General features: G+C 39.5%; 1 protein-coding gene and 4 long non-coding RNA genes across 11 annotated transcripts; 3 read left to right on the plus strand and 2 right to left on the minus strand.

Moving 5' to 3' along the window:
* Nucleotides 1–5846: 5846 nt before the first annotated feature.
* LPAR1 (lysophosphatidic acid receptor 1) lies at nt 5847–137862 on the minus strand. Of its 5 annotated transcripts, none has more exons than XM_038553091.1 (4): nt 136852–136999; nt 82902–83061; nt 61235–61982; nt 5847–8314 (listed from the first exon to the last, which is right to left on the minus strand). In XM_038553091.1, exons 2-4 carry the CDS (start codon nt 82944–82946, stop codon nt 8013–8015), a joined length of 1095 nt encoding a protein of 364 aa, XP_038409019.1. In that variant the 5' UTR covers nt 82947–83061; nt 136852–136999; the 3' UTR covers nt 5847–8012. The 5 variants fall into 5 exon arrangements, with proteins under 5 accessions (XP_038409019.1, XP_038409015.1, XP_038409016.1 ...); XM_038553087.1 differs by lacking the exon at nt 136852–136999 and adding an exon at nt 137703–137862 and having other exon boundaries at nt 8013–8314; XM_038553088.1 differs by having other exon boundaries at nt 8013–8314; nt 136916–137048.
* Nucleotides 33920–37857, plus strand: LOC111097879. Of its 2 annotated transcripts, none has more exons than XR_005367152.1 (3): nt 33920–34056; nt 35936–36879; nt 37351–37857. It is a non-coding gene; the product is annotated as an uncharacterized LOC111097879 (long non-coding RNA). The 2 variants fall into 2 exon arrangements; XR_005367151.1 differs by lacking the exon at nt 37351–37857 and adding an exon at nt 35378–35435 and having other exon boundaries at nt 35936–37344.
* Nucleotides 137863–141580: 3718 nt separating the features above from the next.
* Nucleotides 141581–208290, minus strand: LOC111097880. Its single transcript, XR_005367155.1, has 9 exons — nt 208152–208290; nt 187165–187241; nt 186236–186506; nt 185108–185276; nt 169101–169155; nt 162135–162260; nt 143597–143645; nt 143414–143512; nt 141581–142915 (listed from the first exon to the last, which is right to left on the minus strand). It is a non-coding gene; the product is annotated as an uncharacterized LOC111097880 (long non-coding RNA).
* Nucleotides 190914–196515, plus strand: LOC111097959. Of its 2 annotated transcripts, none has more exons than XR_005367154.1 (4): nt 190914–191262; nt 191487–191540; nt 193864–193975; nt 194937–196515. It is a non-coding gene; the product is annotated as an uncharacterized LOC111097959 (long non-coding RNA). The 2 variants fall into 2 exon arrangements; XR_005367153.1 differs by having other exon boundaries at nt 193656–193975; nt 194937–196514.
* A 36729-nt stretch (nt 208291–245019) lies between the features above and the next one.
* On the plus strand, nt 245020–271450 carry LOC111097960. The gene is made up of 3 exons (XR_005366440.1): nt 245020–245133; nt 261543–261680; nt 271141–271450. It is a non-coding gene; the product is annotated as an uncharacterized LOC111097960 (long non-coding RNA).
* Nucleotides 271451–288358: the final 16908 nt, after the last annotated feature.

Consider the following 288358-nt stretch of genomic DNA (forward strand, 5'->3'; position numbering starts at 1 on the left):
TATATATATATATATATATATATATATATAATCTGTTACCAAGTAAAAACCCCAAATATGTTATAGATAGCTAACCTTATTTCGTTTACAAGAAACCTCTCCACTTATTCCTGGATAATATTTTCAGATATCAAGTTCTGCCCTTTTATTTCTCCCTATTTCCTTCCTTTTCTTTCTTTCTCTTAAACATATCAAAGACTCTGTGCTTCCTGGCTTGAGGAGGAATGTGGCTGGACGACAGCAGAAGACATCGGACTCTAAATCTGGATCTTCAGGCCAGAGGGGTACCCTGGGCTTCGTGTATCACATGGCCACTTTGCTACTGCATCGTTCTCCTTGGGCAGCTCATGGCTACCTCAAATTTTACTCATTATCGCTTTCCTGTAAACTTGCTCCTCATCTGTGTTCCTTACCTCACCACATCACATCCCCATCCATCTGGGGGCCAAGGTCATCGCTTAGGACCTTATCCGCACAATCTCTGGGGTCCAAGCCCTCACAAATCCAGCCACCTCCTCCTCTGCACCTCCATTACCACCTTCATCTTTCATCCCAGCAAGTGAGACAGCCATTGATCTTGTCTTTTGCCTCTGGGCTTCCTTGTCTTCAATTTATTCTGAAATGTAAACCGGACTGTGCCACTCCTTAAATCCTTTAACCCATTCCCCATAATTATCAGGACACAATGACTCTCTAAATCGCTCAAGACATCATGGCTGCCTCCTGCCTTTCAAGCCTCAATCTCACAGTCTATACTTGCTCTTCTTTCCAAAATGCTATGCAATCTCCTACCAAGCATTTGTGCATCTTGCTGGGAATTCCTATCTACCTATGCTAGGTGGGTGCCCTTTTACTAATGGGTGGTTTGGGTGTGCACAATTTCCCAGAGTGGATTCAGGTTCAGGAGCTTCACAGAGTCACACCTTTGTGCAACTCAGGCCCAAGGTGAGGATTTTGAGGGGACAGTTCCTATACTAAGATGGAGCCTTTCTAGACTATTCTTTAAAAAGCAGTCTCTCTCCCTGCCGTCTTTATTCCTTTTATTTTCCTTTCATTTTTGTCATGCCAGAGTTTCCTTCACAACTCAATACAATTTGTAATTTTATTTTTAACTTGTGTCTCTCCATTTTCTGCTGCATTCCTAAATTCTAAGCTCCTTTTAAAGATCTTGCCTATCTCATTCACAGCAGTACCATACGTGCCTGGTATAGGGAGGGCTCTCAAAGAGGCCTTGTGAACAAGAAAAGAATGAGATCATATCAACTATCACGTCTAATTATGGTTTTATAGTTCTCAATAAAGAACCATTAAGTAAATGGCACCATCTTTGTAGTTTTGTTCCAGTAATTTGCATCATAAAAAGGCATAAAGTACAAGATGATCTCATTCTCAAAGAATTTATAATCAAGTTTGGGATACAGTCATACCTGAATGCCTATACAAGTCTAAGCACCGCACAAAACGAATCATGCACCTGTTTATGACCTGTTACCTTCTATTGCTTTTACTGTGCCAAGTTCTTTAAAAGATAAAAATAATGCAATACATCTTACCCCTCAAGGAACTCAAAATTTGTTTGGGGACCCAGGATAAGGACGTACGAGGAATTATGGATTGCCACATAGAATAGATGCAATTATGTTGAAATAATTCTATAGACAACAAATATTAGGTCCCTGATTTTTCCTCTGAGATCCAGTTTCTTCATGTGGAAGAGGGGTTTTACAAAGACCAAATTACAAATTATGTGTCTTCTGTAAGCTGCAGATCACATTACAAATCCAACGTATACTAATATTAAAAATCTTCCCAAAGCATGTCAAGGTAAGCTAAACAAGACACACTCAGAAAGCACAAACTAATATTGATAAAACATTAATTTGAAAGCCCGGACCTTGGTACTTCATTGTTCCTACTTAATTTTAACTGCAGCATTCTTAAATGGCAGGGAAAACCTTTATCAGGTTGTGGAAGGGGACACCTGGGTGGCTCAGGGGTTGAGCGTCTGCCTTTGGCCCAGGGCGTGATCCAGGAGACCTGGGATCAAGTCCCGCGTCCGGCTCCCTGCATGGAACCTGCTTCTCCCTCTTCCTGTGTCTCTGCCTCTCTCTCTGTGTGTGTGTGTGTGTGTGTGTCTCTCATGAATAAATAAAATCTTTTTTAAAAAGAAAAAAAGATTCTTTTCCCGAAAGTTTCAAGAAATAAGATGCAAACCAGTTATAAACAATATTATATCAAAGCAAAATGAACTCTGGCTTCCCTGATGTCAATGCGAAGATACTGAAAGTTGTATAAAATGAAATATAAGATCCCTTTGTAAGGGTCTCTTTTTCTTAGGTAATGCAACAGAGATCTGTGGTCTCGCTTCCACCTGTGAGGAGAGATTTTTACTTTCTACTTGATCCATTTCTGTATTCCTTGAAATAGTTATGTCTGTGCAATTTTTATAATCACAAAACTCGGTCTCTGAACAAGTACACACACAAGCTGTAGGGAAGTATCAGGCCCTCCAAGTTGCAACCATTGTTTTAAAAAAGTACTAGAAGTTTCAGTGTGAAAATGTTAAAATGTATTTGATGAATTGGAGAACAGATTAGCGGTTGCTAGGGGTCAGGATGGGGGTCACGGAAAGGACTGTGGCTATAAAAGTGTAACAGGAGGGATCTTTGTGGTAAGGGAACCACTCTATACATCGTATCAATGTCAATATCCTGGTTGTGATTTACATTGGTTTGGCAAGATAGTACTATTGGTGGAAACTGGGTAAAGGATAAAAGGAATCTCTCCAGATTATTTCTTACCACTGCATGTGAATCTACAGTTACCTCAAAAAGAAAGCTTAATTTTAAAATGTTAGCAACATTATAACTACTTGAATAAAATTGGAATTATGAGCCCATATTGATATAAGTAAATAGGAGAGGACGAAACTTTTTCTTACAGTAGAAAGCTAACCTGAAATTCAGAGGAAAAAAAGAATTAGAAATTCATCATTTAGGGGGGCACCTGGGTGGCTCATAGTTGAGCCCTGCCTTCGGCTCAGGGGGTGACCCCAGGGTCCTGGGATCGAGTCCTGCATCGGGACTTCTCCCTCTGCCTCTCTCTCTGTGTCTCTCATGCGTAAGTAAAATCTTTAAAAAAAAAAAATCATTTGGCAAACATCGCAGTAATGATTCATTCATCTAAGGAATACTGATGGATGCTAAGACTAGACATTAAAATTCCATGAGGAATAGAATATTTCTTACAAAATGCTATTATTACAAAGAATTTTAAAAGCAAAACAATTAAAAAGTAAAAAAGTAAAAAGAATGGTTTTCTTCACAGTGGAGAAATCTGGCAGGCAACACCTGAATCAAGTAACCAAAGTTGATATCACCCGTAATGGAACAAATCAATGTCATGGGCTACTTGATAGGATGCAGTGAGAAGAACCACAGCAACACGTCTGTGTTATTTTTATCAAAGTAACATGAACCTAATCATAAAGAAATATTAAACCCAAATTCAGGGACATTCTACAAAATGACCAGTGATCTTGGGTCATGAAGGTCAAGGAAAGACTTGGGGATTTTTCAAGATTGAAGAAGCCTCAAGAGTTGTGGTAATTAAATACAACCAGTGATCCTAGACTCGATTCTTCTGCTGCAAGGAACATTGGTGGAAAAATTGGTGAAACTTAAACAGGGCTGTGAATTAAATGGTAGTTTATCAGTGTGAATTTCCTGATTTTGATGGCTGTATTCGAACTGTGAAAGAAAACGTCTGCAGGACTGACACAGCTTTTGAGGATGATGGGGCATCATGTCAGCAACTTCCAAATGGTTCAAGAAAATGTTCTGTAAATTTGGCAAACTTTGAGATTGTTTCAAAATAAAAATTATGTTTAGTATAAAAAATGCAATTGATAATCGTTTCTGCAGTCAAGAGCTCAAGAGATCATAGCATGCCCCACTTCTCCCTCCCCCTTCCAGTAAACAATACACTGTCAAATGAGGAGGGCAGCATGGGTGAAAATGAAATATCTAAATCAGGGGTTGGCACAGTTTTTCTGTAAAGGGTCAGAGAGTAACTATTTTAGACTTCAAGGGATGATCTCTGTTGCAACTATTCAGTTCTGCTATTGCAGTACAAAAAATAGCCAGAAACGATATACTGACGAGGGTGGCTGTATTCCAATATAACTATTTGACACTGAAGTTTGAATTTCACATAATCTCCATGTGTTACAAGATAGTCCTCCCCTGTTCCCCAATCATTTAAGAATGTAAAGCTCATCCTTAGTTCATACAAAAACTGGTAGTCTGGTCAATGGGTCTTAGTTTGCCAATCTCTGCTTTAGATTTTAAGATGGCCTTTAGATGTCACACCATTAAACAGATTCGTAAATAGTCTGTAAGTATTTACAAGAAGAACTAGAGAATTTTATGGGGGAGACTATCAAGGTACAGGTGAATGAATGTTACAGAATGAACACACCATGTTGGAAGATCGCTGACCCATTTTGGCTCTTAGTTATACACATTTCTTCTCTCAGGTGATGCCTACATCCAAGCCCGCCCCAACACACATACAAACCCCCATCCTTTGGAGGGTTTGGGGTCAGGTGAAGCTCACTTGATGTTAAAAGTAAGTAATTTGTTTCAAAAGTCTTGCCATAAAAATGTTCTTACCTTGGTGTAATGAAGGAACCTGATACAGATGTGCTTCTACAGTTTTAATCTAGCAAGAATCACCAGTTGGGTTTTTAAAAGAGGGCTAGAGGAGCTCAGTTAGTTAAGCATGTCCTTTTGGTTCAGATCATGGTCTCGGGGTCCTGGAATCAAGTTCTGCATCAGGCTCTCTGCTCAGCAGGGCGTCTGCTTCTCTCTCTCCCTCTACTCCTGGCTCATGCTCTATCTCAAATAAATAAAATCTTTAAAAGAAAAAGGGCTAGAAACAATATCACAATATTACATTTCAAAAGTTTAGGGACTAGTAGAATAAATTAGGAGGAAGACAGAGTGGAACCTAATAGTTAATTGGAAAAGAAAATGAAAAAACAAGTAAGACTCATTAATTATATATCAGCTGAGGTTCTGAGTCTAGAAAATGATGGCTTTGCTAATTTAAAAAAGGCAATATGTGAGGGGTGGTTAATTCGTGAAGAAGAGTTCTAAGATACCTGATTTCTAACAATCTTAAAACCACCTAAATTTAAAGATTCAGAACTCTTCCAAATACTCATTGGGACATTTGAATAAATGTTTTATCTTCTCCAACATCTTAGCAATATATTTCAAAGAATATAATTGGCATATAATTGGAAAATACCTATGACTTTTGTTAGTAATTAAAATCAACAAGCATGAAGGGGTGCCTGGGTGGCTCAGTCAGTTAAGTGTCCGACTCTTGGTTTCGGCTCAGGTCATGATCTCATGGGTCGTGAGGTCATGCCCCGCATGGGACTCTCCACTCAGCCAGGAGTCTGCTTGAGATTGTCTCCCTTCTGCCCCTCCCCACCTCTCTAAAATAAATAAATACATCTTAAAAAAAAAAAAGAAAAAATCAATAAGCATGAAGATCACTGTGACTTTATAAACTCCTAGTGAGCGTTTTTCATGAAGTCACCATAAGGTTTTCATAAAAATCACTTTTTCCAAAAGAAACTCACACAAAGAATGAGACTTATTACTGACATTGGAAAGCAGCAGTTCTGAGGTGGGGAAGGACATGGTGGCTTCCCCTCAAGAGTTCAGAAGCCCTGGTGGCAGGGAAATAAAGTCGTTCACAGAAGAAAGGCACCATGCAACACAAACTGGAAGACTTTTTGAGCAAGAGAAACACCACTGACCACAACCACGCACTGCCAAACTCTGAAAATGAATTTATTAAGGTCCAATTAGTAAGTTTTTAATTTCAAAAAGTCCAGAATATACTCACATGAAAGTCCAAGTTCACTTCATTCACTTCCCACATAAAATGCTTTGTATTTTGTAAAAAGAATGTGCAAACACCTTTCTAACTGGCTCCCCATGTTCTTTTCACTGTGGGCACCTTACAAGTCTGCCCTCTGCTCAAATGCTGACTGAACGCACTTCTTCCTTCCTAGACAAAACAATTCTACTGGACATCTTTCTCTTAAACATACTCCCAACGTTCCCATACCTGCTTCATGACTGGGACTTTACTGGTTACTTATTATAACAAATTGGTGCAATAACTAGTTCATCTGGACAATCCATTGAACAGATATCACCTACGATGGTGGCAGTCTATTGGAGGTGATTCCGAAGGAATACACAGTATCCAGTCACATACCAACACACTCAACCCATTTGCTACAGGAGGGTCTCGAGCCATTTAAATGAAGATCCTTTATTCACTTGGTATGTTTCATTTCTTTGCATTGTCTTCACCTCTACATTACAGTTGTGGCTACCAAGAGCTGGAAATTGGCTCCTTGGACAAAATTTGGGATTGCTAGACATATTAATTAGGGCGTCCTGGTTATTTGTGACAACTGTTTCCAGTCCATCTGTGATATAAAAAGAAGTCACTCTCAACTCAAGTGACCACTGCATTTCTTATGTAAAACGGCAACTTAAGTAGCTTTCCTCTCAACTGCCACTCCTGTGGTGCAAAGCAGGAAATCCCTTTTTAGAAAAGGTAAGAGCATAAAAAGACATTTCACATTTAAAAAAGAAAATCCTTCATGGGAATATGTCCTAAGTAAATAATCAATTACATGGACAAAGTTTTATGTACACAGAATTTCTGCAATGTTATTTATAACAGCGAAAATTAGAAATGACCTAAGTAGCCAACAATGTGGGAACGGTTAAATAAACGGAGTTGCATCCATTAAGTGGAATATTGTATAGCCATTAAAATTATGTTTTTATAAAATTTTTAATGCCATAGGAAATTGTGACAACTCTGCAGTGGAAGAAAAACACTGGTTATAAAATTGTTTACGTATGATGCCAATTACATAAAAAGGTATATAATATACATAGAGGCATACACAAGGGGAAAAGCTGTTAACGGTGGTTACTTCTGGGTTGTGATATTACCAGTAATTATTTTTTTCTCTTTTATACATTTCTGTATTTTTCAAGTTTTCTACAATGACTATGTATTATTTTATAATACAGAAAAACACAGGCTATTAAAACATTCCTCTGATGTACTGATAATTAGAATGCACTTGGAGATTATAAATATGTGGGAACAATAGTACTGCATTTCATCTCCAGTAACTTTTTTTTAGAGTACATATTCTTTTGGTAATAAATTTACATTCCCGGTTTTAGATGTGTTATAACACTTTGATAAAAAGGTAATATTAGAGCACTGTTTCATAGCCTAAACAAATACTGGCTTTGACATCTAGGTTCTTCTATGTCCTAGAAGATTTAAAATTTTTAATACCCTTTTTATCTTTTTAAGTAAGGCATACTGCATACATACATTACATGCATGCTTTCTAAAAAATAATTCTAATTTACAGTTTCCCTACATAAGGAAAAAAAATGGAGTTAATGAAAGTTTAAAAACAGCCTATAGTCTTATCCATCACAAGCATGCTGACAGGCATAAACATGTTTATTAAATGAAATGTATCATTTAGAAATAAAAAAAAAGGGAAGCCTGTATGTAGAAGAAGTTGTGGATTCAATTAGTCAGAATTTATTCTGACTTGCACCAAACCACACAAAATCTTTTGAAGTCTAGTTAGTGTAGTCTAAATGGACACTCCAGAGTCTGTTTATGAATTCCATTGCAAGATCTTCACTTTCTACTTTCAAAAGGAAGGGGGATCAGGATGAGGGTGGTCACATAAGCTAATTTGCAACATCTCTCAAGTCTTGTTGGGTCTAGGAACAAATACTGCCATTGGTTAGTGTTTAAGTACACGAGTTTATTTTTCCTCTCTCTCTCACACCCCACACCTTGCCCTGGCATCTGGGTAGGGGGAGGCTGTTCATCCCTCAATCAAGGATGGCTGGCTTCTCATCTTAGTTGCCTTTCTAAACCACAGAGTGGTCATTGCTGTGAACTCCGGCCAAGATGGTGTGGTTGAGGGAGGAAGCTGAGCGGTCAGAGCCTTCCGTGGGGCCGCTGGTGCTGTCACTGCGCTGGCAGCAGAGGATCTGTCTGAAGGTGGCGCTCATCTCCTTGTCGCGGTAGGAGTAGATGATGGGGTTCATGGCGGAGTTGAACTCAGCGAGCAGAAGGAAAAACTTCTCGTAGGCCAGGACATCACACTGAGGACAGCACACATCGAGAAGTAACAGGACCAACCCAGGAGTCCAGCAGATGATAAAGGCACCTACAAAGACAGGGATCAAGAAGATTTTCAAAAAGAAGAACAGAAAAAAATACATAATTATGAAGCAAGCAACCGTAATGTGAAATGACTTCAGTTCAATGTAAAAATGCTGAGATTCAAAGCCACCGGATCATCATCTGAAATGAAATGCTAATTTTCGGAGTGGGGGGGGGGGGGAAGAACAGAAGAAAGTTTTAATGTTAAAATAATTTATAGAATCTCACTGATTCAGACCCTACTAAAATTTGAGTATTTACAAGACAATGATGATCATTACTTTGAGCAAAGCTTAGCAACTGAGATATGAATGACTGCATTGGGTATACACACCTCAACACCTACAAGGGGGGGGGGGGGAGTTTCAGCAGTATAATGTTGTTTTAGGGCAAAAAGTAAGTCTGTGACAAATGCCCCTTAATGTTTAATTAAGGAATATTTTCTGAATTCAGGTTGAATGGACCCAAATCCTTGCTTTGTTATTTAAAAAACTGGGTGATGGGGCACCTGGGTGGCTCAGTGGTTGAGCGTCTGCCTTTGGCTCAGGTCATGATCCTGGGTCCTGGGATCCAGTCCCGCATTAGGCTCCCTAGAGGGAGCCTGCTTCTCCCTCTGCCTATGTCTCTGCCTCTCTATGTCTCTCATGAATAAATAAAATCTTTAAAAAAAAATAAAAATAAAAATAAAAAAATAACTGGGTGAATTTAGGCAATTATTTTCTTCCGTTTTCTGACGTGGAAAAAGAGAACTTATATTTAGCTCATCAGGTTTGGTGTAAGGAGTAAATGAGTGCTAAGAAAATAATTGTTAAGTATGTATTTTAGCAATGACAACAATAATACTGTTTTTATCTGCTCAGCATCATATTTCCAGCGATATGACGGATGTTTACTTTTTATTCAACCATCCCTGAAAAGATGCTGTTCTGTATGCTTTAAAAAATACTAACTCACTGAATCTGCACAACACCATATGAGAGAGAAACCATTATCCCTTCAAATGAAGGGACTGAGAAAACACTATGTTGTATTTCTGCTCCCTGGACTTCATAAAACCTTATTTATTTATTTATTTATTTATTTATTTATTTATTTATTTATTTATTTATTTATTTTTAATAATAAATTTATTTTTTATTGGTGTTCAATTTGCCAACATACAGAATAAGACCCAGTGCTCATCCCATCAAGTGCCCCCCTCAGTGCCCGTCACCCATTGACCCCCACCCCCCACCCTCCTCCCCTTCCACCACCCCTAGTTCCTTTCCCAGAGTTAGGAGTCTTTATGTTCTGTCTCCCTTTCTGATATTTCCTACCAATTTCTTCTCCCTTCCCTTCTATTCCTTTTCACTATTATTTATATTCCCCAAATGAATGAGAACATATAATGTTTGTCCTTCTCCGATTGACTCATTTCAAACCTAAATAATTTAAACCAAATTTTATGCTTTAGCTGTTTCATTACTTTAGATCAACTTTTCCTTTCCTCCGAACCATACTGAATTGTTAAGATCTTACTAGAACTGTCCAAAAGCATGGAAATACAGACTATATTCTTAATTTCAGTTGACTTTGTTCCTAAAATCACTCATTTGGCTCCCAGGGAAAATGGAAATTGTGAAACAGCACTAAAATCTACCTTGTTATTCCAGGATCTGCTGTCGGCCAAGAGGACACGGGTCAGCAGAACCGGTGGGCACCATCACCTCCCCTTACAGCTTCACCCCATATATATAACCAGGCTCCACGGGAAACACACGGTGAACACGGATGACCACTGAAGTGCAACTGCATCTTCAGACTGCAATGGCATTGGCCTCAGTAGATTCAGGCTTGGACTGGGGTCGTGGATTTGGACTAGCCTCAAGGAGTGAGTTTTGTAAAATGTAAACACATGAGATTTAGTCTCCAAAAACAGCCCCGTTTTAAATGCGAGCTTTCTTCCTTGAACCTATTCCGCAGGGAAATGAAAATAAAGGAGGAAAGTACCCTCCTCAAGCTCTTTGTTCGAAAACACAAATGTGTATTGGTTTTCAACTGCTGTTCACTTTGAAGACTGTCCAAGGTACTTCATTTTCTATTAAATACAATACCTTAGACTTGCCTTAGATAGAAAGAAAAAAATATTTCAAATATCAGGAGATAATAGCCAAGGACCTATTTGAACTTCAAGTAAAAATGTTAATAAAGCATTCATTCCAAGTCCTTGAATTTCCTTGCTTGAAAATCACTCAGAAAGCTAAACATAAAGGGAAGTCAAAGGAATGCCTCTTGGGTTTCAGAAATAATGCATTATTCATTGAGAAGCCAGGAAGGGAATGATTCTCAGGGTGGAAAATGCTTGGATGGAAAATGCATGGTCCCATTATTCCATTTACTTGGAAACTAAAAACACGCAGGCCCTTCATGAATGGGAGAGCATTCTTGCAAGTTTCCTTTCCCTTTCTTTTATCAAAGCTCTAATTGAACTCAAAATCAGAGCTTGATTAGATACCAGCAACATGCATCTCAACAGATTTATTTTAAATAAAATGATCTTTTTCTCCTCCCGGGCAGCAGAAGGGAACATCCTTATTCTCATAGACTTTAAGTGACTGCATTCAGCTATGGGTCATTTGTTGTTTAAGAATTTCTTCCATTTTTTAAATTAAAAAAGAGCAAGATCTTTTCAATAAAAGCCAGAGTCTCAGAAACTAACCCTTGGGTCTTACTTTTAGACCAAAAAAAAAAAAGGAGGCAAGAAGATTTGTTTGATCAGAGACAGGAAGTGGGAAACACCAGGCTGATACAGGAGCTAATACATGCGGACACTTCATTGAGGAACTTGGAATCATCTCCCTTCTTCACTGAAAGCAACTGTTTTTAGTACTGTGATCAAGCCCAACCCACAGTCCCAATACTCTGGTTCTTCAAGACTCGATTGAGTCATTTGAGGCTACTCACAGTACAGGCCTCAAAAATCAACATCTAAAACCAATCACACAGTTTTCCAGTATTTTCTCTTCCCTTCTCTTTCACGGAGGTGCCAACGACCAAACTGACCAAAAATGAAGATGGACTACGGATATGGAACAAAGGTGCTGAGGCTTCTAAACAACAGTGAGTGGGGGTGCCTAGCTGGCTCGGTCAGTAGAGCGTGCAACTCTTGATCTTGGGATTGTAAATTTGGGCCCCACATTGGATGCAGAGATTATTTAAAAATAAAATCTTTTAAAAAATAAACAGTGAGTGTGAATGTTACGAAATCAAGTTTGCTCAAAGTATGGGTTTACCCCCAGGCTTCTAAAACCAAAAACTACATAAACCCAGGCCCCTATAAGTAATAAGTAGCCAACCATAATTCAATTGGGTGATAGGACTTGAGACATGGATTATGGACCCTATCAACTTAATCTGTAGAGACTCAAGTGCATACCTGTAGCAGGTTAGTAAGAGTAAAAAGGATTTCCATCTCCCTGTCAGTAAAGTAGAAAAGTGACAGCACCCTGTCTACTCCACAGGGTGTGGTGAGAATCACATTAAGGCAAGACATGTAAAAGCTCTCTATACACTGTGCATCTACTTGACTCTACTACCTATAGCCATTGTGGGTAGCACGAGAGAAGGCTGATGGAGAGCACACTACCAGAGCAGATTTCCTCTAAGGGCAGAATGTGGAAACACATTTTGGACTGTAGAAAACCTGGCATTTCAAAAAGTTCTAATGACACCACCTCGACTCTAAGAGATTCCAAGGACTTGCTGTTGAGTATAAGGAGGATAAGAAGAAGAAAAAGAGAGGGAATGCAGAGAAGCATGGGAGCCCTAAATCACCTTGGAGGTTCTCATGTGTCAACTCAATGCCTATACCAAGATGGCAAATGAAATGATGTGATGCTCAGTGGGGACACTGCTTTCCAGAACATTTCTGATGGACATAGTCCCATAGACCAAGGCCTAAAACCAAGGTATCATATGCAACAGTAGGAAAGTAAGAGGAAGTATAAGTAGTTTATAGTTATTGTAACGTCTGTCATGAAGGCCTGTGTATCTGGCTAAGACATTTGAAATTTCTCCAGGGTGGCACACTAGTTCTCAGACCCGGCCACATTTTGCAACAACCCATGGGAGATTATAAGAACCATCTCACCTACTTCCCCCATAAGATTTTAATGTCATTGGCCTCACTGCAGAACACAATAATAGAATGGAAGAAGAAAATAAACTGGATTAGAATCAAGACAGAAACACTGGATGTTTCCAAATTCGAGAAGGGAAATGATGAAAGTCTGAATCATGGCAATGGCAACGTGGATGAATAGGAAAGGATCAGTAGAGTATTTAGGAGATGGAGTGCATGAAATGGGTAAGGTACAAAGAGTCCCAATTTCCAGGGGGGTGAAGGAAAAACAATGCTATCTTTCACTGAAGGAGGAACCACAGGAAAAAGGGCTGATCGGGGTTTCTGGGGGAAGATGAGGAGACTAGGGATGATGAGTGCGAGTTTCCCCATCTGTGGTCTTGAGGCACCTGCCAGACTTCAGATGCAGATGTCTTAAGGGCATGGTAGGCTCATGGCAAGTAGAGTCCTGGAAAACTGTCTCCCAGAATGCTGAACAAGAGTGGTTACCTTCTGCACTATTTGTCCATGTTACAAGTAACTCAGGTAGCTGGATACTGAAAAAATATCCCTGGGTTAGAATAAAATAGCTGAAGTTACTCTCCTCTTAGAACAAGCTTCATTCCTTTCTTACGCATCTGTCAAATCAATCTGTGAGGGCTCCGATGCCCACAAAGATGGAAGAAGAGGTGCTGGAATGTAGACGTGAAAGTCAGGGGGGAAGGAGGCTGTTTTGGAACAACAGGTCACAGCTGCAGAACCAGATCACATTACCACACCTTCCCTCAAATCTACACAACCTCACCGGCTGAATAATGCTTACCATCTGGTCCCACAATTAGAGTCTTTTTTTCCTAGAGTGACTTTTCCCTAACGAGCTGAACTTTGCTTACATATGGAACATAAGAATCAACGTAAAAGAGAGAAAACCTTTGACAGAGAAGGCGGCTAGGGAAAGAGCCCAAGTTTTTGACAAAGGAAAACCAGAAAACATTTCCAGTCTGGCTGGCAAATTTTGTGTTTTTACCCCAAAACCAGACAGCCCACAGATCTAAAACAAGTCAAGGTTAACCCAGTTCCATACCAGGGTTGTGTTCAAGTCAACCTCTTCGTCGGCCTCTCTCTTCTTGTTTCTCCAAGGATCTAAGAAACAGTCTAATCTCAGAGGCTTGTGGTAGAGGCTGAAGGGGAAAATAAATGTTCAAATACATGCACTCCTTCCATTGCCACTAAATTGTGCATGGGTATCTTGGGATCCCCAAATTCCGTCCAATTTCTGTAGTTATATTATGATTTCTGCTATTAAGGAACACATAAACAATATGGCTAAGAAATCCTTCTAAACTATGTATCATCTTAAAAGAGGCTGTTAGATAACAGACCACAGATAAAAAAGCTTTTTCTTAGGTCTAGCAGTCGAGGGGTCACTGCAATTGAGATGTAAACGACTTTCTGAAATTAAAGTTTTTTTCTGAAAGAATAAACTCGACCCTTTATAAAATCCATTTCCTAGAACACCGAGAAGATAAAATTAATACACTTCTGCTTCTTCATGGTCAAAGCAAATGCTTCATACATTGAAAGTTGCATGATTTCATTCATCGTGCGAGGTACTCCAATGTTTCCTTCACTCCCGAGAGCAACATTTATCCTTTAAGGAAGGATATGAGCAATATACAGATCTTGGGGTGCCTGGCTGGCTCAGTGCGTGGAGCTTGCAACTCTTGATCTCTGGGTTATGAGTTCGAGCCCCACTCTGGGTGTAGAGGTTACACAAAAATAAAATCTTAAAAATAACAACAGCAACATATAGACCTCAGAGCAGAATGTATTATTCATTACGTTTTCTTTTGAATAAAAGTTTTAGCTAAACTGTCTTTAGCAACACAACAACTGGCTCTCCCACACACAGAGAATGCCAACACTGCTTCGCTTGGAGTATTTTACACTCTCCTTCACGCTAAACTACTGAGTACATACACATACCTACGCCCCCCCATCCTACAACAGACTGTCAATCTCATCCTGCAACTGGACATGGGAAAGCATATGCTGCAGCAGCTTGCATGCCAGTGTCACCTCTTACAGAAGAACATCTGTGCTTGACAACAGTGAGTAGAAACCACTTCTCCACGGCTACAACCCTAGCCAAGTAAGCAATACCTTTCATCTGCCTATTGCAACAGGCTCCTAACCAATTCCTCTTCCTCCATGCCTCTTCCCTAAAGCTTGCACAGAAGAGCCAAAATGATCTTTCATAAGTGTAAGTCAATTCATATTACATCACTTTCCTGCTTAAAATCCTACGAAAGCTTTCTTCTTGAACCCCTTACCGTGATCCGTAATGCCCCATAGGACTGGCCGCTCATCCCTCATTGCCTAGATTCTAATCACACATGCCAAGCTCATTCTGGTCTCAGGGCCTCTGCGTTGACGCCTTCTTTACCTAGGAACACTCCTTCTGTAGATCCTCACGTCTACTTACTTACTATTAAATATTGCTTCCTCAAAAGCTACCCCTGGTTATTCTAATGCTGCACACCTTCCCCACTACACTCTTTCCTATCTTGTCATCTCTGTACTGCTTATCTATAGACCCAAAAATCTCTTATTGATTTAACATGTTTATTTTCTATCTTCCTTCAATGAGAATGTCAGCCTTGTAAAGGAAGTAAATGTCGTCTCCGTCACGTCTGGATCTCTTGCACCTAGAACAGTAGCTGCCTACGGTGGACAATCAATGTGTCTGTCACACAAAAGTCACATGTAACTGCCCAATATACCTATCCAAAACAAGGAAAATTAATTAGCAATAAGGTCACTGAGTAAGGTTTGGAAAATAAACACTGATGCCAACAGGATGCAAGGTCTTTCTCTGACTGGGTTCTACAGTGCATTCAAGAGGGAATGAGGTGGACCCTGGAGGCAAAAGTCTTACCACATATGCATTTGTTACTGTAGCATAAAACTAGTCTACTGCTAACAATCCTGATGGATACCAGATTATCTATGGAATCTTCTGAGTTCTGGAGAAACATGTTGGGTTTATGCATTGGGTTAATGCATTACCCATGTTGCTGCCCTGGATCCTGCAGGAGCTACCTAGAAAAAATCACTAATCAACCTGGCCCAGCTTTGTGTTAATCCCTCAGGATTCAAAGTTCCATGTAGGGGCATAAGAGAGGCCATGATTAAGTCTCATACCCACACCCTAGCTATCAGGGAATAGGGAGAGAGAATATATTCTATCCCTTGGCATATAATTTCTTACTATCCTTCTTATACTTCTAATCACTTATCATCATAATCAGCATTCATGCATAATACTCAATGTGAATATTCACAACACTTTTCCAAGTGTCATACCTGTATTGGTGTGTTGTTTTCATATGTTTGTGTCCTGATAATTTATAACAGGCTGCTTACCTCAAAGAAGATCCATAATTTATGAGAGGATAAGGATAATTCTCATTAACCTAATTTTTCTTCCCAGCGTAGTATATCAGCTGCTTTCCTTTCAGCGATTGATGTCTAAAGAATGGTCTGAAGCTAAGTTCTTGAATTATTACATCTTTTTTTCCCTTTATGGAAAGTTTGAAAAATGTAGAAAAATATAAATAGGAAATTTTAAAAATTACTTAGAGTCCTGCAGTCTAGAGATACTTTAGTATGTGATCTTGTACTTTTATTAAAGTGTTGCTTCTTTTAAATTCTAAATGTGTGCCTTCTTTTCTGATTGCATAGGAAATTAACATGGAATGACTGTTTATTAGTGATGGGGAAGCGAATTAGATCTTTTATCTTTAGGAACATTATTTTGTTATCTGATTGGTGTTTATATATAGGGATGTGCCCTAATTTGGTCAATACAATGTCCTCTTGAATCTGTGAGAACATTAACTATAATTTATTTGAAGCTGCTTTTTGTTTCCTGGAATACATCTGTTTCAGTGTAAGATACTGCAATAAATGCAAAATCCACTGCAGGGACACCACACTTCAGGGAATGTGTATTTATGATGCAGAAGACTTTCCTGAATAGGGGACTCCCTTGGGAAGTAAATTGCCATCAAAGCCAGCTTTGTCCTAACCCTAAAATACCCAGTGATGCCATCTAATGGGTAGGCTAAATACGTGTTAAACAATCACATGGGGAGAAGCGTGCTTCTCTGAACGTTCTTATCTATGAACAGTGAATACGAGGTTGCAATAATGTTTAAATAAAACAGAAATAGCATGGCCATCTCGTTAGCTCCAAATTCGAAGAAATCAAGAGACAGCTAGCAAACTAAAAATGCACTGAGTTATATGTCCTTACACATCCAAGGCCATAGCCATAGCCATACCCCACTTCCAGCTATAGCTAATACTCTCTGAGAGTAGTATACGACCCATCAGCACACAAAACAGGAAATGGTTAAATTTACTTTTAATAAAACCAATACATATTAAACTATGTTAAAATGGATCACCATCTCTCCCTTTCCTCCCTAAACATGTTTTCTGATTTCTACCCAGCTCTTTTCTGGAGTGAACAAGCCGAGGATAAGACTGGCTCACCAGAGCATTACCATAAACAGTGCTCCTCCAAACGCCTACCAAAGCATTTTCTTGTGAGTGCTTACTATTCTCAAATGACAGATTTTAAGCTTATACAAATATAATTTATAAATATGCACACATGTATACTATGAATGCATACATAACACATGTGTGTATATACTTGTGTGTGTGTGTGTGTGTGTGTATATATATATATATATATATATATATATATATATATATATATATTCATACCCACATCCAGAACAGTCATTGCATTTTAGTGTCTTTAAAAAAAAGAGAGAGATTTATTTTCTTTTACACACAGTAAACTTGAGACCCAAACAAAGAAGGATGCCACTTAACATATTCTTTACATTGAAAATAATTCACCATTCTCAGAACAGTGAAATCTGTTTTGCCTTCTGAACCTAATGGTTGCAAATTTTTTTAAAAAGCAAACTTCACCCCTTATTTTAAAAATAATAAATCTTAAATCTCACTGAAAATCAATGTTGTCAACTCCAGACCAACATCAACTAACTCAGAAAGTGATACTAAACATATCGCATGACTGTGGTCCAGCTGTTTCCAAGGTAATTTGAATAATATTTATTCCTTTAAAAAGATAAATAAAATCCACCCCCCAGAATCTTTCCCTAGCAAAAGTTCAACATAAACAAGGAATTTATAATTGGTTTTACAACATAAACAGGGATTTATAATTGGTTTTGCAACGTATTTAATTTTTAGCTATGAGTTAAGATTCTCCCAAAATGACGCAAGTCTGAAAAATGAGTACTAAAATCTGGTTGAAAATATTCACAGAATGTAGCTGATGATAGTATCCTATGGATTTCATTTCTTTACAGTTCATGAACTACTGGCACGGATCAGCAAGATATGTATTACTCAAGAGACAAACTCCGAGGACAAAGAAATGTGATAACAATTTCATTTATAATTCACTTCCTTACAAACAAAATGGGGGAAAATATTTAACCTAAAAGCAAATTCAGAAAATTTTGTGAAATATTCTTGCAACCCAAAATGTTTCAAAGTTATACGTATATATGGACAGCCCGGGTGGCTCAGCAGTTTAGCACCACCTTCGGCCCAGGGCGTGACCCTGGGGTCCCAGGATCGAGTCCCACGTCAGGCTCCCTGTATGGGGCCTGCTTCTCCCTCTGCCTGTGTCTCTGCCTCTCTCTGTCTCTCATGAATAAATAGATAAAATCTTTTAAAAAAATTATACATGTATAAATATATATTGTATATATACTTTTTTTTAAAAAAAGTCAAACAACATGAAAAGAAGAACAGCAGAGACAGTAAATATAATTGTTCTTTTTAATATTGGCTAGCCCTCCTACAGTGGCTGAATGTTCTGGATTGATATTTACGAAGCACAGATTCTTGGCAGAAGAGGAGGGAGACACAGTCTGTTCTGCTAGAATATGATAGCTGTGTGCCTATGATACCTCTCATTATCAAAAACTTTTAAGTCTGAAAAACAAGCTGTAAAAGCAATCACTCAATTGGGAAGCGGGTATTTAGGTTAAAGAGCTCCAGATTTAAAATCATAAGCATATTTTCCTACATGAATTTCAATTATTTTAACTACAAATTCAGAGCAAAACATTGGTTGCTTGAAACTAACAAAACTAAGATTAAATATCACAAAGCAAATTCTAAGACATAAATCCCAAACAAAAGTCTATCAGTTCTAAAGCATTCAAAATAAACTACAACAGGGATCCCTGGGTGGCGCAGCGGTTTGGCGCCTGCCTTTGGGCCCAGGGCGCGATCCTGGAGACCCGGGATCGAATCCCACGTCGAGCTCCCGGTGTATGGAGCCTGCTTCTCCTTCTGCCTATGTCTCTGCCTCTCTCTCTCTCTCTCTCTCTCTCTCTCTCTGTGTGACTATCATAAATAAATAAAAATTTAAAAAAAAAGAAAATTTAAAAAATTCAAAATAAACTACAATAATATCACTTCTGGGAATTTGTCGCACAGACTTACACACAATTGCGCATGTGCAAGGAATTATTTGGAGCATTATTTTCCAGTTTAATTCCAGTATAGTTTGATTCCAATATAACATACAGTGTTATATTAGTTTCAGGTGTACATTATAGTGATTAAAAAATTCTATACATGACCCAGTGCTCATCGTGGTAAGTGTCCTCTTAATTCCCATCATCTATTTCATCCATCCACACCCCTACACCCCCTCTGGTAATCATCAGTTTGTTCCCTGTAATTAAGACTATTTCTTGGTTTGTCTTTTTTTTTTTTTATTCGTTCGTTTTTTAATTTCACCTACAGATAAAATCATATGGTATTTGTCTTTCTCTGACTGACTTCACTTAGCATTATACCCTCCACCTCCATCCATGTTGTTACAAATGGCAAGATTTCATTCTCTTTCATGGCTGAGTAATAGTCTATTGTATATATACACACCACATCTTCTTCATCCATCAATAAACCGATGGTCATTTGGGCTGCTTCCAAAATTTGGCTACTGTAAATAATGTTACAATAAACATAAGGGGGCATTCTCTTTTCAAATTAGTGTTTTCATATTCTTTGGGTTAATACCCAGTAGTGGAATTACTGGATTATGTGGTATTTTTAGTTTTTTGAGGAACCTCCATACTGTTTTCTGCAGTGGCCATATCAGTTTGCATTCCCACCAACAGTGCATGGGGGTTTCTTTTTCCCCAAATCATCACCAACACTTGTTGTTTTTCAGTGTTGTTTATTTTTATTTTTAAAAATAAGAAATAGTCTAGGTCATCACAAGTAGAAAAGTAAATTATATTGTATTCATAAAGTGGAATCCTTTTCAACTTTTTAAAGTTATTAAGATATTCTATCCTGTCTGATACCAAATGATCTCCAAGATATGTTGTCAAGTAAAAAAAAAAAAAAGATAAAGAAAAATACGTATAATATGCCATCAATTGTGCTTTAACAGCAACCAAAAAAGCATGTGCAAGCTCAAACACAGATACCCTATAATAAGACCCAATTAAAGCTACCAATAAATTTAAAAAGCATTTAGAACATGAAATTATAAAAATGATGCTTAAATGTTTTATTTGAACTCAAAATACCAATATGTATTCATTTGCCAATCCTTTAATATAGAGCCAAGACTTTATATGTGAATTTGGGTCTGCTAATTGGAGCTCTGTAACATCTTCCACACAAAGCCACACCAATAAAAGCATCACACATTACTTCCAAATTGGCTCCTTCAAAGTGGAGTCAGAACTTTAAAATTCTTGTAAAGCAGTTTGAGTACAAAAATCTTGCAGATTTTTTATGGTTTCTCCAAACTTCGAGTTGTTCTCATCAGCAAATCTAAAGCAATTTCTTTTTGCAACTTGCTGTCATTAAATATTAACAAAATATCCACCTCAGTTTTCCCAGAAACATCTTGTTGTATTCATTTTTATTCAATACTGTAATACTTAATTAGTTACACTATTATTAGAATTACTTGGCATAAACAGCATCAGGAGCAAAAATGAATTGGAGCTGAATTACTTGGTTTTGAGGCTACAGTCTACTGGCTTTTTTATTCATCTAAGTATATGTGTGCGTACTATATGCCAGGTACCATCCTTGGTACTGGGATGCCACAGTGAATCCGGAAGAAAGAAATCTCTCCTCTCATTGAGCTTAGGTTCTAGAAGGGATGTGAAAGACAACAAAATACACAAAATCGCTTACAGAGGGGGATGGCATTTGTAGACTGGGGGAGCAGGTGTGGAAGCAAGGAGTGCAGCTGGAGGCTCATATAGAAATCTAGACAAGAGACAATGATGGCTTTGAACATGGGAAGGTGATCACGGATGTACGCTGATGGTAACACTTATCTATGTTGCTAAGAGAATGGATGCTGGAGAGAGAGAGAGAGAGAGAGAGAGAGAGAGAGAGAGAGGAGTCAGGAAGCCTGCAAGCAACTGAAATAAAGGACTGAGTGCCAAGGAGGTCACTGATAATAGGTCAGTGGGTCTTGAGAATGGAAGACCGACTGGAGAAGATTTGAGAGCAAACAGGAGAAATTGGATATGGCAGGCTTAGACAATACTTTTACACAGTTTTGTTGTGAATAGGAGAAAAGGGACTGTTGGCATTAATATGTTTTAGAAAGTTTTTGTTAACTATCATGTTGGTTAAGATGGAGTTACTGGGTCTATACTGTGTGTGTATATACATATGTGCATACCCACCCATACATATACATATATATACTCATATATATAAGCTCATATATGTACAGAGTATTTTTAGAATGCTACATCAAGCATTGATTACTATCAATTATATATAAAGAGTATGTGCTTTAAATACGTGCAGTTTGTTATATGCTAATTAGCCTTCAGTAAGGGTAGAAAAATGGCTGGGAAGGAGGAGGAAAAGTGATTGAGATTGAGAAAGAGATTGACCAAGACTAGTACTGGCCATCTTTAGTTTCTTTTTCCCATCCACTGGCAGGAAGCCTATGTCTGGCCTGCTCAAGACCATGCAGTCACCTTCGTGGCACAGGCTTCATCCCAGGGTGGCCCCTGGTGATCCAGCACTGCCTGTGGCTCGGTGGGTGAGCTTTCTGATCCAGAAATGAAATGTTAGCAAGCCCTTCTGACTTCAGAATGAAAGCACATCAGTGTTAAATATGATGTTCTTATCTTAAAAAGAGTAGCTAGCAGACTGGGGGAAGATTTAAAACCCTATTAAAGACAGGATGAGTAATAAATAAATGGGCACACCCATGCACTGTTGACAGGAAAGTCACTTGACAATCTTTTTGAAGGGCAATTTGGCAATGCCTAAATTTAAAATGTCCTCTTCTCTCTAACAAGTCCAAACTGTATCAACCAGAAATACTTGAAGCAGCAAATAAAACTGTGAATATTTGTGATGGTATAAAACCAGCAATTTCGACCTCCATCAATAGTATACATAAGTGGAGTAGTAAACAGCCATCACACAGGCATTGCTGCGTGTAGGTATTTATCCACATAGGAAGACAGGCCAACCATACACCCATGAAGTTCTAGAACACTCTGTTCCATTTAGCATAAAGTTCCAAGGGGTACTTACGTGCATTCATACTCTACACACATTACAAAAGGTCTAGAAAGACACACGTCAAATTGTTAACAGCGGTTCCCTCGAAGGCTCAGGGTGGTGGTAGTACAGATTTTAAATTTTAACGGAAATATTTTTGCAATTTTCAGGTTTTTTATAAGGAGCATATTTAATAATTTTTTAAAAAGATCTTATTTATTGATTCATGAGAGACACAGAGAAAGAGGCAGAGACACAGAGGGAGAAGCAGGCTCCCTGCAGGGAGCCCAACGTGGGACTTGATCCCGAGACCCCAGGATCATGACCTGAGCGGAAGGCAGACACTCAACTGCTGAGCCACGCACGCATCCTGCATATTTAATAATTAAGGGAAGAGGCGCCAATATTCAGGCTTATTCCCCTGGCACTCAAGAAGTTAGCTCTTGGGCAGGAACACAGATTGAAGTTTCTTTGGGATAAAACTTTTTTCAACCTCCCAGGCTGTGTGACTTGGAGGACCTGAAGGGTAGACAGGTCCATATTTCAGTGGACAAAAGAGATAGGCCTGAGGTCGCACAGGGTTTCTTTCCCTGACTAGTGGTGTGATGTTGGGACAGCTTCTCCAATTTTGCAGAGTCTTAATTTCCTTCTGTGTCAAATGGGGAAAACTACTTTCAGGAGAACTGTGAGATCTGAAGGAGCCTGCCCGCCTCCCCACTCTTCCTCCCTCCTGCAGGAAAAACCCAAGAAATAAATCTACAAGAAATAGAGATATTTGCAGTGAACTATTATTGGTTCTCCAGGCCTGAAGTAGCAAAGTGGGGAGCTGCATCCCCTGTTACGTCTTCGCTGTAGCCAGAGAATGACCACCAGACCAGAAGACCGTCACCCCCGTCCTCCTCCTCCTGTTTGAGAAATTTCTGAAGGCACCACACCAGCATTTTTAAAAAATATTCTATTTATTTATAAAATAAATAAATAGTGTTCTCTCTCCCAAGAGCACAATTTCTTGAGAGAACACAAGCAGGGAGAGCAGCAGCAGACAGAAAGGGAGAAGCAGGCTCCCCATCGAGCAAGGAACCCAACTTGGGGCTCGATCCCAGGACCCTGAGATCATGACCTGAGCTGAAGCCGCCGACTGAGCTACCCAGGTTCCCCCCACCAGCATTTCTTGATAGGCTCTCATATTTTAGGGCCAGTCCTCCTTCTACTTTAGGTTGAAAGTATTTTCTTTTAGTTTCTTACTTTTAGACCCTATCTCATTTGAAAAAGAATCTGAGCTAAGAGACAAATGACTACAAATTAAAGGATTTTTGCTTTTACTGGGCTTCAGACAGAGAACAATGGCCATACAGTAAAAACAAAAAACAAAACAAAACAAAAAATCACCTCAGCCTGCTATGCTGTTCTAGGGTTCTGGAAAAAAGATGAAATCCTGGCTCTGGAAAGCCTGAGAAGACAGTAAAAAAAAAGTGCTGTTCTGCTCCGAGCATGCTCAGAGCTCTGGTGCAGGGGCAACTGCCTACAGCCCAGCCAGTGGAGCTTCTGAGCAGCTTGCTCCAAGTTTCTCTGGGGCAGACACTGGGGCCAGGTTACTTGACAGTGTGGGCCCACAGTCAAGACAAGCTGGACTGAGATGACCCCCTTTGTCACCCCCTCCACCCCCCACCCGCCCAGTCAAAGCCTAAGACAGAGGCCAGATTCCTAGCTGGGAAACTGGAGGAGACTGTTTTTTAATGACAGGGTCTGACCCAGCTGAGCGGTTTGAGGAAAACAGATAAGGCAGGGAGAGAACTTCTTTAGGGAGTGGACATAGGCCTCACATTTCTGTTTTCTCTCAGGTTACAGTTTGGGAGGGCATGGTGGGGACTTATTAGGCAGTATAAGCCAGGAGTGTGCTGCTTGGTGTAGGAGGTGCTCCAGCCTCCTCTGTGGGCTTGAACCCCACCCTCCTGAAACAGTTGGGGCGGCTGGCAGCGGGTGAGTGCCGAGGGAATTCTAGCCCAGGCTAGTTTTGGCTAAGGGGGGGAGGGAACAGATAAAAAATAATTTTCCTAAGAGAGCAGCAGCAGCATCCAACCAAATGAGGCTGAGAGGGGGTTCATGTTCACTTTGTTGGGAATGGAAGGGAACCTTTGAACCACCCTGGTGGACCCTCCTCTTGCTCTTCCCACATTTACCCACCTACTTCATAGACATTTCTCAAAGATCCTAATCAGATAGTCACAGAGAGAATAATGCCATCAGAGAAGATACAAGCTGTGTCGATTCATTTGCCTACCTATAGCTCCAAAGAGTTATTAGTCATATGTCTGCTCCAGTTTACCCTGGAGAGAGCAATGGGCTTTTCCAATTTAATTCAGGGACAGGATGCTAATGAGGAGCCTCAAGTCCAATTTGTAATTCGTCTTGTTACCACTTAAGATTTAAAACTCTGCAGATACCTTCTAGGGCTCTCCTTTTTCATAAATATTACCAATCGCTTCCTGTTAATAAACCTTTATTTTTCAGACACCTGCTATATTTTCCGGTCTTTTGTGGTCTTCTGAACTTAACTACATAAAATGTTTGAGGTGCAATTATACCTTTTAAATGTATTTTTACACCGGATCTTTTATAATGCCTGATTGAACTTATAAGGAGCAACCCATGCATGGAACATTATAAAGGTATCTCAGAATGTGAAATTAAGTATTTGATTTTTTTTTAATTCCCCATCGTGTACCATGGTACAATGTGGAAAGTAACTACATTTAGGCAGGGAAGAAAAACAAAGCAAAGTATCTGCAAGAATTGCACAGTAAGAAGGAATACAAGACTAGAAAGTTCCAAATAGATGAAACTATAATAGTAAAACAAGAGTGAGGTTGGCAGATTGAAGGCTTCTAGAGTCTACATGAATATTTAACAAAGACATAATATTTAAACATGGCTTAGAAGTTGGGGGTTGGGTTCAGTAACTTGTATATCAACATGCAACTTTTTAATCAGGAAGAAACATTTTTCCCTACATCCCACCTTCCCATCCTATAACACTCTTAGCATGTTTACAAAGCACCGATGGATCAGAATTGCAAACAGGTCACAGAGGGAGAAAACTCTGCATTAGTGCCATCTGTTTGAGAACGGAAGGTCATTTAGTTCTCTCTTCCATGTTATGGGCACCTGTGTTCTTCAATGGAGAGCATTTCCATCACACTTTGAGAATCAGAAGACATAGGTAGAAGCAAAAAGACAACTAGAGAATTAATTCTAGCAAGACAGAGACATTGAGGATACCTAGAAAGAAAAAGAACTTGGTATTCACTAAAATCAGCTTTTTTTCTTCTTCTTCTTTAAGCAGATACCCACACTACGCTCACCAATGAGGCAATTTCTTTTTTTTTTTTTTTAAGATTTTATTTATTTATTCATGAGAGACACAGGGGGGAGGGCAGAGACACAGGCAGAGGGAGAAACAGGTTCCATGCAGGAAGCCCAATGTGGGACTCGATCCTGGGTCTCCAGGATCATGCCCTAGGATGAAGGTGGTGCTAAACCGCTGAGCCACCCAGACTGCCCAGTGATGCAATTTCTATACCACAATTGTTGAATTTGACAACTTTAGAATTTTTTCATAAAGATAATATAGAATCTTCAATCACAAATTTTTTGAAGGGTGATTTAATGGGAAGAAACAAGAGATTCAAGAAATCCTAATCAGACTTGTAGTCTGAGACAAGCCGTATCTCCCTGGCCTCACACATACATTTCAGAAGCTGAAATAACTGATAACTGATAACTCTTAATCACTTCTGTGACATCAACTCCTCAAGAGTCCAGTCAAAGCCATGGCCCCTATCCTCAGCAGGAATAATGTCCTAAAACAACATTTTGCTTATAAGTCTAGGCAATCCATACAAAAATCTCTGGATCAAATTATTTTTCCCAGTGCTAGTTACACTTTCAGGGATTAAAAAAAGTTCAGTTTTGTCTAGTAGCTGTCAATTGCAGAACTATGACATCGAAGAATTAATATAATTTGGCCCCTGTATTCATCTACATGGAAAGTAAAAATTCTTTAAGTTGATATGTGCAAAGAGACATTAACTTAAATCTAACTTCAATACTAGTATTGTAGTAAGGGCTTCCACCTCTCCACCTATTTACTCCTTGCTTCCCTCATCCCACCCCGCCACAGACAGAAAGAGTCCACAAGAGAGGCAGTATAAAGCTATAAAAAGAATATTACATTTAAAATGAAAATAGCTGGATTTAAGAGGTTTTAAGAGTTATGAGGCACTCAAGGATCACCGCACACTTATGAGATAAAGATAATGAAGTCTCCAAGAGAGGTCTTCAGTGTTGCCCTTTCCATAAAATACAAGCCAAAGCCCCTCCTTCGTCTTACTCTTAACTTCTCTGAGTCTCCGTTTCCTTATTTGCAAAAGGAAGATCACTTACAGCCTGAATAGTCTAAGGCTAATTAAACTCAAAGTTTAATTTTCTCCTTTTCTATAGAATTCTTATTTATGCTATAAGCTACAATACTCAAAATATCAGGTCTTCCATGTGGTGTATGTGACCTTAACTCCAAAACAACCTACGAATGTTTTCATCGCATTAGTGCAAAGAAAGAACAATTCCTTGTAGTCTCAACTGTCATAGAAAGTAACAGATTTTGATTTATACCAAAAAACCTGATAACCCTCAGGTGACTCAGACAAACATTAGGCAATTTTTTTTAATGCAACACAAATTATTCCATCACAACAAATGATGATTCTGGAGATGTTTGCAATTAATATTAAGAATGGAGAAGGCTGGGGGGTACCTGGGCAGCTCAGTTCGTTGGGCATCTGGCTCTTGATTTTGACCTAGGTGATGATCTCAGAGTGTTGAGATCAAGCCCTGTGTCTGGCTTTGCACTGAGTGTGGTGCCTGCTTGAGATTCTCTCTCCCTCTTCTCTTTCTTCCCAACCCCTTCATGCACACTCTCTCTTAAAACGAAAAAAAAAAAAAAAAAAAAAAAGGAAAACCAGACACCTGAGTAGCTCAGTGGCTGAGCATTTGCCTTTGGCTCAGGGCATGATCCCAGGGTCCAGGATCAAGTCCCACATCAGATCAGGCTCCCTGCGAGAAGCCTGCTTCTCCCTCTGCCTGTGTCTCTCATGAATAAATAACATCTTAAAAAAAAAAAGAGGAAAAAAAGAATGAAAAGGTTTGCTACATTTCATTACAGAGAAAAATCTGAATATGGGATACATACATACATATGCATTCTCTTCTTCACATCATGAAATCACTAGCAACCTTCAATTCACTATGAAATTTTCAGTGGTTTGAAAAGGCTATATTTTTTCATAGTTGAAACTCTAGGAAATGCCCAAATTAAATTATAAAGTAAAAGATGAAAATAGCCATTCTTCGGGTTGAAAGGAAAACAACCTACACTATTTGGAAATTAGTTCAACAAAATTCAAGCCAGAAACAATAATACCAAGCAGCTATTTTGTGCAGGACGATGTGTTAAGTGTCTTTGCAGTTGGAATGCAGAGATGAAATAAGACATAGTTCTGGCTTAAAGAGCTTAAAGAGCTTAGAAACAGAGGTTGGAAAGAAGTCTCAAAAGAGAAGCAGCAGAGGGAGGAACATAGAAGGAGAAGAGAGATGAAACAAGGAAGCAAGAGAAAGTCATGTAGCAGGGCACTTTTCAAACTTACACATGCATATGAAATCACCTGAGAATCTTATTAAAATACAGATTCTAATTATAGGTCTGGGAGTCTGCATTTCTAACACCTCCCAGATATTGTTAATTTTATTTGTCCACATATAATTCCTTGGGTAGCAAGGGTCTAGAAGACCCTGGCACCCAACAGAACTTTCTGTGATAGATAAGTTCTACATCAGAGCTATCCAATATGGCAGCCACGAGGCAGTGTGACTAGTGAGCGCTTGAAATATGACAAATATGACAGAGAAGCTATTTAAAATTTTATTTCAATGAATTTAAATAATCACATGCCTTAACAGACACCCTATTGGACAGTGCAGGTCTAGACTTGGCAGTTAATTTAGAGCAAACTGCATGGTGCAGCCTGCTTTGAGTAGGTAAATCAACCTAATTCAGGATTTCTCAACCTGAGCTAATGATATTTTGGATGGATAATGCTTTCCTGGGCAGGGGGGCAGGGGAGTGTGGAGGTGGTCTTTCCATTGTAAGATGTTTAGCAGCATCTCTGGACTCTACCCACTAGGTGCCAGTAGCATTCCCCAGTCATGAAAATAAAAAATCTTCAGACACTGTCAAATGTCCTCAGGGGGACAAAATCAGCGGTCTAGATAATGCTTTTATACAGAAATTTATAGAAGATGAACAGCAACATCCTTAAAAGTAACCCAGTATTTCTAATAATTTTTCTATTGCTGCCATGACAAATTACTGCAAACTCAGCGGTGCAAAATAACACAAATTTATTATATTATAGGTCTAGAGGTCAGAAGTCTGAGATGGGCTAAAATCAAATGGTTGGCAGGGCTGGCTATCTTTCTGGGGCTCTAGGGGAGAAACGGTTTCCTTGACTCTTCCACCTTTCAGAGGCCGCCTGTGTTCCTTGGCTCATAGACCCTTTCTCCATATCCAAACCAACAAACAATCTAGCATGATTGCTTCCTTTTAAGGTCCTTAACTTAATCACAACTGCAAAATCCCTTTTGCCATGCAAGGGGGACATGTTTACAGATTCTGTGAAGAAGGGTATGGATATCCTTGGTGGGACACTTTTCTTACTACTATAGAACTAAAATGAAAGCTGAGAACAGTAAAAAAATCTCATACCTAAAATAATTTAAGATAAAGTCTTCCTCTAATGTCCTACAAAACTGTGACTGTATTCTGTGCTGAAAACACTTTCCTATCTAGAAATAGCATTTTCTATTCACATAAAGATTTATCGAAGTATCAAAATTTTCCAATTTTGATGTTACAGTTCTCACATACTGTTTCATGCCTCCCTGACCCTGTTGAGATCATTAGTATAAAATTACATTTTTAATAACCAAATAAGTATCATTCACTTCTAAATCTTTGCATTATGTCTAGAACTTGGGAATTCTATTTGTGTATGTATATAGTTAGGTCTTAGTCCATTTGTGCTACTGTGACAAAATACCACAAGCTAGGTAGGTTATAAACAACAAAAAATTATTTCTCATGGTTTTGGAGGCTGAAACTTCAAGATCAGGGTGCCAGCATGATTAAGTTTTGGTGAGAACCTTTTTCCAGGATGCAGATTGCCAACTTCTCAATTGTATTCTCATGTGGTAAGGGAGACTAGAGAGCTCAGTGGAGTCTCTTTTATAAGGGCACTAATCTCACCCATGGATGGAGGCTCCATCCTTATGGCCCAAGCACCTCCCAAAGACCCCACACCTCCTACTACCATCACCTTGAGGTGGGGTGGATTTCAACACATCACTTTGAGAAGGGCACATTCAAATTATAGCAGTTATATTTCCTACCTTTTTAAATACCCCTAAACTTGTCATTTCTCTTAAAAGTAAAAGGAATATTTGGTTATGTGAACCCTTATCCAAAATGTCCATCAGCAACTTTTTTTTGTATGTTTTAGACTTTTGCTTATATGTGCCAAGGGCTGGGGCATCTTCACTTATAGAACAACTAGTGACTAAGGTAATTAGTTATCATTCATAAAAATTGTTAAACAAATCCTTTCTTCAATCTGTTCTTACAAATTGCTCTTCAGAGGAAAAGCCTACATCCGCTCAACTGTTTCTGAAATAGAGGAGTGGTGAGGAATAAACAAAGCCAGATGGCATTTACACTTAAAGTTTCTTTCCCTTCTTGAGTTTGATGTACAAGATTCAAGGAATTGTCTTTAAAAGCCCATTTTCCCAGGCTTGAGAAGTTAAGCATGGTGAGGTCAACAAGAGGCGATTAGGAGGAAGGTAGAGGGAGAAGTGGTGGCCTAAGGATAGAGCATCTGCTGACTCACTTTCCCACCACAAAGAGTGGCCAAATGAAACTGAGGCTTCGATTTAACTGTTCTTCCACACTCTCAAAAGTATGAGAACTTCCATTCACAGAAGCCTATGATGGCAGCATGATTATAGAAGTGGAGGGGGGTGGGGAGAGGATAGATTGTGTTGTTTCATTTACAGGGAACCACGAGAGGCAGAAATGTAAAGAAATAAAGTACTTTGGCAGAAATGAAGCCACTGACCAAATTCATTTTTTTCTATTACAAGTAGTCTCTTAAGGGGTTCCTCCCAACCCCACAATGTCCCCTAGTAAGACTTCTGGTCCAGACAAGGTGGCATACACAATTTTCTCCCTGTGGTTTCCAGCTAAGTATAAACACAAACCCTGGGGGGAAAACCCTAAGAGGCAATAATTAAAAAAAAAAAAACTAACAACAACAACAATAAAAAAACACCTCTGAAATGCAGGAAAAGGAAAGTGAACTGGTTAGAGACCCTAAGATTGAATGGTCTTGCAACCTCCCACCTAACAGGAGAAAGCCAACCAAGTCCAGGTTTTCCACAGTCCCAACCTAGCAACAGAAGGCAGCCCAGCAAGGATTGAACAGTCCCAAGGCCACCAAGCTAACCAGTGGCCCTGGCGAGGGGATGAATCAGAAGCTCCATGGACAATATGGCCAAAATGTCCATATACAATGAAAAAAAATCACCCATCATACCAAAAACTAGGAAAATCACTACATGATTGAGAAAAGAATCAATGGATACCAACAGAGATGAATCAGATGTTAGAATTATTGGCATCCTTGTCAAAGCATTCATCAAAAAATGCTTCGATATACAGCTACAAATTCTTTAGAACTCTAAAAATAGAAACATCACAGCAAAGAACTAGAAGTTATAAGAAAGGACTGAATTGAAATTATAAATATGTGATAACAAGAATAAACTTAGTGGGTTCAATGGTAGAGATGACAGAGAACAGATATCAATGAGCCTGATAATCAATAGACTCTGTTGAATTTGAACAACAGAGAGAAAATAGACTAAACCAAATAAAACCAATGGCAGGAACTGGGATAATAAGACGCAACATTCTTCTATATCATGAGTCCCAGAAGGACAGGACAAAGAGAGTTTAAAAGACTATTAGAGGGATCCCTGGGTGGCGCAGCGGTTTGGCGCCTGCCTTTGGCCCAGGGCGCAATCCTGGAGACCTGGGATTGAATCCCACATCGGGCTCCCAGTGCATGGAGCCTGCTTCTCCCTCTGCCTATGTCTCTGCCTCTCTCTTTCTCTCTCTCTCTCTCTCTGTGACTATCATAAATAAATAAAAATTAAAAATAAATAAATAAAAGACTATTAGAAGAATCAGTGAGGATGCCTGGGTGGCTCAGTGGTTGAGCACCTGCCCCTGGCTCAGGGCGTGATCCACGGTCTCAGGATCGAGTCCCACGTCAGACTCCCTGCCTGGAGCCTGCTTCTCCCTCTGCCTTTCTCTCTCTGTGTCTTTCATGAATAAATAAAATCTTAAAAAAAGAAGAAGAAGAAGAAGAACCAATGGTTTAAACTTTCCAAACTGCATGAAACTAAGAGAGAATAAACCCAAAGAAATACACCAAGACATTTCATCACTAAATTTTGAGAACTGAAAAAACAAAACAAAACAAAAAATTGTTGACAATATCCAGAGATAAGTGACATATTATCAGTAAGGCAACACCAATTCACGTTACAGTAAATTTCCCATCTAAAACTATGGAGGCCAGGAAAAGCCACACATTTTCCAACTCCTAGAAAAAAAAATCATCTTCAAATTCCGTATCCAGCAGAACTATCCTCTCGAATGAAGAGAAAATAGAGACATCTTCAGATGCAGGAAAAGGAAAAGAATTTGTTGCTAGCAGACCTACCCTTAAAGAATGGCTGAACAACAATTTTCAAACAGAATGGAAATGGCAAAAGAAGGAATCTTGGAACAGAAGAAGGAAGAAAAACAAAAGGAAGAGAAATACGGTCGCATAAAGTAGACAATCCTCCTCCTGAGTTTTATGAAGCATATTAGGTATTTGGAACATCAGCACACCATGTTAAGTCACACATGTATACTATAATAGCCAGACCAACCATTAAAAAACAACAACAAAAACCCAAAAAAACAGACACATTCAAAAACACCACAAATAAATCAAGATGCAATCCTAAAGGCCCCGAATTTCTACTTGGGATTCTTTCTGCACATCAGATAAGTACATGTATATCAAAGTATAGAGTCATTCAGGGAAAAGTCCTGGGATAGATGGATCTATATCTGAATCTAACTGAGAATGTAGATCACCGGAACTTACTGGGCCTCATTTTCCACACCCCTGAAAGGGAAGTGGCTGGAGAGGTACGTCTATTAAGACACATTGGGCCATTTCCACTGATAAAATTTGATTACTCTATAAATTATGAATTCCCATTCTTCTCATTTACTCTGTGTTATTCCTTATGATTCAGATGTCTCTAAAAGTGCTCTGAAAACCAAAACAAACAAAAGGTATTTGTGTGGAAAATATTCTTAAAACATGAGAGGAAAAAATGGGAAAACCCCATTAGTCTGTTATTGGTTATTTCCCAAAAACAAATAAGCAAGGGACCACTGATGGGAGACTGAATTATTCAGAATAGAAAAAAAAGTTTAGCCTTTATCCACTGTAGTATAACTGTCTTAAAAGTCCATTTTAGCTTTTCCCTGCAATCAGAAAAGTGGTGTGTGTGTGTGTGTAAGGATAAGCCTTTCCCTTTTTTGATATGAAAATTTTAGAACAATTAAAGAGATGCATGTAAATCAGAAATCTCAAATATTCTTTGAAGAGCAAGTCATTCTTCTACTCTCTGTATGAGTCCTGTTCTGCTTTAATCTCTGAATTATTATAATGTTGATTCCCTCCATTGTAAAGGAAATATATAATCAGCACCAATAACACAAATAATGCAGCTATTTGGCATGGATGGCCCAGGAGCCAGTGGTGGTCTGGGGTGAACACTTCCCTTCTCTCCTCTCCAGAGTCAGCCTTCTGGAGGTAGTCAGCATCTGCTCTCTGGGGTGATTAAGGGTTTAATCACTGCTTAGGATTCTCTCCCGCTCTCTAAAAAACAAAAAAAATCATCTCCATAATTTTAGCCTGTAGTAGAGATGCAAGCTTATCTTCTCTTTTTCTAATACCAACCCTGTACACACTAAAATGGTCACCTCAAAAATATTATCTAATAAGAGCACAAATTCCAATCATTCTGTGGTAAAAATTTTTTTTCATATTTAAATATTTTTCTTGGATTTGACTTTTATAGCCTTTAGAGTTGTTAACCTATTATCAAGTACTTTAAAAAGTTTTCTTCTAAAAAAAAAGTTTTCTTCTAGGACAACAGTTTTCAAATTATAATGCTTTTCTATGTATAATGTATAAATATATTCAACAAATAAAAAACATAACAGATATGATATATCAATTATATAAGTAAGATCAAAGTTTCTGTAGTGGTATTGGAATCACTTTTAAGGCCAACTCAAGAATAAAGGGAGTTTCTAAAAATCATGATATGACGAAATCTTTCACTGATGCAAAATAGATTTAGTTTTTTATAATTTTTTTAATTCAAGAAAAGTAGTAAAACTTCTGTAAATATCTATACAGTGTCTGTTACTACAATACAGGTACCTAGTCACAACAGCTAATATGTGTTTGAAAATATTAAAAATGCACTGAACATATCCCTTTCACAAAGGAGAGAAAAGGAGAATACTAATCTAATAACTCTTATAATCTAAGAGATTATGATATCATTTAAGAATTTGGTGGCAATGATGTCACAGACAACAAATGTTCTTGATAATACACTATCCAGGGAGTAACATCACAGAACTATCCAGGGAGGGGTATAGAGAAACTAAGAGTAACAGACATGGGTGGAGAACCACCCAGAATGATTCACTGGAGACCTGGCAGGCATCAAGGCACTGACGGTTCTAACTCCCTTCACACTGAAAAAAGGTGAGGGGTGAAGGTCCAGGCTTCCAATGGAAAAGGCTCTCAGTTGGAAGAGAGTACAGAGAAAGGAGCATAAAGATAAAGAAAGACTCACACAACCACTAAGGCCAACAAAATAAATAGATTATCCATAAAGGGAGAATAATCCGGTTGACCTTAGACTCTTCTAAATCAGGGTTCTTGTAAGGTAACATCTGTAAGCATTTGCAGGAAATATCTTGATCTCTTCTTTATTCTCTCCTGTCATTCACATGCCAGGACAACAAAGTCCTTCTCAGATAGAGAACATGATTGTCTGCATGATGGGACTGTAGATGACTATTTTATTTCTTTTTCAGTATTTCCGAATTTATCTTACAATGTTATAATAATTCAGAGATTAGAGCAGAACAGGACCTACAGAAAACAGAATGGCTTGCTATTCAAAGAATATCTGAGATTTCCTATTTCTGTGTATCTGTGTAATTGTTTTAAAATTTTCATACGAGAAAAAAAAGAATCATCCTTAAAATACACACACACACACCACTTTTCTGATTTCAGGAAAAGCTAAAACGGATTTTTAAGGAAGTTATATTACAGTGGATAAAGACTAAACTCTTTTCTATTTGAGTAATTCAGCCTCCCATCAATAGTCCCTGATTTCTTTTTAGGGAAATAACAGATCTGTGTTTTTTTTTTTTTCCCATTTTTTCCTCCCTAAGCGTATTTTAAGAACATTTCCCATTTAAACTAGGAATTAAAGTACTACTTATTTAAAATATCTACCATTTAAATATTTAAGAAATACTTATTAAGCTATTTTTAAATCTTTTTATTATTATTTTAAAATATTTTAAGGCATTAAATAATTTCAGAGCGAAAGCTATTTTTACTATTACACTTTACTATTAAAATCCCTTAATAGATTAATTTAAATTATTAAAGCTTTGAGTTAGAATCCTCCTAGATAAATTAATGCTTTGTTACATAATATCTTTGAAATAAACCCAGAGGGAACTATAAAGCAGAATAATAAATAACCTAAGTGGATAAATACGTTTTAAGCAACTGCATTGAATAGAACATTCTAGTCTGTCACAGAGAGACTCATTGGGTAGTCAGGTTAACCAGACACTCTATCAGTCTAAGGAAAACCTCGAAGGCCTAAGAAAGCCCAGAGTGGGAGATGTAGATGGACGGATGAAAAGCAACAGGGTCCCTGTGGACTATGGAAGGAAGAGAGGAAAGCACAGAAGCAAGGCAGAAATGAAATTGTTAAGTCACGGGTTTTAAATACTTAAAAGACGGTGGAAGGAAAAACTCAACTTCTTTCCAAACACAGCCTGCTCTTGGCCACCCACAAGGCTGGGCTGCTCCCCTGTGCTCCTCTCCTCCTGAAGGTGAGTACAAGTCCCCATCCCAGAACCAGCAGCTTGGAAGCTGGGACATTGCCAAGAAGCTCCCTCCTTCCAAGGCGATTCTTGACTTCCTCACAGATGCAAATGTCTGATCCTAACCCCAGAGAAAGAATATAAAACCCTGAAAAAGGAAAACTCTTGTCTTTTAACGATAGGTTACCAAAAAAAGGGGGGGGGGGAATTAATAGAGGTCGAAGGCTTTTTTTTTGCTGCCAGCAGAGTTCTCCTTTGTTTTCATTTCTAAAAGCAAAGATAGAAGAGGCAAAATTAAATGAGCTTCTCCTTTCACAATGAAACTGTTTTCAGATATTTCTCATTCAGAGAGCCCTGAAGTCTTATTAATGGAGCTAATGCTTAGATGCTCAGGTTTTCATCAACTACAGGAACTGGAATCGTCCAAATGTGAACCAACTATTGCCATACAGTCGTAATGTCTCTCATGAGGACAGTGTCTCAACATCACAGTTGTTTTCATTATGCAGGCACCGTCCAGAGGAAAGGGCTGGAGATTCCATCCTAAATGCACCTGGATATTCCATCCTTCTTCACCCTCCCCATGAGAGAGGGCTGCTTTCAATGCACAGGGCGCTAGGATTAGCACCCTCCTGGGGGTTGCCTCGACAAGTGAAACCAGACTGAGCAACTGGTCAAACTTGGCATCATCAGATTTTCAGCCTCCAGGAGTTCTGGCACAGAAACGAGGCAAAGGAGTTAACAAGCACTGGATGAGGCCTTCACAGCAGACAGCTTGCCTTTACCCTTCAACACGGTGTGGGAAGTAGGATCCATTTTCCTGTTTCCCAGATGAGGAACCTCAAGTTGATGTCAATGAACTTGTCAAGCCACCGCTCACACTGAAGTCTGTGTTCAAGTCCAGGTATACCTTTATATTCCCAGACCCAGGAATTCATCTAGCATACAACAGGTGCTACCTGTCTTTTTATCTATCTGTATGGAAGTAATGAGGTAAACTACCTGACTCAAAGGTAGACCATGGTATATGGAAAATACAGAGCAGCCACTACATTAAGCATAAGTTTGTACAAGTAGCCTTTACCACTATTCCACGTCAGTCCTAGAGCCAAATCAGAAAAGTCCATCCTAAGAAAGTCAGCACCAACTTGTCATCACACACACACACACACCCACACCCACACACACTTGATTCTGTAAGTCTTTAAGTCCAAGTTTTTGCAAAAGTAGTGATGAAAGGTTTTTGTTAATATATTTTAAGCAAGTACATCCACTTTTAGCTTTAGCTATTACAAGCCCATGGAATCAGCAGACTGGAACAGCAGATAACAGCATGATCTGCCCAAGGATCAATAGCCCATTTTGGATGGAACACAGCAAGGAAAGGGAAATTATGGGGCCTGAGTCTCCAGAAGAGGCTGCAATGTGATTCTGGAAGGATGAATATGTTAGGGTAAGGGATTTCAGCTTTCCTTCTTAGGCAGTGTGGATCCACATGAATTACTGACTAGAAAGGTCACTGTGACTATCTTGCAGGACAGAGAGGAAAGGTAAGATGCTACAAGTGGAAGGAGTGGCTCTGCGTTCAGCTGGGCGCCTGCTATACTCCTCCCCGGGGAAGGCAGGCTGTTACTAGATTGTCTTAATGAGACGTGTCCAAACTTGACGAGTATTAAGTCCTTTATCTTTGGCAGGAGATAAAGGACTAAAAGAAGTTCCCTGTTGCTTTTTCCTCTTGTTCCTGCCCACAGAAAATGCCATCATCTCACAAGTTGCCTCTTCCCAGGAGAAAGCAAGCGCCACACCCAATAACTTACAAAGCTCTAGCCTTTTCTATCGCCACACCCAAGAACTCACAAAGTTCTAGTTCTAGCCTTTTAGAATTAGCCATTCTAATCACTTTTTCCTTTATTTTCTTATGCAGGTATCTCCCTAACTTTTCAACTGTTTTATCATTACATATAGAGCGTCTTTAACAACTGTGCTTCTACTGAGCTTCAAGAACAATCTTGTTTGTGAGATGGTTTCCTTCTTCTGAGAATAGCACTCCCACTGTGTGCTTTACAAAGGAGAAAATTGAGGTTGAGAGAGCTCGAGAAACCTCTTTGAGCAATTCAGCTAACAAATGGTGGGGCAGAGGCCCTCACTCTGAGTCACAAAGCTAATGCTGCCATAGAAAAAAAACACACAGGATAGAAATATGTCAAAATGGTGGTGGTCCAATTCAGGAGTTTTGTGTTCTTACTCAAACATTTCCATATGTTATAAAACATCCACACTAGAAGGGGTTTGTTTTGATAATCAGGGATAAATTAGGGATCCCTGGGTGGCTCAGAGGTTTGGTGCCTGCCTTCGGCACAGGGTGTGATTCTGGAGTCCCAGGATCGAGTCCCGCATTGGGCTCCCTGCATGGAACCTGCTTCTCTGCCTGTATCCCTGCCTGTGTGTGTGTGTGTGTGTGTGTGTGTGTGTGTCTCATGAATAAATGAATAAAAAATTAAAAAGGAATAAACTAGTGGTTAATAAATAAATATAATACACAGTCCTTAGTCCCTTGTGCTACAAGACATCCTTCATTGTTATCCAGAGATCCTTGCCTTGGCCATGGGTTCTCCCTTTCCTTTCTTTGAAACTGAGTTGGAGCAGTTTCCAAAGGAGGCAGATGTCTCTTGAAGCTCCGCAGGTTTCTCTAGAGAATGTTAATTACCATCCTCGCCCACAATGCACACACATACACACACACACAAAAAAATCCACCGACTTCAACCAATCTATACTTAACTAGAGAAAAAAAAGTGTCATATTATGGAGAAATATAATCTGAAAAAAAGACTTTAAAGGGGCTATGAAATAATATGCATGGTGAACTATGTCATTCAGTCTTCCACATAAGCTAAGATTAAAGATTCTTAATGGCTGCTGGGAAAAAAATCTAGACCATGTAGGGCTATGTGTTCATTCTCAAGAGTGTAATGACTTTACAGTTGGAAGATAAACCAAACTCACTTCAAAACATAATCCAAGGGATGGAAAGCAAAATTTTAAAGATTTCTTAAACTTTTGGGTGCTGGGCAGTTAAGTGTTGAAGAGACTAAGACGTACTGTGCTACATTTCATTCCAAATTGAGTCAACCGGTATTTTAGAAAGTCAAGCACCCCACAGCAAGGCTTTCACTGAATTGCACTTTGGCAGCAGGCCACCAGCCTTCGTGGACAAATGTTATAAGAAATGGCCTATGGGCCATGGCACTCCACGTGAACACCATAAATTGTCCGGCACATCACACCATGGCCAACATGTCCATCTCATATAATGACCCACAGGAGGAATGTCTCTTTGGGCTCATTATTCAGATGCACCATTTCTCCCGATTTTCCCTTACCACCACCAAATCCTGAAGCTTTTGTGTTTACGTCTGCATTAACTGCTAGAAAGTTCGTCCTTACCCGACTCCACGTCACTTTCTGACACTGATTCGTCCCTATTTCTCCTTCTTGCTTATTTTAGGTTCAACTCTGTCCTCTGAACTGTATGCATCTTTTTAAGCTGCCTTAAATCCTTTTTCCCCCCACAAAATATAAACAAACACAGGCAGCGACTCTGCACACGTCTCTAAGACTGTTTATATAATACCGCTATTAGAACATTAAAACCACCCAGCATGAATGAAACCAGCATGTCTCCTACAGACCAAAAAGGAGAAAATAAATTTTCATTTCTATTTTAATAGTGTGATCTAAACAAGCCTAAGGTCCAACCCCCACCCCCACCCCCAAACCACCCCACCAGGCCTTTCGGCAGACACTCAGATTGCAACCTGACCCCAATGGAGCTGCTGGTTTAGCAGCAAGGTCACAATTACACTGTGATTATGTGTTTCTGCGCCGCTGCGCAAAGGAAGTGGTCAGGGTGTAAGACTCCCAGCCATCCTCGAGGTGGGCGGACAAAGGCAACTGTCAGGTTAGAGGTGTGACATTGAAGGAACAGAGTGCAAGGAAGAAGTACAAGGGAAGGACTGCACCAGGAGGCAAGAGAACCAGTGAGGAGTAATTTCTCAGCCACCAAGGGGAAAGAAAAATTCAGTTCATTGATGCGCTCTGTAAGGATGTGTCCCTAACACTGATTCCTTCTAAAATGGTGCTTTTCAAAAGTCAGTTTTTCTTCCAACTCTAATCCTATAAAAACACATGGCACATCTCTGGTGGATGCCCTCCCGAAGGGGTGCCCCAGTGCCCTCTCCTTATGTGTCAGAAGAGCCTGTGACTTGCTTCTGACAAACAGAATATGGCCACGGTTATAGGAGTCACTCTTTTGATTAGGTTCTATCATATGGCAAAGGTGAAGGGATTTTCCAGACATGATTAAGGTGACTTTAAGTTGATCGAAGGAGATTATCCTGGGTCAACTGCACCTGATCACGTAAGCTCTTTTAAAAAGAATCTAGAGAGACACCTGGGTGGCTCAGTGGTTGAGCGTCTGGCCTCAGCTCAGGTCATGATCCCAGTGTCCTGGGATCGAGGACCACATGGGGCTCCTCGCAGGGAGCCTGTTTCTCCCTCTGCCTATGTCTCTGCCTCTCTTTGTGTGTCTCTCATGAATAACTAAATAAGATCTTAACAAAATAATAAAAAATAATCTAGAGGCCAGAGATTGGAATGGAAGCAGCAGGGACTCCCTCTCTTCCTTGCTGATTTTGAAGAAGCTGCCGAGCACTCTAAAGACACAGAGAGATGAGCTCTACTCAGAAGTAGACCCTCCCCTAGTCCAGCCTCCTGTGCAGAACAGAGCCCAGCCAACACGTTCATTTCAGCCTGGTGAGACCCTGAGCAGAGAACCCACAGAGGAGTGCCTGGAATTCTGATCGGCAGGAACTGTGAGTTAAGAAATGGGTGTTTTACCATCCAGTTTGTGGCAAGATGTTGCAAAGCATGGAAAACAGATCCATCATCTCAAGAGAGTCAGTTTGCATGACAATTGCTTATAGTATCAGCCAAACCAAAAAACAAGTGGAATGGAGACTTTAGACTCTTCTTCTCTCAAGAGTTTCTAGGTATATATCACTTATATTTTTTTGTAGCTTTAATGTCTTTTAAACCACTTTATTGAGGCACGACTGCCATCAGACTTAACTGTTCACACCATGTTCAGTCGAGCTCTTTCACATCAAATGCCGCTGATACTTAAACTAAAGCTGCTACCACCATGTCCATGACACTCGTCTGAAGACCACCACAGGGTGTCCCCCAAGAAACCTGCCACCAGCAGGCCAGGAAATGGTTAGCCTGGCCGACCTGCGACTTCCACAGTTTCCTAGGCAGCGACGCAGAGAATCAAGCTATGTTTTTTATCTTACCATGATTCAGCACATTCAAGCCAATGCCTTCAAGCCTGAAGCTAGAAGACCATTTTTCCCTCCCTCATCTGCCATTTGGATGTGAAAACCATCAAACAAGCACGGAACCAGCAAACTTCTTACAGACCTGAGAGAGGGAGCCTGGGTTTTACTTCCACTTTAACACTGAAATCAAAACACAGCCTACCACCAAGCTGTCCAGGGGAGACTTGGTTCCATAATAGCATGTTCTCTCTGCTCTGTGCAAAATTATACGCTGATGATGTATTTCCATGCCACTGTGCCCAACAAGCGGTTAGGCAGCAATGGCTCTAGCATGGGTGAATGGGTTAGGCATGTGAACATTTGGGAAAAAAAGAAAGATAGGGAGAGGGCAAAGTTGGTCTCTTTCTGAGGCATTTTTCTGTTGATCAGAAACTGAACTTAAATTTTTATAAAGATTTCATTTATTTATTTGAGAGAGAGAGAGCCCAAGCAGGCGGAGGACAGAGAGAGAAGATGACTCCCCACCGAGCAGGGAGCCCGATGTGGGGCTTGACCCCATGACCTTGAGATCATGACCTGAGCTGAAGACAGGTGCTTAACCGAATGACCTACCCAGGCACCCCCTATATTATATATTTGTGTGTGTGTGGGGGGGGTGCGAATACACTGTTTTTGGTATGCAGTTCAAAGGCCAAGCATTTTCTCTTCTGAAATTATTTCTAGCATCAAAGTATTGGTGATTCCCTCAAACTATTGTGATTCCTTTGCATTAATTAAAACCACTATCAGGGATCCCTGGGTGGCGCAGCGGTTTGGCGCCTGCCTTTGGCCCAGGGCGCGATCCTGGAGACCCGGGATCGAATCCCACATCGGGCTCCCAGTGCATGGAGCCTGCTTCTCCCTCTGCCTGAGTCTCTGCCTCTCTCTCTCTCTCTCTCTCTCTGTGACTATCATAAATAAATAAAAATTTAAAAAAAAAAGAAAAAAATAAAAAAAATAAATAAAAAAAATAAAGCCACTATCACCCAGAGATGTACTGGACACAGCAAAAATGGCAAATTTTCATTGCTTACAAAAATCATGAGTAACTATCACCTTTTCTTTTTCTTTCTTTCTTTCCCTCTTCCTTCTTTTTCCATTTTTAAGTTTTGAAATATTATAAAGAAGCAACAGGGGCACCTGCATGGCTTGGTCAGTGAGGTGTCTGCCTTCGACTCAGGTCGTGATCCCAGGGTCCTAGGATCAAGCCCCGTGTTGCATTGGGCTCCCTGCTCAGTGGGAACATGCTACTCCTTCTCATCCCTGCTCATGCTCTGTCTCTCTGACTCAAATAAATAACCTTAAAAAAAAAAAAAGGCAATATAACAAGTATAGGCCACTAGTTCTGAAACTACAAATCCTGAGTGAGGGTGTGGACTCCAGCAAACAGTGAATTACCTTCAGCAATAATGAATGAATGATCTCTTAAGACTCCGTTTTATCACCTCTACAATGGGAACAATAATATTTGCACTGTCAAACCTATGACATATGTATGTATAATGTCATGAGAATTTTTTTTAAAGATTTATTTGAGAGAGAGAGAGAGAGAGAGAGAGAGGGAGGGAGAGAAGCAGACTCTATGCTGAGTGGGGAGCCAGAGAGGGAGCTCAATCCCCCAACCCTGAGATCATGACCTGAGCTGAAACAGAGTTGGACATTCTTTTTTTTTTTTTTTCTATAACACCTAGGCTTTTTTGTTTGTTTATTTTTTTTAATGGGAGTTCAATTTGCCAACAGGACACTTTTGAGACTCTTAAAAGCTTATACAGGTTTATGAAGATATTTTACAACATAAAAACCAAACGTTACAAGAATGCAAAGTGCTTCTTTTTAATGACTGATGCTTTCTCTCAGAAAGTGGCAAAAAAGACAGTCACTAAATTTAAAAAAATGAGTGGTTACTTCACCCCTAACAAAATCTGAAATATTTGGAAGTAAATTTCATAGTTACTGTTGGAAAAAAATATCAGTACTGGTTAACATTTATTAAGAATCTTACTAACATTTATGAAATGTCAGGCATTGCAGTAAAAGCACCACACATTTTCTCACTTGATTCTCATATGAATTAAGACCTATTATCATCTTCATTTTATAGAGGAGGAATATGGAGTTTCGGGAAATGGAGCAGTAAGTAAACCTAGGACACAAAAGCAAGCAGTGTAATCCAGAGCCCACAAGTAACCACAAGCAACTGTTTCAAATACATTTTCTGGGTTGACAGGCCAAGAACAGCAGCAGCGAGATGTGGTCTGGGCAGTTCTTTGTTGCTATAGAGCAAAGACTGGCCCTGAGGAGCTGGGAGGTCTGGTGCGGAGGGCATGTCCACCCACACCAAGGGACAGTGCCACAGATGGACCCTGAATGATAAGCCACATCACTGGCCTGCATTTAGGCAGCCTAAAGCGGAAAGGACGCTCCCCCGGGTTGCAAACTGAAACAGTTCTCTAAGGTTTAGAGCCCCATGACTGACCTCAGCCAGCGACCAAACCGATCAGGACCTCCAGGGCTGCATCTAGGGCCGCGCAGGGCCAGGAGCGACCACACAGACCCCTGCTGCCTGATGGGACACTAGACAGAGGATGGCCCTGTGCAAAGGGGAAGGAAATGAGGCAGCCAGAACCAAGAAATAAATAAAAACAGGAACTGGAGAACAAGAGGAGGCAACTAGCCAGAAACAAAACCGAAGTAAAAACCAGAAAACAGAAATACGGTATGGCCCTGGTTCCCAAACTGCACCCCCAAGGCACCTTAGGGTTCCACGGTTAATTTAAAAAGAGCACTGCCGGGGATTTTAAGTTTGAGAAAATCAGTGACACTCAACATCTGTCAGAAACCGTGTGAAAACTGCCAGCTTGAAGCAGTTCACAGTTTCAACATTAGATGGCATTAAATTGCTTTCTGTGACATTTTTGCACTATTGTCTGCTAGAATAAAAATCCAATATTGCCTAAAATTCACTGTGGAACTGGAAATGAGGATGGCAGTATTAGATCCGAGTCCAGGTTTTGAGAAGTCGCACGGTGCCCAAAAGGCGCACACCACCCTTAGTGGTTGCTGTTAAGAATTAGATAAAAATGATCTTTTTCTTTCAATTTATTCTTGTTGTTGTTGCTGTTTTACAAAATGGCTGCTAGTTTATTGGGAACTGTGCACTTTAAAAAAAAGATTTATTTATTTGAGGGTCACCTGGGTGGCTCAGTGGTTGAGCATCTGCCCTTGGCTCAGGTCATGATCCCACAGTCGGGATCGAGTCCTGCATTCCCACAGGGAGCCTGCCTCTCCCTCTGCCTATGTGTCTCACGTGAATAAATAAAATAAAAAAAAAAAGATTTATTTATTTGAAAGAGAGAGAGCACATACACACACGCAGGGGGAGGGGGCAGAGGAGAGGGAAAGAATCCTCAAGCAGACCCCCTGCTAAGCATGGAGCCCGACACAGGGCTCAATCTCAGAACCTGGAGACCACAACCCAAGCCGAAATCAAGAGTCAGCCAGTTAACCGATAGTGCCACCCAGGCAATGTACACTTATTAAATTGACTTCACTGCTTAATAAATTAAGCATATTTATTTGGCACTGAAAAAATAGGAATAAGGACACTGAGAAATTATGGGAACCTCTGCATTAGGGACTAAAGTCATTGAGGGATCTCAGAGCTGAGCTGTTTCCAGAGACTTTCAGGATCCCAGTCCAAGGGAAACCTATCCCACTGAGTCCCCAAAGCACAATGGGTCCTGATCCTTCTGCTCTGCTGCTTCTTCTCACAACATAATGAATAAAGATCCACCACAATAAGGATTAATCCAGGGACTTTAGGGTTCAACACAGCAGTATGATAATTCTATACAAACACCAAGTTATGTATTTTGTAAGAGTATCTACCACGTACATTCCTGGCATCTTATATAATCATCTTACTTAATCTTTTGAGCCTTTTTCATTTTTGCCCTACCTCCCATTATACAGACAAGGAAATGAAAGCATGGGGCACTGGATCCATGACCCAAGTTGACACTGCTGTGTAGTAGGGTCAGGATGAGAATCCAGGCAGTAGGCACTTTACAGGTAACTTCATTATCCCTATGTTATACTGTTCAGTTATGCCTTCAGGTTTCTAGAGAAATATACATTACACTTTTATGGGGAACAAGGTACTTCAAAGTGGTACAGATACCTAAATGGGACTAAATGCATTCCTATTTTTGTTTATTCTTAGTTTCTCAATCCTGGAAAGGCTTCCATTTCTTTTCCAGGCCTGCTAATGTCTGTGCTTGTGAATAAAAATAACATAAATGGTTCCAAGATGGCACCATTAAGAGGGAAAAAAAAGTCGTCCAGATACTGGCACGAATGTAACAAAACAGTCTCACTCCTTTGTGTAAGAATGAAAATTGGTGCACCCTTTATGGAGAACACTAGTAATCAAGATTCATAAAGTCCCAGTGAGGAGAGTAAAGATTCACATTAGAATATATTTATCTCAACGTTATTTATCATAGCAAAGAGAGACAGATAAAACCTCAATGCCCACTGATCCATCATGGGATGTCTGAAGTCCATGGAGAAAACTCAGGTTGTCGTACAGATGGCCCAAACACACGTGAAAAGATGCTCAACATCATTCATCATCAGGGAAACGCAAATCAAAACCACAATGAGATATTATGACCTCACATCTGTCAGAATGGCTAAAATGAAACACACAAGAAATAACAAGTGTTGGTGAGGATGTGAGGAAAAGGAACCCTTGTCTACTTTCGGTGGGTGGGAATGCACACTAGGGCAGCCACTGTGGGAGGCAGTATGGAGGTTCTTCAAAAAAATTAAAAACACAACTCCCATATGATCCAGGAATTCCAATACTGGGTATTTACCCAAAGAAAGCAACAACACTAATTTGAAAAACATATATAGACCCCCATGTTTACTGCAGCATTATTCACAATAGCCAAATTATGGAAGCTACTCGAGTGTCCATGAATGAATGATGAATGGATAAAAGAGATGTGGTTTATGTGTACGCGCACACACACATACACGCACCCTCAAGTATTACTGAGCCATAAAAAAAAAAAAAGAATGAATCTTGCCATTTGTGACAACATGGATGGACCTAGAGGGTATGATGCTAAATGAAATAAGGTAGAAAGGCAAATACCATATGATTTTACTCATACATGGAACTTAAGAAACAAAACAAAGAAAAAAAAGAAGACCAAGAAACAAAACCAAGACACAAAACAAAACAAAACAAAAAACAGACTCTTAACTACAGAGAACCAACTAAACTGGTGGTTGCCAGAGGGGAAGTAGGTGTAGGGGTGGTTGAGATAGATAAAGGGGATTAAGGGTATACTTCTCTTGATGAGTGCTGAATAATAAATAGAACAGTTGAATCACTATATTGTATACCTAAAAATAATAGAACACTGCATGTTAATTATACTTCAAATAGTAAGAAAAAGAAAACTCATGTTTTCAAAGATTACTTAATGGCATTAACAAGCACAGGGTAGTTTTTTCAATTGTGCAACAAAACTGTACCATATAATCACAATTGTAAAGTACTCATTAAAACAAAGAACTGGAAAGAAACTGTATTCATTTTAGTATTTTGGTTTTCCTCTAAATGGTTTCGAATTCTAAATTTTCCTAATTTTGATTTTTTAATTTTCTTAATCTTTCCTTCTTTCCCTCCTGATGAGTGTGTTACTTCGGTAATCAAGAAAAAAGTCATAAATTTTAAAAAGGGATTCAGGATCTAAAGAGGCAAATGCAGTCCAACAAATACCTCAGTCCTCCACCATCACCTACACTGGAACACACTCAAAAAGCTCATTTACGTAAAGTTCTCCTGATTATACTACTGATTGGATTTTCTCCTTTTGCTCAATTTTTAGATAGCTTTATCTGTACTCCTTTTTTGGTATTTTTGTCACTTCCTGCCTTTTACAATTATCACCTATATACACATGGAATTTTTCCTATTGACTGTGGACTTTAGGATGGCAGGGCCATATTCGCTTCATAACTGCATTTGTCATCAACTTTACTGCCACCCTGTAGTTGGGTCATACTGGTAAATGAGTAGGGATTATACATCTTGGTATTTGTTATTCCAACACACAAAAGGCAACACAGGTCATTTGAACTGAATTGGTTTATACCGAATTAGTTCGTAGTGTTCTTTATAGCACTAAGGGGAAATAACTAGATCCAGTGAGAGGTACCCCAGAAAACAGTTCCATCCCAGAGTGTGAACTAAATATCTGTAAGTCCATCTATATCTGAGGACAGACTGGTCTCTATAGGGACAAAAGCCTTCTGTGCGTCTATGATGTTTGAGCAGAGGCTGAAAGACCACGTGTCCTTCCAGCTTTGGAAGAGGATGTAAATACCATGATCCTGTAGGTCTCATTCCACACCAAGATTTTAGGATTCCATATTCATTGGTTGAATGAATAATTAAGGGATGCCTGGGTAGATGAATGAACTGAAGGGCTGAATCCCTATGTAAGGCTCTCAGCTCCATTTCTTTTTTTTTTTTTTTTCTTTTTTTTTTTCATTTTTTTTTTTTTCAGCTCCATTTCTATGGGTAGACAGTAGGAAAATGATAATATAGGCCTATAAAAGCAGCTAAGTGGCTCCAAGGAATGACCATGATGGGAAAACAGTTCAAAAGATTAACTGCTGCCACCTGTGGCACTTTCATGACTGCAGAACAATAGGTAGAGCATGCTCTCTCGCAGAAGTGCCAGACAGCATTTCTAAGCACTTCATGTATCTCACTTTATTCTCAAAATAACCTCCCCATTTGAGGAGCGACAAATAATTCTCTCCCCCCAATAGTGAACAGAAGCTGTGAAAGGTAAAAAATATATTGCCCAGGGTCAAAGTTTTTATGTCAGCTGAACTGGGATTTGTAACCCGTGGACAAATCAATCCTAATCCCACGCTCTTTATGCCATGCTGCCTCCAGAAGAAAATGAAGGAACAGCGGGCACAGAATATTCTTTACGTAGCCCATGAACAACTAAAATGATCAATCTGTCCTTCTCTATAAAGGTCTCCATGTAGACACACACAAAACTGCATCAGGTTAACGGCCCAAAAAAGAATATGGCTGCCCTATTGCTTCTCTTGGGGGGATAAAAAGTTTCTCCTTGGAACAGAAAATTGCACGCCTACCTGAAAAAAACATCTTAGACATGCCATGATTTCTCAAGGGACCTTTATAATAAGTCAGTTGCATTTTCAGCCATAAATTAAAGGTGACAAATTTTCCTTGGGTGATAACAGTTAACTAGTGTGGATATTTCAAATATTTTGAGAGTAAAGTCTATTTAGTGCAAAAATACCAATCTTCTTTAGAGTGAGCTTTTCAAGAGCCAAGAGTCTTGTCTTGGGAATACCATTTTCTCCCTAACTCCAACTTCTATTACATTTCTCTCCTCATTCTATTGCTCGCTTTGCAATAGAGACAAACACATAATGTGGGGGCAATCACCAGTCTTAACCCACTGTGTAAGTGGTACCCATAATGTGTCTGTTTTATGCAGGAAAGGTAAAAAATAGATTTTAGAAATGAGCAAGGACAGGTTTAAGGCCAGGTCTATGTGACTCAACTATGGGTGACTGGATGCCACACAGAGATTCCTGCTTCGATAGGTCTGGGCGGGGACCCAGCCATCAGCCTGTTCAATAAGCAGCCCAAGTGATTTACATGCTGGTGGTCCTTGAGACACTGACACAGTGAGGCCCTTCATGGTACAGAGGACGAAACGATCATAACGGTTAAGTGGCTTGCCCGAAGTAAGTGGCAAATTGGAGGTCAGAATATAGTTAATGCCTTTGCAACCACACTACATCACATTTCTTGCTTAGCATTCCAAACTTTTTTTTTTTTTGGTCACTGCTCTATATAAGCAGCAGCTGCAAAAACATTCATAACTTACATTTATGTGACACTTCCTATAAAAAGAGCTTTCACAATCATTATCACATATGATCTTCACAAAAATGTATTATACATATTTGCCAGATGAAGGAATTGAAATTCAGAGAGATTAAGATTATTGCTTGAGATTTTTATATCATATATATTTGGGGCAAAGTAGTAAGATTTCATGAGTCTTGATCTAGAAAGCCCTCAAATGTTAACCATTATTATCATTGTGGGGTTTTTCTGTTTTACGGGCTTTTTTTTTTTTTTTTTTTTAAGAAACAAAACCATAAATATTGACTCAGGAAAAGTTAAGATTGGTAAAAAAAAAAAAAAATTAAAAATAAAATTAACAGCCAAGTGTAATTACTTATTACTAATTAACCCCCTCCAAATATTTTTTTTTTTACAAAATTTAGCTATAAAGTAAGGCTGAGGATAAATCAATGTAAGAGCAAAAATGAAAACTTGAAATGGTAGACATTTTGTTACAATCTGATATGTTCAAAAAAACTGATAAATTAAGTTGTTTTATAATCTATACAAAACAATCGGTTGTCCTAAGAATTGAAGTTTTAATTAATTAATTAATTTATTTATTTATTTATTTATTTATGATAGAGAGAGAGAGAGAGAGGCAGAGACATAGGCAGAGGAAGAAGCAGGCTCCATGCACCAGGAGCCCAACGTGGGATTCGATCCCGGGTCTCCAGGATCACACCCTGGGCCAAAGGCAAGTGCTAAACCACTGCACCACCCAGGGATCCCAGAATTGAAGATTTTGAGGGATGCCTGGGTGGTTAGCGGTTTAGCGCCTGCCTTCTGCCCAGGGCATGATCCTGGAGACCAGGGATCGAGTCCATATCAGGCTCTCTGCATGGAGCCTGCTTCTTCCTCTGCCTATGGTCTCTGCCTCTCTCTCTCTCTTTCTCTCTCTCTCTCTCTCTCTGTGTCTCTCATGAATAAGTAAATAAATTAACTTTTAAAATTTTTTTTAAAATTGCAGATTTTTAAATCCGAAAAAAATGTAGCAAACTAGAAATGCTTTCTTTAACTGTGCTATACATTCAATTGTTGAAGGAATTAAAATGGACTAGGTATATACAATCCAGAACATACCTTCTCAACAAAAATGTTACTCAGATTTAAATATCTCTATTTTTAAAGACAGTACAAAAATGTCTTTGAGGTCTACACAAAATGATGGGTCAAAATATCCCATAATCTCAATAAGTTATGGAGTAATAAAGCCACCTCCAATGCTATTATAAAAGCTGTTAAGTCTGAATGCTGAGGGACATGCAATGTATTACACTGTAATAGTTAGATCACTTATTATGTGATATATTACAGACAGATCAACATATAAACGAATGTACTTTCTAATTCTGTTTTTAATGTTTTCTGTTCCTGCTTCTAAATTTACGTAAGGCATTAGTCTTAAAAGAACCAAATCAGACTGAACTACGATATTAAGAAATTCCATTATAGAATTACAATCAGTCTTATTATCTTAGACTTACCACTCAAATTTAGTTTCCACAGAATTCTCTTGTGTTTTAAGTAAACTGTTGTGATGTATTGGTACTTGCAAATAATGCTAGAGTACAAGCATGGTACTTCGGAAATGATGTGTTGTTGCTGTTTTTTTGTTTTTTTTTAATGAAAACATCTTAGCTTGTCCCCCCCCCAACTAAGACATTACAATTTGCCAAATTAAATAAAGCTAGCGCTTCTAATCTCTACAACTTTTGTGTATTTGATCGTTACATGTGTACTCTGTAGAATGTCCAAACACAGACTCCTGTTTTTGTTCCAAAACTCACTAATTCCAGCTCCTCAATTTATAGCGCAGCTTTTCCTTTGGGGCTGGGGTAACACAGAAAGGAGCATTCCAGGGCACCACGTGCTCAGCAAGGTCACAAATCCCTGCAGCATAACACGGTGAATCACTTGCTGGCTGCAGCAAAGGCTTGTCAACTTTTCACTTCATTCAGTTTCCTGGGCAGGTCCTGCAAGGCTGGGCCCCTAAGTGTATCTTCCCTCTCCTAAAAGAAAGGAAAATAACTCGAGCAAATGAATCCATGCCGGGCCCATGAAGAGAAGCTTTTTGAAGTGCAGAAAAACCCATTCAGAATGAACTCATGGAAAACCCTGCTTAAAATGCAGTGTTCTTTGTGTCAACAAAGGTCTGCTTGGGCGGGATAAATAGGAGAAGCCATGAATTTCCAGTCTCCTGATGCCAGATTAAATCCCACTGCTTCAAAAAAGACCCTGTTATTGCTGTGTCACCCTAATAGAACTTCTTATTTGCTTTGGATCATCACAATAACTTCTCTATTGGCGGAGGAGACCTGCCAAGGTTTAAGTAAAGCCATGACCACACTCAGTCTAGACACTATCATCTTCACTAAAATACATGAATAAAATGTAGCTTCTCAGAGGCATAAGGCAGGCTGTAATTTAAACCTCAAAGAAAAAATACCAAAGGTACAAACACTAGAAAAAAAAATCCTTTGTTTATATGGGAAAACAAACTTTGTTAAAATACTTTTTTCAAAGAGCGTGATGAAGAATGTGTAAAAAGAGAATAATTCGGTTTAGAACTGGATGTATGTAGTATGCAGTATGTTCATAAACCTACGTAACTTCTGAGGCACAAATATAAGATTCTATAAACCAGACATGTCCCTTTATTTGAGACAACTCAAAATAAAACTCAGGAAAATTAAGTAAGTGAAACCCTTTATGTACTTAAATTGATCTCAGGATAATATGGAAACCCTTAAGACAGAGGAAGAAAATCTACACAGAGAGAGCTGATTGCCATCTAAAATGCTTTACTTCCCATCCACCACTGTGTGCCAGAAAAAATAGATCGTGCCCAGTTGAATTTAACTTTCAGATGAACAATGAGTACTTTTATTAGTACATCCCATAAAAATTATTTTTATTTGCTAAATCTGGCAATTCCCATGCACGTATGTGTGTTTATTGTAAGTGTAGGTGTCAATATTTCCTGGCAAGAATCTTTCAGGTCCTGAAACATACATGTCACTACAGAGCCTTTCTTATTTCTCCTGCAAGATGTTAATTTGCATATGTAGAATTTTTTTCTTTTTTGCATATGTAGAAATTCATCCGTTTCCTTATAGGTCAGTAACAAGTCAAACTCATTTACTTCACAAACAATTTGATGTGAAACTGCTAATTGTGGCCAATTTAAAAAAGTGTATTTTATCAGTGCAAAAATGATGGCAAAAAAAAATTATAAGCACAATATTGTCTTAAAATTATGCAAGCCTTCTCTCCCACCTCCAGATTTGCAAGCCTAATGGGAGTTATTGTCATATCTAAGTGACATGTTAATTGCAAAACATGGAGGTGTTTTGAAGGGACTGAATATTTAATTCAGAGTGCCAAGACTTACTGAAATTATCTCTTTGCCAAGGTTCACATGGCAACTCCTACAAATCATCTAAGATGTAATTCCTTATCATCATCGTGAAGCCTTTCCTGATACTGCCCAATCAGAAGACAGCATCTTGCATATTTTATCATACTATATTGCATTTATTTAATCTATCTTGATCCACTAAAATGAGAGTTTCTTGAGAACAGGATCCATACTTTCACTGATCTTTGCATCCCTACTTCTTAACAAAGGGCCTATGAGACATTCAATACATATTTGTTGAAAAAATAAACTATTATTAACAAGCTCACACTGGAACTCAGCCTAAAAAAATGTCCTTGACAGGCAGGATGTGGAACTGCCTTATTATAACCACCTTATAACAAATACTCCTTTGAATGAGGCTCATTATTAAACTACGTTGAATTTCAAGCTCTACAGGTATATTTCTATTGTTACTAGAGAGCCTGTAAAATTCTATCCAGAACATTCATTCAACAAATATCTAGAGTTTGCTAAATGCTAGGCCCTATTCTAGGTGCTGGGAAAGAAGACAAAGACCTGCCGTTGTGGAATTCCTATAATGATATTCCAAGGAGACTGATGGAAGTAGTAGGGAGAGATTAGAAGAGGACCTAAATATCCTTTATCCTTTTCTTTCCAGGTGAAGAGTGATGAGGCCTCAACCAAAGTAAGCATAGTTGGTCACACTGTAAAGCTGGGACCAAACAGGGAGCAGCAATAAGGTGTCATGACCCCATCCTCTAGCTATTTTTCCATTTATGACAAACATGGTCCTTCATTGTAGGTCAAAAGCAAACAGAATGGTGCCCTAAAAGGTGGTTGGGATGCCAGCTGTGCCCTAGAACAGCAGGTCCATTTGAAGGACCTGAGAAGCCCTCTGTAAGATTTGAGAGAGAGAGAGAGAGAACACACAAAAGCGTGCAAGCGGGGGGGGGGGGGGGGGGGGGCAGAGGGGGAAGGAGAGGGGAGGGGGAGAGATTCTTAAGTAGACTTTGCACTGATCTTGGAGCCTGACACGGGGCTCAATCTCACCACCCTGAGATCATGACCTGAGCTGAAACCAAGAGTCAGATGCTTAACCGAGCCATTCAGGCACCCCCTGATGACTCTTTCTAATAGATATCAGCAGAGTCACCTGTTCCATTTCAAAATTCATTTTTTTCTAAGTTCATTTTAATGGTTAATGCCATTTAATCTTCAGAGAGTTACCAGGTCAGAACTGCCATTACTGGGATGCCTGAATGGCTCAGCGGTTGGGCATCTGCCTTTGGCTCGGGGCGTGATCCCAGGGTCCTAGGATGGAGTCCCACATCAGGCTCCATGGAGAGAGCCTGCTTCTCTCTCTGCCTGTGTCTCTCCCTCTCTCTCTCTCTCTCATGAATAAATAAATCTTTAAAAAAAACTGCCATTATTTTTGATGCTAATGGGACTTTCAATACATAGAGCTGAGGCTCAAGAAGGCAGACGCAGGCCACTGTGCAGTACAGATGTATCTTTGGAAGAGCAAGGGCCACCCCGAATAGAAGGTACAGCCCCTTAATGGAGGAACCAAAGCTGCTAAAACACAGTAGGAATTTTACACCACATCATAAAAAGGAATCACTACCTCAACCACTAAATCCACTGTTGTACGTATGCTCGTCACGTCACGAGAGAAAGGAGGCAAGTGCACCTGCGTACAAGACCTAATAGTAACGGAAATTTGCTACCACGTAGCATTTTACATTAGCCAGACCCTATGCTACCTTTGCTTCAACTGAGTCAGCTCAGCAAGTGCTGCTGATCATTCGAGAAAGATCTTAACAGGAGATCCTTAATAGGATCCTTAATAGGATCCTATTAACTATTAACTATTAACTCTGAAACTGAGGGGCTCCTGGGTGGCTCAGTGGTTGAGCATCTGCCTTGGGCTCAGGGCATGATCCCAGGGGTCCTGGGATCGAGTCCCGCATCGGGCTCCCCTTGAGGAGCCTGCTTCTCCCTCTGCCTGTGTCTCTGCCTCTGTGTCTCTCATAAATAAATAGAATCTTTAAAAAAAATTCTGAAACTGAGGCTCAAAGAGATTAAATCATCCACCCCTAGTTATGAAAGCAGTGAGAGTGGAGTCAGAACTTGAATTCTAAACTCTGGTCTATTGCATTCCAAATCTAAGCTCTCAGGCCCTAAGCAACAGTGATTCCCAGTGGTCACCACACACCATTCAAGGAATCTTTGCGATCTTTTAGGACCTTCAATGATAAGGACAAATGTCTGTGCAGCATTCACATGGGGTCCGACAGGAGCGTCAGGAATACAGTCTGAAGCAGACCTAAAATAAGAAAGAGCTTCATGTTCTGACTGTTCTGTTCACACCTCACAAGAAACTCTGTGAGGTTAATGTGGTATTTTTGTGTGTTTTTTTGTTTGTTTGTTTCTGTTTAAAAGTCTCTTCTGAGTAAAAATATTTGAATGAAGTTGGGCAACAAAAGGGCATAAAGAACTGGTATTTGAAAGTTGTTTTTGCTTTCGACCAGGGCCCCGGATTCGGAGTCTGGGCAGCACTGTGGGGTTCCTGTCGAGTGTCTCTCTTGACCACACCCATGGTGCCAAGCCAACCTCATGGCTGGCCAGACAATCAGGGCTCTCATGAATATTCTCTTAGGTTCCACCTCAAAGAGGTCTTAACAGGGATGCCACAGGGACCTTAGGAGACTTGGGGTGGCTCTGGTTCCTCCACAGAGCAACAGGATGTGCAACTGGTCACCAGTGGCCAGGGAATAAGAGCCTCTTGTATCCACTCCTTTTTTTTCCAACAGTGGGGAAGCCTTCTCTTCCTGTCACTGAGCTCTCTATGGGAAAATAAAGCAAAACAATTTATTTGAGATTATCTTCTATAAATGTGCCACTCCCTTTAGTGGGGAATATATATCTAAAGCTAGTCATTAAAGAAGCTGATAGGGAAAGAGCTCATAAGCCCTTGCTATTATTCCATTTCTATTTCTGTGTTTTCTACTAGAAAATTCTACATGGTTGACCCACGATGGTTATGTCCTTATCATTTTATTTAAACAGAGTAATCAGCAGAACTGTAATCTTGGAAATCATATTAGCCAACTTCCTCCTACAGATGAAAGTACAGAGAAATGAATGCATAGAGAAAGTAACTTGCCTAGAATCACCCAGATGGTTAATGGCTGAGTCAGAATAGATCCCAGAGGCATTTACCTTGATGAATATTAATTGAGAAAACACATACACACACACACACACACACACACACACACCCTATGGGTAAAATTAACTTGATAAAAACATGAAGACAAATGAGAAATTAATACAATTGCTGATAAGAAAGCTGACAGGATGCTAATATGTGTAAAAATTATATACTATGGGGAAAAAAACTACATACTGTGCAAGTAATTCGGTTTCCAATGACTTTTGTCAAAGTTCATGACAGAGGTTACCAGGTGGTTATAGTTGAGGCCAAATTCAAGGTGACCCCTTCTGTGGGTGCCAAGGTACCTTTACAGCCACAATGTTTACACCTATCCAGGCTAACCACATAAATACATGCTGATGTTCAAAAGGAAGAAAATGGTGGAAATTTTGGATGAGAATGAACAGGATGGAGACATATACAGGAAGAACAGACCCTTTCTGGAAGTCAGCAAATGTGACTTGGGCCACCAGATAACTCAGATCTAAATTTCTCAATGAGTGTGGGAGTTTCAGTCTCTTTCTTTGTAAGGAGAATGTTGAATGGTGTAATTTTTTTGGTACTAGTCGTCATGTACAAGGACTCTTTTGGCTCTAAAATTCTAATCCTGGACAGACCCTTGCTTTAAAACAAAACAAAAACAAAAAAAAAAGAAGTTATCATCTATATAATGGATCAAATCCCATGTTGAAATGTGCTTTTAGAAAGCCAAAAGAAAATGTAAAAAGAATATAAAAAAACCAACAAAAAGCAGAATCTAGAAGTAGATGACCACACATCCTGCACTGACCAGACTTGGTTGCTGCCTGTTGCTCCTGTGTCCCAAGCAACCAGTGCCTGTTTTCACTACCAAAGCATCTTATTTTGAATGATAAATTATAGGGTAACTCCTATAAGGAGTTGGTGTTCTTTATCTGGGGGGAATCCCTCACCACCTTTGATCACCTACAGGCAGAAGCCTAAGTGCCTTGGTATATTAGGAAGGCTTTGACCCTCCAGTCAAAACTCTCCAGCATCGCCACCATATGCTAATCACACCTGCGTATTCCAGTTCCCCAAAGGTGAGGCGCATTGCTCCCGCTATTGCTTAGCTTCTCCACCCCCATCCTACAGAATGGCGAGCTCCTCCACATGTATCAAGACGTCAGCTCAGTATTGCCTTCTCTGGGAGGCCTCCCTGCCCTCCACCTGGGATCACTCTGCCCATATCTCTCCTGGCACATGGACCCAACTGTTTCCATAGCTCTTTATCTCCTCTACAACACCCTGAGCTCTGTAAAGATGGAGTTTACCATCTTTGTCTTTTTATCCCTTAGCATATATAATTAGTGCCATATAAGTATTTGATGTGTTTGTTGAACTAAATTGAGAAGTATATAAAGATTTGCTAATGGGATATTAGCTGAACTATCTTCCATCGGAGTGAAAAACAATGGGGCTTCTACTCATCTGGCCACCATCACTATTATTATCACCAGAAACAGTTTCTTGTATGGTATGTGAAGAGCCAGCGTCCTATGATGGTAGGTCATGGTCTGCAGCCGCCTTACAGCTCAGTTCCACCTCTGCCACTTATAAAATGAGTGATCTTGAACAAGTTCCTTGCCCCACCTTAACCCTGTTCTCTCAGTATAAAACAGGGGAAATACAACTTTCCTTGGTGTAATACGGTGCATGAAGAGTGGTGTCAAGTATTGACCCTGGCACAGGGGACACAGGTAATAAGTAGAAATTTGGCTTCAGTGGTGATCACTTCCAACCAGAGCAGATGGAATTAGAAAAACCATGACTCCTCCTTGTTCCCCAAAGAGATAAGCCCCATCTGGATTTATTTTGCTTTCTGTCCCTTACTTTCTCCCAGGACTAAGATGCAAAAGCCTCCACACAGTAAATATTATTCACTTTGCTTTTCTAATTGTCCCCAACACAAGTGTCAACACGAGGCATACAGCATGAAAGGCGTAGACTTAAAACTCAAGATAGACTGTGGTCAAATAAGGAAGAACTTCTTGACCGCCACTGATTCAACTATGGGACGCACTCAAAAGGAATTCTTGGCAAAATGTCAAGTAAGGAGAGCTCAAGCCCGGGGAAGGATGACAGGGCTTCTTGTTGGAACCTCTAACTCTCAAGTTAACTACACCTTAAGCAAAGCACTCCCTCAATCAGAAGCGCTCGGTGACTGGTACTCCCAACACCGAGCAGTGGAAAGGGGCTAGTGAAATGAAGGAAAAGGAGGAAAAGAATGTTCCCTTGGAGATTTCTTCATCACAGGAAACAAGGCACAGGCAGCTAGGCTGTATCAGTGGCAACAAATGGGATCACAATGTTTCAATTAAATACCAGAACTGTTGGAACTTTTTAACAAAATACAGTTTATGCTGGTAGTTGTTTTTCTTATGGAGAGGCAGGATTGTACCCGAGGTAACAGAACAAAACAAAAACAACCCCAGAAAACCACCAAAACACATGGGCTCTGGAACCAGAGGGCCTGAAATGTATTTTCTAGCTCCTGTCTTTAACTAGCTGTGTGACCTTGGGCAAGTTACCTAATCTCTCTGTTCCTCAGGTTTCACCTCTGGAAAATGAAGATAAATTGATAATTAGGTACCATTACTAGGTAATGAGTAGATACCTACTCTGTAGGGTATTGGTAATAGTATTTACAAATACTGATTTTTCAGGTAGAGTAGTGCTGGGGACATGATTACTGCCATATAAGTATTTGACAAATAAAAATATTAAGATCCAGGATTCAACTCAAAAGTAGCTTATAGACAACCTTGTGCTGAGAAATGGCTATGGGTATTGCCATGAGAAATCTCAAAGATGTCTTTACGTTGGCTCTTAGGAGTCTGACTTGTTGACCAGCACATCGTTTGCTGATCATGGGAACTGAACAGGTCTGAAGCACAGAGGTCATTCTGACATGGCAAAATGGAAACTGGAGGTTTTTTAACAAAATTAATTAAACCTTAATCACCCCCACAGTAAATGAAAGTTAAACAAACATATTATTGAGGCATTTCCCAAAAGCTGTTGTATTTGATCGGAAGGCCCATAACGTGATAGGAGTGTAGGTAGGTGTGGCTTCTGCCACAGAGCTCAACACAGTGGCATTAACTTAGTGAATTCACTGTGGCTCTCTCTGCTCCCCAGTTTTGAAGGCTCAATGGCTTGGTTTGGTATCACTCATTCACTCAACAGTTACTCAATCAGCACCTACTTTGTGCCAGATACCAGGACAGGTAATGTGGACCAAACAGACAACAAGTTGCTACAGCCCCTGCCTGCCTCCACAAAGTCTGGCAGAAAAGGCCAATGTTAAAAACCAGATGTGCATCCACAAAACTTGACTGTCAATAAACTAATTTACAGCAAGAAGAGCTTCAAGTAGACTGCATTTGCTTCTCTAAGACCAAGCCACGGCTTTCATGCAATAGTTATGACTACCCAAGATTCCAGCAGAGGAAAACATGGATGGTATCAGGCATCGTCTTGACAAACACTGAGCCATTCAGGATTGTGAATTCCCTATTCTAAGCTTTCCAACCACCCATGCCCTCACCTCACCCATTCTCCCATTCTTGCTGCTTTTCTCAAGAAGACTACAATCCATTTATTTTATTTCTCCTTCCCCTATTCCAATCACACACACACACACACACACACACACACACACACACATATCTTGCTTCACCAAATTTCTTCACCTATTATTCTGATTGCAGTTTTCCAAGTTCTAAAAGTTCTTCCATCACACACATAGAGAAATAATGTTACTTATTCCAGAGATGGTTACACATATACAATCTTTACAGAGGCTACTAGTTTAAACCTCAGAGAGCAACATTATTTCTGTTATTTTCACATTTGGGGTTGGCATGGTGGGGTGGAAAGGGCTCTGAAGGGCAGATCTACCCTGAAACTGTTGCCCCATAAACCCTCAAAATAATTTCATTTAACCTGTAAAATAATCTAATGAGGCACAAAAGTTAATTTTATAAAAATTATTAAAGCTTATTAGATACCAGAATGTGCTAGGCATTATACAAAGGGCAAAATTAAAACAAGAACTTGTCAGGTTCATAGTCCAAAGTCAGCAGTCATTCTTTACTGGTGTTTCTATGAACTGTAAGCAGCACTTAATAATAGAAAAAGCACAGCCATAAGACAAGTTTTAACCAACATTCAAAACATCACTAAATAAGCGAATATTTCAGTCAATGCAGAAGTAAAATAACTCACGTTATTTAATTTCACACAAACATAACATTCATGGTAAAGTAAGACAGGGCTTCCGTTGTGCAGCAATTTCAAGGTTTTGTTTTTACTCTTACAGGCCTACCACAGGGTCACAAGCAGGGTACTCAGGTATGATCTCTTTGATGCATTCAATCTAGCCAAAATGGATGAGACTGATGTATCAACCAGAATGTTAGCTTATTTAGCCATAATTAGGGCTCTTTTTCCAGTGACTCAGATTAATCTAAGTCCCAGAGTTTCTGAGGAACAACACAATCCAGGTTACATTCATTCAACACTACTCTACAAACTGATGCAAGGAGCATTAGAGGAACTTTCCACTGAATTTCCCTGAGAAAAAGGTGAAATGCTAAAGATTCTTAAAAATATTTTTAAATTGTGATCAAACACTAGCCCGAATGTAGTCTACGGAGAAAATGTAATTAAATACAGTAATTATTTTAACAAATTTTCACTGGGTGAACTTTTATTTTTTTTAAAAGATTATTTATTATTTGGGATACAAAGAGAGAGTGAGAGAGACCATGAGTGCGCGGGGGTGGCAGAGTGGGATGGGGGGAGGGACAGAGAGAGTCCCAAGCAGACTCCACACTAAGCATGGAACCCAACACGGGGCTCGACCTAATGCCCCCCAAAATCACACCCAAGCTGAAACCAAGAGTCAGATGCTTAACCAACTACACTATCCAGGTACCCACCCTGGGTGAACTTTTAAAACAGGAACTCTAAGCTCAAAAAGAAATGTTCTGTGCCTGTCCTCTTCTTGGGTACCTCACCAGGAGTCAGCAGAAGGCCTGGAATGTATTAGATGCTCAGGACTATCTTCTGGGTACATAAATAAATAAATATCTTCCCCTGATTATTACCATGGGTTCACCTCTAAGAAAAATAACAAAGGCAAAAGTTATCTGAGTGTATATAAAATAAAATCTTGCTCTTCACCTTAAAATATGAATTTCCACCACTAAAAACATAAAATTAATGAAAATATAAGTTTCCATAAAGATATTCATAGAATGCTATTAATTCCAATCCATTTTGCACAGCAAATCTATATGAAAGCATGGTACTAAAAACAAAAACAAAAACAAAAACAAAAACAAAAAAACATGGTACTATTACCTCCATGTATGTAGTAACAACTACAGAATGTGAAAGATAACTTATTTAGAAACAGTCTCATAAAAATAACTATATATGAAAACATTCATATTATATCAAAGCACTTACTATCTGAAAAGCTGTAATGAAGATTTATAAGGCAAAAGTAACACAATTTGGGCTGTAAGGAAACCTTTTGAAAGCTGGTATTTTCGATACTTGATAGCTAAATTCATTAATGACCTCTTTCACATCATCATCCTTTATAGTACATCACTGAGACATTTCTCCAAAACCAATCTATGATGGTAGGAAGACTTGCATGCTGACTTCTTCACAGACATTTGCTATGAAGTGCCTCATGCCCTTGTAATTTCTGCATGCTCATCGGTTGTCTACCACTATCATAAATGAATATGGTTTATATGAAGACACTGATAACTCATAAAGTAAGTTAACAGTCAAGACAAAACTTACCAAGCACAATGACCACAGTCTTCAGAAGACTCATCATGGTATCCCGATTCCGCCGGGGTCCAGAACTATGCCGAGACATCCTCATAGTCCTCTGGCGAACATAGCCAAAAATATGAGCATAGAGAACCACCATTACGACAAAGGTCACCAAGTTGAAAATGGCCCAGAAGACTAAGTAAGAGTCACTGTAGAGGGGTGCCATGTTGGAACAATTTTCAATATCACAGATGCAGTTCCAGCCCACACTGGGTATAGCACCCATAACGATGGCCATAGTCCAGATGACCACAATCACCACCACCACCCGCCGGTTGCTCATCCGTGTGTGGAGCTGCATGCGGAAAACTGTAATGTGCCTCTCGATTGCAATAGCCAGTAAGTTGGCCACAGATGCCGTCAAGCTGGTGTCAATGAGGCCCTGGCGGAGGAGCCACGTGCTGACAGTCAGCCTCCGAGTGTTGGGTCCTGTGTTGAACATTAGGTAGAAGTAAGCCAACCCAGCAAAGAAGTCTGCAGCAGCCAGATTAGCCATTAAGTAATAAATAGGAAAATGGAAGCGGCGGTTGACATAGATTGCTACCATGACCAGTAGGTTGGCCAACATGATGAAGATACAGACAGTGATTCCAAGTCCCATCACCAGCTTGCTCACTGTGTTCCATTCTGTGGCAAGATACTTTCCACTCCGGTTATAAAAGAAGGCAATGGACTCATTGTAGAAGCACTGTGGTTCATTCATGGCTGTGAACTAAAAGAGAAAGGAAGAAAGATGAAAAAGAAAGAAAAGAAACCCACAGATCCAAATTTAAAGACGTATAGTATGGTAAATGTGGCAAAAAAAAAAAAAAAAAAAAAAAAAAGCAAAGAATCTGAAAATCTGATCCTGCATAATATTCTATTATTATGTTGAAACCCCAAGGCTTTACACTGTATTACTGTCCTCAAGATTAAAGACAGCTGGAGTTAAACAAATGACAAGGTCTGTGCTTGGTGGTTGCATGTCACTGAGGTCTACGAGAAAAGCCACATGACCCAGAAATCTTGCTTAAAATACATGAGACAGATGAAAATTTTGCAGAGAATTGCAATTGGAATATTTACCATAGTGATACCTATTTTGACCTGTTATTTAGGGAATCCGTAAACATAGTTGGTTTATGGATGGGGTATTATTGCTCCATTATTCTGCATTTCTGTTCTCACATAGTATGTTCGATCTGTGACAGTTTGTAGTGCAAATCCCCACAAGGACCATCAGTACCAACATTTCAAAGAGGTCACTATGCATCAAAGCTTCTTTGCCCAAAGCCAGCATTTGCTGTTCGACATTCCTGTGGTCAGCACTGTCTACCCCCATGACTCCTTATCCCCAGAATAGCATTTGTTAACCCATCTATGACGTTTGAGAACTTTTTTCTCTTTGGAGGACATAAGAAATACGTTACCTAATGTAACCTCCGAAGAGCAGTTGACACTTTGGCACCGCTCTACAAAAAAAGTGAAGTGTACTTCAAGTTTTGCTAGAATGTGAAGTGATAATGTTTTATTATGTGTTTTCTTATTTTTCAGCATCAATTAGGATATACTCATTTATTAATTATACTCACTTGAGTCCAAAAAGGACTGAGCAGGTTTACAACAGAATATAGGTGCTCAATAAAACTGTTTAAAATAAAATGAGGAAATAAAAATATATAGAAGAAATGAGAAAATTTCACATCGGAGAGAATAAAATCACTTTTCCCAAAGCCCTGAGTGTGTCTGAGAGACTCCTAAATCAGGAATTTAAGACTGCTCATATCCTTTTTCTTTTTATCTTGTATGTTTAATCGATGACTTAGCAAATCTGAGTTTTGTTTTTTTTTTTTTTTTTTATGATAGTCTCACACACACACACACACACACATAGAGAGAGAGAGACATAGGCAGAGGGAGAAGCAGGCTCCATGCACCGGGAGCCCGACGTGGGATTCGATCCCGGGTCTCCAGGATCGCGCCCCGGGGCCAAAGGCAGGCGCCAAACCGCTGCGCCACCCAGGGATCCCCAAATCTGAGTTTTAATCACTATTTTTGATCAAATGTTCTATCGAATATCCATAGGTTGTATGTAAATGTTTATCAAACACTGAACCTTCCCAAACAGTGTGAAATGTTTATTAAATGGTTAGTCTTCTGACTTGTCCAGACATCTAGTCTCTCCTCATTTAGACTCTAAGAGCTTTTAGATTATGTTTCTATCATTACACTTACCATGAGCATCATTATTTATCAGCTGTCTGTTCCTTAAGGAGATCATGGCCCAAGAAAAGAGTGAAGACCTTGTCTTACACATCTGGGTATCTTTTGTACCTTCCAAAAAGTCTCATTCTTTGGAGATCTGAGAACCTGGGTTGTTGCATCCCATTCCACCCCAAATCTTGCCAGTCATCTAATTTTCTTGCCTCTCAGTTTCTTGACCTCATTTCTAATGACCTTCTATTCCATTATAACTCAGCTGCCCACTCCCATGGTCACACCCTGAACTTCGTAACCACTCAGAACTGTCATCCTTGGAAATAAGTGAGACATTTTAATTACTCACCACACTTCCCAATTCTCCAATTTTCTCATTTGATCCCCAGTACATCAGTTCTTTGAAATCACCTATTTCCTTAAGCATCCCACTTTTCCCCCACTGGAGTGCTCTCCCCATCTTCTCCTTTTTCCTTATATAGCTTAGATTTCCTAGTTTTTGGTTCAACCTCTTTCTAATACAGGAACACATTCTCGAAGATTCTGAGGTCAGATCCTTCAGAATTCAATTTTTTTCTGGCCTTAAGAACAGTTACACAGTAGATAATCCTTGGAAAATGTAATATCTCCATCAAAATTTGGAGCCTTGTTCTATAATCATACACATTATTTTCTTTAGCAAAATATATTCATATATACACTAAATTTCATAAATTCATTCTGCACTGGTTTTGCCACTAAGTGAAATATGAAAAAATCTTCAGTTTTCAGACCTTGAATTTTTTAACTTCAGGTAAGGAAGAGGGCACCTTCCTCTTTTCGTCTACTTGTCCCAGTGTACTTCCATTACAGTTTCTTAGAATAAAGAATAACACCAGTTTTGGATGAATGCAGTTTGTTGCCAATTCCATACCGACACCAAGGCTAAATTCATGATGTCTAACCTCAACTTCAGGACTTCTGGAGCACAAGGGGTCTGGTTTTCCCATACTCTCCCTGTTAAGCGTCTACTCAACTGGTCTACTTTATTCCACCTTCGTGACCACCAGCATTATTACTATGGTGGTTTCCTAAGTGTTCTTTCTACCCAGCACCAAGCTCCTCTCTCCAGTGATCTTTCCAAAAGACAAAGTTGACCAAGCTATTCTACTGAAAATGCTTCAATGGCTTACAAGTGCACTTAAGATAAAAATCTATACTTTTCAACCACCTTATCAGGCCTCACCTGCCCTCCAGCCTCACCTCAAACTATTAATGACTTCCAACTCTCCGCTTCAGCCCTACACAACATGTTGTGCTCTCCCTCATCTCTGGTTCTCAGAACAGTGGTTTCCTCTACCAGGATCACTTGAAGGGTTTCTAAAACAGATTTCTGGCCACATCCTGAAAGCTTCTGGTTCAGGAGATGTAAAATGGGGATCCACGTGACACTGATGCTGCTGGTCCAAAGACCACACTTTGAGTCCCACTGGCCTAGAACAACCTTCCCTCAATTTTCACCTGGCTCCCCTGTTCTCATTCTTCATGCAGTTGAAAGGTTATTCTTCATAGTCAGTTTCATAGACATTCTCAAGTCTAAGCAAGGTGTCTTCTACTACAATTATGCCACAACAACACTTAGCACACTGTATAATAATTGCTCAATTAACACTTCCTATGAGAACAGAGAGTCTGACTTTCTTGTTTGTTGTTGTATAGCATCCAATGGTTAGATTAGATGCCCACTATATATTGGCTACATTAATAAATTAATTTCCAGAAATGTTTAGACTTCACAAGTTTCCTTTCTCCAAAGGATATACATACAATATACCAAAAAAATGTATTACCTATAAATGTAAAACTCTCTTCTTTCTTTTAGTCCCTATAGCCATTTACTTTCTCTGAGCAAGTAGATCTTTAAATCAAATACCAACCACATAGTTTTTCACAGCATTCCAACTTCCAAACATCAACTGCTACAAAGTTAAGAGATGGCATGTGCAGCTTCTTCACTTTTACCAACACAGAAAAACTAACCAGTCAAGGGTGAAAACATAAAAGGGTAAATGGTCTTTTGAAGCCACAATATACCAAAAGAAGAAAACTGATGGATATTCCCTGGTGGTATCCCATATATTGCATCAGCAAGTGGCAGGTGTCCAAGCCCTCTGCCATCTCTTATCTCTCAAAAACTTGAATAGTAAACACCATGCCACATTTAATGACCTAACTTACATGATTGTCTGAACTCCAGTTTTGTCATCTGTGAAATGAGAAAATTGAGCTAAATTGTACATAAGGGTAATCTCAATTAAAATTCTAAACTAAGAGAATTCTGGGTAAGGACGTTATACTTCATAAAAATTGCCAGCGCAATACTGAGACAGCACGAAATATGACCCGAATGAAAACAGTAAGGGTAGGATATGCCTGAGAAAAAGTCAGAGGGATGTCAGCTAGATTGAGCGTTAACAGGACTGAACTGAAAGAAGAATAAAATCTCCTCTCTTTTTTATCTGCTAAAAGCAGCAGGCCTGGAATATAAGTGAAGGAGACCCAGGCAGAGCTGCCAACTACCCTTTCCTCACTTCTTCAGGCCCCAAGGGCCTTAGGCAGAAACCCCAATCAAGCTCTGGGAGACTCTAACTCAACTCTGATGGACTATAACACATTCAGACAGTCTTGCCTATAAGGATACAGCAACAGAAAAAAAAAAAAAAAAAAAGATCGAATACAGTAAGACAAACATGCAACCTCAAAAGGAGAGGACCATTCCGAAGAACAAGAAAACACCTCCCCTTGAGCAGATTTATTGGGGGGGTGGGGGATAGAGGGGAATAAGGTAAAAAGAAAAAGATTAAATTATAGGATATTTCTGATTTGTATTTTCAAATGTACATTGTTAGGGTACTAGCAGTGAAAATAGAAAAAGCCATCATAAACAAACAAACAAAAATAGCCAGTAAAAGCTACATGGAGATTGTAATAGTTTCCTAACGCTACTGTAGCAAATTACTACACAGCTTAAACATAAGTTTATTAATTTTTTTTTTGTCCTGGAGGTGAGAAGTCCACAAGGGGTCTCTCACTGAGCTAAAATCAAGGTGTTAGCAGAGCTGTGTTCCTTTCCAAAGGTTCTAGGGTGAGTTTTTCTTGTGTTTTTCAATTTCTAGAGACTGTCCACATTCCTTGGTTCTCGGGCCCCTTCCATCCTTAAAGCTGGCAATAGCCAATCAAGTCTTCTTCATATTGCATCATTCTAATACTGACCCTTCCTGCCTACTGCCTCCATTTCCACATTTAGGGACACTTGTGATTACACCTGAGCCCACCTGGATAACACAGGATAATCTCCTCACGTCAAAATCCTTAACTGACTCACACCTTACCCAGTAGAGCAGCATATTCATAGGTCCTAGAGGTTAAGTAATGAACATCTTTGAAAAACCACTCTTGTGCCCACCAAAGAGATAAAAATACAACTTCTGACTTAAACATAGCAATTTAAGCAATGAAATAAAGTGTAAAAATTCCAGAAAGTTGAAATGGCAAGTCTAAGACATATTGAAGAAATTCACTCAGCACTCAGAAGAGGTCAGAGATGAGAAAGATAAAAGGAAAGGATGCACAGAGATGGAAACATCTAGGAAACCAAGAAAGATTAGGACAAAGCTTCAGCAAGATAGCTTGAAACGTAAGTTACTGCTTAAGAAGAAGGATCTCAGATTACTGGCTTGCATTTATATAAATTACAAAACAGAGTTAATTAAAATTAAAATTTTACCTAAATTTTAGGTATATAGCTTGGTTAGATATTAATTTTACCTAAAATTTAGGCATATAGCTTGGTTAGATTTTGGAATCTCAAGGGTGAAGATAAAAATTCTTTACGTATTAAAAGAAACAAACAAACAAACAAACAAAAAGCAAACAAATGAAATATCTAGGAAAGAGAGACAACAACACAGGATATCACCAAGCCCCTGCTATAGAATTCCAAAGGACAGAACACAAGCAATCAAAATCTCCATTAAAGGGACGCCTGGGTGGCTCAGTGGTTGAGCATCTGCCTTCAGCTCAGGGTGTGATCCCGGGGTCCCAGGATCCAATCCCGCATCAGGCTCCTTGTATGGAGCCTGCTTCTCCCACTGCCTGTGTCTCTGCCTCTGTGTGTGTGTGTGTGTGTGTGTGTGTGTGTGTCTCATGAATAAATAAAATCTTTAAAACAAAACAATAGAGCAAAAACAGTGGCAACAAACATCAAAACCCCCAAAATACAGACATCTAAGTAACTGTTCTTCATATGGTTCTAAAACTTAAAGCAAATATCAAAAATTATTGACAGTATACTTATAAAAATAACTCAATGGAATTAAAATCACCTTATCAACAAGATCTTGAAATGAGAAGTATGTAGTAAATGTTCATTTTCTCTTATTACTCAAGAATCAAGACATATTACTTCAGTTATAACAATACTTCTCAAAAAATTTTAAAAACCACCTCATCGAATAATTATCATATTCATCATAAGAAATCTGGGGAAAACAAACATGTAATCAGACAAAACTCAACACTTTTTAGAGGTTTGTTATGCTTAAAATCCAAATCACTGTATTTTGAAATTTCTCTGTAATAAAAGAAGTTCCAGAATTCCGCACTGCCCGAGGAACAAAGATGTAAATAAAACAGGATTATTCCAAAAATATTGTCCTGGATGCTAAAAAGAGAGGTCCACACGCATGCCCTTTTCACATCCACCAATTACATCTCAGGATGATGGGGCGGAGGGAGGAGGCCTCTTGGCTGCTCTGCAGAGCAGATGTTCCCAATCTGCGAAGTTTACCTCACCCATCATGTGATCTCAGGAGAAGTCATAACAATTCCGCCAAACCTGAACTCTAAAGAGGCACATACGGTGTTCATCTTCACTATGCACTTCATTTATTTGTGCATTCACAATTTACGGAATGCCAGGTAGGGGAGGGCATCGCACTACACCACATCTCGGAGGGCTCCCAAAATGATACCCCTGGTGCCTGCTGCAGATCCTCTCACAGTCAACCTGCTGTGAGTTTTGATCTCCTGAAAGACAATAATATAATTCACTGGCCAGGTGGAAAAGAGAACACTTGGCAAAAGCTCACAGCCTGGTAATTAAAGCTTTGTGATTTAGTAACTAGATTTAAAAAAAAAAAAAAAGTAAATGTGTATGCAGCTGACATTCTAAAAGAGAGATTTTACTCTCTGCTGGATAAAGGACCAGTAATACGATATAAATCAAGTGTAGTTATCCACTTCTGCTAAAGTCCAACAATGGAGTGAATGCGTCTTCCTGATTCTGGTGCTGGGGACAGCTAATTGGTCTTCAGGTAAGGCCCGTAACTGCTCGGGATGGTGATTTTCTTATTTGCGAGGTAAGGTATGAATGCTAAGGCCCCTGCAAATCAAGCTCCTCAACTTAAATAATCAGACCTTCTACACATTTCTTCCCCCTTCCCCCCCCAAAAAAAAAGAAAAGAAAAAAAAGAGCACAGAATTCAATGCCATAAGTCTCTATTGAGAAAAAAATAGTTCTCATCCCATTCAGAGCCTTAAATGAGAAACAAAAAAACTGAAATGATCTGCTGCTAGAACTAGTAAATGGGTCACAATGCTGATAGAAACTACAAATGTTTGAAAGTTAGTATTCTTTTTGTGGGGAGAGGGGAAGGGGCCTCCTTCCAGGGGCAGAGAGGGAGGGAGGAAGGGACAGAGAGTGAGAGAGAAAGAATCTTCAACAGGTTCCATGCTCAGAGCAGAACCTGACACAGAGCTCCATCTCCCGACCCTGAGATCATGACCTGAGCCAAAATCAAGAGACAGATGCTTAACCGACTGAGCCACCAACATGCCCCTAAAAGCTAAACATCTAACCATACGTGGAGAATAGGCAACTACAATATTTTCGGAAGTTCACCTGAAAAGGTACACAAGATGCTACTTCTTATACAGTAACAATGTATGTGAATAGGATGTAGACACATGTAAAGAGAAACTATGAAAAGCAAATTGGACACCCGTGAAAATACTTTGTAGCTGCTACAGCCCCTGGCAAGGAGCAGAGATAAACTGGGCAACGTTATACTTATCAAATTTCCAAAGAGAAAATTTTGAGTTGGTCCTAAGAGGAAGGAATGAAAAAGAAAAAAAGTCACTAAAAGGATGAAGAGGTTATGAGAAAATGTAATCCTCAATGCATTCTTGAGTTAAAAGGGAACCCCAAGCCAATGCAATGGGCTGCCCTGGAGGCACACTGTTAGATTATGGAGACAGGGCATTAAATATTACTGGAAAGAAGAGGAGCTCTGAGCCTTGATGGGGGCTGTGGGCTAGAACTGAGAACAATCACTAAGCTAAAAGTCTTGAAGATCTCCTTATTAGTAAAAGAGGAGACAAAGAGAAAAAAAAAAAAATCTATCCAGTTGCCCTGGGGAAAACAAGGAAGTCTGTCTCAGCTGAGGCTCCAGGCTAGGAAACAGATAAAAGTCTCCCTTCAGAGTCATGACCCCAAGCCTATAAATCATATACAGTTGCAACCTGAAGTTCAACTACCTGTCAAGTGTGTGAAGCCACAGAAGGGGAATGACCACAAACCATGGTCCTGAGCATGTGATATCTGCATCCATTTCCTGCTCCACGTTGCCTAGCACTAAGGAGCAGCAGACCTCTCCAGAGAGCTGGACCTCTGTGCAGCCCCAACCAAACACAAACTCACCGCCTGAAAGAATAAGGGCACACCGAATACCGCAGGTGGGAACCAGCAGAACAGTCGGCAGCAGGAGCAGCCCCAGGGATATCAAAGATTACCAGAATGTGAGATTTAACATGCATACTTGATGTGAAGCCTCAAGGTAACTCTCTTTCCTTGATGCAAGCTTTCACTCCAATGTCTCCGCTCTCCTCTTAAATGCTACTGATCTTCAGCACTGTACCTTCCATTTGTTTCCAAACCTCCCTAAAATTACTTGATATTACTGTTTTGTTTTTCAGAAACTTGAGAGGGAGAGAGAATATGTGTACCTGCAGGCAGGAGAGACAGAGGGAGAGAAAGAATCTCGAGCAGACTCGGTGCTGAGCATGGCATCAGATGCAGGGCTCGATCTCATGACCCCAAGATCATGACCTGAGCAGAAACCAAGGGGTGGATGCTTAACCAAATGAGCCAGGTAGGCACCCCCTACTCCTTTGGTTTTATATTTTCAAAGTTTATTTGGTTATCTTTGTTTGAAGGCAACATAATTATATTACAAGAACAAACAAGGAAATTAAGAACAAAAGAAATTGATAGCCAATTTTTTTTAGGAATATAAACAAGAGCTCCTGAATATATTACATATCCATAATATATTATACATTTATATATTTACATATTATAATTATATTGGAACACTTATGTAATCTACAAATATAATTTTATATAGTAAGACTAGGGTTTAATTCAGAATGCAAAGATGATCTAACACTTAAATATCTATTAATATAATTCACCACACAAACAAATTCAAGGAAAGAAAAAAGGCCAATGATCATCTCAACAGACATGAAAACTGTTTGGCAAATTGTAGTGTCCTTTCACGTTGATTTGGCAATCTAGATTTTGAAGAGAGCTTCTTTAACTTAATAAAAGATTGAACTAGCAAGTGTCATTGTTGATGGAAGTATTCCCTTTTAAAACAGAAATGAAACAAATTGCCAATTTTTTGGCATGCACTGGTGGTGATGGCCAAACAGTAAGAAAAACAAAAACACAAAAACAAAAAACAAAAAGAATTGGAAAAGAAAAAACGTATTGTTTTTCACAAATGAGATAATCAGTTACATAGAAAATACAAAGATGACTGTATGAATAGAGTTTAGCAAGTCTGCTCGATGAAATATCAAGTCACATGAATCAACTGTGTTCCTACAGAAATGCCAAAAAAAAAAAAATTTAGGTCATTATTTTAAGAACAATTCATTTACAAGAACAATATCTCTAATGTTCCTAAGTCTAAATAGTCAAAGCTTACAAGAAAACCCAGACAGAGAAAATATTTTAGGGGTAGAGAAAGATATTAAGATGCCAATATTCCCGATATTAATATATTAATTCATTGCAATAAAATAAAAAAGCCCAAAGGGTTCATCATAGCGTTTTGACAGGTTCCCTGAACATTGATATGGAGGTATAAATGAGTCAGAATAACTTGAAGAACAAAGAACCAGATGCCCTATAGAATGCCACATTTTATTTTAAAATCATAGTAGTTAAGACATTGTGATATTGTCACAGAAATACTTGAGTGGCCCAAAGGAATAGAGAGCCAGAAACATGATGCGAGACATGCTTTACCCAGCAACGGGGAAAATGGCTTAACTGTTCGTCTATATGAAAAAATAAATTATCTATGCCACATACACAGAAATCAACTTTAGGTAATATAAAGACATGTGAAAAATAAATCTCTAAAACTTTTAGAAGAAAATATAGCATATATTTATAACCCATAGATTTTTTTTTTCCAAACAAGGCCAAAACAATGACTAATTAGAAATTTGAGACTTTTGTGCTGCAGAGAACTTAGTGAAAAGAAAAGCTGAAGACTAGGAGAAGTTTTGGCAATGCACACATAAAAAGGCTTACAGCGAAACGCAAAAAACTTACTACAAGTCAAAAAAGGAAAAGCCAAACAATCCAACAGGCAAAGATAAGGATGGGTAATTCACAGAAGAGGAAACCTGAATGGCCAATAATCACATGAAAAGATAATTATCCTTAGAAGGAATCGGAGAGAGTTAAATATCAACTGCAGTCAGATACAACTTATCTCTACCAGGTTGGCAAAAATTAACACATCTGAAAACATCAAGAGTTTGTGAGGATGGTCATTTGGTGTTTGGTGGGAGGAGAATTGAGTACAGCTGCTTTGAAGAACAGTTTGGCCCAAACCACTAAAGTCAGACACGTCCATACATGGGATGGAGAGATTCTAACCCTAGAAAAACTCACACGTGTGCCCAAGGAGGCACGAGCAAGACTTTTCATTGCTACTCTTCTACGACACTGAAATGTCAGAAGCAACATCATGATGATATTCACCAAGTAGAGAAAGGGAAAACTGCAACATAAACAGGAAGGCACAGCAGTTAGAAGGAACAAGGGAGAGCCTTCTGTGGGCTGATGGCTAAAGCAGTTTGTGCAGTGTGACACAGTACACCAATCTCCGGAATGTTAAAAACTTGCAGAAATACTAAATATTGTTTCTATATTCCCACGTATGTGTACATATCCACCAACACATGCAGGGACATGACAAATATCAACTTACAACCTGAGCCAAGAGGGAGGTGTCCAACACTGGCTAAGACTACAAGGGATGTCGGCTTTACCTGTAATTATTTGTTTCACTGATTAAAGGCCCAATGATTTTGAAATGATTACATCAAAATGGTCAAATTTTACAAAGCTGGGTAATAGATATTTCACTGTTTTATAACACTCTCTACACTTTTCTGTATGCTTGACATATTAACACACACACACACACACACAGAGCTAATTGAGTCCAAGTCCCGGCCAATGGGTTGTGTTATCAATAAAAGAGGGAGTGGAAGGAGGGAGGGGGAAGGGTAGCAACAAACACTATTGCTAGACTTCACCAGGCCCAAGAAATGAATAAAGAATAAAATCTTTTTTTATGATAGTCACACAGAGAAAGAGAGAGAGGCAGAGACACAGGCAGAGGGAGAAGCAGGCCCCATGCACCGGGAGCCCAACGTGGGATTCGATCCCGGGTCTCCAGGATCGCGCCCTGGGCCAAAGGCAGGTGCCAAACCGCTGCGCCACCCAGGGATCCCAACAGGGATCTGGGGGACGCCTGCCTGGGTGGCTCAGTAGTTGGACATCTGCCTTGGGCTCAGGGCATGATCCTGGAGTCCTGGGATCAAGTCCCACATTGGGCTCCCTGCAGGGAGCCTGCTTCTCCCTCTGCCTGTGTCTCTGCCTCTCTCTCTCTCTGTGTCTCTCATGAATAAATAAAAAAATAAAATCTTAAAAAAAACAACCCTGGGTATGGATGGACTGATACTTCATTTGCAATTTCCTATTTTCTGGGAGACAGGGAGGGTATGGAAGGTGCCATCATAGATAAGTAGCAGCCACTGAGCTTATGAGGCCTTAGAAGTGGTGAGATCTGAGTTCAAATGCCAATTATTTAACACTCCCCTCTCAAGGCCTTGGTTTCCTCATCTATAAAATGGAGACAAAAATGTCACCCACTTTTAAGGATGGAGTGCTTATTACTCAGTCTCTGTAACATCTGTTCTCTTGAAACTTTTAAATTCAATAACCCAGAGAGCTTGACCTTCATAAACCAACGAGCACCTTCCAAACACAAGTTTCTTGAACTCACAGATGAAAATAGGAAGTCATTCATCCATGAAAAAAATGAAAAATTCTTTTCCATTAGCCCCTTTTTTTGTAGTCTAACAGCAGAATGTTTCCATTCTTATCTTATTCCAATTAAATTTGTTTTTCTTCTTACAGTGATATGGGTGTGGATTGGTATCTCTTTCTTCTGATGCTTTATCTGTCCCTACACAAATTCCCTACTGCTTTAATTCAGTATAACTTTATAATAAATTGTGATGTCTGGAAGAACAGCTTTTCCTACCTTGTTCTTCTTTAAGATGAAATCATTTATTTTTGACCTTTCATTTTTTTATATAAGTGTTAGAACTAACTTGTGAGGTTCCCCCCCCCAAAAAAATTAGGATTTTTATTGTGATCACATTCAATCTAGAAAATGTGTTTGCAGGGAACTGACATCAAATCAATGGATCTTACAACACATTGACACGATATCTATGTAAGTCTTCTCTAATATCTACTAAAGTTTGATAAATAATCTCAAAAAACTCTTACACCTATTTTATTATTATTCTTAGATGCTTGATACCTTTCATATACTTACACATTGCTCTTCTGGATAATTCTTTCATCTAACAGTCGTTTCTTTTTTATTACTGAGATATAATTGATAATATTAGTTTCAGGTGTTCAGTTTTTAAAACTAGAATTATTTACCTATTTAAGTCTGCTATTTTCCACTACCTACACTTACATACTTCCATTCTTACAAAAAGTTTGCTCTTCTGTGTCTAGTTTTGAGAAAGCAATAAAATGTGCAACCAAAAAGCAGTATTTAATACTTTATTTTTAATAATTTTAAGGAAAATATGCAAAAAATTTCTAAGAATAGATATTCCTGATACATCATCTGAAAAGCTCCAACTATCATCCTCTGTTTAGCTCCAACTATCATCCTCACAGATTCCCCATCATACCACCTTGTTTCTTCCACCTTTTTGTGTTCTGCTGTCACAGAATTGAATCCCCATCTGCAAGTGCAGTGCTGCCCTAGTTTTCCAAGCTAATCCCAAATGAGACAATGGGTTGATGAGCAGCTGAGTCTCCTCCACCTTCATGTGTCCCACAGAGGTAATAGGATCTTTGCTTGACCATGACTGCCGAATCCTGAGTTCCCACGGGTCACGCACATATAATCAAGAATGTCAGAGATAAGTCCAGAACACAAGCCACAGGGCTGGGATTCTTCTGGGTCCTCCCCTGCACTGTTTTTGCCAGATTTCTTTGGTCACCAGATCAAATACAATTAGGGTCATGCTAAATAGAGTTCCGGAGTGTGCAAAGCCCTTAAAGTTGGAGCTCAAAGCTGAATCCAGATGAATGGATCTTCTTCCAGGCCTCCACTAAGGCTCCCAAACCTCCCCATGCTGACTGGTAGGCATTCCAACTAAGTGCAAATATTCTGACATCAGGCAGCTATCTAGTTCAACCAAATCTCTATCCCTCTTCCTGCAAGACTGGAGGGTTCTTGCTCCCAAAGGGGGTCTGAATCTTTGAAAGTTACTTTATTGCGAACCCAGTCTTTCAAGATCTCATCTTCTTGATGACCCTTTCATTAACATCTTATCTAACGCTAAGAAACAGGCAACAGTCCACTATCACTTCTCTCCCAGCCTGTGCCTGCCTAGGAATGCCATTTACGAAATGGGCTAAGTTTAACTGAGGGGCAGTTCTTAAGGGATGCCATGCAATTATGAAATAGCAGCATCATCACACGCAGCAGATGAAGGGCAGATTTTTTTTTTTTGAAGGGCAGATTTTTAAATGACGGTCTTCTTATATATAGCAAGGTGTAGTTCTCAAAAGACAGAATTCTCCTGGACTCTGTGATTATGCTCTCTTCCCACTGGGAAACACACTGGGCACCACCCCACCATAGTGTTTATTCCAGAAAAGCTGCAATGAAGGTTCAAAGAAAAATAGCTGGAGAAGCTAGGCATAGAAAAAGGAAAACAGGCAAATGGCATGAAAATGTGAGGAAAAGGGAGAAAATCACATCCCCTCTGAAGGATAAATAAGTAGCTACATTAATTACTAAAGACTAAGCTAATTAGAAGGAAAATATTGGAAAGAAAAAGAAGCAAATGTGAAAGGTCTGATGTCTTTGTACAATTTTGTTTTATGAACAGAAAATCCAAAAGGTGTCCTCATGTAAGTGAGTGTGTAAAGAAGATGTACAAATCTACGATGGAATATTACTCAGCCATAAAAAAGGAATGAAATCTTGTTATTTGCAACAACGTGGACAGATGTAGAGGGTATGATGCTGAGGTCAGTCAGTCCAAGAAAGACAAATACTATATGATCTTGCTCATGTGTGGCATTCAAGAAACAAAACAAATGAGCAGAAGAAAAAGGAGAAAGAGACAAACCAAGAAATAGACTCTTAACCCTAGAGAACACACTGATGGTCACCAGAGAGGAGGCATGAAATAGGTGATGGGGACCAAGGAGGGCACTTGTCATGATGAGCACTGAGTCAAGTACCGAACTGCTGAATCACTGTTATCGTACACCTGAAACTAATATAACACCACATGCTAACTATAATGGAATTAAAATTAAAAACGTAATGAGTATGTTGTTAAACATTTCCCAACCACCACTGCCTGGACCCGTTCTAAATAAAATCACATGGCCTCGGGGTGCCTGGCTGGCTTAGTCAGTACAGCACGGGACTCTTGATCTCCAGGTTGTGAGTCTGAGCCCACACTGGATGTGGAGATCACTTAAAAAAAAAAAAAAAAAAAAATCTTTAAAAAAAAATCACATGACCTCTTATCATGTGAGCTAATTAACTCCCTTATCCCTCCTCCCTCATCTTTATCTTTCTTAAGTTAGTTTGGGGGGAAAAAATGTGCCCTCATATTCTGAAATAAAATATCCTCTCAAGATTTATCTGAGCGTATAAACAAAGGGAGAACAGATGAATTTAAATTGCAATATGAGAACAAATTTTACCTCTAATAGAAACATGGTTCAAGATAGAGTAAGTCAGAAATCTCAGTGTTTATCTATGCATGCATTTATTCCTGGCAATACACTAGAGTTTTCCATAGACTGTTTATCTAACTTGGCTTTCCTCTGATGGATCTTCTGGCATCCTCCATAAGCACATCATATACACAGACCATATGCAGAGGTAACCACCTTCTCCCTGTAAAGAATGCTCAGAATAATGATGGCGGGAAAAGTAATAAACGTCACATATCTAACCGATAGAGTCCTTAACAGATATTTTGCCATTTAAGCAGATAAAGGACTTCACAGATATGTTGACCTTTAAACTTGGGAGTGCAGTGTATATTATGTGAATTCTAGAGATTGAAAGAAATAAAACTGAAAGAGATGACTATATTGAAACATGCCCTAGGTATGGGACTTGAAGCAAAATTCACTTACGATCTAAGCCCAGGAATTCTCTTTTCTCGATTCCATGTTAGATGAAGCCAGACCACATTGTGTCTTCACTGCGTGGCACTGGAAACGTACTTCATATTCCAACTATTCACACTTTGGTCTAAAAGCACTCTCCAGCTATCTGTGATCCTTCACTTTAGAGACTGACAATTTAATAATTACAATAATTCTTTTACTTTGGAGCCTTCCGTGTAGGTCTCATTTTTTTTTTTAATTCTTCAGTGATGAAATATTCTAGCTAATATGTCAATCTACCTCCCCCTTAAAGGGAGGAAATGGAACTGGCTTTTAATCCTTAAAAACTCATCGAATAGTCTTATAGAGAAGAGTAAACTGATCTGATCAATGTGTCTAAAGGAAAACATAACTGCAAAACGACTTTTTGGAAAATTGGGAAATCAAATATGGATGAGTATAAAATGATATTAAGGGATTGTTTTTAATTTTGTCAAGTGTGATCATAGTATTGTGGTTATTGAAGCAAGTTATTTTTAGAGATGCATATTGATGTACAAGGGTCGAGGTGAGGGGCCATGATGCCAAGCATTTGCTTTATAATGTTTCATCTCCCAAAATGGGAGGAAATGAAACAAGTAAGACGAAATACGAATACCTGTTGAATCTGGGTGATGGCTATACTGGGATTCATTACATTATTTCTTTTTATTTTTATTAATGTTTGAAAACTCATAAAAAGTTCTTTAAAAAACAAGTCTTTCAATCTCAAAATACACAACCCATTTAATACAGAATTCAACTCCTTTCATCCAACAGTATCCAGTCTCTAATATCAGAAATAAAACAACTAAAACACACATTTTGGAAATACGGTAGATTTAGTTAGAGGAATCTAATGGTAATGATGTTCAAAAATGCCTGTCTTCCAGCAGACAAATAGAGATCTACTTGTATTACGTCAGAGCAGTGGATAAGAACCAGAGGAGCAATCTGTTAAGACACTGAGTACTTACCTACCCCAATTCATATCTTTAATGAAAGCTACAGGAAATCACTTGGCGAGATCAAAATCTTTGTTTCCTGGGCTTAAAACCAAGATAGCCGCTTCACAAAAGACAGAATGAAACCTTGTCAAATACTGAGAGAACAGAGTCCTCTCTTGCTGGAATCCCAGGTGTGAGGCTCTGAATACCTTTGAAAGTCTCAACACCAGTCCTGCGTTTGAGAGAGGCCAAACCATTCATGCATGTAGTGAACTACTGACCCTTCCATTCAAAAGGAAAATGAAACTTGTAATCTACCGTCATTGGATGCAACATAATTCAAGAAATGCTAAACAGAGTTCTGGAAACAGAAAATTGGCCATGAAGAGTGGCGAGACTTTGATTTTTCTATCCCACCCTCCACCCCACCACTCTGTGCCCGTATCTGCGGGATATGAACACACAAATTTAACCTAATGGTGAACATGTTCCTGTCTGCAGACACATCCCTGAAGCTTCCCTTGGGCAAGGAACTTTCTATCCATGCCTGGATGAACAGGGCGGTAAATGAGCTGCATATGGTCGTCCTGCTGCTGCTTGTACAGTTTCACCTTGGTCTTCATCTAGCTTCGTGAGAACAAGGTGCTTTCTCAACATGAGAAAACAAAATCCACCCCACTGTCTGGTCAGGAGTAAAGCGGGGAATACAAACGTGTCCCACTTCAAAGCACAAGGCCTATCTTTCACTAACTAAGCAGCAACCCCAGCCAGGGTGACAATGGAAGCTTTCGTCCCTATTATTGTTTGAAACAATCGTAGGCTATTTGTTCATATTAATTAGCTTCTATCTAGTATTAGGCAGCCTTGATTAGAAAAGTGCTCTTTGTCACCAAATGAATAGAGGAAAGCAAAACCAAAAAGCTTTTTTTTTTTTAAGTTGTTGTTTTTGCCTTAGAAAAGGATGGTCAGGCTTCTCACACTCGAATGTGGGTTTATCTCTATGCAGGTCCCTGAATTCACTCTAAAAGAATGTGAGTAGACGTGCCAGAGCCAGGCTGAGGCTGATGGAGTGAACTGCTTAGTTCGCCTTGCCTGCGAGATGGTGGATTTAAACTATTTTTACCTTCTCTGAACCCGGAGAAACCTTGATAATAGGAGAGTAGACATCAATACAGTGTCGGAGGCAAGGCAAGGGCAAGTCAGCCTTGGGCTAAAATCTGACACCACAAATTACATGTGAAGAACTGACCTACAGATAATCAGGAGGCCCATCACCGAGCAGATATAGGGACCTAAGTGACCCAGGGGTCTGCACCTCTGCAGGAGAATCAGCTCCCTCTCCCTGGGGCCCAATGCCCTAGTTTACAGCTGACTCCTTCCTTCCAGGTGGGCTTGGGTTCCTCCCACAATCGGAGGCCACTGTTCCTCAGCGTATGTGAATAATGGGACTTGCCACCCTTGTTGAGATGGATTAATGAACTAGTTCAACAAAACGGCCCAAAGTCAGGTTTGGAACCCAGCCCCCAGACTCCAAAGCTACGCGGGCTTCACGATTAATGTTAAATTCCTCAACGTAGTTGGAAAGGCACTGCGAGAACCTTCTCCAACCTTGTAACCTAACCCATCTAACCTCCTCTACAACCTGAAGCATGCTGATAAATATCTAACAATGGGCCCTTTCGGAGTAAGGGACTGTGTTTGCCCAATTCCATGGTTAAATACTCCACCCTGGCTGACTGCAGGCTACAAACATGATGTCCACTGGCTCACACAATTCCTGGAAATTTAACAATCAGATCTTGTGGCCTGGCAGGGCTGGCTCTAGCGCGTCTCTGCTTACGACCCCAGCCCCCAGTGGACTACAGCTCTCCTGAATGAACATCCGAATGTTATGGTCTCGCTCTCCCCTTGGGACATTCAACATTCACACATGCTGTTTCTCTTCCCTTGCCAAAGGAAGGATACATCAGCTCCCAGCCTGGTGGTCTTCCTTCTAGCAGCCTTCTCGGATCCTCCAAGTCTTTTCCTGGGTGCCCCACTTGACTCCTAAGGTCCCCATATTACTGTCCTAACAGGTGTGACACAGCTCTCAAATTTTGTTTCCTCATCTGTATGTTTCCCACTACATTTCTAAACCCTGCAGGCCAAAAGCCTTGTTGATCTTATTTATCCTCAGGATGCTTGCTGAACAATGTACTGAGCAGTACATGCCAGATTTTGTTCTAAGGTTTATACATATTATCTCATTTCATCCTTAAAATGATCCCATGGAGTTGGCTCTATCATTTTTATGTTCATCTGGCAGATGAGGAAACTGAGGCCCTGATGGGGTGGGTACCTTTCTCCCCAGGGCAGAGTAACTACAGAGCCCTTGTACATCCCGTCCAGTGTTTGACTTCTCTTCTTTCCATTGGCGATTCTCAATGAGAAAATTTTACTTACGTTTCAATTCTCCCTAATGAGAAAAATTAAATTATTAAGGAATAAGATGTCATCAGGTAGGGTTAAACTTTAGAGGGACTTTTTTTTTTTTAATCTCCCAAGATCCAATTTTTGGCCTCTTGGGGAAATCATCATTCCCACTGACAATGTATTTTCTAGACCTTTCACTATGTGCTTACATTAATGTACCATATGTTCATCCCTAAAAACTTATGGTCTTGTTTTACAGTTTGAATGACATCCTCCTGAATTAGTCTGCATTTTACTTTTTCCTCTACCAGGTATCTTAGGGAGAGCTGTGTTGAGAAATGTATTTCTTTTTTTTTAACCTGCTGCATGGTACTTAAATGATATCAACATGCCTGAATTTACTGTCATTCCACTATTGCATATCCTGGCCTCCAACTAATGCTTCAGTGAATATCTTTATGCATGTCTCTTGGGGCTCATGTACAAGTGTTTTTCTAATGTAGTTACCGAGCTAGGAAGAGGGTATATGCAAAGGGATATAATTTCAATAGATATTATCAAATTACCCTCCAGAGTGACTGTACCAATTTACCTTCCCACAGAGGATTTACAAGAGAACATACTTGCCCCAAGTGTTTATATTAAATACAATCTCTTTCTACCTTGGGCAGTGTTAAACATTTTAACTAAATGAGTCATTGAGAAATATTCCTCTTGCTTGCCAGCTGATAGTAGCTTATTTAAGAGGAAAGAAGCACACAGATAAAATGCTCCTACTGGAGATGCTGACAAATGTCAGCATTGTCAGGTGCTGAAATCCTTGCCCAGAAAACCTCTGCTAAGGCCTACCTCACTTCGCCAAAGGCTCAGAATGGCAGTCACATGGGGACAACTGCAGAGGACTCTGACGTGGTGACCTCAGTAATGGGCACTAAATCTCATTACCCACTTAAGAAGTCTCTGCAGCACCAAAAACCCTGTTGAGGGGAATGGAAACCAAAGAGCCAAAATCAATGAAATACTGAAAAAGCAAGATCCATTTACCAGAAAGAGAAATACACATGATGGCGGTAACACTAAACTTTCTGGAAAATATCAAATGCTTTAAAATGTTGGATAATAGGAGGACTTGATCTATATGATCAAATTCCAAGGTCTTTTTTAGAAGAGACAAAAAAGCATTTAGATATACATGAAGTAAAAACGCTCTGTTCTCCCTCCCGCTCTTTCTCCCCCTGCCTCACATACCCCTAACTTGAAATACATACAGCATCTAGTAGCCTGAAAATTGATACAGGACCAAAAAATGTGTGCAAAAACATTCTGCATCATCAATATTTAAATTTCAAACAATATGGCCCTTTTTCAAAGGTATACTTTTTTCTTGAACCTTGACTTAAAAATTATCATGAATGAGATGGGGGAGGTCACACTCTAAAAGGAGGGAGAGAAAATGAGGGAAGAGCAGATAGAAAGCTGTAATTTTTGTGCACCTACTATGTGCTCTGCATATTTCCTATCATCTACTCCATACAACCATCCCACGAAGTGTGGTGACATGAGGAGACACTGAAGCTGAGTGAGGTTAGCATGACTAAGGGCCATCCAACAATCAGGATGTGATTTCAGGCCTAATGACTGCAAAGGCTGTTACCACACCATCTGCTAAAACTGAAAGAATCCAGTTAATACTCTAATAGATCAGACTGTAAAATAATCTGAAGGCAACATTCTTGCCACGTAACTGCTCTTCACTGGACAGAAAAAGCAACTTATGACTATTGTTCACAAGTTTCTGGAGTTGCATCTTCTGTTCAAAGCTCCTAAAACAGGTCCAGGCAAAATAGTAATTATAGGAAGCAGACAATGAGACTACATTCAGAAAACGTGTAAGATTAGATCTGTTCTGAGATATTTCATTAAAACCCTAAAAAAGCCAAGAGAGGGAAAGCACAGGATTTACTTTTGTCTTGACTGGTAGTAACAGCCAGACATTCTAAGCACTGAAAACCAAGACCCCTATGCACAGAGGCTGCTCCACTATCATTACTTTCTCATTGTTCCAGCTGCTTCTTGAACTAAATAAATAGCACCTGCCTCACAAAAGCACTGTTATCCAAACGCCCACCAAATGATAACTACAAGTTTACATATGCACCTTCTGAAACTCAATGTAAATATCTGACAAAACTAAGATTACCCCAAACTTATACCAGGTTGAATCACTTACCTGGGGTTGTGAATTTACAGGGGTGGAAGTGGGGGCAGCAACCATGGCAGCTCTGTAGTTGTGGGCAGTGACCAGGCCCCAGCACAACAGCGCCAGACACAGGAGTCAAGTTACGTTAGCTATTGATCAGATCACGGTCATGCTAGGAGGAACTGTGTACCTGGAAAAGGATGAGAAAATACACATTTAGCCTGAAAGGACTAGTGTATGAGAGTGAAGTACCACTGGCCAAAGAAAGCAAAAATCGCTGTACAACATATCAACTAGAAGTTTAAAGAAAAGAAGAACCCAGAAGGGAGCATCTCGCATTTCTGAGCCAGGATTCCCGTACCACTCACCCAAATCATGTTAGGTTGATGTATTTTCAGAAGTCTGAATCCAGTTATTCTTGCTAAGTTAGGTGTTTTGAGGAGGCATTTTCAAACTGTAAGGTTGGGGACAGTGGGCCCAGGGGAGACCCCATTCTATCATTCAACAATAAATGAATTAAATGACCCACAATCGATAACTGCCAGTTTAAATCCAAAGGGCAAAGAGAATAATACCAAAACATCAAGTGTCTTAAAGATCAGCCAGTTCAAGCGTATCCAGTTGCAGATGGATAACTAAGGTGTGGAGAAGAGAAGAAACTATAGTCACACATTTTGTTAATGACAGAACCAGAAGGAGAGCCACAGTCAATTCCCAGTCTAGTATGGAACACAAGAAAGTGAGAATGTTCCATGTTTACATTTCTTCAGGAAACTTAGTCACCACAAAGATTAAAGAAAGGCAAGGCAACCCATAGTTAGAGGAGTCAGTTACAAGAATGAATCAAGTACTCCAACGGGTGTGGGGCAGAAGGAGGGTAGTTTCATTAGCCAGTCTTGCCTATGAGTGGGGAAGAGTGCGCTTCTACAGTCTTTTTCACATCCTCGGAGAGAGGATGCTGGATAGGCACAAAATATAAACGCATCTTCTGTTACTAACATGTTCATTAAGAAAATTCGAAAAGATGAATTCTCTGCAGTAAAGTGTGGCCCAACTTCTGTCCAAAGACTGATGTGATTGTTTCCACACATTTGATCCACAGGGAAATTTTTTCATTTTAAGAATTTATGAAAATTCTTCCCTTTTAAGAAAGTTCTCATTTTTAGGTTGTTTTCAGACCACCTAATAATATCCTTTCATTTATTCAAAAGATATTTATTGAACATCTACAGTGAACCCAGGAGCATAATGGATAAAACTGGGCCAGCCCCTGACCTCAGGAAGCTTTTGTCTGGAAATATAATTTCAAGTTTCACCAGCAATGCAAGATGATATCTGAACACTTTTTAACTACTGGAAAAAAAATACTTTTCATTATAGTAGCAATAAAGATTTAAGTCTTGAGCTGGACATTTTATCCAAGCCTTCTGAGCCCCGAATCCTCTGGCACTACTCTGCACTGGCTGGATGATGCCAGGCAAATCACAAAACCTCACAACTGTTTCCTAAGAAATAATCTAGGTTTAGCAGCCACTTCTATGAACTTAAAGTTTTGATTTTTATCCTGTTTTTGCATATTCTCCTTCATACTATAGTTTCAATCACTTTAAGTTTTGTTTAGAATGATGGCTTCTTCTTACCTTCTTCCTTCCTACCTTCTTCCCTCTGTTAGAGTGATTCTAGTTATTAACAGCTAAGGAGTAAAGCTGTCAAACTATTTTGGCATAACATTCAACACTAAATTCCTTAGGTGCCCTGATGTTCTCATTAATCCTCACTTTGGGGAGGGGAGGGAAGATTGGTTGTTTATCAATACCACAAATTTAAGTGAACAGCCTGGGAGAAAGGTATATTCATATGGGAGTGCCTTTTTGCCTGAATGCCAAGCCTACACTGAGAAAATTATAAGATCCTCTTGCTGTACTGCTTTATACTGAATGTATTCCTAGCATCATTTTGTGCCCGCCCCTTTTTTATTTTTCCTTTTTCCTTCTCATGTATTTATAATTCACACTGTCTTACTCTATCATATGTAGGGTGGACAGATGAATATGTAAATAGCATGATAACCAAAAAACAAAACAAGCAGGCAAGTGAGATTCTATTCTTAGACTCACACTATGTGCTAGGATCCAATAACTAAGCTAAGTCATTAGGCAATATAACCTTAAGAGATTTTCAATATTCAGAGGACACAGAATTGCCTGAAAGGTGAATAGAGAGCAGCTAGCCTGTGAAGTAGATGTGACAAATATTCCAGATGGTATCACTGCTAACAAGCAAAGGGGGACGCTAGGAGACTGGGATTTAATAAAAGCCTACGAGATGCTGAGCAACTCATTTTGCATACAGTTTGAGGTGGATACTGTTAATTCATTTCATGGACAAAAGCCCTGAGGCTTTAAAAATTTGTGGAGCGTACACAACCAAAGACACACAGCCCAAAAATTAGGGCGCTGACACCTGAACCAGGCCCCACTCCAAGGCTGTGCTCTTTCCACAGACTAGCCCCCTATGTGAACACAAACTAAGGATAGAAAATGCTTAGGGTTTGAGAAAAAATTTCAGATCGTCCCGAAAAGAAAGCAGGATGGCAGTCAGAGGTCCTGCAGGATAACTAATTTCCTCAAACTCTGAAACAAGAGAATCCTGTGCTGCTGCTCTCATCTGTAGAAAACTGTTATGTGTTCCCAGTTTTGATTTATGTCACACATCCTTGAGACACATAAGTGATAGCCCAGATTGTTAGTTTCCTATCTTCAAGAAGCAAGCAAGAAAATAAGGCAGGAAATAAACTGCCTTCTCCTAAAGCATTTCAGACTTACCTAATTAGGAGGCCTTTGTTGAATCTATTCTTACATTACAGGAGCCCTTTATGAAACGGCATATGGTTTCTTAACTCTAAAAATACAAGGGCTAAGCAATACCACCACAAAGGGTATAAATCAGCTCTCTTGTGGGAGTGAAGTCCTAAAATTACATTTATAAAACCAATTACATACATAAGTACATATGTACTTCCCAGCGTCTTTAACAAACTGCACAGATCATGGGGGAAGTAAACAAGATGACATCCTAAATATTGCCATTCAGTCCCTAACCAAGTAAGCCAGCTCACTGTGACATACCAGTCCCCTGCTTTCCCAGAGCCTCGTAATGTCAACCACAGGACTGCACCACATTTCTAAAGAAATGCATCCCTCTTCAAACTCTTCCAAGTATCTGGATGCCTGTCCCATAGTTCTTCCAACCCGCCATCAATCCAGCTCTCCGTTTCCTTCGCTTGAGCTGGAAGACTGTGCTCCAGCTACAGGAGCCACGGGTCAGCTGACCCCGCTGACCCCAGCCACCCTTGGGTCATTACTGTTGCCCCTCCTCTCTCTCTGTACTTCTCTTCATTCTCCATTGTAGGCATCTCTTCTGATCTGTACATTCTTCCCCAAACCACAAACCACCTCTCATGCCCCGCACTTGCAAAAGATCAGCCATCACTTATTTATTTACTGGCCCATTCATCTATTCCTCCATAGTCATTGGGTATGAATTAATTCATTATTCCCCCTACAATTCAAAACAGATGTACAAAATACAATCCACAAGTAAGAAAGCCACATAGACTCATTCCTCTGTGCCAGATTACTAGAGAAATAACCAATTGAATATAAGAATAAGAAATACCCTGAATCAGCCCTAGAGCCACAGATGGAATCCAGCTATTTCTAGTATACTTTTCTGAAAATTCAAACAAGAATCGATAAGGGAAAGATTGATAGAAGGACTAAGGTACAACATCCCCTTCATGTGAAACTGCACTACATGGGCAGAAAATAAGCAAATGAGACCCTAATAGATTCCTGATAATACTCCTAGTTCAAAGGCATGAGGGGTGGACAATGAAGCCAAGAAGCACTGGAGTATAGTTAAAATACACTCACTCCTTAAAACGGCTTCCTGGCTTCAACTAAGTAAGTCATTTCTGTCTGTATTTACTTCTGATTTACATGTGGCCGTGATGACTGCCCCAGAAAACATGTGGGGGAAAACTCTACCAGCTGGCTTCTGACATGGGCAACCTTGCCAAGTGACAATGACCTTACTAATTACTGAGGACCACACCAAATACCTAAAAGAAAGTCTCTGGTTTTGAGGCAAACTCCCCTTCATTTACTTCTCCAGCTGATGCTGGCTCCTTCCCTAGGTCGCAAACAAAGATGAATTTCTAATTGGCAAATTAGTCTACTATTAATATAACCATTTTCCTCTATCTGGACTTGAATCAAACAGTGACTCATTTTCAGTCTCTTGAAAGAACACAGGGCAATACTCGATACTGAATATGCATAGACTTCCCTCTCCACGGATAACAGAGAAAAATCCAAATCCACCAGGCAAATGAGAAATATTATAGCTCAAGAGAAGATTCTAGGATCAAAGCAAATATTTACATAAGAAATAGGTGTATTACATTAAAAAAAAAACTTTAAAAATTATGAGGTCAGAATGAGTCTGCATTAACCAAAAAAAAAAAAAACAGAATCTGAATTATGAACTTGAATGTAGTCGATAAAGCAGAAAACATAATAAAAAATAAAGCAAAAGATAGTTATCATAGGGGATCCCTGGGTGGCGCAGCGGTTTAGCGCCTGCCTTTGGCCCAGGGTGCGATCCTGGAGACCCGGGATCGAATCCCACATCGGGCTCCCGGTGCATGGAGCCTGCTTCTCCCTCCGCCTATGTCTCTGCCTCTCTCTCTCTGTGACTATCATAAATAAATAAAAATTTTTAAAAAAATTAAAAAAAAGATTGTTATCATAAAACAGTAGGAAAACTACAGCTTGGTGGGGGAGGGGCTTACATAGGTAAAGATTTCAAAGCTGCATCCCCAAAATATAACAGATGAATGAACAGTACTAAAGGGGGAAAGAAGTCATCAATGCTAAAATGAGGAAAGAATAAATGTATCCTCAAAGCTTTAGAAAAGTATCACATATAGAGCCTTTTCAATGAAGTGGGAAAAAATTCAGACCTGAAATCTGTGTATCCTTCTGCAGAGCTCTACAGTCTGGCAGAAACCAAGTAGAAAAAAAAAAAAAAAAAAAAAAAACCTCTGAACCTCAAACCTGGAGGAACAAGAAGATGTGATATAGGAAAATCAGAGCTATGGCTTATTTCTTGTTTCTTAGTATTTATTCCCCCTACCAGTGCTGAACAGCATCTGAAGCCAGCCTGTATCATCTAAGGACTAAGAGGCTTCTCTTGAATCTAAGCAGATGAAAGCACTTAACCAATAATGACACCAGAAAGATAACACTGCATCCCTTGAAACAGAAACAAAATACTTTGCAATGCTAATTCAAATGTCAAGTGAAAAAACTTGCCCCAAATGTAGAGGAAAGAAAAAAAGGAAAACAGAACAGTAAGGAGAAAGGTAAGGCCTAGTCCAGGAGATCCAATGGTTCAAGAAAAGCAATTCCAGAAAGAAAGAATAAAGGAAATAGGGGATAGGGGGTCCATTTCCTAAAATGGAAAAGTCATAAATTTGTTGGCTATTAGAGTCCACTGGGTGCCTACCTGCCCACATCAAGCACATCATCATGAAAATTTTTTAAATGGTAGGCATGGACAAAAAATTCCGTAACCAATCAGAAATTGGGGGCAGTTGGGGGGGGTGTGTGCGCATAAATAAAGAATTCATGATCAGAAAGTCTTTGGACTTCTCAACAAAAACCAGGAAGCCAGAAGATAATGAGGCAATAAAGCAAGTGATTTATAACCTATAATTCTATTGGAGGATGTTCTTCAGCAAAACAGGGAGGAAAGTAAGAAAAAAGGCATATAATACAGGAATAGTTCAAAACAGGAGAAAAACACAAGGAATTTCTGGCATAATTAGAAAAGAGATCCCTAGATGATGGGTAATGGGACTCAAAAAGTAGCCTTGATAGAATAATTCTGCATCTGGATCCATACATGGAGAGCAGACTTTTAGAACTGACAAGAGTTTGGGTTTGAGTGAGTACACAGAAAACAAACATTAAAAAAATGATTAAAATTTCCTTTTTAAAGAATCTGCAGAAGAGCAAAAGGAGTCATGGAATTTTCGATAACTCCACTATTAACCACATTAACAAGGTCATGATGGCATGAACACTGAATAACAAATGGCCTAATCGAAATCATGACCTAACCATATAAGGATGAAGAGATACAGGATGGGAGTGTGTGTGTGGCGCATCTTTCCCCTTGGACATCTAGAAATATTTCAAACTGATATATCAAAAAGTATGAGTAAAGATCTCAAAGAGGCAATGAAAATACTGAACAAAGCAACTAAAACAACTGAAAATCTTGGCCATGGTGAGGGTAAAACGGTAGGGAGAGAAGAGCTCCTTTTCTTAAGAGAGCCACATACAGCTACTTGACACTATTTTTTTTTTTAACTTACTTACTTACTTATTTATTTATGAGAGAGTAAGTGAGGGGCTGAAGGAGAGGGAGAAGCAGACTCCCCACTCAGCAGGGAGCCTAACTTGGGACCCCAGGATCATGACCCGTGTCGAAGGCAAGATACTTACCCAACTGAGCCACCCAAGTGCCCCTACTTGACACTTTAAATTACAAACATGTATAACTTAAAAAAATAAAAGCAAAAAAGAAAAAGAAAGAAAAAATAGTATCACCACTGATATAAAAATTTTAAACTACAGCAGGCAGGAGTGCCACTACAGAAAACCAAGTTGATGCCATGGAAGATGAGCTTGAGCAAATCCACACATACTTATACTAATGGAATTTACTAGACTGACTAGACATTATGGGTACAGAGCACAGAAAGTAGAGAGTCAGTATAAGAATAATTGGTATGTTTGAGGACTAATGGCACAATAGTTAACAAAAGTTAACTTTTCTTAAAAGACATTAAAGAAGACTGAAAGAGCTCACCACAACACAAACAACAACAAAAAACAGATAAGATGCACTAAATCAAAATTAAGAACTTCCATGCAAAGGACACACAATCAAAAGTGAAAATACAGTCCATGGAATGGGAGAAAATATGTGCAAATCCTAAATCTAAAAAGGACTCTATAAAGGAATATATAAAGAACTCCTACAACTGAACCATGAAATCAAACAATCCAATTTAAAAATGAACAAACATCTCTCCATATACAAATGGCCAAAAGCACATGACACAATAATGCAAGTCAAAACCACAATGAGATACTATCTCACGTCCATTAGAATAATTGCCATCAATGGGACACCCGGGTGGCTCAGCAGTTGAGTGTCTGCCTTTGGCTCAGGGCGTGATCCCAGGTCTGGGGATCGAGTCCCACGTTGGGCTCCCTGCATTGAGCCTGCTTCTCCCTCTGCCTGTGTCTCTGCCTCTCTCTCTCTCTGTCTCTCGTGAATAAATAAACAAAATCTTTAAAAATAATAAAAAAGAATAATTGCCATCAAAAAGGCAGAAAAATGAGTATTGGCAGGGATGCGAAGAAACCGGAACCTTTATTTTACTGCTGGTGGTACTTTATGTACTACTGGTAAAATGGCTCAGTTGCTATAGAAAACAGGATGGGGGTTCCTCAAAAAGTTAAGAATGGAATCATCATAGGACTCAGCAATTCCACTGCTGGATGTATAACCAAAAGAATTGAAAGTGGGGCCTAAGAAGACATATTTGTACACCCATGTTCACAGCAGCATTATTCATAATCACCAAAAAGTGGAAGCAACTCAAGTGCCCATCAACAAGTGAATGGATGAACAACGTGGTATATATAACTACAGTGGAATATTATTCAGCCTTAAAAAAGGAAGAAAATTCTGACACATATTACAACATGGATAAACCTTGGGGGCATTATGCTAAGTAAAATAAGTAACAAAAATATAAATACTTAGTGACTCCACTCATATGAGGCACCTAGAGTAGTCAAATTCACAGGAACAGAGACTAGAAGGGTGGTTGCCAGGGTCTGGGGGGAGGAGGACAGGGGGAGCTGTTGTTTCATGGGTACGTTTCAGTTTTATAAGATGAAGAGTTCCAGAGATCTGCTTACCAGCCATGCGAAGATATTTACTACTGCTTAAACCTGAAGATGGTTAAGACAGTAAATTTTATGTTACATATATGTTACCACAATTAAAAGGGGGGAGAGACCTCGCCCCATTCCAGGGAAAATATGAAGTACTTGACCTGCAACCGAAACACAGGTCTGTTAAGTTGCTAACCCGCAAGAGTTAAAACAATCCCCATTAAATAAAAATCAAGTCAGGGGAAAAATAAGTCAAATCACAAGGGGAAAAAATCGGGCTGGACATAGTCGCCATCCTGACCACAACAGATGAGAAGATAGGAGAAACTTTCATGATTTCATCAGAAATATGCAATGATTCAAAAAGTATACATTCATCCCAGCTGTCCTTTACGAGCAATAGCAAGAACAAAGAGCTTTTATTAGATATTATCAGGGTATATCTCACCCTCAAAAATCTACTCGATGGCATAATGCAACTGATTCTACGTTAAATAAAAATGAGGTGCTCAGGAGAGTGTCGGCATGAGTAGCCTGTCAATGCAAACAATACCTATGATCATCACAGGACCAAAAATGCAGTTATTCTAACTACTAAGAGAAAAACAACATAGCTGAAGTGCATATAGCTGTCATGAACTAAGATAAAAACTCCAGAAAATCAGGGCACCTGAGTGGTTCAGTTGGTTAAGCATTCAACACTTGGCGACTCAGGTCATGATCTCGGAGGTCATGAGATCGAGCCCTGAGTCGGGCTCTGCGAGAGTCTACTTACCTCCTTCCCTTTGCGCCCCCTCCTCAACTCTCTCTAAAATAAATAAATCTTTAAAAAAAAAAACCCTCCAGAAAATCACAAGAAAAACATTCACCTTTTGAGACTCAATCAATACTGTTCTATTTCTAAAGTCAATAAGAAGAGAATTTCAGGCTCAAAGAGCCTGAAAAGGAAAAGTAAGGGGGGGAAAACGGGTGACTACAGACACATGCTACATTTTTTATCTTAATTTCCTATGCTTACCACTGCTTCCCATAAAACCGGTGAGGCAAATGGTCCAGCTGGGATGAAGAAAGCTGTGATCACTCTCAGGGTCCATTTGCTCCACATGCAGAGTTGGAACAAAGAAATCAGAAAAGCACTTAAGAAACCAAATCATTTCCTCATGTTTTGTTATAAAATACCAGCTCTACCTGCGGCAGCAGAAACTTTCCTCTCTTCTTCAAAGCATCAGGCCCAAGATCTTGCTTCAATATATTCACTGAAGACAATATATTTCGTGTTCTTAAATCTTTTCTTTTCCTACATATAGGATCAGTTTTTCCATTTGCTTCTCCAGCTTTTCAATCAGATCTTTCATTCTACATTTGGCCTAAAAGTCTATCATTCTTTCCATATGGCACTCAGCTGACGCATTCCAAGGAAAGGAATACACGCTGCCTGCCCAGGGAGAAACAAAAGCACCACCATAGCCCTATTTAACACGTCCCTTATCTGTTCAGAGTCCAGTATTCTACAGGACTGAAGAAACTGGCCCCAAAATTATTTAAATAAACTCACTGTTCTGATTTAAAAGACTGCGTTGACAAGCATACAGTTTTCACTTTTGAACGGTGCTCTTGACCAGGAGATACACTATCCTGAAATGTGGCAAAATTACCAGGAATTGTTAGAACACAATTGGCAGAAAAATCTCAGAACAGTTGTCATTACTAAAGGCAAAAGATATGTTGGCCATACTCTGTAGTCTCAAACTCAAGCTAGTTTGTGTTATACTGCTAAGAAAACGGGGGAGAGGGGTTGTGGTTTAGTAATAGTGGCTCAGGAATGGGCTAGAATTACAGATTTCAGAGTTAAAGAATGATGAACAAGGGAGTGTACTCAATCGTGATGGGAGAGAGCAGGGGTGAAGGGATGGGAATGAAGGAAGAAAAGTCAAGTCAACTAAAAGGATTGAGAAAATCCTCCTGAAAGGTAGGACGAAGTTCTCTTTGGATAAAAGACAGATTTACTACTACCCTGTTTCTTTCCATGGCCCACGTCCACATTGTCCAAGCTCTTGGGTGTTCTTGGTGTCTAACGCCATGACCCTAAGCTCTCTGCATAGGGACCCAGAGCAGTGCAAAGACTAATGGGACTTAGGATTTGCACCTAAGTGAAGAGGTACCCTGAAGCATAACATGGGTAAGTTTTACTGAGGGATGTTTAGGGAGGGAACCTCTGAGCCATGCTGGAGTATTTGCAGTCCCTCAGTTCCAAGACGAGGAGAATTACTACAACCTCTGTAACCAAGCGACGGGCTAAGCTAGACTCTGCCAATCACAGTCAATGGAGGAGATGGAAGATGGTTCCTTCTAAGAGCAAGTGCATGTTTCCAAAGCCAGAATTCCCAAAAGGCCTACAACTGAAGGAATATGAACATGCATATTCATCCTAGTGGAGGTGAGGGAAGGGACAAGGAGAAGGAGAGAGAGTAAATGGGAGTGGGAGCAAAGTATCCAAATAGATGGCCAGAATACAGAAGTCTATAACTGTGATAAGAAAATGATTCAGCCCAGTGTCCCATTAACAGAGGCATCTAGGAATTTAGGTAAAGAACTAATACTAAGGGCAACGATTTTGCTACAAGGATGCTTAATGCATTATCACACATGACTGGCAAATTTTAGAAACATTCTTAACATGTGATAATACAATACTTGCCAATTGAGTTATTAAAACTATGTTTACATACAATTGAATTTTATATAATAAAAACTTACACACTTTTTATACAATAAAATTGTATTGAAATCGTGTATCTCTATGTCCCCCCCACACACACTTTGGAGAAACATACAAAGACAATCCATACATATTTATTAAGCCCTGAGGTGGAACATAGTATCACTCAGAAAATCTTATTTTGCCAGAAAGACAGCACTCAAAGAATTATGGGGCCATGTTAAAAGAACAGGGAAATTAGCTGAAAGGCACCCCCTTGGCCAAGAATAAAAAGTTTTGAGTTTCAAAATAAATGACAGTAACAGCTTTATAATCCTTTAAATAAAACAGGAATCCAGGAGTTCGTTTTGAAATAAATAAATTAATAAAAGTTTGGCAAGAAATGGGATAGTTATATAAACCCAAATATTTTCCCACAAAATCCATATTCATTATAAAGGGAAAACAGTAACTTTACAGTGGAGAAGTCTGGAAGACACCACCTTAACTCAAGTCATCCAAGTAAACATCACAGGAAATTTGAACAAATTGATGTTGTGTGCCACCTGACAGGATGCAATGATAAGAACACAGCATCACTTCAGTGATATTCCTGTCAAGGTTCAAAACCTGAATTTAATCAAAAGGGACATGGGTTCAACTCAAATTGAAGGTCATTCTGCAAGACAACTTTCCTATAATCTTTAATTTTTTAAAGTTTCATTTATGTAAGTAATCTCTGTACCCAACATGGGCTCAAACTCATGACCTTGAGATCAAGAGTCACGTGCTCTTCCAACGGAGCCCCCCAGGTGCCCATCCTATATATAACCTTTAAAAGATCAGGTCATACGAGGGGAAAAATACTGAGAAACTGTTCCATGTGAAAGGAGACAAGAGACATGACAAATTAATACAATGCAAGATTCTGGACTGGATCCTTTATAAGGAGATTATTGCAACAACTTGGGGAAAGTTCAGTAGGATCTGCGAATCAGACACAATAATGATGCTCATCTCCTAATTCTGATGGTGGTTTTGTGGCCATGTGAAGAACGTCCTTGTATATAGGAAAGATACTCTAAACTATTTAAGGGTGTCAACATCATGTCAACAAGTCACTCCTAATTGGCTTGGTGAGATTAAAAAGTCCCTTCACACTTTTGTACTCTACTTACAACTTTTAAGTTCGAAAGGGGAGGGAGAGTAGGAGATGAGGAGGGAGGACGCAGGGGCGGCAGGAGCCCCACCATCTAAAGGAAAACACGTTTAGTTGGAAGGGAGTATTCGTGTGTCACCATTTAACATACGAATACACATGCCCGAGAATAAATTGAATTTTACAAAATTTAATCTGGTTAGGAGTTACTGTTACAAATTACATGACTACCCCAGACACACATGCGCCTGATTTTAGAGAAGACAGGAAAAGATGTCTCAGACAAATGGCTGAGTGTAAGAGGCATGTTGCCAAGAGTCAAATAGGTCTTTTGAAAAAGAAGAAGTCTGGACCACAGCACACAGTGCAGGCAGCCTCATACCACCAAGTTGTGCTTTATTTTCAAAGCTCAAGAAGCATTATAGTGCCAGAAACATATATTTGCATGCGACACAAAACAAAGGAAAAGGCAGATGTCCCAGCAATGTGGCCTTAAGACGTCTTCTGTTTCCAGGAGATGGGGGAAATGGGACAAGGTACCACGTTCTTTGAAGATGGTGGATTATGAAATTTCTTCTGCCTACCAGTGAGAATAATTTCTTCCAGATGTTGTTTGGCCCACAATGTGCTATTCAAAAATATGAGCGTTTTATTTTTGCAGTTCAAGAGCCAAATAAGAAACCTGGTTTCCTTCACTAATCTCTAATTAAACTGGAGATAAGTTACCTTCCAAAAAAAAAAAAAAAATCTTGTACCTCCTAAGTCTAGACGCAGGCATCTTAGCCAATGTTTTGAGGAGGGAAAAAAATAATAATAATACCTGTTGAATACAATTCTGGTAACCTTCCTTGCCATGGGAAAAATGGGGCGCTTAATTTAATTTCTTTCCCTGCTCTCAACATCCACCACTTTTCCTCGGTGAAGTCCCTCCTGGCAATAAAACCTCTTTAAAACAGACTTCTTTAGAACTGTAAGTAGGGAGAGAAATCTAAAGAACACAGTATTGTGCTACAGCATGAATTATTCCCAGCTGGGCGGAGGATATGTAAATACCATCGTTTCCTGAGAATTCACATACATGCTTTTGCCAACTTGAAAGGTCAGTAAGGAAAGGCTGGCCTCCTCGTTCATTAATATAACAATTTCATGAGTAACATTTCAAACATTATCATCCCTGTTGAAGAAATTAGGAATGTGGAGCAAAGGGAATTAAATGACTCTCCTCGTTCACAGTGATTTAGTAACTATGAAAACAAACAAACAAAAGAAGGGCCCCTCCCTAACTTACTTGAATGGTATTCTAAGTCTTGTATTTCTTTTATGAAAGGATTTTAAATGTGACAGTGGATATCTTTTTAAATGATTGTTGAAGCTGTTTATCAGGAAAGCAGCAGAAAATGGAAAGGCGGAGAAGCCTTTTTGCAAACTGCAAAGAGATAATAAAACCACAAAGTAGCCACAAAACCCCTAAGCTTGAGACAGGACCTAAAAACCAGCTGGAGACCTAAAAGCAGCTGTGAGACAACACTTTAAAGACTTCTGACCATCTAATCATCAGTCTGAAAAATGCTGTCCTACTTGTCCAGAAAAATCACAGGGGGAAATCCAAGTATGTAAAGAATGGAGAGTGTCCTACAGGAAAAACAGCTCACTAGTGTGAAAAGATATGTGACTAAGCCAAAGAGGAGAGAAAGCATTATAAAATTAAAAAGGGAATTCTGGTATAGAAGGGAACCCGAAAAAGAAAAAAGAAAAAAAAAAAAAAGTCTTGCTAAACCGATGTTACCTGAAAAATCTGGAAGGAGGAAAAACCACCGAACAGACTCAGTGGCAGCAGTTTCTACCTGACCAAGAATTTCCTGGGGCTTTAAAGGAAGGAGTGTGCTGTAGGGCTGGGGTTAGTGTGGTTGTCATTTTAAGCCAAGTCATGCAGATAAAATAAGCAGGCAACAGATCTATAAATCCTTTGTGTTCCAAGATTTCTTCATTTTACACTACTACGGTTCTGGGTTCCAAGAAACTGAAGGTGGTGTGCTCAGTCCACTGCAGAGAAGTGGATCCAGAGGGAAGAGGAAACAGTCACCTCCCTGAAGAGCCATCCCAGCTTGAGTGGTGGCTGTGGAGGTGACCAGGATGACAAGCAAGGACTCTTCTCCTGCTGGGGCCTGATGGTTTCATTTTGGAGCCTGATCTCAGATCCATGTTACATGAACTCCTCTCAGCTGGAGTTCATAGCACCACACTGATTTCTTTTGGCCCTAATCCTGCATTGCAGCTGTTTGTACTTATTTGAGGTATGGTGTATTTTGAAACAAAATGAACCAGATTTCCCCTACTGCCTATGTCAGTGCCTGGTAATGGAAAACATTAACTCTTTCACAACCAGGATACTGACAGTTGTAGTACGTCCATTATATACAGGAAGACACAAAGGAGACGGGGATCCAGAGCTGGGAGAGGTTCTCCAAATGAGCTTATTTCAAAGTAAAGGGCAGATATTTCACCTTCTACATAGTTTCTAGACTCTGTCCATCTCCAAACAAGTTTCAGCCAGCTTACAGAAGGTTTTACAAGAACAAGATATCATGAGTTTGATATGCCAACAAACTGGACAATCTAAAAGAAATGAATAAATTCCTAGAAGCATACAACCTACCAAGACTGAATCATAAAGAAATAGAAAATCTGAGCGACAGCCATTAGAAATGACAAATACCCACCATTTGCTTCAACGTGGATGGAACTGGAGGGTATTATGCTGAGTGAAGGAAGTCAATTGGAGAAGGACAAACATTGTATGTTCTCATTCATTTGGGGAATAGAAATAATAGTGAAAGGGAATAGAAGGGAAGGGAGAAGAAATGGGTAGGAAATATCAGAAAGGGAGACAGAACATAAAGACTCCTAACTCTGGGAAATGAACTAGGGGTGGTGGAAGGGGAGGAAGGCGGGGGGGTGGGGGTGACTGGGTGGTGGGCACTGAGGGGGGCACTTGACGGGATGAGCACTGGGTGTTATTCTGTATGTTGGAAAATTGAACACCAATAAAAAATAAATTTATTATAAAAAAAAAAGAAAATCTGAGCAATCAAACACAAGTAAGGAGACAGAAACAAGTAATCAAAAACCTCCCAATAAAGAAAAGGCCAGGACTAGATAGTTTTGCTGGTGGATGTATCAAACATTTAGAGAATTAATGCCAATCCTTATCAAATGCTTCCCCAAAAAACTGATGAGAAAGGAATACTCCCAAAACCATTTGTAACCTGATACAAAATCCAGATAAAGATACTACAAGAAAACATAAGCCAATATCCCTGATAAACACATGTGCTAAGGGCCCAGGGTGGATGGGTTGGTTAAGCATCTACCTTCAGCTCAGGTCATAATCTTGAGGCCCTGGAATTGAGACCCACGTCAGGCTCCCTGCTCCGTGGGGAGTCTGCTTCTCTCTCTCCCTCTGCCCTTCCCCCCTGCTTGTGCTATCTCTGTCAAATAAATAAATAAAATATTAAAAAAAAAAACAAGCACAAAAATTCTCAAAATTTTAGCAAACCAAATTCAATAGGACATGAAAAGGATAATAAACCATGATCAGGTGGGATTTAACACTGGGATGCAAGGATGGTTCAACACATACAAATCAGTAAGCAAGATACAACCACATTAATAAAGGATAAAAATCTTATTATTCTCTCCACAGATGTGGGAAAAGCATTTCACAACATTTGACATCTGTCATAATAAACACTTTCAACAAATTGGGAATAGAAGGAACATACCTCAAAATAATAAAGGCCACACATGACAAACTCAAAACTAACATGCTCAATACTGAGAGGTTGAAAGCTTTCCCACTAAGATCAGGAATGAGGTAAGGATGCCCACTCTCACCACTCCTACATACAGTATTTGAAGTTCTAACTAAAGCAATTAGGCAAAATAAATAAATAAAAGGCATTTAAACCAGAAAGGAAGAAAAGTTGTCTGTTTGCAGATGATATGATCTTATTGATAGAAAATCTCAAAGACTCCACCAAAAAAACTGTTAGAATAAATTTAATGAAGTTATAAGATATAAAATCAAAATACAAAAATCATTTGTTTCTATATACTACCAACTATCTGAAAAAGAAATAAAACAATCCCATTTATAATGGCATCAAAAACAATAAAATACTTAAGAATAATTACTTGATGAAGGCAGTAAAGACAGATATGCTGAAAACTAGAAGACTGATGAAAAAAAACTGAAAGTCACAAATGGAAGATACCTTGTGTTCATGCATAAGAATATTGTTAAAATGTCCATACTACCAATTCAGTGCATTCCCTATCAATATTCCAATGGCATTTTTCATAGCAACAGAAAAAAAATCCTAAAATTCATATGGCACCACAAAAGACCCCAAAGAGCCATTGTTCCTGAGAAAGAACAATAAACCTAGAAGCACCACAATTCCTGATTTCAAACTTTATTACAAGCTATAGTAATCAAAACTATATGGTATAAACTTTATTACAAGCTATAGTAATCAAAACTATATGGTATTGACATAAAAACAAACACTTGAACAACTAAAACGGAATTGAGGCTTGAGAATTAATATCAACATATATGACCAATATTTGACAAAGGAGCTAAGAATACTCAGTGCGGGAAAGGACAGTCTTTTCACTAATGGTGCTGAGAAAACTGGATCTCCATGTGCAAAAAAGAATGAAACTGTATCCCATCTTCCACTACTCACAAAAATTAACTCAAAATGAATTAAAGACTTAAATACAAGACCAAAACTATAACACCACTGGAAGAAAACATGACAATGTCCTTGACAACAATTTTTTGACTATGACACTAAAAGTGCAAACAACAAAAGCAAAAAAAAAAAAAAAAAAAAAAAAGGTGGGACTGTATCATGCTAAAAGTCTCTGCACAGCAAAATAATCAAGAAAATGAAAAGGCACCTACAGGAGAAAAACCATCTATCTGACAAGGGAATTATATCTGAAAATATATAAGGAACTCATACAACTCAACAGCAAAAAAAAAAAAAAAAAAAAGTGATTTTTAAAAATGGGCAAAGGTCTTGAAGACATTTTTCCAAAGACATACATATGGCCAATGGATACGTGAAAAGATGCTCAACATCACTAATCATCAGGAAAATGCAAATCAAAACCACAATGAGATGTCACCTCACACCTGTTGGAATGGCTATTATCAAAAAGACAAGAGATAACAAGTGTGTTGGTGAGGTGATGAAAAGGGGACCCTTGTATACTCTTGGTGGGAATGTAAATTAGTGCAGCTACTGTAGAAAACAACATAGAAAAAAAAAAAGAAAACAACATGGAGGTTCCTCAAACAAAAACAGAAATACCCTATGATCTAGCAATCCCACATCTGGGCTTATATCTGAAGGAAATAAAGTCATTATCTCAAAGAAATATCTGCACTATTTTTATTGCAACATTAACAATAGAAAAGACATGGAAACAACCTAACTGTCCGTGGGCAGATGAACGGCTAAAGGAAATACACACACACACACACAGGAATATTACTCAGCCATAAAAAGGGGAAATCCTGCCTTTTGTAACACTGATAGACCCTGAGGGCATGCTAAGTGAAGTAAGTCAGACAAAGAAAGACAAATATTGTATGTCCTCACTTGTATGTGAAATCTAAAAGCGCGAATTCATAGAAATAGTGAGTAGAACAGTGTTGCCAGGGGCTAGGGAGTGGGGGAAATGGGGGAGATGTTGGTCAAAGGGTACAAAGTTCCAGCAATAAAATGAGTAAGTTCTGGGGATCTGTATAGCATGGTGACTATAACTAACATTCTGTATTCCACACTTCAAAGTTAAGAGATTAGATCTTAAATGTCATGATCATCAAAAAAAGAAAAAAAAGGTAATTATATGAGATAATGGTTATGTTAATAAACCTTATTGTGATCATTTTGCAATATATACTGCAACTCTGCATGTTGCACATCTTAAACTTAGACAATGGTATAGATCAGTAATATCTCAATAAAGCTGCGGTAAAAAGACTCATGGATTAAAGTGGACAAGGGAAATAGGGATTTCTAAGTTGAGTGAAAAATTTTACCAAGCTCTCTGGTAACTAAAGCAACAGAGAAAGTGAAGCGTTGCATATTAACTATCAGGAGAGAGAGAAACTATGTTCTTCTACTAAATGTAAGAGTCAACATGTAGTACAAACAGAAAGAAATGTTAATATGGCCATTTCTTCTCTACCAACCCTCAATGAAAGTAGAGGACAAAACGCCATAGTTCTTAAGAGATTTGCAAATGACGTATCTAATACAGGGTTAGTGCCCAAAACATAAAAAAACACACAATTCAACACCAAAACCCCCAAATAATCCAATTTAAAAATGGGCAGAAGACACAAACAGACATTTCTCCAAAGAAGATATACAGATGGCCAACAGACGCATGAAATGATGCTCAACATCTCTCCTCGGGGAAATGAGATATCACCTCACACCTATCAGAATGGCTAAAATCAAAAACATAAGAAACAGTGTTGACAAGGATGTGGAGATAAAGGAACACTCTTGCACTGTTAGTAGGAATGCAAACTGGTACAGCCACTGTGGAAGACAGTTTGGAGGTTTCTCACAAAGTTAAAAATAGAACTACCCAGCAATCCAGCATCACACTACTGGGGGTTTACCCAAAAAATACAAAAACACTAATTCAAAGAGATACACGCACCCCTATGTTTATAGCAGCATTAATCCTAATAGCCAAATTATGGAAGCAACCCAAATGTCCATTAATAAAGAAGATGTGGTGGGGGGAGATGTATGTGTGTAGATATACACATTAAAGAGTACACTTGTCATGAGCATCACCAAGTATATACAGAACTGTCCAGTCAATCAGTATATTGTATACCTGAAACTAATATAACACCATATGTTAACCATACTGGAATTAAAATTAACAACTTAATAAAAACAAAATTGTTTAAAAAAAAATCCATGGCTCCCAGAGGGCTGAGAATCTTAAACCCAGAACATACACAAAAATGAATACCACTCCTCACCCCTAACCAGAGCTTTTGATTTAGTAGAATCCAGTCACCTGTATTTTTAAAGTCTTCTTAAGTAAACCTCTGATTCTAAGCCACTGTCTTAAATCAGAGTTCTATAAAGACACCTGTGTAGGGATAAATGCATTATATTCCACATGTATACTATTGAGTGACCTAACAGCACACAAGGTGAGAGCAGAGGTTCCCAAAGCAAGTTTTGCCAACAGAATATAAAAACATTGATTCCTAAAAAAAAAAACAAAAAAAAAAAAACCATTGATTCCTGGGCCCTACCTGAGGCCCACTGAGTCAGATTCTGTATGGATGTGAACCAAGAATCTGTATTTTTTTTTAAGATTTTATTTATTTATTCATGAGACACACATGGAGAGAGGCAGAGACATAGGCAAAGGGAGAAGCATGCTCCCTGCAAGGGGTCTGATACAGGACTCGATCCCAGGACCCCAGGATCACGACCTGAGCCAAAGGCAGATGCTCAACCACTGAACCACCAAGATGCCCCAAGAATCTGTATTTTAATGAGTGCCCCAAGTGAACCGAGGTTGAAAGCCAGATGTGTTAACTAGTGCATTGAACTAGTGGTTCTCAAACTACAGCCTACAATACCCAGATGTCATTGGAGGGTTTGTTCAAACACCAGAAGGCTGACTGCTACCTATGGAGATTCTGATTCAGTAGGTCTGCAATGGGCTGACATTTTGCCCTTAGTAACAAGTTCTCAAGTGATACTGGAGGGGCTGCACCAGGGACTACACTTTGAGAACCGCTCACTAGACTGTTCTTTTAATCCATCAATTACCTCAAATGGCCTTCGATACAACTAGAAAGTAGGTAACTCAGGACTGCAGCCCCTGGTAAGTGTCTAAGTGTTAATTGTGCAAGACTACTGAATAAAAACCAGTCTCATGTGCTTTTTTGATAATGGCACATAAAAAGCAATTTTAGTCTTTTCTTTAAAAAACAGAAATATATTACATTATAATCCAAATTGAAGGCAATCTTACCTATTCAATTATAAGGATTTCCAGAATTTTTCTTAGGAAGGATGGTTAGAATTAGTCAATAAGGACCAATTGAAACTCACGGATGAGTGATGAAAAGATTTGAGGGCAGGTGCTGCCATTTATAAGTCCTGGACATGAACAAAAACCTACTTAGTAAGACTGCCAAGAGCGTTATTTTTGAATAGGACTCAAACGCAGTGTGCGTCCACAAGAATAAGAGAGCTGAGAAATGTACCCGCCACACCATTATATGAATTGACCTATGGAATGAAGAGATTTAATGCTGTCCATCTGAATGGTGAAACGTGTCTGCCAAAAGCAACAGCTTTCATACAGATAAAGAGCAAGCTCTCCTTTAAGAAAAGGATCAGCCAACAGGTCTGAGGCTTCTTAAATTCATTTCCTGGTCATGAGGATAAGATCATATCACTGTAAAGGAAATAGCTGGTTCATATAAAGGTTTAGGCTATTAATCATAAATTTAAAAGAAGGCAGAGGGATAGGCTTTAGACCACTTGGAAATGGAATTTGATTCATCTATCGATAATTCCTATTTACTACAGATTCTCAGGGAGGCTGTATCCACCCTCTTAAATACTAAAGTCCGAAATCTTTGAGATCAGTCAGTTCAACTGAAGAACCATTTCATTAGGATCAAAAGCTTTGGTTTAAATCAATAAATCATGCAAATGGTCATAACCTGACTTCTGAATAAAGATGACATCAGCCCCAATTCCTTGATACGTCTCCACCCAATTTCCTGTTAAAACACACATAAAGACAAGCAAAAACCTCAACATGGCTTGAAACCAAGAATAACAGCCTGCCATTAATAACTTTAAAAAAAAACCTGCCAGTGATATGTATTAAGTACAGTAGATTGTCTATGAAGTACAGTGAAGGTGGAGCAGAGTTAAAAGCAATGTCTCATGAATGCTTTGCTGAAAAAGAACAACTAAAACGGAGCAGGTTCAGACTTCCTCCACTCTACCTCCTTTTCCAGAATAAAAGTGGGTGCCAAAGAGAACAGCAGGGAATAGCCCTGTACTGCACAGCTCTGCCTCCTGAAACAACCAGGTAGCAATCCACTATTCAGCCCCTTTTTCCCATCACTCTCGGAAATTCTGTGCAAGGAACTTTTTTTCATGAGTCAGTAAGCATGATAAAGAAAACACTGGCGGGCTCGGCCTCCTGAACATGAAGGAACACAAGACAAGTCTATTCTAAAGAGATCTGGGTACAGAAAGAATTCTAACACTTGTCTATCACTACACCTGAGTCTCTTAGTATTGATTTGTGACTCGCGATACAATAGGCCCCACTTTGAGTGGGGAGACTTCTTTGAAGCACAGGGCCAGGGTTTAATCCCATGTCAGCAGTCAGTGGTGCTGGGGGGAATCATCCTTGCCAATGGCGCCATTTGCTCACCACACAAGAACACGTGCTAAAGTGGGAGAGGTAAGGCTGGAATCCCAACAAGCACTGTACCACTCACTGTGGAGCTGGGCCTGCCCAAAAGAAAAAGCCTGCTGAAACCAGTGGAGCCATACAGCTAGTAACAGGGGATGGTTTTAAGTCCAAAGTCAGGACCTGAGCTGTCCAAGATGATAGTCATAGTCATATGTGGATAGTGCAAAAACAGAACATCTCCATCACTGCAAAAATTTCTATTGGACAGCGCTGGGACGCTGTCCACCAAAACTGTGAAGTAGAGAAAAGTAACTTTGTCACTTTTTAATTAAAAGTGAAGTAGGATGGGATGCCTGGGTGGCTCAGCGGTTGAGCGTCTGCCTTTGGCTCAGGTCGTGATCCTGGTCCTGGGATTGAGTCCCATATCGGGCTCCCTGCATGGAGCCTGCTTCTCCCTCTGCCTGTGTCTCTGCTTCTCTATATGTCTCTCATGAATAAATAAATAAAATCTTTTAAAAAAAAGTGAAATAGGATTATTCCCTTTTACAAAAATGTAGTGTCCAGAGAGTTCTCTCATTTTGCAGTCAGAATGAAATCTAGCTAGAACAAAGTACACGTTAAAGACAGTTAGTGATAGGCTCATAATTAACTATTTCTGTTGTGTTTCCTAATTTTTCCTGCATTAAAGTCAAATAGGTGGAAACACTGAGCTGCCCTAGGTAAATCCCTTAAAAGGAATGGGATTCAAATTACATATTCATTCATATTCCTCTATTATTCTGTCCTTGTAAAATTCCCTTGAGAAATCAATTTTCGAACTTACTTCTAAGCCACCTCACTCTGCACACGAAACAGTAAACCATTGTAATACTAGAGTGTGTATTGTAGCTATTTTTAGGCAAAATAAATAAGCTTAATTTATCAGGCAGTATTCATTGTGTGTCAAAGTTAATCAAACAAAACCAGAACATATTTCAGAAAGAACTTATCTTCTAAAATGGAGAAAAGTGTCACACAATGTCAACTAACAATGAGAGAAGAGTGAGGATAAATGCAAATCAATATCCATCAGCTTTTGAGAGCCAACTAAATGGGCATTCTCTTAACCCTAATTAAAGTTAAATAAACCAGAGGATCTAAAGACATAAATACAGATAGGATTTTTCCTGCCAAGGCTAACTGAACAAACTACACAACTCAAACAGGCAGGAAAGAGGAATATGTGGGCCAGGCTCTAGAAAGGTGCCTCCACCCAAAGTCTAAAGTATGAGGAATGGCTGAGTTCTCTTTAAAATATTGGAGTGTTGGTTACACTGATTTGCACACCTAGATCAGAAACTCCGGAAATCCGAGGAGGTCACTGGGAGCCCATTTGTAAGTAGAATCCCTAGGTCTCATGGAATCAATAGAAAAGTATTTAAACCACAGAGATTCATTCTTTTTTTTTTCTTTTGTTTTTCATGTCTATAATTTTTTTGTGTATTTTTTATTGGAGTTCGATTTGCCAACATATAGTATAACACCCAGTGCTCATCCCGTCGTGCCCCCCTCAGCACCTGTCACCAGTCACCCCATCCCCCCGCCCACCTCCCCTTCCACTACCCCTTGTTTGTTTCCCAGAGTTAGGAATCTCTCATGTTCTGTCATCCTCTGATATTTCCCACTCATTTTCTCTCCTTTCCCCTTTAATCCCTTTCACTATTTTTTATATTCCCCGTATGAGTGAAACCATATGATGTTTGTCCTTCTCCGATTGACTTACTTCACTCGGCATAATACCCTCCAGTTCCATCCACATTGAAGCAAATAGTGGGTATTCGTTGATTCTAATGGCTGAGTAATATTCCATTGTGTACATAGACCACATCATCTTTATCCATTCATCTTTCGATGGACACCGAGGCTCCTTCCACAGTTTGGCTATTGTGGACATTGCTGCTAGAGACATCAGGGCGCAGGTGTCCCGGTGTTTCATTGCATCTGTATCTTTGGGGTAAATCCCCATTAGTGCAATTGCTAGGTCGTAGGGTAGTTCTATTTTTAACTCTTTGAGGAACCTCCACAAAATTTTCCAAAGTGGCTGTACCAGTTCACATTCCCACCAACAGTGCAAGAGGGTTCCCCTTTCTCCACATCCTCTCCAACATTTGTTGTTTCCGGTCTTGTTAATTTTCACCAAACTCTCCCTCTTCACAGATGACATGATACTGTACATAGAAAACCCAAAAGACTCCACCCCAAGATTGCTAGAACTCCTACAGCAATTCAGCAGTGTAGCAGGATACAAAATCAATGCCCATAAATCAGTGGCACTTCTAGACACTAACAATGAGACTGAAGAAAGAAATTAAGGAGTCAATCCCATTTACAATTGCACCCAAAAAGCATAAGATACCTAGGAATAAACCTAACCAAAGAGATAAAGAGATAAACCTATACCATAAAAACTACAGAACACTTCTAAAAGAAATTGAGGAAGACACAAAGAGTGGAAAAATATTCCATGCTCCTGGATTGGAATAATTAGTATTGTGAAAATGACAATGCTACCCAGGGCAATTTACACATTCAATGCAATCCCTATCAAAATACCATGGACTTTCTTCAGAGAGTTGGAACAAATCATCTTAAGATTTGTGTGGAATCAGGAAAGACCCCGAATAGCCAGGGGAATATTGAAAAAGAAAACCAGAGCCAGGGGCATCACAATGCCGGATTTCAAGTTGTACTACAAAGCTGTGATCATCAAGACAGTGTACTACTGGCACAAAAACAGACACACAGATCAATGGAACAGAACAGAGAACCCAGAAATGGGTCTCTATGGTCAACTAATATTTGACAAAGCAGGAAAGACTATCCACTGGAAAAGGACAGTCTCTTCAATAAATGGTGCTGGGAAAATTGGACAGCCACATGCAGAAGAATGAAACTGGACCATTCTCTTACACCATACACAAAGGTAAACTCAAAATGGATGAAAGACCTAAATGTGAGACAAGATTCCATCAAAATCCTAGAGGGGAACACAGGTAACACCCTTTTTGAACTTGGCCACAGCAACTTCTTGCAAGATACATCTATGAAAGCAAGGGAAACAAAAGCAAAAATGAACTATTGGGACTTCATCAAGATAAAAAGCTTCTACACAGCAAAATAAACAGTCAACAAAACTAAAAGACAACCTACAGAATGGGAGAAGATATTTGCAAATGACCTATCAGATAAAGGGCTGGTATCCAAGATCTATAAAGAACTTATTAAATTCAACAGTAAAGAAACAAACAATCCAATCATGAAACGGGCAAAAGACTTGAACAGAAATTTCACCAAAGAAGACACAGACATGGCCAACAAGCACATGAGAAAATGCTCTGCATCACTTGCCCTCAGGGAGATTCATTCTCAAACAGAGAAGGATAGACTATGGCTGCCCCAATCTCTAGAGCTTAGTGGGCAAGCCAGATTACTCCAAAGTAGAAGAGAGTTCACAGGTACACGTTCACATCTCAAGTACTTCAGAGAAAGGCTGGCCTAAGTGCAAAAAGGAGGATGGCACACAAATCATTCTAGAACTCATCCTCTGGGGAAACCTAATATAAAATTTGCTTAGAGGATGCCTGAATGGCTCAGTTGTTGAGCACCTGACTCAACAGAGCGTGATCCTGGGGTCCTGGGATCGAGTTCCACATCGGGCTCCCTGCACGGAGCCTGCTTCTCCCTCTGCCTGTGTCTCTGCCTCTCGATCTGTGTCTCTCAGGAATAAATAAAATCTTTTAAAAAAAAATAAGCAAAATAAAATTTGCTTAGTGGTAAGTGCCTTTGAATGTGCAGGCACTTCTGAGAATGCCTCAAAGAGTTTTCCCACTGGGAAGAAAAAGTTCCTTCTGTTTCGGGGGGATGGAGTAAGGTGAACTATTATTTGGGATTCAGAGACTCAAAACTGGTGACAGCAATCATGGAATGAGCAGAGTTGCCCAGGTGTCCATGCAGCGTGGTAGGATCAGGAGCTTCCTTCCTTCCCAAGAGTACCAACCAGCTGAAGGCATCCATCTGTGAGATGGAGTATGAAAACTAAACCAGTCTTTATGGGAGTGAAGGCAGGATGCTGGAGCCACATATCTTCACTATCCCCCAACACCTCTAACTGTACTTCAGGTTCTCCTGGCTCACGGAAATAAGAATGTAACGAAAACCAGCATTAGGCTAAGCAATAATTCAAAAGTACCAATCTATTTACATGTACCTTTGAACACTGTGCCAACTGTTGGTTTTATACAGCGTTCTTATATCATTAGCAGCGTCAAAGTCCCATTAATGACTCCAGTAAAGTTTGTCCCAACAAGTCAGACCTAGGAGGAAACGGCCAACTCATCGTTCCATGAAGACATCATCAAGGCTCTGTCATACACCCAGTAGATGTAGCTCTTCGTGCCCATAAACATTTGTAAAGCCTATGCCTTGAAAACCTCCACCTTCCCATGATAGAAAGAGTCACCAACTTTGGCCAACGCTGATTTTGCAAGACATTTCCCCCCATCCATCCTAGTCCTCAACTGGCCATATCTAGTTTTGAACTAAAGTTTGTTTCATTCTTTTCTCTCTTCTGTACCTTCAGCTTTGTTCTCTTCACCATCCCCAGCCCTCAGAGTAAAAACATCCTATAATTCCTATTTTTAAAAGAAAACAGAGCAATACTCCCTTAATCCTAATGACTACTTCTTCCTTTCCCCCCACCCTGTCCCCTCCACCACCCTAAGGCCAAGAATATTGAAGTAACTGTGTGTTCATCGCTTTTGCATCCTTATATGATGCACCATGGCTTCTGTTCTCAAAATTATGAGAAAAGACCACTTTCCTCTAAGTAAGGACACTCTTCTGTCCTTATCTTACTTGACCCTTCAGTGGCGTTTTACATTGTTAATCACTGTCCTTCTAAATTAGCCCTACTCGCGACATCATGCTCCCTTGATTCTTAACCAACTTTCTGACAGCTCTTTCTCACGCATCTTGGCAAGACCCTCTTCCTCTACTCATCTGGAAATATTGGTGTACCCTACCCCTGAGTTCTTTGTTCAGTCCTTTTCTGTTCTCCTTTTGCTCACTCTTCCTAGGCCAGCTTATTCATACTGAATGGATCCCACAGACATCTGCAGATGATGCTTCTTCAATATGCATCCCACTCCAGAATATTCTCCCACACTCCAACTGACCCATCAATAATTTAAAGACCTCCAATTTTAAAAATCCCAAATCCAACTTATTATTTTCCTACCTTAAGCATGCCACTAAATCCTGTTAGCAATATTTTCCAATAGATCCTAATCCATTCTCTCTCCTCTAGCGTCAGTCACTACTTAGTTCAGGTCATCTCCCCAGGACAATTGTAAGAATCTCTATCACTAATCTTATTGCACTTCTCTATCCCTCTCCAACTTAACCTGCCATAGTGATCTATCTGCGAAAAAAAAAAAAACTGTTGAAATCTTTTCACTTGTTAAGAATTGGGAGGGAGGAAACAAAAGTTTCATCTACATACTGCACAAGACCTCCCATAATCTGGCCTCTTCCTCATGCATGACCAAGTCTTCCATTACTTATCAACCAAATTACTTGGTTCCTAAAACATTAAACCATATTATTTTAAGCCTTTTCTTGTCTATTTTCATGGCTTAAAATACCTTCTTTCACAACCTTTCCACAAAGTAAACTCCTCTTTATCTTTCATTACCAAGTCTCAGGAGTCTCCTTCTTAGTCACAAGCACACACACCACCACCACCACCAAGTTCGTGTGCCCTCATATATGCCATCATCTCTGCACCTTGCACACAAGAGATAACATTCATCACAGTAAACTCTATTTATGACACAGCTGCTGGACTTTGTGCTGCCTGAGGACAAAGTCAGCACCATAATTATCTTTTTATACTAATGCCCAGTGTTCCTGACAGATAGTCCCCAATAAAGCCTTGTTGAGTAACAAGGGGAAAAATGAATGAGGACATGGCCACGAGAAATGAAGAATAAAGAACTGATCTACCCCAAAGTGCAAAGTATTTAAACACAACTATATTTCCTAACCAGGAATCTCCCTTATTCATTCATTCATGCAACAAATGTTTATTGAGCACCCACAACACACAAAAGGCCGTACCACACAAGAAACAAAGTGCTGGTAACAGAATCTTCTCAGCTTTTTCAAATGACTGCAAACCCTTGACAATACAAGAGTCTTCCTGGTCAATCCCACACATTCCCAGTGGTCACTAGGAAGATAAAGAAAAAATATATATACAAATTGGTAGAAAGATGACCCTATGATGGTTGAGCATGATACTTAACCTTCTTCAACACATCCCTTAGCTCATTCCTTCTTCCTTAACACACTCACCTGCTTTTTTCATCATGAATTTGGAGTTACCACTGTCTGTATAAACATCTACACTACCAATTCCACATTATGCCAATTCTATTTCCAATTCTATTTCCGACTGGGTGGCTGGAGTCGGTTAAGCATCTGCCTTAGGGCTCAGGTCATGGTCTCGGGGTCCTGGGATCACAAGTTTCAATATGGAACAAGGACTCCATGCTCTGTAAAGAGTCTGCTTCTCCCTCTCCCTCTGCCCCTGCCCCTTGCCCATGTGCTTGCTTGCTTTTTCAAACAAATAAAGTTTTTAAAAAATGTTTGATATGTTCCTAAGTGAAAAAAAAAAGGCAGTATATTATGCTCCATTTTTATTTCCTAAGAAGTGTGGATTTACAGACGTGTACATACTTGAAAAAAACTGGTTTTTAAAATGGTTAGTATATGCTTATTTTTAAGTGGAAAAAATTCTGTCAATTTTTGATTTATGCTTTTTAATCTTTTCCAGTGATTCTGAATTGGATATGTATCACTTTTAAAATAAGAAAAGTTACTAAAACTTTTTAAAATAATGCTGAACATATCTGAGTATATGAAGACACATACCAAAATGTTAACAGCTAATAACAGCTAATATTTCTAGTTTGTAAGCATTTGAAGGATTTTTATCTATAGTTTCTAACCCATGATCAAACAAATTGTATGAATACAGAATGAAAGAGTTCGTATTTTAAAACATTAACAGTGGCTTTACTATATATCCTAAGTTACTACATGATCTATAATTTTTATATTTTACAAGTTTTCATTTGTTATTTATTGTTAATATTGTTCACATTTTCATTTGTTTCAAAAATCAGAAAAGATTAACATATTCATATGGATACATAGGTCAGTTGGTCTTAGAATTATGGGTAGAACTTTGTGCAAGAAAATCTCATTCTAAAGTCATCAAAATTCAGAACAAATACAGGACATACCCACTATCTACATACAATGTTTTCAGAGACTCATGATGTTATGAGAAAGCGTTGCCTTTAAATGTTAAAATTTTAAAGCACACAACAAAAATAAATGCAGATCTCATAAGCAATCTGCAGGAGGATAGCAGGCAGAAATAAGAGAATGCTAGCAGTGGCCGTCCCTGGTGGTGCAGTTTCCTTCTTGCATTAATATCAGGGGAGGGAGAGAACAAGAGGGCTAGTCAGGGTTTCTCAATGTTGACACACATCTGGCCCCAATTTTGAGTCTTGGGAATCAGAGCAGTGGAAACAAGAGAACCAGGAAAATAAGACAGGAACTAAAACCACCTATCTTAAAACACATTAAAATTTAGAATTATTGGCACTTAGAGGGGGAAAGTCAACATTTACTAGGGCCTTTCAACAGAAAGAGAAAAGACCAATGAAACCAAGAAAAGAGGCAAAGCTAATAATGCGTGGCGGCTGCCATTTCCCTTTAATGACATCAAAATCCACATCAGATATATGATTCGTGTGTTGGTATCTAGTATCCTCGAACTAGAAACCAGATTTTAATCTCTAATTTATTCAAGAATAAAAATTCAGGCCACAGGCAACATACTTTCATGAGACTCTAAATACGCATTATTATTAGCTAATGACAGGAAAACCTTGCATTGTCTAGTTGAGTTCACACAAAATTTCATGACTCCCCTCTCTTTCTACAAGCAGATCCCTAGCCAAAGAACAAGAATACAAAGTCTCAGAACAAAACCTTTAACTTATTCTAGTCTTCCTCTGATCTCTAAAGGAGTGATTCTGCAGTGCTTTCCAAATTCACAGCAGACCTGATGTATAAACATCAAATCATCAAAGACAGTTCAAGAGAGCACTTTGCTTCCAGAAACATTACAAGCGAAAACTAAGAGCTTCTACACCTGCAAATAATAAACTTCAAAGGCAACCCCAAACTAGCCTGGCATTTATCATCAGTGCACATAAGTGTGTGTGTGTATACTCAGTTGACCAACTATAGTTTACCTAGCCTTTAGCTTGGATTCTTGTATAGGGTCCTAAAACTTAACGGTGCTGTTCATAAAATTAATAGCATCTCCCAAATGGAAGGAAATTTTTAGTCTAGTTCTACCTCTTAACCAATGCTTTAATCTTGTCTACATTAGCCAGTAGCTGCTTGAAAACTTCCAATGATGGGAAGCTCACCGCCTCCCAAGGCCAGCCATGAAGTCCTCAAGCAGATTACTCACTAGAAATTCTCAGATGTAGTTCAAGTCATACTGACTGAGAAGCCCATCCATGGGGCCCAACTGCTCTTCTGTAATTCAATAGAATCGCATCCTTCAAACACTTGAAGGTATTGTAGGCAGATGAAGGTAGCAGTCAGGCCATCCATTTCTTTCTTCATTTCTCACATCCTTCAGAGAACTTTCCACCCTCCACTCAGAACACAGCTACTATTCTCGAAGGGTGGCACCTAAAACAACCGACAGTAGAGTATCCTTGCCAGATGGTTCTGCCCAAGCCAAAATACTGTGGAACCAACCTCTCATTTGCATGCATGTTAATTTTCACATATAAGGTGTGTAGAGAACATCCTGCAATGAAAGAGTTTACGATTCGGTGTAACAGCCATTTCAAACAGGACCAGCTTCAGAACATACTACGACAATGAAACAGAATTACAAAAATTCAAGTTCTGAAATCCACGGTTTCTCAAAGAGATGCTTAAAAATGCCAAGCCCTGGATCCTTCCCAAATTGCATCAGAACCTGGGACCTTGCATTTTAAATATGCTCTCCGGGGACTGTGATGCAAAGTAACAGGTGAGCACCAGTGCCTCACCTCTTGATGGCTAAATTGTTGTTCCTTTACCACACACAAATCTCCCTTGCCCTCTCCCTCCATCTCCTGGCAGTCCACCAAGGCAGAAATGCGATGACCAGTACCATCGAACTTGGGTTTCAACTGATGGCTCAACTGGGATTAGAACCAATAATAGTAATCACATCTTTTGGCTCCTGTCCAAGCTTGTCCCTAAAAAGGAGAACAGTATCTGGGATGTAGCAGGAGGAGGAGAGGGATCGAGTATTAGAGGGAGCTAAAGTTGGGGAAATAGCCTAAAGCAATTATTCACGCCGGCTCCTTGGAGGTAAGTGGTAAAAAGCTGAGAAACTGTTCATCGTGGAGGAATCTGCCAAAAAGAGGAGAGAAGGAAGGAAATCCCAGGCGACAGAGGAGAATTCCTACAGCTGAACAGGACCCACCTGCTGGATTCAGCCCGTCGCTTTGTGAAGGTTCTGCTGTTTCACTCATAGAACTTCATCAAGTTCTCTTGTATTCAAACTAAGTTTTATGGGTTTTAGAACACATTCTTCCCCAGGTAAGCAAACTCAGGATCAGAGTCTATATTTGCTACAACAAGAACAAAAACCCAAGAGTCACTCTTTTATATGCAGGGATGAGCATCAGAGTGATTTCCTCAAATATCAAGAAGAAATCCTAACACTGAACACAAACTGGGCCCATACAATTCCCTGTTGCTTTGGATCCTAGTTTTTAAAACGACACTTCGTTCTCTTGCCAAATACAGATGCAAACTGCAGACAAAACATCCTACCACAAAACTAAATCTGAGAATGCCCAGGACCAACAAATCCACAAGAAAGGGGGCTAAATTCCAAACCCAAAATGGTAAATGTAGTAACGATGACCCTTACCCTGTGGTCAAAGATGAATCCAATTAATGTTACCTTAAAAAGAATTTCAGTAACTCCTCTCTTCCTGTTGTAATTGCCCATGATAGGCCTCCAAAGCCAGCAGTTTGGTGGAGACACTTTCCGACCAGCGTACTCCTTCACCCTGTGTGAACTCTACGAACCAAGCATTAATGGATCCCATAATCTGTCAAACATTTACAATTACAAGGGGATCAATAAAAGATGGAATTGTCATACAGTTACCGTCTAGATTGCTCTGATTCCAAAGTGACAAAGAAAAAAAAAAAAAACAGACGGTGACTCAAAAAACGACATCTGTTAAATCACGAGGGCTGGAAGGGACCTTAAAGGTTACTCTAGTAAATCCCTCTAACCTCTAGTCCCTCCTCCAGACAACCCAGTCATCAAGTAAATCATTATCAGGGCAAGTGCAACGTATTCAAAAGTCTGACCTCTCTGCTTAGCCCCCTCATTAACCAGAATCGCCCTGTGCCACTTCAAAATCCCCCTTTCCAACTGGAACTGGAATCCATACGGCTGTTGTCACCCACATACAACATATCTGCCCCTGGATATCAGGTCGCCCGGCTCCCCATGCCTCCATCTTCTTGGCCTTGGCCAATCAAAATGCCACACAGTCCACTCCTGAGCTCTCCACACCCACCTGTTCCCACCCAGGCTCCTTTTTCACCATAACACACCAATTCTGAGCAAACTCCAAACTGCCTGTTCTGCTCCCATTCACACAGCCTCCGGGGGTCCCATGGAGAAAACTCAAGGACAAGATGAAGAGGTCACTCTCATCCTTGTATCCTCATCTCAGCAGAGCCCACAATGGCAGCCCTTAATGCCATCACTGCTCTCTTCCATTGCTCGGGGCATTTTTTCTAAGCGTATAATCCTTTCAAGGAAGCTCCATAACTTTCACATCCATCAAGGAAACATCAGTAGGCATGGGGCAAGAACCTCTAGGTGCCGTGCTACCCCTCCTGCTCACCCCTACTGTCCATCATTTGAATAATCTGGGCCATTTTTTTTCACCTGTCTTCTCTGGCTCACCTACCACACACAGCCTAGAACACTCCTTTCAAGCCTGGATGCTCACTAGAGTCCCCAGGTAGCTGTCCTGTTATGGGCTGAACTATGTCCCCCAAAGATTCATACATTGAAGTCCCAACCCCTGGGCCTTCAAAATCTGCCTTCTTTGGGCATACAGTCCTTTAAAGAGCTAATGAAGTCAAAATGAGGTCCTCAGGGTGGGCCCTCATGCGATATGACCAGTGTCCTTACAAGAAAAAGAAATTTGGACACAGACCTGCACACACAGAGGAAAGATGTGAAGATACAGGGAGAGGACCAGCTACAGGCCAAGGAGGGGGGCCTCAGAAGAAACCAACCCTCCAACACCTTGATCTTGGACTTCTAGCCTCCACAATTATGAGAAAAATTTCCATTGTTCAAGCCGCCCAGGCTGTGGTATTTTGTTATGGCAGCCTTGGCAAACTCATACACCTCCCCCTGCCCACCTTATTCTCTCCAACTTCTCCATCTTGGTGAATGTTTGGTGATTCCATTATTACTCCTCATCCTCCTAAATATCTTTCACCTCTGCCTCCTTCCCTCTAAATCCACAGCTACTGCCTTATTTCAGGGCCTCATTATCCCCCCTTTGGATATTCCAGTCACTTCCACTTACCATTTCTCTTTGCTGTGTGGAGAATCATCTTCCTGATGAGAATGTTACCATGACAATTCTGTTTTTCAAGCCTTCCCACAGTTCTCTATTCCCTCCAGTCTGACCTCCTGGACAACAGCATACAGAGTGCCTTCCAGTTACTTCCTGCTTTCGCCATAACCTGTCTTGTTCCTTGAGCTCTCTCACTTTGGATCCACCTGGAACTTCCCTAACACATAATGCTGATCCATGCAACTAAGTGTCTGTACACATTCATTTGGCTCAAGGAGAAGAATAGCCTCTCTATGCCTAGCGAACACCTATGCCATCCTTCCAGTCTTAGCCTCAGAATCACTCAGTGAAAACTTTTATGAACCTCTTCCCCACCCAGGTTAATTACTCCCTGTTCTGTGCTGCCTCTGATATCAGACTTACTTCACATTACACTGTGACCATACTTCGGCAGGTGTCACTGTCACAAATACCCACAGGACTGACCAGGCATCATAAATCAATGAAGTATCTAGTGGAAACACATCTTAAATTCGCATGATACAGAAAAACCATGCTTGTGCTAGAACCAACCATACTGCCATGGCTGTCTTATCGTTTAAAACCCTGCACTTAAATAAAATGCATATGGAGCCAAGTTCATCTAGCCAGAGGCACACAATGGCAGGGCCTTCATTGCTCTTCCCTCTACTTCTTGAGGTGAAAAAGCTAGAGAACACGCCTGTGGGTATTCTCATAGCCTGACTAGCTGTAGTTCACAGACTGACTCATGTTTGCACTACCCTCAATGGGACTGACACTGAAGGCACATGGATACACACTTCACGGTTACAAGGAAAGGACTCAGTGTTGAGTTGAGCTCACTTGGCTCAATTTTTACCAAAAAGACTTTGTGAGAAGTAACATCCACAGGCAGTATCTCGGAAGGTACCACGCCCTTCATTCCACAAGCAATGTGGAAAGTCTATCCTTGGACAGAGCCATGCCAGCAAAGAGCTACTTGTCTGAACGATCTTTCTTTGATGCCCATAGAATTGCTTTCCTGAGATAAGCTTTGGCATTTTGCCCTTGACCCATACTGAGTAACATTATTTTTTTTTTAACCCCACGGTTCTATTCATTATAAAAATTGTGCTTGGAGACACTGTTAATTATACTAACATATCTAATGTTTCAAGAACCACAGATGAAATCTTTTCTCCTCCCAGTGCCATGAAGAGCTCTTTAGTCCTTGTCCCCACAGCCATCTGGCTCATAGAGTGAATTGTGTCCCCTCTTGGTGTCAATTACTGGGAAGAACAGCGGAATGTGTGGTCCTTTCCATAATACACGCACGGGATCCTCAGGTGGATGTCCTGTCTTGGTCTTTGGTTAAATTCACACTCTCTTTTTCTCTCCACATTTCCTTCTTGTGCTTATTACATTTCTTTTTCTTCAGGAGGAAAATGCACAAGTAACCAATGCACTATTTTCAGTGAGTCCCCACCTCTACAGTTTGTCAGTTTCTTAAAGACAAGACCTCCCTCTTAGACTCATTTTGTATCTCCAGAGTCAAATAAGCAATCATTTATTGTCAAATGTAGTTACATCATATGTGATTACTTCTAATTATGGATGAAATGGTAAACCACTCTCTTCTTAAGGAAGGTCATTTCTTTTCCCCAGAAGAATAAAGGTGACACCCCCCGCCCCCCATCCTTAATACCAATAGCATCTAGAAGGCATTATGGAGACCAGTTTCGGGAAATCACAGTTAGTATGTATGGTTATAAATATTACATAATTTTTCATTATTTGCTACCCATTTTTAGAATATTTGTTCCATCTGCTAGTAGTTAACCAATTCTTTTGTAGAAGCCTACTAACCAGGAATATTCCACAATCAGTTTATAGAATGAATGGAGTTAAAACCAAAATATTTTATGGCATACTAAAATCTGTGCGTTCAAAGAGTCCAGGACAAAGGAAAACCTCAGGAAGATGTTCTCTGTTAGAATACAAAACTGTGAGGCAGTGAAAAAATACTACCACAAAGGAGAGAAACATATCCACTAGTGAGGTCAGATCAGTTCCACTCAGCATCATCCAGGACCGATTAGTAAAGCTCATTGCTCTAATCATTTTCCAAGTTCTAGAAATGCACATCTATACAAAGTTCAATCTTCCAAATTTTTTTGAAATTCAGCTGGTTAGTAGTGTGAGGTGTTATCATTGTTTTGGAAATCGATTTAATAATTTCTCATCACTAGTCATAAAAATCATCCCTACTTTTTGAGGCAGCAAATTCTGTAAGTAGGAACCTAAAGAAATCATCTGAGGGGTGGCCGGGTGTCACAGTCAGTCAAGCCTCCGACTCTTGGTTTATGCTCAGGTCTGATCTCAAGGTCTTAAGATCAACCCCCCTGTGGGGCTCTGCACTCAGCAAGGAGCCTACTTCTTTCCCTCTTCCTGTGCCCCTCTCCCCTGTGCATGCGCTTGATCTCTCTCTGAAAATAGAAATAAATCTCCAAAAAAAATCTGAAATGCAGAAAGAGCCGTGCACACAAAGGTGTTCACTGAAGTGAGAGGTAGAGCTACTGCTGGAATTAAGGTCACTTCTAATTATGATATACTATTATGACAAAGGACAGGATATTCATTATACCCAATAAGATTTTGACCCTATAAAATATGTGAAGACATTAGAAGGTAATATCTCATAAAAAGTTGACAATTGGATCTCCAGGTGGTAACTGTAGCTAGTTTTTTCCTGTATACTTTTGATTTCTACAATAAACACATATTACTTGTGTAATTTTAAAAGTTTTTTTTTAGAAAACCATTTTTAATATACTTGGAAGTCATATAATATTACTCTCTGATCCTGCTCTTTATTAGTCTCAGAAAATTAACTAAGAAGCTATTGGGAGCAGTGTTCTTTTAAAATAGCAAAGAAATGAGAAAACTAAATGTCCAAAAATAGGACAATGGTCAAATGAACAGCAGCTTAACAACTTAATCCAAATGGACTACTATGGCTATTAAAAATATAATGACGCAGACTATATTGCCACATCTAACAGTAAATAGAAAACCATCAGTAGAGGCACACTAGTAGACACATAGATCAAAATAACAAAACAGAGAGCCCAGAAATCAACCTATGCTCAAATGTCAATGAATTTATGACAAAGGAGACAAGAATGTACATTGGGGAAAAGATGGTCTCATCGACAAATGGTATTGGGAAAACTGGACAGCTACATGCAAAAGAAGGCAATTGGATCACTTTTTTTTTTTTTTACAGCATATATAAAATAAACTCAAAATAAAGACCTAAATTGAAACCTGAAACCATGAAATTCCTAGAAGGAAACATGGGCAGTAAGCTCTTCAACATCAGTCATAGAAACATTTTTCTAGAGAGGTCTCTTGAGGCAAGGGAAACAAAAGCAAAGTTAAACTATTGGGACTTCATCAAAATACAAAAGCTTCTGCACAGCAAAGCAAATAATCAACAAAACAAAAACAGTCTATTGAATGAGGAAGATATTCACAAATGACATATCTGATAAAGGGTTAGTTTCCAAACTATATAAAGAACTTATACAACTCAACACCAAAAAAAAAACAAGTAATTCAACTTAAAAATAGGCAGAAGATATGATTAGATATTTTCCCAAAGAATAAAGATGGCCAACAGACACATGAAAGATGCGTAATGTCACTCTTCATCCAGGGAAATGCAAATCAAAAGTATAATGAAATAATCACCTCACATCTGTCTAAATAGCTAAAATTAAGAACACAAGAAATAACTGTTGGAAGACTCTGGAGAAAAAGGAACCCCCCATGCACTGTTGCTGGGGATGCAAATTTGTACAGCCACTGTGGAAAACAATTTGACGTTCCTCAAAAAATTAAAAATAGAACTACCATATGATCTAGCAATTATACTGGATATTTACCCAAAGGAAACAAAAATACAAATTCAAAAAGATATATGCATCCCTATGTTTATTGCATTTTTTTTACAACAGTCACAATATGGAAGCAACCCATGTGTCCATACATAGATGAATAAAGATGTGGTGTATATATACACACATACACACACATAGAATATCACTCAGTTACAAAAAAATTTTAAAAAAGAATGAAATCTTGGTGTTTTCAACATGCATCGATCTAGAGGGTATAATGCTAAGTGAAATAAGTCAGTTAGAGACAAATACCACATGATTCCACTCATATATGGAATTTTAAATACAAAAAGAAAAAGACAAAACCAGACTCTTAAATATAGAGAACTGGTGGTTGCCTGAGTTGGGGGGCTGGGGGGGGGTTGCAATGGGTGAAACAGGTGAGGGGGATTAAGAGTCCACTTATTGTGATAAGCACTGAGTCATGCAGAAAAAGGTTGAATCATTATATCGTACACCTGAAACTAATATAACACTGTATGTTTACTTGAATTTTAAAAATTAATTTTTTTAAAAAAGAAAATGGTCAGTAGAAACAAAAACACGTTTGTTAACTCTAGGTAGAAGTAGACCATAAAATAGACCACAGTGGAAATAGGCCATAAAATTAACATGATTAAATGAAAAATATACTACATTAGGGAACTGCAAACATGAGTGGGTTTGTTTATTTAAATATTGCCATAATGCAATGGTTTCATAATGTCTGGTTTCAGAAAATTTTTAAGCATTTTAAAGAATATTCAAATCAGTGTTTTTACATTAAAAACATTTTTTAAAGGAGTTGAAAAGTTGTAAATACTTTAAGATATGTTCATTGAAAGATTTTTATTAGCTGAGTTATTCCACCATTAAAATGGGACGGTTGAGCGTCGCCTTCGGCTCAGGTCGTGATCCTGGGGATCTGGGATCGAGTCCCACATCAGGCTCCAAACAGGGAGCCTGCTTCTTGCTCTGCCTGTGTCTCTGCCTCTCTCTCTGGGTCTCTCAGAATAAATAAATAAAATCTTAAAAAAAGAAAAAACATAAATACTAAAAAAAAAAAAAAAAAAGACCATAAATCTAAAAAATAAAAAAAAATTTTTTTAAATGGGATGAAAAAGGAAAGGACCTTGGTAAGTAAACGATTAGGTCGGTGCATTCTCCCTCAATCAGAATCAGCCCCAAATAGTCCACTAACCTCTGTCATCATAGCAATGGACACGCTTAAAACTTTTTTCCCCAAAATTAATGGAATGTTAAGTATGTCTTACAGTAACTGTTACAGGAATAATATATTTAGACACGAAACCTGAGCTAATTCTTGCTCCTAGAGAAGGTATTCAATGATGTCCCTAATCCCTGAATCAGATAAGAATTTGTGGTTTGTGGTACTCCACTTTGAGGTGGCCAAATGCTTGAAGAGTTGCCAAGACTGCATTTCCCAAGGTCATGGTGACAAAGCCCTGCTTGAGGGTTGGCATTCCCTCAAACAAGCAGAGATGTTCAAGTGATGCTCCTAACTCTGAAGATAAAATTCCTCCAGGGAGCTTTAGCTCTTTGTCTACACAACCTCTCTCCTAGAGCTATCCAGAATGCCTCTCCTTAGAACATTAGGCAGTACATGAGAACACCCTGTGCCTCTTCCTGGCTTTGTCTGCCTTGAACTTAATCTAATCCCATGACTCCCACCCTTCTGATTCACTTATGTCTAGTACTAGCCTGAAGCAATACCTGTGTCTCTGACCTGTCTGAACTTAGGCCCAACCTGGATCCCAAACACCAACTGTACGACCTGCCTCTGCCTTGTCCCAGATCAGGAGCCCTGAGGTCCTAGCCAGGTTTCCATACGGTATCGGCTTAAGGAGAAGATAATTCAACAGCAAATAAAGGAATATGAGCTGATGAGTCAGCATCAAAACACACAAAGTAAAATACCCACAGCTACCTGAATGTCCTGAATAAATATTTATTATGAGAAATCAGAGAAAGCTCCAACAGAAAAAGCATGCATCTTTTTTTCCCTTAAGTATATCTTACTCAAAAATAAGAACAAGTGAAATAAAGCACTCCTAAGTGAAATAGCGACTTAAAATTATTTTGAAATCACCAAAATAAAAAAAGTCCTTTAATCAACTGATTTAATACTCATGTAAGAAAAATGGAGTTGTCAAGTCCTTTCCATCTGTTCCACATAAGACCCATTCTTTATCAAATATTCCTTAAACTTGGAACAGTCATTAAAACTGAATTAGTCCTCCATGTGATTCCTTAGTCCTTTAAATCTCTTTGAAATAACATCGCTCACTGTTCAATGGGTTTTTATAAAATGTGGATTATATATAACTTAGATACTGTACATTTCCCCCAAAGCAAATACTCAGAAAATACAAAGGTAATGATTTTTTCATCTTCATGGACTCTCACAGGTTAAAAAAAAAAAAAAAAACAAATTTAATTTCAAGGCTGGGCAAACTGCAAGCCAGGATGGTAAAGCTGTAAGGATCTGCTCAGGAAAGTCCCTGTTACCAAGAGAAGCATTAGCTGTGTCAACCACAGAGCCTTACAATACACACGAGGACGTAAATACCTGGAGTCTCCTGCATTTGGCTGGAGCCTGTCAGACAAAATTGTCTCAATGGCATGGGGTCATCATTTCTTTGAACATTCAACAGCCAGAGCAAAGTTGAAAATAAAAACTGTAGAGTCAATGAATACAGTAATGATTAGTGCAAACTGATTCCAAGTCCTTGATTTTTAATTTTTTTTTTTTACTCCAGTACAGCAGACAAAGCTACATCAGTTTCAGTACAACAGAGTGATTCAATTTCTCTCTAGGTGACACTTTGCTTGCCAGGGTCACTACCACCTGGCACCATACAGTGTTATCACAGTATCATTGACTGTATTCCCTCAGCTGTGCCTTTTATTCCCGTGACATCTTCATTTCATAACTGGAAGCCTTTACTCAGTTTACCCATCCCTCCACCTCCTTCTCTCTGGCAACCATCAGATCCTTCTCTGTGTTTATAGGTCCAATTCCGCTTTTGTCTGTTCCTTTGTTATTTAGACTCTGCTTCTGAGTGAAATCAGATGGTATGTGTCTTTCTCAGTCTGACCAAGCCCTCTATTTTAAAACAAGGACCTGAAGGCCTGGAAAGTGTGGGTAGGCTGACAGGTCCCCACGGGCAGCAGTGGTAAAACTGGCACTTGACTCCTGATCTCCCATCTGTCTCATTTAGTTACAAACTTATTTTATGAATTTACAATTTAAAATATTTTTTTAAAAATTCTTCACACAGCTTTAAAAAAAAAAAAGGCGAGGGGAGAACCCTAACATCTTAGTATGGCAAAATAAGTTTAAAAAAAAAAAAAAAAAACACTGAGAAGCTATGAAACACTCACCCACTCACCTGGTCTTCACTTACCAAGACTTAATTTCAGTTTTTCCTTTCTTCCGAATTATGCATAGTTAATAACTTAGTAAAACACTATATGAGTATTTTTTTTAATCCAACCGAAACTATATCTAGCTATCCATGCAGAATTTTGTACAGTTCCTAACACAGAGCAAGCCTTTAGTAAGTACTAGTTATTTTTAGCAATGCACAAAAATTGCTATAATGAACTGCTTCAACATATACCTACATCTATTTCCCAAAAATATCCTTTCTATTCCTACTTGAATTTCGTCAAGTGGGAGAAAAAAAAAGTCACAAATAGGAAGGCCCACTAAGTACCACAAAAAAAAATTGCCAACTCATCAGACCAAAAGGCTCACCTTCCACCCGCCATTCATTTCTAGTTCTCTATTTTGCGTGTTACTCAATTCTTCCGTGACTCTATAGTCCCATGTGTGCACAACCCACCTCAGCCCTACAGAGTTAACCCCGTCTCATTCTGCAGATCTAGTCAAATGTCACTTTCCCAGGGAAATCCTGATTCACTCCTAAGTCAGATAAGGCTCCCCATTTAACCTCTTTTGAAACTCCCTGGGTTTTTTTTTTTTTCCCCTTCTAGTACTCATCATATTTTACAAGTATATGTTTGAGTGATCATTCGGTCAATATCCCACTTTCCACTAGATTCCATGTTTCATGCCTCCGGTGATAACAACTGCTTTATGCACTAGTCTATTCCCAGCTACCAGGATGTGGTATTGCACATAATAAAGACACGTTGAATAGTGAATGGCCCTAACTCCACACACAACAGCAAGAGACTAAATTACTGTTTTCAAAATTTCTGAGTTATGATGAGCACTTTTTAATGAAAATGAACAGATAATAGAAAATATAGGAACAATATAGGAACAAATGTATTTTCCTATAGGAAAATATAGGAATATAGGAACAAAATATAGGAACAAAATACAAAAAGTATTATAGTTTACTATTTATAATTAAGCTACATGAAACTTGTTTTCTTCACGTATACAACCATTGCTAACTTTGGGGCATGGTCAAAGAAAAAAAAGGTTGAAAGTCACTAAGGCAGACGTCCGAATACACCTCCTCCCAACTTTCCATTAAAATGCTCAAGAAGGCATACAAAATGGCAAAAATCAGCAACAGTACTAGAGAGGAAAAAGCCAAAATCAAGCCGTCATTTCCACCACACTCTTTGAAAGATGGATAAGCAGTACATTCTTGGACCACATAAATCTGAAAGATGCACACTGCACCTTTTGAACCTCAACAAGACACATGCTCTGATGAATGTAGGAAAAATCCTGAGTCTAACTCAGGAATGCAGAAGATGCCATTGTCCGGATAAATATGACCCGACTACACGGGAGACCTCTTCCAAGCCCGCTAAAGCAAGGGGCCTCTATGGCCCCCAGAGCTAATTAGGGTCAAAACAGACACATACAAAATATACTGGCAGATTTTATTGCAAATAGAAGACAAAAATCTGACGTCTATGCTTTGACAATTTAGGAGGTAAAACATATAAATCTATGTATTAAATGTATAACGGAAATTGAGGGGGGGAAGAGGGCAAGAATAATTAAGGCATAGTAAATTCCTGGATGTGCAGAGGAGTAGGATCAAAAGTAATTTAGTTCTTTGATTCTGAGAACCAAAGAAATCCAGGATTTTGCCTCTGGAAAACAGAGGCCATCACTTGTAAAACTGAAAACTAGACTTGGTCTAGTTTTATTATTTTCAAAATACTAGTATACTGAAACAAATCATACACAGAAAGCAAAAAGAAAGGCAGGAAGAATATTAGATTGGAAGCATACAAAACCTGCCACTTTTGTAGGTCAAGAGCAGTCAACTACCAACGATTTCACACGACTGAACCTAACAATGAAAATAGTAAAAGCTAACACATTCGGAGCAACAAGCATTTTTATAGTGTGTGTGTGTGTGCGTGTGTGTATTGTTCTTTTACAAATAGAAATCTGTAGGCGTGGAATGCCTGGGTGGCTCAGTGGTTGAGCCTCTGCCTTAGGCTCATGGCAGTGATCCCGGGGCCCTGGGATCAAGTCCCACATCGGGCTCCCCATGGGGAGCCTGCTTCTCCCTCTGCCTATGTCTCTGCCTCTCTCTGTGTGCTTCTCATGAATAAATAAAACCTTTAAAAAAAAAAAAAAAGGAAATCTGTAGGCTTAAAGACATTATGTAATTTATATAAGCCCACGTGGCTAAATATTGGCGAAAAAAGGCAAGCTAGTACGTTTTATTCAAGGCTATGGCACCTTTGATAACAAAGAGAAAACTTAAGGGTAAGAATGAAGTTCAAACGTGTTGGTTATAACAATAAATGTAAAAGCCATACGTTTCCTGTGAGAGGTATGTTAAAACAAAATCCAATTAAATGTCATTTACAGTCAAAAACATATTAAACAAAATGACACCAAAAGTTTAAAAATCAGAAGGATGAGGGCAGTCCGGGTGGCTCAGCAGTTTAGCGCCGCCTTCAGCCCAGGGTGTGATCCTGGGGTCCCAGGATCGAGTCCCACGTCGGGCTCCCTGCATGGAGCCTGCTTCTCCCTCTGCCTGTGTCTCTGCCTCTCTCTCTCTCCTCTCTGTGTATTCTCATGAATAAATAAATAAAATCTTTTAAAAAAATAATTAAAAAAATAAAAATTGATTTTAAAAAAGTAAAAATTCAGAAGGATGAGCGAAGTCTTTTCAGACAAGACAAAAAAAGATCGGCAACACTAATCTCAGGAAAACAGTAGGATGTGGTTCCAAATGCACAGAGGATTATTTTACATTAATAAATACATAATAGAGGCCCAATAGGAATCTTTAATATTTTGCTAACACAGAGAAAGTGCTATAACCAAACTGACAAAAGCCCATTTGTAGACAGAGACTAAAAGACCATTATCAGGCTATGACAGCTCCAGTACAGAATCAGGGCACAGAAAATGTGAATCAGATTATAGTGGCTGACTTAATAAACATATCATCTGTACGTGTCACGGGGAGAAAATCCTGCCCCTCTCAAGCAGCACAACACACAACCCTCAATTGACCAGAAAGAGAAACTGTACAAATCTCACTTAGTTACCATGATAGATAAAACGAAGTTTATGCAAAAGTTTAAGTGTGTACCCACCAGTAGCATTCCCAACAAAGTCAGGTATTCACAAGAATGTTTACTTTGCCTGGATTGACATTTTCACAACCTTTTTATTAGCACAAAACAGAATTTAAGCTAGTTCCGTTTAAAACGTTGCTACTTTCAGGGCAGCCCGGGTGGCTCAGCGGTTTAGCGCCTGCCTTCGGCCCAAGGCATGATCCTGGGGACCTGGGTTCGAGTCCCACGTCGGGCTCCCCACATGGAGCCTGCTTCTCCCTCTGCCTGAGTCTCTGCCTCTCTCTGTGTGTGTCTCTCATGAATAAATAAATAAAATCTTTTAAAAAATAAAAAATAATAAAATGTTGCTACTTTCAGACTGAATATTCCTCCTCCCTTAATGACTGGCAAAATTAGCAACAAAATACTGTTTGATAATTCAGAATTATTGAAAATGAAGTACTATATATCAAAAAGGCCAAACAAAGCTGATCGATCTCCATCCTTACACAATTCCATCGTTCAAAAAAAATGACCTAATTTCAACCAAAGAAGACTCTGACTTTTGCTTATTTTCCTAATTTTTTTTTCTAATCACATCAGCCCTTCCTTTTCTTTATCAATGTTTTTTTCTCCTTCTCTCCTCACCTTTCAGTTTCACTGATTCAGCTCATCCTTCCAGCCTCAGTAAAAAAACCACTTTCTCAGAGAAACATTCCCCACCTGCCCCGCCCCAAAGCTACCCTCCCTCTTATTCTCTTCCGGGACACTCTGCTTTTCTCAATAATTCCAATCACATGTTGAGCTACCTGTTCAAGGCTCCCTCCTTCCCTCAGTTGTAAATCCCGAGCACTCAATGCTACGTACTACAACATGCTCAGTATATTAATTTTTTTTCATTCAAAAAAAGTCTGTTCAAAGAACTTTTTTATTCAGAAAATCGGAGTTCTACTATGTGCAAGGTACTGTACTAAGCACTGGGAATGTTAACAGCAGTAACTAGAACGAAAATTTTTAGACCACTTTCCCTCATTTCAGAAGTCAAAAGAAAATACAGCATAGGAAAAAAAAAATCAGGCAAGCTGGATAAATGGGAAAAGTCATATGATTTTAAATGTCGAAGTTAGGGAAGGCTGCATGAAGGTGGTGGTGACATTTGAGTTGAGACCTGAAAATGGAAAGAGAGTCAGCATACAGGTACCAAGGGAACAGAGAACTCCAGGCAGCAGGGACAGTCCAGGCAAAGGCCTGGAAATCACAGTCCACTGTGTAGATAAACTCATCCATGGAGACTGTTGGCAGAAGGCTGGAGCTCTGGAAACACCAGCACCTAAAGATGGCAGAGAAGCACACATCCTTTAAAAAAGAGAGAGAGAGAGAGAGAGAGAGAGAGAGAGACAGAGAGAGAGAGAAAAGCAGCAAGCAGAGACCAGAAATAATGAAACATGATCCATATGAAACATTGTGACTATCCTGTTGTCACTGGAAATTAAGAACCAAAGATTTTAAGGGCACCTGTACTTCTGAAGGACACAGAATGCTACCGAATATTCGGTGAGACCATTTAGTTTTTAAAACTGCGAGAAATTATCCCAAAATGGAATGAGGAAGTTATTCTTGAATGGCAGCACTATGGCTAAGTCTCCTGTACTTTCCAACTTCTAAAATGAGCGTGTACTGTTTTTACCACCAGATGGGAAAGAGTGTAATTTTAAAGAATCACAATGGCCTTGAGAGAAAATGACTAGGGATAGGTTTATCTTTGTTCTAGCTCATATGCAAGAAGCCATGCCAACATAATTATACAAAATGGAAATACACTGTTAATCAGAAAAGGGGTTTTGTTTTGTTTTAACCAAGTAAACAGCAAAGTGACACCGTATCCTACTTTTACCTTAATCAGGCAGTGGCAACTTCCATGTCCTGGACCAGATTTTATAAATCCCCATGACAAACCTGTTGGAGTTTCTGCATCTGGTCTTTAGGCAAGTGGGCCTTCCAGAGTTTTGCTGAGTGTCTCAGCTTGTCTTTTACTGTAGCAACAATAGCAATGGGACTTTCACTGCCGTGGGCCCTGCAGTGAATTAAAACTGTATTTTGCAATTCTTCTCAGCCCCCAAACCACCACCAGTCTTCTAATTAGTTTCAGAACTGTCTTTTCCTTCGCCGGGATGGACGGTTTCAGGAGCTTTTATGCACCCCAAGGAACACTGAGCTGGAACTCCATCCTCTTTGTGGCATCCCAGGGCCAGCTCATCAAGAGAAGCCATCATGGGTGCTCAGTGAATGTCTGACAGCCTCGAAGACTATTTCAATCATCTGCCAGGAAGAGAAGTAGCCCACAGAATCAAAATACGCTTTGTCCCTGTTAAAACACCAAGTATGCTGGAGGTGGGGGGTCCCTTTTACAATATATATGTACATCAAATCATCATATTATACATTTCAAATATCTTACCATTTTATATGTCAAGTATACCTCAATGAGGCTTGGGGGGGTATATTTTTTTAAAAAGCACCAAGTATATGCCATGCCATGAACTCTGAAAGTTCTCTTCAGCCAATCCCATAAATTTCACTAGTATTTACTCTGACATACAGCACTTACTCCCCAATACTGCCAAGCTCTGACCTCTCGGCTAAGCTTCAAACTCAAATTCCAGCTACTAGCTGAAAACCTCTGCCTAAAGCCAACATGCCTCATTGGAAGAATTCTTATACTGTCATGTCCCATCTGTTAATGGCATCAACGTGCCCTTTTCTTTTCTCCTTTTGGTCCTCAGTGGCTTTGCACCCTTCTGTTGGCCCTGCAAGGTTGACCCAAAGCCTACCACCACTCTGCCACAAACCCTAACCTGTCGCTCACACGCAGCACGTGGGCCTTCTAGTCTTCCGTGTAGAATTAGCTTCTCAGCCAACTCATGCGCTGAGGCCAGAATCCAGCTGCAAATCCTTCCTCTACTCCGAGGCAGAGTGACTCTCTCCAGCCTCAGATGTTGAGTTGGGCACCTTGTCTAAACCTCCATTCAAAACATCTATCACTATCGGCCTGACCTTAGGCATTTGTTTCCACGGCTCTCTGTGTTTATGAGCTACTGAGAGCAGGGCCCATACTTTCCTGGTGGGTTGCTGTTGTTGTTGTTATTAATATTATTATTTATTGTAGTGTCCTGAGCCAAGCATAAGGACTTATCGCAGAAGTGCTCCAAGATTTCAGCCGTGTGAAACCAAACCGACTGGGTCTCAGGGAAAGCGAGGAGGGAACAGATTCTACTGAACTTGGAAGGCAGTTACCCTTGCCCTAGCCTTTGAACCGTTGGGTCTCTATGTCTACTCCAAGGACAGCAAGCAGTTCTGTATGGAGCTACAATAAATACTGAATACAGAATGAATGCCTCCTTTTCTTGACAGGACAATAACCCCTCTTCCAACACACCATGGCCCAAGATGGCAAAGCAGCCCCTTCACAAAAGGCAATTCTGTTTCAGCTGCGAGGCTCCCTTAGCAAGGGCCCTCCACCCTCGCCATCTGATTACCAGCTTCGAAGGGGGTCCTCGCTCCATACTCACCCCCATGACACCTGCCTAAGTCACCCCACCTGGCTCCTCTGTTCCAGTGCTCCCTGGGCCTACCACAGACGCCTGGTTTCCCACCTAACAAAAGGTTTGCAGATGCCAAATGCCTGCCCTGCAAGGCCTCTCCTCCCCTCACCCGAGGCCCAGATGAAGCAGAGTCATTGTGAGGATCGCATTCTCTGCCATGAGATTTGTTGTCTTGGTTGGTGACGCAGTTTGTTCCCTGCTCCTAAAGCCAGACGGTCATCTCTCTCTGATAGAAACTTCCTGAAGTCACACACTAGTGCACGGATTCAAGAGCCACAAGGGCTGCTGGGGCTTCAAAGTACTGAGCCACGGTGGCAGCCTTAGTTACAGACTCTCCAGGACAAGCAGGGGCAGGGGCGAGCATGTGCACACACAGACACACACACAAACAGGTATCTGGGTGTGTACATATAAACATATCTGCACACACATATAAATATATACACACGTTTGTAGGTCTGTACAAGCAAAAGCACAAGTATGGAAGGCTACGTAAGTGCTGACGAGGTTGCTGAGGGAGGTCACTACGTTTACTTTAGACACATCTATATTGTTTGAGTCATTACAAAATCCACGTCTTTTTGAGAAATGAATGCAGCTCCCTTGTTCTGGTTAGAACACTTTCTACCGTGTTCATTCCCTCAGTGATTGAAATAAGTAGAATGCGTTAACAGCAAAGTACTGTCATAGCGTGACCTCAAAAATAACTCTGACTCCCCCAGAAACACTAGATTTGGCTCATTCTAGGGAGTCAAACTGAACATAGAAACTCAAACACAGGCTGGGTCAAAATGAAGAGTATCCAAATGAGGGTCCCTGGGTGGCTCACTCAGTGAAGCTTCTGCCTTCGGCTCCGGTTGGGGCCTCAGGGTCCTGGGCTCAAGCCCCCTGCCCGGCTCCCTGCTCCGTGGGGAGTCTGCTCCTCCCTCGGCCCCCCCCCTACTCATGTGCACACTCTTTCTCTCACTCTAATAAAATCTTGAAACAATAATAAAAAGGATATCCAAGATGAGATGGAAACAAGCCAAGATTCCAGATAAGACACAGCTGCATCTGTCTCTAGACTTGACACAAACAGGTAAATCTTGGCTAAACATTTCCAAGTTTATAAAATGACAATGAGAATACCAGGCTCTGTCTCCTTCTTCTCCTGTTTATGAGGGAAAAGCTAACTTACCTGAAGCCACTGGGACTCAAGAGGAAGAAGAATTCAACATACTCCATATTTGAAGCATTTCAAAAGAACTCCCATTAAAAATGATAGAATGAGAGCTCCCCGAAAAGGAACCTTACACATCTTGTTTCCTACCGTTTCCCAGTATACAGTAGGTGGGCAACAAATATCTACTGACAATGGAACAGATCAATGAACAAATGAGAGATGAAATTAAGGGACAACTAAATGAAAACTAGCATTAGCAGGCAGGCAATGTCAGTTCTTCATCCCATTTTACAGATGCAAAAAGAGAGAAACTTTGATTCACCCAATAATAGCAAACCTGGAAATACAAAGCCTTTTGATGCCCTCTATCCTGATCCCCTTTTTTTTTCTATTTTAGGTTCCTAGCATCCTTCCAAATCCCAACCCTTTGGCAGTCTTCCCTGACCGCCACCACCATGCCCCTCAGGGTCAGGTGAGCCGGTCCTCCCACACCTTATCTTGCTCATCACACTTCCTACACTGAAGCACTTGTTACACTGAGTCTGTTAACATGTCTGTACCTCCTGGAGGGTAGGAGGCCCACCCAGACTCCCAGCCCCGAGCACCTAGCACAATGCTTATTAAATGGCAGGCAGTCAATCAAGGGCTGCTAGAGTCCAGAGAACTTGCCTCCTCTGCCCTGAATCATTTCTCCTTCCAAAGAGCCAGACACATCCTTCTGTTGGGGCAGAATTTTAGAGTGAAAGCAGCTCTGAGATTGGTCAAGGAGAACCAAAAGCATAGAGTAAGAAAACTGAGGATGGCAGATGTACATGAACCCATACCTAGCCTATTGTTTTCATATTTAAGAAAACAGATAAAGGGAAACTTGCTACAAAGAAAGGGTTCACAGTAGGTAGCACTCTCTGCAAAGTGAGTCCTGAAGCCTTCAGAAGCATAGGCAGCCGTGATGACCATAAGGAACAAAATTCCCTTTAACAAAAGTTTCAACCCGGGAAATCCCACCCCAAAGAGACCTAGGACCAGGTGCTATGGGTCAAACTTTCTTTTTCTCTTTCAGATAAAGAGGCTGGTTTCAAAATTCTTTTCCCTTATCTCCATATTAAATACAACAAACACAGCCTGGTCCACCTCCTTCAGGCTTGTACATGTTTCTTGTAGCGCTGGGCTAAAGTTAAGAGCTGCCCTGTCACTCTAGCGCTTTCTAAAAGCAGTACTACAGACATTTTTTAAAAGACTTATAACCTAAATCCATGCACACAGTACAACAATCCTCTTTCATCTCTGAAAGAAATTTGAATTTTACATGAACTTCGAGGTTAAAGTTTCTATGGCACTGATGAGGGGACGGGAGCTAAGGTCAAAGCATTAGAACAATCTTCTTTGCCTCATCCCCATAAGTCAGCATGAACCATGCTACTTTGAAATCATACTAAACTGCAGGGGAAAAAAATGTCAGGGCACTTAAATAAAATCACCATCACCACCACCCTCTCTTACATCCCTCCCTAAAAACCAAAGAAACAAACAAACAAAAAGTATCCTTCTAAGAAACAGAGTATACTAACCCTGGACTCTTTCAAATTAACTAATTAAACGTGCCAAACCCAAGTTCCCTTGCAAAAAAAAAAAAAAAAAAAAAAAAAAAAAAAAAAAAAAAAAAGATTAAACAAAGTGGTGGGAGGATCCTTCATTCAAATTGTATCCAGAAGATAGTAAAAAGCAGCTGACCTAACTAATCTCCTTTTATTAAGGCTCCCGAGTAGCCCAGCATCTCCAGGGTGAAGGTAATTAGAAGACTTGGCCAGACCAGCTCCACCTTTGACACACAGCTTAAAAGCCACCTATTCCCACCTGTGACATGGAGCTATTGTGGTACGAGAAGAAATTCAGGGGGCTGAATGCCTCTCTCTCAGATGGACCCCATAGGGATCCTTCCTATCTGAGAGGTTACAAACTAGACACCTTAGCTCTCAAGATTTAGGGAGGAAAAAAAAGCAGATGATCAGAAAGGAGGTTCTCGAAGGATTTGTCTACACCATTAAGCTACTTCTATTAGAATTACATTTAAAGGCTTTTCAGGATTGGGTCAGCCCTCCCTGCAGTACCCCACCCAACGTACTGCCCTCTCCCCACCTCCTCCCTGTTTCATTTCCGCCTACCCTTTACAAGGACATTAGCCCCATTTCAAAACTAATAATAATTCTTCCTCTTCTGTACTACAAATATTCAACCACTGTGGTTAAATACTCTGTATAAGATAAACAGGGTCAAGAATGTTGGTTGCTATTAGAGTCATGTTTAAATTAGCATTAACTAGCAGGCCCTTCCCTAAACAAAACAAAATGCTTTCTTGGTCAGCTCCGTGCCTGGAGTGACTTTAACTCACATGCTCAGAAGGCCTCCCAAGCATCATTAATTTTTGCTAAAAGACCACTATCCGCTCGGGGGGATTATGCAGGAAGAAATGACATATCGTTTATGCTATAATTTTTATATAATCTGGATAAGCTGGAGGCAGTGCCCTAAAATTCACTAGCCATGAGTTAGAACGAAATGTAAAGGAATCAAAGCTCAGGCTTTACAAACATTTCACCCCTCTCGATGCCCCAGTAGACGTCACCATTGTCTTCCAGCATTTTGGAGGCTAATAGCCCTTCCCAACCCCACAGTAGCACAGCTTCTTAAAATAACACCCAAGCCCCCCTCCTAATTTACCACCTGGTACCTTTCCAGCCTTCATTACCCCAGACTCCAACTACATCATTCTCCACCATTCATCTTTTAAGAGATGCATCATTTTCACCCTTTAAGACCCTCCTGTGAAGCCTTCCCCAGAACGAGAAGTTCATTTTCCATTCCCTAGCATGCCAAGGGTTCTTAGATTCTACAGCTGCCACCTAGTTATGCAATCCAGCTACTATGCATTGACGCTAGCTGCATGTTTTCCCTCCGCACTGCAGCTCTTTCTAGAGCCTCATTTTTATCATCTTTGTGTCTGCCTCTCTAGGAGAAATTCAGTAATTGCTTATTCAATTAAAATTTTCTTTTCTCTCAACTTTGTAAGACATCCATAATAGTTCTCCATGAGATTTTTTAAGTAATAACACAATAGGGATTTGGGGAAGGGGTAACATGATACGTAAAAACCAGAAACCAAATAGTATGATGCTGAGTTAACAAGGCCAGAGCAAACTTTGAGACTTTAAACCAAGAGCTTATGTCTCACTTTTATTATATCACACTTCATTTTTTAAAATAAATCACATTCCTCAAGTATGTATGCCTACAGGCACCAAAAAACACTAAAGGAAGACATGCCACACATTAAGCACGAGCATTAAAATCTTGACCTCGGGATGACTGAGTGGCTCAGTGGTTAAGCATATGCCTTTGGCTCAGGGCATGATCCCGGAGTTCTGGGATCGAGTCCCACATCGGGCTCCCTGCATGGAGCCTGCTTCTCCCTCTGCCTGTGTCTCTGCCTGTGTGTGTGTGTGTGTGTGTGTGTGTGTGTGTGTGTGTGTGTCTCATGATAAATAAAATCTTAAAAAAATACTTTATAAAATCTTGACCTCAAACTACATTTTAAGTCTTGTTATTTGCTGAACACTTGGAGCTTCCCAGTGAAAATGATACAGTGTACTCTGCCCAGATTGCAACTTTCCTTACTAAGCATTTGAAATAAGATTCTTGGCCCTAAAAAATCACTAACTTCAGACTGAATGTCATTATGCATCAAAAAGACCGAGCGAGTGAGAGATCCAGCGAGTGAGATTTTTACTTTGAATCTTCCAGTCCGTCAAACAGGACAGATTCAGTATAGCCTTGACAGATCTATGGTATAATTAAAAAGAAAAAGAAATTTCTGTTTGGTAAATATTAGCTTCAAACAAAAATAGACGTTTCCAAACATCAGTTGTTGAAAGGGCTGCCCTTCCCACCTCGGTATTTTTCCTCCTCATTCACAGGGATACTGAGCTCCTCTGAGCGCCCACAGCACTGGGCAGCTGGGGAGCCCAAGAGACACCCATGCATCAGGTCCCACCACAGGGATCCCCCTCACTCCACATGGATTTTAAGGCTCAGCAGGCTCACTCACTGTGATGGAATAGTGGAAGATGAAAGGGTGGGGGTTGTATTGATGCCCCTGTGGAGGAGGAAAGAAAAAAGAGGAAAATCAACCCCCAGATGGAGGCCTTCCCCCCTCCAAGCGTCTCCCGCTGCAAGTTCTCTTCTACCTCTGACCCTCTTGCCCTCTCACCTCCCTTCTGGGATAACCCGCTCACAGGTGACTCTCCCTACTGCTCCAGCACGGGACAACCCCACGCCAGGTTCTAATGACTCGGGGGAGCTGGGAAGAACAGAACAGCCAAGATCATCAAATCCGTCCATTTTCCAGATGAGTGCCCCGAGACGAAGGACAAGCTGCTGAGCTGATGGGCTAAGGTGGCACCGCTAGGGGACGCGGCGCGCGTGGGCTGGGATGATGCCAACCCCTCTTCCCGCCTGCGCCTCCCCCCTTCTCTTGTTTCTTTGCTTCTTTAGCCTCAAAGTAAACGGCGGGTAAAATCCAGCCTTAACACACTTAAAATGCTAATCATCACTCTCAAGTTTGCACTGGAGGCAAATTTGCTCACTCCTACCGGATTCGGAGAACCAAGGGCAGAAACAAGTGGATGCGAGTGTGTGTGTGTGTGTGTGTGTGTGTGTGTGTGTAGGCGCGAAAGCAGTTCACTCGGGTCCAGACAGCCCTAACTCCAGTTACACCCCTTTCCCTCCTCGGGGCTTAGGCTTCCGTATGACCAGGGGATCGCTCCCTAGGGGAACCGAGCAGCTTTCCCAGCGCTGTCCCCCTTTAACCAGAATCGCAGGCTTTGCATCACGGACCACTCGCCTCCCAGTTGTGCTCACGCTGGACAAACCACACTTATGCAAATAGGTGAAAGACACGGACTGTTAGAGCCTGAAGGAATAGAGGATTCTACCCCATAACTGCAGTTACCTGCTTCCCATATTCGGGTTTGCACACAACGCGCCCATCCCAGCGGGAAACGGTGCAACTTTAACAAGCGAGCGCTCGCTGAAGACCCACGTTTATGAAAACTCCACAGATTTCAACAAACGAGAAAAGAAAGAGAAGCAGGGACACAGAGCAAGAATCTCAGGCCCCAAAGTGAAGGCAGCAACAAGTCCTGGATGCCGTCATCCCTTACGCATCAAAGGCCCAAATGGCAGCAAAGAAAAAAAAAAAAAAAAAGAATAAAATTTAAATCCATTCACAACAAACTAGTCCGACACAAACCAAACGAGCCTGTCGGTTTCAAAACCACCAAGTCCAAGCCAGGTCCCTCCCTTGCCTTCAGTGTCCCAGTTACTTGCTAAGCGTGTTTGCTGGGCGGCTGCACCGACACCAAGTTTAAAGTCCGCAGCCCGGGAGCGCGAGGAGTCGTCGGGGAGACGCGGGGTGCACCCCGGCGCTCCCGTGCCCCGGACCCGGCTTCGGGGTCACCTCGAGCCCCCCACCCCTGCAAGCCCTTCTCGCGCTCCCACCCAGACCCAGGTAACCCGAGGCCACCTACGTGTCACTTGGGCGGGTCCGGGCCGCGGACGCGGCACAAAGCGCGGGCCCCGGGGCGCACCGACCTGGCCGGGGAGGGGGACGGAAGGGCCGGCGGCCCGGGCGGCTGCGGCAACTTCCCTCCCGGGGCGCGGGCGACTGGCTGGTGGCGGAGGCCGGGAGAGCCTCGCCTCCTGCAGGCCGGCTCGCGGCGCGCACGCCCACCCACAGCCGACACCGGCGAGCGCGCGCGCGCGCACACTTGCACCCGCTCGCACACTCGCACGCGCAGCCACAAAGCCTGTCTGCCCCGGGACGGCGCGAGCCGAGCGCGCCGAGCGGCTGCGCAGGCGACGCGGCGGCCCCTGGCCCCGCGCCCAGGGGGCGCCGTCCCCCGCCCCCCGCGCCCCGCGCCCGCCCCGCCCCGCGCCCGCCCCTTTACCTGCGCCCGCCGCTGCCCCCCCGCCCCCCGGGCTGGCCTCCCGCCGCGCGGTCTCTCCCCGCGGCCGGCGCCCGGCCCTCCGCCCGCCCCCTCGACGGCCGCCCCCTGCGCCCCCACCCCCGCCCCCGGGAAGCCGGAGCCGCGCTCCGCCGCCGACGCGGGAGACGCAGCCCGGGCAGCGCCGGCCGCCGCTCGGGCCGCCAGTCCGCGCTTTGGCGCGCTGGCCGGGGCGGCGGGGTGGCCCGGAGCCGGCGCGGCCGCCAGCCTCCGTCCTCCCCCCTCCTTCTCGGCCCGCACCGCTGCTCCCTCCCCCTGGCTCGTTCCGTCGCGGGGTGCGACGCCCCCCGGAGCCCCCCGCAGCCCGCGCGCGCCCCCCGCGGCGGGAGACCCGCGGGCTCGGATGCTCAGCCCCCCGCCCCCCCCGCGCTCACCTAGCGCCCGCCGGCTCGCCGCGCTGGGTGGGCTCCCCCAGACGGTGCCTTTTCCTTCTGTCGCTCTGCTCTTCCCACTCGGAGAGCTCGGGGAAGCATCGCGGGCCCGCACCCCCTGCAGGAGGGCCTCTCCCGCAGTCAGCGGCCAAGCTCGGCGCGGACCCCGGCTTCCCCCCGCACGGCCCGAGCTGGAGGTGCTCGCGCGTCCGCGTCTGCAGCCCGAAGCCGGCGTGCCGCGCGCCCCCAGCTCCCCAGGCGCAGGGCTGCAGCCGCTCTTCCGCTTTCCCAGGGCAACTCTGCAAGTGCCAACTCTCGGCGTCCGGAGGGTAATCAAGGGCGGGGAATGCACACCTGGAGGTGTGGGCGGGCGCGGCGCCGCGGGACCCCGGGAAGGTGGCCGCCGCCGAGGTTCGCGCGGGCCCTGCACGGCCGCCGGTCGGTCGGGGGCTTTCCGGCCGCGCCACCTCTCCCCCACCTCCCGCTTCCCACCCCCGGCTTCCCAGGATTTCCGGACTCGGGGCACTTCTCTGCCGCTCGCTGCGCTGCCAAAGCCGCCACGCATCCCAGGCAGCTGCCGGGCAGGAGGGGAAGCTGGGCGAGCCCTTGCCGGGGGCACCCGGGAGGCCCGGGGAGCGGTGCGGCAGGGGGACCCGCGACCCGGGCGGGGGGGACCGCCCCGGGGTTGGGGGCGGGGGGCACGCGGCGATCCTGGGCTGCTCGGAAGGGAGAGGTCCCTTTAAACCGCAGTGGGCGGGGAGGGGAAGACTTCTTGTAAGGGATGGAAACTTTTCCAGCTACCGGTTAGGGACGCGTTGGTAAGAGAACGCGCGACCCTCTCCGCCCGGCGCTGCTTAGAACTTTGCGTTGGCCTCTGGTTTCTACGGGATGCTCAGGGCTGAGACCGGTCTGCTAGCCAATTACTGTCTGAAGCGGTTTCTTTTTGTAAATAATCTTTCAAATCCCTCTCGTTGGTTTTTTTTTTGTTTTTGTTTTTTTTTTTGTTTTGTTTTTTTTTAAGTAATCTCTACATCCGATGTGAAGCTGGAACCTACCTACAGCCCCGGAGATGGAGACCCAGGCTCTAGGGACAGAGCCAGCCAAGCGCCTCCCTTTTCAAGAAATCAACTTGAAGCGATTCCACTTTCCCTCCTTTCCTACCAAATTATGATTTATTTTTACAATAATCTACTTAGAATGTGAAAAAAATAGAAATGTTGATGCAGGCACAGCGCCTATTATATTCACGTACGCTACAGAGATGCATGTGCATATGCTTATCTCAAATACTGAGAGGTGTTCACCTTAAACTCTAAAAAAAAAGTTGGACAAATAGGAAAATATCCACCGTAAAGTCTAATACAAAGTACATACTGATGAGAAGAGTACATGCTGAAAGGGTTTTGTTTTCAACCACAGCTCTACCCAACTCGAAAATCACTTAGCTAATTTTCCTGTCTCTTTGTTACACACTATTTCCTGCTAGGTTTCCTAATGCCAGAAATTGAATATCTAGCGAAAAGAACATTTTATATTTTTATTTAAAATAAAGTATTATCTTAATTTTATCAGTAAACATTATTAGATTATTTAATTTAAAAGTCATTTCTGTGTTTAGCCCTTACTCATAAGTCAGAAGCAAAGTGTCAATGAGTTTCTTGCCTACTACTCCCCTTGAATATTTTCGAATATATTGATTTTATCTCTTCCCATCTTAAGGAATATGGCTGCTTGTGCTTTGATTATACCTTAACTGCCTTAATATATAACCACCTACTCTGTGGTCCTCACATCAAATGGGGAGTTCTGTTCACCCAAGACATATGTATGCATATGTAGTTCTAAGTTATTTGCTGTACAACACTTTATTTCCTCCTTAGCTGGTCTACTGTGGCCTAAAATGAAATGTAGAACAAAATTCAAGGTCAGCCTGGACAGACCTGTCTTTCTGACAAGTGTGGACCTGTCTGCATGAGACTGCTCTGCAGCCAGCTTTAGGACAATAATTTGCAAGTCAAGTGTAGGTTGGATGCCCAGCGTAAAAGGAGAGAGAAAATGAAATCTAAAACAGAATTCAGTTCACCAAAACTAGTACTTTGCTCCAAATGAGCCAGTTTCCTCCTCTGTAAAATGGGATAGTAATACCAGGATAGTCTATTTTATTGGGTTCTGAATTGTCTTTATCAAAGTAAGTAATATCCTTAAACAGGCTTCTTAAAACACTGAAGTGGATAATGTTTCAATAGAGATGCAAGATACCGTGATATGCTTTCTTCAATTGTTTTTACCTGCCTGTGGCCTTCTTGCCATTCAGGCTCTTTTGTTTCCTGGATAGTCATCCAAATGCTTTCTGCCCTAACCCTTCTCTCTTATCCGCTGCCAAGCAGTGTTTCTCTAGATTTGTTTCTTCTAATGACTTCAGCAGAGCCGAAGACTCAAAAGACAGCTAGTGCTGTCAAATATGAGAAAAAAAATATTTTCAGCAAAATGAAGAGAATTCTAAGGAGGAATATTTCAAATATAGTTTATATTATTATCTGAAAGGATACTATAGACTTTGTTAGATTGCGGATGTTATCCAGAGAGTGGTCCAAGAGCTATAATTTATGAAGCATTTAGGATAGAAAAATTGGCTGTCACTACATTAGGTTCTATCATTTGTTCAGAAGGGTTTGCTGGTCATGCCAGTTCTCTGCCTCCCCATGTTCCCTTCTGTCTGGCACAAAGCCTTTGAAATTTTCTACAAGAGAGTAATCAAAACTATCAACAGAAAGATTTGTTGGAAACTTTCCCTCTAGTCTGTTAATGTAGAGACTGATTCAGAAAATATATTTTGGTGAAACAATACCCTCAGAGAAAACAGCATGCCTGGGAAAGTTTTTCAGGTGCCTCCGGGGCACAGGTTTCTTCCTTCTTAAAATGGGGCATTTGTGCCTCTCTGGTGGTTTTCCCTTGGCTAGAAAGAAATCATTCTCCTTAGGAAACCTTTCTATTTTAAAAGGCCAGCAGCAGAGGTGGGTGAGGCAGCCCAATTTAGTTAAAACAAAAACAAAAATAGAAAACAAAACAAAACAAAATGCTCTTGAGGGTAGAAGTGCATAAGGAGACTCCAGGAATGGGGAGGAGACATTGGGATTGTGTGCCCAGCAGCCTAGTGTGAGGGCTACCTTGCAATGAAATGAAAACCCTCAATGTGGTGCCTCTGTGCTCACCTGCTTCTCACCACACATTTCTGCACAAATAATCTAGGTAGTGTGAAGCAATCAAGGCCTAGCAATTGCTTTCCCGTGGTCTTCCTCACCCAAGTAAAAAAGGCTTTGCTAGAAAACAAAAAGAGAAGAAAAAAGCAAATGAAGAAGAAAAAAAAACATGTGTTACATGTATAATTTTAGAGCTAGCAATAGACCTTTATACAAAGAAGTCATAGAAAGGGTCATAAAACAAAAATAAAAAGAGGTAAATTGCTAAAAAAAATACATAGTGGAGGAAAAAATAAGACTATGAATGAGACTATAATTATAGTTTCAGTAGAATTTTTTTAATTCTAAGAGAATAGTATAGTAATACATCCTTTCTGAACATTAAAAACTTAGTGAAAATAAATATTTCTTACCAAATATAAATTATAAAAACTATTGATTCAAAAAATTTAAAACATGAATATATTTATAACCATTAAATAAACTGAATTCCCATTTCTAAATCTACCTATAAGAAAGCTCAAAGATTTAGTGAGAAAGGTTTATGAAATCTTCATAGACACTCTCTATTTCAAATGGTTCAAAGATAAGAAGGAAAGCATCTCGATGATTTTATGAGCTAATAAAATCTTAATACTAAAATCAGAAAAAAATGTAGAAAGGAAAATTATTAGCCAATCTCAAAAGGCATTAAAAAATATTATTCTTAAATACAATGTTATTCAACCCAGTTCAGCATGGGTTTTAAAAATATATACTTCATAAGCACATCAGTTTGACACCATAATATAAGGACGATTTAATATTAGAAAATACAAAGGAATTTGCCATTCATTTATTTTTTTTTAAATCCTAGCAAACTAGGAAAGGAAGAAATGTCCTAAATACAATAAAGAGTTGCTACCAATAACCTATTTCTAGAAACATTATTCTTAATCTTAATTCATTAAACATTAAGGACAGCTTTACCATCTTTACCATTTCTACTCAGCATTGTACTGAAGCCCCTTGCCAATAACACACACACACACACACAAATGAGAAGCTATAAGGGTCAAAAAAAACAAGAAAATATGATTTATTGATGATGTAGTTATCTGCTAAGAAATTCAAGCAAATCTAATGAATTAATAGAACAAATAAGAGAGCTTAGCAGCATTGTTGAATAAAAGGTCAATATACAAAGAAGCCATAGCCCATTAGATATTATAAATTCTTAAAGGTCTCATTCATAGTAGCAACCAATCTTAGAACTTGAATAAAAACTCATAGTATCTGTGGTGAAAATTATAAAGCCTTATTGAAATACAGAGAAAAGCCTAAATAAATGGAGAGATACATCATGTTCATGGATGAGAAGATTCCATGACCCCAAAACAATTTACTCCAAATTATAATATAGGATCTTTCATAGACCCTGACAAAGTGATTCCAAAATTCATGAGGAATTGGAAGAGGCCAAGAATGACCAAGACAATTCTGGAGAAGCATAGGGAGGGAAAATTTTCCCTTTTGATATCAAAAGCTTCATATTGTAAGAATGTGGTATTGGTACAGTGATTGGTCTATAATCTAATGAACAAAAAAAGCAGGTTCCAAAACAGAACCGCATAGACCTGCAAGGTCTATTATGTCATTCAATAATCTAGTGAAAGAAAATAGTAGGTTCAGAAACAGAACCATACATACAAATGACAGATAAGTCAATGCAAATTAATCAAAGATGATCTGTTTAATTAATGGTGCTGAGATAATTAGCACTCTCTTTTCTATATTTTTAAAAATGAGATCCCTACCTCACACTGTAAACAAAAGTACGTTCTTAATGATCTTACTAGCAAGGCAAAACCTCCAGATTTTCAGAATATCTTCATCATTTCAGGGTAGAGAAGAAGTCCTTACACAAAGCACAAAAACTACAAACCATAAACAGATGTCTTTTCTTTCAAAAAAATTTGATTCCAATATGCTGGATCCTGTGAGTTCTGGTAGTCGATATGACGTCTGCTTCAAGCCCTGCAAAGGGTATTCCAAGGGATATGAACAGCCCTGGGCCGCCCTGGGCAGAAGTAGGGCAGAGGGTTTTCCTAAGTCAGGCGTATTTTGTCATCTCTGTTGTTTTGACTTCATAGCCCTTATACCTTGTAGAGAGCAAGGTAAAAGCAGCAGTACTAGTGGTACAGGAGGCTCTGAAACATTTTTGGGTGTAGACCACTTTGACAACCTAATCAGAGCCATGAAACTGCTCTACAAATAAATGTGGAGCATACATATTGTAGCAGAGGCCTCTGACTACAGTAATATCCCTTCTTGCCTTCTTGGGCACCAGCTAGACTAGATTTCCCAGCCTCTCTTATAGGTAGCTGAGGCCACATAGCTCAGTTCTCCCCAGTAGAATCTGAGCATAAGTGACTTCTGGCAAGTCTGGGACTATCTATAAAATTCCCTCACAAGTGCTTCCTTATGGTCTTTGTCCCTTTTGGTTGACTGGGATGTTGTGATGCCCACACCAACCTTGGAGCCATGGGTTGAAGATGACGAAGTCCTGACACCTTAGTGTCCGTATGGAGGAGAGCCTATCTACTGATATGAACACCCTCTCCGGACTTTTACCTGAAAAAGAAATTTCTTGTTCTTCGAACCAATAAATGTGAGCAATCTATCAGTTAACTTGGCTTAACTAATTTATATACTCACACACATTTTGGCTGTATTCTCAGCTGATCAGTGACCTCTGTGGATTGACCTGAGAAAAGAAGAAATTCTGATGTACTGCCTTCTGGAGTGGGCATTCTCCAATAGTGGGCAAGTTAGAGATGTTACACCTGTGCCCAAACTCTGCTTGATGAAGCACTGATTACATTGTACCGAATGCCTCTGCCAACATATACTCTGCCAGAAGCAGAGACACGGTAAATTCCAAAGGTCTAAAAAAAAAGGACATGCTTGGAAGATGAATGAGTGACATCAAGAACAAACTCCTGATATACCCAAAAATATGGATTAATCTCAAAAACATGCTGAACAAAAGAAGACACACATAAGACAGAATCATATTGTATGCTTTCATTTCTGTGAAGTTCTAGAACAGGCCAAATTCCTCTATAATGTTAGAAACAGAACAATGATTGCCTTGGGAATAGAGATTGAGTGAATTCCTGGGGTGAAGGAAATGTCCTATATCTTGCTTTGGGTGGTGGTAACATGGGTGTATATAATTGCCCAGACTCATTGAACCGAACATTTAAGATCATTGTAATTTATTGTTTGTAGATTATGCCTAAATGCTATATTTTTACATGTATGTGAAATGATTTGAATCTATCCACACAATAATATTCCTAAAACAAACATGGAATAATGCTCAGCCATCACATCCTCTGGGAGCTACTGTTGTGATTAGACACATATAGGCACTACGACACCTGAGAGCAGAAAGCAATTATGCTCCCGTGTAAAACCAAGACACATAACAAACATGTCCTAAGAAAAATTAACTTTATAATAAGTCAGTAGATTACTCCTATGTATAAAGCCTGTGATATTATCTTAATTCTGTGTAACCATGGAATATATTTCTATAATTAATAGTGTATAGTTTCTTCTGCCCTTAGTGGGATATGCTAATTATATGACAGGACCACATTTTAAGATTTTTATTCAATGTTTTCTTCTCTGTGCTCATTGCCCAGGAAGGTGTGCAGAACAGAGAACAAAAGAGCCAAAAATCTTTGCAGAGAGTCTAAGCTCTTAGGATAAAAAGATTTATAGGCATAGAGTGATATGTATAGGCCTGAAAGAAAAACAGTTCTCTTGGAGAAGGAGAGTGACAGAGAAAGGTTTGTGTATCCCAAGAATAGAAGGCACCTCTGCCCTTCTTCCTAGCAAATTTTCCAAGCAACACCCTTGAAAAGAAAAGACTTCAAGATGTGTTCAGGTAGATAAGATCTAGAACAGCTTAGTAACAGATGCTTATGTCTCACAGGTGACACAGCAACAGGGGACTTTGGACAAAGGAAGTCTTAGAGGCAAGCTCTAAAACCAAATGGGCCTTAGGTAGATGAGTCCCTGCAACACACTGACATTATACAAAACTCTGGAAGGATAACTGAGCTGGATACATGTGTATAGTTCATTCCCTAAGAATGGAAGAAAACTCCAAAAGAACTGAGCTCATGCTTACCTGGCAACCCTGAAGAATGGGAGATCAAGAGTAAGAATTTAATCTGAAATATAGGAAAATACTTCTTGAATATCTAAGTTCATTGATTGAGATTCACATCCACTATATCAGGTTGTTGGCGGTGCCAGAACAAAATAGTATATAGTGTTTGTGGCTTAAACAACAATAACGTGTTGTTACACTGATCTGGAGGTTAGAAGTTCAAGATCAAGGTGTTGGTATGGTTGTTTCTTTGAGGTCTCCCTCCTAAGCTTGCTGATGATAGTTTTTTCCATATGTCTTCACTTGGTCTCCCCGTAGTCTGTGCGTGTCTGTGTCCTAATCCCTTTATGAGGACACTGGCCTTTTTGGGCCAGAACCCACCCATATGAACCTCATTTTACCTGAGTTATCTTTTTAAAGGCCCTATCTCCAAATATAGTCACATTCTGCAGGGTTGGTACTTCAACATATAAATTTTGGGGAGACACAATTCTGCCCACAACACCAACTAAGGCTGGAGCCCTTATTCATAACTGCTAAGAATCCTTGGCCACCTCATGTGGGCACCATGGAAAGATTACAAACCTTAGAATAGGAACCAATTTAATATAAGATGTGGCCACAACCTTGGGAGGATTACTATGCAGACAAGAGGTAACCTCGCAGGAGTCACTGCTAGTTTGCACCATGCAGATGGACTATAAGGAGTTTGAAACAGTAACACAGAACACTTTAAAACTCCTGAGACAGTGCAGTATGATCAGAAGAAAAGGCCATTGAGCCTTGATAGAATTTGCTGATGAAGCTGACTTATCTCTAATTCCCAAGAAAAGATCTAGAACAATATCTATGAAAAGTTATCTTTAAAACCCATTTCTTGGGGTAACTGGGTGACGGGGCACAGGGGAGGGCACTTGATGGGATGAGCACTGGGTGTTACACTATAGTTGGCAAATTGAATTCAAATTAAAAAAATGTAAGAAAAATAAAAATAAAAGAAAGAAAGCCATGAGCAAGGGGGAAATAGAAGCACGAAACAAGACAAGAGTAATAGGCAGTTGCCAGATCATTATGCTACTCTTGTAGGCTGGTAAGAATTTCAGTCTTTATTCTAAATAAATGAGAACCATTCAAATATTTTTTTAAAAAAATAAATAAATAATAAGGCCCATTTCTGAGACTTTAAGTTTCTGAAAGGTTAACAACAATAACTATAACTGGACTTTGTCCCAGAACAAGATCAGGACTGACTTGTAGAAACTTAGACCTGACCCATTAGGGATAGGTTTTGGCAAGTATAAATTACACTCAGCATCATAATCTATTCCAAGATGAAGTTGAATGAACGTGATCCTCCTCCTTCCATAATTCTTCTGACTGATAAAGGAGAGGGAAGAAGTAGAATTTCCACACTTCTCCACAAGCAGGAATGCTGAGCCAGCCTTTGTCAACAGCACAGTGGACACATGAATGAAGGGGCCACCATGGCAGAGAGGGAGGCTATAGACTCCCACATACCAAAGCTGACTTTTCTGGTGCTGCTCCTAAATGTCCAAAATGCCAGCTACGGAGACCTCCTCCAAGCCCAAGTATGGACATAAGCATGGACCAACTCAGAACTCCTAGTACAGACCATTTCTTGAGGACACCAACTGGCAACTTAGTGGCAAGTTGACTAGGTTGAGCCTCTTCCAAGCTAGAAGGGCTGTGGAATATTCCAAGGAATAAACATCTATATGGCCATTGCCATTCCTGCCCTTGGGGCCTCAGCTAGCATCACTATCCAGAACTTATGGAATGCCTGAACCACAGGCTCGGAGTCCCATACAACATTCAACCAAGGCATTTAGTTTACAGTGAAGAAGGTGCATCAAGGGTCTTGCCAGAAGCTTCCTGTGAAGGGATGAAGAAGCTGCTGAAGAACACAGCTGAAGTACGAACTTGGAGACAGGACTCTGCAAGGATGGAGAACTCTCTCAGGATGCAGTCTCTGCATTGGAGCAGAGAACTTAATGTGATGCTTTATCACCAACAGGAGAAACACACAGGTTCCTGAAATTAGAGGGCACACAAAGTGACCCCACTTACCATCACTGTCAATGACCCACTGTGGGACTTTGTGCTTCCCTCTATACAATTCTGGGATCTCCAGCGTGGAAGAGGTTCTGTACTCTCACCAGGCTAAGGATCTGAGTCCCACCATGAGTTACGTTACCAAGACTGGTGGACATATTAGCTGAGGATGAGGGGATTTAGAAGGTACAAGGGGGAGGAGCCAGAGGAGTGGAGGAGCAGCTGGGTACCAGTTGTGGCCCTAAGGCAAACTGTAGTGATAACAGTTCTAGCCAGCCCCCCTCATCTCCCTCTTCAGGAAAAGAGGCCCACCCAATACCTGGAGGTGCTGCTACCTCAAGTCTGCAGAAGAGAACCCACGCAGAGCAGGTGCTCTACAGCACGAGTGAAGACGTGCCATCCAGATTTGCTTCAAGACAGAACTCACTGACCAGTTGCAAAGATAATCTGAGGCTTGTAGCACTTCCAGCATCCTCTGTGGCTTTTGAGATGAGGCCACATTCTTCCTACGACATCCCCTTCAGCCAACCAAGAAGCAAAGTGTTAATCAAGAGTATGCTCGTCTCACAGTGGGCCATGGCCAATGACTGAGCAAGGAGGTGATACAAGTCCCAATGTGGATCTTCTCTAATGGACCGGCTTTGGTCCCAAGACCCATGTAAGGCCTGCAAAAACTTTGTTGGTTCTGTATCATGGTCTGATGGCTCCCCTTGCCCTATCCTGCTTCTCCACCTTTTCTTTTCATAGATGTTCCTCCCCAGCAAACTCTTTGCACTCCCAGCTCAGCCCCAGCAACTACTTCCCAGAGAACTCAGCCTGTAACAAGTATATTTCAGAGTTACTGTCTTTTTAAAATTAAGTTACTACTGATCTTTAAAAAATTGTCATGTAATAGTCACTTTGTTGAGATTTTAAAATTGCTTAGACTGGAATTGTGAGGGTATTTACCCCTTTGTTTATCCTAGTACTATAAATTAATATTTTATTTTTGTTAATGATTTGCTTTGCGGGGCACCTGGGTGGCTCAGTGGTTGAGCATCTGCCCTTGGCTATCAGGTTGTGATCCTGGGGTCCTGGGATCGAGTCCCATATCAGGCTCCCTAAGGAGAGCCTGCTTCTCCCTCTGCTTATATCTCTGCCTCTCTCTCTGTGTCTCTCATGAATAAATAAAAACTTTTTTTAGAAAATGATTTGCTTTGCTAAAGCTTTCTTTTTTCTTTTTTCTTTTTTTTTTTTTCTTTACTTTTCATTTAAAAAAAAGATCCAGGATCTATTTATCAATGCTTTCATTTTCTGCTAAGTATCTCATTAAGTATTTTGTTTACAGTGAAATCCTTCCTACTGACTTCCTTCGGTTAATTTTATAATTCTCTTTAGTTTCTAGTGCTGAATGCTTAATGTATTTATTTTATTCTTTTCTTTTAATAATAATTTTTAAATGCTCCCAAATTGGTACAATACTCAGTCACTTGAACTAATTTTTACATTTCTCATCAAGGCTTTAAGGGTGGTATATGCTGTAGTCTTTGCATATCTTTGAATGTTTTCTGTTCCCTCCCCAAAAAGAAAAAAAACTACATTATAACCTCGAAACCCCTTCATATCTACAAAAATAGATTTTTATGCAATAGGTTTACAAATAGGTTTTCAAACTTTTATAAAATAAGTTCAGGAAAGTTTTCTTCTACTACATACATAGTTAATTGTGTTTTTGCTGCTGCTGCTTCTTTTTTTTTTTTTTTTTTTTTTTTGTCTCCTTCTCCCTATCCATACACTGGCTCTTTGTTCTCTATTCTCCATTCACTTGCTCTCTTATCATTTTTATCTCTTTGCCTTTTCTCCCTGCATCCTAGGAGAGCTTATAATGTGTGAAATTCATGTTATTGATTCCATTATCCACAGCATTTTTTCTCTTTAATCACTCCAATATAAATTTTATTTACATTGAATTTTAAATTTTCTTGCATATCTCTCTTGTCTTCCATCTTCTTTTTCATCTTACCTAATCATCTTTGGGAAAACAAACAAACAAAAAACTCTCACTGTTAACATTTTATATCAACCTGCCCTTCTCATAACCCACCAGTTTCCATTTCAGAGAGAGAGAGAAAGAGAGAATGCCCATGCAGGGGCAGAGGGAGAGGGAGAAACAGACTCTCTGCTGAGCAGGGAGCCCAATGCGGGGCTCAATCCCAGGACTCTGGGATTATGACCAGAGTTGAAGGCAAATGCTTCACCGACTGAGCCACCCAGGTGCCCCCCATTCCCATTTCTTAAAAACTCATCTTTTTACACTCTGTCACATGTATGCCTAACTCAGTATCTAACACTTAGTAAATACTTGTTGGATTAAGTTTAAGTAAATGAATGAACCTTGAACTGTAGGTCAAGTTCCAAAGCAAAGGGGGAAATAATACACTAACAAAATTGGCAGTTCACTCAAGTAAAAAATGAAATGTCATTAATTTCTACTTCCAGTTTTATTCAAAATGAGTTTTTAAGGTACAGTAAGAGAATTATCCAATATTTAATTTCAACCTATTTGGAAGCGATAACTGATCATCTAGATTGTATCTAGCTTATGTAACTGGGCACCTCTTTTTTAAAAATTGCCTTGAAGAAAACTTTATTTCTGAGATGTTGAAATCTGCCCACCCTCTTGTACTCTACAAATATATTTGCGGCTCCTTCTTTTTGTGTTCTCTCTCCAAAAAAAGTCTGAATTTGAAACATTAACAGTGGAACAGTTTAAAAAAAAAAAACTCTTCTGGTAATATTAACCAGCCACAAATGGCCAGGGTAAACTTCCTTCATGAAAGCTTCTTGCCTAGGAGTGGGACTGGGTCATTATGTCTGCACAATAACCGCCCCTGCAAACAACATATGAATGCCAGATGGTTGGAACTGTTCCATTAAGAAACTGATGTTTTCATTGTTTGGAATTTGATTTTGTAGCTTTCTCCATATAGTGATTTGATTGCAGCATTTAGAAGCCTTGAGAGCTTTCCCATAAATTATTCCACCCCTTGAATATGAAACTAGGGGAGGCTTATTAGCCTGTTTTTCCATTAGTATGTCATTCCCACTTTCTTACTCAGATGTGGATAATTTAGGCAGGATTCATAAAACGAAAATGTGGGTTTTGTGCTTTGGTTGTTCTCTTCAAGGAACGTGCTACTGAATAATGCTTCCCTCACTTTGTTCCTTGAATATTTATAAGTGAATATTCATTAAAAAATTAAATAATAATAGCAAACAAAGCTCTTACTGTGTACTTCCATGGCTCTCACATTACTTTTGCAGTTTTAACTATCCTATACATTTTATACATATTAACTCATATAAGTACCACATCAGCTCTGTGAAGTCAATATTATTATTATTTCCATATTATAGATGAAGAAATTAGGGAAAAGCGAAGTCAAGTAACTTACCTAAGGTCAAAAAGGCAGTGGTAGAAGTAAGATGTCAACCTAGGGGAAAAAGTCTGAGTCTGTGCTCTGAACCACTTCACCCCACATCACATCATTTAAGTCGTAACTAATCTAGCTTGTTCCAAGAGAACAGTGACAAAACTAGATTCCTTGCTCCATATTTAGTCTTCACTAATGTAAACAGGCTCTTGTTATGATTGTGGCATATGTCTTATCTATTGCAAACCTTAGAGAATATGCCAGGGTGTATAACAACCTATCAACAGGACCAGTCAAACTATATTTGGAGAGATCTATTATTCTGTTTATGAAATAAAGGAGGTTTTCTTTCCTGAAATCCCTTACATATTACTCTTGCTGCGAATGCTCCAGTCTTGATATTCCCCATTACCTTAAGGTAGGTCATGATTTTTTTAAGCCATTCATTTGCATTAGAAATAAAGCGCAGCATGAAGTTACAGAAAATGCAAATGGACTATAAAACCAAAACTACAAGGAGTTATAATTGCAAAATGGCAATTACTGTGATACAAGTCATGATCAGTAGGTCCTGGTGAGAAAGCATATGCCTCCCCTCAAGGTGAAAGGACATGGACATGACAACGACAAACGTTTGGAGTATGGCACTGTAAGAGGAAACCAAGGTACACTACAGGGAAACCAAGTAGTTCAAAGGGCTTTAGGAAAATATCCTTGCTCACAGGCAAGTATTTAAAAATCATCCTAAGACTAGTTCTGATTCATCAATGCCATAGGAAAATGGATGCAGTAGTAGACATCTGTCCTCATTTTGTTGCCTTTACATCCATGCTCCCTTCTGCTAACAACACCTTGATATACATTTCTACTGTTTTGTGTTGACTTAACCTTTTCCTCTGATGTGGTCCCGGCCATTGAAAGAATTCAATTCCATAGTCACATTGATCAATTCAGAGATGAGCCAATGATCCTCTCAGAGCCAATGATGTACAATCTTGGGTACTTTTGCTTGAGCTGATGAGAAAGGAATATATTCTCCTTTCCTGCTACAATTGGAGCTGTGAGACTGAATACCTAAAATGTCAGAGGCCACCACGAATGAGAACTTGCCAAAAGGGTAAGCCAACACTCAGAAAAGTAGCATACAGGGACAGAGAGGGAGTGAGATAATATCCTGCAGACATCATTTGAACCCCTGGATCATTTGAACTTTGTACCTACAGTCTGTCCCTCGATGTTTTAACTTACATAAGCCAAAAAAGTCTAATCTGTATTTAAGCTTTTTGAGCTGCCCAAGGAGTTCTGACAGAAGGAAAGCACTAAGGGTCCCGGGCCCCTTTGGAGAGTTTGCTTTGTGTTCCTTTGTGCGGGGAAACAATGGAGCCCTTGAAGAAGGCTCTGGAGAAAAACAAAAAGGTTGGGATTTAAGGATATCCCTGAGCAGAGCTAATCTTTCAGGGCATTAAAAGAGAGGGTCTAGATTGCCCTTCCTAGAAAGGCAAAGAAAATGTTCTGTACTTTCACACAGAATCCTTGGGGATAAAGTTGAAAAGAAAACAATTTCAAAAGGTAGTAACTAAAAAGTTTCATTTATGTTATTGTGACAGATTTCAGAGACTTACCTTTTAGCCAGTAACGCACAAAGATGCTTTGTGCCTTAGGGAAAGGCACTGACCTGAGTTTCTCTACTTTCCACAAAATGTGTTCCCTATATAGGGATTAGCCTGGTGTGGCAGGCGACCAGTGGTCACCAGAAACCCTCAACTTTTCTTATTCCCAGGAGTGGCATTTTAGCTGGGTACAGGGATGTTCAGCTAGAGTCCCTGCTTCCAAGCCAACTTTGCGGTCAGTTACAATCATGTGATTGGTTCACACTAACGGAGGTGGAAGAGTGTGCGTGGGAGAGATGTGTGCAATTTCTACATCATTTGCTTTAAAGGACATTGCTTGCTCTCCATCTTCTAGCTTGATTCGATTTCAAACAATCAGCAAGGACAACACCCTAGGGACCAGAGAACCAACAGGATGAAAGAAACAGTGTCTTTGAATCACTAACTGAAGAGAGGAGAGCTGCCCCACCGACCGGGGCCACTCAGCACTAGACTGTCACGTGACAGGGAAACAGTTCTGTTATTGAAGCTCCTATATTTTGGATTCTCTTTTTTTATATAGCAGCTTAACCTCTACTCGAATATTTCTATTTTCTGAATCTTACTGTTTTCTCTTCCACTCTTTCATAACAGATCATTTCCAATCCATAATGTTTCCTCAATCACACTCCATCTGGCCAGGATCTTTGATCTTCAAGCTTCACCAACTAATGCAGCCATCACCTTAGTGCTTTGTCCTCTTACAACAAAGCTGAAACTTTTATCAAACAATATTGAGAAAATATCTCTGCTTAAATATGAAGAAGGAAGCCCATCAAGTATGAGAACTTCATTTTGGTTCATTTCTTGGACTTGACTGCTTAGATGTTATCAGGGGTAAGTCAGTGTCATTTGGGTTCATCAGGAGGATGGCACTCACTCTGCTAACAATTCTCCCAAATATTTCGGAACAGGACACCATATCTCTCCCTATAATCTTTAATATTTATTTATTTATTTATTTATTTATTTATTTATTTATTTATTTATGAGAGAGTATTGTGTGTCTGTGTACAAGCTGGCAGAGCAGCAAGCAGAGGGAGAGGGAGAAGCAGGCTCCCAGCTAAGCAAGGAGCTGGATGTAATGACTTGAGTGGAAGGTAGATGCTTAACCAACTGAGCCACCCAGCACCCCTTTCCCATGCATTTTAAGTGCATCAAGAAGAGGGGGGAAAATGAAAGTTGAGAAATTTTTTCCCATAAAATATCTGACACTTTTCTATTTTCTCACCTTTGGAAGTGTGTGTGGTTTGATGATTAAGAACCCAATCATTTTCCCCCAAAAGTCAGAGGCTACGATTGTCATAACCACACCTCAGTCCAGGTGCAGTCTGCAGCTGTGAGAGATCTCGTGAAGACGGAGCTGGATCTCTGGGAGCAGCAGGTTGGTAGATACTCTAAAGCACACCTTTAATGTGACTGAGTTGTTGTCACAATGTCTGCTCCTGCTGTGTCTTCTTGCTTTTCCTACAATCAACTAAATTCATCACCCTTCATGATAAGTCTTTTATTTAAGTAAAATGTTTTCTGCTTCTTTGTAACTTTAAGTTGATGATGTTCCCTGAACATCATCATTTCTTCTGTTCTTCCTGCCACTGCCTGATTCTCACCCTATTTCACTTGAATTATTGAGAGTGAGAATCCGATTGGCCCAGCTAATCCCTATTTGGACAAATTTTTTGTTTCAGGCCTCCTTATAGGACTGGCTACCTTTGGGTTAGATAACCTCTGTCCTTCCTGACAACTAAAATGTAGTGAGATAAAGGGGAGGCTCCTAACCTGTAAAATACACCTGGCTTTCCCCCTTCATTTGTGGGGCATAATATAGACAGAACAGTTTTTCTTAGATAGGGCTATGGAAGTGGTAAGCACTGTGATTAACCATTATACTACAGTAATGAATATAAAGTCCACTAAACTTGAGCCCTTCATACAGAGTGGCCAATTCTGGAGTGTATTTCCAGATTTCATGTGGTGAGGACAGCTCAAATAAATAAAATGGATAATTCTGTGTAGCAGGCTTCTAAAGTAGAGTGGAGTCAAAAATTTTGCTACAAAAAAAAAATTTTTGCTACATGAAAAGACAACTTACTGGGTGGGAGAAGATATTTGCAAATGACATATCTAATAAAGGGTTAGTATCTAAAATATATAAACAACCAATACAATTCAACACACACACACAAAATATAATCCAATTAAAAATGGGCAGCAGACACGAACAGACCTTTCTCCAAAGAAAACATACAGGTGGGCAGGAGACATGTGAAAAGGTGCTCAACATCACTCATCATCAGGGACACACAAATCAAACCCAGAATGAGATGTCACCTCACACCCGTCAGAATAGCTAAAATCAAAACCTCAAGAAACACTAACTGTTGGTGAAGATGTAGAGAAAAAGGGACCCTCCTGCACTGTTGGTGGGAATGCAAACTGGTGCGGCCACCGTAGAAGAAAGTATAGAAGTTCCCCCCAAACTTACAATTAGAACTACCCTATGATACAGTAATTGCACTAAGATATTCACTCCAAGATTACAAAAACACTAATTTGAAGGGATATATACACCCCTATGTTTATTGCAGCATTATTTACAAAACCAAATTTGGAAGCAGCCTAAGCATCCCCTGATAGATGCATGGATAGAGATATGGTAGATATAGATATAGGGACGCCTGGGTGGCTCAGCGGTTGGGCATCTGCCTTTGGCTCAGGGCGAGATGCCAGAGTTCTAGGATCGAGTCCCACATCGGGCTTCCTGCATGAAGCCTGCTTCTCCCTCTGCCTATGTCTCTTCCTTTCTCTCTCTCTCTCTCTCTCTCTCTCTCTCCCTCTCTCTCTCTCTCTTACTCCCTCTCATGAATAAATAAAATCTTTAAAAAAAAAAGATAGATATAGATATAGATAAAGATACATAGGTATATATAATGGACTATTACTCAGCCATAACAAAGAATGAAATCTTGTCATTTACAATAACATGAATGGAACTAGAAAGTATAATGCTAAGCAAGTCAGTCAGAGAAAGATAAATATCATACGATTTCACTCATGTGTGGAATTTAAGAAATAAAGCAAATAAAGGAAAAGAAAGAGAGACAAATCAAAAAACAGACTCTGGACTATAGAGAACAAACTGATGGGCACCAGAGGGGAGGTCAGTGGGGGGATGGGTGAAATAGGTGAAGGGGATTAAGAAGACACTATCTTGATGAGCACTGGGCAATACATGGAAGTGGTGAATTGCTATATCATATACCTGAAACTAATACAATGCTGTATGTTAACTATACCAGAATTAATTTTTTTAAAGATTTATTTATTTATTTATTTATTTATTTATTTATTTATTTATGATAGAGAGAGAGAGACAGAGACAGAGAGGCAGAGAAACAGGCAGAGGGAGAAGCAGGCTCCATTCCGGGAGCCTGACGGGGGACTTGATCCCGGGACTCCAGGATCCCGCCCTGAGCCAAAGGCAGGCGCCAAACTGCTGAGCCACCCAGGGATCCCCTGGAATTAATTTTTTAAACTCTGCTAAATAAAGTTTCCACCACAAAACTACATGGGGGTAGGGGTAGGGGGATAGCTCTGTATATCCGTAAAACCTCACTCATGCTTAGTCACCATGGTAACTCCTTCCTGCTACCCAGCAGCAACTACATTTCTTAAAAAGATTTTTATTTATTCATGAGAGACACACACATACACACAGAGAGAGAGAGAGAGAGAGGCAGAGACACAGGCAGAGAGAGAAGCAGGCTCCATGCAGGAAGCCCGATGTGGGACTCGATTCCGGGACTCCAGGATCACGCCCTGGGCCGAAGGGAGCCACCCAGGCATCCCAGCAACTATATTTTTAACCAGATGTCAATGTCCCTGGGATCCCATGAACAAAGATTAGGTGAATAGGCAAACTGAGGATCAGTCAGTCACCAGAGAGCAAACCACAGAATGTTGAAAGCATACCTGGAGTACCCTGTGTACCTCGTTTTACCTGAACTTCGCTTGGGGCAAGTAATAAAGTAAACTGGGTGGGGTTTGGGCACCCAAGAATTCACTAAAAGGGCAGTTCTGAGGGCATTCTTCAGGTCTGCTTCTATCTTGAAAAGATGAAACTTTTCTAGCCCAGGCCAGCCAATTCCCTTCATCCAGGATCCCTACATTTACCTGCCCTACCCAAGGAGGGAAGTGGAGGGCAAAGAACTACCTAAGGACAGTAAACACGATCCAACAAGATCATTAACAAAACCCATGTGGCTATTGCTCATCAGTCTAACCCTCTTCATAATAAATGGAGAGTGAAAAATAACTAAAGAAAAGAAAAGAAACTGCCACCCAAAAGAAGAGTGGCAAAAAGATTTTTCTTTTGAAAAATCAGAGAAAATGGCCTCGGGTAACAATAGTAATGGTGAAAACTAAACAGAACTTAAAAAAAAAAAGTTCTAATTGATATCTTCAATGAGATGTAAAGGAGAATGCACAGATGAAATGAAAACAGACTACTGTTCAATTGCATTAGAAAGTAGCAAGTATGGGGGGTGCTGGGTGGCTCAGTCAGTTGGGTGTCTACCTTCAGCTCAGGTCATGATCCCGGAGTCCTGAGATTGAGCTTCATGTCGGCCTCCCTGCTCAGTGGGGAGTCTGCTTGAGGTTCTCTCTTTCCTTCTCACCCTGTCCCTCCCCCCACTGGGGCGTTCTCATTCTCTCTCTCTCTCTCTCTCAAATAACTAAATAAATCTTTTTTTAAAATGGTAATTCAGGTTGGCAGCTGAAAATAAAGAAATTCCATGTGCACACTTTCTAAAGAGAGACACTAACAAGTGGGGACAGACTTACTGATATAATAAAAGATGTCACAATGGCCCCTAGCCATTAACAGCACCCTTTTCCCCAACCCCAGGACATAATAGGTGAAAGTAGAAGGGTGAGGATTTTCAGAGAGTTGACATAAATGACTATATGTGATTCTCACTGATGATATGTACTATCTGGTGAAACCGCTATTAAGCAGTGAACATAATAGAAGCAGCAGGGACAGATAACCTGTTGCACCTGATTCAGTCCAGTATATTAAATGGAACCTGAGAAATGTCAAGTAAGTAGGAGGCTATCAGTGAAGAATACCATTCATTGTCAAGTCCAAAAGCTCTCTCTGACAACTTGGAGAAGCTTAAGTTGGGGGAATGGATTAAAAGATACAATAGTAAGGGCGCCTGGGTGGCTCCATCAGTTAAGTATCTGCCTTTGGCTCAGGCCATGATCCTGGGGTCCTGAGATCAAGTCCCAAGTTGGACTCTCTGCTTTGCAGGGAGCCTGCTTCTCCCTTTCCATCTGCCCCTCTTCCTCTCTCTCTCATTCTCTCTCTTTCAAATAACTAAATTAAACCTTTTTTTAAAAAAAAAGATAAATTAGTAAGAAAAAAAACACAGGGGCAGAGGTAGATCTTTAGACTCAACAGAACTTAAGAGACATATTGACCCTTTGCAATGTACAAACCATAATTAGATTCTGATTCAAACAAATAAATTCTGCTTTAAAAAATTATACATTTGGGAAATTTGTACTGGGACTAGATATTGAGATATTAAGGAACTATTTTAAATTTTTAGGTGTGATAAAAGTATTGTGGTGTTATAAAGGGTTATTTCTTTTAGAAAAATACATTGAAGTACTTAAATATAAAATAAAATGTCTGAGAAGTGCTTCTAAATTATCAGAAAGCATGTATAGGTATAGTTATTGATGAAAAAAATTTAGAAGTCTTTTTTTAAGGTTGAGTGTTTGAATAAAATAATAATCATCTGCTGTTTAAAATAAGCAGACCAAAACAAAAAGAAAATAGAAGTTTGGAAATAAGCAAAATGAGAGGACACTATGCAAATGATAGTTAAAAACTCAAGTAATATTCAAGGAAAAAATTAAGTGAGATTAAGATAGACAATTCATATGAATAGATGGTATAATTTATAACAAGATGTAGCAATGAGACTTTGTGTTCAAACAATTTTGCATTAACTAAAGCAAAAATTTTTAGCAGCACAGGGAGATTTTAATACAGTAAAAGAAAGAACAAATCAATTGGGCTTATAAATATAGATGAAAATATTCCTTTTTTTTAGATGAAAATATTCTAAAAGCAACTATTATGAGACAGATGGCAATAGTGTAAGTTTTAAAATAACTACCTAAAGTTACTTTTAGGAGTTTAAAAATGATTTATAATTTCATTCATAACTCATCCCCAAATGAGGTCAAAGCAGAAAAAAAAAAATGCATCTTAATAAATGTGGAAGAGTCCCAAGCGAGGCCTTGGGGGATGCAATAGGGAACAAAACATAGCTCTCCCTCAAGGAGCTGATGTTCCAGTGGGAGGAGACAGAAAAATTAGCCAATAAATAAACTACACATCAGGTAGCAATAAGAGCTCTAAAGAAGATGAGAGAAAAGTCAATGCAGAGTTGTTACAGGAGCACCTAGCTGAGATAGAAGAGTCAGGAAAGATCTTTTGTAAAGGTGGCATTTGAACAGAGACTCAAGGAAAGCAGACAAGGGGGTGGGCAAGGGGCAGAAGTGCACCTTCTTCCAAGTAGAAGGGAAGACCAGTGCAATGGTCCTGAGATGGCACTTTGCTCCCCTTATTCAAGAAGGGGGTTACATACCAATTTAAAAGGCCCACAAATAAAAACAAGCAGCACTTAAAAAATGATAAACTGGGTATATATTGGTGAAATATGACAAATATTTTAATGTGGTTTTCCTTTTTTGAACATCCATCTAATCTGGATGACGGTCAGGGGTAATTAGCACTGTCAACAGCAGGAATGCAAGAGAAACAAAACTAAATGTTCAGCTTCTGACTGTCAAATGGCTTTGTTCAGAGAGAAAAGGATTTTCCACATTCTTTGAGTGCTCACTTAATTGCTGACTTGATCAGAGTTCTGCTACAAGTATAACAAAGGAAGAACTCAGGAAGCAAAGGCCCTGCCACAGAGGAAGGAGCGAAAGTCCATCCTTTCCTTTTGCAGTGGAGTTTGGAGAAAAAGAATAGGTACGATGAAATTAGGTGACGGGGATCTCACTCTCGTCCTTCTAGTGTAGAGGTCAGGAAAGATATTGTGGACACTGAGGATCCTGGAGCTAGTGGACTGCTTCCCCGGATGTAGGGAGGCCCCCTCGATACTTAGCTCAATGTTCAATAGGGTTAGAGCTATCGTGCAGCACTGGTACAGGGAAGTGTCTAGAAAGATGGCTTCTCACATCTTCATGTGGATGACCCAAGGACACTGAGTGGATTCAACAGTGAATGTCTGCTCTTGAGACAAAGAATCTACAGTGGCAGAGACGTGGCACTTTGCTTCATTTCAGGGTAGGGTATCCACAGGTTATTTCAAGGTCTTTGTAGTCAACTGAGTCCCCTCCAGAATGTAGGCAATAGTTTATCAGCCTCTTTCAGACTTATGTTTTCATTCTCTTTGTGGTTTTATACATATTTTTGTGAGGCCTTATGTGAATCTGCTTCAGGGAATAGCAGCTTATTACTGGCACACCAAAAAAGAGACTGGGATGGCTTTAGCCACCCCCACCCTACCACCAATAATCTCCAGCCCCTTTTATTCTTCAGATGAATGGTTGCCTTTCTCAAACTTACACGAAGTGCTACATAAACCCAACTTTGGGCTTCCATCCAACACCATAATGGCCTCCAACTCGCTTATATGAAATTTTGTAATCATCAGTAGCAAACCAAACCATTTTGAACTCTCAACTCTTAAACTGGGCACTTGAACTTTGAGGTTTTGAAGTGGTCTTTTCTGAAGCAAGGGATAGCAGGCTGCCATCTATCTGTGGTTTCAAATCCTATCTCTTCTAGATCGGACTTCCTTGCAGTTACTTTAAAATTCCATCTTCCTCTCTCACAAAAGGTAGGCACCAAAGCAGAACTTCTGGGAATAAAGGGCCACAAATTCAATCAGTCATTTATTCCTGACAGTAGTTTCTTATGATTTCCTTATTGGGCAATAAATATCTCAAAGAGAAATGTTGGGACATATGACTGACCAAGCAATCAAGGAACTTAGTTACAAGTTTTGGCTAATTTAGTTGATGCAACTTGGTCCTCTTCTATTTATTCTCCTTTTCCTGCCTTGCGTTTCATCTCAAGAGGCAAATCTGGATGTTATAAGCTAAAAAGAATCTCTGTAACTACTCACCGCACCTTTGGAACCCCCTTCCCTCATATCTCATTAGTTTCATTTTTGTTTGACTCATTATTCGCTTCCCTGCCACGTTCCCCCATTCCTTCTGAAATGTCCCTTCTTCCTCCTGCTTCTGTGGATTTTTCATGTCCACATAGCCCATCTTCCAGCAACATCTGCAGTCCCAGATACCTGAGAGGATCTGCCTTTCACCATTTTTGCTATTATTCCACATTATGGCTATTAAGTTGTGTCTTGTTAAAATGCAGATTCCTGGGCCTCTGCCAAGTCAGAAACTGTCAGCAAGTGTTGGGATTCTTTATTTTACAAGCTTTCTAGGTGATGATGATGAATGCTAAACCTTAGGAAGTTAAAAAAAAAAAAACAGATAAAGCCTTAGGTCCTCTCAATTCTTCATTTTTTGGCTCCTTCCTTCCTTTCTCCCTTCCTTTTTTCTTTCTCTGGAACTGAATATAATACAGTCCACTCACTTTCTGGTTTTTAGTCTTCCTCCTTCCCTTTTATTCTTTCTTCATCCCTTCTTTCTCATTCTCTCTCTCTCTCTCTTTCTCTCCCCCCCCCCCCATACTGCCCAGCTTTGCTCTGGCATTTAAGTGTATCATGGCACTATGCTGAGCAATACAAGTATCTGTTATTCTTTACCAAAAACAGGGAAGGGGATGGGAGGGGAGGAGACAAGAGGGGAGGGGAGGGAGAGAGAGGAAAACCATGCTGGGCAAGAGCTGCTGGGCTGAAATCTCCCTTGAGCTTTGGACACGTAGACTACAAACTACAGAATGGTAAAAAGCCAGGAAACCCAAAAGTAAGCACAGCTGGGATCCATAAAGTCCCCTCCCTCTTTGATTTGGGGAGAGACATTTAAACAGCTGACCTATTGCTCCAGCGTTTCTTTTCCATCCTATGGAATGTGTGATAAATAGATATTTAAAAGCCAACATTGTCCTGCCCTCCTTTATCCTTTACCACAATTTCACTAATTGCTTTTCAAGAAAGTTTCCATCCTATGGGCCTATATAAAAAGGCTTCTTTCTTCCATATGCTTTTAGAGTTCTGTGTTAGTAGAACAGGAAAAAAAAATCTCTTCAAGACCTGTTGCCTGCAGAAGTGAGTAATGCAGGCAGTCTGTGGTGGTTGTTTTATTAAAAACAAAAAGCTAAGAGAATACTGCTTAGAAATGTACTGGTTTTTATTGCAGTCAAGGTTCCTGAAGAGTTGCCTATTAATTAAATTATGGCTAAGAAACATGTATTTAAACTATACCTATTCCTTGTATGTAATTCATTTTTTTAAATTTTTTTCCTTGTATGCAATTTAAAGGAAATTTACAGGAATTTTTTGAATCAAATAATGACTTCTTTTTTGCTGTGCAAATATTCATCTTATTTTGCTAAGGTCGATCACAAATCCATTTTCCTTAAAGTGGAGGCATTTCTGCCTCCCTGAGTGTTTTGCTTTAAATGTCAGGCGTAGCAGGAATGCTATACCCATGTTTACCTCACATAAGAAATGCTAATTATATGTAAGTTAGCTGGTTAGTAGAATTGTCTCAGATGACTAGGCTTTGTGTCCGGGAATGAGAAAAGCTCTTTCACTTGAAAAAAAGATCCATTTTATCGTCATGGGTTGGTTTTTAAAATAACAAATTCTGTTTTATTTGCAAAAGTCCACAAAGAGACCTATTTGATTTGCTGAATTTAAATAACTTACAGATACCTTTCCTCGAGATAGGAAGGGGGGATGTAACAGCAGCACCCACTGAGTATTATCTTCCAAATACCGCCTCTGAGTCTGGACTCCACATCAAGATCTGGTGGGGACAGTCCTCGAATTGTCAGCTCTCTGAAATAATCACAGCCTGCTGTCAGTCACAGATTTTGCCATTGAATTAATACACACTTCTCCCTTACACAGCAATCTCCCTTTAATTCTTCTTGTTCTCACTTATTTTTATAATAACTTGATGCATTGGTGCCTATACCTCGCTCGGCTGTACAGATTCCCAGCAGGAACCATCAGTCAAGGGATCCAGGCTGGTGGGGATAAAGACAAGGATCACTTCATAAGAAAATGAAGTGATGGAAAGAGAGGACCAAGCCCCAGCCCCCGAATAGCTTCAATATGCCCATCCCCAGTCCGATAAACATCTCTTTCACATTAAATATTGGCTGGAAGTACTTTTACATAAAGGAAAAAGAAGACCTTTTTTTTTTTTATAGCTTTGAAAGGTGAGCACAAGATCAAAGGAGCCAGGATCGGAGTTTCTTGACTGGAATTCCACCAACACAGATGGAAAACCCATTAAAAAAAAAAAAAAGTCAGATCTATTCACAAATAAAAATTAGCCACTAGGTTTTAAGAGCTGTGGCCTGTTTTCTGTGGATCATTGGGAACGAATGAAATGGCTTTCCCCTTCTTGTTTATCCTAAATAATAGGGTCTTTTCCCTTCTCTGATTATACCAGCTTCATGTCCCTGTGGCAGGGGTCTGCTCTTTCATTGCCGTTAAACTTCTTCCTCCACAGCACACAAGAGTTGGTAAAAGCCTGCATTTTATCATGCTGGGGTTGGGGGTAACGGGTAGGGGGTGGAGAGCTAAGCAACTATCTTATATCCTGTAGCATTTTCTTTTGCCCCCAAAAGACAGCTGCCAGTTGCTTAATAGCTGGGTGCATTTGTATGTCGAATCACAATATCCAACCATTGACAATGATTCTGTTTTTCATTCACTTAAACTTTTCACCTCCCTCCTAAGCTTATCATGGAACATATTCTTCATGTTCTGCTTTTAGGTTTCCTTTTTTTTTGGCTTTTGCACATGGTTCAGTTCTGAGAGGATAGAGAGGTAGGCTTAGTGCCTTTATTGTGAAATATAGACTGTGACATGACATCAATCCTTCCAGTTACCGTCTGAGAACAGGCCACTCCGCGGGCCTGTTTCCCGTCTGCCCACCGAGACCACAGCCCCCAACAGAGGGTTCGATGTCTCATGTCCACACATCAACAAATCTACATATCTGCTCCCAGGGTGTGTTCCTAGGAGCAGGGTGGGTATTACACATTGGAAAGAGCTACCAGTTAAGTTTGGAAAACCACAAGTCACATGGCTCTTAGCCTGTACGATATACAGACACGGTCATCCTTGTAGATTTTGCCATAGAAAACAAATGGGGAAAGAGAAGGAGCTTGGACTTGTGCCCTATTAAATCTCTCCAGAGTGACTAAGACAACTGGGGAGGCTCAGAGTGCTTAGGTAGGAGCGGACAAGGACCTCACAGGGTTTTTGGAACTTCTGCTCCCTGCAAACCCCAATCAGTGAGTTCAAAGTTCAGTCATGCGTCTTGTTAATGTCCAGATAATTGTGCCAGGAAGTGACAGAGGAAATATTATCTCAAAGTTGAAAAATAGCTTTCATCTTCTGTCCACAATAACCCAAAAGCTTTTCCTTACTAAATGCTTGCACTGTTCTGCTCAGACCTGCTGAGTGCCTGCCATCACTACTCTACAGTACCTCACAGTTCCTTTCTAACCCAACCACAGGATTCAAGTATGTACCTTCGGGGACAGTTGATTGGCCATCTGCCTTGCTGTCTCCACAACAGTGCTGCTTTTTATGCTTTTCTAGGAAACAGAAAGGAGTAGCTGCCTTCCTAGAAACAGCATAGTGACCTGGCATCACCACATGCATCCAGGTTGCCTAGTAGAGGTCATTCAAATTTGAGTGGTGACCAAGTGTAACGGGAAAAATCAGACCAGGGAAAAGGAAACCTGATTTTGGCCAACTCTCATTATCAAAGTTGACACCTAATCTCTAAGTCTCTGTGCGCCCCACTGTCAAAGGGATAGCAGAAAATAGTCACGGGGGAGCCACAGTATTCCATGCACTTCACTGAACTTTTTAATTTGTATTCACACAAAACCCTTCCAAAGGAAGACTTTCTCTCCCTGTATTTTACATGAGGAAATCGGAGCTCAGGAAAGTTAATTAAGGGGCACCTGGGTGGTTCAGTGATTGAGCGTCTGCCTCCAGCTCAGGTCGTGATCCTGGGGTCCTGGGATCAAGTCCCTTGAGTCCCCCATCGGGGTCCCTGCAGGGAGCCTGCTTCTCCCTTCGCCTGTGTCTCTGTCTTTCTCTGTGTGTCTCTCAGGAATAAATAAATAAAATCTTTTAGAAAGAAAAGAAAAGAAAGAAAAGAAAGAAAGAAAAGAAGAAAAGAAAAGAAAAAAAGAAAGAAAAGAAAAGAAAAGAAAAGAAAAGAAAAGAAAAGAAAAGAAAAAGAGTGAGTTAATCAATTTGCCCAGGATCACAAAGCAAAAAAGTGGCAGAGTCCAGATTTGAATCTACGACTAACTAGCTTCCGAGCTATCGCCGTCCCTGAAAATACACATATGAAAGCATTACGCTTGGCGCATCATTAGTGCTCTGTTCCCTTTCAAAGTCCCTTCTAGCTTTAAAATACAGATCCTATTATAAATTCCAAGCTTTAGGCCTATTCATTTATGCAACTCACATAGCTCACTGCACACAGGGTCCAACACTATCTGCTTTGTTCCCCCTTTTTAATTCCATCAGGCTACTTCCTTATGATATCTTCATTTCTTTCAGGCTAAACTTCTTGCTACCCTCTTATTCCAATGTTCCCACATTCCCATCTTTGATGTCTATCAGGTTATGCTCCACTCTCCAGTACCATTTGTCAACTTCTGACCCTTTTCTGTGTGCTAAGAGCTCTTGAAATCTCAGCCTTCATTAAAGGCTTTTTCAGAAAAAGTTAAAATAAGCATAGTAATTCCCTGACCCCTCGCTGACTTAGTGACAATTGAATTGCATTAAACAAATTGTTTTCAAGTGAAAATATACAGTATATTCAATATGTATATTTTATACAAGGTACAAAGAGTATACTATATATTTTATATATATAATATATACTATATATAATATATATCAGGTATAAAATAATATATAATATATGTCATATTACATTATGTAGATATAGCCTGTGGATAACTGTGAAAACACACACATACACACACACTTCATGAGAATAACAAATAGCTTTCAATAACAGTGCAGTCCAAGTCATATTTAGAAAAGCAGTATTTTCCTAAAGGAAATAAAATCTGCAAAGATTAAACTCTGCCCACAATGAAGTCAACCTTTTATAGGAATAGCAGAGGACTTTAGTTCCTGGCAACCACATGTTCTCTCTCCTTTCCAACTCAAAATAAGGTATTTGTGGTGGTCTTCCAAAAACAAAGGAATGTCTCCCCCACCTCACTACACCCCCACCCACAAAAAATAAAAAATTGCTGAATTCTGAGCTGACAATGTTTTAGTTAGGAATCAAGCTCCAGAAGTATGAGATACCCTTCCCTCAGCAGTCTTTCGGCAAGATAGAATTTTAGCCAAGCACTTGGCATGGGAAGGGGAGATGAAGGACCAGACGCCTTCCCTCTCCTTAGGTAGGAAATCCTGGAGGTCATGATCTTTTCTCCCTGTTTAAATTTATTCTCACACCAAGACATGTAGTTCCCCACAATTTTTGAACTTCTATATTTTTCCAAACCCATAGAATGTGTGAGAAAGGTAACTTTCTCAAATTTGACCTGAGTTATGCTGCTGTGCTATTTTGGGGTTTGTGCTTGAACAAATTGACTTTGAAATGTACCACTTATTAGAATGTGGGTTAAAAGAATTGGCAGGTGCAAGAGAAGGCAGGAAAGGAATACTTCAGGTAGGATGGACAAGAAAGCCTACAAGTCTGTACTTCTGACAAATTGGAAGTTTTCAAAAGATGTCTCCTTTTGGTTACTTTTAATTACTGCTAAGGATTCTGTATCTGTGGCCCAAAGGTAGTAACATGGGTAGACTCCTAAGATTATTATTTCCCACCCTGAGCCAAAGAAAGGAAAGGAAAGGAAAACAAAGGAAATCTGGGACCTGTCATTCTTTCTCCTCATCAGCTTTTTCTCTTACTCACTTCCTCTTCTAGCTCCCAGGGACCGCAGGGACTAGTCATTGACTAAAAGAAACCACCTCAGTACTATGAGCAGAATCTCAATACTAGGGTCTCATTAAATTTTTAGAGTGACTTATAAAAGCCAAACACTGTTTTTAGTGTTAGGCCTCCTGTTTCCTGGTGGGGGAAAATGCTACATTACACATGAGAATGAACCTAGTCCTAAACAGATCCTCAACATGCTTCCACAAAGCTCCTTGGCTGCAGGGGATCAGATCCCATCTTTCTCATCCCCAACTCTGTTCTCTCAGAGGCAGATGGTAGGGAAATCTGGCTCCAAAGCAGAAAATCAGGACACATCGAAATCCTACTGGTAGAAGACTTTGGTGGGGCAGCTGATTCTCTGGATATTTCCCAGCTTTGGATGAGTTGGGGATCAAGGGAAATGGTTTCCGGGAATGTGACCAATAGCATCCTACTGGAAGGGAACTACGGCACTCTCTATCCCACATGTGTCCTTGTACTAACACCCTGATAGAGGGTGGGACGTTGTGATCATTAATGCCTTTGTCCAGCGACAAAGGAAGAAGCAAGAACTTCAGGGAATGCCAGACTATCAGTCACAGGAAAACTCTATTTAGGGATGGCTGGTAGACAGCAGTTACTGAGAAAGGTGTCCATCCAGAAATAAATGGTGCGGCTGTGGAACCCATCTCAGAGGGAAATCTTTCCTTGAAGAGAACACTTAGTTACCTATCAGTTTAAGCATTTATGAAGAGATATAGATAAGTTAAAAAAGAAAAGAGCTAATTTAATGAGAGAGTGGTTCTGGAAACTGACCCAGGCAAAGGGCAGATGCTACAGAAATGGAAGATACAAACTTGGTTGTAGGGGTAGGATAGCTTTGAAAAGCAAGCTGATTGCATATTATTCATGGCCTGGAGGAAAGTAGAGGCAAACTTGATGTTTGTAGGTAAGAATTTTGTGAGATAAGATGAAAAATGCCTATTCCAAGGGACTTCTTTTCAGAGGGTGATGGCATGGGGGCCTGAATCCTGCTCTTAGGGGGATATTCTGCTGGCCTCCGGCCAATGCTGAGGTCACTTTGTCAGACCATAAGTTATTTAGAGAAGGAACCAGTTAAAAAAAAAAGCCTTAGGGGTCAAAGATCCCAACCCCACCTTCCTAGAGCATATGGAGGCAGAGAACCTGAATGCCTTGGCCCACATCTCTCTCATTAGGCTAAATTTGTTGAGGTAGGAGGGTAGGAGTTGACTCCAAGGTAGGCCAAGTACCTCGATGGATTTTACAATTGGTATATGCCCTTCACCTGTTCATGGTTGAAAAGGAGGAAAGAGACTGAGCTCACTGAGGCCACCATATGTGACCAACAGGAAGTCCTTGGGGTGTGGTGGGAAATTGTGGGAAATCTTCACTGAACTATATGGTTTCCGTAAGAGTTCTAAAAAACACCTTAAACCTAGATTCATAAGAATCTAGATACAATAGGGAATACGCTCGTGTTGAAGGCGGGGGCGGGGGGGAAGGGAAGAAGCATAAATTTTATATTAAAAATTATTTTAATACATGGGGAGATCATTTGAATCATCAAAAAATTTTAGACTGTTTCCAAGTTGGCATTTACAGTGCACGAATCCAAGCTTATCAATAATTGCTCCCATTATGCCAAATTTACATTCTCCATCTTGCTTTGTCCACCATACTTAGTCCCTTACTGAACTGATGTTTACTTGCTCATCTACCAAATCTTTGCTTATATAAATTTGCTGCCATCTCCAATGGAAATAGTCCACAGGTTTCACAAAGGCAAGATAACTATGTTAAATGGGATGATACAAGATGGCTATTTCTAACATTGACTAGTCATGTGACCTCAAGTAGTTGCTGTGAGAATTTACTGACGTGGCAAGTATGTGACACTAAGTCGCCTAGAAGATCAGATCAATGAATGGAGTTCCCTTCCACCATGTCTGGGAGGGAGGCCCTCTTGAGACTCTTCTGTTTCCCACTTAGCATCATAGTGGGCCACCATGGGACAGATGTATTATCTGACCTCAAGTCCCTTTACCCACTTCTCCATTCTCAGACCTAGAAATATGCCATTATTCCTCCCCTGAAACCTATAGTTCTTCTCACAGTTTCTTGAAACTTTTGCTCCTGGAGCATCTGCCTTTGGCTCACGGCATGATCCCAGGACCCTGGGATCGAGTTCTACATCTGGCTCCCTGCATGGAGCCTGCTTCTCCCTCTGGCTGTGCCTGTGCCTCTGTGTGTGTGTGTGTGTGTGTGTGTGTGTGTGTGTGTGTCTCTCATGAATAAATAAAATCCTTAAAAAAAACAACCACCTTTGCACTGAACACTTTCCTCAAGTTCCTTCCTCCCCCCAACTCTATGCCTCTCACCTTCTTCTGCTGGCCACATTTTCTAACTCAGTATTTTTTCTCATCCTCTTTTTTTAAAATTTATTTATTTATTTATGATAGTTACAGAGAGAGAGAGAGGCAGAGACACAGGCAGAGGGAGAAGCAGGCTCCATGCACCAGGAGCCGGATGTGGGATTTGATCCCAGGTCTCCAGGATCACGCCCTGGGCCAGAGGCAGGCGCCAAACCGCTGCGCCACCCAGGGATCCCCTTCCCATCCTCTTTTTAAGGGTTTACAGCTTCTGCCCAGAATCAGTCTGCCCTGTATAACATTTACCTGTTACACCTTCAGTAGCTTTCTCTGCAGTCTAGCTTCAAGGGATTGTCCAGCTCTTGAGAGATTAAAAATATAAATAAATAAAAATAATGAAAAAAGGTGACATAGGCATTTAGGAAAAGCTAATAAATAATTCTATGTGTTGGGGAAAGCCTACATGTTGGGAATTAAATGCAGAATTCATGGAGAACCAGGACACCTGGGTGGCTCAGTGGTTGAGCATCTGCCCTTGGCTCAGGGTGTGATCCTGGGATTGAGTCCCACATCAGGTTCCCCGCGGGGAGCCTGCTTCTCCCTCTGCCTATGTCTCTGCCTCTCTGTGTCTCTCATGAATGAATGAATGAATGAATGAATAAACAAACAAACTTTAAGGAATAAAAAGGAGTTCATGGGGAACCAGGAAATTATCTTCATTCTCTACCTCAGGTTCTTATCCAATTTGAGCAATATAAAACAGCACTTTTTGGGTTGTTGGTAGATGTTAGTCACAGTGTGTTTTATATAGGTCATCTCCTTCCATTTTTAAACATTTTATCTCTAAGATGTCTACCCCAATGTGGGACTTGAACGCACAACCCCAAGATCAAGAGTTGCATGCATGCTCTACTGACTGAGCCAGCCAGGTGCCCCCTATCTCATTTCATTTTTAACAATTTCTGTAAGTGGACACATTTATTATCATCATCCTCATTGTATGGATGTTGAAATTGAAGCCTAGAAAGATATTCAAGGTCACATTCTGGCTCTAGGGCTCACTGCTCGACATGAAGGGGTTCAAGTCTACAATGGTTTTCAGTCTAAGAGAAAGTAACCATTTCAGCCTAACCCATTTTAGGATTAAGACCTTGGACCCTGATTCTCTTCCTGATGGATTTGATAAGCCTGGAAGAAAGGATCTGACAAAGATAAAAATGTTAATGTCCTGCTCTAGGAACTCCAGAATTTTCTATAATTCCATATTTATAGCAATAATAATAGCTGTTATTGAACCATCACTGTATGATGGTGCTACATTATGAACCTTCCTTACTTTATTTAATTCTTAAAATGATCCTTCTAAGTATTTATTATTATCCCTATTTCATAACCAAGAAAACTGAGGCTTAAAATAGTTAAGTGACTAAGTAAGGAGGTAGGATTTAGTTCAGGTCTCCTAGATTCCAAAGCCCTTGTTCTTTCCAAGATACTGTCTTCCACTTGTTTTCTTTACTTTTAGAAAAAGCATGTACGGTGATCTTCTCGCCTGTAGTCTCTGACCTATGACCATCTTTAATTCTGCATGAAAAGATTAAAGTGATAAAGAGATTAAAATGATTCAAGTAATCAATTTCTGGTTATCTCAAGTTGCCAAACAAAGCGAACTTATCCCATGAGCCAAGACCTTTCACCAAGAAAAGGAATAAAACAAACACATTATTTTATCTTTCGTTATGTGGTTTGTGACTCCCAGTGAAAGGAACTCGGCTGTAAAATTAAGAAACAAAAACCAAATGGTCACAATGAAGTTCTGGAATCTATTCTCTTTAACAGGTAAGGGAAATGGAAAAAAACAAAAAACTGTGCTAAATAACTAAACGAATATTGGAATGATTGTATTCCATGGAAAGAACACGAGGCTGCGGGTAACAGTCCCTATTGTGCATTAGCCATGCATTTTTTTAATTAGTCACTTTATTTCTTTGAGATACAGTTTCCTCATCTGTAAAATGGGGCCAATATCTGCCTTGCTTAACCCAATAGATTGATGGAAGTATTAAAATAAAAGAAGGTACATCAAAGTGCTATATAATTTATAAAATCTAATTACATTGCTCTGTCATCCTCATTGCCTTTGGAGTCAAATGAGTTAGGGTTTAAATCCTAATTCAGTCCCTGACTATACCTGGGATGTCAGATCAGGTCACCTAACTTCTCTGTCCTTCCACTTACCATTTATAAAATGGATGTAGTGAATATTTGCTAGTTGCCTACCCCAGAATCCAATCCCCACCTCTGTCACCCTAACATTATCCATAGTTTTCATTCTTGAATATACCCCTGCCCCATGGATTTCAAATACTCTAGAGGTCACCAGACTCCACCTTCAGTTTCAAGGGTGAGTCTTGATTGGACTAAGGAAATCAAGAACTAAGGCCACCTCACCATAGCAATTGATTTGCAATTATCATAATCTGATAACAAAAGAGACTGGTTCAGAAACAAGCAAATTTATTACCCCACTATGACTAATGAGAGGCATTGGAGGTTTGCAGGTGAACTGAGCTTTGGGAAAGAAGCTTCCTAGCTCTTATGAGATAGTACCTAAAAAAAAAAAAAAAAAAAAAGTTATATTTCTACTTTCGGTAGAAAAAGTGCCTTTGTACTGTAAACAACTAGCAAACTGGACAAAATATATAACAATTATTTCTAGACAACATACAATTGGCAGCACAGGATTGTGACACCTGATAGAAGAAAAATAAATGAGTTGAAAACTATGATCATCCCAGCTTCCTATATGGAGGCATTTACCAGACAGTTGACAGAAGGAGGAGGAATCTAAGCAGAGTACAGTGGTCTTAATAAGCTGAGAACCCAAAGACTAGAGTTCAGCGAGGCAAAACTGGCTAGAATTTTTATGGAGCACTAGAAAGGAATGGGTACATAGATAAATCACTCCATAAATCTGCATGTGGATTGTCTTGAATGTCTGACCAAATAATAAGCTGTGCCTTTAAGGCATAAGACTATTCTAGAGTAATTACTAGGGAAAGATACTTATGTGAAGCTGTAAGCTGAACAACTACCAGAACCTTCACAGAGGTAAGCAACACTTCAATCTGACCAAAGTGGAGAAACCTCACTGAACACTCAAGGCATTCATTAGAATCTGCAAAAGGCTGCACCTTAAGAACAGGGCTTAGCCTGGAAGCAAAGGCTACCTTACATATGCTCTAATGGAGCTTTTTTTTTTTAAGATTTTATTTATTTATTCATGAGAGACACACAGAGAGAGGCAGAGACACAGGCAGAGGGAGAAGCAGGCTCCATGCAGGGAGTCTGATGCAGGACTCAATCCCAGGACCCCGGGATAACGACCTGAGCCAAAGGCAGACGCTCAACCACTGAGCCACCCCAATGCCCCTCTAACAGAGCTTTAAAAGTACCTTGAAAGGACCAAAAATATCTAGAAGTAAATTAATTACCTTCCAGAATAAAATCCAACACAGATTAAAGGAAGGCAACAAAATCTAGACACTCAACAAGGCAATCATCACAATGCCCAGAATCCAATAAAAATGATTGTACATGTGCAATGTTATTAGGAATTAGGTAGATACAAATAAAAACTTTAATGAGATACTACTTCATACCTACTAGAATGGTCATAATACAAAAATATGGAAAATAACCAGGGCAAGGATATAGAGAAATTCTCAAGTTGCCAATGGAAATGTAAAATGGTACAGACATCATGAAAAAAGTGTTTGGTGGTTTTTCAATGAATTAAACATGGAATTACTATATGACCTAGTAATTCTACTCTGAGGAACTGCATATACAAAAGAAAACAGATGTTCAAACAAAACTTGTACATGAATGCTCATAGCAACACTATTCACAGTAGCCAAAAGGTGGAAATAACCCAAATGTCCATCAACTGATACATGGATAAACAAAATGTGGTATGTCCATTCAATGGACTATCACTCAGCCATAAAAAAGGAATGATGTACTGATACATGCATGCTATGACATGAAAAGTTGCAAACATTGTACTAAGACAGACACAAAAGATCACATATTGTATGATTCCATTTATATGAAATATTCAGAATAAGCAAATCCATAGAGACAGAAAGTGGATTATTGGTGGCCAGGCGGTGGGGAAAGGAGGAAATCAGGAATGACTGTTTAATGGATATATGTTCCCTTTTGGGGTGAAAAAATTGTTCTGACGCTATATAGAGGTAACAGTTGTACAATACTGTGAAAACATTACTACTGGATTATACACTTTAAAATAGGTAAAATGGTGGGATCCCTGGGTGGCGCAGCGGTTTGGCGCCTGCCTTTGGCTCAGGGCGCGATCCTGGAGACCTGGGATCGAATCCCACGTCGGGCTCCCAGTGCATGGAGCCTGCTTCTCTCTCTGCCTGTGTCTCTGCCTCTCTCTCTCTCTCTCTCTGTGTGACTATCATAAATAAATAAATTTTAAAAAAATGTTTTTTAAAAAAATAAATAAAAAATAAATAAATAAAATAAAATAGTTAAAATGGTAAATTTCATGTTATGTATACTTTACCACAATTTTTAAAAATTATTATATGTGTCAAGAAATAGGAAAATTCTTGTGAGTTCCCCGCCCCCCCGTTTGGAACTTTTATTATAAAACAGGGAGAAGAATCAGACAATAGAATCAAATCCATGGATGAAAGATGACGGGATAAGCAGAAAAGGACTTCATTATTATTATTTTTTTTTTTTTAAGTAGCATGGAACCCAATGCAGGGCTTGAACTCACAACCCCAAGATCAAGTCCTGAGCTGAAACCAAGAATCAAATGCTTAACAACTGAGACACCCAGGTGCCCCCCAGAAAGGAACTTTAAAACAGTGATTATAACTACATTAAATTATTGCATTAGCTATCTATTGCTGCGTAACAAATTAACCCAAAATTTAAGAGTGTAAATAGCAAGCATTTATTATCTCATATTTTCCAAGAATCAGAAATTCGGGAGTACATTAGTTGGTGCTTCTGACTGAGAACTTAATGATTCCTTATGCAAGTGATATGATAAATTTGGCAGTAGAGATAAAAGACAACAAAATACAAAGGGCAGTAAAACTCAGCATGGTAAATACAGAAGTAAAATGGCAACTGTAGCAGTAAATATTAAAAGGCCTTTTCTGTTTTTAAAAATTTCTTTAAAAGATAACTGGGAGAATTCCTCTTGTTGTGACAGAGTAAGTCCCTTCCCCTCTGCAGAGAACAACTATAAAACTTAAATAGGAATATAGTGCTGAGACCTTTATCCCAGACAAAAACCTGGATGACTCAAAGAAAGCACAAAACTTGTGTGTCACCTCCTATAGGAGACACAAAAGTCACCAGGTAAGGCTTCCCTGGCTATGTCACATGTTAGAATAATCTCAGGAGGAAAGCAATAGGGTTCATATAAAGAACTTAGATGAGACCCATCTTAGCACACACTGGGGGAAAAAATGAAGGTCGAATGAACTAGTGTTGGTATAGGACTTTATTTTTAGACTTGTTTGCAAATCAAAAACTATTAGATCACCAAGAAAAAAAGTGAAATATCTGTCCCTATGGAGTTGAACATGGAGCAAAATTCTAAAATTCTCTATCCAGCAGCTCTTCTATGCCATCAAACTGATCTCCTTCCCGCCAGTTGGGATGCTCCCAGCAACTGATAACCAAGAGCCACTTGAGAGCTGTGGGAAGTCTCCCCAGACAACTTTCTTAGACAATGTCACTAAGCTTCTTGTTTCCATGAGCACCAATTATTTGTTTTAAAAAGATTTCCTGTGACCTCACATGTTTTTAAACTGGAAGGGCTTTTCATGTCTTATTTAGAAAGTCAGCACAGCCCATGTCTAACAGAATAACTGGGTGCGAAGCTCACCCCAGTCGTGCTGGGGACCAGGAAATTGCAGAAGCATGTGCTCACCATGAAGGTGGAACAAGGCAGGTGCATGGAGGTAAGTGTGGAAATCTTAAGGGAGAATAATTTTCCAATAAACCAAGGGAAACCAACTAAGATTTAAAAATTCAGTGATGCTAGATTGTGACAAAACCAAGTAAGGGTTAAACGTCTTCTACTCTTGGGGGGGTCAGTGTGGTTAAAACCTCCTGCCTTCTTTGGGATTTAGATGTATTTACTAACCCTCTCCTGCACTGATTCCCAGCCCTTGCTGTACAATGGAATCACCTGGGAAGTTTCAAAAACTACTCAATCCTGGGACCCATTCCCAGAAATTCTGACTTAATTGCTCTAGAGTGAGCCTGGGCATCAGCTTATTGTAAAGTTCCCTGCGGATTCTCAAAATGCATCAAAGTTTGAGAACAGGGTCTCTACTGCTTTGTTACATACAGTGTGGTCCGAGGAGCTTGCTAGAAATGCAAATCTCAGGCAACATCTGGATCACAAAATCAGAATCTCCACTTTAATAAAACCCCCACATGCCTCGAACACAAACTCAGTGTAAGACATCGCTCGACTTCTCTGATCCCCCTTCCATTCTTCAGGGCAGTAGTTGTCAACCTGGGCTTTACGTTAGAATCATCTGGAAAAGCCTTTTAAGAAACATCGATGCATGGGTCCTCCGTCCAGAGATTCTGATAGAGCATGGCCCAGGAATGGTCTTTTGGAGTTTTGGGTTTTTAATTTTCATTTAAAAACAAATAAAAAAACCTTCACACAGGATTTTAATATAAATTCAGGACTAAAAACATCAATATAGGGATTTTTTTCTTCTTTTAATTCAATAGCCTTTGCTGTAGTGACAATTTCTGTTAAAAAATTAAGTTCCCTGGAAGATGTAACACTATAGACTATTTTTCTATTATTTTTATTTTTTAAGATTTTATTTATTCATTCATGAGAGACACAGAGAGAGACAGAGACATAGGCAGAGGGAGAACCAGGGTCCCTGCAGGGAGCCTGATGCAGGACTTGATCTCAGGATCCTGGGGTCATGACCTGAGCCAACAGTATATGCTCAACCACTGAGCCACCCAGGCATCCTTAGACTATTTTTCAACATCGGTTATGAAATGTTAACGTGCAAAGACAACTACCCTGTTCCTTATTAAATAAAAATGCAGATTCCCAGCATCTCAACTTCAGGAATGGGGCCCAGAATATGCAATTTTTACAAACCCTGGTTGGAATTCTGACATGTGTACTCTTTATATCATAGTCTGAAAGAAGCTGCTTTAGTGTAGCAGAAGAATCAGAGAGTAGACTTTGATGGGGATAAGGAGAGAAAGAGGAGCATGTAAGCGCCCAGAGTACAGGGTGAGGGAGCAGAAAGAAGTAATGCAAGCAAAGCAAAAGATAGGGCCCCAAAGGTCACTAAGAGAAAGATGGAACCATATGGCACAATTCCCAGGAATGAGCTGGAAGATCAAGGCTGACTGTACAGGCTACTTCCTGTCTGAGCAACTCTGTGTTGCCCAAGGAACACCAGCATGCCTAACCAGAGTGAGCACCTGCTTGGAGGCCTCAAAGGATATATCAAATATATCAAATGATATTTTGAGTCCCTATGCAATATCACTAATGATCTGAAAACTGCAAATCAAAACCAAAATCAGACACCAACTCATACCTGTTGTCTGTCATCAAATTTTTATTTTTTATTTTATTTTATTTTATTTTTTTGCCATCAAATTTTTAAAAAAATTTTAAAGTAATCTCTACATCCAATGTGGGGCTCAAACTCATGATCCTGAGATCAAGAATCACATGCCCTACCAACAGAGCCAACCAGGTACCCCTGGACATCTATTATCGAAAAGACAAGAGACAAATGTTGGTGAGGATGTAAAGAAAGGAGAACCCTTGTGTACTACTGTTAGTGGAAAAGTAAATTAGTACAGCCTTTATAAAAAATACTATGGAGCTTCCTTAAATAATTAAAAATGGAACTATCATATGATCCAGCAATCTTACTCCTGAGTATATATCCTAAGGAAATGAAATAAGGATCTTAAAAAAGATACCCACATTCATTGCAGCATTATTTACCATGACCAAGATATAGAAACAACCTAAGTGTCTATCAATGAATACACGGATAAAGAAAATAGAATATTATACGGCCATAAAAAGGGATATCTCATCAATGACCGCAAATGCAGTCATTTGCAACCGCATGGATGAACCTTGAGGTCATTATGCTAAATGCAATAAGCCAGACAGAGAAAGACAGATACTCTACAATTTCACTTATATGTAGAATTTTAAAAAGTCAACTCCCAGAAACAGAGACTAGATGAGATTGCCAGGGACTAGGTAGGAATGGGAGAAATGGGGAGATGCTGGTCAAAGATAAAAAACTAGTTCTAAGACGAATAAGTTCTGGGGATCTAACGTATAGCATCATGACTATAGTTAATAATACTGTATTATAGACTAGAAAGTTGCTAGGGGAGTAAATATTAAGTGTTTTCACCACCCCCACCCCCACACAAAGGTAACTTTGTAAGGTGATGGATGTATTAATTAGCTTGATTGTGGCAATCATTTCACAATGTATATGTATATCAAATTATCATATTGTATACCTTAAATACATATAATTTTTATTCGTCCACTATATCTCAGTAAAGCTGGTGGGAAAAATCACTACAGCAGGGGGAAAGGGCTTACAATTTTAAAGAACCCCCTGATAAATTCTGCTTATCTGATCTACTTAATGAAGGACATTTATTTAATATTGACAGTTCCTAGGGTTATTACTGGATTAAATGGGAAGCTTCATTTAAAACATTACGACAGTCCCTGGCACACAGAAATTTTAAAAAGATTTTAGATATTATGTTTACTATAACGATGGAATTTGTCTAATGTATATCTCAGAAGACCTATCCATACCTTTCCACGTCGGGGGTCATAATCAGTCCCAGGAGGCTTAATGAGACTTATGCCTATTATACAAGAACTTGCAGACAGGAATACAGTCAGGCAAAACCACAATCTGTCAATGATTGACCAAATGATAACTCCTTAGAGACGGTGAAAGTGAGTAAAACAACAGTGATTTCATCTTCCCTAACAAATCCATTCATAAACCAATTGGTCTCATTCAATGAGAGCTTACAACGAAAACACATGGGTTTAAATCTCATTAGATTCCTAAATTGTTAGTCCACTCCAATGATGGGAAACGTCTAGAAAGGGACAATGCAACTACTAAAATCTGGGTCTGTCTCCCTAGACCAGATTGCAACCACTCTTTTTACCTTCCCCTTCCTAACTGTCCCAACAAAAGTCCACCGTGCCACACTATCAGAACAACCAAAGACAAGTTGTTTGTAAGGTGACACTCAACCATGAGAAAAATGAGACCTCTGTCCCCTGAAACAACCTCAGATTACAGAATGTAAAGCTCTTTTTCTTAAAAAAGTCAGACTCCAAACAAGAAGTTGGGAAGATAGCAGCTATTCACTCAGGACCTCGAGAGACCTCTCATTTCAGCTGAGCCTGATTTACCTGTTTATGGAGTAACCTTCCTCATGATGATTTGGGATGTCAGGCAGAGCCGAAAGACAGCCAGCTCACTCACTGGAGGATTCCATTAACAGTCTGAGCCCTTGTCCTACCACCTTGAACTCACACCTACCTGCTGTCCTTGCCCCTTGGCACGGCGTGAGCGTCTGCACACCTTGGACTGCCCCAGTGCTTCTTCTATGAAGGGCACATAGCCACAGTGTGATGATGTGATGTGTGTATACATTGTCAAATGGTCACTAGAATCAAGCTAACTAACACATCCGCCACCTCACACAGTTACCTGTTTGTGTGTACATGTCTGGTTGAGAACATTTAAGATTTATTTTCTTAGCAACTTTCAAGGATATAATACAGTATCATTACCTATAGTCACCACCCTCTACATTAGATCCTCAGAACTTGTTCCTCTTGTCACTGGCAGGTTTTACCCCAGCCCCTGGCACCCACCATTCTAGTCTCTGTTTCTGCGACTTGACTTTTATTTTTATTTATTTTATTTTTAAAGATTGTATTTATTTATTCATGAAAGACACACACACAGAGAGGCAGAGACACAGACAGAGGGAGAAGGAGGCTCCCTGCGGGGACCCGGATGTGGGACTCAATCCCAGGACCCCAGAATCACCTCTGAGCTGAAGGCAGATGCCCAACCACTGAGCCACCCATGCGTCCCAAGTTGACTTTTTTTAGATTCCACATATAAATGAGTTCACACAGTCCCTCCCTTCATTCTTAGTCATGGCACCCTATCTTATATTTGCTGCATCCCAGATTTGAGGTTGGAAGCCCTCGTTGTCCTTACACTCATTGTCCTTGTGGGTGTTCTCAAATACAGGAGGCTGACATTTGGTGGGGATCTGCACCCAGAGGAGGACCACAAAATGAATCAGCAGAGCCAAGTAAACCAGCCTATGATTGGAGCACTTAAGGAAATGAAATCCCAGCAGGATTCTGATTTTCCTCCTTAATTAGCTTCCTCCATTCCCTGAGGCATTTGCTCCCTTAGCAAGATCCTACCCGGTAAACTTTCCTTTGTCTTGGCTCCCGGGTGTGTTAAGTAAATACCTGGGAGCCATGGCCTGGAGCTTGAGAGGCTTTTTGCAGTCCACAGCAGGCTCCCTGCCCAGACAGCCTCTGCTAATGCTAATTGGACTGCTTGTGTCACACTTTCTGTCCCCAGGAGTGATGCTGCTCTGTCTGCCTGAGTTCTTGCCAAAGGAGCCCTAGAGTTCCTGCCCTAAGAACTCCCATACATGTGCATTTACTCCCAGCCAGTCTCCAGAGGGGTCAGCAGGTGTTCATTTTAGCCTCGTGAAAGGACATGTTTTCCCATGACCTCTAGGTGTTCTGAAATGGAAAGGTCAAAGGACAAACAGAATATACCCATAACTGTAATAATATTAATCCCATTTTTAAAAGTCAGATTAAGGCAACTCAAATTGTTGATCCAATGGAACCAATGTTAATTCTAGAAGTAAACATTATAAATCTCATCACCAGGTTAAAGTTAAAATCACACATAATAAGATAATAACACTGAAATCTAGTGATCCTTACAATCTTTCTGTTTCTATCACAATAGCTTCTCCCTCTCCTGAACCTCGATGGCTCCATTGCTCTGTCAGGCTCTCGCTGTGTTAATTTTTTAAAGAAGAAAATGGGGCAAGTTCAGAGATAGGAGAAGAGAAATGAGGAGAGAAGAGGTATCTTTCTACTTTTTCTATATTAGGGAATCTGAATCTATTTCTTTGGCTGAATTATGCTTCCAGGTAAAACACTGCTGGATGATATAATGCAGAATGCTGCAGTTGAAATGTCTATCTTTGTTTTCTTCATGTTGGATGAAGCTAGGAATTCATTCATTCATTCATTCATCAATACGTACTGAGGTTAGGATGCACATATATATGATTTATTGTCCAAACGAGGATAATCTAGAGAATGAAAGGGATGCTTTATTATTTCTACCCAGACAGAAGGACATACCAGGACTATTCTGAAACAAAATGGGAGGTATAATCACCCTAATAATTGAACACTTCCCACATACATGGTGTAAAAGCAGAAAAGGTCCATGGAGTGGGTAAAGGTGCTATTTATTCTTCATTCCTACATTCAAAAATCAGTGCTAACTCCCACCTTTTCTCAAATTACCAAAAGGTTCTGGTAAAACGTATTGGTTCTTTCACGTAAAATAAAAGTAGTACTCAGGTTTTTCAACCACGGATTTTTCAAACTTGAAACAATTCTCTCGACTCAAATAAGACCCAATTTTTTCTGAGAACAGGTTGAATTTTGATAGGTCATTCTATATTTAATTACACTGATACACAATGAGCAGTTCACTGAGACTTAATCTTACCCAAAAAAACCTACTGTTCTCCCTCAAAAAAGAGGACATTTCTATCTCACCATTTGAGGGAAAATAGTCAAGGAAGACAAAGTACAAACACACACACACGTGTATACAAATACAAATACATACATTCAGTTTTGGAAAGATTTGAGCACAACTGATATTAGTTCATAATTCATGTTTTCACAGAACAGTATTTATAGTTTAAAAATGAATTTTGCCCACCTGACCACAGTTGATTCTCACAACAGCTGGCTTAGATAGTATCACTATCCCCAACTTCCAGTTGAGGAAATTAACTACTACAGATTGACACAGACTGGCACTTAAAGCTTCTGACCCTGGTTCCATCATTCTTCTTACAATGAAACAATAACTCATTACAGATGTTTAAGTGACAACGTTGTCAAAAATCTCTTCTACTTCCATCAAACTTAAAACTTTTCAAAGCATTTTCACATTGACTCAATATACTCAAAGGGACTACCATGAGCCATGTCCTGATGAGATGCTGGAGGCACAAAGGTGTATAAAACTGTCCCTGAGTATAAGGAACTGGAAATCTGATATATATGACAGACAAGGAAACTAGCCCAGTTCCGTTGATAAGTTAAATGAAGGAACTGCAAAATATGCAAAATATTGCAAAATATGCCAAGAGCCACACAGCAAAGAGTACCAAGGCCAGGCTGTGGGGACCACATAAGGCATCCCCAGGAGGTACTGCTTGCAAGAGAAATGGGCGTTTGTCCTGTTCCCTGAGGCTCAGAATCTCAAGCCAGGGAACATTAGGTTATGTTAAAACACAGTAAGTTGTTTGTAAATAGTTGTAGCAAAGGATGTATTTCATCCTTTGATGAAGGATGCTGGATAATTGGCAAGGCACAGGATGGGAGCCTGGAATGTTTAGATAAGAAAGTTGAAATTCATGTTATAGGCCAATGAAAGAAGGAAGTGAGATGGGAGACAGTGAGACACCCAAGAAAGCAAATGCACAAGGCTTATTTGGGACCTAAATTTAAGAGAGTGAAGAGGAAAGCAATGCCAGGATATAAATGTGTTTAAGACAGAAGTCAGTAGGATTTGGGGTCAGGATGTGGAAGATGAGGGGTGAGGAGAAAGCAAATGTACCTCTAAATTCTTTAAGGAACTGGGTGGTTAAGTTTCATGAACCAAGACAGGGCACTAAGAGGGATGAGCAGATTTCTGAGGGATGCTAAGAGTTTTGGTTTTGTATATATTGAGTGTATGTACTGAGTATAAGGCCCATGAAGCTGTCAAGTGGCAAGACCTAGGGGAAACTAAAGCTCAGGAGAAAATTCTAGACAGTAGTTTCAGCTTTGAAAGCCATAGGTGAGGCAGGTACAGAAGGCCATTCACTGAAGACATAAGGAGAAGAATCTTTCCACTGGGGAGAGGGAAGGAGAGTTTAAACACTGGGAGGTTATTATAGTGTTTTGTTTTATTAGAAGTGATTTAGTTGGAAATAGATATTTTAATTAAAATGTCGCAAAAAACCTTCCCCCTCCCTTTGCTTTATTAAGAGATCTACACATACCTCCATAATATTTCCCCCTAAAAATCTTCTCCTCAAAAAAACTTTGAACCACATATATGGAAAAACAAGATTGGAGGAAATCTTTCTTCCATGATGTCAAGTTGATGAATGTGTGATGACCTTTCCAAGGGAGAGATGCACTAGGGGAAAAGGGGGCATATTTCTAGAAGCCCCAGAGGACTGACCTTCAAAGTTTCCTGACAGTTCCAAGACACTCTCTGAGATCACAACATTTCATTCAGCTTCTCCATGTACTTGTATCTAAACAAATGGTTGCAACTTCCACCACCCATGTTCTCATCCCTTTCAAATATCAGATGTAGATTTCCCCATGGCCAGCAAGAAAGCCAAAGAATGACTGAAACCCCTAGTTAGCTCTGGGAAACAGGCCACACAGTAAGGAAGAGGGAGGTTATTTCCCTAAGCGTCCTGTAGTGAAGTCACTTTTGGCTCCATTCTGATTGTACAAATGGCCTGCGAGATTGGATCCCATCATTTCAAGAAATGGCTTACTAGTGTGAATATGGTTCTGACCTTGGGCCAAATGACGTCCACTGCCACCCTCACCTCCAAAGTCATAGTTGAAGTTTTAATCTGCCCCCCCCCACCTCCGCCAAAGAATGTAACTGGATTTGGAGACAAGGTCTTTAAAGAGGTAATTAAGTTAAAATAAGGTCTTTAGGCTGGACAGTCATCCAATATGACTGATGTCTTTATAAGAAGGGATTTGGACACAGATATGCACCAAAGAAAGATTATGGAAGATCACAACAGGAAGGTGGCCACCTGCAAGATAAGAAAAGAGGCCTCAACAGAAACCAAATCTGCCCACACCCTGACTGACCTTGGACTTCTAACCTCCAGAACCTTGAGGGGGGCAAAAAATTTCTGTTTAAGGCACCTAGTCTGTGGTACTTTGTTATGCATGCCTAGAAACCAATACAGGCAATTATAAATGTGGTATAAAATGTGTGCCAAGGATTTCCCAGATGAAGTTAAGTGGGGAAAAAAAATCAGGCTTATTTTACAATTAAGGGTATTGATGCACAACTGTCTTGTATAAAAATGTGTTAATTGATTTATAAGTTCTAGAGAAGTCTAACCATTCAGGAGAGAAGCTAGCCTGTGGGTATTTGAGTTTTGAATCGTCATTGCTACAGAATTCACTGACAGGGTTTCATGGAACTACATCCTGTCTGTGGCTCAGATGGGATTTGGCCTGTGTCTATTGTACCTTAAGATGTAGTAAACTGCTTTAGGTAGGCAGACTGTGTTAACTTGATTCTGCAAAACTCTTAATATTTGAAACAAAATCCTGAATATGACATTTCAAAAGCAGAAAGAAAAAATTGTGGATAATGTCTCTGCTTGTGTGACAAGTCACTTTTTTCCCCTTCAATTTGTTCCCAAGTCCGATAGACACAACATTTGAAATTGGCCTCATGTTGGTTTTCCCACCCATACTGACTGTGACTGCCTTCATCCAAACTTGTATAATTTCTGGCCCATTCTATTTATCCACCTAACTAAAATTTTCGGAGGGGGTACAACATTGTGTAAAGGTTAAGGGGCATAGTCTCTTGAGTTAAGAGTCCCAGCTCTGCCCTTGACAAACTGTAATCTCACTCAAATCTAAGCTTCAAATTTTCATGATTGAAACAGAGGTAATAACAGTACTCTCCTCATAGGGCCGTTGGAGAATTTAGTGAAATAACAAGTAAAAAAGCATTTAGACTAGTACATATAGGATACTCAGAAAATATTAGGTATACTAATATGAATCTTTTAAAATCCATCACCTTACAGCATTTTGTCTTGCTCTCTTCTGCATAATTCCACCAGCCAAGATTTTCTCATGCTTGGCTTTCTTGTAACTGATATTTTGAAAACAACAGACATGTTGAGTTTTCTGTTTCAAATATCACTAGTTTCTCCCACCCGAGTCTCCTCAATGAAGGCGCCTAAGTCTTCCAATGGGAAAACTTGTCCTCACTGACATTTTTCAAGTGTCCATTGTAACCCATTCTCCCTGTGACACCAAGCTCCTGAGTTCTTTTTTCCACAGCACAGAACTCATCTTTCTGATCCTTCAGTGGCTTATTCCGGTTTGTGAGCTGAAGCCCAGATGCTTCCACATGGCCCACAGTGCCTTCATCAAGCTGCCTGGGCCTCCATATTCTCCCCTCCAGCCCACAGAGCCTAATGAACAACAGGTGTTTAGTAAATGTTTGGTTAATGAGAGGAGTGCCTGAGCAACATGAGGGCTCCAAGGCTTGTTACTTCTCCACCAGCATTAGCCTGTTGTAGAAGCTTCCTGGGGCTGACACCACAGACTACCACCAATTTTGAGGCTTAAAACATCAGAGTTATTGTCTCACAGATCTGAAGGCCAGAATTCTGAGATCAAAGTTCTACCAGAGCCGTGCTCCCCTGAAAAGCTCTAGGGGAGACTCCTTTGTTGCCTCCTCCACCTTCTGATGGCCCTTGGCGCCGTCTGGCCTGTGGCTGCATCCCTCCAGTCTCATCAGGTGTCTTCACATGGCCTTCCTCTCTGTGTCTCTTCTGTGTTTTTGTGTCTCAATTTCCCTCCCTTTTATCATATAAGGACACCAGTCAGTGGACTTAGGACTCACCCTAAAACCAGGACGAGCTCATCTTCACATGCTTAACTTCACAATCAACACAAAGTCCCTACTTCTTAATAAAGTAGGTGGGGTAAAGACTTGGACATCTCTTTTTGGGAAACACAACTACAAACAAATCACAAACAGTCAACTAACAACAACAGTCAAGAGTAAGAGAGGTCAAGAAGGGAAGAGAGATTAGAAAATGGAGAGTTTTGACCATACCTGGAAAGGAAATAGGATTTTCATCTGCAGTTCAGAGACCAGAGTGGCCTGAGTGCTGAGCATGCCATCTGGCTAGAGTCCTCGAGCAAGCCCAGGGCAGCATGGGGATAGTGTTTCCTGCCCAGCTCTCTAGTTTCAGATCCACTTGTTAAAGGTTTATGTTTTTGTCCTATGAAAGATTATTTATTAATAAGGCAAATTAGAGAAAAGGAAAAAAAATCACATGAATCCCATCACACTTGTGTCTCTTTTTCCCCATTTTTAGGTTTTAGCTTGGGTTTTGTTAGTTTTTTTAATGAGTAAGCTTACACTAGACATACAATTTTTGTACCCTGCTTCTGTCTTATAACAAACTTCTTAAAATCAAAATTATTTCCATTATATTAATATACTCTATAAGTATTTTCTTAATGTATTTTAAATTTAGTTCCATATTTTTCAAAATGACACCTACACAAAACTTAAAGTTTATAAAGCTTGTTATAAAGATAAAAATAAATCACAAACAAAAATAGCAATCCTCTGTATCATAGATCCCTCCCATGTCCTGCAGCCCAAAGGCAACCACTTTAAACAATTCTCAGCTGATTCTTTAAATGTTTACTTCCATATATCTCAATAGCAAGCTTACGGTAATAATATTTCTTGATTTCTCAAGAAAGTTTTAGATGTTATTATCTGGTTGGAACCTTTGTACTGCTCTGCATCTCTTTCCCACTTCCACCATCACTACTATCACTACCACACACACACACACACACACAAATCACACATATCTTATCTCCTGTACTCTCAACATGTTTATATATTAACCGTAGTTAGATCAATAGGCAGTGTTCACATTACCTACAGTTGAGCCAGGAAGTGTGCTATAATTACTTGTTCCATTCTTAAACAACTTTTGCCTTCGATAGTATTAATAATTGAATTTTTTTGCTTTATTTTCTATATATTTATCACTAATACATTTTCAAATTCTTCTCCATTATCTAAATGTCCTTTTAAGACTCTATTAATTTCTTCTTTTGGAGCCTTATCTCCTGGAGCTAATTGGCATGTTTTCACTAGTCTGATTGCTCCCTATGCCAGCTACACAACTGCCACCTGGGGATCTCCCTTGGCCCTCACCTTGAGGATTCCCTTCACCTCCGTCTCCCATGGGATTTCCTGTTTCCCAAGTGCCATGTCTTCCTTTTTTTGTTATTTACTCTCTCGTTGTGGTGGAGCATCTCCTTCAGTAAGTTCCTGAGAAATGATGTTGTGATGGTCAATTCCTAGAGACCCTTCAGTCTATTTCATATTTAACTGATATTCTCTGGGGAATAGAATCGAAGTTGAAAATCATTTTCATTCAGAGTTTGTAAGAAAAGTCTCCATGAATCTCCAGCTTCCTCTGTTGCTGTTAAGAAAATCAAAATAATTTACTGCCAACATCTTCACCCAACCCCCACCCCTCAACCCCCAAGCTTATAGGATTTTCTCTTTGCTGCCAGGATCCTATAGTTTCATGATTCTGAGGGTACCAGCCAAGGGCAAGAAACTCGCCACACTCCCAAATGACTTTGGGTTTTTTTTAGACTTTCTAATAAAAGAATTGGTCATGTAAGCCATGATGAAAGGAATCCAGGGATCCAAAGGCACTTGAGGACTAGCAAGTGTACCATTAGCTAACAGCACCACTTGATGTGAAGGGGCAGGGCAAAGAAAGAAATCGTCTGTATCAGATTCTGCTTGTGTGCTGCAACCCTGCACAAAGAGTTGCACAACAGGAACTGTAACAGCAACAGGAGTAGTTACTACTACGTCTGTGCATGATCTGGTCATTCTCTGATTCATCTGGTTGTGATAGGAGCAAAACCACATTTGTGTCCTCATTCACATGGTCTCCCAGTGAGTGCTTGGTGCTTGGCCGCCGTGTCCTGGTCTCTGGCTGATCAGATACTCTTTCCTACGTTTACACAGAAAAAACAGCCTTCCTTGTGCTGAGTACAAGGTTATGTGTTAGATGTGGATACAAGAAGAAGATTAACTGGTAGAACTTAGCTGTTGTAACTTACTCGGTAGAAGGAAATAAGTGCAGCTCTCCAGCTGGGAGGAAGTATAGCTTTTGGCCCACTCCTCAAGGGCCCTGTTCCTTTGGGCAAGAAGAACACAAACAATTGGGTTTGTATCTGGAAGGCCTTTACAGACAGCCTTTCCAAGCAAAACATACATGAACAGGTCATGAAGGAAAAACATCATCCAAAGGACCCAGGATGGGCCAATGTGGGTCCCGACAGGGCCACTAACCTCTATAAAAGCATCTTTGTATGAATAGAGAAAGGCAACCCTTCTGTGGAGATATCAGAAAAAGATCCCCACTTCGGGCGGGTCCAGCCCTGTGGAAGCACAGCTCAATGAGCAGAGCCATGCTAGATGCCAACCATCACTTACTCCTGGGTCAGACACCTTTGTCTGTCAGATGGACAAGCTTTACAACCATTTAAAGTGGCCCCGGGTCCTCATATACTGATTAAATACAACAAATTTTTCAGGGTATGGACCATGACCAGTTGGACATCATAACACCAGATAAAGGGGTCTAATGTCACCCTCCCAGAGCTGATTCAGATTTTTGCGAGCTAAAAACACAGGAGGATGAAGAGTAACCAAGTTAGCAGACCAAAGAAAGGTGAATCCTAGACCAGAAACAAGAAAAGTCAAGACATCATCAGAATTACACTACAAATAGATCCTCGCCACAAACAGAATTCCCAAAATGCCATCAGAATTCCTATTCCAAAGGCGATCGGTCAGACATAACTTCTCCCATTTCCCTCATATGTCCTTTACTTTGAAGCAAGCTTCGTTTACGATCATGTTCTTCAAGAGAGACCACCAGTAGCCTGGAAGGGACCCTGCTAGCCCTCTGGAGCAGTATCTACAGAGCAGACTCAAAGAGCATAGAAAGCCCACCCAGCATGTAGCTCCCTGTGATCCCTTGAGCTGAGGTGGGACGGAGGGGAAGTTGTTTTGTAGGACTAGCAAACAGAGGGATGGGTTTGTAATCTCCAAATGGGGCTATAGAAGCCAGAAAGTCTTTGGTGGAAGAGTTCCAAGGCAAAGTAATCTCTGACATCTCTTCTCACCTGGGTTTTCAGAAGCATTGGAATGACACGGTCCATTATGCTTCCCAGGAAGCTCGTGGCTGCAGGGACTTTGGCAAACCACCAGTCCACACCTCTTCCTGCTCCCACCCCATCCTCCCAGGCCCTGAAGAAAGGTTTCATAACCTCATAAGGAGCTCACTTGCCCATTCCTGAAAATTTAGCTCAGCTAGGAAGAAGGTTCCTAGCTGAGTACAGGTTCTGAGCATTGTGGTATCGCATTTAACCTCTTGCTGCAGCTCCATGTGGGCAATGGAGAGATTTCCAAGAACATGAACATCTTCCTCTTCCTCAGTATTTCAGCACTAGAGTCCCTAGGAGATCCAGAGGTAAAAACTGTTTTCATAATACTAAGATATCATGTCTTGGCCACCGCATTCATTTGGGCTGATGGGACGAAAGCAATGATAGGTAAAACCGTTGGCACAAATCAAGGCAGAAACAGTAAAATGTACAAGTAGGCTAGCTGTCACTGTACTCTTTCCTGCCACACATTCACCAGGGGAAAGCCAGCTTTCCTGTTAAATATCTTTGATGAAGCAGCTAAAAGCATAACTTTAACTCTTCTTTTTCATATTCTTTCTGATGGATTTGGCAGCCGTTAAGAAGCTTAACGCATAGCATGTTTGTCTCAAAGAAAAGCACTTGTGCAATTTTGAATTTCAAGCTGAACTAGCCACTTTTTTTTTTTTCATGAAGCATTCGGTTTTACTTGAAAGAAATCGGAATGACAAATATTCAGATTTTGGGTGTTTGACAGATACTTTTCTGAACGTTAAAAAGCGAATCTATCACTTTAATTAACAATGGACAGTATTTGTGGCCAATTACAAAATTTGAGCTTTCAAGCAAAAATTACAATCTTGGAAAATTTGTACCTGTATCATGAAATTGACATCCTCCCAGTACTTAGAGATGTAGAAACATCTTTACATTGCTTAAATTATTTTTCTAAGACTGGTCCTGATATAAATAGTTGGGGTGTTTTGATGTTGTATAATAAAATATGTAAAATAAAATAAAATAAAATAAAATAAAATAAAATAAAATAAAATAAAATAAAATATGCCAACATTTTAAAGATCTGTATAACTCAGTGACCCGATACTGTAACATCACGAATGGGCCAAAGATCCATTCAAACTACCAAGTAGACCAATGGACTTTTCATGAAACCCAATGAAAGTTCATTGATACAGTTTCAGATTTCACAGTACAATTATTCTTTAAGAAACTACCACTTGTTGGGACACCTGGGTGGCTCATTTGGACATTTGTCTCTTGATTTCAGCTCAGGTCATGATCTCAGAGTCTTGAGATCCAGCCCAGCCACAGGCTCCATGCTCAGGGCAGAGTTGGCCTGAGAGTCTCTCCCTTTGCCCCTCCCCCCACTGAAGCACATGCACGGTTGCGTGCACGTGCACTCAAATAAATAAATAAATAAATAAATAAATAAATAAATAAATAAATAAATAAAATCTTTTAATCTTTTTTTCTTTCTTTTTTTTAAGAAACTACCACTTGTCAAGGGGTAATTTCTGGAGTAAAGGCTGTGTGTAGGCTGCAGAGCATGAGTGGATAGACTGCCTTGAGGATTGCAGACAATCCATTGCAATAGAAAGGACAGTGGAGTAAATGGAGACAAATAGAGGGAAGCGGGGAAATTTGGAAGAAGCATGAAGATCTGGGAGCTCTGTCCTGACTGTAATGTACTCTGTGAAACGAGAGGCAAGAGCTCCAAAGAAGGGAGAAGGAACTGAGTGGAGGATGGAGGAGGATTGCTAGGCAGCCCCTAGGGCCCACTTGAGGTTTGTGGTTGTAAATTTAAAGCGAGACCAGCCAGCACATTTATGTAGAGCACAATAATAGGGTTTTCTGTTGAAATACATTTTCTTTATTGATTTCTAAGAAAGACAGAGAACCTACCACTTGTCGTTTGGTGCAATATCAAAGGAGAATAAAATCTTCTGAAATGGCTGCTAAAACACTCCTCCCTTTTCTAACTACTAATCCGCATGAGGCTAACTTTTCCTCATATACTTCAACCAAAAGAACATATCAACAGATTGACTGCAGCAGCACATGTGAGAATCCAGCTGTCTTCTATTAAGGCAGCCACTAAAAGATCTGCAAAAATGTAAAATAATTACCCTCTTCTGACTAAATGTTTTGTCTTAGAAAATACAGTTCTTTTTAATTAAAATATTACTTAGAGTAACACGTACTAAATATAATTATTTTAAATATGGTAATACATAATTTAAGTGTCTATTGCAAAATACATTGTTCTCATAAAAGTGTACCATTTATGTGAATATGTGATAGGTTTATTATAGTTACTTTTAAATGACTGAATAATTTTTAATTTTTTTAAATTCTACTTTCTAAAATGTGGTAAATTCACCCATAGAAACAAACCCTAGTTTCAGAGTCTGAAGAGGTCCTGAGACCAAAACAGTTGAAAATTCCTGCTCTTGAGATGATCCAAGTCAGCATGGTTGAAGCTAGCTCACTGGGCAGGTCATTGGGAAGAGGGCAGAGAAGAAGCAGAGGAAAAGTGATTTGCTTAAACAGAGCCAATCCAGAAGCTGCGTGCACTATTCCTGCTCACAGCCTATTGGCCAACACTTGGTTCCATGGCCACACCCAACTGTCCAGAGGCCTGGAGACCTGGCCTCCATCCCGGTTACCAGAAGGGAGGCCTTAGAGGTCTCTGTCATACTCCCAAAACTGGACCATGGGGGCATTCAAAGAGACTTCTCTGAGTTGGTGTAAAGGTAGTTTTGTTACAGCAGCAAGCACCGCCGAGGCTGAGGCTAATGCTGGGGATGTCCGGACAATCCAGGAGACCAAGGGCTGGTAGTAGATCAATATTTTGATCCAATAGGCTCAGCTGAAGCTGGCTTGAGGAGTGGCATTTATAATGTCTGCTGGGGCATATGCCCACTCAGCTTTCCCCTTATATAACAGCTGAACTTCAGGGATGGCCAACCATACAAGGACAAACAGGTACAAACATTGATCTTGTACAGGCAAAGCACTCAGGCTCCCATGACCCACCAGGCCTAGTTACTTTATCAGTAGCATCAAGGGAATATGAATGGAGAGTGGACCTCAACACAGGTTTTGATGTGTCTACCACCAAAAAGACTAGCTGCTTCAAAGAACTCTGGTCCTGATACAGGACAGTTGCCATCTCTAAGAGAAAACTCTTCCTCTCTTATTTACTCTAGGATGACCTCCTTAAGCAGCCTATTGGACCAGCCACCAGAGAGCCTCTGTGGAAGGTGGGTGCAGGTGGTTTCCCCTGAGCCTAGTACACTGTAGGTGGGAACAGTCGTTGTAGGACTGAGTGCCCAGCCTGTATGGTTAACACAGGACAGCTGACTGCCAAGGTCAGCAGATCCCCAGCTCAATTCACACAAATCATTTCTTTTTATCTTCATCCGTTGGTCTTTAAAATAAAGAATAAGCCATGTGCTCATTCACAGAGTTGTACGGAAATCAAGCAAGAATTAAGTTGCAAAACACTATGTACCACAAAGAAAAAAGACAAGTTTGAGCAGTTAACATGGTTATTACCTCTGCTTGACACAGTCAAGAGATCTTTATTAAGTCACTTAGGATTTTTTGGGTTCATATGTCCCCTTCCTGGGCAATCAAATTATTGTGGAATCAACCCCCAGAACTTTTTCATCTTGCAAACCTGAAAATCCACCTATTAAATAACCACTCGCCATTCCTCTCAAAATTGGTTTTGAAGTAATCTTTCCTCTCAAGCTTCCAGAGCGACGATCAGCAAAGGTGATGTGCCACACGGGGCAGGGGTGGGGGCCCAGGGGGCAGGACTTTTCTTCACCTTCCCATTATCCACTCACGAAGCATGGATTATATTGAGTGTACCATATGACAGGTTCTCTACAATGCTTGGAGTCTTAAAAAATACATTATTCTGAAAGATGTCACAGTTTATTTTACAAGGCTGTCAGTTATTGAGTGTGATTCCGTGGTCATAAACATGCAGTTAAGGTCTATACAAGGTGTGGAGATAGCACAAAAGAAGCCATCCATCCAACTGAAAGAGGGGTGCAAAGGAAGCATGTGGGGATGCTATTAAAGGCTTCATGGAGAAGGTCCTCAAGTTGGGATTTGAAGAATGGGGAGGCAAGAATTTATTAGAATTATTAGAGAATAGTGAAAAGGTTCTGATATATAATCAGTTCAGTCTAATGTGAAGTATTTTTAGTCTGAGGTTTTCTCAGCAATCGCCTAATTCCCCAAAGACTTTTTAAGTGATAAGGATTCCAGGCAGGAACTTTAGTAGAGCTAGGGAGGGTGGTTATGACAGTGACAGGCCAATGAAGCAGATGATTTGTGCAGAGACTTGGAAATCCGGTCTGTGTAGGTGACACCTGTCTCTAATAGACAACAAATATTCAGGGAAAAAAAATTACTCCATTTGTGATGGAATATTACACAGCCACATAAAAGGATGAGGTCATGCCATTTGCAACAACACGGATGGGCATGTGCTAAGTGAAATAAGTCAGACTCAGGAAGATTACATTATATGATTTCATTATATTATATGATTATATTATTTCATTCATATGTGGAATCAAAAAAGCTCAGATGAACAAACAAAAAGCGGAACCAAACCTATAAACAGAGAAGAAACTGATGGTTGCCAGAGAAAAGCGGGAGGAAGGGATGGGCAAAATGGGTGAAGGGGAGTGGAAGATCCAGGCTTCCAGTTATGGATCGAATGAGAATCCATATCCATGAGATTACAAGGCACAGCATAAGGAATAGTCAATGATATTGTAACAGCCTCCTATGGTGACAGATGGTAGCTACACCGTGGTGAGCACAGCAGAACATATATTCTTGTCGAATCACTACGTTAGACACCTGAACCTAATGTAAATCTTTTCTGGTATATTTTTAGTTTCCTTGTTTGATTTCAAAGCTTGAGATCTGTTTATATTGCCAAAAAGCCTACCAATTGTGCGGGGAGGTTTTTTTTCTTTTAAAGTCTATTCTTTTGCTGTTCAAAACCATTTTTAAAAATCAATGTCTTTAGAAACCATTCCTAAAGTCATATTTACTGAGAGCAATCTCAAACATATCTGTTGGACATATTCCAAGTTAAATATTGATAAGAGTTTAACAACTGATTTACTTCCTTTTGGCCTAAGTATCCTAAAATGGTCATAGGATTGTTCTACATTGTTCCAAACATTATATTTATAATAGAGTTATACAAATATTTATTTGAATATCAGTGCTTTATGGCTTCAGTATAGTTATTTCTACTACAAATCCTATAGGTGTTTTTAATAAACAATCAAAATATCTACAGACCTATAAATTTTAAGATCCCTTCCATTCTGCAATTGTAGTAATTGCTTCCACCTCACTTCAAAAGAAAGACCTGACAAGCTAAAGATAAGAGGACGTCATGGCTGGGACCCATCATGGAGAATTAAGTCATCCCAGGGCTTTGGAAAAGCACTCCATCGTTGGCCTCAGAAGCCTAATAGCCTGGGGATGTCTTAACATCCAAGGAAGAATTCACCTGAGTTCCATTCTAATTTTCCTGGCTCCCAGGGGCTACGATTCAGAGGCCGCATGCCACAGAAGAATCCCAAACCCAAGTGAAATAACCCTGAAATGCCATGGTCTTGGCATAGACCTGAAGCCAGGGTAAACACATGGCCAGGTAAAAACATACAGGAATTGCAGGCAAGTTTGAACTATGCTTCCATTCATCTTGATTTTATTTTGCTATGTCTATGGCATCATTTTAGTAACAAATTAAAATTCAACAAAAGATTGAATAAGGGAAAATTCTGAAAACTACCTGGGAGACCATAGTGGTATTTGCTTTTTTTCATGTATAGATACTTGGGAGGGGTAGGGCGGGGGAGATGGATGTTTCCCAGATGTTGTGGGCCAGGGGCAAACATCCAGGTGCTTTCAATTACTTGAGAAGCAGGAGAGTCTGTTTTAACAGAGCATCTCCACGTATAATTTAAATTCCATGATTTAGGAAGTCTAATAAGACAAAGGAGAAATGCCCTGTACTAATTTGTTTCATCAGTAAGCTCTCCAATTATAGAGCTTTTAACTAACATGCCAGGAAATCTTGCAGTCCTCAGGATGCAAACTGTATAAAAGCCTCGTTGGGTTTCTTTTTATTTCATTTCCTCCTTTTGGATCAATTTTTCCATACTTGATTAGTTTTAACCAAAGTAACTATTTTAACATATCTCCCTCCTGAAATATAAAGTAACACAAATTTTTTTGCAGTGACCATTTTTCCTTTTTCACCCCGTGATTTCAAAAATATTCTTTCCTTTGAATCAATTCAGATACTAGAGCATCTGTTTTAAATATAATGCTTTTTTGGTAGATTTTTTTTTCCTCCCACATTTTTGTTAGGTGATACATCAGCTTTATTGATTCATCTTGAAATGATGTCTGGCTTCTTTTAAATATGAAAACATATATGAGAAATTGGCTATATTCTTCATAATTAAATACTATATTTACGGATATGCATTTGTGGTAAAAGATTTAAGACATGCGTGAAAACTCCAAGGTACTGGCTAGCTCCCGAGAGGGAGGGAGAGGAGAAGATGGGCTTCCACTGTATCGGTAACCTTTTATTTCTTTCACAGAAGAAATTATCTGAAGCAACAATGGCATATTATGAACCTCTATCAACTCCATTAATGGGGAATAGAGGTCATTGGCAGCTGCCCCAAGAACAGCCACAGGAACCTTAGGAATAAAGCTACTGCTGAATTCGTATGAACTGTAAAAGCATAAAACATGAGGAGTATCATCAGATAGAAGGTATCGAGGTTCTATGGGGAGAAACCTGGCTTTGAGTCCCAACTCTGTCACAGTGATGATCAACTTATCAATGAAGTCTGAAATTCACTTCTAAATTGACCTATAGATTTATCAAACTTTTAAAAAATTTCCAACAAAAAAAAATTCAACATTCCTCCTTGAAACACTACATTTTTAAATAATCCAAGCAGTGCGGTGCTAGTGTGGAATGGGGTAATATAATAAAGGATCGGAGTACATAGAAGAATTAAAATAGAATATGGAAAAGGAAACCCTGAGATGGTGCTACTGGGAAAAACCATCCCTTTAAAATTTTTTCATTTTTTGTGGAAAAATAAAAAAGAGGAAATCAATGGGACAACCTATGCAAGAGGGGACAGAAAAGGAAAATTAATCATTGCTTTCACAGATGTTGTCACATTTGCTACTCTTACCTCTTACTCTTAGCTACACAGCTAGCCAGTGGCAGAAGTAGGCTCCAACCCTAGATTTGGTTTCATTCTCAAATCCACACTTTTCATTATTCTACAAAAGTTATTTCCTTTCTAGAACCTAATTCTGATCAACACAGAGGAGTCTGTTGGCGGGGAGGGGGGCGGGTGACTCTTCTATACCACTTTCAGAGAGAACCTACTGATAAAATCTCTAAACCACTTCCATCTTTGAATTCTGGAAAATATAAACGTGAGAAAAACAGAATTCTAACACCAAAAAAGGTAGATTCCTAAACTCTACACTGAGGAATTTTATTATCGACCCTTATCAAGAGGTCAACTTGTGACCATCGAAAAACAAATCAGTGATCACTACAACCATTAAAGTTACATAAAATGAATCATGGTAAACCGATCTTGTTTCTCTTCTAACAGATTTAGGATAGGCTGATCAGGAAAAAGGCAGTAGAAGACACTTATCTGGGCTTTAGCAGGGCACTTGACCAAATCTCTCATGCAGTCACTCAATACACGATTACTAAACCCTATACCTGGCGGATGCCCTCTCTGACATTTAAACAGCCCAGGCCACCCATGCTTCATGCAGCACACTTGCCAAAATCTGTCCATGTATTTCCAACAGCGCCCATCCGTGAGTTTCCTCCATCCATTCCTTTGATGAACTGACCCCTGCTCATCCTTTGAGGTTCAGGAGTCACTGCCTTCAGGAAGCCTTACCAATGCCCCTTCCCCTGAAACGGTGCCTTACGTGCAGCAGACCTGGATACAACCAAAGCTTCTTGTGCATAAATTTATCCAAGCACCTACCCCACTGATTTGCAACTATTTTGTTTACTTGCTCGTCTCACTCTCTGGATTGTAATTATCCTACTGGCAGGAGTTCTGTTCTGTTGCCGGCAGAGAGTAAGCATCTGATAAATAATGCTTGGAAGAAGAAACGTATTGAGCAATATTGGAAGTGGTACCAGACTTGACATATTAAATATGCATAAGCCTTCTTCCCTTTCAGTGGTCAATTTCCACATTTATTCAAGAGATTTTGTTTTATGCTTGTCTTGATGTGACTATCAGACGGAGCTGGCTTTTGGGTGCTCCTTTCCGGTTCCCCTTCTAGGCCACCTTACCCACCTAAGTTATGGACAAACTTCTTTCTTCTTCAGATTGCCCAACAATTAACCGTTGAATAAGAACAGACACATACATGCATTCCCACAAAACAAATAGTGAAGTCTAATCTATAGGAAGCAGTTTCCTAATTGTTTCCATAATTAGGTAAGAACATACTGTACATGCTTTACTTCTTTATTGATCCTTATATATTTTTTAAGATTTATTTATTTATTTATTTATTTATTTATTTATTTATTTATTTATGATAGACACAGAGAGAGAGAGAGCGAGGCAGAGACACAGGCAGAGGGAGAAGCAGGCTCCATGCCGGGAGCCTGATGCGGGACTCAATCCCGGAACTCCAGGATCGCTCCCTGGGCCAAAGGCAGGTGCCAAACCACTGAGCCACCCAGGGATCCCCTATTGATCCTTATATTAATCAACACCAACCATTTTGTTTTAGAGTTGAGAAAACAGAGGCAAAGGAAGGAGAAGAGAATTGGTATGTGCAGTTATTTAGGGGCAGGATCTGGAGCCCAGTGCTCTGGTCCTAGGCCAGGTTACATTCCACAGTGTGGTGCCTCTGAGCCACAATTTCTTCCCTGAGGCAGCATCCCAGCAGGGTTCCAGAAGGATCCCTATCACCTTCAGGTTATATCAGACTGTTTAAAATTTCAAAGCATTTTCAAGTATTAAGAGGGGGGGTGGATAGGGCTTGGGTCTCCACCTACAAACATTATGCCTTTCATGCCCCTCAACACAACTTGTTTGCTAAAATGCACAGAGGTTAAGGTAGCCCAGAGGGTTGAGATAGCTTTTTATTTATTTGCTTTCTTTCACTAGAAGGAAGTTATCTTTTTGAGTCATTCATTGATGATCAGTAGCAACTGCTCTAGCTAAACACTCAAAACCTGGCTCCCTGGTCAGCAGACACAACTCCCATCCAGTGAATAGCATTTCAAATCTCAGAAGAACCATGACCGTTCCAGGATACTCGGTACCCAGGCCCTGTGAAGACTCGGATTTTAAAACCATTGACCCATGACTGTATGCCAATCTGCCTGAAAACCCTTGTGACAACTGACTCAAAAGGACCAAGATATATAACATCAATTCAGACCAGTATATATATAAGGGCACACAGGAATTAGGGAAATTATATAAAAAGCAGATTTTTTTTTCTATTCTCCTTGTCTCTTGCTGATTGTTCAATGTTGCAAAGAGAGTTTGAGTCTCATCCTATTAGAGTTCAGTGTCCCAAGCTTCTATTTTGAAATTGGCATCTGTGAAATGAAATAAGTACTTGCCATGGGACAGCATGAGACAGTAAAAGATCACCAACATCATTGTTTGGTCAGTAACATCCACTTAACAAGGAGCAATGGCTGTATCTGGGACAGTTAAGAGTTCAAAATAACTAAACCCTGCCTGATTTTTAAAAGTTCTGTAAAATATTTCTGGTTTACAATGACATCTGGCCAGAAGTTTCCCATTTAGCTTGTCTGCTTCTTACTAGGAAGACTGGAAAGACACTGGGGAAAAGGTAGAAACTGATCATGAACCAAAATGAAATCAAGTAAGTACCTTCCCATTTAGATTACTTTTTATCTGCCTAGAAATGCACAGGATTTTTGTCCTCAATCTTTATTATTAAAAGTGTTTCCAGAATGTGTTTGATGGTACTTCTTTCAGTGAATTTTGCTCAGGAACAATTTTTTCTTTTTTTTTTTTTTAAGATTTTATTTATTTATTAATGAGAGACACAGAGAGGAGAGAGAGAGAGAGAGAGAGAGAGAGAGATAGGCAAAGGGAGAAGCAGGCTCCATGCAGTGAGCTTGACGTGGGACCTGATCCCGGTTCTCCAAGATCACTCCCCAGGGCTGAAGGCGGCGCTAAACTGCTGAGCCACCGGGGCTGCCCCATCAGGAACAATTTTCTATCTAGCAGTTGAATTGTTTCCACCATTCCATTTGTTTAGGGTCTCTTCTGCAGGATCACAGGCTTTACCTGTGCGAAATCTTTGGTTCTATCTTCCATGGCTTTCATTTTTACTTTCATCATCATCCTTTTCTTGTACATCCTGCAGGAACATGTCCACTGTGTATTGAATTCTGTTGATGAGATTTTTCCATAGCCCCAATTCTCCCCCTTTCTCTTTATTTGTAGGATTTAAAATGTTTTTCGATTCTTTGTAGCCATTCTTTATCTTACCTGATAACTTTATATCTGCCCACCACTCACAAAAATGCCAGAGGACGTACAGTGATTACATCCAAATGATTAAAGCCAAATTGCCTATCCTGAGTGGCAGTAAGAAATTCACACTTCCAAATACATAAACAATTAGAAAATGTACCATCCATGTGCAGTTTTTAGAAAAATTCAGATTAATACCTACCTCCATGTGATTTTTGTACAAACAGCTAACACAAGGGAGAAAAAGAAGTAAAATAATGGGAGGGCGCACACTGTTTCATACTCAACTCTCTGATAATCAAAGAACAGGATAAAAAATTTCAGGATATCACTTGTAATATTCCACAGCACTGCAAAGTTGAAAGCAAGAAAAGCATAGTCCACAGAGCAAAAGATAGAAAATGAAGAAAACAAGACAAATGGGAAGGTATAGAAAATGCCAGAAATTAGAAAAAGTAAGTTAATTATAACCAGTGTACATCGAATCACTTTCCCTAGGAAATAAAAATCCTCTCAGATGTGTCAGAAAACAAAATCCAACTATATTCCATTTCTACAATATGAATTCAAAGCAAAAATAATACAAAAATGGCTATAATAAAAAAATATAAAGCTAATATCTGGCAAAAATAAAGCAATGGTCACAATATTAATATCAGATAATTTGAATTAAAGACAAAAAGCATGAGTTGGGTCCAGGAAGGCAATTCATATTAAAAAAAATTTATTTAAAATAAGAAAATAATATTCATGGCTGTTTTTATACATTTTAATAAAACATAAAAAGAAATTAACAGTAACAATAGCACAACAGTATTGAAAAATGTTAACATTATTTTGTTCAGTCTACTAAAAACTTTTAACTGCTGCTATTGATTATGACCAAGATACGGCACTTGTGGTACTCTAGATATGTGATTTTTTTAGTCTACATGAATAAAAGTTCCTGAAGAATCCTCAAATCAGCTGAAGGAGTGGCCTTGAATAAGCTAAATCTTATGGTTCTGTGAGAAACAGTGACCAGATGTTTTAAAAAGCCTAAAGAGTTATGTGATCAAATATTCATGCTGATCTAAAGCATATGCTGCATCCTGTAGGAGAATATCCCAATCATGCAGGATTTTGTCTCCCAACTCCCTTCACTAGGTCATTCACTGCTTCTAGGATGTGGTACATACTACTACTAGTGAATTTCTTGGGCACATATCTTTGACACTTCTTTTACCATTCCCAGCCAGATGAAATGTTGCATGGAATACCATGACAATGGACAGGCCAGTCTATAAATCCACAGAGCAGTGCTATCAGGGTGAGGCACATCTCTGTCAGGAATTTGTATGTATTTTAAAAATAAATTGCTATACCCTCCATGATGGGGATGGCAGGTCACGCTGGAAATGGTGACATATTAGGGTTTCAGCACTGGAAAATACAAATACCTTCAAACTCTTTGGCTACTCTGTGAGGTCCATTACCTACCCTATTCTTTCATTCTTTCTAAGTCCAGACCCGCTCGCTGAACAGTCAGCATCTATTTCCCACCATTTGGCATGCATATATCTCACTATACACCATGGAATGTGTTCATTTTCTCCAGCAGGAATATCACATTTGGAATAGCAGCTGCAGAGATACCACTGATGGTAAGTTTAGTAATCCAGTTTAGTAAAGCCACTGCATTCAGCATCTCACCATTTCCTCATTCCCTCATACTCTCAAAGTGAGAGGTTATCTTCCTTAAGTAAGAAAGCAATCTTGCCCAAGAATTCCCATGCTACTGGGCCTAGTTTTTGTGCCAAACACAAGTCCTGACAATAAACAGAATTCTCCTGAGTAGCTCAAATTAAGAGACTTTAATGAAAATACCACTTACAAATATATGGGCAGTATTAATGAATGTCAAGGTACCCTAAGCATGAACAGGGAGCCAACACCACCCCTAGGCTTGGGAGACAAGGTGATAAAACAGTGTTACTGGAGCCCAGGGAGAAGAGAAGCACCAGTAGAGAGCTGTACTCATGGACAGTCACAGCAACTGCCAAAGATGTAGCACTGAAGCAGTAAGAGTCAGGAAATAAATATTCTGATACCCTTCATACCACCTTCTGATCTCCATCAGCTAAATCCTATTGAAAGTCAGTCCACAAAACTTGGTGATACACAGGGAAGAGATCAGGCTCCTAGGGTAAACAACAATGCAGAGAGGGTAGATAATGGGTATGGGGGTAGGGAAACAATAATCAGCACAAAAATGTGTAAACAAAAAAAGTTTATGTGACTGTGCATTCAGATAACAAGGACTAAACTAATGATCTACCTAGAATGTGTAGCATTTATTGCATGAAGATACATCTACAAATTATTTTTATAATGATTTATAGTGAACATTTATATATATAAATATGTATAGTATATATTTTTATATATACTGTTTGGTTAGCCCAACACACAGCTTTTTAGGAATCCCACCCTCCTTTTTTAACCAGTCCATCTATGTGGTCTCAAGTGCTGAGTAAGCCAGTAAAGATAGGGTCAAGAATAATGTAGATGTGTAGTGAAAACATGGGAAAAAATGGAGAAAGAAGATGTATAAAGCAGTTCCTTCTGTCTATTCCTGAAACACAGCATTATATTGCCTTGAATCCCATAAGATTCCCTAGAATCCTTCAAACAATTTCATCTACAGTTGACCCATGAGCAATATGAGTTTGAACAGCACGGATCCAATCATATGTGAATTTTTTTCAATAAACATTGTACAGTACTATAAATGTATTTTGTCTTTCTTATGATTTTCTCAATAGCATTTTTTTCTCCAGCTGTAAGACTACGGTACATAATACATACAATATCCAAATATGTGTTGATTCCCTCTTCATGTTATCAGTAGGTTTCTGGTCAACAATAGGCTATGAGTAGTTAGGTTTTGAAGGAGTCAAAAGTTATAACCAGATTTTTTACCTCATGGGAGGGTCACCACACCTAACTCCACAGTATTCAAGGGTCAACTGCATTTTGCTTAAGTTTAATTAGAGTTTGGTTTTTGCTACTTAGACTCCTAACTAATAGATGATCAATCTAGTGCATAGTTTGGTTTAACACAACTTTATACACTAATCTTTCATGTCAATTTAAACTTGTGTCAATGTTTCCTTCTCAATCTCAGATGATTCTTTTTGAAAAGTATGAGAAATTAATGAAAAGAAAAAGAAACATGTATTGATTGGATGGAGAAGAGTTAAAGAAAAGAAACTGGAGGATGTGTGTTATATAGTTTTTCTACTACAAAAGCAGAAAACCCATTAAATCTATATAATCAATTCTAGGAACAGATCACTGCAATTGCACATGAAATTTTGTGTGGAAGGTAGATAATCTTTGAATTATCTAAATTCCTAAATGGCAGCATGTTTGACTCCCAACCAGTTTGACTTCACTTTATCAAGGTACTCACATTTTAGAAATTACTAGGGACCTTTTCCCTCCTCAAACCCCATGAACACCAGTGGCTTACAAAAGTCTATAAAATCCCCACTGGGGGAACATAAATAAAATGGATATTCTTAAGGAAAAAAAGTTGTTGAGAAAATGACTTTTCAATGGAGTTTAAATCCACAAGTTTCCTCTGTTGAAATTCCCCATCTCAAATTTCTATACCAAGATCTTAGCCTAAAATCTTCTCTAGGAAAATAAATACCCTCAAGAAAATAACATAATTCTAATGTTCTCTCCTAAATCTAAGCTTGCTTCAGGAAAAGAAAATTTAATGTCAGAATTAGTCATAGAAAATTCAGTTTGGGCATATGTTGAAAAACATTATTAGACTCCAATCCTGACCCAAGAAAGGTTAAAATGGTTTTGCTTGGTTGGTTGTGTTTAGTTAGTAGGAGAATGTTTGTTCTCCCTCTGTATTGCTATCATAAAACACATTGATCATTGTCTGCAGCCATTTGGTTTTACTGTTTATATTTGAGAGATGTTGCAATATTGAGCAGGGAAGTCTCTGTCATAGGAGGGAAATGATTTGGACCATAAATAGTTGTTTACAAATAAATCCAGCTTATTCATCTGTTTTCTGTTTATGTTGCTAATTATCAGAGTTAAATGAGTGTTTTTGTTTAGACATCTCCTGATTTTTGAGTCTCCTTCAGGCAGATTTTGAATACCAGGGGATTTATTTTTCACCAACCATCACAAGCAAATATTTAGCCTAATTTCCAAACTTATTATTGCATTGTGATTCCTGCTGCCTTATCTTTCCCTAATCTCATGGAATGAACATAAAAATAAGGACATTTTAAATCCAATGGAACAAACACCGGATATTTTCATGTGCTAAGACTGTGGTAGTCATTCAGAGTGCAAAGAAATGAATACAGTTCCTGGTCATCTGGAGATGAAAGGAAAGCAGAAGATCCACAAGTGTTGGCTTCTATTCTACATAAAATCAAGACAGCTGTCAAGAGTAGAGATCAATAGGAAAGAAAAGCAGAAAGAAAGGACATAAAGAGAAGAGCAAAACTTGGGATTTGCCATTAAAACAAGGACAAGTATTAACTGAGTACTATGTTCCAGCCAGTGGATAAATTGCTTATATTGTATAAGCAATTAAATAATTGCTTTAATTGTATATTGAAAACACAATATACATTGTGTTTTTAATCCTTAAAACAATCTTTTGACACAGGTACCACCGTCTTCATTTTAGAGATTAAGTAATGGAGAATCAGAGAGGTTAAATCACTTACCCAAGGTCATACAACCTAGTGAATTGTAGAATCAAGATACAACCTACTATCTATAAAAGGAATTGACTAGAAATAACCAAAGAACTGCTGAATGGCAGTAAGTGCCATGTTCAGTTTAACATCTAAGAATTTACAGTAATATGAACTTACAGAACTAGGCTATTTTTTCCACCAAGGCTTGGCAACTCAAGAAAAAGAATGCAGAAAGCTAATTGTTGAAGTCATTGAGGATTGGCTGAGTATTGACATAGTTGCTGTGAGTAAAGCATAGTTGTGGCAAAGGAACTGAATGTGCTGAGGAGTCCTGTGGAAATGAATGTTAGGTCAAAAGAGAGGGGCACCTGGCTGGCTCAGTGATAGAGCAGATGACTCTTGATCTCAAGGTCATCCTACACTGGGTATAGAGATTACTTTTTTTTCTTTAATAGCATAGAACAGGTCACCTATGCCATCATCATCCATAGGTAATGTGGAAAGATGGGAGGAACTGGGGTGAAGAAGATTAGCCAGGTGCCAGTGTTTTAGATGGATGGCAGGGAAATGACTGGGTAAGTTGGTGTGTGACAGCAAGCAGTAGGGTGGAGGGTAATAAACTTAAATGGAAAAAGCCTCAGGTGGAGAGGGTTTTTACAAGATAGTGGAGAAGCAGAGATGGCAATAGTAAGCTGGGAAGACACCAGCCCTGCCCTCTGGTCCTAAGGTACATAGGCTGTATGGAAGTCAACAGCCACAGCCACTGATAAGAGTGTAAGGTCTTCTTTGGAAAGACCCAGATTTCACTAAAGGTAAGGAAGCAGAGGGAGTACTCAGGCAAGAGGGTGAAAATAGGGGAGTGGGTGTTGCTGGTTATGTAGCAGCCATTCAAGAGAGAACAGCAAAAGGGTCTGGGAGGTAATATGGTGGCTAGGTCAAGAATAAGGAAGTAGCAAGCACAATAGGGATTTCACTTACACTTTGACTGATTAAAAAGAATGAGAAGCATGGAGGATCTGGTCTCAACAGTCTTTCTGGGAAAGGCAGTCATCAGACCCAGAAGCCAGAAGACTTAACTCATTTGGCCGAGTTGATGGTGGATCCAGAGCCTGTAGATAAAACTAGCTAGTAAATGAGCTTGCATTTATTGAATGAAGATTATATATCAAGTATTGTGTGTATTTATGTCACTTAATCCTTACAAAAGTCTTGCGAGTTAAGTGTAATTATTCTAAATTTACAAATGGAAAACAGGCTTAAAGACACTAACATGGCAAAGCCAGGACCCAACGTTCAACAGACATTGCTATCAGTGGCTCATGAACTATAATAGGCTGGAAACATACTTTGAATGTTTTGTTTGGCCCTCACATTCTCAAAGGAAATACATAGAGCTCAATAGCTAAAGGCGTTATATCTAGACCACCTTACTTATTTTTAATGTTATTGGATTACTCCTGTGGGCATTTAAATTTGTCAGCCTTATTTAAACTAAATGGGCCTGACTCCATATTTTACGTACTCTGCAATATTGAATAAGAAAAGGCAGGTTTCATTTCCAGCCATGACAGAGTAACCATCCTAAACAACTCTAAAATTAGACAAACTGTATAAGGCAACTGCTTTCAGGTACTGAACCACAAGCAAAGCAGGATCATGATCCTTAAGAGAAGAAAAATGTAGCAGATGAACATCATGTATTTCCTAGATTGCTGCCTGGGGACAATTTCCAGCTGATTGAGTAGAGGGGTGAAATCCAAGCAGAGTACAACAGTGTCACTCAGCTAGTGGACTGGGAGCCAGAGTTTGGAACTACTGAGGCAATTGGAATGTGTGCATTATTGTTCAAGAGAAGAAGTAACTGCACAGAGGAGGGGTCCTGAAGTTGGCATGGGAAGTCCAGTGGGTTACTAGACCAAGCTAGGCTATATATTCACAGGATGAGATGCTACAAGGCCCAGCAAAGAGTAGATACTGCAGGACTGAGGGCTAACTAGAGGCAAGAAAGTTCATACAGAGCTACAAGATATGGGACTTCTAGTCCAGGCAGTATGGAGAGGCCTTGTTGAGAACTCCGTAAATGTATGTCTTAGGAAGAAGGACCATAACCTTATGTAAAAGCTGCATTCTCAGAGTAGGGAGAGCAAGGGTCAAAAATACTCTAAAACATAATGACTAAAAATATCATAAGCCTACAGATCTAAGAAACCCAGAAAACCCCAAATAGCATAAACTAAGAGAAAATCAAAATCAAAATCAAATCTAACACAGTTGAACTACTAGAAAGAAAACTTTTAAAGGAGCTATAGAAAAAAAATGACATTGGAATAGACACACAGATCAATAGAATAGAGAGTCTAGAAATAAATTTATAGTTATGACCAATTGATTTTCAATGAGTGCCAAGACAGTTCAATGTGAAAGAGTAGGCTTTTCAATAAATATTGCTAAGAGAATTATCTATTCTCATACAAAAGAATGAATTTAGACCACTACTTCACACTGTATCAAAAATTAACTCAAAACAGATCAAAGACCTACATTAAAGACCTAAAACTACAAAACTCTTAGAAGAAAGCACAGCACAAGTCTTTAAGGCTTGGATTAAGCAATGATTTCTCAGGTATAACACTAAAGTCAAACAACAAAAGAAAAAACATAAACTACACTTCATAAAAATTTAAAACATATGTGCTTCTGGGGAACCTGGGTGGCTCAGTCAGTTAAGTATCTGCCTTTGGCTCAGGTCATGATCCTAGGGTTCGGGGATGGAGCCCCATATCTCTACTCAGCAGAGCCTACTTCTCCCTCTTGCTCTGTCTGCCTGCCACTCCCACTGCTTGTGCAAGCTCTCTATGTCAGATAAATAAATAAATAAAATCTCAAAACAAAACAAAACAAAAAAATATATGTGCTTCAGAAGACACTAGCAAGAAAGTGAAAAAATCCACAGAATGGAAGAAAACATTTGCAAATCGTATACCTGATAGGGGACTTGTATCCAGGATATACAAAGCACTCTGACGACTCAGCAAATAATCCAATTAAAAAATGGATAAAGGATTTGAACAGATATTTCTCCAAAGATAACAAACAAATAGGCCAATAAGCACATGGTAATATGTTCAATGTCATTAGCCATCAGGAAATACAAATAAAAACCATAATGAGATATCACCTTGCATTCAATAAGATAGCTATAATAAAAAGAAAACACAATAACAACTGAAGATAAGAAAATTAGAACCCTTATACATTGTTGGTGGGATTTTAAAATGGCATAGCCACCTCAGAAAATACTTTGGCAGTTCTTCAAAAAATTAATCATATGACCCAGCAATTTCACTCCGAGGCATATGACAAGAAAATTGAAAATATATGTTCACACAAAAACTTTTGCTTACAATGTTTGTAGCAGAATTATTCATAAAAGCCAAAAAGTGTAAATCAACAAAAGTCCATCAACTGATGGATTTTTAAAATGTGGTTTATATGCACAATGGAATATTATTCAGCCATAAAAAGAGAAGTGCTAATATATGCCTCAACATGGATGAACCTTGAAGACAGTATACTCAGTGAAGCAACAGCTTCTTTTAGGGAAATGAAAATGTTTCAGAATTAATGGTGATGTTTGTACAACTCTCTGAATATATTTAAATCTACTGAATTACACACATTTTAATGGGGGTAACTTTAATGGTATTTGAATTATATCTCAGTTTTAAAATTGAAGAACTCTATAGAAAGATGGAACTCTATAAAAAGATGTTTTATTTGGGACAGAAAAACTCCCTAAATTAATCCATAAATTCCAAACAGATTCAACCAAAATCTTAATAGAACTTTTTCTCACCTGACAAAATGATTATAAATTTCTTGAGAAAATAAACACAAAAGAATTCATCTTTAAAACTCTGCAAAATATTACAAAATATAAGCTAGTGGACATTGAATTAGCTCTCCTAAATATTATTTTTGTGTGTTAAAATACTACAGTGTCTAAAAGTATATGCAGTAAGATATTTTTCCATTTTAACTTTTAAAATAATGCAAATGTATTACTTTTATAATACTAAAACAAGTCAAGCAAAAAAAGGCAAAATAAAAAATAAATAATCCATGTATCTCCTTCTCCAATGTTAATTTATTCCACTTTAGGCTAAAAATCCCTTTTTGATACATCTTCATATGCATAATGTCAAGTTGCTTTTTCAGCCTTGTCGATTTTCTCTGCATGTAGATTAATTTATGAATAGCTTCCCTAAAGTTTGGCACCTAATCTGAATACATTGAATGTGGACTGATTGGCCCACAATAAAGGTTTATTGTCTTGGGCATTCTGGTTACTTCATTTACATGGATGCATCCTAAAATCCTATTAGCCCTTTGGGGCAGTTAGTGCACAAAGTTAACTCATACTGTGCCAAAGTTAACTCAAAGACTAGTGCCTAAAGACCCGAGATGTGTTCATAATCAGTGCTGCCAAGTCAAAATTATCTTTATCATCTTGTCCCTTGTGCAGTGATATTTGGAATAAAGTACATGACCTTACCTTCATTCCATCAAATTTCATCTTGATCTATTGTACCAATTCTTTGTATCTGATGCAATCATTCAAGGCGTTCATTAACTCTCCCAGCTCTGTGGTATCTGAACATTTGTAAGGAACAATCCTTTGATCATCATCCGAGTCACTGATGAAAAGAATTATCAGGACATCTTAGGGGACACACTGCAGTTAATATGAAAATCTTCTTATGCATGAATTAATTCCCATCGTGTTTCTAGCATCTCACCCACAGATGCTCAGACCTTAGTGTACCCATGAGTCACCTGGGTAGCTTACAAATTCTCTGGACCCCCGGTAGGGATTCTGATTCAACAGGTCTAACACCCACAGAACTACATTTAGATTTATCTAAGACTACATTTCTCTTTATTGATGATAAGCATATTGGAGAGGTCATGTCATATGCGTTGGTGAAGGCAAGATGCCGTGTCTACTGAATCTACTTCACCCACCACCCTGGCTTTATGTTTAATCAAAAGAATGGAATTAATGTGCAAGAAAGCCTATGTTGCCTTCTAATGAACAATGCTGCCTATATGTGCTCACAAAGCTTTTTCTAATAATCAGTCCTAGAGTTAACTTTCATAAATTTTCTTTCAATTACCAAACACCAGGGGAGGGGCTGATATATGCCAAATATTCTAATTTATACTCTTACCTGTGGTAAGAACTTTTCATTGTACTCCTGTTCACACTGGGTCTTATAATTCTTCATTTACTTAGTGTGACAAGATAGAATAAATATAGTTGTGCTATTTTAATTTACATTTTTATTATCTTCAATAAAAGGTTTTTTTCATATTTCTCTTGGCCATTGCAAATTCCCCACTGACTCCCATTTATCAATTGCCGTGTTTATTTTTTCTAATAGACATGTAAATTACCACTGTTATTTTTACTGTTATTTGGGTCACAAATAAAGACCCGAGATGCTTGTATTCTTTTTTTCTCATTTTCTTTGTTTCTCTATTTCCACCTTTTGTTGTCTTTTAACCTTTTATAATTTTTTACCTTTATAGCAAATATGTTTTATTCCTTATGCAAACAATCTTTGTATTGTGGTTTCTGCCATTGTTTGAAACCATGCTTTAAAAATCTTCCTCCAAGATTATGTAAATATTCAATTATATTATCTTTAGAATCTAATTTTTTAATATTTTTGTATATTTAAATTTTAGATATCTTTTTATCAGTTACATAGTCCCCTTATTCTTTAAAAATATCATCCTTCAAAAATCTGGATCAAGGATATTAATAGCAGTATTGTTTAAATACTAAAAATTGAGGAACTGCCTAAACGTATAATAAAAAGAGATGAGTTGGTTATGCAGAACATCCATAAGATAGAACCTTGTGGCAAGTGAGATTTTGGTCTCAAAGGATATTTTCTGATATGAAAGTATTCATAATTTAATGTTAAGCAAAACAAAGTACTAAAATAGACATACATACACATTCATGAAGTCTGAAGCTAAAACTATGCACTGTGCTGAATTCTAGTAACTTTGAGCTGAATAGGAAAATATGGTAAAGTATAAACTATCTGGTTTTAGATGACCTACATAATACTTGGATGTTTTTTAGAAATTTTTGTTTTCAAATACAACTGTGCTGTCTTTGTGAATCATTGATATCCAAACCAAGTCAGTAATATACTTTCTATAAATGAGTATAAGTTTCACTAGTTCTATACAGTCATATGCAAATATAAATATATTATCACATTTTACTGATATGGCATCAGCATGCTTCTCCACTTAAATTCATTCCCGCATTTCAATGATTTTTTTAAAAAGATTTTATTTTATTTTATTTTATTTTATTAGAGAGAAAGAATACAAGCAAGGGGAGGGGCAAAGGGAGAGAGAAAGAGAATCTCAGCAGGCTCCCTGCTGAGCACAGAGCCCAATTGGGGGCTTGATCCCAGGACCCTGAAAGCACAACCTGAGCCAAACCAAGAGTGAGACGTTTAACCAACTGAGCCACCCAGGCACCCCCAAATGATGTTTTAATAGTCAATTAAAAACACAATTCTGGCATAAGAGTTTCAACAACACGTATCGAGGGTCCCACCCGCAGTTTTGATGATCTGCTGGGAGGACTCTAAGACTCAACATAAAGCCATACTCATGGCTATGATTTATTACAGCAAAAATATCAAAGCAAAATCAAAGCAAAGACCAGAGGAAATCATGAAAGCTTCCAAGAGTGCTCTCCCAGTGGAGTCACAGGGGAAGCACTTAATTCCCCAGCAATACATTGTGACAACATATGTAAAATGTCTACCAATGAAGTTTATTAAAAACTCAGCCTCCAGAGTTTTTACTGGGGGCTGGTCAAACAGGCACCCTTTGCCTAGCATGTTCCAAAATTCCAAATTCCCAAAATGAAAGCAGGTATTCAGCAGAAACCACATTGTGCGAACTGTCTAGACACAGTGAGCAACTCTTACCAGTTCTGCAAATGGTGGAAACCTTCTGAAAATCCAAGTTTCCAGATGCCAATCAAGGGCCACCTTGCAAATGGATATTTCCAAACAGTTGCTAGCCTGCTGTGTCAACTCTTTTCCACACACATGTTACAAGTTATCAAGCCACCAGGTGTGGCAATCACACACACACACACACACACACACACACGTTAGTCTCATTCATACCCAAATAAAGTTAAACAAAGAAAAGTGAATGAAGTTTACCTTAAAATTCACTTTTATTGAGTCCACAAATAAATTATTTCAGAAGTGACCAATTCAGAAGAGATCAGAAATTAAAATTAAAATATTACAATGGTTATTTTCCTCAAGTTGTAAGGTTAATGCACATTTGTTGTAGAAACTGTGGAAAACTCAGAAAAAGATTAAAGAAATAAGATTCGCTGAAGCCCCCAATCATAGATTTTACCATTGCTAACTTTTCTACTCATGTACATCTATTAACATGGTTGATACCATACTTGCTATTAAACTTTACTTTAGTTATCTCCATTTTTCTATGCCATTAAACATTCCCAGTAAACATTTCTCATAATGAAAAGTATTTTATCCCTGGTTATAATATAATTTTTAAAGCCTTCTCCTTTCAGTTGGATAGATAGGTTGTTTCCTGTCATTAATATTTTTTAAGCCCTCATAAAACCTTTCAATGGCTTCCTATTGCTCTTGGAATAAAGGTCAAAATCTTTAATATGGTCAACAAGGCCCCACGTGATCCCGGGCTTCCTTCCTTCTGCGGCTCCCATTCATTCTTTCCCATTCTTTCTCTGCCCTCAAGCACCATGGCCTTCCTGGAATTCCTCAAATGTGCCACTGTTTCCTACTTCATGGTTTACACACGTGTAGGTAGCCCCTACCTTATATACTGCAATCAGCACAGTTTTAACTAGTCATGTCATTAAAAGTATGCACATTTTTAAAATATATATTTCCCATAACAGGCAGTGATTCCATGAGGGCAGAGCATAGGTCTGTCTTGTTCACTGATGTACTGCGTCTCAGTGCTAAATGTTATCCCTGGAATACAGACATAAAGAAAAAATCATTGCGGAATTTAAGAACAGATGCATTAATAATAGGATTCTACCTTTAAGTCAACTTTTTAAACACTCAGGATATTTGAGAACTTTGTTAATTGGATTCCCACAAGAATTCCCACAAGAAATGAGTTATGATTAAGTATTTTCTTTTTCTAAGATTCCATTTCCTCATGATACTTCTTCATGATCCATTATGGTAAATAGTTAAAACCATTTAATTATGTACATGTTTTCTTTACAGACCCTTTACTTATCTATTTTATTCTAGTAATTTTTTTTTAGATTTTATTTATTTATTTGAGAGAGTGAGCATAAGAAGGGGGGAGGGGTAGAGGGAGAAGCAGACTCCCCGCTGAGAAGCCCCACACAGGGCTCAATCTCATGACCCTGGGATCACAACTGAGCCAAAGGCAGACACTTAACCATCTGAGTCACTCAGGCGTCCCTAATTCTACTAATTTTTAGATTTACTTTTTGGCATTTTCTCCAAATCACAATGACTATTGCTTATACTTGGAGTAGCACTATTTTATCACGTATTCTTTTATTCATATTCATCCCTAGTAGTTGCCTTCCAATTTTGAATTAATACTGTCTCATATAGTATTTTTAAAATTTTCCTTATGAATGGGTGTTTTGCTTAATCTATTTTTTAAAAAATCAATCTCCTCTTTGGAATTTATGGAGGCTTTATTATTGATAAAGGTGTTTACCCTACAGATTTTGTTTTTCAATTGGGATATTGGGCAAAAACTGAGTGGCAGCAGGGATGGATTTTCCCTTTGGTAGAAGAATTAAGAAGTCTGGATTCTTGTAGGGCACCACGTAAAAGACATGCCCCCATTTGGGGGGCATGAACCAAGTCCAACAACTTGGTGATAGGATGGGTGTATAACAAGACAGATGTTTCTGGAAATGGAAAATGGGTTTGCTTTATGAATCCTGAAAATTATCATATCTAATATCCAGTATTTTCTTTTCTATGTTGCATCCAATATTATCCAGTTACCTAGCATTGTGAGTAGAGTTTTGTTTCAATGTTACAGCCTGATCTCAGCTAGCTCTGCCTACTAATCGATGGGCTTCTATCCCCATTTGGGTTACAGCTCTATAGGGTGAGAGCAGTGGCCTTAGAAATTCAGTTTGGAAAGAATAAGAAGTTATTATCCAAAGTTAGAGATGCAGGCCAGAGGGAGGTCACTGGCCCAAGGACATAGTGAAATCGAGGACTGATCTGGGAAACATTCGGGTATTCTATAGGGAGTCCCAGAGACCTTGGCAAGGGGGGAGGAGGGCGGGGTGTAAAACGGGAAAGCCTAACTTTCCTGTGGTCAAACATAATGAGAGCTCAGATCCTTTCATTCAGAATTAGAGGGAAGTGCTAATTCTGACAACCATAGAGGTCAGCAACCCCTAGGTTACAAATCAATAAATTCACTTCATAGGCGGTCAGTGAGACAGAAACTACTTTTCCAGATGCTTTTGTGTCCTCCTGCTACACGGCACTATGATTACTGTTCTAAAGTTCTATTTCAAAATAAATAATATTAATTTAAAAGAAAAACACTGAACGTAGATGAAGGTACAATAAATGTGGCATCTTCATATTTGGTACATGAATAAAGAGCCACAAACTATTTGTGTAATTAAACCCAGAAATTCTACTTAATGAAAACATCTTTAAAAAATAAATCAAAAATATAAGAGGAAGCACAAAAAGGTGTTAAAAAACAAAATAAACTGAAGGTTTACAAAAATGCCTTAAAGCTTTGGGATGAAAAGCAAAAAATATTGATTCATTGGCAGAGATAACACTGACAAATGACGACAAGGAGACACATTTATTATTTATACCACTGAGTATAAAAGTTTTGGAACCACATATAAAATTAGAGAAGTAAAATAAGCAGCAGCATGAGTGTGAAATGGCGAATAACATGTTAAGCAGTTGAAAGATTTTCAATATTGAAAATATTGAGTTGTAAAAGGACAGCAGTGTATTCACGGCAAAATAGGCTCCCTGGCTTTGATTCCTGGTCGAATGGAGCACTGGCCAACCCTGGCACAGGCAGCGGAGCACCCTAACCACCTTTGCTAACTAGCTTGCTTTCTTTACCCTTCACTATCTGTTCTTACACATGTGGAGGGTAGGGCACACATGTTCTTCAGCAAACCATAACAGCCTGTAGGAGTAACCTCCACTCATTCTCGTTCATAAATGCCAAAGCATGGAAGAAATACTATGTACAAAAAGGCATCCAGAGGTGCCTGGGTGGCTCAGTCAGTTAAGTGTCTGCTCAGGTCATGATCCCAGGGTCCTGGGATGGAGCCCTGCACTGAGGCTCCCTGCTCAGTGGGGAGCCTGCTTCTCCTTCTCCCTCTGTCCCTCCCCCTCTCAAATAAATAAAATCTTAAAAAAAAAAAAAACATCCATCACAGTGCTATTTATACCAGTAAAATACGGACACAACCTAAAATGACTAGGAAGTGGAAAATCATTGAATGTCCCATCATAAATAAGCTCACTGAAATACTTCAGAAACCTCAGAAAATAATTTTCTAATCAAATTTTAAGTTAACACTAAAAGATGTACCCTGGGAAACTTACGATTGAATAATAAAGGTAAAAATAATATAAAATATACAAATATAATAAGCCTACATTGTATTTATAAAACATACTGAGAGGAAACATAAGAAAATGCTAGTAGCAGTTATTAAGGTGACAAGTCAAATTTTTCTACTTTTTTTTTGAACAATGAAATTAACTTTATAAGAAAAAATGTATGTGAAAATATATGTGATATCTGTTTGCTTCCATAGTTTTGGGACCATAACCAAAACACCTCAAGGTAATTTAGGGCTCTGGTAGCCAGTCAGCCAGAGATTCCCATTTTTCAGCCCTGGTTCCAGTGGATCCTCCCAAAGGCATCCAGAGGTGCCTGCCCTGCATACCAGAACCCCCAGCCCTTCATACCATCTTGATTCAGCCATATTGAGTTTTTAAGAAGGGGTGCCAGAAAGAAGATGTTCCTGCATAACACCCTTCAGGTTCGTCCATGTTGTCACCGATGGCAGGATTTCCTTGGGTTTTTTTTCCTTGTTTTCTACAGCTGAATTATATTCCACTATGTGCATATACAACATTTTCTTTTTTAAGATTTTATTTATTTATTTGTGGGAGAGAGTGCATGTGAGAAGCAGGGGCGGAGGGAGGAGGAGAAGCAGACTCCCCTGCTGAGCAGGAAGTCCCATGTGAGGCTCGATCTCAGAACCCTGAGATCATGACCTGAGCCAAAGGCAGACGCTTAAACAATTGAGCCACCCAGATGCCCCAACATTTCTTTTATCTACCTATCTCCTAAAGGACATGTAAGTTGTTTCCATATCTCAACCACTGTGCATAACACTATAATGAATATGGGGGTGCAAATATCTGTTCAAGATAGTGATTTTGTTTCCTTCAGATATATATACAGGAGAGGGATGACTGGATCACATGGTGGATCATATGGTAGAATGGAAGTTCTATTTTTAACTTTTCTGTGGAACCTCTATACTGTTTTCCATAATGACTATAACCAATTTCCATTCCCACCAACAGCATATAAGGATTTCCTTTTCTCTACGTCTTAGTCAACATTTGTTATCGTTTGGCCTTTTCATAAGAACCATCCTAACCAATGTGAGGTGATATCTCCTGGCACCACCTACATTTTTCTTTATAGGTGAAGAAAACCCTTTGAGAGAACTAAGGAGCCTGCCTGTCCCTCTGAGGTCAAGCTTAAAATTGAATTATGCTACGTGATCAGATCACTCCCTCTGTCAATAGCAGGAAATCATAGTAGAAAAGTAGAGAGACTATGTCACAATCTGGAGTTTCACCAATTCATGACAACCACAGACCATTATGGAAACTTTTGTAGGAAAAAAAGAGAAAAGGGGGTTTATTCTGTCCTCACCAGACTCTAGTCCATTCCCTTCCATTGTCCAGGGCCTACTATCCATGAGTTTAAAACTCTACCCTCTGTTCCTCCCTCTTTCCAGTCTTCTCAGTCAAGTATTCTGTAGCAAATGCACAGGAGTTAAAAATCTGTGTCTCTGGGGATCCCTGGGTGGCGCAGCGGTTTGGCGCCTGCCTTTGGCCCAGGGCGCGATCCTGGAGACCCGGGATCGAATCCCACGTAGGGCTCCCGGTGCATGGAGCCTGCTTCTCCCTCTGCCTGTGTCTCTGCCTCTCTCTCTCTCTCTCTCTCTCTCTCTGTGACTATCATGAATAAATAAATAAAATCTTAAAAAAAAAATCTGTGTCTCCTAGTTAGTAATTAAAATGATATGAACAGAATTGCCATACATTTATTCAGCACACACTTTCCATTCAATTCAGGCCCAGAGACATCTGAGGATTTATAGAGATAATTTCACATTACATGTAGCTAACCATATGAATACCTTCACACAGATATTACTTAGGTATGTGTGCATCTTTTACTCAAAGGAGAAACCAGCTGAGTGCCAGTCAGGAGGACATCAGGCTCCTCTACACTGTCCTGGAACCAGAGATCCACTGGCTGGGACTAGAGCTTGCTTTCTAGAAGCCAAATCTTCCCACCCCTAGTGTCTATCTAGGCAAAACACTCTTTAACCACCTACAGAACTCTCCCTGAGAGTAGCTGTGCTAAATACCATTTTCTCCATATAGTTATATTTCCAGTAATGTTTTAGTACCCCTTATAACTAGGAACCCAGGTGGCTATCTTGCTGGCTTATACCTGTTTCCCAATATAGGAAATTAGCGCCATAATGAAAAATCAGAGTAGCTGATGTTGGCAGGCAGGGATCAGGGCTTATCCAAGAAGAGGAACTAGGGAAACTTTCTAGGATGAAGGAAATAGGAGTCTGGGCTACACAAGTATATACATTTGTTAAAACTCAGGAAATTAATACCTAAGACTTGTGCATTTCATGGCATGTCGGTTTTACATTAAAAAGGTAAGTTAATATTCAACTCCTGTCAATGACATATATAATACAATATACAGATATCAATATACTAGAGTTTGCAATTTACCTTGAGTTACATCATCAAAAATAAGATGGGCTAGGAGTTCCTGGGTGGCTCAGATGGTGAAGCATCTGCTGTTGGCTCAGGTCATGTTCTCAGGATCCTGGGATCAAGCCCTCTTTGGGCTCCCTGCTCAGTGGGAGTCTGCTTCCTCTCCCTCTGCCCTTCCCCCCACTGTACCCTCTTGCTCTCTCTCTCTCTCAAATAAATAAGTAAAATTCTTTTAAAAAATAAGATGGATTGGGATCCCTGGGTGGCGCAGCGGTTTGGCGCCTGCCTTTGGCCCAGGGCGCGATCCTGGAGACCCAGGATCGAATCCCATGTCAGGCTCCCTGCATGGAACCTGCTTCTCCCTCTGCCTGTGTCTCTGCCCGTCTCTCTCTCTCCCTGTGACTATCATAAATAAATAAAAATTAAAAAAAAAATAAGATGGATTAATAGATGTTTAAGAGGGATGGTTAGACAGATACGTGACAAAGCAAGTAGATGTGTTCTAGGGGTGTTCACTGTAAAATTTGTTCAACTTTGCTGTATGTTTAAAATTTTTCATAATAAAATGCTGGAGAGAAAAAGAAATCAACTCACATTCTCCCGCCCAGGTCTAAATAAATTATGAACTAAATATATTACTTTGCTCTATCTGTCTTCCTTGATCACCAGACTGTATTTAATAGGAAGAAAGATTATTTTCAAAAGAAAACTCAGATACTGTTTCCAAAAGAAACTGGGACAGATGCTGAATAACCAAAAAACAAGACAAAGAAAACTAAACAAAACAGAGATGACAGTGTATTTATATTACTCTGTCACCCTCACCAGACACTGACACTGTAGTATTTACTTGAACACCACTGTGTTTCACATCCATCTCTTTCTCTTGTTGCATCACTCCAACTCTGTGGCCATCTTAAAATCTCCACCAAAATTTCCTAGGTCCTGTTTTTGCTCCCCTTCTCAGCCCAGATTCCAAAATTTCATAAAGAAGCATCATCTCCCTATACCACTTCCAATGCTGGCTAAGGATTTAAGACTTCCCTGAGTCACCTTCCAGATCCCGTACTAGTGTATCTAAACCGAGATCAGCTTGTATGTTTGGGTCTGTTTTGTGATTAGAAATTTGTCTCTGGATATTGGAGAAGATGGGACCTTGGTCCAACTTGCTTGTCTGACACAATATATCAGAACTTAAGGAAGCTCAAGGAACTAACCTGATCTGTCTACGTTCTACTCTCTCTAGGACAGGAATGCTCTGGGATGATTGCTTCTTAGGAGAGCTACTACTTAGACACAGCAGAGCAATGAAAGTCTGCAGAGCAGACTAAGCCATTTTAAGCAACTGGATTTGAAATAACTAACAATTTCAACAAAAATTTGTGAGTAGGGAATGGAGACTTGGCTTCAGAGCTGTACATTTGGGCCGTGTTTATGTGAGTCAGGAGAAAACCTGGCTCTGAAGCTGACACACTAGCACGGTTGTGGCTGGTGCCTCTCAGAGTAATCTGGAGTACATCCAGTAAGGATTGGCCTTCCGTGTGGGAGGCCAGAGGCCAGCTGGAATTATTTTCCATGGGTACCGCACCCCTGGATTTTCAGGGTGTCCTCATACCACTGGCTCCATTGTGAAAGAGCACACCCAACGTCAGACAGCAACCTAGGGGGTTCCCATCACCACCTGATTTTCCAAGTTCTGACTTCATTTTCTCCAAGGCATTTTCTCCTCATTTTTCTGGTTACGAGGGACTGCAGCTGCTTTATTTGGCTATGCTCGTCCTTAAAAATGGAATATTAACTGGTTTAAGAGTTTATAGCTGCCTATTCATATTCAGGAAAGTTTTCTCATTCTGGCTTCATAAGTTATTAATTGTCTGAGTTTGGAAAAATCACTCCCACTTCTCTAAATTGTAGTTTGTTTGTCTAAAAAAAAATAAAAGTCTGTCCTATGTACTTTAGATTATTATGAGGATCAAGTGTCATAACTTTTTACCATTCCACAATAGGACTCCTATGTGTGTCTGATAAAACTACATAGGTTCTTTATATATTAAATATGTTAATCATATATAAAATTTGTAAGTCTGGCATTTACCTATAATTCTCTTTTGGTTGCTTTTCAAATATAAAAAAAAAATCAAGCACAATGATTATGAAAAGAATGCATAGTGCTATAGTTCTTAAATAAAGAGATATCCAAAAAATTAAAACTTACAACTTCATTCACCAGTGTACAAGTTGGAATATAAATGTACATTTTGACTATGCATATGTTTGCAAATATTTGTGAAGACATACATATTTTATAAGAAAATTACGATCAGAGATACATGCTGTTTTGTAAATTCCATTTTTATTTCACAATATATTGCAAATATGGATATATGAGATAGTCTGTAAAATACAAAATATCTTGCAAACATTCTCCATCACTGTCATTATACTAATTTGTACCACTGACTCAGCAAAACTAATGTTTTCCTAGGAAAATGATTAATTTTAAGATTATATTTCTGGAGCGCCTGGGTGGCTCAGTCAGGTAAGCCACCAACTCTTGTTTTTGGCTCAGGTCACAGTCCCAGGATCCTGGGATCCAGCCCCACATCGATTACACATTCAGCAGGGAGTCTGCTTGAAATTCTCTCTCTCCCTCCCTCTCTCCCTGCTCCTGCCCCAACTTTTTCTCTCCCTCTCCCTCTGTTTCTCTCAAACAAATCTTTAAAACAAAAAAGTTATATTTCCATTTTTTAAATATTTTGTTTATTCATTCATGAGAGACACTGAGAGAAAGAGACAGAGACACAGACAGAGGGAGATGTAGGCTCCTCACAGGGAGCCTGATGTGGGACTCAATCCTCGGATCTGGGATCATGCCCTGAGCCGAAGGCAGACACTCAATTGCTGAGCCACCCAGCCATCCCTATATTTCCATTCTTAAAAAAATGTTGCTAAAAAAAAAAAAAAAAAAACAGCTAAAGGTACAAAATTCTGAGAGCTAAACAGTCTGTTTCTGAAAAGGACTTGCAGGTGTGAATGTGGTAAAGGACTATGACCGAAGAATGGAAATCTATGTATTGGAGTCATATATATCATATTTGAATTCTAGTTCTGCCCCTTTAAGTCTTGCTTTTTCTGCCTATTAACAAAATAATATATAGTTCTTACCTTAGAATAATTTTTTCTTTAATACTTAGAATACATAGCAAAAATAATAAATATTATGTCATTAATATTATTACTATAATTAGTAATACTTACTCATAGATATTTAAGTTCTAAAAATAGGCCTTCAAAAATACTGAGGATGGAGTGCCTGGGTAGTTCAGTGGATTAAGTGTCCAATTCTCAATTTTGGCCCTGGTCATGATCTCAGGCTCATGAAATTGAGCCCCTCATCAGACTCCACACTCAGCAAGGAGTCTGCTTGAGATTCTCTCTCTCCCTCTCCCCCTGCTCCTGCTGCCACTGGTTCTCTCTCTCTCAAATAAATAAATAAATAAATACTTGAAGGAAATACTGGGGATCTTACAGCTTTCATGGTTTAATTTAGGGATATAACCTATCAGTCGACTGTTACAAAACTGTCTTTCCCCATTACCTAGGTAGAAAATTAAACCATTAATACTTTTCTTAGTACCAGCAGAATAAGTGGAAATACATGATCAAAAGTTTCACAAAAGAAAGAGTTTAATAATCATTGCTTCCAATAATTATAAATGTTCAACCTTCCTATTAAGGAAATGGTTACAACAATAATAAATATTTTCACCAATTATGTTATTAAAAGAAAACAAACACAGGAGCCTATTGATGGCAGCCATCCACTAAAATAAGCATTCTCATTTGGTGGTGGGAAAAGTACTACAGCTTCTAGAAAGTAACTATATAGAATGTAGTATAGTTTGTAGTTTATTATGGTATATAATTTAAAAACTAATAGTAATTTACCAATAATCTCAGTTCTAGAATTCCCTTCTAACAAAAAAATTGATTATAGTAGGATATTTATCACAGATTTGGCTGTTACACCTTTATCTATGGTAGTGAAAAATAATAATACAAATAACACAAATAGCTAAGATGATTAGTACACCCATTCAGTGTAATATATGGCCACTGAAATATATTTAAAGTAGTTTTCTAATAACATTGTTAAATGCTTATAATAGTGTGAAAAATTCAAATTTAAGAACACTTCATAGGCTGCATTGTTATTTTTTGTTTTTCATGCTTAAGCAGACATCTATTCAGGTCTTGTTTTTGTCTACCACCAGAATAAGGAGATTCTCTTCTCTCTTCCATTTATTTGAATCCTGACTGGATCTCCACCTCAGACCCACTGATGTACTCCACCTTCTATTATCTGTGTGGCTCCAGGCCTCTGGCCATAAGAGGACATTGGTTACAGCCTCAGGTTTTATTCTGCTCAGGTGTATACTACCCTGAAAGCCTTCCTAGCACCCTCCACATTCTTTTCATTTCTTCCCTGACCTATAACCTCTCAGTTGAAGTAAATACACATCTTGGAAAATAAATAACACATCCCTGTACTCCTCTCTTTTAGTTTGTGCAACTGTCAGTTTGCTGCCATGAGTGAAAAAGAAAAAGAGCACAGTTGATGAGGACTAGAAATTTGAGAAGGAGAGAGAAGCATACTTGGCACCCTTACCAAAAAATTCACACACACACATATATATATATATGGTGGTGAAGGAGGCTGCCTTTCTGCCCAGCAAAACTTCCATCTCTCAGAGCTAAAGCCAGAGAGTGGAGGTGAGTTAAAAATCTCCTTCTGCTTTATTTTCCCACCTGCCACAGGCTATGGCATTAGCAGGGGAGCGTATAGGTCATGATCTTTTAGTTTCAACCCAGCCTATGTGTCACTGCAGCAGATGGAATTTCCCTCTGTTCTCTAAAATGTGGTCTTCTAGTATCCATAGTTTCTAGGTGCTTCATTCATTTAGTTTTATTTGGTTTTAGGATCTTTATTTAGTTTTATAAAAAGTTGCCATTACCAAGAGTGTTTAAAACATCTTAATCACAGATTACTGTTTTAAATTATTTGCTGAGAATTTCTGGTTGTAAATAGATTTTTATATTTCTTTGGAAATTAAATGTATATAACTTTGTAAATAACTCATTTACATAATTTATTTTAATAAAAACCTATTTGTGGTTCTTCTACCATCATATTCATTTCAAAATCTGCCTTCCTTTCCCTAGATAATGGTCCTAAGGAAAATGCTTGAGATGATTTGAGAAACAAACAATATAAAAAGAGGAAAAATAACTTTGTTTTATTTACGGACTTTTCTTTTTGTTTTTAAAGATGTATTTATTTATTTATTTATTTGAGAGAGAGAGAGAGAGAGAAAGAGAAGGGGGAGGAGCAGAGGGAGAGGGAGAGAGAAAGAAAAGCAGACTCCCCATTGAGCACAGAGTCCAATGTGGGGCTCGACCTCAGGACCCTGAGACCACACCCCAGCTGAAGTCAAGAGTCAGATGCTCAACCAACACAGCCACGTAGGTGCTCCTATCTAAGGACTTTTAAAAACTGATGGCATCAGATGAATTTGATTAAACTGCTTCAGGGACAAAATGTCCATTGAAAATATCAGAGACATCATCTTCTAGATGGAGACAAATGTAAATGGCAGCCAACTCTGCAATAATGAAATTTCAGGTCTATTTACTTACAGAAAGTCTAGGATTTAGCACTGCATGCAAATCTTCAAGCCACAAAAACACTGCAGAAAGATGAAACAATAAAAGTGGCATGCCAAAAGGTTTCAATTAAATGTAAAGCCATGAATGCAATTTAATTGGGATCTCCTTTCAGGGCCAGAAATGGGGCCTCCTGCTCTGTCAGGGTTGTGTCTTGCTGTGGCTTATGTGTGAACAGCTACATGCTGAGGGTCTTGCAGTCACTCTTTACATCAAAGCTGTAAGTCAGGCTTCTCCAGTGACTTTAAAGCAAGTTAAATAAACACCCATCAGGGAAGAGAGGAAAAGCTGTGGTTGAGAAAAACAGAGAGAATTCAAAACAGCAAGAAGCAACAGATATGATAGAGAGCCACTTTGTCCACCCCCATTTGGCAGGGCCAAGGATATGACCTCCTCGAGTTTCTCAGAACTGTGGTGAACACAGCAATATGCTGTGCGGGTCCGCCTTCAAGAATGGACTCACTGCTCAGCTGAGAGGGCTGGAGCCAGCAGTGGACAGAAATTTCAGGGTCAGCCTCCTCTATCTAGAACTGCTTTCCCCAGGGTCATACCCTCCTTGGGGCAGCCTATATCCAATGACCTAGCAAGCTGTGGGCATAAAGGTTCAGTCATTAATGTATGCAGTTAGATTAATTCCAGGTGGCCCTCATGTATCAAAACCACAATAAAATAAATATAAAAAGAGGATGAAGTAGAGAATAAAATAATACCAGGTGGTAGGATTAGAATACAAAGCACATTCTATAAAGTCCTATACACTCACTAGTGGTGGGCTGCAAATTTGAGTTTCATAAGAAATGTATCCTCTGGGGCACCTGGGTAGCTCAGTTGGTTAAGTGTCTAATTTAATTTTGGCTCAGGTCATGAGATCAAGCCCCATGTGGGGCTCTGTGCTGGGCATGGAGCCTGCTTGAGATTCTCTCTCCCTGTCCCTCTGCCCCCTCTCCTGCCCATACTCTCTCTCCAGGAGGGAGGGAGGGAGGGAGAGAGAGAGAGAGAGAGAGAGAGAGAGAGAGAGAGAGAGAGAGAGAAATGTGCTCTCTGGTTCCAGGGAAAATAGCAGAATAGGAGAACCCTAAGCTTACCTCCTCCCATGATACAACTAGATAACACATCACGTAAATAACCCAGGAAATGACCCACAGACTGGAAGAACAAGCTCCACAACTAAATGTAGAGAAGAGGCCACATCAGATTGAGTAGGAAGGGCAGAGACACGGTGAGGAGCTAGGCAGACACATGAGACTGCCTGCAGGAGAGAGGAAGCCTCTGGTGTGGAGAAGGGAGAGAAAAAGACTATCACACTGGGGAGCCTGCACAGGGAAGACAAATCCTCACAATATTTGGCAAAAACTAGAGGGGCCAAATTTCATGAGTTCTCACAACCAGGGGGACTTGAAACCTGGTCCAGGTTTAACAGTCAGTGGGCTCAGCTCTGGGGGAAAGAGGGTGATAGAAAGCCAAGTCCCCAGCCTTAAGGAGACAGCACAACAAACAGCCTGTAGAAATGCAGCATAGAAGCATCAGTTTGAAAAATGCCTGGAGCATGGGAGAGAGAATTATTTACTGTCCCAGAAGGACAGAGATCACTAGGAGATTTCAAAAACAAAGGAGCTGGCAGGCACCATTCCCACCTCTGCCTACCCCTCCCCCCAGAACAAACACACAGACAACTGTGAGAACCAGCATGGCACCAGCAGGCTTTGTGGGTCCCCTTCCCTAGAAGACCTGAGCAAACCTTGCCAACACCAAGTCTCTCAACAGCTTGCTTTGCCAGGCCTTACTAGTGGCCACCAGCCACCTCCCAAAGAGGATGTACACACCTTGTTAAAACTGCACACCTTCCCCCACATGCTTTGTGGATGGGCCCAGCCAGCCTTGATTTCAGTGGTGGCTACAAGTCCCCTGTGGAAGAGAACCAGCTCACAAAACTTGCAGGCACTACACACCCCATCCACACATGCTTTGGAGATTGATCCCCACTGGCTATGTCTTGGCAGCAGAGGCATATCCCCTCTGGCAGAGGACCACTACCACCTGGTTAAGAGCTCATGCTCCATCCACTACTTTCAAGGTCAGGAGACTTAGCTGACTTTCCTAACACAGAAACAAACACAGAGAGTTAGACAAAATAATAAAACAGAAGAACATGTCCCAAATGACAAGACAGGACAAAATTATAGCAAGAGACCTAGCACAACAGAGATAAGTAATACACCTGTTAGAAAATTTAAAGTAATGATCATAAAGACACACAATGGACTTGAGAAAAGAGTAGAGGACATTAGTCAGACCCTTCACAGAGATAAAAAAAAAAAAAAAAGAATCATTCAGAGATGAAAAGCACAATAATTGAAATTAAAAATATACCAAATGGAATAAATAGCAGGCTGGAGGAAGCGGAAAAGTGGAAGAACAAATCAGCAACCTAAAGGATAGAGTAATGTAAAGTAATCAAACTGAGTTGGTAAAGAAAAAAGAAATTACACAAAATGAAGATAGACTTAGGGAACTCAGTAACTCCATAAACTGTAATAACATTCACATATAGGGATCTCAGAAGAAGAGAAAAGGGGCATAAAATTTCTTTGAAGAAATAATAGCTGAAAATTTCCCTAATCTGAGGAAGGAAACAAAAATCTAGGAGGCATAGAAATACACCGACAAAATTAACTCAAGGATGCCCACAAAAAGAAAAGTAATAATTAAAATGGCAAAAATTAGTGATAAAGAGATCATTTTAAAAGTAGCAAGAGAAAAGAAAATAATTACATACAAGGGGAAACCCATAACGCTATTTGTGGATTTTTCAGAAGAAACACTATAGGCAAGAAGAGAGTTATATGATATATTCAAAGCGCTGAAAGGAAAAAAAAAAATCTGCAGCCAAGAGTACTCTATCCAGCAAGGCTATCTATCATTCAGAATAGAAGGAGAGATAACAAGTTTCCGACGCAAATTAAAGTTAAGGGAATTCATGACCACAAAACCAGCCCTACAAGAAATGTTAAAGGGAACTCTCTGGGTGGAAAAGAAAGACCAAAACAAAAGAAAAAGTAGGAAGCACAAAAGCAGTAAAAATAAGTGTATCTATAAAAATCAGTCAAAAGACTCATAAAATAAAAGATGTAAAGTATGACACCATACACCTAAAATGTGGAGAGGAGTAAGAAAAGATTCAAATTTAAGTGACCATCAACTTAATATTAACTGTTGTAGGGGCAGCCCGGGTGGCTCAGCAGTTTAGCGCTGCCTTCAACCCAGAGCCTGATCCTGGAGATCCAGGATCGAGTCCCACATGAGGCTCCCTGCATGGAGCCTGCTTCTCCCTCTGCCTGTGTCTCTGCCTGTCTCTCTCTCTGATAGATAAATAAATAAAATCTTAAAAAAATATATTAACTGTTGTACACCTAAAATGTTATTTATAAACCAAGTAGTAATCATATTCAAAAACCAGTAATAGATATGCAAAAAATAAAGAGAAAGGAATCCAATTGTATCACTAAAGAAAGTCAACTTATGGTGAGAAAAGGGATAAAAAGAAGAAAGGAACAGAAAAGATCTACAAAAACAACACAAAACAAATAACAAAATTGTAATAAATACATGCCTATCAATAATTATGTTGAATTTAAATGGACTAAATACTCCAGTCAAAAAACACGGGGTGATAGAATGGACAAGAAAGAAAGAAAAAAGAAAGAGAGACAGAAAGAACAGAAAGACAGACAAGACCCATCTATATGCTGCCCATCAGAGATTCATTTCAGACTTAAAGATACATGCAGATTGAAAGTGAGGGGATGAAATATTTACCATGCAAATAGATGCGAAAAGAAAGCCAGGATAGCAATACTTATATTGGACAAAACAGACTTTAAAACAAAGATTGGAACAAGAGACAAAGAAGGACATTATATAATCATTAAGAGGACATTCCAACAAAAAGACATAACAATTGTAAATATTTATGCACCCAATATGGAAGTACTCAAATACATAAAACAGTTAATAACAAACATAAAGGAACTAATCTATAGTAATATAATAATACTAGGGGATTTTAACACCCCATTTACATCAATGGACAAATCATCTAAACAGAAAATCAACATAAGAAACAGTGGCTTTGAATGACACACTGGAACAGATGGATTTAACAGATATATTCCAAACATTCCATCCTAAAACAGCAGTATGCAAATTCTTTTCAAGTGCACATGAACATTCTCCAAAATAGATCATGTATTAACCCACAAAACATATCTCAACAAATTCAAAAAGATCGAAGTTATGCCACGCATCTTTTCTGAACACAAAGCAATGACACTAGAAATCAATCACAAGAAAAAATTTGGAAAGACCACAAATACCTGGAGGTTAAATATGCTACTAAACAATGAATGGGCCAACTAAGAAATCAAGGAGAAAATAAGGACATGGAGACAAATGAAAATGAAAACACAATAATCCAAAATCTTTGGGATGCAACAAAGCAGTTATAAAATATATAACAATACAGGCCTACTTCAAGAAGCAAGAAAAATATCAAATAAATAACCTAACCTATACCTAATGGAGCTAGAAAAAGAACAAAATGTAAAAGTAACAGAAGAAAGGAATAAAGATTAGAGAAGAAATAAATGATATAAAATAAAAACTACTAAAAAAATAGAACAAATCAATGAAACCATGAGCTAGTTCTTTGAAAAGTTCAACAAAATTGATAAACTTCTAGGCAGACTCATCAAAGAGAGAGAGAGAGAAAGAGAGAGAGAGAGACAGATGAGACACAAATTTAGAAATGAAAGAGGAGAAACTATAACCAGTACCTCAAAAATACAAAGGGTCTTAAAAGAAAATTATGAAAAATTATATGCCAAGAAATTGGACAAGCTAGGAGGAATGGATGAATTCCTAGAAACATATAACCTACCAAAACTGAAGCAAAAATAAACAGAAAATTTGAACAGACTGATTAGCAGCAAGTAAACTGAATCAGTTATCAAAAAACTCCCAAGAAATAAAAGTTCAGGACCAGATGGCTTCACAGGTGAATTCTACCAAACATTTAAAAAACAGTTAAAGTTAATATCTATTCTCAAATTTTTCCATAAAATAGAAGAGGAAGGAAAAACTTCCAAATTCATTCTATGAGGCCAAAATTACCCTGATTCCAAAACCAGATAATCATGCCACAAAAAAAGAGAAACACAGGCCTATATCTTTGATGAACATAGATTTTTTTAAAAATCTTCAACAAAACACTAGCAAACCAAATCCAACAATACATTACAAAAAATCATTCACCATGATCAAGTGGGACTTATTCCAGGGATGCAAGAGGGTTCAATATTCACAAATCAATCAATGTGATATATCACATCAATTGAGAGAAAGGATAAAAACCATATGATCATTTCAATAGATCCAGGAAAAACATTAGACAAAGTACAAATTCCATTCATGATAAAAATCCTCACCAAAGTAAATTTAGAGAGAATATGCCTCAACATAATAAAGGCCTTATATGAAAAACCCACAGCAAACATCATACACCATGGGAAAAACTGAGAGCTTTTCTCCTAAAGTCAAGAACAAGACAAGGATTTCTATTCTCACCACTTTTATGCACAGTATAGTCTCAGCATAGTATTGGAAGTCCTAGCCACAACAATAAGACAAGAAAAAGGAAGGAAAGGCATCCAAATGAGTGAGAAAGAAGTAAAACTTTCACTATTCGTAGATGACATGATACTATATACAGAAAACCCAAAAGACCACCAAAAAACTCCTAGAACTGATAAAGGAATTCAGTAAGGATGAAGGATATAAAATCAATATATAGAAATCTGTTGCATTTCTATACACTACTAATGAGGCAGCAGAAAGAGAAAATTTTTTTAAATCTCATTTACAATTACACCAAAAATAATAAAATACCTAAGAATAGATTTAACCAAGGATGTGAAAGACCTGTCCTGTGAAAATGATAAAACATCAATAAAAGAAATTGAAGATGACACAAACACAGAAAGACATTCTGTGCTTATGGATCAGAAGAACAAATACTGTTAAAATGTCCATACTACCCAAAGCAATCTACATATTTAATGGAGTCTGTATCAAAATACCACCAGTATTTTCCACAGAATGACAACAAACGATCCTAAAATTTGAATGGAATAAAAAAAGATCCCCAGGAGCCAAAGAAATGTTGAAAAAGAAAAGCAACAATAGAGGTATCACAATTCCAGATTTCAAGTTCTATTACAAAGCTACAGTAATCAAAACAGTATGGTACTGGCACAAAAACAGACACATAGATCAACAGAACAGAATAGAAGGCCCAGAAATAAACCCACGATTATATGGTCAATTAATCCTTGAGAAAGGAGGCAAGAACATGCCATGGGAAAAAGACAGCTTCTTCAACAAATGCTGTTGGGAAAACTGGACAGCAACATGCAAAAGAATGAAATTGGACCACTTTCTTACATCATACACAAAAATAAATTCAAAATGATTAAGGGCCTAAATGTCAGACCTGAAACCATAAAAATCCTAGAAGAGAGCACAGGCAGTAATTTCCTTGACATGGGCCATAACAACATCTTTTTAGATATGTCTCCTGAGGCAAGGGAAACAAAAGCAAAAATAAACTATTGGGACTATATCAAAATAGAAAGCTTCTGCACAGGAAAAGAAATAATCAACAAAACTAAAAGACAACCTACAGAATGGGAGAATATATTTGCAAATGACATATCCAATAAAAGATTAGTATCCAAAATATATAAAGAGCTTAAACAATTCAATACCAAAAAATCAAATAATCCAATTAAACAATGAGCAGAAGACACGAACAAACATTTCTCTAAAGAAGACAGACGGCCAACAGACACATGAAAGGATGTTTAATATCACTAATCATCAGAGAAATGCAAATCAAAACCACAGTGAAACATTACCTCGCATGTGTCAGAATGGCAAAAATCAAAAACACAAGACGCAAGTGTTGGCAAAGATGTGGAGAAAAAGGAACTTTGGGCACTATCAGTGGGAATGCAAACAGGTGCAATCACTATGGAAGACAGTATGGAGGTTCCTCAAAAAACTAAAAATAGAATTACAATATGTCATAGTAATCATACTACTGTTTATTTACCCAAAGAATATGAAAATACTGAGTTGAAGGGTATATACACCCCAGTGTTTATTTTATAGTCAAATTATGGAAGCAGCCCAGGTATATACCAATAGATGAATGGGTAAGAAAATGTGGTGTATATTCATATATACACACATATATACATATATATAATAGAATGTTATTCAGCCATAAAAAAGAATGAAATCATGCCATTTGCAGCAAAATGGATGGATCTAGAGAGTAGAATACTAAATGAAATAAGTCAGAAAAATACCATATTTCACTCATTTGTGGAATTTAAGAAATAAAACAAATGATCAAAAGGGGGAAAAAGAGAGACAAACCAAAACCAATATAAAACAAATTTTAAAAACCCTAGACTCTTAACTATAGAGACAAACTGATGGTCACCAGAGGGGAGGTGGGTAGGGGGATGGGTGAAATAGGTGAAGGGATTAAGGAGGGCACTTATGACAAACACTAAGTCACGTAGAGAATTGTTGAATCCCTATATTGTATATCTGAAGCTAATGTAACACCATGCGTTAACTATCCTGAAATTAAAACAATATTTTTTTAAAATGTGCCCTGTGAATTAGTAATGAATGAATGAGTCAATGAAAGGTTAAATTTAAAAAATGTAAATGACTACAAAAATTACTAAGGAATGTAAAAGTATTTGAAAAGATGAAAAGACAAATCGTGATTTAGGTTATAAAGATAATCATGTAAATATTCTTCCCAAAACAACCATAACTTTAATGCAAGCCTAATGAAATTCCAAAGGGTGTAGGAAATTGACAAAAAGGGGCACCTGGTGGTTCCGTTGGTTAAAGCATCTGCCTTTGACTCAGGACATGATCCTGGGGTCCTGGGATCGAGCCCCAGATCAGGCTCCCTCTCTCCACCCCCTGCTCATGCTCCTCTCTCACTATCTCTCTCTCTCTTTTAAATAAATAAATAAAATCTTTAAAAAAAAGAAATTGACAAAAATATTCTGCAGTTCACCTGAATGAAAAAAACAGGAATTTTTTAAATCCAGAATAAAAGGGGGAATTGCACTACTAGATTAAAACATATAATGAAATAATATTAACAGCAATGTGAGAGATGGGCAGGAAAAAACCTCAGATGATATTAATCCCCTAAATGATAAGAGACAGAAACAGACCCAAGTGTAACATTAGAATTTAGTACAAAAATCATGTATTGCTTCTCATGATTCTGAAATTTTGGTGGATCTCCAATCAGACAGCTTATTTCCCCCTCACATTGTGTGGACTATAGCCACTTAGCTGGGGCTGAAAGTTCCAAGGTGGCTTTCACTATGTGTCTGGTGCTTCAGCTGGGGTAGCAGGACTTGGATTGAGACTGATGGACTTTCTTCCCTCTTCCCTACCCTTTCCCTTCCTTGACCTTCTTTCCTCTCTTTTGTCTCTGTCTCAGTCACACACCTCTCTCCCTTCCCTACCATCGATCTCTCTCTCTTCCCCTGGACTCTTATCTGTCAGTAATCTAGTGTGAGTTCTTTTACACTGTGGCTGATATGTTATGAGAGCAAGAACCCAAGCTGCCTGGTCTTTTAAGACCTACAGCTAGCATAGCACAGATAGCTGCTTCCATTGGCCAAAGCAAGGGACACCAGCCCAGCCTCAACAAAAGGTAACTAACTCTTGACTGGAGGACTTTATGTGCATACATTGTCCCATTGCTCATGTCTACATTAGCAGACAACCTACCAGAATAAATTTGTTACTATTATGAAATACGTCTGCACACGTGCATGCACACTTGGGCCCATTTGGTTTTGCAGACTAAGTCTATCAAATATTCTCTTCCAAAAGATAGAAAAATAAGGAATGCTCCCCCAGCTCACTTTATATTGCTTATATAATCTTGATTTCAAAAGCATACTGAAGCACTACTGCAGGAAAGGAAAATTCACTGGTCTTATTTAAAAATACAAATCAAAAAGTATTCTAATAAATCTTTAAAAAAAAACAAAAAGTATCTAGATAAAATATTATCAAATCAAATCCAGCAATGTATAAAATAAATAATACATGGCATCCAAATGCAGATGGGTTCACATCTGAAGATCTAATATAGTCCAATCACTCTAATGAAATAAAATAGTGGATGAGAGAATTGATTTTTTATCATTCAAAAATAATTCATGACTTTAAAGAACTCTTAGCAAATAAAAATAAAAGTGAACTTCCTTAACCTGATAAACAGAATCTACTGAAAGCCAACAACAATCACCCTGAATGATGAGAAGCCATAGCATTCCTTTTGAACATGATAAGGATACCCACAATCAATACTTCCATTCAACATTGTACCAGACGCCCTAGCCAGAGGGGTAAGGAAAGAAGAAAAGATAAGTGGCATATAGGTTGGAGAGGAGAAACAAAACAATTATTTCCTGATGATATTTTTTAACACTTAGAAACTCCAAGAAACCCGTCAAATGAACTACCAAACATACAATTTAGCTAAGTTGTTGTATCAAAGGTGAATATATAAAATCAATGCATTCTCCTACATTAATAATCCAACAAAGCTGGTATGGGTTATTCAAAAAATGACAATAACATTAGCTATTACAAATTTAAAACAAAATATCCCTTAATCCCAAAGAAACTCTTACAAATTAATGTTAATTTTTTAAAATGAAATTACTGGACTATCAGAAATTATAGATGAATGTCTATGTAAATGGAAAGAGATTTTCCAAGTGTGAAGGCCATGGAAAGACTCATAAAGCAAATAATTGATAAACTAAACTCCATAAAGTATGTTAAAGGATATAAAAAATAACACATAAATGATGAACTGGAAAAATAGCCACTAATAAGGCAAAAAAAGTGGCTACCCTTAATATACAAAGCATACATCTTAAAATCCATTGGAAAAACACTATTGCTGCCAATAAACATAGTAGCAAAGAAAATTCATGCAAGAAAGTATCACTTATAATCATGTGAAAAAAAGGTGAGCTTTACCATAACAAAATTACTTGCTTAGTAATATAACAGTGATGTGTTACTTTTTAGCCAGCAAATGGAAAATAACACCAAGAAAATGTAATTTGTGTGCTATGAGACAGGTCCTCTCCTACACTGCTGTTTGGAGTTGAAAGAGTACAAACAGCCCCCAGGCTGTGTTTATGTTATGAGCCTAATACAACACTCTGTGCCTGACCCGCTATCTGGGTCTGTATCTATTTATATATCCCAGAGAAATAATTATATATTTATATTTATATTATATGTATGCATATATTTTACACATAATCATATTTAATATATTTATATTATGTAGTATGTGAATGCATATATGTATGTACAAAATTGCCCATGATATTACTCAAACTATAGAAAAACTGGCTATGCAACAAATGCCAAATGGTTAAATAAACTACGGCTCACCAGTAACTCATCTCAAATTCTGATATGCTTGGGAACCCTTCTTCAAGGAGACTTTTGTGCAGAAGCCCAATATATAAATTAGTTAAGTGTGGAGCTGCTGTTTGACAAGCACAAGGGGAGCCTTGGCCCAAACGAACTCAGTGGCTTCCCTCCCAATTCTTACTTCTTCCCAAGCCCTGTGGTGGCCCTCAAGACACCTTAATGAATCCCCAAGACTACATGGAAAACTGAGGGAAAAAAAAATACCACTATACTATACCACTATATAGTATAAGACTACTAAAGTCACACTTTGACAAATTTGTAATAAGAGCAAAGGCTCAGGATACAATATCACATAAAAATTAATAAACACAAAACTGCATTCGGTATGATCACAACTAGATAAAGAGATATGACATGTATCTACAAATAGATATTTACATATATGTAAATATCCAGTGATTTTTCTACTTTCTTTTTTTATAGTTATCTATAATTTTCAACTTTCTTACCAAAACCATAAATTCCTTTCGTAATTAAGGGGAAATGGAAAATTATTAACAAACATGTGTAGTTTGCAGTCAGGCCCACTAGTTCATGCTAGAATTATTATATGCATCTGTAGGGGAAAAAAATCTTGGAATTTTTAAGAAAGTTTTATTAGAAACAGCTAAAGAGCTCTCCAATAATCTACCTCTGGGACATTTATCTTCAGTGTTATTCAGAGCACATCTGAAATCAATTACAGCCCCCCAACTGGCTTCAGGAGCCTCTGTGCGCCTCGAGCCATCTCCACAGCAAATTGCCTCAGCCGTGGTCAAAGTCAGAATTTCTCAGTTGCCTTGGTTGACCTAGAAATGTTTTATGTAATTTGCCATTATCTGGAAGGAAAACAGTTGTTAGAAAATAAGTCTTTTTTTGGCTTTGTCTTGTTAAAGGGGTGCCAAGAAATATTCTTCATCGTTCAGACACACCAGAAGAAAAATAAGAAATATTCAGTAAAATAAATGGAATCTCCAAAGTAAATTCAAATAAAAATCACTGTTAATCTACCTCTAGAGAGACAACGTGTAGGGTGATTTGTTTTTTAACCTTTGACTATCAGAAGTAGGGCATCTATAAGGACTGAACATGGAAATAAGAGGCAGAATTTTAATTTTTCTTTGCTTCCTCCGTTCACTACATATTTGCCAAAAAAAAAAAAAATCTTTAACAAGAGGATAATGTAGTAGGGGCTGGGAATAGAAATTCGTGCATAGTGGAGGAGAGAGTGGAGGCAGAAATGTAAAGAAATGATTGCAGTTTATTGAAGAGTGCTATAATAGAGGTGTGTGTGTAGGCAATTTGGGAAGTGCAAAAGACCACTCACTTTTCTAGGAGTGGAGGAACAAGGAAAAAACTGTGAAGGGGGAGATGGAAGGAAGGATGGAGACAGAACTCTCCAATGTTTCTAATAACTCATGCAGCTTTACATTGATCACTAATCTGAAATGGTCCCTTAGAGCCTCTGGGCAATTCAACTGTACTTCAGTAGCTCATTACTCGCCTACTCTCCGCCACTGGTTTGTACCCTCTCCTGTCTCCTCAAACCTCCAACACTTCCTCCCCTCCCTCTATCTCAGATGCTGAGACTGCTTGCTTTCGATGTGCTCCCAACCCACATCCACTGACCTATCAGTACATGTACCCTCATTCTCCACCATCCCTCCTGTGGCTGTGGATAAACTCGTGGCCTCTGAGCTAAGGCCAACCCTCCACTTGTGTGGTAGATCTCATCCCTCTTGCCAACACAAGAACACTACTTCAACAATTGTTTCCTCTCTCCCCTGCATCTTCAATTTCCCTCTCTCTCTGAGTCATTCACATCAGCGCACAAAAATGCTAGATCTTAAAATAAAACCCTCACTTGACCCCATGTTCCCTCCCAACTACCACAACACGTCTCTGCCGTCCTCTACTGCAAAAATTCAGTTGAAAGGTTGACCTACAGACAGTGTCTCAAATCCCACTCTTCCCATTCTCTCTTGCATGCATTCCTGTCAGGCTTTCTTCCCAACCACTCCACTGAAACAGCTTTCATAAACATCCCCAAGCCTGTCTCCCTCACTCACACGCCATCCTTCCCCTCCCTTGCCCCATCACCATTTGACATATCATATATTTACTGGCTTGTTTGTTGCTTCTCTCCCCCAACTAGTCTGTAGTCTCCAGAAACTCTACCCCCAAGGCCCCAGAACATCGCCTGGCACAAGTATTCAATAAATTTGTGTTATGTGGATAAGTGAGATAAACAAATTACCATGCCTAAGATTATGCAATGATCCAGTTGGGGAGCAGAGATCTCAACCCAGCTGTACCTCACCTTCACATTGTGTACCCCAAAGCTTCATGGTACAACCTGGGACCCTGGTGAGGTGATTGAAACAGATGGCAGTATTGTTAGTGGCATAGGGTCTATGTCAGGAGGAAGATTTGCCATGGAGAGTTGTGAAATCATTTAATAGTTTGCAAAATAAGCATAACGTTAGAGAAATTGCCTACTTACTCAGAGGTGAGTAATCTGGCAATCTCATAGATCTACGACCCAATCCAGAATGAGAAATGGAACAACCACAGTCTCTAAATGACCTAAGCAGATGTCACAAAGCCCAAGCTTACACATGAGGAGCTTAGTGGGTTCTCTCGGGGCCGCAAGTTTAGGGTTAGGTATTCCAACCACAGAAGCGTAAAAGCAACCAACTCTGAGGTACTAGAGGGAGCACATCCCCATACACACACACACACACAATTTCCAGAAGCCTCTGCAAGAACTTAAATGACCTGGTGTGGTTTCACTCGGCCTTACCACAGCCCTTCACACCTCACAGCCCCTTTACACCTCAGCAGTGATTCTCCTGCAAGACAGTCAAATGCAGGGAAGCTTAAGACAATAATTGTTTAAAACAATGATCTGAGGTTATGACTGAGTTGTATTTAGTATCTTCTATTTTTTAAAAATTTATTTTATTTATATTCAATTAATGTATCTTCTATTTTAAAAAGGCAGATAGAGAACCCATATATTTTAGAGATATCCATAGAATCTGGCTGCAGGATTTTTTGTTTTTGTTTTTGTTTTTTGTTTTTGTTTTTGTTTTGTTTTTTGTTTTTTTTTTTTGGCTGCAAGATTTTAAAGCCTGAAGTTGAAGAGGCAACATCTCAGTGGGGGGTGGGGATGGGGTCAAGAATCTATTTAATACAAGAGCCCAACCCCCAATCATTCTAAATAAACAGGACATTAGTGTACTGCTTCAAAGGCTAAAAAGAGAATCAAAGTGGATTTAAGTGGATAAGTGGATTTGATTTTTATTTTTAATTTGCGTTTAAGTCATGCCAAAGGCATTTGAGAGGTGATAAATATATCACAACTTGCATCATGGAAGTAACATCTGATATCAACAATCCAACACAAGTTGGTACTCACTGGTCCAGGGAATGGGAGGCTGCTGACATTAGTAGGTCTAGATCTTCTATAGAAATATGATAGTCTTGTGGATAATTAAGTATACTTTTTCCACGCAAGAGATTGAGTTTTCTAAGATTAGCAGTATAGTGTTTTCAAAACTGAAAACATATTAGCAGCACCAAAGAAATCTCCAATAATCAGGCTGTTAACTCTGCAGACCAAAAAGAGAGAGAAATAAGAGCTTAATATCAAAATTTTCTAATTTTTTCCACCCTTATTAGCACTTCTGGTCTCAGATTTCCCTGCCAGCATTACCAATAGCGTATGGAAGCTTGTTTTTGTCACATATGTGAAGATTTATTTAACTTGAAAGCCCTCCCCCATTCATGTGGATTGAAACCATAACCAAACACCTTGTCACATGTTTCCTATTGTGAATAGGCATACATGGCTTTCCAAAGAATAATTATATCCCAGTGTGCAGATTTTGCCCAGACTTTCAAAAGGTAGATTATAGACCTTGAAAAACTAAAAAACTTATTTGTGATTTTTAATCAGGAAAAGACTGTTCAAAATAAGACATGGAAAACAACTCATTCTCTGGAAAATAGGAAAATAAAGCTTTGGAAAACCAATTTCCCCTTTTCTTTGAGCCAGATTATAAAATCTATGGTAAAAAGATATTACATGAGGGGAAAAAATCTTTTTTTCTGGATTCAGTAGTCCAAATATCATACGAGATACTTTAAAGATAGAATTTTTGCTTTTGGGGGGAGTGGAATGGCTTCTTAAATGTCATTAGGATCATCACTCTGCCTTGTGGCCAAATCTTTCTAAAGTCCCTATAATCTGATACACAAACATAAAATTCAAGGCAATAGAACAAAGGAATTAAGACTATTGGCTCTCAAATCAGACCTGAGTATGAATTCTCGATTGCACTTAATATCCTTGAGCTATTAACTTCTATGACCCTCACTTTTCTCATCTGAAAAATGGGGTAAAAGTATAGCCTGTTTCATACTTTCAGAGTTACTAAAAGAATTAATGAAATAACAAATGGAAACTACCTACCATTGAGTAAATGCTCAACCACTGTTATTAGTGATTTCAGTTATGTGATTGTGAATCATGGTAAGTAGCATAGACGGCTGTGAGTCTTTAAACCTACTTGCCTGCCTGACACATAGTCACATAATGTTTCCTTCTTAAATATTTTATAACAGACTGCTGAAAGGATGAGTTTTAACCTGGATCCATGCTCTTAAAAGTTAAGAAATGTAGTGACTTTTCTCTATTCCATTTGATCTGCCCCCATTGTTCCTTCAACTTTCTTCCCTACTTCCAGAAACAACTAGAGAAGGAAAGAATGAGAAGACTTGATGACAAACAGGAGAGGATCTGGACACTGGACAGTATGAGGTTTACTCTTGAGAGAGTTGAAATGGGGTAACATAAGATGAAATATGAAGGACGGTGAGCCCACGTGAGAAAACAAATCCTGACACATAGATGTCAATCTGTGGTATGACTGAAAAGCAGTCTAGCAGCTAGTTTTTGCCCCCACACTCCATGACTGTGCCTTGAGCCTTTTCCATCTCCTTAAGACTAACTCCCTTCATGTGAAAACTGTATTTAAAAAGTACCAGGGGGGATCCCTGGGTGGCTCAGCGTTTGAGCGTCTGCCTTTGGCCCAGAGCCTGATCCTGGAGCCCCGGGATTGAGTCCCACGTCGGGCTCCCTGCATGGAGCCTGCTTCTCCCTCTGCCTGTGTCTCTGCCCACCCCCCACTCTCTGTCTCTCATGAATAAATAAATAAATCTTTAAAAAAAAAAAAAAAAAGTACCCGTGAACAAAAAGCTAAATTAACCCAGTAAATTACAAACCAAGAAATGATGACAACAAAGAAGGTGTCAGCAACATTACTGGAAGAGTGACAAGGAGTGTTCAGGTAAATTCAGTGGGTCCCAGACTTACTTTGTAGTCTTCCTTCCAAATCCTATCCAAAAAATGAAAGTTCGGTCCCTTCTGTTTTCATACAGGGCTTGATGAGCATGTTTTGTCAATTACTCTCAATGACTGACCATGACATTAGAAAATGTTATTTCTTCAAACTAAAAAGAACCTGCGCTGCCCCTTCTCCGTTCTGCTTCCCCTTCCCCCCACGTAACTATGCCCCTTCACCTCTGGTGGGGTTTTTTTTCTTCTTCTTCTTTCTTCTTCTTCTTTTACTTCAGGATTTATAAAATCCTTTGAAACATGTTGTTTCCAGATGTAGGTCCCAAGTGCCCTGTCATTTACTTCCTGTCCAAGCACAGAGCAGATGGAATTACACAAGTTTGGCCGTCTGATTCCACCCTCCAATGCCTTCATTAAACTCCAGGATTTTAAAAGAGTCTGCCCAGTTCCTGGCAGGGACCTTTCCATACTTCCACCCCCAAAGCTGTAAATTACTACCTCATTAAACTCAATTGTAAATGATGAGGTGTCTGGAATGTACTTTCCCTACAGCCTCCGTGGACTAATTACTGCATCCCAGGTCTCCCTCCTTAACTTAGCACATTATTCAAGCGGTAGAATGTTTGAGTAGCTCATCGAGGGAGATTTTATTTCTCTGAAGGTATTATAACTCTATCTTTCGGTTCCCCAAGTAGAAGATTTGTGATCTTTCAGTTCCCATGGAGCCGTCTCTCTTTTAACAAGAGAAAGCTGTAATCAACAGGCCTTTTTCAAGAATTCATTTTTCTTTCTACCACACAGGCAGTTGCAACTACAGAACTTTTGTTTTTTCCTGAGTATCAGTGAGAAACAACATTTTTAAAAGGCTGCTGTTACTGCCATTAATTTCCACAGGTAGAGGTCACCTGAAATATGTTTAAACATTTGTTGTTGTTGTTGTTGTTGTTATTTTGCTTTTGTTGTTTTTTTTAATTTTTTTTTTTTGGGGGGGGGGTGAGACAAAGAGATACAAAGGAAACTCAGGTAACCATTGCCTAGCCACCTAAGTCTGATTCTTTGATGCCCTTTGTTTTACAAAACCTTGAAGAGTCTGGAAAGGTCATGGGTAAAGAGTAGGAGGGGGAGAAAGAGGAGGAGGAGCTGTCACATTGAATAAATAATCTATCCCATGTTCCCAGCCTGGTTGCCATCACGTTAGCAGAAAAGGTAAAACTAATATTCCCTGAGGGGCAAAAGCTCAGGAGGTCAGTCCTCTTTCTTACGGAGATTTTGCCTCTTTAGTTGATTCATTGGTGTAGAGTCAAGATTTTTCACTATGCCTGTCTTGGGTTTCTCTTGACACTTGTTTCACTATAGTCAACCAGTTGTGCTTCACTTTGTCACTGGAATGTAGGTAAAGATAATGACTTGTCATATGGAGAAAGGAAATGAGGGCCATTGAACAAAATGCTTTAGCTGAGGTCAAACAAGTATTAGCAATATAGTCATTGCTGAAGTAGAATTTCCATGAAGGAAAATGCAAAAATTGATAATGGAATGGAGCATCATTCATTTCTAACTCAGCTTAAAAATATGTTCTTGGGTATTATAGATGATCCTAAAGGAGATTTGTTCAGATTTGGACATGACACATAAGGGGTGGACCAGGTAACGTAGGTGTTCATTTGTGTGTAGAGAAAGTTCAAATGAACTTTGCTCTTTACTCTCTAACTGGGATGGAATAAAAGGATATAACTTAGTCTTGGTTCCTAGCCTAGGACCTTGGAGTAGACAGCAGGAAAGAGGTAAAGGAGCTATTTCCTCGAGGAAGGAAAAGAAGCATAGTGTTACACAGGTGACAAAGAGTAACAGAGTCAGGAAGGGTACAGGCTCCTCCCTTCTGCCCACACGCAGCATAACTTTGGTTTGGTGAGGACTGAAGGAACTGCAGTGTTTGCCAGACACCGCCAGGGCCTGAGGATTTGGGAAACCATCTTTTGGCAATGTCATCAATGTTGTCATGGCGGACACCAGCAGCAGTGATGATGCTGAGTTACCATTCTCAGAAAATTTCATAAACCTCAGATATTCAAAAGGGTACAGGGTGTGGAACAACAGGAGCTAAAGGAAGACATCACAGAAATAACCAAGACTTGAAAAATAAAACTTGAAAAGGATGGACATCCTTTGTGTTACACAAGTGCCAGTAGAATTTATGACTATAGTCGCCTTATCCAGACCTATAGTCTGGTGAGTTCTGGGAACATCAATTTACACAAAGGAACACTATTTAAATTAGGACCACAAAATGGGCACAGAAAAAAATTAGCTATTGAAGTAGACCAAATGGAAGCAAAGCAGGCTTGAGAAATACTTCATGTTAACTATGTTTTGAGCGATTCACTCTGATTAATTTTTTTATTGCTTTTATTGGATCGTTTAAAAGGCGATTCCAATTTTAAGATTATTTTTCCCCCACAGAGGAGAAGAAACAAAAAAGGATATATGCCAAAAACCCTACTGTAGGGCTGCAGTTTTATGCAATTCAATTCCAGGCAAAACTAATCTATGACGAGAGATACCCCCAATGTAATTACTTCTGGATTGGGGCTATTGCCTGGGAAGGAACATAAGGAAACTTTCCAGGGATATGAAAATGTTCTAGGTCTTGTGTAGTGGTCATAAGGGATAAACACATTTGTAGAAATTCATTGAGCTATAAAATCAAAATTTGTACATTTTACTATATTAATTACACTTCACTAAAAACAGTGTTAAAAAAAAAGGTTTATTGCATATGTATTGCACATTCTTGACTTCATACGCTTCCACAAAGAAAAAACTGACATCCAAAATATCTATGTTGGTGTCTTGCTTAGAGTCATATTTTTTTTTTTTTGAGAAAGAGAGAGAGAGAACGAAAAAGAATGCACAAAGAGGGGGGCAGGGCAGAGGGAGAGAGAGAATCCTAAGCAGACTCCATGCCCAGTGCAGAGCCCAACAGGGGCCTCCATCTCACAACCCGGAGATCATGATCTACGTGGAAATCAAGAGTCAGATGCTTAACTGACTGAGCCACTAGAGTCATATTAAATATCTAAGTTAACCTAAAAACAATTGATAATATATTGGGTCAACCTATCAGAAACACATTATATCTTCATTTATTCCTTCTTATTTGAATACTCTCTAAATATAGTTTTAAGCTTTTTCCTTAATTTAAAAATTACTTTTGTAGAAATTTTAATTCTGTATTTTTCCGTCATACGTACCAGTGAGTTGTTTCTCATGTATAGGAAAATAATACTATAGGTATTTTAACTGACTTCCTTATCTCCATTACTCTTTTCTTTCTAGAATTTGTTGTTTTTGTTTGCTTTCATTGAGCATATAACTAAGAAATAAGAACAGTATTGCCTTGTTCTTGGCTTGAACTACCGAAAAGGTATTTTTAAAAAGTGATGAAAAATATATATGTCAATTGTATATCAGTAAAACTGAAAGGAAAAAAAATGATAAAAGCTAGTATTCCTGTCCTCTTTGTAGTCTTCATAAAATGCCCTTAGCATTTACTACTAGGAGGATGCTGATGTTAAACTGAGAGAAAGATTTACTCTCATATTAAGATATTATCGTCTAGGGACACCTTGGTGGCTCAGTGGTTGAGCGCCTGCCTTCGGCTCAGGGCATGACCCAAGGGTCCCAGAATCAAGTCCCGCATCGGGCTCCCTGCATGGAGCCTGCTTCTCCCTCTGCCTGTGTCTCTGCCTCTCTCTCTTTCATGAATAAATAAATAAAATCTTTATTAAAAAAAGATATCATCTATCCTTAGTTTTCCTTCAATTTTTGTCATAGTAAAGTACAGAATTTTACATCTCCAGGTACAGAAAATAGGGATAGAAAATTCATCTCAACAGTTAATTAAAACATTCAAATGGTTTCCCTCCTTCGATCTAATAATGCCATGATCACATTGTGTTAATAGAGTTTCTAATATTAAATCATTCCAGATTCCTAGAAATCATATTTCTATGATTTTCAATCATAGAAATCAATTTCTATGATTTACATGTGGTTTGTGAAGAATTTATGGTATATTTTTCCCACTGGAGTTGTAAATATATAGCTTTATTTTTTATAAGCATTTTAGGTCTACTTCTTTTGCCCCCTATAAGTGTAAATGGCAAACTTTTTTCCCTGTGGTAAGCATTTCAGGAAGTTTGGCCTCAGTGATAATTTTAATTTTAATTTTGTAAAAAAAAAAAAAAAATTTAATTTTGTATGTTTCGGTATGTGTGCTGCCGAAGCGAGCACAATTTTGTATGTTTTGGCACCAGTTCTTAGCCAGCTTTATACAATGAATTGGGGAACTTTCCTTCCTTTTGTGGACTCTAGAATGTTTCATGTAGTGTGGCAATTACCAGTTATTGGAAGGTTTGAAAAAAGTCACATGTAAAAATGACTCAGATCTTCATCCAGCTTGGAGAAAACTCATTTTGAAGGTTATTGGTGTATTCAATTTTTCTGTATCCTGACTCAATTTGAGCAATATATATTTTCCTAAAAAACTGCCAATTTTCATATGCGTTAATTTTAAATATCATATTCTAACTCTTCATAACTTATTTAAAGTTAGATCCCATTTTAGTTAATACACCATATGTTTTGTACATGGTGACTTAACTTTGCTGGTGGTTTCTCTGTTTTATCTGTCTTGATGAATATGTCTGCTTTTACCTTTAATCCTTTTCTCTTGCTTGCCTCAGATTAATTTGATTGTTTTCCAACTCTTTGATGATGATAGGTTATTTTCATTCTTTCTGGTTTAATAGAAATGCACTGAAATAACACATTCTGGAGATACTTTTAGCTTCCGTTGTGTAAGATCTTATGTTCAGTGTCCTCATTACCATCTTTAATAACCTCAGCTTCAATTTTTTTCCCCACTTACTCAAGAAAAGAAACATACTAGTTAGAAATCAGGTCTGGCCTGTGAGAGGCCCTGATAGTGGCTGAAATCAGGTAAATGTCCATGTAGGAGCTTAGGGCTGAGGGCAGTGCAGTCTTTTTCTATATTGCTAGGATATATACCACCAGTTTCCACAGTATGCAGTTTCCACATCATGATTTCAGATCACTGAATTAATTCTTAACATCATAGCCACATTCTAGCCCAGAGAAGGAGCAGAAGAGGGTAGGAAAGGATTTACAAAACATATGTTGCACATATCATCAGAATTTAGTCACATGGCCACATCTAGAATCAAGGGATCCTGAGATATATGGTCTTTCCCTGGTTATCCAGGTGCTCAATTAAAAATTCTATTACTATGTAAAATGGGAGAACAGATAAACAGGGGGAAAGAATTGTACCCGCCGGACAGTTTTTTTTTCCCCTGCCAGAGTGTTTTAAAAATGTTTCCAGTGAGCTGATTTAATTTCTAATTTCTAATTTTGTTTCAGTGGAGCAAACAATGGGATATGAATTATTCCTAGTTTTTAAATTTATTGACAATTGTTTTCACTGAAGTATACCTGACACACAATGTTACCTTAGTCTCAGGTGTACAGCGCAGTGATTGGCCAAGGCTGTATGTTAACACTATGCTTGCCTGAAGTGGAGCTCCCATCAGTCACCATACAACACTATTATGATTCCATTGACTATATTCCCTGTATTTTACCTTTTATTCCTACAACTTATTCTTTCCATAACTGGAACTCTGTACCTCCCACACCCCTTACCCATTTTGTGCATCCACCCACCCCTTCCTCCCACAAACCAATACTTCTGCTAGTTTCCTTTTACTTGCTTCCGAGTTTTCTCCAGCTTCTCTGAATAGATGCTTAGAAAAGGCAAAGTTAGAGGGAGATGACAGTTTTATATATCCCATTTCATAATTCTGTAAAATGTAACTTATTTTAGAAATGGCTGGTTTGCTATTTTTCACTAATATTAATAAATATCTTGGACAAATATGCCTCTCTAATAAAGAATTAGGGGCTACATGTACTCAAATAATAATTTGGGCTTTTTTTCAAGTTGTAGTTTCACTACAAATTCTTGTTCCTAAAAAACATTTTTATTTTATTTATTTTTTCTAAAAAAACATTATAAACTAACATAATTTGGGGTATTTTTAATTAAAATTTTAGACACTACTGTACCTTGTTGCCCAAATTTTTATACAGCCTTTTTATATTTTCCAGTGTTAATAAACATTATTCCATTACTGTGGCATGTTTCCACTATTTTAGATTTTTAAAAAACTATACCAGTATTTTATTAATTTTACAAATTATCATTTCAAATATTGCCTAAGACATTGTTTAATATTTTCTAACAAATCCAAAATTTTTCATTTTATAAAATAGAGCCTCTTGTAATTAAGGCAAAACTGGGAAGTTAATAATGAGATGTAGGTCTGCAGCTGATGAAGAAATATGCTAAAAACTCTGTAGAGTTAAAAATTATAAAGGCTGAATTGTTAGTCAGAAGATGTTTTCCCAATGTCAGGTTAATAATTTTGTGTGTCTGGCACTGTGGTTCAACTGTAAAAACAATAGAACTCCAACAAGATGGGATTGTTATGGGGGAGGGGAAGAAGAAAGCCAAGAAGGGCGAGGAGGATATGATTTTAACATCTGAAACTCAACTTTATAATGAGAAACAGAGGAGACATGATGTCATACTGTAGAAGGTAACTCCACTGTATTTTTTTTTTTCAAGCTGGCCTGACCTGAGGTTTTCAACAAAGTCCAGATGGAAAGAAGGGAGAAATACATATATTCCAAGTTTGAAACAAAGACTTAAAACATGGGGTTTCTCACTCATGAATTTAACATGCTTGCTTTTAATACGGACCAAATAAAGCCACCTCATTATTCCCTCTTCCTGGCCTCCTTACCCCAAATCTGTTAACCTCACGCTGAATTTGCAGGATGTTGTCTGGCCTGGGTAGTCTTCTAACCACTAAGTGAGGGAGGAGGTTCCTTCTTTCCCACTGATGGAAAAGTCATCTATTGTCTTTCATCAACTCTAAAGATTCAGGTTTGGTTTACTGTGTTTAGTTTTTGTCCTTGTTTTGTTTGGTTTTCATATTTTACCACTTCTGCAATCAGGATGGATCTAACAATCTATGATGCTTTGTGGTTTGACTGGCAAAGGATTTTTGTTGTTGTTGTTATTTGCTTGCCTGCTTGCTTTTCTATTTTCCTTAGTGAAATATAAAATAATGCGCACCCATCGTTAATGCTGTCTTAAAATTTATAAAATATAGTAACTCTAATGCAGTGACTGATGAGGCACAAGGGCTTTATTTGCTTTGTTTTGCTTGGCTTTCCTTTTATTCTGAGGTGATATATTTTTTAATTTATTTATTTCTGTATGTGTGTATATATGTATTTGAGAGAGAACAAGGGAGAGGGGAAGAGGGTAAAGGAGAGAGAACTCCAAGCAGACTCCCTATGGAGCATGGAGCCCTACACAGGGCTTAATCCCTTGACTCCTAGATCATGACCCAAGCGGAAACCAAGAGTTCAATGCTCAACTGACTGAACCACCCAGGCAACTCCTAGGGTGACATCTTAATTGAAGACACCCAGAAAGAAGCTCCCCATGAGCTGGTCTGTGTTCAGTGAAAGTTCACTTCTGTGGCTGCTCTTGATTATGCAAATATAAAGCCAGCAGTTCTTTTTCACCTGGAGAAAATCTGTCCATCTTCCCTGAAAGCTCAAGGTAGGAAGTGCATCAACTTGCTTAAGAAGCCCAGAGTCTACAAAGAAGAAAGGATAGAGACTGCAGCCCCTGTCCCCCTTAAACTCCAAAGTCAGGGAAATGAGGAATGAACCAGGGTGCCAATGAGCAAGAGATGCTGGAAGAAAGTGCAAGTACATGAAAGGAGAAATTGTTGAGAGAAAACGAAAAAGGTTTTTTTCTTGAGTAGGTGGTGCAGCCTCCAGACAAGCCTAGGTTTTAGGGAGAAAAGCAGTGGGTGGCTAGGACAATAAGCCCTGCAGACTTGGCCATTCTAGCATACTGCTGAACTTCTTGAAGAATAGTGACCAAGCCCAGGACACAGCACCCCTGCCAGGAACCACTGCTGCACTGGCAAGGATCCAGACCTTTAAGAGCATTTCCTCAACTGCAGACAGGCATCTATCTGGCTGAGCAGGACTAGCCTTATAACAGCAACAACACACCGCAGGAGCCAAAGCAATGGTCCAACAAACCATTCAACTGGCTAGTCCCCCTTCTCCGTCTGGCATTTGGAAGACTGACACCCTCTGGACTGGGTATGGCCCTGCATTCATGGAAAATTCATTGAAAATGAAGACACCTGCCAATCTTTGTATCCCAGCTGCTAGAGCAGACCATTCGCCTAACACGTACTTAGTACCTTTTTCAGATCAGACACCACAGAAGAAACTTCTAAAATGTTCCCCACAATGAATGACAAGTTGTGATTATTCTAAGGAAACAAAGTCACAAGGGTTTAAAAAAAAATGTTGTCCAAAGACACAAAGCTAGTAAGCACTGGATTAAAAATTCAAAGGAAGGCCAACCTGACTTGGAAAGTCATATTCTTTTCAAAATATCATACTGGCCATCTCTGGAGAGATGAGAATTCTCACAAGGTCAAGTTCCTCAGAGATCATCCACAATGCTTAACTGGTTGTTTTACTCTGGATTAGATAATATAACCCGGGTTTAGAATATGAGGAGGCAATAGCTAGGCCTAGAACCAGCCATCCCTTCCAGTGATGCAGAAGTCTCCAGTCAAACTTCCTTGGGTTCACTGTGAACTGATGAATATGAACAATTGACAAATGTAGAAGTTCCTAAAAGTGTCTAAAGGTTTTCTGAAAAACAAAGGAGACTGACTCTGCTTCCTCAGAAAGAAATACACAAGATGCTATAGAGAAGCTCTGAAAATCTGTCTTTCATAGTCTTGTTTCATATGTCAATAAGGAAAGGTAGAGGGGTCTGTCACGAATCTAAACTCCATTTACTTGGTTGCCTGAGGGGTCGGAGAGTGGGAGAACGGGCCACCCAGGTACAGGGGAGTGGGAAATATAGGCTTCCAGGTATGGGATGAATAAGTCAGGAAAATAAAAAGCACAGCACAGGGAATATAATCAATGACATTGCAGTTGCCTTATATGGTGACAGATGGTAGCTATGCTCATGGTGAGCATAGAATGAGATAAATCACTTTCTTGCACACCTGAAAATGATGCAACATTGTACATCAACTACACTAAAAAAATTTTTTTAATAAATAAAAATAAAATCCACCAACTAGAGGATTGATGGGGCACCTCTAGAACTTTCTGGACATTGAACTTCTTAAGGCCAAAGAGACCACTAGCATTTTCGCATTATTTTTATATCCTTTCTCTGGTTATAAAATATGACATGACTTTGTGTAAATTGTGGGATAAAAACCATTTCCATGAATAAAAGGTATAACAATAGTTGATCCATAATCTTCCCATGAAGTGATAAGAAAAGTTACCAGTTCAAATTATTGTTTCCAGTCATAGCTATTAAAAAAATCATAATTAGCACCACACATGGAAAGAGTTGTATATCCTTCTGCTTAATATTACATCATGAATTTTCCCTTAGCCATTACAAATTTCCAGAATGTGCCAAGCTTGTAATTTTGGGCATGGGCCATCAAGGATTCTAGTCAAAGAACACAGTGCCTGCCTGCTAATAGGTTCATAGAAAAAGGCAACCATAGTCAGCAAAGGTGAGGGCATGCCTGCAAGGCAATGGGAAACCTGAAGTATTTTAAGTGGCATGAGTAGAAAACAAAACAACAAAAAAAATCAGAAAACATCTGCTCCAAGCATTAGGGAGCATGGGTTAAACTAGGTAGGGATTTAAAACTCCATAGAGGGATCCCTGGGTGGCGCAGCGGTTTGGCGCCTGCCTTTGGCCCAGGGTGCGATCCTGGAGACCCGGGATCGAATCCCACGTCAGGCTCCCGGTGCATGGAGCCTGCTTCTCCCTCTGCCTGTGTCTCTGCCTCTCTCTCTCTCTCTCTCTCTGTGTGACTATCATAAATAAATAAAAAATTTAAAAAAATAAAAAAATAAAAAAATAAAACTCCATAGAGATTTACTGAGATAATGACACCCAGAGGGGGGGACCTTTTATACATACATAATTTATCACTCAACCTGGAACACTGTTGACAATTGCACTGCAACAACAATGGTAAACAGGACATTCCTAGGGAAACTGACACAAATAGTTGCCTTATTTATAGTTCGTTTAGAGCCAGTCAAGAAGATAGGAAGGTGAAGAGTCCTTAAGGGCTCCTAGACTGCTTGCATTCTCACATTGGCAATAATTCCTTCACAATACTGTGCACTAACAATGGCATTAAGAATTCTTATTCTGATTCTGTTTCACTGTTTTCACTATTACATACTGTGCTACTCACAGATGGAAGCAATGCTTTAATATCGTACACACACACACACACACACACACACACATGGTCCAGTGGGATTCATGAGGGAGAAACTAGAAAGTTGCCTATGGGGTGATAGTGCACAAGTGCCCATTGATTATGTAATACTTTTTCATTATTTCGTTATTACATAAATAACATTCGGGGATCCCTGGGTGGCTCAGCGGTTTGGCGCCTGCCTTCGGCCCAGGGCGTAATCCTGGGGTGCCGGGATTGAGTCCCGCATCGGGCTCCCAGCATGGAGCCTTCTTCTCCCTATGCCTGTGTCTCTGTCTCTATCTCTCTCTCTCTCTCTCTGGCTCTCATGAATAAATAAAAATAAAATCTTTAAAAAAAATAACATTCATTATACAGTATTGGTCTCTGCACTATTGTGTCAATCCCCACATTCATCCCAGAGCATCGTCATGATTCCAGGATTTCCCTATGTCTTTGGTCCATTCTCTGTCACAGGAACGCTAAGTGGAGAATGAGACTTTGGTGGGATAAATGAATGAGAAGTAGGGAAAGATAGGGTGGATTTGTGTGGGAAAACTACCTGGATCCCAAAGGTTGTGGGATTGGCAACTCCCACTATGACTCCTTAGGGACACAGATAGCATGGAACCATTGGCCAGCATGAGAAGCTAGTGTGTTGGAGGCAAAGAGATGGATTTTCCGGGGTCTGAGTTGGTTGGTGTACACTTCTGAACTGTCCTTTGCTCAATAGAGGATACCCAGAGGATTCTCCCTATTACTTCAACATTCTAAGCAATTTTAATAAAGACTTTTTCTGCTTTAATCAGCCAAAGACATTTCTATTGCATGCAAACTAATCCCTCTGACTGATAAAGCTATTTAGACAGAGTGTGCTCTTCATTCCAACAACTAAGTCTCTACTAGCTGTATTAAATCCTTATGCCCTGAACACATAAAGTGGCTATCTTCCGTATAGTTTCTATTGTCTTTCATATGCAGAGAAACGTATCTAGAAAGTAACTTCAAATTTGAAATAATTTTATACTTAAGAAGGTGCAGAGAGGCACAGGAATGGTGGTGGTCAGAGGGGACATGCCTTAAATCTGTAATGTTCTGATTTTTAATGAAAAGAATATATTACTATGTGTGCAACAAAAAATTCATTTAAAATGCAACTATAGGGGCAGCCTGGGTGGCTCAGCAGTTTAGCGCTGCCTTCAGCCCAGGGTGTGGTCCTGGAGACCTGGGATCAAGTCCCATGTCAGGCTCCCTGCATAGAATGGAGCCTGCTTCTCCCTCTGCCTGTGTCTATGCCTCTCTGTCTCTCATGAATATATAACTTGACAATAAATAAATGAATGAATGAATGAATGAATGAATGAATAAATAAATAAATAAATAAATAAATAAATAAATAAATAAAATGCAACTAGAATATCTAGCATAGATCTAGCACAGGTATGCATTCAATAAATACTTTCTGGGAGAATGGGCAAATATCAAATAATTGCAGAATGTTATTTTAGAGACAAAGCAGATGACACTGTAAACTCTGTGGCTGGTATACAGCACCACTGTGCTTGGTCTGGAATGTTAGGTGTCCATGTTTGGGTAATAAATAAAATGGAAGTTTGGTAGTAGGATGGACCTAAAATGTATGGAGACACGGTCATGCTACTTTTGGTTGGCTGTGGAGATTTAGAGCCATTAGTTACAAGCAAAGGGATAAATTATGGCTGAATTAAGTGATAAGAAGTTTATTAAAATTGCTGGGAAGTCTTTTCCTAGCAGAATGAGGGCAGGCTGAGCAACTGGACCCCAGAGCCAAGGTCACAACAGAGGACCAGTCTGGCAGACTGCTATCACCACCAAGAAAAGTTAAGCAACCTGCCCAAGATCCTACAGCTAAGAAATGGTAGAGCTGGACAGCCTGATTCCAGACTCTTCACTACCCAATTTAGATATGTGGAATCTCTAAAATCTACTGCACTAAGAGGAATGGATGGTTTCTTTAGGGTACTGTGAACAACTGCTTCAAATTCTCTTGCTGGCATTTTTGGTGACCTTGTATCTAATCTGAATGCTCTCTGAGTTAGTGGGCCTCTAGGGTGTCTTGTCGCTCACAGGGCACAACGAAGACATGGACAAGAACAATCCTCACCACTTCTTGTCTAATGTGTGTAACAATGCACTAATGAAAGAGAATGCAAGAGCATGTGGCAACATTCATCGGCAGTGAAAATTGAGAGAAATCTAGGGCACTAGATAAGAAAATGGTTTATTTGTTATCAAAATACAGAAGAAAAAAATTAATGGTTTGATAATCTAATTAGTAACAAATGTTAATGCTTTAAATCAATCACACTTTAAAATTGTCCTACTCTAAGTAGTATTTGTGTCAACAATGTGTGTGTGTGTATGTGTCTCTCTCTTTCATTCAGCATCATTTCAAAGTAAAATATAGATGGTCCTTAGTTACAATGGCATGTTTCCTGTTCCTCAATAACTCAACTCTTTGGAAGGAGTTAATATCTAGCATAAATTCTATTTTGTCTTGCTGGAGTAAAATTCCAACAGTAAACCACCTTTTTCTGTGACAAAGCTTTCTGGCTGAGCGTTAACAAACTTTTTTTTTTAATTTATTTATGCATGAGAGACAGAGAGAGAGAGGCAGAGACACAGGCAGAGGGAAAAGCAGGCTCCACACAGGGAGCCCAACATGGGACTCGATCCTGGGTCCCCAGGATCCCACCCCAGGCCGAAGGCGGTGCTAAACCACTGAGCCACCAGGGCTGCCCAACAAACTTCTTTATAAAAGACAGAGACCAGGAACATGAAGAAGACCCAAGCTAAACATTGTGCACACAGTTATTGAGTATGAGAGAATCCAAAATATGTTTGACAGAAAAAATGTGCTCCAAAAAAAAAAAAAAAAAAAGTGCTCCATTTGTTACATACACCATAGCAATACACGAACCTGAAACCTTAACTTCACAAAAAATTTTCACTGAGATTTGTAACAGTCACATCAACTTTCACCACACTCATCTGTTATTTAGGGATGCCAGATTAAATATTTATAAAAGTAGAAGAAATTTCCAGCCTTATTTTCTTTTTAGGATAGAGTGCACCTGATGGTGTGTGGAGTACATACATTTTAAGAAATAATCTATAGCCTTTCACATTCTCGAATAATTCTGGGAAAAGACTATTTTATACAGAGAAGTGTCTGGAAATTTCCCTTAGTCTTGAAATGCTTTCTAAACAACTATTATACTATTGAGAATTTAGACATAATAAGATTTCACAGCAACTATAGCAGCACCCAAAATGTTGGTAGTGGAGTATAATTAGCACAGTATACTGCAATATTCAACTGATTGTGGGAGAGAACATCTCTGTTATTAGAACAGGACTATTTGGTGATAATGAGGCAGCATGACATGGAGCAAAAAACAGAATCTGGAGATAGTCAGATCTGGGCTGAAAAACATGTAGTCAAGAATGCCTGTATGAGGCAGCCCCAGTGGCTCAGCGGTTTAGCGCTGCCTTCAGCCCAGGGTGTGATCCTAGAGACCCGGGATCGAGTCCCGCGTCGGGCTCCCTGCATGGAGCCTGCTTCTCCCTCTGCCTGTGTCTCTGCCTCTCTCTCTCTCTCTCTCTCTCTGAATAAATAAATAAAATCTTAAAAAAAAAAAAAAAAAAGAATGCCTGTATGTCCATCTGTAAGCCCCCAACCACCCTTCCTCTACAGAGATAGAAACACTCCTGTCTTCAGGGACACTATTTCAGAATGGGTGAAAAGTCTGCAAATGGCCACGAGCTGCTTCAAAAAAAGTGCAGTGTAAACATCAAATTATTAATTCTTCTACGGGTCACAGTTCATTCATTCTTGGCCCAGGGATAAATATGGTAGTGTTTACCCAGGATGCTGAGTGGACCATTAGCCTAATAACATACAGAAGCATTCTGTGTTTGCAACCTGGCTTGGACATTCTGAGTATTATTACTTTTTGAAGTTATATATTATTTTAGTCTTAGCGATTTGGCTACTTCTGTTAAAATAAAAACTCATTTCATGTATTCATTTATTATTGCTGCCCCTCCAAATTCCAGAGAGGATTTTAAGAGACTTAAGAAGAAATGAAAGGAAAGACTAACAGACATTGTATGAAAATGGTAGACTAAGTAATTATGGGAGAAAACTATGTTGAGGAAAAACTTTCTTTTTTTAAGTAGGCTCCACACTTAGGATGGAGTGCAACATGGGGCTCGAACTCACAATCCTAAGATCCTGCGATGGAGACCTGAGCTGAATTCAAGAGTCGGACACTTACCCAACTGAGCCACCCAGGCACCTCAAGGAAAGATATTTCAATAGAACACAAGACTTACATATTTCCACCAGGTAGAAGGAAATAGAAGACTTTGGCATAAAATGGCATCTACTTAGCAACTTCTGTAGCAGTCGTTCCTGAAAACATTCTGACACTGTGGTAAAGATTCCAAAAACTATGAGAGCAGCAATAAGATTAATAGACGCTATAGTGGAAATGTGTGGAAGGAAAGGAATGGTCACTGACTAAAATGTCAATGGAGCAGGATTGAGAAAAAATAATCCAGAGCTTCTTAAGCCTCATCAAGTGAAAGAAAGTGCTCTGCTTAGTTGAAAAATGACAGTACAGACACTTCATCCTTCTGCTCTCTTTCTCTAGCTCCAAACAAGGAGAGCTATATCGCAAAGGCAAAAATAGGGAGAGAGCCTTGATAAGAAGGTACAATGCTGGCTGTGATGTTTCACATGCCCTTTGGTTCACAGAGTGGAAATGGGAGAAAACTATGCCCTGTCCCAGCAATATGTACTCTATAAATGTATGAAACATGGTGCCATTTTGGCTGTAAGACGCCTAATAAGATGGTGCCCAAAGTTCAAGGAGAATCCACTTACCCTGACTGATGAGATAAACATCAGGTTTGAGTAGGTCTTTCCATTTATTAAAAAGAAGGGGCACGTGGGTGGTTCAGTCAGTTAAGTGTCTGCCTTTGGCTCAGGTCATGACCTCAGGGTCCTGGGATGGAGCCCTGCATCAGGCTCCCTGCTCAATGGGGAGTTTGCTTCTCCCTCTCCCTCTGCCCCTCCACTCCCTGCTCATACTCTCGCTCTCTCAAATAAATAAAATATTTTTTTTAAAAAAGATGTTTAATGTCAATTTCTTAATTTAAAATATTTTCATTTTAAAAATAAATAAAGTATTTTAATTTGGATATTTAAAATGGTTTTAATTTAGGGATGCCTGGGTGGCTCAGTGGTTGAGCACCTGCCTTTAGCTAAGGGTGTGATCCCAGGGTCCTGGGATTGAGTCCCACAGTCCCCTGTGGGGAGCCTGCTTCTCCCTCTGCCTATGTCTCTGCCTCTCTCTGTGCCTCTCATGAATAAATAAATAAAATCTTTAAAAAACATTAAAAGGTCTTAATTTTAATTTTTTTATTTAAATTTTTGTCAAAATTTATAACTTCAGATTTCTTCCAAAACAGAAAAAAAAAAAAAAAAGCAAATGGGCCCTGTGGAAAAAATAATGTATCACAAGGAAAACATATTATCAATCTGATGATCTAAAAGAGACTTTCCTATCTTTGAAAATGGTATTTGGTGGGAACCAAAGGATAATTTCATACAACTTGGCATCTTCAATAGGGATGCAGGATAATGAGCAAATGTGAAAGAGGGAGAACAGGAACTGGTAAAACAGTGCAACAAATTGAGAAACCAGGATAGTAATTAGAGATAAACAGGGGTTGGAGTGAGAGAGAGAAGAACAAAAAGGAAACTGGTACGGAAATAGAAGAATTAAGATCTGCAAAGAGAAGAAATGATGTGGCAAAGAAACCAAACATGAAAAATAACTTGAAGAGTTATTTCAAAAACATAGTTGCAAAGGACAATGAGCTGAGTATCATGTGGGAAGTTATACATATTAAGGATTTATAGGACAGTCTAACCAAGGAATCAATGATGGTCACACCTCTAAGCCAGAACAATTTTAAGTCACATATCTTCTCTGAGCTTAAAAACACAAAGACTGGAATATCATATCAATAGTAATGAACACATTCTATGAGAAATTACCAAAAAGCGACCTATGCTGAAATTTCTGAATTACAAGGAAAAAGAAAATATCCTGTAAGATCGAGCCCCATGATGGCTCCATGCAGGGCATGGAACCTGCTTAAGATTCTCTCTCTCCCTCTCTTTTTGCTCCTTCCTCTGTATACACACACACACACACACACACACACACACATCTTTCAAGCTTTTGTGGACACAAAGAAAATTTAAAAGACAACAGCAACAACCAAAAAAAAAAAACCCAAAAATTATACTATACTATACTAATATAATATAATATAATACTATATTATACTACTGGCCTCAAGATTTTCTCCAATTAAAAAAAAATCAAAACAAAAGAGAAGTCTATAGGATTTTCTGGAGGTAAAGTCTTAAAGTAAGAATATCATTTCCATGTAAGTTGTTACTCCTCTGTGAAAGAAAAAATCATCATTCCAGATTTAAAAAAAAAAACAGAAAATATAGAATCCAAGTGCCTTTATTTTGTAGCATAAACTTTTCCTTTCTGATTATAAAATGTATATAACAAACGCATTATAAAAAATATTTGAATTAGCAATAGGTATGACAGCAATCACCCTAAGTCTACCACCCAGAGATGACCTTCTAGTTTCAGACTGCAATATGTCCCAAATTGTTGCCCATCTCATTAAAATTTTCCCATAGCATCATTTATAATGTTGGGATTAAAAGTTAAGGTTCATTCCAATATGGAAAATAATAAATTATGAGTGTGCCACCATTTATCTAATCTATTCCCTGTGCCCCAAATGTCCATTTGGTCAAAAGTCCAGTGCCTTCTCCCAAGATTTTGCATATTTCTAGGGAAATGAAATTCCAATGTTACCCCTGGCTTTCAGCTCTAGCTCTCCACTGAGTTCATTTAGAACATGATTGCTTTGGCATATGCTATATTTGAGCCTGTCACTTCTCTGCTACAAACTTTATAATAAATACTTTTCCATTCCCCTTGTAATAAAGTGTAAATTACACAGCCTGACTTACAAATCCTGCCTATGACTCCAGCCTCATTTCCAGACACTGCCCCTTCCTACTACCTATTCTCCTCCTTTCCCTCTGTTCCAACCACATGAACAATTTTAGCTTCCCAAATAAGTCAAATTCTCTCTTACCTCCAGACCTCTGGCAAGTTGTTCAAAAAATATTTATTAATCTGTTTTCTAGGCACTCTGCTAGAGACCTAAAGGCCCTGGTCCAAAACAGACAAATCAGAATATGCAGCAAGAACAGATTTTCATATGCATAAGAATGTAACACATAACATATATAATATGTTACAAAGTGTCACACACCAGTGGAAACATGATTATCTAACAAATATTGTGGGAGAACCTTGGCTTCCATCGAGGAAAAAAAATCAAGAATAATAAAGATGAAAGCCCCACCTAATACTACATATAATAATTAACAAGCGAGATTTAAGAAGGTAATGTAGATGGGAAACCCTTAAAAAATGGAAGCTATTACAATCGGTTATTTAATTGATCTTGAGGTGTGGAAGGAATCTCTAAGCATACAGTAACAGAGGTATCTTCAAAGGAAAAATTTAACAGATTGTATAACATAAAAATTAAGAACTTTGGCAATTAGGGAAAACAAAGAGCAAATAACAAACTGAGCAATGGAGTTTTAGTTGTAATGAATGCTTTATATTTTAGGGCACTCCCAGCTCACTCAGAGAGAAGGTCCCAGTCCACATAACCTAGCAGTTCCATGGCCTCATTTCCCCCCTGCCAACCCCCTTGACTCACAGCCACATGAACTCCTTCCTGTCCTTCAACTCACCCCGCATGCTTCTACCTCAATGCCTTAGTCCTTGTTACACTTTCCTCTGGGCTTCCTTTTTCTCCACTTACCTATAAGCCTTTACTTCTTTCCTATTGCTGCTGTAACAAATTACCATAAGTTTAGTGGCTTAAAACGAATCTAAATTTATTATCTTCCACTTCTGGAGGTCAGAAATCTTAAAATCCAGTTGCCAGCAGGGCTGCATTCCCTTTTGGACACTCTAGGGAGAATCTGTTTGTATGTCATTTTCAACTTCTAGGAGCTGCCTGCATTCTTCGGTACATGGCCCCTTCCTCCATCTTCTAGCCAAGAGCACAGCATCTTCAAATCTCCCTTACTTTACTTCCCCCATGTTGTATCTCCTTCTCTGGTTGACCCTCTTACCACCCTCTTATAAAGAGCCTCAGGCCTTGTAACAATCCCTTACATTGGGCCTAACCTTCCCATCTTAATATCATTAACTTAATCACATCTGCAAGGTCCCTTCACTTGTAAGGTAACATATGTACAGGTTTCAAAGATTCAGACATAGAAATCTTTGGAGGGGGGCATTATTCTGTCTACAAAATTTCCTTCTGATCTTTCCTCAAATGTTACTTTATCAGAAAGACTATGCTGCACCTAAATAAAACAGAACGAGCCTCTCTTCCACCTCTAAACCTATGCTTCTCACTGTATTTTATTCTTCTGTGTAGTACTTTTACCAACTAACTTATGCAATCTCCATCAGGCCACGGATTTTTGTATTACCTACCCATGTATTCTCATAGTTAGAAGAGTGGGAAGCACATGGTAGGTGCTCCATACATGTTTGCTGAATGAATAAATGAACCAGAAAAAATAAAATGGCTTGTTTCTAGGGCAAACAAGAAAAATACCAGAGGGACACCTGGTTGGTTCAGTCCATTGGGCATCTGCCTTTCGCTCAGGTCATGATCCCAGAGTCTTGGGACTTGAGCTCCCTGCTCGGTGCGGAGCCTACTTCTCCCCACTCACACTCTCTCCCATTATCTCTGTCACTATCTCTGTCTGTCTCTCAAATAAATAAAATCTTTTTTAAAGGAAAGAAAGAAAAATACCAGAAATGATAAATTTTCTCTTGTATCAAGAAAGAAAAAAAAAAAGAAAAGAGAAAAATAACAAAAAGAAAGGAAGAAAGGATGGACTGCCTCTTCTTGAATAGCTGTTGAATCATGAAAGTTCCCTATTATGGGTCCATAAAACTTTCCCTAAATCATGCATTAGATTTTCTTTAAATTTGGGCCAGCACAGGATAATTCACTGTAATGATGGCAAGATGTGAAAAGTCTATACGTTTCTCAAGGAAAGTCTCAATTCTTAAATGCTCTTCTTGCCTCCATGGTAACCTAAGGAAGGTAACTCTAAGCAAAATCAAAAAGGGAGAAGGAATGTTAGGCCCACATGGCCAGTTCACAACAAAAGTCTGTTCCGCTGTGATTTGTAGTCTGTTATTCAGCAGGAAAGAATCTTGGAAAAACAAGCATCTCGTTCTTGGAATGTCAGAGAGAATCAAAATAATTCAAAATCCAATCAGTGGCTTTGAGAAAAACACATATTCTTTCCTCCTGCTAGATCTGGACAATAATTCCTCACACAGGAGATTTTATAGAGCTTGAGACTCTACTGCAATAATGAACAAGTCTAGGGAAACTTTGAACCACACTGGCTTGCTAAGAGTTGGGGTTGGTGCAGGGCTCTACTGGGAGACCAAGGGAGGGAATGGAAGAGGGAGCAAAGTGTGAGATGCAAGAGTGGATTCTGGCGAAGGAATTGCCTGCTCTGGGATTTGCATAGCAGAATAATGACACTTGAAACCTTTGCTTTTATTTTTCCTTAAAATGTATGAAGCCACATGATTGCTACAGTCACTCTTGCTGTATAAAAAGTATCCCATGGTTTAATGGTATAAACTTCAATCATTTGATTTTGCTCACAATTTTGAGAGTCAGGAATTTGGGAAAGTCTTAGTGCTAAGTCTCTCTTTGGGGTCTCTCATGTCATTGCATTCAGATGTCAACTGAGGCTGCAGTCACCCAAAGATTTGCTTGGCTACACATCCAAGTTGGCTCAGTCACATGGTTGGCAAGTGCTAACCTCTGGTGAGGTCTTTATTGTATCCAGTACATAATTATTGAACATATATCACCTGCTAAGCACTGTGCTAAGTAATTAGAATTATTACTCACTGAAGTAGGAAAAAGGAAGGAGGGAAGAATTTATTTCAGTTTGTCACATTTCACCTTAAAAATAATGTTCTTCTTGGCATGCAGATAAACTGTGGTTCACTTGGGCTTTTGTCCTCCAAAATTCCAAGCATTTAAAGGGAGACCTTAAAGGATTAGGTTCATAAATCAATGTTTGGGAATAGCAGAAAGAAGAGTGTGGGGCTTCCACTTGCTCTCCACCCAATATCAGAATCATGTTCCCCTGGATAGAGTGAAGAACACAGGAAGTGGAAGCAGTCTGCATGGGACTTATCTCCAAAGTGGGGCCCAGGAGTAGCAGAGAGAGCCATGTGGCTCCCCCTGTATGGCAATGAAGCAGGGGTCTCCTGGTTGGGAGAGGCTTTGCAGAAGACACAGGCCTTTCAGTACCGGCCTCAGTGACCCAATGACCAAGGAGGAGAGAGGCCTCCCACGCATACCTTAGTTCAGTTTAAGCCCTCTTGAACTTCAACACAACCCCAGGAGAATTGGCACAGAACCCACAAAAGCTAAAAATAGATTTTCTATCTGCCAGACATGATAGGACTAGAAATAGAAATCTATTTAAGTCATCAAAAGTAAAGCACAGCTCTTCTTCCTCCTCCTCCTCCTCCCTTTCACTATGCTCTCTGCCTCTGTGGCCACACTGCTTCCTCCACTTCAGTCTGTGTGTCTGTCTAACCTCACTTTGCCTCTCTCTTGTAAGGAGAGAATAATCTCTCCAGGTCAAAATCCTGAACTTATTCATGTAAAGATCCTTTCTCCCTATGTAACATCTACAAGTTCCAGAGAGGAGAACCTGGTACCTTGAGGGCTATCATTCTGCCCATCTCACCCACTAAAGTATTTGGCAGTAATGAAGCATCCGGTTGACAAATTTTTCTTAAATATTGAGACTGTTTTTCCTGTGCTTCCAACTTTTTAATGACTTTGTTTTAAAACAAACAAGAAAATGCAGTTCAGTTGTGGTCTGAGACTCTACCAGCTGCATTATATCTACTTGTACATAGTTACTACACACACCTACATATTTACCTACACAAACTATTAAACTATTTACCTACACAAACCTAAGAAGTTTAGGTCATGTACCCAAAGACACAGAGCCTCTTCTGATCTACTTACTAACTTGGGAGGCAAGAGAATTTTTCTACTGCTTTTGTGGAAGACTGTAAAGGAATGCCCCCCACCCCGCCCTGCCAAAAAACAAAACAAAACAAACAAACAAAAAAACTTTCTTCCATCTCTCTCTTTTTTTTCTTTTTTTTTTCTTTTGGAGAGAGAGAGATTGTGGGCACATGAGCAGTAGGGGAGGGGTGGAGGGAAAGAGAGAGAGAGAGAACCTCAAGCAGGCTCCACACTGAGCACAGAGCCCTACCCGGGGCTCAAACCCACAACCTGAGCCGAAACCAAGAGTTGGCCACTCAACCAACTGCACCACTCAGGCTCCCTTCTTCTCTCTTTTTAAAGTACTGATGTGTACATTATAATAAAATGCTTAGCGATTCAGTGTACACTTCACTGAATTTGATACATGTATGCAACTGTGTTAACTACTACCCCAATCAAGATATAGAAAATCTCCATTAACCCAGAAAGTTCCTTTGTGCTCCTTCCCTGCTCTTTTTCGGGATATGACAAATTAAATTTACATGAATGTTCATGTCAAAGTTTTTATGTACATGGCTTTTCATTTCTCTTGGGTAAATACTTAGAATTGCTAGGTCATAGGGTACATGTACATTTTTAATCCATGCTCTCTTTTTTGCCAATACATTATTCATGGGGGGTTTTTATTCTCTACATTTTCTTCAGTAATAAGTTGATAACAATCTTTAACCTGTTTGACTATCCATTCCTTTCTTCCTTGGTATGCCAAGCCACTGTTCCTTTAACCAGTCTTTAGTCAGTTTAACTGTTCCTTTCTTCCTTTTTTTTTTTTCACTTTCAAAAATCTGATTTTATTTTTTCTGAATCAAAAAGAAGTGTACTCACATTAAATGTAGAATGTTTACTGTCCATTGATCTCTCAAAACGCTTTCCAGTATTGTTAACAGTGCTTAGAACTGTGTAAAAAGTCAACATCCAATACCATGTTTTAAAGAAAAAAGTTTAAATGAGGGACTTACTTCTAAGAAACCCTTCTCAAAGGTCAAGGCATTGGCAATTCCAATTTAAAAAGAATTTTAATCATTATTGGAAATTTAAGTGACAATGGTTTAGCTAAAAATCAGATCTCTTTTAAAACAGAAAAAATTTTAATTTCTGAGGGACTTGGTATATCTCACTTTGAACAATGCTCCACTTGTTTTATGCTGGTACATTTACTTCTTACTTCATGGAATGTATTGCTGATTCTTAGTGGTTATCTTTGCAATTTATTTGCTGCTTAAGGGGGAATTTGCTTCCCTCCAAAATTTGCCATACGATGCAGATTAAGCCTATACGATGCTGCAGCTCCCTGTGTCTCTATCCTGAACTGATTCTGCCTTTTTTCATAGGCAACTCTGTCTTTCTAACCCAATGATCATCCTTTGGGGAAATGGAAAAAAAGAATATAAATGCTCCGTTGGTTCCTCAATATGTGCTTGAAAGATGTCATGAGGCTTCCTTTGTAACCCCAATCATCATTTTCCTAGGTAAGTATGCCACTCATATTGCCATATAATCACTTCCTACACAATACTATGTAGGATACAATTACTATGCCAACTGAAGCTGTTTGCACTTAATTCCATCAAAAAGTGTCTCATGATATGAAAATACTATGAAGAATTACTCACAAAGGAAAACAGATGTGGAAAAAAAACTAAACATGTCCTTGAACTGAGCCTAACTCATCTCTCAGATTTATATGCTGAGTATGACTCTCTCCACATACCACTGAAGTCATCAAGATTATTAGAATGTCACCAATGGCATAAGTGATTAAAAGACAATCAGCATAAAAAGATCTTGAACTATGCTGGAGGTACATCTTCCATGTTTTTAATAAATAAGCTGAATTGCTTTATTGGATTATCCATTTCCTTCTTCAGTATTAATTTTACAAGAAAAAAAATGAAGATCCTTAAAAGAAATCTTGAAGGTGTGCCTGGATGGTACAGTCAGTTAAGCACCCAACTCTTAGGTTTCATCTCAGGTTGTGATCTCAGTGTTGTGAGATTGAGCCCCATATCAAGCTCTGCACTCAGGGAAGAGTATGCTTAAGTTATTCTCTCTCTCTTCCTCTGCTTCTCCCCACCCCATCATGTTCATTCAACACTCTCTCTTTCAAGTAATAAATCAAGAAAGAAAAAAAGAAAGAAAGAAAGAAAGAAAGAAAGAAAGAAAGAAAGAAAGAAAGAAAGAAAGAAAGAAAGAAAGAAGGAAGGAAGGAAGGAAGGAAGGAAGGAAGGAAGGAAGGAAGGAAGGAAGGAAGGAGCGAAGCCTTGAAGATTTCATTTGTAGCAGCCTTTGTTTTTGTCTTTAAGGGAAAAAATTCATTTTTATACTACATTGTTTCACAAAGTGGTTTATGATAATGTCTAAACTATTTAGATTGCTTTGGGGACACGTTTTAAGCCTTCATTTAAAAAAAAAAAAAAACAGCTGAACCTTGCATTACAGTAACTCAGTGATCCCTGGATCCTGTGTGTTGTGGGCTTACAAATGGTTTCTTTTGCATTACCATTGTGAAATTTTTTCCAATGAACTCTGTGCAACATAATGAATATCCACATTTGGGATATAAGAAGTCACTCTGGCCTCTAAACTCCATTATGTGAACACCCATTATTTCTTAAACATGGATTTTAACGTTCACAATGAAAACATGCATGATTGTGTGGCATGACAGACCACCAGCCTAAGGTAAGACCATCCTCTGGATCTAGATAGAACAAAATCAATGTTCTATGTCTGTGACCTTGTAAGACTAGCTGATAGAGCTTCATTCCTGCTTCCTCCCACCTCCTCTTCCTCAGCTCTTGGAGTTTCCAGAAAAATTCCTGGATGGCTCCAGAGGTCTCTGCTGTGACCAAGTTACTTCTTCACAGCTTGTCTCATTCAGACATGGCTGCTGCCTCTCTCATCCCTGCCATTCCTGCTGCTCTGCAGTCCTAAGCAGCAGTAAGAGCAAAACGGAATGAGGCATTCCCATCCCAAAATGGGTTGTACTATTGCCAAAACCCTGAGACCCCAGAAGCATCTGGGTAAAACTGTATGTTCATGAAGAGCTTTCTCTTACTTCTACTTCCTAGGATGTGGCATATCAGAAATCCATAAAGAATAAAGGAGAACTTTCCACATTTTTTCAAGGCTAAGAAATAACTTATCACATAATAACTTAAATATTGAAGCAGAAATGGAAAAACAAATTATATGAGCTAAAGACATGGATAAACTATAAACATTATAGTGGTTGATCTGCTAATTCCTTCTACTGCTCTTTCTATTCCACTAGATGAAAAGATTAATAACAACTGGAAACTTTCAAGGATGATGTTCAAATGCCTGGTAGTTTGAGAGATTTTCTTACTGTAAATTTTTGGAAAAATTCACCTCTGGCATGCAATTATATGGGAATACTTTCTGTGAAAAACAAAATAAGAATGCCTTTTATTGGTATTGGTACTGGTTTTTAAAAATTACAAATAACAGGAACATACATTATTCCATTTGATCCTCAAAGCAACTCCACAAAGTAGACAGGAAATTCATACTATGGTCACCATTTTAAGATAAGGAAACTAAGGACCAAAAATCATAAAGCTCCTGATCAAGATCTTATAAATAGTAAATGGCAATATTTGGCCTTGATCTCAAGTTCGGTGTATTTCCCATTTAGCCATAATGCGCCTTCATCTAACTCTTTTTTTTCTGGAAAAATCAAGGCACTCCTGTTTTTTAAATTAAAAACTTGTTGAATTTAAAGGAAAAAAACTTTCTCCTTTTTAAAATTACATGAACAACAGATCATTACAGAAAAAAAAAAAACTTTGAAAGGCAAAAGGGGTAGAAATCTTTGAGTTATCATCTAGAGACAAAAATAACACATAGAATTAATAACTTGGTCTATTTCCTTTCAGAATATTTCCTATGCAAGTTTGTCATGTAAATAACTATGTATTTGCTTACAAAAAATGGTGCCATCTTTACAGACTGCTTTCATGCATTGCCTTTTACATTGAATATATATGGAACAACTTTTTACATCAATATTTAAGTATCTGTAATTATCATTTTGATGACTACATACTATCTCATATTATATGTTAACATATTTAATCAAACCCTTAAGATGCCAGAGTATTCTCTATTATAAGTAAGTAATGTGACTGTTTCCTTAAGAAACATCAGACAAATCTAAATTGAAGAACATTCTAGAAAATAATTGTCTTCAATCTCCAAAAAAAATCAAGGTCAGGAAACATAAATAAAAAAATGAACTGCTCCAGATAAAGAGATGAAAGAGAACAAGAGGTAAATGGCTATAAAAGACATAATTAGATGTCAACAAATTGGACAACCTAGAAGAAATGGATAAGTACCTAATAACCTACCAAAACTAAAGCAGTAAGAAAATTTGAACAGACCAGTTACCAATGAAACTGAATCAGTAATTTAAAAACTCCAACTAAAACACTCCAGGACTAGATGGCTTCACAGATAAATTCTATCAAACATTTAAAAACCATTAATACCTATTCTTCTCAAACTTTTCCATAAAATAAAGGAGGAAGGAAAACTTCCAAATCCATTCTATGAAGCCAGTGTTACTCAGATACCAAAACCAGATAATTGTACGAGAGAGAGACAGAGAGAGAGAGAAGTACAGGCCAATACCTCTGACGAACATAGATGAAAAAAAAACTTCAATAAAATATTAGCAAACCAAATTCAACAATACATTTAAAAAATCATTTACCAGACCTCAAAAGCATAAGATACCTAGGAATAATCCTCACCAAAGAGGTAAAGGATCTATACCCTAAAAACTATAGAACACTTCTGAAAGAAATTGAGGAAGACACAAAGAGATGGAAAAATATTCCATGCTCATGGATTGGCAGAATTAATATTGTGAAAATGTCAATGTTACCCAGGGCAATATACACGTTTAATGCAATCCCTATCAAAATACCATGGACTTTCTTCAGAGAGTCGGAACGAATTATTTTAAGATTTGTGTGGAATCAGAAAAGACCCCGAATAGCCAGGGGAATTTTAAAAAAGAAAACCATAGCTGGGGGCATCACAATGCCAGATTTCAGGTTGTACTACAAAGCTGTGGTCATCAAGACAGTGTGGTACTGGCACAAAAACAGACACATAGATCAATGGAACAGAATAGAGAACCCAGAAGTGGACCCTGAACTTTATGGCCAACTAATATTCGATAAAGGAGGAAAGACTATCCATTGGAAGAAAGACAGTCTCTTCAATAAATGGTGCTGGGAAAATTGGACATCCACATGCAGAAGAATGAAACTAGACCACTCTCTTGCACCAGACACAAAGATAAACTCAAAATGGATGAAAAATCTAAATGTGAGACAAGATTCCATCAAAACCCTAGAGGAGAACACAGGCAACACCCTTTTTGAACTCAGCCACAGTAACTTCTTGCAAGATATATCCACGAAGGCAAAAGAAACAAAAGCAAAAATGAACTATTGGGACTTCATCAAGATAAGAAGCTTTTGCACAGCAAAGGATACAGTCAACAAAACTAAAAGACAACCTACAGAATGGGAGAAGATATTTGCAAATGACGTTTATCAGATAAAGGGCTAGTTTCCAAGATCTATAAAGAACTTCTTAAACTCAACACCAAGGAAACAAACAATCCAATCATGAAATGGGCAAAAGACATGAACAGAAATCTCACAGAGGAAGACACAGACATGGCCAACACGCACATGAGAAAATGCTCTGCATCACTTGCCATCAGGGAAATACAAATCAAAACCACAATGAGATACCACCTCACACCAGTGAGAATGGGGAAAATTAACAAGGCAGGAAACAACAAATGTTGGAGAGGATGCGGAAAAAAGGGAACCCTCTTACACTGTTGGTGGGAATGTGAACTGGTGCAGCCACTCTGGAAAACTGTGTGGAGGTTCCTCAAAGAGTTAAAAATAGACCTGCCCTACGACCCAGCAATTGCATTGTTGGGGATTTACCCCAAAGATACAGATGCAATGAAACGCAGGGTCACCTGCACCCCGATGTTTCTAGCAGCAATGTCCACAATAGCCAAGCTGTGGAAGGAGCCTCAGTGTCCATCGAAAGATGAATGGATAAAGAAGATGTGGTCTATGTATACAATGGAATATTCCTCAGCCATTAGAAATGACAAATACCCACCATTTGCTTCAACGTGGATGGAACTGGAGGGTATTATGCTGAGTGAAGTAAGTCAATCGGAGAAGGACAAACAGTGTATGGTCTCATTCATTTGGGGAATATAAATAATAGTGAAAGGGAATAGAAGGGAAGGGGAAGAAATGTGTGGGAAATATCAGAAAGGGAGACAGAACATAAAGACTCCTAACTCTGGGAAACGAACTAGGGGTGGTGGAAGGGGAGGAGGGCGGGGGGTGGGGGTGAGTGGGTGACGGGCACTGAGGGGGACACTTGACGGGATGAGCACTGGGTGTTATTCTGTATGTTGGTAAATTGAACACCAATAAAAAATTATTTTATTAAAAAAATCATTTACCATAATCAAGTGGGACTTATTCCAGGGATGCCAGGGTGGTTCAATATTCACACATCAATCAATGTGATACATCATGCCACTAAACAAAAGAATAAAAATCATATGATCATTTCAATAGATCCAGAAAAAGCACTCAACAAAGTACAAATTCCATTCATGGTAAAAATTCTCACCAAAGTTTATTTAGAGAGAATATAGCTCAACATAATAAAGCCCTTATATGAAAAATGCACCGCAAACATCATACTCAATAGGAAAAACTAAGAACTTTTCTCCTAATGTCAAGAACAAGACAAGGATTTCTATTCTCACCATTTTTACTCATCATAGTATTAGAAATCTTAGCCACAGCTAAGAAAAGGAATAAAAGGTATCCAAATTGGTAAGGAAGAAGTAAAATTTTCACTATTTGCAGGTGAAAGTTTACTATTTCCATATACGGAGAATCTGAAAGACTCCACTAGGGTGCTGGGTGGCTCAGTGGTTGAGGATCTGCCTCTGGATCAGATCATAATCCCAGGGTCCTGGGATGGAGACCCACATCAGGCTCCCCACAAGGAGCTTGCTTCTTCCTCTGCTTATGTCTCTGCCTCTCTCTGTGTGTCTTTCATGAATAAATAAAATCTTTAAAAAAAAAAAAACTCCACCAAAAAACTACTAGAACTCATAAAGGAATTCAGTAAAGTTATAGGACACAAAATCAATGTGTAGAAATCCATTGCATTTCTATACCCTAATGAAGCATCAGAAATAAATTTTTTTAAAAATCTCATTTACAATTGCACCAAAAATAATAAAATGCCTAGGAATAAATTTAACCAAGGATGTGAAAGACCTGTCCTATGAAAACTATAAAACATCAATAAAAGAAATTGAAGACGACACAAATGACTGCAAAGACATTCCATGCTCATGGATCAGAAGAATAAATATTGTTAAAACATCCATACTGCCTAAAGCAACCTACAGATTTAATGCAATTTGCATCAGCAAATTTTCCATCAGCATTTTCCACAGAATGAGAACAATCCTAAAATTTGAATGGAATCAAAAAAGACCCCCAGGAGCCAAAGAAATCTCAAAAAAGAAAAGCAACAATAGAGGTATCACAATTCCAGATCTAAAGTTCTATTACAAAGCTACAGTAATCAAAACAGTATGGTACTGGCACAAAAACAGACACATAGATCAATAGAACAGAATAGAAGGCCCAGAAATAAACCCATGATCAATTAATATTGAGAAAGGAGGCAAGAACATGCCATGGGAAAAAGACCAATTCTTCAACAAATGCTGTTGGGAAAAATGGATAGTAACATGCAAAAGAATGAAACTGGACCACTTTCTTACACCATACACAAAAATAAATTTAAAAAATGGATTAGGACCTAAATGCTTGACCTAAAACCATAAAAATCCTAGAAGAGAGCACCGGCAATAATTTCCCTGACATTGGCCATAACAACATCTTTTTAGATATGTCTCCTGAGGCAAGGGAAACAAAAGCAAAAATAAACTATTGGGACTATATCAAAATAGAAAGTTTCTGCACGGTAAAGGAAATAACAAAACTACAAGACAACCCACAGAATGGGAGAATAGATTTCCAAATGACATATCCAATAAGATTAGTATCCAAAATATATGAAGAACTTAAACAATTCAATACCAAAAAATCAAATAATCCAATTAAACAATGGGCAGAAGACATGAACAGACATTTCTCCAAAGACGACATACAGATGGCCAACAGACACATAAAGGTGACACATGAAAAGATGTTCAATATCACTAATCATCAGGGAAATGCAAATCAAAACCACAATGAAACATCACCTGAATGGCTAAAATTGAAAGCACAAGAAACAAGTGTTGGCGAGGACGTGGAGAAAAAGGAACCTTCTTCTACTATTGGTAGGTATGCAACTGGTGTGGCCACTGTGGAAGGCAGTATGGAGGTTTCTCAAAAAATTGAAAATATAGTTACCATATGATCCAGTAATCACACTACTGGGTATTTACCCAACGAATATGAAAACACCAAGTTGAAGAGTATACGCACCCCTATATTTACTGCAGCATTATTTATAATAGCCAAATTCATGGAAGCGGCCCAAGTATCTGTCAATAGATGAATGGATAAAGAAGATGTGAGATATATATAGATAGAGATAGATATATAATGGAATATTATTCAGTCAAAGAAGAATGAAATATTGCCCTTTGCAATAACATGGATGGATGTAGATAGTATAATGCTCAGTGAAATAAGTCAGAGAAAAACAGATACCATATAACTGATTTCACTCATAGGTGGAATTTAAGAAACAAAACTAATGAACAACAACAAAAAGAAAAATCAAAATAATGAGACTCTTAACTATAGAGAATAAACAGATGGTCGCCAGAGAGGAGGTGGGTGGGGTGAATATGTGAAATAGGTAAAGGGGATTGAGAGTACACTTACGTTGATGAGCCCTGAGTAACATATGGAATTGCTGAATCACTATGCTGTACACTTTTTTTAATAAAATAATTTTTTATTGGCGTTCAATTTACCAACATACAGAATAACACCCAGTGCTCATCCCGTCAAGTGTCCCCCTCAGTGCCCGTCACCCACTCACCCCCACCCCCCGCCCTCCTCCCCTTCCACCACCCCTAGTTCGTTTCCCAGAGTTAGGAGTCTTTATGTTCTGTCTCCCTTTCTGATATTTCCCACACATTTCTTCCCCTTCCCTTATATTCCCTTTCACTATTATTTATATTCCCCAAATGAATGAGACCATACACTGTTTGTCCTTCTCCGATTGACTTACTTCACTCAGCATAATACCCTCCAGTTCCATCCACGTTGAAGCAAATGGTGGGTATTTGTCGTTTCTAATGGCTGAGGAATATTCCATTGTATACATAGACCACATCTTCTTTATCCATTCATCTTTCGATGGACACCGAGGCTCCTTCCACAGTTTGGCTATTGTGGACATTCACTATGCTGTACACTTGAAACTAAAATAACACCATATTCTAACTGTACCAGAATTAAAATTTTTTAAAAGACATAATTAGAACAATTAAAATTTGAATATAAACTGTGGATTAGATAATAGTATTATATCAATGTTTCTGATGTTGTTATTTGCTGTATAAAAGAATGTTCCTACTCTTGGGAAATATACATTGAAGTATTTAAAGGTAAGAAAGCATGGTTACTTCAATTTAGTCTCAAGTGGCTCAAAAAGTTTACCCACCCACATACCCACATGCTCCACAGAGGGAATGGGAAAGCAGATAGGACAGTAATGTAAAATATTGGTGATCTCAGTAAAGAGATAAGGCAGTTGTTTGTCAACTTACCTTTAAGTTTGAAATTCTATCAAAATAAAAAGTTATCCCCAAGCAACCATGAAGACATCTATACAAAGTGAAATACACAAAAACTTGATATAAATAAATAAAGATAGAATCCCAGAAAATGTTCAAGTAACCCACAGGAAGGGGAAAGAAGAGAAATAGAAGAATGAGAGATGGAGGAAACAATCAGAAGCAAACAAAACTCAGACTTACGCCCTAATATATCAATTATGACCTCCTGATGTATGTTAAGTAGGCTTATTGTGATTATTTCACAATATGTACAAATATTGAAACCTTATGTTGTACACCTGAAACCAAAGTAAATTATTTCTCATTTAAAAAATCACCTTCAATGTACATTTTCTGGGGATCCCTGGGTGGCTCAGCGGTTTGGCGCCTGCCTTTGGCCCAGGGCATGATCCTGGAGTCCCAGGATCGAGTTCTGCGTCGGGCTCCCGGCATGGAGCCTGCTTCTCCCTCCTCCTGTGTCTCTGCCCCCCCATCATAAATAAATAAATAAATAAATAAATAAATAAATAAATAAATAAATAAATAAATAAATAAATCTTTTAAAATGTACATTACCTAAAAATACCAATTAAAAGGCTGAAATTGGCATGGTAGATTTCTTTTAAATGATCTATCAACATGCGGTCTATAAGAAACTCACTTCAAGTATAACTGCATAGATATGTTGAAAGTAAAAGCATGAAAAAAAAATGGATCACATAAACATGAATCCAAAAGTTACCCCTCCCCAAAGAAAGTCAACTGATATTTAAAGCACAAAGAATGACAACAATGGTGGAGCTGAAATATATGACAGTAACATCACAAGGAAAATGAGAGGGTCACATCTCCTGAAGAACTTCAGAGGCTCCCCATTTCACCAAGAGTTAAAGCTGAAGTCTTAACAAAGTCCTACAAGCCCCCATGCCATCTATCCCCGTTAATTCTCTCACTTCCTCTCCTACTGTTCTCCCCTCTTGCTCACTATGCTCCAATCACACTAACCTATGGGCTATTTTTAGGACATTCTGGACAAAGTCCCACCTTCGGACCTGAGACTGGTGGCTATCTCTGCTCAGAAGACTCTCCCACCAAGATGACCAGTGGCTAACAGACTTCTAAATGTGGACCATCTGGATGAATCTACGTACAGATGTACCCACACAACTCATCCCTAGTCCCATGCCCTACTCTAATTTTTTTCATAGTGCTTATCATCTTTTAACATACTATATAATTTCCTTGTTTCCTGAGTTTATTATTCATTTTCTGTTTCTCCCTGCTAGGATGTAATAGAGTATGAATTTTGTGTGTTTTTTTGATAAATGTATTCCAAGGCCATATACCAGTGGCTGGTATATAATAGTTGCTTTAATATATGTTTATTTGTTGAATGAATGAATATTTGCTGGAGGAGGGAGAAAGGGAAATATGTTAGTGATACAGTATAAATATTACTCTGAGAACACAGAGCACCAAAAGAGAGGACATGGCTACTAAAGTGGGCAGTTCAAACTCATTTTAGCGTTTTGTATAAAGGAGTGTCCTGATGAAAATGGTATTTTACAAATATCAGTTTAGCAGAAGTTAAACGAGTTTAACCTCAGATACAAGTCTATTTTTTACAAAGAGGATACCGCGTAAGTGAGAAGTCACACGGTTCAACTGCATTCAACTACATTCAAACTGCATTGAGAGTCACCTGACGTAAGAATAACATGTTTGCACATAGCACCTGGATGTGTGTGTCCTTCATTCTCTATTCCTTTTATTCATTAAAAAAAACTCATTGCACATAAAATGCTAAAAGCTAAGGGATTTGCAGAACATCCATTAGAGATAAGAAACCTCTAGTTGCTGTTTGTTCATTTTCAACTAGCAGACATCACTAGGCATAGGTGTCACCCAGAGTAGTAATGTAAATAGGTCATTTAAACAAGGAATTCAGGTAGAAAATGGAAATCATCGAAGTACCATTAGTGCCCACGCTGGCTTGCTTCAGCTAGAAACAAAGAGGAAATATGCACCCACCATGTAAGCTTATGGTCACAGGGCACTTAAAATTGTCCTATCCTTCTACAAGCCTGCTAGCACCTGGGTAGCACCTACCCAAATGAAAATGTAGTCAGTCTTCAAGAACCAGCTCAAATGCTCTCTCCTTCATGAAGATTAGGTGATTCCCAAAAATGAATGATATACTGGCTTCTGTTGGACCCTAGCACCACACTGATATCAACTTGTGGCACTTACCTTATCTCTTAGATATATAGGTATGGGTATTTGATATTATTGCCACCATGAGGGCAGGAATCCTGGGTTTTTCATCTTTTATATGTCCTTTGGCACTTCACACATATATCCAACAAATCCCTCATTGAACCAAATCAAAGGCTTCTAAAATGATCTCCCATTCCAGTAGGCCAGCAAAGATCTTTGTATATAGTAGGTATTTGCTGAATTAATTTGGATGGAATCACAAGGAGATTTGTACTTCTGGAAACTCTTTTTCTACTAGTTCTGAGCTCAAGTAGACTACTAGTAACAAGGCCAGCAGCTTTCACTTGGTCTTATTCTTTCAATTAACCAAAATTTCTCTCTTTAGCCAAATTTTATTGATTTCTAATATAAAATGGCATATGGTCTGAATGGTTGCCTAAATCATTCAAATGTAGACTCCATGAAGACAGCAGAGTTTTTTGATTCTTGGTTTACTGCTGTTACAATGATTAAAACAGTCCCTCGGGGCACCTGGGTGGCACGGTTAGTTAGGCATCAGACTCATGGTTTTGGTGCAGGTCATGACCTTAGGGTCATGAGATTGAGCCTCGTGCTGGGCTCTGCACTCAACATGGAGTCTGTTTGAGACTCTCTTTCTCTCTCCCTCTGCCCCTCCCCACCATGCTCTCTCTCCCTCTCCTCCACCCTCAAATAAATAAATAAGTCTTAAAAAGAAACAATCCCTGACACATAGTAGATATTCAATAATAATTATTGAATGCAGTTGTTCAGGGAACCACGAAAACCCCAGCTTTCTACCAACGGACTATGAAAAGCAGACTTACGACAAACACAGTGGCAGATCATTTCCTAGGAGCCTCCAACTAGTCCTCCATCCCTGTAGGCACATATCTCTCTGCACATTAAGAGGGAGAGTTTCCTTTCCCCTTGAGTCTCAGCTGGCCTTGTGACTTGCTTGGAGCAAGAGAATGCATAGAAGGGATGTTCTGGGACTTACACGCCCAGATTTTAAAACACTTGTAGCCTCTGCTTTCTCCTTCTTGGGATCCACAGAATAATAAGAACCCATGGAAAAAGAGAAGTCTAGCCAGTAGGCTCTGAGCCACCCGAGGCATCCTAGCAGAAGTTCCTAACATGGAAGTGATCTTAGATGTTCCAACCTCACCCAAGTTCCCAGCTGAATGCAACTACACGAGCAACTCCAGCCAACATGTGGAGTGAAGACAGACAACCTACCAAGAATCGGGAGTAAATAACTGAACTTTGTTGCCATAGTCACAAAGTTTAGAGATGGTTTGTTATACATACTACATAACTGGGGCAATCCTAATGTATTTGTCGATGTGTCTGTCCTATTTATATGCATAAAAGATACTGTGAAATGATTGTCACTGAATATGTGTTTCTGGGTGGTAACATATTTGGTGGGGCTTTTATTTTATTGTCTTTAGTTTTTTGCTTAGTACTTCATATTGCTAGAATTGCATTAATATATTTCATAAAACCAATAACTATCCTATAATCATTTAAAACATTTATAGATATAAAAAGAATGTTTATAAAATATACAGAGAATATAAACAATTTTTTAAATACCTGTATACCCACCACGGAGTTTAAGAAATAGAACACTATATTTAAAGCTTTCTTGTGTGCTCCTCCCATGACCCCACCTTCCCTCAACTTCTGCTTCATCAACTTTGCCCTGCTTGCCTATGAAAATTTCCCCAAATAGGATTATGTATCCAACTATAAAATTATATGGTCTCACGTTTGTGAATAGAAGGAATTCTATTTTATTGCTGTATTGTATTCCATTTCATTAACACAGTATCCAGCTCCGTCCAGGCTGCTGAAACACAACACCACACAGTGGGTGGCTTGCAAACAGCAGCAGTTTATTTCTCACAGTTCTGGAGGTTGGGTAGTGCAAGATCAAGGTGCCAGAAGACCTGGGGTCTGATAAGGATGTCCTCCAATGGCAGCAGGGGGGACAAAGCTCCTCTGGGTCTCTTTTCTTTTTTAAGATTTTATTTATTTATTCATGAGACACAGAGAGAGAGAGAGGCAGAGACACAGGAGAGGAAGAAGCAGGCTCCATGCAGGGAGCCCAATGCAGGATTCGATCCCGGGACTCCAAGATCACACCCCAGGCCGAAGACAGGCGCTAAACCACTGAACCACCCTGGGATCCCCCCGGGTCTCTTTTATAAAAATATTCATTTTATTCACGGGAGCTCCACCTTCATGACCTAATCACTACTCCTGCTACCATAATATCAAGGATCAGGACTCTAACACACGAATTTGGAGTGCAGGTCGGGGGGGGGGGGGGCGGGGGGACACAGACATTCAATCTTAGAACACACCACAGTTTATTTATCCATTCTGCTGTTGTTGAACACTTCTATCTGTTTCTAGATTCCACCCATCACAAAAAGAGCTGCTATGAATATTCTTATACATGTGCCCCTGGTGCAAGAACTATCGGGTACATGCCCAGGAGTGGGAAATACTCTGAGAGGCAATATAGTTAGAGACGTTAAGATGAGACTCTAAAATCTAAGAACGCTGGATTCCAACCCCTACTCTATCACTCCATCAGCCCCAGGCCCTTGCACTGGTTACTTAACCACTCGAACGGTATTTCTAACCTTCAGTGCACTTGGTAACCACCCGGGGAGCTCTAAAAAATTACAGAAGCCCAGGTCCCACCTTCAGAGGTCCTGATTTAATTGGTCCAGGTGGATGGTAGCCTAAGCACTGACCGTTTTTAGAGCCCACCCCCACCCCCAGCCACACAAATGGGCAGCCCCAGCCGAGAACCACTTCTCGAAGGCCTGGTTTCCCCATCTGTGAAACCCTGCTGAGAAGGCTAAAAACAGTGCCTCACGAAAGGGTTGCCAGAAGGAGGAGACACAGTGCGCGTGACAGGGCCTGGTAGTCAACAGCTTTAACTCTTATGGTTAAATCCATCGCTCTATTTCATTTTCAAGTTTGAGTACAAGTGATATTGAAGTATCATAAGAAATAGGATTTGAGGGGCACCTGAGTGGCTCAGTGGGTTAAGCATCCGACCCTTGATTTTGGCTCAAGTCATGATCTCAGGGTTGTGAGATCGAGTCCTGGGTCGGGTTTTGTGCTGGGTGGGGAACCTGCTTAAGACTCATATTCTCTCTCTCTCTCTCTCTCTCTCTCTCCCTGCTCCTCCCCCTGCTCTAAAGAAAGAAGAAGAAAGGAGAAGGAAGGAGAAGGAAGGAGAAGGAAGGAGAAGGAAGGAGAAGGAAGGAGAAGGAAGGAGAAGGAAGGAGAAGGAAGGAGAAGGAAGGAGAAGGAAGGAGAAGGAAGGAGAAGGAGAAGGAGAAGAAAAATAGGATTTGATGACAAGCTTGATACAGAGAAATAAAAGACAGGAACTCTGGTAGGTATGCTCCGACAGAGTAAGAAACAGAAAAGGGAGCAGATCAGTCTTTTGACTCCAACTATCTAAACATGATCTTGCAGTTACTCTTTGTTATAATTCTCTAAATTTATGTGAGGGATTCAAAACCCAGCTAAAGGCTTGGCTTTATTGTTTGCCGGCCTTACTGTGGGTGGAATCTTAGAAATGCTAGTGTCTTACAGAGATAATGTTCTCTTTGTTGGAAAATTTTGTTTTCTAACCAAGGAAATAATTAATTAAGCTTAAATTCTCCCATCCCCCTCGATGCTCTTCTAAACAGCTGGTACTTATTTGGGACAGAATATTAATTTTATTTGGAATCCATGGTGACAGTATTTGTTTCTTGCCATGAACATATTACAAGGTAGATTCATGATTTTCTAAACCGATCAGTAATCATTCATTGCACTAGGAAGCTTCCTCCATGTAGACAAAATAAAAAATTCACCTCAATCTCAAACATCAATATATATATATTCAGTTAATTCAGTTAATGAATTAGTTAGGCTTCCAAGTGAAAAAAAAAAAGCATTAAATCTCTGAAATTCATAGTTAACATGAAATTTTCTTTAAGTAAACTGATTTGTCACTTTTAAAAAACCACTTCACTTGAAGAGGTTATTAAGCTTATTCCCTTAAACTGTCGGTTAGCAAATAAACACTGAAGTAGAATGTCCACCAAAAGGGGGAAAAATGTGACAAGATGCCTTAAAAAGGGAGGAACTTATGGGGATGGCGAGTTAAGGGAATCTGTGGACTGGCTGGGCTGGGCCCCCAGCTAGATTTCATCTCGTCCACCTGTCAGATGCCAAGAAAAATAAGTGCATTTTGCAGAGGCTGATATCTCTAGCTCTCCCCCTTTGACCTCCTTCCTTCCTGACCCTTTGACCTTCCCTGTAGGAGCTGCTCTGAGCAACTGTGCCCAGCACCTGGGAGGCTAAGCACTCTGCAGAGGCCAACAAGTCAACATTCCACTGGGAACACTGGGGCTGGATAATTCAACAGATTCAGCTGTTAGCCTCACCACACCCTCAGTCGAGGCTTCCACCCAAGCCTCCTCCTTCTTCACTTATGAAAATCATAAGCCAAGGCCCCCCAGGCTCTTTCCTCACCCCTTCCAGCCCACTGCCCCCCTGCTTCCCACCCCCATGCCTCGCTGTCTGCAAGCCTCCCCACAGTGCCTTGTGAAACCTCAACTCTATAAGGAACAAACTCCCTTTGATCTACAGACATTTCCTTGAGCGCTCCCCCAATGTTACCAATAAGTGGTTTTATTAGCTTCTCCCTCAAACCTGTCATTCCATTAGGCACAGTCACCCCCTTCGTCACGAAGACACTAACCATTAGAGTGAATATGACTTTCTGCCATCTGCCTCCTGTATCCAGTCTCTGGCTGTGTCTTGACAACTGTAACTCCAGTGACTTCATGAAGCAGGGAACTAGATGGGCCCATGCTCAATTATTAGCCCTCCTATTATTTAAAAGATCTTTTTGTTATGAAAATTTTTAAACAAACATGGTGAATGGCACAAAAATCCCACATCCCCACCACCCAACTTCCTCAGATCATAACATTTTACAACACTGTATTTTAATCCATTTCCATTCAACGCTTTTTCTTCTAATAGATGACACTCAAAAACATTGAATGACTTTCCCCAGATCGACAGCCCACAGCCAGCACACTAAGACACAGTATATGCAAAGCATCATTCGCTCAATAGCACTTGCCTAATTTATGAGCCTCCTTGAGTCCCTTGGGTCCTTTCTCTCCCTATCGCCCTTGCCAATCTGCTTCCTTTGAATATATATATTTCTGTCTGCCTTGTCTCTCAGTATTTTCCTTGTAATATCTCAATATTTTCTGTGTATGGTATCTCCCTATTTCCTATTTTTTTCTCCCCATGCCATTCATTCTTTAATTTGAGAACTATGTCATAAGCACCTACTATGTACCAGGCACTATGCTAAGCCCTTTGGATATGCATCTGCCCACCCTTTTTTCTAGGGAGCTTTCTCTTTGCTGAGAAAGAGATTTTCAGACCATCTGTCAACATGAATTTCTCCTCCTTTTTCCTTTCGTTGTCTCTACCTTCATCAGCTTTTACCACACTTTTCTCACCTCGCTGATTACAAAAGAAAACAGAACCATTATTTTACGTATTGCATTCTTACACTAGAATGATGCGTTCTCTGTATCCTGATTTTTAACGATTAAAAAGATAATATCCTATTGAATAATATTCAGATATTTGACAGCAGCACCAGGTCTTCAAAGAAACTTTAATTTCCCACCAAGCAACCTATATCCCAACCATACCTGGATATCCTCCATGCTACAGATTCATTCCCAGGCCTTTCCTTATGCTAGTCCTCATTATATGGGATGCTCTCAACCTGGATTTGTCAAGGTTCTCGTGAGACTTGGCTGCACTGTCTGCTTTTTTTGGCCATGTCTCCGTCTCCAGCATTTAGCACAATGCCTGGTGCACAGGAAGGGCTCAAGGAATGCTCCTTGTATTTTTTAACAATTAGGATTAAAATTAAGTTACTCATTACTTGGGACAGCATATTTTCTTTTAGCTGCTGGGCCACCTCAGAAACAAATTTTTCAGCTTGAACTGACCAGCCAAGATGGAGAAAGAGAAGGTAAGAACAGACAAGGAAGAGAAACATGTCACTCTGAGGAGGACTGAGAAACTCAGAGGTTGTTCTTTCTCATGGGGTTAAAGAACTGTCAGAGGTGGGGCAGGAACAACTGCAAATAGTTTGCCTCCCTCTTAATCCTTCAGGGGAGGGAAACCTGTTCTAAGTAGAAGATGTAACAGCTGCACTACTACCAGCACATTCCACAAAAGTCACAAGAAAATTGATGAGAATTCAAATACTCCGATAGCAGCAAGAAAAAGCCTCCGAAGGAAAACACCAGGGAAAGGGACTTGGAGACTTTTCTCCCTTGGAGAGGTGAATGGCTAAACCACATGCATCTGGTAGACCGCCAGGAATCAGAGGTCACAGAGCGGCCTCGGATGCCCCAGTGAAGGCTGACGCCAAGGGGCACAGCACTGGTGCGAAATCAGACAGCCAGAACTTTAAGAATTATAATAATCTCCACTCTCTAGACCCCACCCTGGTCCACGCTGGTTTAGAGCACCGGGGGTGAGGTCATTCACCTGTACCAAGAGATAAAGCCCTTTGCGGATCATTCCCTTAGGAGCTTGGCAATTAAGATCATTTAGAAAATGAGTAAGAGCTGTTTGAGAAGACAGGCATTCCTGGTCAAGCAGGGCTGCAGACTCCTGGAGCAGCTGGATCTTTGCCGGGGGTTGCGGGGGGCAGTGCTGAGTAAAGCACATCCTTAGAAAAGAACGATATTTTGCAGCACCTACCTGCAGTGAAAGCGCCCAGGGTGTTTGTTAAGAGTTCAGATCTGGGGGGTTGGGGGCAACTCTTTTGAATATCTAGGGAGTCTAGAACAAAGCAAAACAAATCTCTCCTGTCTCCGCCTCACTCAGATCTAAACTGTTTTATGACACTTCTGTGAGATCTTTCATTTCCACACAGAGAAAGAGATACCGTTTGTGAGGGTCAAATGTGTGTCAGCAAGTTTCCCTGGTGGTTAAAACCCACTAAAGTGTGAGAAGAGCCCCAGAGGTCTGAAGACCATTAACATGGCACATGTAAAGGGCACCAGCCTTTCATGTGAGCCAAAAAGCCACCTGCCCTGTGGTTTCTCTGCTCTGGGACCATCCTCCCCTGACCTCAGGCCTGAGGAACTATGGTCAGGAAACCCCTCCTGTGTTTCAGAGCCTCTATGTCCTTGCTTTTTTTTTTTTTTTTTTTTGAATGTTTATTTATTTATGAGAGACAGAGAGAGGCAGAGACACAGGCAGAGGGAGAAGTAGGCTCCCTGCAAGATCCTGATGCAGGACTCGATCCCAGGACCCTGGCATCACGACCTGAGCTGAAGGCAGACGCTCAACCACTGAGCCACCCAGGTGTCCCTATGTCTTTGCTCTTGCATAGAATTGTTACATTGAGCTTTGTACTCCTAACAGCTGCTTATATCTGTCACATTATCCTATTTAGTTTTCTTTTTTTTTTAATTTATTTTTTATTGGTGTTCAATTTACTAACATACAGAATAACCCCCAGTGCCCATCACCCATTCGCTCCCACCCCCCGCCCTCCTCCCCCTCTACCACCCCTAGTTCGTTTCCTAGAGTTAGCAGTCTTTACGTTCTGTCTCCCTTTCTGATATTTCCCACACATTTCTTTAGTTTTCTCTTTCAGCAGATTCATGTACTTTTTTGGTATTACTATTTCATTATTCTAATGTACTCTTCTTGCTAAACTCGGATTTCTTACTAAATTGTAAAAATAATTCATCATCCTTGTTGTTTAAGTGATATAGCAAATCATTATAGCATCTAGGTAGTGAATTTATTGCTTTTCACTGAACAGTTCTTTAAACTTTCTGTATGTTTAAAATTTTGCATAATATAACACTGGGGAGGAGGAATTCTGAAAGTACAGAAAGTGAGAGAATGAAAAGTAAACTCCTCCCCTCTCCTTATGCTCTCTTCAATCTAATTCCCAGAAAATAGTCACTGTCAGCAATTTTTTAAATGATATGTTTCAGAGGTACAGCTTTATAATCTGACATCTGTACATGCTACAAAGTGATTACCACTGCAAGTCTAGTTACTATCCATCCCCATACAGTTGAACCCCTTCGACGTTTTCTTATATATTCTTCCAGAAGTTGTCTCTAGATAAAGAAGCACATTTTTTTCTACTTGATAGCATATATATGACATAAGTGCCTAACAGCAAGTCCGAACTTGCTTTTGTCAATAACTGGCATATCAGGAACTTCTTTTCAAATAAATATAAAGAGACCAGTCCATTTTCTCTAGTTTCTATATAAAATTTCACTTTATGAATATACATAATTTGAGCAATACCATGGTGAGAGATATACAGGCCATGCAGACAGTTCACAGTTTGGTTATTTGCTTTGTAGATACATATACATAAAAATACAAATGTCACAAGGAACAACCTCATGCTATCCTTTTACATTCAAGTATTTGTACAAGATAATATCCTAGAAGTGAAAATGATGGGCCATATTTGCATTGAAATGTTTTAAAATATTGCAAAATTGAATCCTAAAAAGTCACACCAATTTATACTCCTACAAAGAATTTGTTTCCCTACGTCTTCAAATGTTTAATATTTTCAAATTTTTTCCTCTTTACTAATCCGATAAGTGAAAAAAAAAGAACTCAGATTTTAATTTCATTGATTTAACTAAACAAAATGAGCATCTCTTCTCATATTTGCCATTTGTATTTTTCCATAAGCTGCTGACTCATGCTCTTCACCTAAATTATATTAGGGTTTTCAACTTCTTTGTTGATTTATTTAAAAGCTCTTTGTATATTAAGAAAGTTAACCTATTTGCCATATATGCTGTAAAAAAGACATTGCCAGTTGGTCCTTTGCCATCTTATTTGCAGTATTTTTTGCATTGCAGAAGTTGGGAATGAGGTTTTACCCCCCCAAAAAAAGTTTTCCACAATCACACAAATAAGTGATCATTACAATGAATTGGAACAATGCATAAAGTATCAGGTGGCCGACTTATATGTGGAATTTAAAAACAAACAGCAGCAACAACAACAACAAAACTATATCCATAGTTACAAAGAACAGATTGATGGTTGCCAGAGGTGGAAGCTGTATAGCTGGGGAATTGGATGAAGGTGGTCAAAAGATAAAAATTTCCAGTTATAGAATAAATTCTGGGGATATAACATATAGCATGGCAACTACAGCTAACAATATTGTATTATATATTCGAACGTTTCTAAGAAAGTATATGTATATATAGAGATGGATGGATGGATGGATACATAGATACAGAAAACAACCTAAACCATTTATATGGTATAACTACTTCTATAGGTCATTCCTATAAATGGAATATCATGCATCCAATTAAGAAGTGTATTGTCACATGAAAAAGCAGTTTACAAAAGCATACACACTCACACACACATATAATGCTATTTACAACCTACATCCCACCATGTGATACATCCAACAACTCTGAAATATGCCGCTATCACCATCCTATAGGTGATAAAGCAGAGTCATATAACCAAGTGATTTCTCTGAATTGACATAATTAATAAATGTGAGATCCAGAACTTATACTTAGAACTTCTAACTCTACATCACCTGGTTTGTTTGTTTTTCACTTTATCATGCTACCTCAGTGGGGAGAGCAAGAATGCCGCATAGTATTTATACGGAGTGATGTTTCTATAGGTATGTAGGAGTCTTTTGAATTATCATGGTAGTAGCATATATCCCAAATCACACATTTATTTTCAAAATTCAAATTTTCTTTCCTTTTTTAAGATTTTATTTATTTATTCATGAGAGACACAGAGAGAGAGAGGCAGAGACACAGGCAGAGGGAGAAGCAGGCTCCATGCAGGGAGCCTGACATGGGACTCGATCCTGGGTCTCCAGGATCCTGCCCTGGACCGAAGGCAGTGCTAAACCGCTGAGCCACCCGGGCTGCCCCAAATTTTCAACATAATTCTAATGTACACAAATTACTGAATATTTATTAGGCTCATTTAAAACTTATCTTAAATAAGTTTTCCCCCAAAAGAGTGCTCCATAGGGAATGTGTCTAATGACACACACCATAATGATCCCCCACTCCCTCATATTTCTCGTGAAGCAATATCTTTTATTAAAACCGTCAATGACTAATATAACAGGCAGTCTTCCCTTGTTTTCTACTTTAAATTAGAATTGCATTTCCTCCTCTGTCAATTCAATTTTGTTTTCCATAGAAAGTCAAGAAGGAACATTTGGTGCTAAATGTCCCATTAGCATTCTCTGACCTTCTGCACAGTTGGGCTGCAACTGTGAACCCGCTGTGGCCACTGAGACACACAAAAGAAGTGGAAAAAGCCACTTAATGTCTAGAGTGATCCAAAATGCCAAGGAGCAACTAAATCATACCCGGTAAAGGAAAGAAAAGAACTAAGTAGGCCCTTCTGGGCTACTAGAAATAAAAGAGGCAAGAACCCTCAGGATCTGGGGCCCAAAATCATCTTCATCCAAAAAGAAACCCCCCAAAAAACAAAAATATAACGACAAAGACACCTTTGCGGAAGCTGGTAACATAAACACATATTTTTAAATCTCCTGTCCATAAAATGGACTATATTTTTTTTAAAAAAGGAAGCATAATTATTAAATGTAACCCATGTAAAATCCAAAGAAAAGTTCCAACCTCATAATGCAAATGTCAACAAATATTGAATCCACTTATAAATGTTCTTGAATAACTGTGCAGTGTGGTATGATAATGCAGAAGAAACTTGGGGGGAAATGCTAAGATCCTCTAATTTAGAGGGACAGAGGCTTGAAGGCAGTAGACGCAGAAAAGAAAATAAACACCCACTTAGAGCCACACCCCCTCCAAGCAAATTTTTCCCCTCTGCATAAAAACAGTATTCTGAGGCCATGAATTCTCCTATTCTGGGCTAGGAGAGTTTTCTCTAACCAACAGATGTTGGGAACAAAGAAAGTGGCAGATACCAGAATTTAGCTGACCTACCTCATTTTCTAACTCCTTTCTTCTTTGCTTGCCTCTCCAACAGAGTCTGTAAAAGATAAAGACTCAATCTACCTTGCTCCAGTGAGCTAGCAGTGGCAATGAGACACACTCCTAACCAAAGAACTGCAGGCAGAAGTTTCTTGGTGTTGCCTCTTCCTCTCCTTCCTTCTCCCTCCTGGAACCCATGCACAGCCTGGAGGTGCAGCAGACTCAATAAAAATAAAAATGAGGGATCCCTGGGTGGCGCAGGGGTTTGGCGCCTGCCTTTGGCCCAGGGCGCGATCCTGGAGACCCGGGATCGAATCCCACATCGGGCTTCCGGTGCATGGAGCCTGCTTCTCCCTCTGCCTGTGTCTCTGCCTCTCTCTCTTTCTCTCTCTGTGACTATCATAAATAAATAAACATTTAAAAAAAAAATAAAAATGGAAGGGCAGAAAGGTAGAAAGAACCCACATGTGATGGCATCATTGAGTCACCCAACAAGTCCTAGACTGACCACCTCTGTCTTCTTGTTTCCTGCTTAAGCTACCATAGAGTGTTTTAGACTATTTGAAATAGAACATAATTCTAAAACAACAAAATATCTCCTGGAGCCAAGCCACTATTCAACTGGATGTCAACACCGTAAGAGCAGTACCGAAAATAGAGGCAGGAAGATCCAGTAGGGGACTCCTGCAATAAAGAGTTAAACACGATGGGATACAAGATAAGGCAGTAACAGTGAGGGCGGAATAAAAGGGATAGACTTAAGAGATACTTGGGAAAACAGGGCTCAACTTTCCTCTTTTCCCCCTGAGCCCCATGGAAATGGGAAAAGGAATATAAAAATGGGAGAAAACTTGCATCAGTGCTAAAAATTGAGACAGATGTTTTGTACAGCTTCTGAATGGTTCTAATAAAACCAGATGGAAAGACAACACCTAGAGACAACATTTATGATCTGCTAATGAGAAAAAAAGTGAATAGACAACATCCTGGCAAAACCCTACTAACACTAGCAAGTGTTCAGGAACGAGGGCTGGGAGGAAGGTAGCGGTGGATAAAAGGGAAGCACCACCTAGAATTATATGTGTAGCCATGGGTGGGTACCACTCCAAGCTATTCAAGGAGATCCCCAGCAGCATGTTGTTATTCCAGCAAGCAGGAAGCTGGCACTGTGGCAAAACTTCTCTGAAGCAGTGCCATTTCTCTCCAGCAAAGCAAGGCTTCTTTTTGAGCAAGGAGCAGAGCAAGGATGGAGGACAGACAAAGCCATGCCACATGGAAAGCCCCACACAAATCGTTTGCAGCCATCACAAAGGAAGAAGATAAACACTAAACTCTTGCCCAGGTGTTAGTCCAAAAGATAAACACTAAATCCTGCTCCTTCTCCACATAACTTAATCTGCTGGTAATATAAATATATGCCAGTCAGTCTTCAAGCTTAAAATCTAAAACAAATAATTACTATTATAGCTATTTCTATTATTTTAATAGTAATCAGATATACAGGGAGAAGATCCAAAGATAATTCAACCACCCTGTTGAAACAGGTAAACACCAAAGGTAAATAGACCTCTCTTTATTCAAGAAGACACAAACAGCAGAAAAAAGGAGCCTATAAAACATATGAGCTTATGAATATGAACAAATTCTGCAGAGGAAGCATATGCATTTGAAAAAGACTTGAACAGGAAAAAAAATTTGCTTTCCAGAAATTTGAGAAAATATAGACTCATGATTACAGACTTAAAGGCAGAGGCTAAGAAATAGGAAGAATTCTTAAAATACACCTGAATTTTGTAACAGCATTGATGGAGGGGGGAAGACAATATAATAGGAGGCAAAATGTCATTAGAAGAGGTAAGGACCAGAATATACAATGTCAAAAATCAAATTAGGGACAAAGGGGACAAACACTGGAGGTTTTCTCAGACGACAGAGAAAAAGATCAACATGCTGAAATTTCAAGAAATGAAAAATACAGATCATTGGTCTTAAATATATATTCAACATGGGTGGGAAACAGAACAAAAGTGGTATTAAGAGATATAAAAGAAACAAGCTCTTTTTTACAGATTCGGGCAAACCTATGAAAGAGATACATCAACTTAATCATATTCTGCAGGCATTTTTGAACTTCATGGATGAGAAAAAAATCTTACAAATACTCAAAGGAGACAAAGTGGATTCATTACTACTGGTTAAAAGTCCCTTGAGCATAGGCGAAAGAAACTCAAATTAGCTTAAGAACAAGAAATTAGCGGAAGCAAAACAAAACACACACAACAACAACAAAAATGCTGTTTGGGTTATGTATTCTGGGAAGTTCTGGGAAGTGTAGGATGAATTTGGTTTCAGAACTCAGTTCCAAATGGCATCTTCAAGGCTCTCACTCTCTTTCCATTTTGCAGTTCTGCATGCATCTATCTGTCTACCTTCATACCCATATTCATCCTCTCAATTTCTCTCTCTACCTCTTTCTATATCTATCAGTGTCTGTATCGATCTACCTATGAGTCTAGATATATCTGTATAAGAAGTTAGGAGCAATCATTGTTTCTGCTTGATTTGGTAAGTAAGCAATGAGTCTGGGACTATGGGGGTTACTGGTAACTACCTTTCTTATCATCTTATCTAGATATACTTATTATATCTAATATAGAGATATTATATATTGACAGATAAATATGTAATTATATCTGTAGATAGGTAAATAGGCAGGTAGATGGATGGATAATAGCTAGGTAGGTAAGTGATAAACAAATAGATAGAGCAAGCTACCAGTAACCCCAGTAACTCCAGACTCATATTGCTTACTTACCAAACCTAGCAGAAACAGTTATTTCTCCCAACAACTATATTGGAGTTCCAATTGGTCCTGATTGAGTCAGGATCCCATCTAGAAGCAATTACCATCTCCAGTGATCATAGCACTCTGCTGATTAGCCTGTATATGAGGTGTGGTGTGGGACCTGAATCACATCATTATTAATAGACTCAGAACCATGTGGATTTTCCCAAAGGAAACATTAACTACCACAGTCTACTAGATACAGTAAGAGAAAACTCAGTCTGGCCCCAGATACTGCTCCGCAACAATAAGTGCTATACAGCACGTTTTTCTGAGTTTTGGGCGGGTGGGGACACAATAAAAAGAAATCAGGTATTATATGAGGGCCCCAAACTGATGCCTCCTGAAAATAACTCAAAAAAAAAGCATTGTAAATAACCGAGAGATGAGAAAAATTAAGACAGCTAATGAACAATAAACATAGGCTTAAAACCAGCAAAACATAACCAAAGCCTCACCTTGCCCACTATTTTAGACTTCTGGCTGAGACAAAGTAGGCCCACAGCAAGATGAAAGAACAGGCATAGAACACATAAGAGAGGGAGAAGTCTGAGAAGGAGAGTATGGCAAACAGTAAGCTGTGGGAATAGAAGATGTAAGGGATGCACACACGGGGTGTGGGGGTGGAGCTAAGGTGTAGTCCTGGAAGCAAGTGTCTGAGACACATTAGAGTTTAAAATGTCAAAGAACTGTGAAGATAGGGTCCTGGGCCACTGTCCACACGGACACGGTAGTTTCTCAGACAATGCAAGGACTGAGCCAAGGCCCACCTCCATGGACAGGGGGGCAGCAGTCACGGATGACATCAGCCATCTGGAGTTGGAAGGTGGCTTAGCTGGATGGTATGAACTTCACTAGAGGGAAAGTTTCCAATGGACCTGGAAGAAGAATGGGGGGAGGACCCTTCAGAAAAGAGAGTGAAGATAAGCAGAGTTTGATTAGCAAGGGATGAAGTTCCAGAAGGCACACGGGAAAGGGGTGGGAAGGGGAAAGGAGTCGTGTGAACATGGATCAAGCAAGAGAACCCTACAATGTTATCAGAATTCGAGCACATAAAGGAATGAGTAAGGGACAAGAAGGGTCTGTATTTTGAGAGGTGGCCGAGGCTGGTAGGAATGTGAGGCCTGGCAGGATGAGACCTCTCCTGTCAATGATGACTCTGGGCAGGCGGACAATAAGCTGCCTCCGAGGTCAGCAGGTTCGTCACCCGTTCCTGCCTCCGGTTGGTACCTGCAGTACAAGATGGTCCGCCCAGGACAGAGCGTGCCTCTTAAATCCAACGCTAGCAATACAGAGCTCTCTTGTTCTCATGTCCTAAGCCAGAGGTCATTATTCAGTTTTGGAATCAGGAGCCAGACCTGCTCTCAATCCTGGTGCTTTTCCTCATTCCTGCCAATCACATTTTTCATTTTTCAAGAGGAAGCCTTTTGAGAGGCTGTGTTGACCTCCTGTATTCACCCATGGGGACCAGACAAACAACCGCAAGGATCTGGCTCATGCTTCACTGAACAGCCTTGGTGCTCAGAATGCTGGGAGCTTGCTGTGCCAGAGGTCTCTTGTTCTCGTATGAATTAATTTTCACTCATGGGGTTCATTTGAAGTTGATAGATCCCACACAGTCTACCTTTGTTCGGCTGCAAGGGTTCTCATACTGCATTTTACTTTAAAAAGACTAAAACAGCACAAGATAAAATTGTCCATTGAAACAACACAATTTCAAAGTAAGCTACTTTCCATACTGTCATCTGTAAAGCGAATTGTGAGAACCCAAAGGGTTGTAAACACCATACACTGAGGTCATTCAAAGTAGCAACATTTAGGGTGTCTACAATCAAAAAGATAACAAGCGTTAGCAAAGATTAGAGGAATTAGAACCCTCGTTCATTGCTGCTGGGAATATAAAATAATACAGCCACTTTGGAAAAAGTTTTGGGTTCCTTCTCAACATGAAGCTAAACTTAAAAAAAAAAATTAAAAAAAAATGAAGCTAAACGTAGAGTTTACATATGACAAAGCAATTCTACTCCTTGCTATCTACCCAGAAGAAACTTGTACATGAATGTTCACAGCAGCATT

Source organism: Canis lupus, chromosome 11 (genome assembly GCF_011100685.1).
Source record: "Canis lupus familiaris isolate Mischka breed German Shepherd chromosome 11, alternate assembly UU_Cfam_GSD_1.0, whole genome shotgun sequence".
NCBI classification, from domain to species: domain Eukaryota; kingdom Metazoa; phylum Chordata; class Mammalia; order Carnivora; family Canidae; genus Canis; species Canis lupus.

Bases quoted from the DNA above. Each gene is read 5' to 3' on its own strand.
- LPAR1 (XM_038553091.1), bottom strand. From the start codon at position 82,946: ATGGTTGCTGCCCCCACTTCCACCCCTGTAAATTCACAACCCCAG. The intron at 61,983-82,901 runs GTAAGTGATTCA...TTTCTCTTTTAG, and splicing joins CTGTAAATTCACAACCCCAG to TTCACAGCCATGAATGAACC. The intron at 8,315-61,234 runs GTAAGTTTTGTC...CTGTCTTTGTAG, and splicing joins GACTGTGGTCATTGTGCTTG to GTGCCTTTATCATCTGCTGG.